Source organism: Conger conger, chromosome 4 (assembly GCF_963514075.1).
Source record: "Conger conger chromosome 4, fConCon1.1, whole genome shotgun sequence".
Classification (NCBI taxonomy): domain Eukaryota; kingdom Metazoa; phylum Chordata; class Actinopteri; order Anguilliformes; family Congridae; genus Conger; species Conger conger.
Window position 1 is genome coordinate 51,469,038 of NC_083763.1, and position 288,358 is coordinate 51,757,395.

A 288,358-nucleotide genomic window follows, 5' to 3' on the forward strand; every position below is an offset into this window, starting at 1 on the left:
CAGTAGTGGCTGTCCTTTGGAATTCTCTGGTGTTTTGAGAAGGTTTTAGTCGAAGGCGGTTGGAAAGCCCCAAGGTTTCTTGACGTTAAATTGTCGCTGTACATTACATTACATTAAATTATTGGCATTTGGCAGACGCTCTTATCCAGAGTGACGTACAACAAAGTGCATACCCATAACCAGGGATAAGTGCGCTGAAAGACCCTAGAGGGAAGTACAATTTCAATTGCTACCCGTACAACAAAGATAAGGACCAGGCCCTAATTTTCTTCTTTTTTTTTTCTTTTTTTTTTACAAACAAATAAACAAACAACAAAGCAAAAGTGACCAAACTTAACTATCCAAATAGTGCTTACCTAGCCAACTAAAAATACCGAAACACAAAGTAAATCACAAAGACAACCATTAAGGTTCACAGGGAGGTAGGGAGGGGGAGAGGTGCTGCCTGAGAGGTGCGTCTTCAGTTTGCGCTTGAAGGTGGGGAGAGATTCTGCAGTTCTGACCTCAACGGGGAGTTCGTTCCACCACCGTGGAGCCAGAATAGACAGTAGTCGTGAGCGTGAGGTGGAGGTTCGGAGAGGGGGACGTGCCAAGCGGCCTGTGGAGGCTGAACGAAGAGGTCTGGCAGGGGTGTAGGGTCTGATGATTTTTTGTAGGTAAGCTGGGGAAGGCCCTTCAACTGCTTGGAAGGCTAGCACCAATGTTTTGAGTTTGATGCGAGCCATGACAGTGGAGGGAAGTAAGCAGGGTGAGTACGTGTGACGTGTGAGTATTTGGGAAGGTTGAAGACCAGATGAGCTGCTGCATTCTGGATAAGTTGGAGGGGTCTGATGGCGGATGCTGGGAGGCCAGCCAAGAGGGAATTGCAGTAGTCCAGGCGGGACAGAACCATCGCTTGGACCAGGAGCTGGGTCGAGTAGGGGGTGAGAAAGGGGCGGATTCTCAGTCTGCTGTCCATCACCACGCCGAGGTTCCTTACACTGGGTGATGGCGTGAGTGTGGTATCCCCGAGGGAAATGGAGACATCCAGATGGGGAGAGGTATTAGCAGGGATGAATATCATTTCAGTCTTACCTGGGTTGAGCTTTAGATGGTGGTTGTCCATCCAGCTCTGGATGTCACTCAGGCAAGCAGAGATACGTGCAGAAACCTGTGTATCAGATGGTGGGAATGAGATGAAGAGTTGGGTATCGTCCTCATAGCAGTGGTAGGATAGCCCATGTGCAGTGATCACAGGGCCAAGGGAACAAGTGTAAAGAGAAAAAAGAAGTGGGCCTAGGACTGAGCCCTGGGGAACTCCTGTGGCAAGGGGCCAAGGTGTCGATACCATACCAGCCCAGGCAACCTGAAAGGAACAACCAGATAGGTAGGACTCAATCCAGTCCAGGGCTGTGCCACAGATGCCCGTTGCTGACAGGGCGGACAGGAGGATGGAGTGATCCACAGTGTCGAAGGCAGCAGAGAGATCTAGAAGAATGAGAACAGAGGAGAGGGAGGCTGCTCGTGCGGCATGGAGTGACTCACTGACAGAGAGGAGCGTGGTCTCTGTCGAGTGGCCCGATCTGAAGCCAGACTGATGGGGGTCTAGCAGGTTGTTGTTAGAAAAGAAAGAAGAAAGTTGAGTAGAAGCAGCTTGTTCTATGGTTTTAGAAAGAAAAGGAAGATGAGATACCGGGCGGTAGTTCTGCACATATAAATTGAGTATATATAAATTGACGATAGGCTATCTTTCACCCCTTACATATCACCCACTTTTAAACACGGCATAAAAATGAAAATGGCATACCCAAAATAAAATGGTTACTGTTCTTGAACCCTTTTGACTACAGGCATCTCTTCTGATGGGGTTGGGGGGTTTGTTATTGTACTCTAAATATTGCTAAAAAACTTACTTGAAGTTACAGAAGCTCAAACTGGTGGAATCATTTTTTCTCTAAAATAGTGGATACAGATTTTTTTGGATTTTTAGAATTATTATGCATTTGGTTCACTGGACCGTTCCCGTAAAAAGGACACTGATACCTTCGTGTAGTCTGTGGATTTCCAAAATGCAGAGAAGGTGAGGTCCCCCAACACTTGTTTTGCCACCTACGTGTTACAAAATATGGAACTGTTGTCACTTAATCAAAGGCCTCTTAAAATAGGTTATAGAGATAGAACTGCAAGTTTTAATGCTTTGAAACAGTATATCCTGCTACCATAGTGATTGAAAATTGCACCCTGAAAAAAGGAATGAATGCAAAAAACCCTCACTCGCCTAGCCCTGTGAAACTTAAGGGTTAAAAAGCATTGATATATTTACTTGACAAAAAAAAGACTAAATGCATTATGTTTCACCCAAAATCTTCTCAAACATTTTCTCTTGATGCAGAGATTTTTATTGCATTATATAGGAGCATGTTACCCCCTCATCCTGATAGAGAATGGAAACCATACAGTGGGCCCCAGAATTATTGGCACCCATGATAAATCTTCACAAAAAGTGCTATAATATAATACAGCTATTGACATAAGCTTTATTTCCCAACATGCATAAAGGTGTGCATTTATTAATGGAATTCAATGGAATCAGACAAAGTCTTTTATATTTCAAATAATTATCCAAAAAACAGGTTCTACAATTATTGACACTCCTGGTGTAATACTTTGTGCAAACACCCCTGGCAAAAACAAAGCTAACTAGGTGGAACAACACAGAAGATATGCCTCTGTTTCTCTACATATTTATCTGGTCAGAGGTCACCCACAACATTATTTAATCCCCTCAGCACGTGTTACTGCCCATGACATTTTGCACTTTGTATTAGGGATTAGGCCCGTCAGAGCTCTTGCCATGAGTTGCTTTGGAAAGAAACTGGCAAGAAGGGTTGGCAAATAAATGATGAAGCCTGTGATCCCCATTAGTGTGTGATGTTGGTAGCAGAGAATGCCATCCTGTCTTCCATCTGTTCCCCTATTGTGTCCACTCAGCCAGCTTTGTGGCATGAGCCCTAGCCCTTGGGGTTATGTGAAAGTACAGTCTGTTGTTGACAGAGTTAGTGGGGACAACATAGTCAACTCCAGATTCGCACAAACATTATGTACTTGGCCGTGGCCTCATTCAGCCCCAAGCACTATTCAGTGGCCTTGAACACTCTTTCAGTTAGTTTGAAAAAAGGAAATAGAATGGTGTTGCACTTACTGCTCCTGAAAGTATTTTTATCAACATAAGCCAAAAATGTTTTGCAAATTGTTCAGTGTTCGGCTCTTCTTGTGACGTGGCGTTCATCATGTACATTTTCTATGTCATTATCACATATTATAATGTAATAACAACTGCATGAGCATTTCATGTACAGATGTTATTGCCATCTGGTTCCATAATGTGTCATACCCTTACCCTTCATGTGACTAATTTTTGTGTATCTCATGCTTGATCTACAAATTTGTAACAAACATCATTAAAATATATTTATCCAACGGTCTCTGTTTTGGGAGCCTCATAAAAAAAATGCACAGCTGATCAGCATAGGGTCATATAGCCCCCTACTGGTAGAGGGGAGATTTCAACAATGCCTGAGCTAACAAACAAATAATATGGGTATCCTGCAGCCATGCAAAGGTTTGTCATCTTTATATGCATTGACCAATCACACATCATTTTTGTCCTATTGAGTATAATGAATGCTATAATCAGATAATGCTAGAATTATTCTATTGCCAGTAAACTGAATTTAATGAACACCTTTTTATATTCAGGTGTAGCACAAAACATCTAACACAGGTATTGCTTATTTCAGAGAATTTAAAATATGCTTTTTTGTTTTCTGGAGAAGTAATAGAGGTTTTTAATTAAAATTATTAACGTTCATAATTTAAATATGGCTAGGATATCCATTCATAATTTGTGCATTTTTGGCACATACTAAGGCAAGCTTTGGTAATATTTATTAACATACAGATGCTCTAATCTTGGTATGCTAATAAGATATCACATAGACATCAGATTATCAGACAAAGCATCACATTATCTGAAACTGAGGCATTTCTGAAATCCAGGACACACACTATATTTTGATGGTAAAATGTTATATTGTTCAGGTACCAGTTATCCTCTTGACTTATGAAGTAGGGTAGCTACAACAGGCTAATGCAAGCTGGAGGCAGAACCTGTTAAGAAACAGAGATAAACTGAAAAATAAAAATAGATATTATGAAATACTTTCATGGCGAGGTGCTTATTCAGTTAGCATGAGTAAAATAACCTCACAAAACCTATTCTGGGAGTGTCTGAGCAGGAAAAACAGTGTGCAATATTGTGTCTTGAACAGTATGGATGCATTGACCCAGAATCAGTTTATTGTGTTTGTCCCTGTGGGGAAATGTGCTATCACTGAAGCATTAGCTATTTTGACTGTACCAGATACCCATGCTTTAAACTGGTTGACCTGCTTTGGCTCTGTATTCTACATGATGCAGAAATTCTCAGCAAATTCTTTGGCTCATGAACAACAAATGTACTTTTAAGTTCAGGCCTGTAAGTTCCGGTCAGGGCAATCATGCAATACGTGATGATGACATGCTGTGTATAATATTGCAAGATATGCCCATATTTTACAGTAGTTACAATAGCTACCATATTTCTGATTTAGAAATATTCTGTATCAAAATTAAGCTTTAAAAAAACATTTGATAAAAAAGCTAGATATATTTATACACACACATATATATATACGCACTTTTTTTTATCAAATACATTTTGATCAAACAATATTCTTATTTATTTAATTCAGACAGTTTATTTGCTTTGTTTTTACATTGCTTACTTTTTAATTCCAACAAACCACTTCTTGTATGGAAATATATTGCAGCCAAATTAAACTGTAAAACCCTTACAATTGGATCACAAATGGAAGTTTCTCAAATAAAACCAATGGGGAAATGAAGAAATGCAGTGCACTCGACTGCATATTGGTTTCTGCTGAGTGGGATGATGTCACCTCGCCCTGACGGGATGTCAGATCGATTGTATTTTTATTTCAATTTTGACACCTTTCTTGCTTAATGCGTGAATGTCTTTAATGCAAACGCAAGAGGCACTGTTTTCCTTTTTGCATTCGGACAACCATTTTAATTTTTCTACCTTTATACCGTAGCTATGTTTTGATAATTCCTCGTTTTGACACCATTATTGCAGATGAACGTGGAGCAGTTTTGGAAATACATTTTAATTTTCACTGTCATTTCAATTAAGCTACTCATAAAGCATGGAATCCCTGTTTAAATAAAATATAAATACGAGTACATGAAGTGGCAAATGGAAACAACATTATTGAATTTTCATTTTGACAAAAATGAGAGAAATATAAATTGGAATCATTACATTACATTGAAATTTTATGTAATTCATCTTCATTTGAAAAATGGAAAATAGAAAATTCTCTGAATATCTTTGGCAATTTTGGGAAGATCTATGGGATATACACATTATCCATGCATTTCTGAATAGTGTAGACCCAGGCAGATCCAGGAACCCTCCCAAACATTGGGCAGCCTTACCACCAATCATGCAACACCCTGTGTGGCTACTAGCCTCAGTCAAGATTTGATTCTGGACCAAGGGGCCCATGATTCATGGACTCGGATGAGAACACTGCCTTAACTATATGAGCTACCACCAAAAGTTATTTTGCTTTCATTTTTGAAAATTATCTTCAAATAATATCCAGTATTTTCCTGACTAGTTACTTTGCGATTCCTGAATTTCAGTGTTGTATCAGTAGTAAGACCATGTCAAAGTTTACTTGAAACTTCATTATCAAGGCCTATTTAACAGCCATGCAATTTGTCAATGGGATGGAATGCAAACATTCTGGTTGGGTGGTAAATAGGGCTGATGCGTGACAATCGGCGTGTTAATTCATGTCATGGATAGAAGACACCAAGGATCGTCTCTAACTCTGAAAACGTACTTTCTGTTCATACAGCAATTCTCTGCAAAATGCAGAGCAATGCAAAATGCAATGATGGTAATTCTGCACATTTACAATAGACCAATAAGTTGTCCAGTCTTTGTTATTTCCAATGCAATAGTCTCGAAATTACAGAAATCTTTAAAGGTAAACAGGTAAATGTAAACAGTTGAAATGTCAGATTGTGTGTTAACCGTGGACGCTCAATACAGGTTGACAGTCAATAAATTGTAACAAAAATCTCCTAATAACGTACATTTATTGAAACGTACATTACCAGTAGGCCTACAAAATCACCTCTACATTACTAATCAATCAGAGGTGCTTTCTTGGGCACTAGTTTTTAAAAAGACTTCCGTGCAATTCATGCCGATGAATTAAACCTGCGCCTTTAAGAGGGTACACTTATTACTATGGTTACGACTTGTACACAGAAATGTACGACACGGGGCAACAACTCTAAGTATATATAATAATGCATCATATAACTGAAAAGTTACGCGTACACATTCGTTTTATGTGCAGTTATAGTAGCTAATTATTGTTAATTATTCATTATTCACCGCATCTTGCTATAACAAACAACTGTTAGAACTGCAATAATGCAACAGCAAGACTCCGAATCCGCATCTCAAAATGTGCTTGACCCTGTTATGAACAGACACCGTCCAGCTTCGGAGAAAACACAGGTAGGTTACATGTAGTTACGATTAAAAGGCTTTCACGCATATAAAGTGGTCTTAATAAAAATTGAGCAAATAAATAGGCAGTGAAATACAGTCGAATTAAGCCATTTTCTACAACGTGTGCCTAAAAAACGATACAATATTAAAACAGTCGTGCATTCATAAGCATGAAACCTTTCTTTACTTTATTGTTGGTAGATGTTTGCGGTAAAACACTGCCAATTTGTAAAAGCATGTGGCTAAGAACACATCAATGTAAAACAAACTGCAGAGTACTGATAGTATAACTCTAATGGAGTATATTATGTCCCATATGGACTTTGTTAGAGTTGCTCTAACAAAGGCCTCACCTCTTTAGCAGCTTTAACACTGCTAAAGTTGATTTAACACTTTCCTGTGAAGAAAATGACAAACCTGATAAAACAATGTAGTTGTGATATAGAAAAACACTTGTCTCTGTCAGGATATTTCACATGTGCTGGCCGATATCTTCAAAGACCTGTACACAGCAGAAGTTATTGGAAAAGACACAGTGGCTAATCTCACAAAGTCACGAAGGGGAGGCAACAGTTACCATGACACATATGTGGAGCAGCTTCAGCAGGTGAGCAGTCAAACCATCATTTCAACATTTCCTGAGATTCAGATGCAGCAACCTGGGCCTTCTAGCTGGCCTGATTTGAGTGTAATTTGTCTGTATTGTTAAATACTGTTTTGACTTTCATAGGTCCGTTCAGAGTATAATCGGCGAATAAGTGAAGCCGATATGCTAGAAAAACACATCCTAGAGGCCAAGCTCCAAGCCACAGCCAAGGAGGAGCTGGCCCACAACAATTTAGTGCAGGAGGTGGGAGAGGTCTACCATCAACTGGGTCTACCTCCAGGTGCAGTCCTCCTGCTCCACTAGCAGAAATATATCAGTTTGTTAAATCTTCGAAAAGCTAATTGAAGGACATATTTTTGGTATAAAATTTGATCAATATAATTTACTTATTTATTCATTTGTGATAGCTCTGCACTGGTGATGTCAACAGGCGTATAACTGAGAAACATTTTCCGTTTTTACAGTAAAATCAACCTTCAAATGGTGTGTGGACAACACTCTACTCAGAAGCAACAATTTGATTTGTCCAGAAGATTACATCACAGAGCAGGCTCCAACCATAAAAGTAACCAGAGGTACAGCAGTCTTGATTCATTATTGATACATGAATGTTCCTCATCAAGGTTGGGATAACACCTTCAAGTATGACTATGCAAACCTTTGTCAACTTTCCTTCCTTTAGGAAAATCTCCACCTGGCTTTGCTAACGCAACAATTAGCTTCAGCCAGCATATTAAAAATCTGCCTCAGGATGATGGGTACACTGTGATTCCGTCTCCGGATAGGATGGTACAGGATATGCTGGAACAATCAGAGGGGACACTGACACTCCCCTCAACCCCAGAGTGCGCCACGTCATCCAGGAGCAATCTCAGTGAGGTGAAATGTTTAGCTTTCTAATCTCTTATTCTGCCCCCTACTGTCCTGTAAGTAACTAGGGTACGTCAGGAACATTTTCAACCATAAATGAACAAAGAGGTAACCAATCTATCACAGGGCACACACAGCATTCACTCATACCTTAGACACTTCAATTAACCTAACTTGCATGTCTTTGGACTGTGGGAGGAAACTGGAGTCCACAAAGAAAGGGCCCAGCCAGGACTTGAACCAGGGACCTTCTTGCAGCAGTGCTACCCAGTACAACACTGAGGTAACAGTGTTATCCACTGTGTCAGCCACATGAGTGCTCTCTATGATACTGAATTGGGAACCCATGGGCTACCATAATGTCACTCTGATAGTGCATGGGAAATCATGCTGATCCCATGGGTACAATTGACCTTTTCTTGGTCTCTTTTTTTTTTTAAGATATTTTTTAGGCCTTTTTCAGCTTTATTGGACAGTATACAGTATAGAGAGACAGGAAGCATGGGAGCGAGAGAGAGGGGAAGACATGCGACAAATGTCAGGATTCGAACCGCCGACGTCACGGCTCGCAATGAGCATGCGGTCAGTGCTCTACAGGCTGCGCCACCGAGACACCCGACCTTTTCTTGGTCTCTTAATTGACTAGCGGAACCTCCAGTCATAATGCTCCTGTGTCTTGCAATTGTTGATAACCATCCATTTGATGTAAGCTGTAAGAGTTAATCCTGTATCTGCCACTGCTCCAAACTGTGTCCAGACGGGTGGGCAGAAGGGCAGGCCGGTATGGGCAGGAGAACCCAGCAAGAGCGTCCAAGATGAGGAGAGCGCTGGCCTCCAGAGGCTGAAGCAACGGAACAACTTCCTGCGCAACCCCCGCTTCCTGCCCCCACAAGCCCAGCGTGGTGGAAAGTCCCTCATCCTGCCCACGAAGAAGGTGGAGAGGGTGGTGAATGGGAGAAGAGTGGTGGTGGAAGAGAGGTACAGTAGCCAATACTGGCACCAAATTGCATATTGTAGCACCACTGGAATTCAGTTTGAACCTTGAACTTTCTGCTTATCGTTAAGTACACAGTCTCTGCATGTAGTAGTTGTCTTATCTATGCGGGGGTGGTTATTCTAATCAAAACTCAGCTTGCTATCTATGAATGGGTATGTTATGACCATTTGTGACTAGTTAGGGTCAGATTTCTGTTTTAGTCAAACCATGTGCTTTAATAAGAAGTGATGCTGAGTATTAATAATGGAAATAAAAGTTGGATATTAGTCATTCATCAATGCGAGTCATGAGTCAGAGCATGAGAGGTGCAATGTTTATGTCTTGTTTTCTTGCTTTATGACCAGTTTGGCCATGCTGGTTGACTATTCCATACCCATCTAGAGCAGCTTATGACCAGCTTGGCCAGCTCAATTTTCAAGCTGGACAAGTGTTAAGTGTGCCCACTGGCTTTGCCACTTAGGAGGCTAATTAATGTAATCTATCAGAGGCAAGAAGGTGCTGGCTCTGGCTTCCCTGAGTTCTGCATTGCACTGAATTTATCAAGGGCACATCAGAGTATGTCTCTGGTGTTTGAGTCAATCTTTCTGTGCACTGAAGTCTTCTATTGGGGAATCTCCAAGACAGGTTGTTGATCGGATTCCTTTTTTATGCCTTTGTTTTGAGCCAGTCTTTTTCAGCTGTGTCGTTTCAGAATAAGCTAAGTTTGTACAACAAACCAAAACAACACATTTGAAAATCACAGTTTCTGAATGATCAGAATAAGTTGAATGTGTGTCTCTGGACCCAAAAAGGCTTGATAAGCACTCTGCTCCTGGTCTGAGAAAATAAAAATTGTTTCCCTTAATTTCCCTGCAGAGAAATACAACGCAATCTCAGCTTTTTGAAACAGCTGGTAGCTGGTTGACCAGTTCAGGCCAGCTCCTTACACAACTTTGACCAGCTCAAGTTATGTTTTGAAATAGATGGTAGCTCGTCATTTCAAGCTGGTCACAGCTGGAATTTTCACCATGGTGGTTAATCAAAGCCAAACTGTATCCTGGTTTACTTGGTTGTCTGTAAATGTAACTCTTTACATTTCATGATACATCTAGGCACATGGTCTGGCCATGGAACGGAACCAAATAAATCACAAGAGCAAGTCCTCCAAGCAACTCTGATTGCATTCAGGAGTCCATATTAACTCACACAGTTGATTTGTTCCATTGGATTATAACCAAATCAAGTCCTCAAAAACAACTAAAGGCTCTTCAGAACAAGACAATAACATGAGATTACTTCCTGTCGCTACATAACTCTGGTACAAAGGGATCAACTCATGCTTTATTATAGGAGGTAAACACCAGACAAAACCATCGGATTGTAAAATGCACATTGTACCGTGTTTCGGCCTTCAGCAGTCTCCAGCTGCATCAGACAAATGGCATTTATTAAATAGTGTGTATGCTAAGCAGATGTCCTTTTAGAATATTGTGTTTTATATTACATCATTATTGGAGAACAAAAAAGCCCACCAGAACAAAAGAAAACATTGTTTTGTCTGTCTCGGGTACAGAATTGTAAGTACACAAGGCTGGTTTTCAATGTGAACAAAGCAGAAACATCTAATTGAAGGAGTGAATACTTCTGAGCCCTTTACGTTGACTGACAGAAAACCTGAACTTTACCTTAACCTATCCATAGCAACACGTTAATTCTGTCGCCCCAATAGAACATTTTTATTTCTTGCCACAGTGTGGTGGAGTTACGTTCAAAGTTCTGGTACATGAGTTATACTGTAGGTTAATGTTGTGTGCTATACACTCTTGCCTGCTGCAGTCCATTCTGTATAAACAATAACCTAGATTGTAAAATACAAACTGCCTTTCCTATTTTGCCAAAAGGGGCCCAGAGGAGCCTGTCCCGGTGTTTCTGGCCAACCCCCCCATCGTGGTCTTTACAGATTACAGACTGGGACACGTGTATGAGGTATGGGGTCCTGAATTACTCATCAATTTTCAGTTTTTATCATGCCAGTCCAGCAGGATGCTTTCTTCTGCGCTTCTTTTTGTCACTATACAGTATATTGGAGCCACATTGTCCTATATGTCTGTCAGGTAAACCTTGTTACTTCACGGGTTCTACTGCAGCACTTATATACTGTACATGAGGAATGTCAAACTCGGTTCCTGCACAATGAAGTGTGAAATGATTTTTGGCATCTTGCAGAACTCACTGCAGTGTATTCTGGATGATTGGAGTAACTTATTTTGTCCATTATTTGGGGGTAATTGGCCGTAGCACAGAATAAAAGTATATACATTGCTTCGATGGGAATTCAGTTTAAAATCGTCTAAAATCATCTGTACAATGGACTTGTGACCCCGGTGTCTCTAAGGCTGAATATGTGTACAGTGTTGACTGTTATTGGGTATAATATCTTGTAGACCAAGCTAGAGCTGAGGAATTTGACTGCCACCAGCCGCCATGTTCGCGTCATCCCTCCCAACACCCCCCACTTCTCCATTGGTCTGGGTGAGTCTCTGCCTGTCATGTCACTTAATGTCCCAACACAAAGTTGTGCCCATAATATAAGCACACTAATGTGCTTAAAAAAAATTATACTGTCAATCAATTGGTTTGAAGTGGTTGTTAATTGTTACTGGGCATCAACCTTATGAAGCATGATTACTGCATTGGATGGGATAACTGGATTGTTGGATAACTGCATTGAGTAAAACCAAGAACCCTCCAAAATCTGGAACATGGACTGAAATAAAAAGTACTGTTCTACGTTCTAATGTTCTATCCAGCTAACTCAGTAATCCTGCTCTGTGATACAGGCCCCAGGTTAAGAAAAATGTCTATTTATGGTCTCTGAATATCGCAGTTGTAAGGGAGAAGAATTAGTTCTGCATTTAAGTGAAATTTTTTCAGTGAAATTCAGACAGTGTAACATAATATTTTTGTCTTTGAGAGAAAGTACAGTTCCTGGTTGCTGAATTTGTAATTGGATGACCATGCACGCTTGTGAGCATACCCCGTTTTTTCCAGGTAAGTTCCCAGGTGAGGGCGGCACTGTTGCCCCTGGGATGAGCTGCCAGTACACCGTACGCTTTGTCCCGGACTCAATGGCTGACTTTGCGGACTTCATCCTGGTGGAGACCCAAGCCCCTTATCCCCTCATTGTGCCTATTGAGGCCCAGCGACCCCCTCCAATTCTGAGCTGTGAGTCTGCTAAAACACACCTCCAAATATATACAAGTATTGAACATAACATATATTTAAAGGTACAATAGGTAACGGTCAAGAGAGGAATTGCAGCAACAAACACCCTCAACCCCTAATCTCTGTGACGTTGAACCAATTTTCAACCAATTGAGAGTGTCGGTCCATCAGCTGTATATTTTAAAACCCAAATTGAAGTACTACAAACACAGGCACAGGGTGAGTCAACATGTCAGTGAGCCTTTTTCAATGCTAGGAATGGATTAACAATGGCCTTGTAACAATGTTTTAACACAAAAATGTTACCTTTTTTGCACTGAATTCAGCATTTACATACTGTATATTTCTCCAAATAATGCTAACTTACCATTATTAGCTTATGTGAGCACAGATGCACGCTGCTGCCACTGAATCTCTGTGTGTTCCTAGTGCCTCGCGTGCTGGACTGTGGATACTGTCTGGTGGGAGGGGTGAAGATAGTGGAGTTCCTCTGCAAAAATGAGGGGCTCAGCGATGGGACGTTCTGCATCATGCCCAAGAAAATGTGGCCTGCCTCCAACCTGCGAGTAAAGAGCTTACGCCTACTATTAATACTTTGAAACTATTCAATCCGTCGAGGGCCCCCTCCTGAATGGTGTGGTGGGGGAGTGTTTGGCTTCATTTTATCATTTTTGCACATTGACAAAATTGAATGGTTAATGCTGCTCAACCTACACATTGTTCAGAGAGAAACTTGGGAAACATGTTTAGTCATTGTGAATTTGGTTCCCATTCCTCAGTGGAGTTTGCCTGCCTTGCCCCGGCATAGTGGTTTTTTTCACCTCTTTCTGCCAAGGATGTTTGAGCAATTCCCTAATTCCCACCTCCGCAACTTGGAGGAAAACAAGGAAAACGCAGTGTTCGGGTGGTGAGATTTCCCTCTGCTAGCCTGGCTCTAATACATGCCTCTTTGCCCTGTTGACAGTCAGTGGTGACTGGCTCTTTTGCAGAGGAGCCTCCATTCGGGATCAGTCCATCGCTGTTTGACCTTCTCCCTGGTCAGGCCACAATGGTAGAGGTGTGTTACTTTTATCTGCCGTTTAATGGCTCCACTCTATGTGTCAGCCTGATAAATGGAGACGCTGTAATACCTATTAACGTCATGCACAATGGAAAATATTTCTGTGTGTAGGCCATAAAGTGCTATTTATGTAATAATAAAAATACTTTTGTGAAACTATATTGCTCACATCTCTTGGTGTACTCTTGCACGTACGGTATTTTCCATTGTATTTATTACGTTTTAAAAACAATTTTCTATTGACAGCCACATGTTAAGTAATTTCAATAGGGTGAACCAGTAATTGGAGAAAGGTATAGGTTAATTATTTCATAACTACACCCCCACCCCCTCCCCCTTCCCTTTCAGGTGGCCTTCTTTCCCAGAATTCCTGAAAGCTGCTCTCAAGCTTTCACCATAGTGTGTGACAACTGCCAAGTCAAGGACATCGTCATTCAAGGTAAAGGACACACATCCTGCTAAAACCAGAAAGACTTCTGAGCAAGCTGTACTGTATGACCCACATTAACTTTCTGAATGAGAGAAGGGCTGTGTGTATGTGGCTGCTATCAGGATAGGACATTGGTTACCCTTAAAGGCATACTATGCATGATTTCTTTGCTTGCTTCACTCCTGTGTTTACACACAAAAAATGTCAACAAACAATTCTCAATGCTGCCTACACCCCCACAAGGATTCTGTTGCAGACAACCGTGTGATAGCCGTGAAAGCAATGAGATTATAATTACTAAAACATCTGCTTTTAAAGTCGCTTTCCACACACTTTCCACGTTCATATTTCTATAATAATATAAATTGTGATATAATAAAACCACAAAATGGCAATGCCAGATTGTTAAGACTCTCCGCTCCTTTTTGTAGAGATTTTGGACACTTTGGGCATGCTTTATGGAAGGCAGCATTCTCTAACATAAGCTTGCATACTTCCAATTTATTGTAACTTTTATTTTTATCAGACATCTCAAGTCTTCCGGGAGTCTTTTGGATTTAGGCATGAGCTCCCTGCGCAGGAGAAATAAGCGGTAGAATCTCCCGAAAATATTAGCAGTGCCTTAATCTTTTTACTTTACTGTTCTAGGAACAGGACAGTTGATCACCCTTGAGCTAGTGTCGGTGACTGATGGGGAGGACCGTCCAGCCCTTGGGGAAATTTGTGACCTGACAGCTGAGCACTTCATCCGTTTTGGGCCAGCCAACCCCCTCTGTCACCAAAAGAAGAAATTGGTCATTAGGAATAATGCGTGAGGCCTCACTTTTTTACCCCCACCCCCTCAAGAAAAGCCCCTTTCTTAAGGCATGCCATGTTTCCTTTGACAACCAATATATTTATGTCCCAAATTGAATTAATATAGCGACAGCAAAAAAATGGCTTCCTCATATTTTCATAATGATGTCAGTGGTTGGGCCGCATAGTGCAGAAGGTGCAGTTTATAAACACTGCTGTAACTACAGTTAACAGTGACCTCAACAACCCCACTGTAACACAGTGAGTGAAATGTGCTAGCTGTATTTAGAAATGAAATTTTGAAGATTGGACCTGGTGTTGTACAGTGAACAATAGCTAGGTGTTTACCATGCTATCCAATATGTCCAGCAGACCAGTACACAGAATATGTATGTGTACTTGAACTGTAATAATGAAACAGCCTAGTTTAATTCAGATTATCTTAATTAATTGCACAAAGGTGTCTTGTAAAAGACCATTGGCAGTCAGAGAATTGCATTGAAGTGTCCTTGAGCAGGACACCTCACCCCCAATTGCTCCCAAGGAGTTACATTACATTTACATTACAGTTATTTACAGACGCTTTTTATCTGAAGTGACTTACAGTTGATTCGACTAAGCAGGGGACAATCCCCCCTGGAGCAATGTAGGGTTAAGAGCCTTGCTCAAGGGCTGAACAGCTGCATGTTATCATGGCTACACGGGGCTTGAACCGCCAGCCTTCCAGGTCCCAGTCATGTAGCCACTAGGCTACAGGCTGCCTAGTTTCTGGGACAAGTGTGATGTAAATGTAGTCCATTTACCATAATGTGGCTTTTGTGTTCTCTTTACTTGGCAAAGTCATCTGGAGCTGCCATTTCACTGGCAGATCATGCAGCCCAACCTGCGGCCCCTCCTGGCTGGAGAGCCCCTGGAACCCACTCAAATCGAGTACCGCCTGGACATTGACAAAGCCTTTGACATCAGTCCCCAAATCGGATCCCTCAGCCCCCACCAAGATCACGAGTTCCTGCTCAGCTACTGCCCCCAGGAGGTACTCAAGACTCACTCGCTCGCTCCAAAGGGGCCTGTCCAAGACAGTTACCATAGCAACTGCTGGCTATGTTGTGGGATTCATAAGAGCCAAACAATGAGGAGATCATGAGTTTCGAATATCTAATTCTGTAGTCTCCTTCAGGGTTCTAAGTCCTCATTGCACTGACTGTGTACTTAGCAAATGCATCTCAAAAACCGTATTATATTTAGTGTGATTCCATAGCTTGTGGTATTCTATTAAGAAATTAGGGGTGTTACTTTTTTACACAAATGTAATAATCCCTCAGTTTGAAGGTGCTAGTTAGGCCATACATCACAGAGAGCTAAACACTTGAAAACCAGAGCAGCAGAAGTGTAGGCCAAGCAGACCTCAAATTATGAAGCAGATAGCAAGAATGAAACAATTTAAAGAAATTTCAAAGTGAAAATAACGTTTGTTATTTTGTTTTGTTTCAGATGAAGGAGTACCATAGTGTATGCCACCTTGTGCTGAGGGATATCCCGCATCCTCCTAAAGAACCAACCGAAAAAGGGTAATGCTGACAACACAGTGGGGCAGGGCAGCCATGCAGCTAGCTATCTGTTCACCGCCCAGAAGATATCTTACGAGCCCAAGATGCTCAAGTTCCTTGATTTTACACATTAAACATTTTAGAGTAACCTGTGTATGCTTCATGCAGTTTAATCTTGTACTGTATCCCTGACTGGGAAACCACAGAATGAACCAACATTTTGTTGGTCATAACATGTTCTTCTGTCATTATTGCCTAAACCCCAATGTTAATCTCCTTTCAATATTGTTTTTTTATTTCTTTGTTCTGATGGATGCACAGTGAATCAAAACACATTGAGGCCACCAAAGTGAACGATGTGATCGTCATGGAGATTGAGGTCAAGGGGTCAACGGAGCTCCACAGGGTCCTACTTGAACCCTATGCCATTCACTTCCCTGGAGAAACTTTCATTGGGACGGCCATTAGGAAGAGGTTCAAGGTGGGTTGTATTGGTAACTCCACCCTGGCCTATCAGTAAACTGCTTTGTTACTGTCGGGAATACCATTATTGTCAATGCACAGTTAAATGGCTTCATACACTCATATTCACACTCTTTGATACGCCTGCTAATGTTGTTTAACCAGTATTTCTGGTTTTTGTTTGCATTTATTTTGTTTTGTTTTCCTTACTATATTCTCTGTGTTTGAAGATGTGGAACAACAGCAAGTCTCAAATTCACTTCCAATGGGACAGGCTCAGTGACTGTCACATCTTGGAAGTGGAGCCCCCTATAGGTGAAATAGGTATGAACGTGTTGCTGTTGTCTTTTATTTATTGGGTTGAAATACAAGGAGATATTTAAAATATGTCAAATATAAATATTAAATATTAAGCATTTGTGAACATTTATATTCTCAGTTTATTCCACATGATATTCTAGCTGTTATACGTCTTTTTAAAATGATAACTTCAGCCTCAGAAGAAAAGGGAATGAAATTTAATTCGTAGTGGTCTTCAAGCATTATTTTGAAACCAATAGATAATGAGGGATATTCTTTCTAGAACACTTCCTGCATGATACTCTTGTACTGTATGTTAAACCATTTAACGCATGTCACCATATAGAGTGTGGCATATATAGTGCAGATTCCATACCATGATTGTTCAGCTGAGAGACTAGTGTGGTGTGTAGGTGACAAGTGTGACGTTTGTTTCAGAGATGAATGAATGCTGTGATATGGAACTGGTTCTGACTGGAGGACAACCTGGGCCATTTTTGACGATCCTACAGTGCCACGTTCAGAACCACTGCCAACCCGTAGGCCTGTCTGTGGAGGCCTCGTTCAAGGTGAGAGAAGATAGAAACTATGCCTGAAAGTACACAGGACCACACTGAAGGTACACTCACAACTTCATGCAGTGGTGGGACCTGTTCTAGGTCATTGCACCATTGCAAACAATGTATCAATTATGATGCTTTCAGTGTACTCTACATCAAACTGATATAGTACAGGTGCCAATACTATCATTTATCAACTATTTAGGTGATATTTCAGAGCCTTTCTTTCTTAAACATTAGAGGACATCATAGACCCAAAAGATTCGTATAGACTAACAAGCAAGACAGTAAAGATAGACAGTTTTTAGTCAAAAAATCACGTACTGAGAGATGTATTTATTGTAACCTAACCTGCCCCTCTTTACAGATTGCATATGTTCTAATATGGAATTATTATGGAAGATTTGACTGGTTTGAACTTCAATAGATAATTCAAGTTATTGTTTCCCATGTATCTCTTTGTCCACCTGAACCCCTTGAACGATCCACAGTTTGTGAAGCTCTGATATAGAGCAGCTATGGTACAGTAGCTACAGCCTTGCTGCTGATGTTGTTGAAACTCCACTCTTTGTCTCTGCTCGTGGTGCAGGGCCCCGTGTTGAGTATCGATGTTCCCAGGCTGGATTTTGGCCTGATGAAGCTGGGAGACCAGGCTCGCTCCACGCTCAGCATTAGCAACAACAGCCAGCTGGAGGCCTCTTGGGTCATTGAGGAACGACCGGACTGTCACGAGATCAGCAAAACACAGGTGCCGTTTAGCAGTTATCAATATTTATCATGTCAACATGATATGAATATTATTAATGATATGGAGAACCGTTGGATTCAGTCCCTTCATGGCTCAGGTCACAAGCATTGTCCCTAAATGGTAAATGGTTGGCAATTATATAGCGCCTTTATCCAAAGCGCTGTACAGGTGATGCTTCTCATTCACCCATTCATACACGCACTCATACACCAACGGCGATTGGCCCAATCAGCTCGTCAGGAGCATTTGGGGGTTGGGTGTCTTGCTCAGGGACACTTCGACACACCCAGGGCGGGATCGAATCGGCAACGCTCCAACTGCACTAACCTGAGCTAATGGCGCTTTTGATAAAGCCGTCAGCTAACTAATAAATTATGATTCATTATTATATTATTATTATATTACCATATAATTATTTTTTGTGGCATGGTTAAAGGCTTCATGTCATAAAATGAGCACTTCCTGAGGATGTAAATGTCATTTGATTGTTTGCAGATTATAATTGAGCCACACAGTGGAGTGCTGCCCCCTCTGGCCTCTTGCTGCATTGCCGTGCTCTTCAGACCCGTGGCCTGCCAGCACTTTCAGACCATCCTAGAGCTGGCTGTGGAGAATGGGACAGGATGGTGAGGGGAATCATTGTCTACAGCAGCTTTTCAAAACTGTCAAAATCTGTGGAATATTTGAAGCACTACCTGTAATATACATATGTAATTCAGCACCATTTGTAGAATACATATTTGGTGTCATGCAAAAACTGCGTACATTTTCCGATGGTTAGGTCACATGGGCATAATCTATATTTCGCTCCATTACTTTCACAAACCTGCATAGTAAAACTGTGTGCAATATTGTGTTGATAGAAGCAACCAAATTATTCAAATATCTAGATGAATTACGCATAGGAATAACATACAAAAATATTTTGGAATGTGTGCCAATTTTTCCATTCAAAAGCAGATTCTCATTGGTGAACTCATAATGTTTTTCTGTGGTTGCCTCATGTCAAACTGTGCTGCTGTTAATGATGATGACAATCTCCACATGCCCACAGTCACCTGGCGGTGGAGGCCACTGTGCAGTCTCCATCAGTGTGTCTTCTGAGCTGTGAGCTGGTCTTCTCCGAACTCTACATAGGGGTCCCAGTGAAAGGAACTGTGACCCTATTTAACCAGACCCTCCTCCCAGCTCACTTCTCTTGGGGAAAGGTAGGGCTCTGCACCCAGGTCCATGAAACACTGAATACTTTTATGTTTTGAGACGTACAGTAATATAACATGCTGAAAAAGAAACGGCTCAAGCTAGGTTTTGAAACGGCTGGTAGCTGGTTGACCAGTTCAGACCAGACTAGACTAGCTTATGTCCAGCTCAATTTTTAAGCAGGCATAGCTGGACTTTACAGCAGGGATCTCACACAATACATATGTAGTCGACAGGGGAGAAAGGAGTGTCTGAACTGAACTTTGTGCTGTACTGTATCTTTTTGGTCGCATGTAGAAAGATTTTAACCACCTTTGCTTGAGATTCATTTTGACTGTGCAGGTTACTGCAATGTAATTTACAGTCTAATTTACAGGGAAATTCAGTTTGATGTTCATACTGTTGTAATTCTAGCTCATAGAAGGACTTTGATCAACCAAGACGGACACTGTCTTCTGCTGTCACAGACTTCTGCTTTGTGTGCCTAAACAGCTTCAAGGCAAGCAGTCCTCCTTCTGTTCTGCATGCTTCTCCCCATCCAATGGTATTCTCGGGCCCAACACCAAAATGGAAGTTGAAGTGGAGTTCACAGCTGATACTGATGTGCGTACATTTGCAATACACTGCGGGTCTATAGTGACATATCTGTAACATTAATACATGTATGATACTAGATAGTGTAATCTTGCATACACCAGTGCCTTTGATGCCAGCTGATGTCATCATTATTTTATGAAGCAGCTGTTTTGACATTGGTTGCTATGCTGTAGACCCATTAAAGCAACATATGGATGAAGTGTATAACATTACATTACATTACATTATAGGCATTTGGCAGACACTCTTATCCAGAGCAACATACTACAAAGTGCATATCCATAACCATGTACACTCAGGGATCACTTTTGTAGGTAGACCTATACACTTACACTATAAAATATTTAACCATCCAATCATGTGGCAGAAACTAAATGCAGACGTGTTAAAGAGGTTCAGCTTAAGTGACTTTGACCGTGGAATGATTGTTGGTGCCAGACAGGGTGTTTGAGTATCTCAGAAATTGTTGATATTCACGCACAACAGTCTCTAGAGTTTGGAAAGAATGGTGCAAAAAACATCCAGTGAGCAGCAGTTCTGCAGGCAGAAATGTGGTGTTAATGAGAGAGGTCAGAGGAGAAGGGCCAGATTGGTCGAAGCTGACAGGAAGGTGACAGTAACACAAATAACCACACAATATACAATGGATAGGTCCGGTCCATTGTCTCTATTTGTTTGTGTTCCAGCCGTGCCAATATCCACGATATATGCATAAATGGAATCTTCACACATCTTTCAATATTAGTCCGCATTTGTAGATCACCGTTATCTAGTTTGTAACCAAAATGAACCTAACATTGTCATCATTTTGCCGCTAGTAGCCTACCAAAGTACAACAAAATTAGTGATTTTAAAGTGTCCTTCTCAGGGATTTGGAAAGGAGTAGGATAGGAATGAAACAAATACAACTAAGGCAACATCCTCGGATCGAAATACCAGCTAGACCACCAAACCCCGGCGAAGCAAATGATGACTCATAACGATGCTATGAGTTCTTTCATTAACTGCACGTTATCTGACAGTGCCCAGATAAACGTCTACAACACAGGCAAATTACTTGTGTGTCAGTGTCGTCAGGTGAACGTAAACTAGCAAACTAGCTAGCTAACTTTAGTACAGTGGGGATACATTATTGCTAGTACCAAAGGTTAATACCATTGCTTAGCTTGTGGAGTGGGGATACATTGTTGCTAGCTAATGTTAGCAATACCGTTGCTTAGCAACCAATAAACTAGCCTACTGTTCAGCGGAAGAATACATTTACCATAAAACATAGTTCCATTAAAAATACATTCATTTAAAGTTTGTCCTGTCTTTCTTTTGTGAAAAGATAAAAGTGCTAACCGTTGTATGAAAGCGTTATGGAACTCAAACCTGTGGCATATCGTGGATATTGGCACAGCTAGGGGGTGTAACTGCACTCCGCTTCATGTCGGCCTAACCACCCCGCTAGCTGTGCCAATATCTGCAATATACCACGAGTTACACTTGTTCCATAACGCTTAATTATAACAATGGTATGCAGAAGAGCATCTCTGAACACACAATGCATCAAAACTCTAAGTGGAACAGCAGAAGGCTTAATAACTCTAAAGAATAAGTCTAATAAATACCCAGTAAAGTGTTCACTGAATGTATAAAACAGAAGGAGTAAATGTCATCACAGGATCCAGATTGCGATTTGAATTACTTGTGGCAGTCTGGGTTGGAGGGGTCAGCACTATGAAAGGGCTCAAAGTATACTGGCAGTTTTCATTAAGCTCTTCTGTCTCTCTCTCGATCTCCCTCTATCTTTCTCTCTCCATCTCCGCAGATGGAGCTGACAGAGGTAGCAGGTATCTGTGAGGTGAAGGAGATGCAGGACCCTCTTGTTCTGGGTTTCTTCTCCAAGGCCAAGGGGCTCCATGTTTCCTACTCTCTCCCTGCGACTGACTGGTACTGTACACTCTACTGTAGTCCACAGTCACGGGCGGAAAATCCATGTTCAGAAACTGACTCCTACCCAGCATTTTCACTCCAATACCAAGGGTTTGGTAATTAGCCAGTAGGGGGAAATAATTAGTGAAATCAGCTGGCTGAGTTCATGGCTGGAAGAAACAGCTGGCAGGACTTTCACTTTCTGACCCCTGGACTGTCCATCTGTCGACAGCCCACCTCAGCTGCCAAGACACACCACATTAAATTCAGTTTAGGTTTACTGAAACATTTTGATTAAACCTACGTTAAAGCGTATTTTAACAGTACTACTGTTTTGCTTCCATTGTAGAGCATGTTAAAGGATTTATCTTGGTGAAAACTGTAAGCTTTTGTACCAGGGCAGGGGCAGCCTGTAGCCTAGAGACTAAGGTACATGACTGGGACCCAGAAGGTTGTTGGTTCAAGCCCCGGTTTAGCTGTGATAATATCCGCACAGCTTAAGCAAGGCCCTTAAGCAAGGCCCTTAACGCAGAATTGCTCAGGGGGGGATTGTCCCTTGCTTAGTCAAATCAACACTAAGTTGCTTTGGATAAAAGCTAAATCAGCTGAATAACGTATTATTATGCCTCTTTTAATTGCCTGTGTACCCACAGCCCTGCAACAGGCAGTCAAGACCCCTCAGACCTCGTGCTGGATTTTGGAAGCAATGTCCTTTTGATGAGAGCAGCTACCAAGCAGCTGACGATAACCAATCACACGGCCATCCCAGCGCCCTTCCACTTGCAGGCAGAATACTTCACGGGCCGCCCCCCTTCACCTCCCGAAGAAAGGGGTGCTGCTGACCCTCGACCCCGGTATGACCTTTCCCCTCTAAACTGTGGTAATAGATGCAATGCAGCATTGTCGTTATGAAACAATAAGCGTTATTACATTTAAAGCATTATTTGGATATCATATATTCATCTTGACAAATAGGCTCTGAAGAAAGTTTTTGAGTAAATTTGATTTGAGCACTGCCTCTTTAAAATGTAGTAAATAGAGGGCAGGTTTTCCTGAGACAAAAAGCCGTTGTCCACCATATACAAAAACATAATTGAATTTGAATCACAAGGCCTTTCCCTAATGAATGTTTGACAACACTCTGCCTCTTTGTGTGCTTCCAAGTTTGTTGTGCCCTCAAGTGGAAAAAGCAGAGTGGTGCAATTAATTTACACAATGCCCTTTTGAAAACATTTGTCTACAACAAATGTGCTGCCACAGTATGAATTGTAAATATGGAAATGTATAAATAATGTGATAATAATTTATGTCTCAGGACCTCATATTCGAGAAGACAGATACACCTTGTGTCAGCAAAGAAAACGGAGGGAAAAACCCAGCAAGGTAAGCCGGTCTTTCTTGCTTACGTACCATTCTATTGTAACGCTGTCAGATTTGAAACCCTTTGCTGCAGCAACAATGCCCTTTGACAGTACTGTTTTTGTGACAGACTTTGCAAACAGCCTGCTAGCCCACGGGAAGGGGGCAGCGTTCTTCATCCAGCCCGCCTCTGGAACTCTGGGAGCTTTCGAGACACACACGGTGGACATCACCGCTTTTACCAACATGTGGGGAGACTACACAGATCATCTAATTTGCAAAGTAGGGCCTTCTTCTCCACGTCGTCCTTTTAAAGGTGGCCGACCAACCACTAATCTCTTGCATTTGTTGTTCTTTATATTGACATGCTAAAACAAACCAGCGAAATTGCAAACAAGCCAAATAGATCTGCCAGTCTGTGCTAAATAAGTCAATCTCAGCACGTATTTCAGTTTAATATTTAGACTCAAAATCGTACTTCTATGACTTTCTTTGCTAAACAAGACAAAACTATTGGCAATGAGGTGAGACTGTTTGAGCCATTTCATGATTTGCCAAGAAAATAAGGAAATGTAATTTGTCAAGCAAACTTTGAACAAGCTAACATTTTCTGTTAGAGAAAAAAATAACATAATAAGTCTCATTAAAATAATTCAATTAAAAATGAAAGCAATTGTTAAGGCTGACTTTTTTGCAGTGAAGAGACTCATTTGTTAAGTACAGGTGTAGTGGTCCTACTATTTTCTTCTCTGGTGGTAGGTGGGGAATCTGGAACCAGTAGCTATTCTCATAAAGATGTCTGTGAGAGGCTGTCCTGTCTACTTCCAAATGATGGGACCACAGCTTGAGACACAGACCCGGGGACCAATCATACGGTGTGTTTGCTCGGGGGACTTTCTGATTTGTTGAAATAGAGCTGCCACAGACATCAATGACAGGCAGTCCATTAAATAAATGATGAGCTCATAACTGCCCATAATGCTTGTGGTTCCACAGATTTGGTATGCACGTTTCTGGTGGAGACACAGTCTCAAGATCACTTCGATTGAACAACTGCAGCCCGTACAGTAAGAGCCCTAATACAATACTGAGTGTACAGTCAGTTTCAGAATTATTGGCACCCTAGATAAAAATGACAAAAACATTTGCTTTTGATAAACAACACAGATAATAAACTACATGTTATGTTACATTGCATGTTATTTGGCTTATGCTTTTATCCAATGCAACTTACAGTTGATTAGACTAGACGGGAGACAATCCCTCCTGGAGCACTGTGGGGGTAAGAACCTTGCTCAAGGGCCCAACAACTGTGCAGATCTTATCGTGGCTTCACCGGGGATTGAACCACCCACCTTGCGGGTCCCAGTTTAAATCATATGTGTTAAAATATGTAAATAACACTTATTGTAAATAAAATCAAACAAAATTCCATTGAATCATTAATATAGCCCACTACTTTACACATTGGAAAATAAAGTTTATGTCAGTGTTCATATTATCGGTATCATTTTTTAGTTCTCAGTATTTGTGAAGGGTAGCAATAATTTTGGACCGGACTGTAAATACTGTATTGGGAAACCAATAGTAAAGATAGTATGATTAATCCATACTAGTATTTTTCGAGGATGCATTTCCCTTCTCAACTAAATACAATGGTCATTATTCTGCTTCATACTCCTTTAAAACTTTCATACTGGTGTCTTTTGTTGCCAGTGGACTTTAGTGAATCACTGTTTTATCAGTACATATGAATTTATATGCATTTGTCAACAAGAGTCCTCTATGAAGAGTAATGTGCACCATAATATTACTTTGAAGTCCAGAAAAGCTGCTGCTATATTAAGCTACCAACTTCCTCTAGATATCCGGATGGACTGGGAGACCTACAACCAGGAAATGGGAGACAAGAAGCTGGTGGACTTTGTGGTGTGCTACGGAGATGCCTTTCCCCTGAAAGACGTAGATGGGAACGAGGTCCTGGGAGGGAGGCGGGGCTCCAGTGAGAGTATCACGCCCACCTGGGGCTGGAGACACAGCCCCTACTTCTCTGAAATGAGCTCCTCCCTCAGTAGCGATAATGTGAGTGGGAGGAGCCAAGTCCTTAAAGGGGCAGTTCATCCAAAAAATGCAAGTTTCTGTCGAAGATACAGAGTTTGGCAAAACAATGCCACACCTCGCCCAAGCACTTCACCCAGAATGCTGGTGTGCTTGCACGGACAGTTAACTAGTTCTCAAGAATTTGTTCATGTCCGTGGATAACTACAGTTGGCTTTGTTGCTATATTTCAAAAGAGATATTCCTATTCAGTTTTTATAATGTCAATTGTCAGCACATTGATGAGCATGAAAGATGACTCCCTTAGAGATCCATTATATCATGGTTGAAACTATCAGCAAAACTCATCTGGATGGTTAGATAGTACTCTAAGTGAAAACATTTTTAGGTGAACTGCCCCTTTAACTCCAGCATGCTGAAAAACACTTTTGATACACTGACACATTTACTTTTTAATGTAAAGGCCCACGGCAATGAAGGCCATTGTGATGTTCTAGTCTACATGGTGAATCAATTATTTGATGGTAATACATGGCTTGTACTATCTTTAGAGTTGTGAGACCCTTCATATCCAGGCTGTGTAGTTGCATGCCTTTTCCACAGTGCCCAGGGGAGGAAGAGGAGCAGGAGTATGAAGAAGAGGAGGTGGAGCCAACCCCTGAAATTAAGAAGCTTATTTCTGTACACCTCCGAGCTCATGATGGAAATGCCTCTGACTACCCCTACTGCATCACCCCTCAACAGATAGTACGTGCTGTCTTTAAAAGAATGGGCAAATATTTCTTGGTGCATTGGTGCACGATGTAAAAATCTTTAATGCTGTTGATATTGTTTTCAGAAAATGTGTGAAAAGATGAACCAAGCTTTTGAAGCTATATATGCGTTTACTATCTTTTTCAATCTTACTTTGCTTTTTTCCTTACCAGTTGGTTCCAGCAGGGGGAAGCGCTACCGTACACGTGTCCTTTACTCCCCTGACACTGTCGGATCCCGTGAATGATCCGGTGTGTGCTGGCTTCGCCCTGGGCTTCATGAGTCTGGACAAGGTGAGTCACACACATACGTGTTCAAATGGCATTTGTTTTGGACACAAATAATTTTCTACATTTGACTTACATTAAATGACATTTACATTACATTACACTTTTATCCAAAGGGGTTTGAAGTTAATTAGACTAAGCAGGGGACAATCCCCCCTGGAGCAATGCGGGGATAAGGGCCTTGCTCAAGGGCCCAACAGCTGTGCAAATGTTATTGGGGCTACACTGGGGCTTGAACCAGCAACCTTCCAGGTTCCAGTCATGCGCCTTAGTCACTAGGCTACAGACCGTCCCAAAAGATGATAAACCCCACCCATGATCCCAAAAGTGTAAATCCCATCCATCTGGTCCTCCTGGCTTAAATTTGAACCCAGGTCTGGTCACACATTTGCTGTTTTCTTCTCCTAATGCTGTACTTCAGGGCTGCCCACCTGTTCCTGGCGATCTACTGCCCTGTTAGTTTTTACTCTAACCCTAAGAAAGCACACCTCATTCAACCCCTAGATACATATTTCAGCTGCAAATGAATAGAATCCAGTGTGCCAAGTTAGGGCTGAAATAAAAACCTACAGGACGTTAGATCTCCAGGAACAGAATGGGGCAGCCCTGCTGTACATCAAAACTATTTACAAATATTATACATTTCTTTACATTGTCTGTGACCATACATCCCCTGTGATGTGTCAGGTGGTCTCCAGTGTCCCTGGGAAGGTAGAGAGAGTGCAGGGCTTTGAGCTGGAGCCCTTGAGACTGGACCTCCAGGCCTCTGTGAAGCAAGCTCTGTGAGTGTCCCACAGAAACCAGCACCTTCCTAGTGCACCAGTCCAATGTTAATGAGGGCCTGGCTTCAGGTAGCAGTCTTACCGAGGCACCTTTGCTTGCAGGTTATCAGTACAAATGGAAGAGGAGGAGGAAGCACTTGAGTTCCATGCCATTGCTAGTGATTTAATACAGCACAAGTGGAGGGAGCCAAGCAAAGAGGTGAGTAGGGAGAATGGAACTATTAGCGCAAGTACTATTGACATTCTTCTGATTAATACAATGAAAAAAACCATGTGTTTTAGTCTTATAATGACACTTAAAATCTTAGAATATTAGTAGAATATTATAATTAGTGTTTATTTGAAGTTAATGTTTGCTTAACAAGTGTAATTTTATTACCCCATTGGAACATCTTGAATTCAAATTGAGTCACCTCATTTCACCCAGTCATACACTCACTCAAACAGCAACTGCGAATGGCTGCCATGCAAGGGACCAAACAGCTCGTCAGGAGCATTTTAGGGGGTAGGTGTCTTGCTCAGGGACACTTCGTCACACCCCAGGTGGGGGAGCGAACTGGCAACCCTCCAACTGCCAGACGACTGCTCTTACCACCTGAGCCAATGTCAGTACATATGCATGTATGTATTACATAACTGTAATGTACTGTAATATCGGGTTTATCGCTGTGGATTGTTGCTGTTCTCAGACAGTAACACGGTACCTCTGCTCGCAGGTGGTGAGAGAGTCCATACTGACGCGGAGCTTGCAGCTGAAGAACACTACTGAGATGCGGCTCAGCTTCAGGCTCCACACACAGCCCCCTTTCTCCGTCCTCCTGCCCCAGTACAGGGCCGACACGGGGAGCACCGACCGGCACGCCGAGGAGTGCCAGTCCCTCATCCTCCGGCCCCAGCACAACCTGCAGGTGCACCATCCATCACTATATACAACTACTACAGCTATCTGTTCAATCTCCTCTCACCCTACAGAGACATACAGTACACAACTTACATTCTTTTACATGTAATCCATTTCTACAGCCGGATATGTATGGACGCAATTCAGACGTGTGTTCAAGGCGGCGGCCAATCGCGGCAAACTAGTAACTATGTTACTGTTGAACGAATGAACACAGCATTTATTTCACCACCAACACCTTTTTAATACAAATGGTTTGGTCTAGGGCGGCACGGATGGTGCAGTGGGTAGCACTGCTGCCTCACAGCAAGGAGGTCCTGGGTTCGAATCCCCGTCGGCCGGGGCCTCTCTGTGCGGAGTTTGCATGTTCTCCCCGTGTCTGCGTGGGTTTCCCCCGGGTACTCCGGTTTCCTCCCACAGTCCAAAGACATGCAGGTTAGGCTGATTGGAGAGTCTAAATTGCCCGTAGGTATGAGTGTGTGAGTGAATGGTGTGTGTGCCCTGTGATAGACTGGCGACCTGTCCAGGGTGTATTCCTGCCTTTCGCCCAATGTATGCTGGGATAGGCTCCAGCCCCCCTGTGACCCTGTTCAGGATAAGCGGGTTCAGATAATGGATGGATGGATGGATGGATGGATGGTTTGGTCTAAAAATGCTAGCTAGCTGATTAGCTGCTAACCTACAATGTTTTTAAAGAGGTAAGAATAATATTACATTGATTAAAGTGCACTATAACAGCCAAATGTTTGTCAACTTTTGTTCTTTCGGCATCATCCCTGTCAGCATACATTTTTTGTTTGCCACGCACAACCTTTTCAAACTGTTCATTTTGAAAAGTTTCAATATGTTGGCGAACGTTAGCTTACATTACCTAACTCTCTCCATCTTGAGCACATGTCTGGTTACCCCTTTGAAGAGTACTGTATAGGTGTTTTGGAAAGTAGTTTTTTCTTTAAAATTTCTAAATATGCGTTCAAGAACTCAATTACTTTCAATTCCAGTAGTGGTTGTAACATCAGCATTAGAATATTCAGCTAATAGCATCTTAATTGCATATTTGTGATCTTCCACCTTAAATATTTAAGCACTTTTCTCAAGGGTACGACCGACGGCACTCACCTGGGAAGCCCAGTTCCCTACCCATCATGCTACATTGTCTCCCCTTTTGTCTTTCACTTCACTGGTTTAATCGTCCCGTTGTTCAGCCCACTTATCTCAGTATTCTGTTTGCATGGTCTCCCATTGCTGACTCTTGGCTTGTTTCTTCATTGGCAGGTGAAGGTGGGCTTCCACAACTCTCTGTCCCTGCTGACCTATCAGAGCCTGCCAGAGGAGCAGCTCCCGCCCAACGTTCAGCTCGTCCGCAGCGACAGTGGGGAGAGGAGACTCCAATTCAAGGAAAGCCTGGTCATAGAGTACAACAACAACAGCGTGCAGGTATGTGGCATATCAGTGAGGGAATGGCAATAGTAGCACTTAGCAATAGCAGGGGATTGATAGCTCTGCCAGTATAGTGGCGTCTCGGGTCAGCACAGTAATTATCTGCTTTAGACATTCATGGGTGGCATGGTGGCACAGTGGGTAGCACCATTGTCTCACAGCAAGAAGGTCCTGGGTTCGAGCCCTGCGCAGGCCTTTCTGTGAGTTTGCATATTCTCCCCTTGCTGTGTCTGTGCGGGTAAAATAACTCTGGGTTCTCCAGCTTCCCCCACAGTCCAAAGGCATGCCAGTTAGATTAATTGGAGAGTCCAAATTGCCCCTAGGTGTGCTCCTGCTGTTGCCCTTGACAACTAGGCACCGGCCTCAGAACTGGAGTTATTCCCTGAGTGCTGCCTGCTGCTCCTACGTAATTAGGATGGGTTAAGTGCAGAGGATGCATGTCAATGCCTTAGGAGGCTATGACAACTGAAATTTAATTAATTATTCAGTGTGTTGTGTTTGTCTGTTTTTATTATATGGCTGTTTTAGCCAGGGAGTTAGATCTCTCTCTCCATGCGGTGACAACAGTGTGCCTTCTTGTTGGAAGTCTGTTCATCAGTATAAGCAAGGATCCGTTTGAATTCAAATTTAGTGCAGTCAATATTTGGACAGTGGTACGATTTCTGTTCTTTTGGCTCTGTATTCCAGTATATTGGATTTGAAATGATAATTTCAAAAGCATGCCATCATTTAAAATGCAATAAATAATGAGGTTAAAATAAGTGTCACCTTTAATTTGAGGGTATTTGCATCCATATGTCTCCCATGTCTCTGCCCGTTTCGTTCTTTTTTCTCATAATGGCTTCCTTGACTGTCATGGGTGCAACTCTAGTCCTCATGTTGACAATCACCAATAAAAGAGTCCAAAGGCAATCAAAAGCCTAGAATCAAGACTATCTACTGAAAGCTTTCATATACCGGCACAAAGGAAGAGATTGAATACACCCGACTAATGAGAAACAGCTGAGAAGCCAACTGTCCAATTACTTATGGTCCCCTATGAAGGAGGGACTATGTATGAAAAGGGATGCAATTCCTACACGGATCACCCAACATGGATGTACAAACCCTCAAATGACTCTCAAGGGACAGTCTACACTTTAACCTCATATTCATTGTTTCATTGCAAATCCAATGTGCTGGAGTACAGAGCCAAAAGAACAGAAAATACCACTGTCCACTTAGGGACTGCACTGTAGGCTATATGCCACTTGTTAACCACCTGACCCTCCCTCTCTTTAACTATCCGTTCCCAAGATGGTACCCCTCTGTGCCCACCTCTCCATGCCCACCCTGTACCTGTCCGAGACCAACCTGGACTTTGGCACCTGCTATGTGGGACAGACTCGCGTAAAAGAGGTTTTCCTCTGCAACCAAGGAGGTTCCTGCAGCTACTGGACTGCAACTCTAGGTACGAGTCACACCTCCAGTATGATTACAGCACTATGGATGCTGTTATTCTGTAACGTCACAGCTACTGTGTGTTTTAGTCTAGTAATAGAGCTTAGAATCTTTTATTTTCTCTCAGGTAGAAAATATGAGCTTATTTTAAGTTACAGTTTGCTTGACAAGTGACCAGTTTCTTATACAATTTTAAGCAAATTTTCAATTTAAGACTGATATACTCGTTGAGATTGACTTTTTTGTGGTAATTCTTATAAAAGCTTGTGTGCTCAAGGATCCAGTGCACTGCTGTAATATTGCTTTTGAAATAATGGTGTCTAGACATATGCTGTTGTTTGTATAATTGTATATTGTATAATTGTACAATAATTAACAATGTTTATTCATAACAGATTCCTAATTGATTCCTAATTTTTTGCGTATACTCACCTGGGATACGTCTGTAATGAATAGAATATCTGGGATGAAATATCCATCAATTATTGTGAATTAAGAAACATCCATTTTGCTTTGTCTGGCGCATCTAATACATATCTTCCATGAAGTCTCTTGTTGCTAATTAGAGCCATATATTTTCCCTCTGCTATTTGCTTATCTGAGGCTTCTTTGTAGAAATACTGTGAGCTGTGCTGAAAATAGATGCATTCCCAGGGAGAATGTGATGGTATCATTTTAAATTAATGACCGTTGCAAAATTTTTGAGGGAGAAAAGTCTTTGAGGGATAGTGGGGAAGGTTTCCTTCAGAAGTACTATTTTCCAAATTAAATTAATTCACACACATTATTTATAATTTATAATTCAGGAAAATTATGTAAACTACAGATCTCCACCCTCAATTTTTCAAAACTCTTCTTCTGCCAGTGGAACTTCCAAATATTTATATTTAATGGGAAATGAGGCCTTTGGGAACTGAGGAGAAAATATAACTGGCAGCTGACATCACAAATGATTATACTGTACTGTAAGCTGATAGGTCCATACCAAGAGCCACTGCTAGATGTCTTTGTAATACCTCTCCCTTGAGCCCATACACTGCAGTTTCCCACCATTCCAGTTGTCCCTTAATGTACCTATTGAGACCAAATGGGGAATGATTATTTTATTTTAGCGCTGTCCCTTTTCCACCAGTGTAAACAGCTATAGGAACATGCTGACCTTTAAGCTCTAACCAGACACATTCCCACCCCCTCCTTTCAGAAGCGCATGAGCAGTCTGGTCAGTTCACAGTGACCCCGGTCTCGGGTATTCTGGAGCATTCCGTCGCCCCCTACAGGCAGCCCGTAGAGATCAGCTTCACAGCCAGGTACGAAACACTACTTTAAAAGCAAACGCGCAGCACCAGGGCCTGTAGAGACCACATCAGGGTTAAACAGGATTACCGAGTTAGCTGGATAACTTTGCTGAGTAAAACCCAAAATGGCTCTTCTTACTTTTGTCCATGTTCCAGATTTGGGAGGGTTCTGGGTTTTAAGTCAGTAATCCTGCTTTGTAAAGGCCCAGAACTTGGCTGAGGTCTTCCCAGGAATAAGTCAGATGGAGATTAACACAGAGACAAAATAACCTTCCTACACATTACAAAGTTCCTGCCACATTGTACAATGTAATTAAATAGGCCCACAATGCATGGGTAAAGACCTTTTGTGCGCATGCATGGTTTGATGATATATTGTTGATGTGCTGACAGCAGAGGATATTGCGCTCATTTTAAGGTTGGCTATAATATCTTTTTATGAGAATATCATAGGCTGCCATGTTTTCATCACCATCAAATGACAGAGGCAGTCAATTTATTGTCAGTTTTTTCGTTTATGATGCATGCAAGTATTGTATCCTTTCCATGTGGCAAACCTTGCTGGGACATATCAATACTCATAATTTAAAAGCAAGTAATTCCACACTTGTAATATCTACTGTTATCTTTAACATTGTGGTATATCGCACTGCGTCGTGTTGCCATTAACTCATTAACTGAACTGGGCTTTCCGCAGTGAACAAGGCGAGGCCAAAGCCACTGTCACAGTGCAAGGGATTCTGGGAGAATCACCAGTCTCACTGCAGATCCAGGGGAAGGGCTCCTTCGATGAGCGATTTACGTCACTGCTGGACGACGCCTAGACCTACTGCACCGTCCATAGCTAGCTACAGTATGTACCTGCATCATGAAGGTAGCCAAAGAGATTTGCTTAAGAACACTGAGAAACAAAGGATATTCCAAGGGCAGATTTACAGTAATATACTGTGTTGAAAACCATTATGTAACCTTTATTTACCTGTTGGGAACCATGTACTTAATTTATTTAGGCTCCTAATTGCCAATGAACAACTGTACAAAAATGTTTAGAAAATGTTTATTAAAAGAAAAAATACACAATTGCTTGGATTACCAAATTCATGCTTTGTGATTTTAAAGTCATCTTTATCTTCAATAAAATAGCGGTCTTATATTATGTATTTGCTATCAGAGTAATTCCACAAATCATACTAAAAATACCTGTCGGAATACATCGAAACATTGTTTCAGTCGGTGACTAGGTTCAACCGCCTAATTGTTAAATGTTATGCCATTCAGGCCTTATTTCTGCTCCTACCACATTAGTGATTCTAAGTGACCTGAAATTTGAAAATGCCTGTGCAACTGTATGAACTCAAAGACTGGAAGGCGTCATGAAATGGAGGCAAAAGAAAAGGAATTGTGAGAAAAATGGTTGAGAAGTGTGAAAAATTGCATTTAATTCATTTTAATCTTTATACAATTGCAGAACTCTAAGCAGATGGAAGGACAGATTCCACAAATTAGACATCTGCATTTGAATTTACAGGGAATCATCAATGTTCAATGAATGGTCCTGATAGACTAGCCATTCAATCAATATTGGAAGTGCAGTATCAGAAGATTCATCAGAAGAAGATCATTGGAAAATTGTCTAAAAAAAGACGGAAGTGCAATGGATGATCAGCTTATATGAAAACTGCAATGCATTATATCTAATTAGCAGCTGATATCTCGATACACATTGAGTTACAAATTGAAAAGAGCAGGAAAAACAGTGATCACCTCAATAGTCATTAGTCATATCATCATATCATATGTAATCTCCTGTCCTATCTCATACAACCTCAATTATGTGACATAGTCTTACATCAATATCCATCACCAGAATAAGATATCAATATGACCTTCAAATTGCAAATGGTGCATTTTTTTGCAATCATTAACATTAGCTCAAGAAATGTAACAGAAATAATAAGGCACATCTTTTATTACACATAATAAAGGAATTGTGCCCATGGTATTTCCACAACTGTATTACGTTAGTACAGCAGTCTGTTCTGCTTCAAGCCAACTGACAAATAGCCTTCAGTGTTATGGCCAAAGGCTTGGGTCGGCATCCATTTGTACACCAGTGCAGCACTACTTTCCAGGATATTCAAAAACCGCAGCAGCTCCCATCCCTGTTCCAATGCACATGGACACCACGCCATACGCCCTGCAAAACACACATTTTATCTCACTGAAGGAACACCAAAACCCATTAGAATTACATTAAGTACCATCAGCGCATTTTAATTTGAGTTGCCCTGCATAAGATGTCGGTTTTAACAAGAGTTTTAGTCTTGAGAATTACAGTAAAAAGAAACTCAATCTTGAAATAAGGATTTTAAGAATAAATATAACTTGGTAAGATTGACTTATTATTTAGTTTTTGCAGCGTCCAGCTTTTATGGCATCCTATAGCTACGATGTCGTCTTAACAAGTTTGCTTGACAAGGGAAACTCTCACCTCATTGGTAGTTTTTTTCTCATTTAGCAAAAAAGTAATAGAAATACGATTTTAAGTCTAAATATAAGGCTAAGATACTGAAATAAGTTTTTTTTGCAATGTAATTTATATACAGTACATTCTTTCCAGGTCAGAATCCACCCATTATATGCCTAGCTATTATATGTTATTAAGAGCTGCTTGTGTGTGGGTTTAAAAATGTTCATTATTATTTATTTCATTAACTTTGTTAAGCAACCTTAGCCTCTGCTCAGGCTCTATATAAATACAATATATTATTATTATTATTATTATTAAAGTGGCCTTACCTCTTGCCCCTGCGCTGGAGCTCGTTGAGCAGGGTGACCACCTGTCGCGCCCCAGTGCAACCCAGCGGGTGGCCCAGGGCGATGGCTCCTCCGTTGGGATTGACTTTTTCCAAGGGTATGCCCAGTTTCTCCACGCAGTACACAGCCTGCCATAAATTCAAGCGCACAGACCGATCGGACTGTCTGAATGTCTGAATGACAAACAATCCTGTTACTGCTGCTATAAATCCACTTCTTCAAATTACAAGATCCAGACGCAGAGAAACAGAGAGACTGACCTGACTAGCAAAGGCCTCGTTGATTTCAAAGACATCAATATCAGCAACAGTCAGACCTAAAAGAGGAAAGATTTATTTCTTGACGCTAACCACATTCGTAGAAGGTCAATACTAAAAGTTTATTTATTTTTTTCAGGTGTTCATCGGTGAAAGGGCATTGAATGTTGGTGGCAAACATAGGTACCATAACTCCTAACCTATAGTTATCCAAGTTAGAGAGGAACTGCCAGTCAGGCCTTCAAGTTTCTGTTAGGCTATAAATGAGTAGGTAACCTGGCAGCAAACCTATATAGGATTTATTTAAAAGAAAGGAAAACTTTCTCTAAAGCAGTGGTCCTCACTCCTGGTCCTGGAGAGCCACATGGTGTGTTCTTACCTACCACTTAATTGATCAATTAAAGTAGTTCATTACACAATTAACTGACCTCAACTGGTATCTTGGGTCTGAACTGGTTGCTGATATGAAGGCAAAAACAAAAACCAATACAGGAATGAGGACCACTGCTCTAAAGTAAAATATTCAAGTCCCATGGTTCCTAGCTACAGAAAACCAGTTGTTGAGTTCTTACTATAGGTGCATATGAGCCAGGTGTGGGCACCCACCTGCCTTCTCCAGGGCTGCGGGGATGGCGTAGGCCGGTCCGATGCCCATCACGTCTGGAGGCACACCGACCACCGCGCTCCCCCTCAGGACCCCCAAAACAGGCAGACCCAGGGCCTCCACCGCAGACCTCCGGCCCACCAGCACGGCTGCCGCCCCGTCGCTCACCTGGCTGGCGTTGCCTGCAGGGACACACAGTGACTGTCACAGATAATCCTTCTGCGGAATACTGCTTCAGAAGCTTCCAGAAACACAAGAACTCAACAATGGAGGTCCAGGGAAACAGTTACTTTAAATGGAACTATCATATGCAGTGCAACACTCTCTTGTGAACAAACTGAAGTTTACAGAGAAAGAAACGCGCGCACGCACACAAACATGCCTCCACACGTGCACTCACACACAAACACACACAAGCACACAAATACAAACACACACTCACATGCACACACAGGCACAAATGCACACGGACGTGCACACACATGCACTCACACACACACACACACGCGCACTCACACACTCACATGCACATACCCACATTCACATGCACGCACACACACACACACGCACACACACACACACACACACACACACACACACACACACACACACACACACACACACACACACACACACACACACACACACACACACACACACACACACACACACACACACACACACACACACACACACACACACCTGCAGTGGTGCTCCCATCAGGTTTGAAGGCCGGTCTGAGTTTGCTCAGGCCCTCTAGTGTGGTGCCAGCCCGGATTCCTTCGTCCTTGGTGACCGTGACCGTGCGCTCTGTTCCATCCTCGCCCACAAACTTGGTGGTGACCGGAGTAATCTCCTGACCAAACAGGCCCAGCTTCTGTGCCCTGTTTGCTCTGTAACACAGGACAGGCACTGAAGTCCCTCTCCTGGCATTACTCACATTCATTACTTTGTTACATTTGATTGCGATGTGGGGGAAACCTTGAACTAAAGCATGTTATTAGCACAAAACATCAGTGTGCCAAGTCGTAGGAAAAAAGGAAAAGGAGGCCAAAAGATATCATTAATCAAAATATGGTCACTGTCAGTGCAAATAATCAGAAATGTGTTGCAAATAAAAGAATGCATTTTAATCTGAGAAAAAAAGGGTTAAAGTATTGCATTTTACAAAAATAGGAAAGCCACATGAAGTAGTTCTCGAATAAACACATTTTCAGTGCAACAGTTTGCCTGCTTTGCACTCTTAAGTCAAACTGTGAGAACCAGGTCCTCCGCCGCCTGTTTGCTGCATTCAAAGGTAGAAATCGTACTTCTGCTGCGAGCTCAGAGCAAAGGCATCCTGCTTCTCCCGTGAGATTCCGAATCTCTCCGCCACGTTCTCTGAGGTGATTCTGAAACACGCGGGGGACAGGAAGTGATGCGTAAAGCGTACAGCTCGCTAACTGTGGCTGCCACCACTGCACATTTCACAGAATATAAACCATAAATTGATAGCCATTGCTGTCAGGCTTGTTGTGTCAAACAAAAGCATGCTCAAGGACAACAAGTATCATAGCGAGGAACAAGTCTGCCAGTTGAAGGACAAATGACCAACAGGCAAGTTCTGTTTCTGAAAGAAAAATAAACTGCCTTGACATTAACTGTGAGGCCACAGTGCACAGAATTCAATTTCTCTATAAAATGATGGTACAGGTACAACAAGTAGGGTGTTGGTCCTGTTGCCTGTAGCTGACCGCTGTTTGGCTGGAGCAATGCCATGCAATTCTCAGACAAGAAAATCTATTAACTGTCATTAAGTTGATGGAAGTGGAAAACACTGTCAGGCATCATTCCAGAACGTTCCATAAATGCTTAACTGGGTTCAGATCTGGTGACAGAGAGGGCCATGACATATGTATGGATAAGGTCAGTGACATGTTCCTTACACCACTGAGTGACTAACATGCTCTGTGGACAAAGGAACTGTCATCTTGAAGGACATCCCCCTCAGGATATAAAAATAAATAAAATGCTTTAAAAATGATTGTTTCAGAACTATTAAGCAACAATTGCCATAAAACATACCATAAGGGTATAAATGCAGGCAATCAATGTTAGGAAATGGTACACATTACATAAACACCAGAACGGGTTTGATAAGTGCTGTTATTTATTTGCTCACAACCTGTATATTTAAGAGATGAAACTATAAGAGTTCAGATTGAACTAAAAAGTATTTTCTACTCAAGGAATCCAAAGAATTGTATTTATACTGCAGCCAAAATTCAAGAATAACTCATTAAAACATGTACAACTGTCAGCGCAAGTGATGCCTTACCCCATGGGAATGATACAGTCCCGGGCCTTCTCAAAGTCCATCAACCTGGAGCCGATATCCCCAGGGTTCCCTGCTGAGCGCAGACTCATGCTCTCCACCCTAAAACACACAGAACAGAGAGCATGGTGGAAGCAAAGACACAGCGTGGTTAACACAGCCAACTGTGAGCATATTCCTCCACTACGTAAGAATATGGGCACTTAAGTTGAAATGTCTCACTTTGACAAATATCTTCTAAGCTAAATCTTTGCTATCATACACGTTTGGCCTAAGTATCAGCGTATACGCATACACACAACTGACAAAACACTTAAATTGCTGATGTTCCAGCGCCATAGCATTTACATTACGGTACAATATGTGCAGAAAATACAAGTACTCACCCACATGCAAGACCCAGGTCATAAGATCCATTTCTGATGCTGCCTGAAATGGAAAGTCACTTTGAGGCAGGAAGCATGTCTTTATAGTGAAATATTTATTATACAAAGTTCCTTTGAAGGATGTAAGGCTACTGCCAGACAGACTTATTATTCCAAGTTCTTTTGTGTTGTCAGAAATAAGAAATCAGGCTAGTATAATAAATCCATAGAAAGAGGTCCTAAATTTAAGTCATTACCCCAAGAAATATGAATAAATATAGCTGTAAAACACCATATACGTGCAAAAAAATAATACAAAATTATAATATTTCAAATAAATCAGGCCTTCTCTTACAAATGTAATAAATCTCAAGTACTTATACATGGTCCATTTCCATGCCAGTGAAACAAAAGCGGTCATTGTATCATCAATCAATTTGTAGTATGTGGCCCTCACCTGCAATGTTGAAAAGAGCCTGCAGCCCAGAGGAGCACTGTCTGTTCACTGTGTAGACAGGTACTGAGTCTGGGAACCCGCTGCCGAGGAAAAATGCCCATTACAGCACTGTCCTGTGCCATACATTCAGCACATAGTATAAGGAGACAACTGCAGGGCCCATTTTGTGAGAAACTGAATCAATAACCTAAGAAACTGAGTCACTCACTGGACAAAACTGAGGCACTCACCTGACAAAACTGAGGCACTCACCTGACAAAACTGAGGCACTCACCTGACAAAACTGAGCCATTCACCTGAGAAACTGAGCCACTCACCTGAGAAACTGAGCCACTCGGGCCAGCAGAGCTCCTGCCCCAGGCTGCAGAACATTACCTGCAGATGGCAGAGCGGAGAGAAGTCAGGAACACCGTTTAACACATTGGGGCAAAGAAGGTGAAATTGATTATTTAAAGCAATGTGTGTGGCATTTTGACATATTTCATTTGCAGCCTGACTTTGCAGGTTGTCTAAATATGCTGTATGTACTTGCACCAGGATACATGATTGATATTTAAAAACTGAATGGCAAAACTGAGTGCATCCACCTACTCTCTGGTCGACGGCACAGTGACATAGAGGTTAGCACTGTTGCCTCACTAGAAGTAGGTTTGAATCCCAACCGGCTATATCCCCACTGCATGGAGTTTGCATTTTCTCCCAGTGTTCACATGGGTTTACTCCCAAAGACATGCATGTCAGGTTATGTGTGCTCCTGCTGTTGCCCTTGACCAAGGCACTGGCAACAGAACTGGAGTGGTCCCTGGGCGCTGCACTGTGGCTGCCCACTGCTCTTAAGTAACTAGTAACGATTGAATTACCCTACAGGATTCAATACAGTATATCTTACTGACCAACACAGACATCCCCCAGTTTGTCTGGTGGCAGGCCCACATCTTTCAGCACGGCCGACATCACAGCACTTAGCAACTCGTCAGGGGTGGTGTCCTACAGGAAAACCATTGTAAGGTCTCATTCTGGAAATACATAGTCCCCATTTATGCTCCCAAAGGTCACAGTTTCTTCAGGATCCCCACCACTTCATAATTGTCAAGATACAGAATTAAAGAGGGAATGGTAAGAATGCTATCAATTTCTCTTCAGAGTTTGTGTAAAACCCTCTTAAAATCGTCCAGTGCTCCTCGGAATTTAGGCGAAGGGCCCTTTAAAGTACTCAAATGGCCAGGATTAGTCCTTCAAATATGCATCATGACGACATTTGGAACTTGGACTTAGAACAAACGGAAACAATGGCAGTAACCGATCTAATGGGCATTTATTTTCCGCTGGTAGCTACCCTGCTGGAAAAAAAAAACAGCTCAAGCTAAGATTTGAAACAGCTGGTACCTGGTATTTCAAGCTGGTCATCGCTGGATTTTACACCAGGGTAGTCATTTAATAATAACCTATATTATAGATAGATATTTTTTTTTTTCAGTGTAACTTATTTTAAAGTTAACTCACCTTAAATGCCCCTCTTTTAGCTTTGCCGATTGCAGTTCTAATACCGTGGACCACAACAATGTCATCTCCACTCGTCTGTGAGAACGCGCTGCATTCAGAACTTCTCAAAGACGTACTGTTGTGTAAACTGTATGTTTTCGCCGGTGACAGGTGTCCAAAAACTATCTTTAATCTGTTCATTGTCAAATAGTACACTTAGCAGGACTTGGACGGCTTGAAAGATAAAACCGGAAAGCTAAAATACGATTTGAAGGTCTCACGTTAAACCAAAGAATACGCAGCTGCCACTTTTATCACGTTCGTCGCATATTTTGTTACATTCTCCTGGTTTTATCGAATGAACTTTGACACAAAACAACGGAGACAGAAGCGGTTGTGAAACCCCGGAACTGACTGTTCTAAGCCCGATTGTGATTGGTCTGCTTTCGTGTCAATTATTTAAAGGCTGGCTTCGGGACGTTTATGCACAATAGACGCTATAATCAATATCTTGTGCAAATATGGCCTCTTGACATTCAAAACGATACAATTAATTAATAAATACAATGCATGATTATATCACTATATATGTCACAAAAATAGATGATCAGACAACTTTGTCAACTTCCTGCTTAGAAAATACAAGGGCCCCAGTGTGTTATAACTTAACCCATTCCAACAACAGAATAATGATAATGTGGTAAATCACAAAGGTGCCATCAACTTGTTCTGTTAATGTTTTAGCTTCGTCAGCTGGACAATGGATAGTCATCTTCTTCAGCCTCTTTAGTTTTAGTTTTCCCAGCTAAATCATGCTGTACTGCAAAACTGCAAAAAGCTAAACGTTTGTTTAGTTTCAATTACTTAGTTTCAACATTTTGTTTAAATTTAATTATTACTTCTATTTTTTGTATAAACTGCACTTCTGTGTCAATTTTGGTTTGTGTTTCCTGGGTGTGAAAGTATATAATTATTGTATAGTTTGCTTTTCAGATTCGAATTTGGGGCATTGGGTGTAGCATTGCACCAAAATCAAGTTGATCTGAGGGCAAAACGGAATAGTTCTCTGTTCTCTCTCCCACAGATACTGTCGTTTGTAGGACAGACATCTGAGTTTGCACCTCGGTGCAATGTCACCTATCCACAGAAAGTCATATTGATGTCATATTCTTTATCTTTCTGGGTGAATCTGGACTGCACTGAGCACACACTACCACAGTACCCTATAAGGATTAGGAACAACCACAGCGGTCTGGTGAGATACAATATCATAGACAGGAATATTAAGCTTCAATCTTTGTCAATCATGTTAACCAGGCATAACATGTAAAAAGAAAAAAACATGTATGTGTGCATATTCTGCTTCTTCTTTTTTTGCAACGTGACTTTGTAAGGTCAGTAAAAAAAACAGAAATGTTGTCCTTGAGGGCATGCCTGTCCCATTCTGAGCTTATTAAGTCCGAGTCTTATTAATGTGTGTTTAGTTTAAATTACTCTTATTCATCCTCTCCAAGGTTCTTTGGCCCCTGAGCAATGCCCTTAATCCTACATTGCTCCAGGGGATTGTCTAATTGTCAGATTAGTCTAATCAACTGTAAGTCGCTAAGCAAATGCCGTCTGGACCTACTTGTTGCCTAAATGCATTGCTAGGTCATTTCATTACTGAGCTAATGTAAAACATGACATGCTTCTTGTACCTAACCTTTCCAACAAGGTATAATATAAAAATTATAAAAACATACTTAAATGCATGTGAATGTAAATTTTCTTTACAAATCTGTTTTAATAGAAAAATTAACTTATCCGATCATTCCTGTGTCTGGAATTCCTGTGTTAAATGAGGTATCATCACATCCCTTTGTGTTTTTAAAACTATTGCACAAAGCATGGCGCACAGATTGTTTTACATGTTAGGATGCAATGTTTTACAAGTTTCTCAATTGTTTTTTTCTCTCTCTCCTCTTTGCATTATCTAGAGTTGTGTTGCAACGGTGATTTTAACTGAAACTTTGTCGTTTCAATGAGCCTTCCTGGTTAAAGACACAACTCTTCAACAGCATCAACTTCGAACTTCATCACTGTCCAGCTGGCTAGCTAATAAAAAGAGGGTTAGAAATACCAAATTAGATATATCATTGTTTTTTATACTCAGAGTTAAATATCAACTGTTAAAACATTTAATAGAAAATCTCCCGCACAACGTTCTCACATCCAGCGGAGGGCAGCAGTTCTCGCACAGTGGATAGGTCCAAAGTATGCCCCAAAGCCCGTCATCATTTCCTGGAGCTCACGTTATTGCTGACATCAGAGCCAGTGTTCACTGGAAACACTCACAGCTCACGAGTGTTTAACGAAGCAAAGCAACAGAAAAGAGAAGAAACTTTACTCGAAGCGAGACTTAGAAGCACTCGTCTTGCAGGGTCAGCAGGACATTTATTGGACAATTTGGATTACAAATTTTCTCTGGATAAATATTGTATGCAGAATGTTTTTGCATGAATGGATATAATCGACTGATACTGTTAATTTTACGCCTGGCAGTAGCTCATTCGTGAGCTCTTACAGTATCAGTTTCCGGATACCAGTGTCAGAAAAGACTCGCTGTGGAAACAATCTTGGGATTTTCCATTATTCCCTCATTCACAGTTATTTGCTGTTCTTGAATTGATTCGTCCAGCACTTGAGTAATTTATCAAGAAAGCGTTTTACCGACGATGAACTTACGCAGGTAACCAGGTGAGTTGGTTTGCAAAATATTTTGCTGACAAAAGCCGTTCACTGTGAATCATGAAGGTTGCCCTATTGAAGCGCAGTAACTACAGCTGGGATTTTTGTAAAATGCAGTTTTGCAGACAATGTGATTCGCATTTCCAATTAAGTGAATGGCTGATTGCACTGTCAGGTCTGGTTTCAACATATGTCCCATACTAAAAGCCCAACAATAAGAATGAATGTCATGTTTTATATCACGCTAACTTGAGGTTAAGTACAATTGATATATTTATATACTATCGCACTTATCGCTGTAGCCTATGCAAGCGACTATTATTCGAAATGTATTTGTGATTTTATTTTTGTAAGACGTGTACCTTTTACTAGAAGCCGTACTTTTGATTGCCGTACTTTTGACATTATATTTAGAATTGAATCCCTGCTGGAAAGTCACGCAGATCCTTACGGTAGTTTTCCCGACATGAACCACGAATTCATATACTGTGACATCTGGTAATAATAATGTATTGCGCAGTTGCCATAATTCATATAGGAAATTTGATATTTGAAGTTATTACCAACAGTGCATACACTTGTTCAGGTTAGTATCTGTGTAGTTATTTTATGATGTACTGTAGTGTAGTCAGTCAATTAAATCTGTATCTAGTGCAGATCCTAGGAAGTCAATATTTGCGTTTCTTTACATGGATGAACAAACATCCCCCTTGAGCCACAAGTGTTAAATTTGCTGTTTTCTATGGATCAGTCGAGCTTATATATTTGCTTCATGCAAAATGACAAGAATAGCTATTAACTGGTTTGAAAGGAGATAATTGCGGAATTGAGTGGTCAGGTGCACTGGTTGTTTTTGGAATGTTACATGTCAGTAAGCAAAAGCAATAGCCTGCATATGCATGTGTAGATCGTTATTCTTAGGTATTGTTTATGTCGCTTTTATTCGTCCTTGGTCTAGAAACAAGTTTAGGCATTAGTCATATTTTGAATCATCATAAATATTGTTCTTAAACGAATGCTGTTCATTATTTAAAAATAATGAAATGATGAAATGTGCCATTAGGGCAGCTAATTAGTTAGATTAATCTATTCAATTAGATTTATAGTGAAAATCGAATTAATAGTAGATACGCTTTTGTTGAGCAGTTAAAAAATATAATGCTGATTTTGAGCTTTGTTATAAGCCTACATTTTTGGATTTACCACATTGTGTTGGTCTAGGGAGGGGGACCAATATTATACTATCATGAGGTAACATTGAGTGGAGAGCAGCCTTTCTTACACAGTTTCATGATGACCCACATTGTGATAACGCAAGTCCTTAATCTCAGAGGTGTGCATGACAGCCAGCTTTGGTGTCTGCACACTTTGTGTTGGCTGCTGTGAGACATGTATCGAGTAGTCCTATCATCAATCTGCCCAGATCACTTCAGGACCCTTTGGCCACATTCATTGGTCAATTTAAACCATAACAGCAGCCCTGTCCTGGTCAAAACAGGCACTGTGTGAGTTTAGCTCACATATAGGCATTTGAGACATCTATAGAGCAAACAAAATTAAGATGTTCACCCCCAAAGTGAGAAAATCCCATGAAGATTGTCACTTAGTCAAGTGGCATGTGTCAAGAGAATAGTGGAATAGCGACAGAGGTCAGTGGAGTGATGGTTTAGGAAAGTTACACAGCCAGGAAGAACTTCCATACTGTGATGGCAGCAGTATGGTCCAGGAGCTGACGATAGTGAGGTTGGACTGTTAATGTTAATGATAGATTGGAACAGCTTGATCTGCACTTTGATGGAAAAAGCCCAAAACATCCAGTGACCTCAGTTTATTATGCTTTTCACAGGCTTATGTTGTGCTTTGCAAGTCGGTTAATGTCACACTGTAGGCCTGCTTTCTAAATGGAGTTGCCAAATTTGCAACACAATCTTCAAAGGCCTTATGGTAGTGGAACACAGGAAAGGCACTTTCCTGACAGCAAGGTCATTAACAAACAATTTCATTGCATAACTGTGGAAGAATTCTTTGTTCTTGCCACAGTTAACCCTTATTAGTTGGAAAACCTGGGAATGAAGATAGCTATGTTATAGCAGCATTGTGACCTACCATTATCAGCCTTAGTCATCTGACCTAATGTACAAACACCACTTATTTCTCATAGGTTAAATGTCACCCAGGGGAAGTCTAGATGATATTTATTAATTTCCCGAGAGCAGTCATCAATCTTTACCCCCTATTCCAAGAAGAAGTTTATATCAGTTTTAAAAGCTGTGTTTTTTGGAAAGAGGTAAAAACCAAGGGTTAAACAGACCTTTTTATGCCCAGCTATCACTGCAAAGCATCCTTTCCTTGACCCTCTGTAATACATGGAAAGAAGAATACCCAGAGCTATGGCCTGTTTTCTAAGGAAAAATGACTGAACAGTCATAAGACTGATGGCTGAGATTCTGGTCTCCATGGTGATGGTTGTTTGCTTCATTGTGTGTAACTCCTACAGCTGTTCTAAAACCACCATGGATGTACCACACATTTTATATCTCTCCGCTGAATGTAAGGCCTGAACACCCACCTACCAGACAGTATAATCTAGGTCAAAAGTTGAAATGACTCAGAATTAATAGACTGCTGCAAGAAGCCACTATGCAGCATTGGGCCATATTACCCTGGGCCTGTCATAAGTGTAGCAGCTAGGAGAATGGGACTTTTTGACCCCTACATTTTCCTGCAGCAGGATCGTGTTAACTGTTGAGACATGAACAGAGATGTAAAGGAATGTAAATGTAAATTTTATTTTTGAATATCATTAAGGCCTTTGATTCTGTCTGAATTTGTTCAGGTCATCAATGCATATGTTATTAAATTCTGTCATTAATCAAGGCATGAGTGTTGTTCTGGAGAAGGCACATCCTTATCTGTGATAGATATGAATCTGTTACCGGCAGAATTACTTTTTTACTGAGTACAATTTTAAATCAAAGCCTGAGCCAAGCATAGCTTAAGTTGATATAAATATTGGGGAGAAACAGCTTACAGTCTGAGATTTCTGTGTATTACATTGTTCCGCGCATTTCACAACAATATTTACACAAAATACACTCCCTGCAGGTTGCACCAGTACCTAATTCATTTGATAAATAGGTGTTAATTTGGTTCAATAAATGTAGTATCTGTGTATGAAGTGGCATATTATTGGCTGTTTTGATTGTATTGTGGCTTTGTCATTGGACTCACCAGACTTTGGCACACTATCATAACTATTGTCACATACCTGTGAAGCTTATCCTCCAAACAGTAGAACAAATTGTGCCATCATACCAAATATTTTATAAGAATATTCAAACATTTCAAATGACGAAATGCATACATTTGTCTAAAACAAATGTCACCAGTTGTGTTGTGACACTTCAAGTGAATAGGACAGGTATTGTAAAACAATCCAACTATATAATTGTTGTGTTAAGAAAATTAGAAGTTCATTAGTACAATAAGGAGTGGTAGATATGTAGATATCTGTACCATGATCATGCAGCTTGCACCATGTCTGTGTAGATACCGTACTTCAGTAAACCTACTCCAGTAGGCTTTTCAACAAAAAAGAAAAGAAAAACCACAAGCTGGCTGATCGAGTGGAATGGAAATTGTGTTGTGACAGGCAGTGTAAGAGAGCACTGATTACAGGGGTATGCAACTGTTTTTCTTAAAATCACCATTTAGTGTGGAGGAAATACCACGAGGTGGCCAATGAAGAAGATTGGTACATTTTCAGTGCTGGAAAATATGTCTCAGATTAGATCCTCTTTATTTCTTAAGAGTTGTCCATCACAAGCAGACCTGGGTCAAATATGTAATTGTTTTAGATTCAGATAATTTTCTGTGCTTGATCAATCTTGGCTGGTGCAATTGAGCCAACCAAGAAGACCAGAAGGTGGCGTTTGCACTTTTTGTGAGTATTTCATAGGTTTCAATACACCACACAAGCTCACCCTGTTGTTAAATCCAGCTATGCCAGCTTGAAAATTGAGCTTGTCAAGCTGGTCATAAGCTTGTCTAGCTGGGTATGAGCTGGTCAACCAGCTAGTGCTGGTAGCTAATCTGAGCTGGTAACTGATTGGTCAAACATGGTTTCCAAACATAGCTTGAGCTGGTCAAACCATGTCAAGCTGGGAGCTGGTCTGAACTGCTCAACCAAATACCAGCTGTTTCAAAATGGCAGTAAAGCATAGAAAAGCATTTGAATACAACGCAATTACGTATTTCACTCATGTCTGATTACAAGGCTATTTGCTCCCCTCAGCTCATCTCACCGCTGGTGTTGGAACAATGCATGCTGGCACACGTTACGATAATAACGCTAACAGCCTACACCTGACGTCAGTGTCGCAGTTTGTGAGTGGGGGAGAGACTGGAGAACATCTCATCGCTTCCGTGGTACGGGGTCTGTGTCAGCACTGAGGTCAATGCCTGCTGTCCCTGTGGACTTCCAGAAAGGATGAGATCTTGTCTCGTTTCCCAGAATGGGCCATTATAACCCCTGGTTCTTCCGGAATGGGCACGGGGAAGACAACGGTGGCTATGGGAGCCATTCTGGCTCAGCTAGGTCTGGTGTTTTAATTTGAAGCACATTGCCAAGGGCACAATGCTGCGTCATACCATTAGTAGATTAGTGCATTTGTCTGTTCTTCTGACTGTTGGGTATGCTATTGTGCTGTTGTACTGGGTAATCAAGCCTGGAGTGAACCCAGTTGGTATAATGTGTTCTTCAGCATGAGCAGGATGTTAGATAATGCCACTGTTGCAGCCTAGATAAGGATGTTGGTAAACCCATCAATGATTACAGGTGGATATGATGCGTCATGTTATTTTACTGCTGTCATCACAACATTACATTACATTGCATTTTATTTAGCAGATGATTTTATACAAAGAAACCTACAAAAGTGCATATTATGGTTATACAACAAACTGAACACGTCAGATAAGGTCCAAACCATATATGATTGGTTGTAAGGCCATGAACCTATGTCCATATAGGAACATATAGGTTGATGGGCAAGTCTGTAACTACCATACCAAGACAATTACATCTTGAGGAACTACAGTACCGAGACAATTACAAATTCAAAAGTCCTAGATTAAGGTATCACAAAAAGGTATAAAATTCAAGGGGCTAAAGATAGACAGCAAGTTAGCAGTGCTTATGGGGATGGGGAGGTCGTTCCACCTCTGGGGAGCTAGGGTGGAGAAGCTCCGCAGTCGGGCCAAGCGAGAGCCGTTCACACAGGTGGCAGGATGAGCAAGTCAGCCTGTGGCAACAGAGCGGAGCAGTCAAGCTAGTGTGTAGGCTGAATTATGTCCTGTATGTAGGGAGGGTCGAGTTGGCTGCAGCGTAGGCCTGAGTCAGAACTTTGAATCTGATCCTAGCAGGAACTGGTAGACAGTGTAGCAGGGTTGTGAAGTGCGAAAACTTTGGACAACTGCACTCTGCCATCACTGCCTAATGTACAAGTCAAAGTGGGCAAAGCCACTGAATTTTGCTCTCCCTGATCATTCTCCTCGTCTTTGATTGGCTCAGCAGCATCATGTGGTCGCCTCTGGATTGAACGGGCCTCGCTGTTTACACCCTGACCCACTCTCATTTAGAATAGCCCCTGAGAAGTGGCCTCTCAGCCCTCTGTCCACATTTCATGAGTAGTTTGGAATTGTGGTTACAGTGTGTACTCCAATTGCGCTAGCTTTCAGCTCGCTTTGATGTGTTAACTGTGCGCAGTATTGCCTCACTTCAAGACAGAATTTCTTAGCATTTTCTTTTGGTTTTGTCTGTGGTCTTTCTCATCACAAGACCAGAACACAACATTTACTCAGTGAATGATCATATAGACTTGTGGAGCAGTCTTGTGGCAGGAGTTGTTGTGATCTTCGCTATTCATGGAAATTACTAGTCAATGTATAATTCTTTGTGGGGGTGCGTGTGGGTGTGTGTGCGTGCGTGTGTGGGCGTGCGTGCGTGCGTGCGTGTGTGGGTGTGCGTGCGCGTGCGTGTGTGTGCGTGCGTGCGTGTATGCGTGTGTGTGTGGGGGTGCGTGCATGTGTGGGGGTGCGTGCGTGTGTGTGCGTGCGTGCGTGTATGCGTGTGTGTGTGGGGGTGCGTGTGTGGGTGTGCGTGCGTGCGTGTGTGGGTGTGCGTGTGTGTGTGTGCGTGCATGCGTGCGTATGTGGGTGTGCGTGCGTGTGTGGGGGTGCGTGCGTGTGTGGGGGTGCGTGCGTGTGTGGGGGTGCGTGCGTGTGTGTGCGTGTATGCGTGTGTGTGTGGGGGTGCGTGCGTGTGTGGGGGTGCGTGCGTGCGTGCGTGTGTGTGCGTGCGTGTATGCGTGTGTGTGTGGGGGTGCGTGCGTGTGTGGGGGTGCGTGCGTGTGTGGGTGTGCGTGCGTGTGTGTGCGTGCGTGTGTGTGCGTGTGTGTGGGGGTGCGTGCGTGTGTGGGGGTGCGTGTGTGTGTGTGCGTGCGTGCGTGCGTGCGTGTATGCGTGTGTGTGTGGGGGTGCGTGCGTGTGTGGGGGTGCATGCGTGTATGCGTGTGTGTGTGGGGGTGCATGCGTGTGTGTGTGGGGGTGCGTGCGTATGTGGGTGTGCATGCGTGTGTGGGGGTGCGTGCGTGTGTGGGGGTGTGTGCGTGTGTGGGTGTGCGTGCGTGCGTGTGTGGGGGTGCGTGAGTGTGTGGGTGTGCATGCGTGTGTGGGGGTGCGTGAGTGTGTGGGTGTGCATGCGTGTGTGGGGGTGCATGCGTGTATGCGTGTGTGTGCGTGCGTGCGTGTGTGGGTGTGCGTGTGGGGGTGCGTGAGTGTGTGGGTGTGCATGCGTGGGTGTGCGTGCGTGTGTGGGTGTGCGTGCGTGTGTGCGGGTGTGTGTGCGTATGTGGGTGTGCATGCGTGGGTGTGCGTGTGTGTGGGGGTGGGTGCGTGTGTGGGTGTGCGTGCGTGTGTGGGTGTGCGTGCGTGTGTGCGGGTGTGCGTGCGTGTGGGCACGTCCGCGTGCGCGCATGTTCATGAGTGGGCATGTAACGATGCAGTTCTGCGCTTATTCAAATAGTCTGTGCAAGCCTCTTAAGTATAATCATCTGAGACAGATATTGCAACTCTGTGTGCAACATGTTATTCGATCTCGTTTTCCATTGTTTCCATGGTTTCATTTCAAATGTAGTATTTTCCCTCTTGAAAGAGCGACGTCAGAACTTTCCCCCCCGAGGGTCCAAGGTTTAATCTAAACATGAGGTCATCTTCTAAAGAGCTGCAGCTGCATGCAAGCTTCTCTCTCCTGAATGAGGATGATATGAAGTCAAGTTCTGTTTTCAGTTTTTGCAAAATCAGAAAACCAAAAAATCTATTTAATGTGATAATAATTCTTTATTTGCATGGTGGGTGTTTTGGCCTGGCTGAAAGTGATTAAAATTCCGGTAAATTCCACACTGATATCCTGAAGTATATTCTCTTACAATGGGTTGGCAATGCAGCTTGCCAGGTCATGTAACAGAAGCAAAGGCCCTTTGGGTGTTCAAGTCAAGGCATGACGGATTGCTGGATACTCTATAGGCTAAAATGACAATGCTAGATGGGTTGATAGGCCTGTTCTTGTAATTACCTATCCCTAAATTCTTGTTTTCTTACATTTGGGTGGGATTATAACCGTGGCAGGCGGATAGCAGTTTGGAGATAAAGATGTCTATAAATGGTATTGTTGTTACTGGATGTTTTTGGAGAATATCTGCTAACTAAAGCTGCTAAATTGCCTTTTACAGTGTTCTGTTGAGGATATTGAGCTTTATAAATCTTCACTTCCAGTGAATTTTCTCTTCTGGTTGTTGCTGTAATTACATGGTGTTTTTTTTATTTGATTTTTTTATCACGGTTTGGAATCTTTTGTCCTCATATGGACACGGTCGATGCGAACGTTGCGTAACGGTTCCTCGTTTCTCCCCCCGGGTTTGTAAATAATTTATAAATTAATATTAACAATGGCTGAATGTTTCGTTGGCATTGGGTGACCTTATCCGGTCACGCCGTCGCAGGGAACGGCGGACTACAAGCGGGGAGCGCGACGCGATACGATCTGATGTAACAATGAACAGGGCCGTCTTAGTGCGCGCCTGCCAAGAATAGCTTTGAGCGTCGGCCCGGTGATCTGTTGAAGACGAGCCTGGCCGCGCGGCGGGCAGAGTGTGTGACAGATGGCTCGTCTGCCACCCCGCTGGCACCGGGAGAGGGGTGAACAAATAAAACGCGTGCGGCATCCAGACAGCTTGCCGCGTTGGTGTGGTATTTGGCAAGTGACGGGCTAGACCACCTGTCCTGCATAGTGTTTCTGTCCTGGTGCCCCACAGTTTTCTTTTTAACCGTGGGCTAATAGCTTAGCTTTTACTGTGTCAACCCCAAATAATACAATGTTATCCTCTGTATTACTGTTAGGGACTGCACTTGCATGCAAATTGGATGCAAAAGGCCTGTGTTCAATCAACATTTATCCTTAATGTTGACTTACAAGTAAATGCTATTGTTGCACCTTTGCTTCACAAACTTGCTTCCCTGTTTCAATTGCATTTTAGTGATTGCTGCAAGCCAAACTGTTTGTGAAGGACAAATGGTTTTCTTGCTTTTGGTTATTACAAAAATGTAAGGACAGATGTTGATTGAATACCAGCCAAGGATGTGATTGCATGCTTTTATACTAGATAGCACCTTAAGCATTATCAGTTTTTAGTAACTGTACTCTACCCAGACCTGGGTTAAATACGTAATTGTTCTGGATTCAAATACTTGTATATGCTTTGCTGAGCTTATCTGGTGTATTGGAACTCTCAAAAGTGCAAATCCTCCCGTTTGGTCCGCTTGGTTGGCTCAGTTGCTCCAGGCAAGATTAATTGAGCACAGAAAAGTATTTGACCCAGGTCTGACGACAACTACTAAAATTGCAGGCTTGACCTTGTTCAAAAGAGATATTGTTTCATGCTCACCACACAATGGCTGCAGAAAGTGATTACTGAGTAATACTGTGTTTAGGGGATAGCCTGCAGCCTAGTGACTAAGGTACATGACTGGGGCCTGGAAGATTGGTGGTTTCACGGTGTAGTCATTATAAGATAGTGTTGGGTGTTGGGCCCTGGGGCAAGGATCCAGGGGGGAATGTCCCCCTCTTAGTCTAATCAACTGTAAGTCGCTTTGCATAAAAGTCTAAGTTAAATAACAATTTATTATGAATTATTCTAGATGAGAGGATACAGCTAGCTGTGGGGATAGTGGTAGTGGCACTGATATGTGCTACACTGGGCCTGTTGCCGGCCCTCTCTGAGCTTTGGTTCTGTCTGGTCTTTCCCTCCCTCCGTGGGGACTCTGCTATTGCCGTGTTTGTTGTTTTGAGCGGCAAACCCTTTGGCATGCCCTGTGGAAACTTTCCGCAAGCCTTTGTGGCAGCCAAGAGCCCTGGACATTTTTTCCCGTTGACTGTTCGGCAGAAACCCACAGGCACATGTGCCCAAACACACATTTTAAAATCAGGCAGCTTAATGGAAGTCAAGAGTTTGGGGAAAATCCTTCCTTTCAAGGCCCCGACAGAGTCGTATTTCAGCCGCGAGCAGCTGCGTTTCTGACGTACAGAGGAAACCTCTGCAACAGGCCCGATGGGCGTGGTCCTTCTGCCTCTTCTTGCGCTTGTGAAGCGGCTTCACCGTTTCGCAGTATTGGTTCTGAGGAATTCTGACATTACACAGGCAGAAACGTGTTTATGTTTGTACTTTAACACTATGTCCTATTGGGTGGGACAGTGGTTCAGTTTTAATCCAGGGTACATTGTTTGCACGTATTCCCCTTTCCTTTGTGCGTTTCCTCCGGGTACTCTACAATCCAAATTTGTGCAGGTGAGTTTACTTTGGGGGGGGGAGGGATTATGATGTGATTTATATTTTCTTGTTGCTGAAGTAAATAGAAAGTGACAGTAATGTTTCATTGGTTGTGTTCCATTAATGCAGTCTCATCATGCAGAAAGATATTTTCTGTTATGTGCTTTCAATAACTGGATTTGATTTTTAAATCTCTTCCAGGAACAGTATTAGGGCCAAGGGGTAAATTGAGTGAAGATTGAGTACAGACAAATTGATGTTTCTGTGAAAGCTTGTGTGACAACTACAACCGCTGTCTCTTCCTCTAAATTATAACAAAATAAATACATATTATAATGTAATTGTAATACTTACAAATTCCATTTTACAGCTGGAAAACACAAATTTCTTTACCCAAATATTTGGTTTGTTTTCAGTGAAATCAGAATGCTCCAAAGTTGCGATGGTAGTTCGCTAACAAGAAGCTGAAAAGCACAAAAGAAAATTTTAATAGCTTTGCTTTTGAGAAACTATAATTGCCTTGCTGCACTTGCCGTCTACTGCAGGCATTTGCATTGTTCTGGGAGCAGGACTGTTATAAATGAAAGAAAACCGTGGTCTTTGTTTTATCTCTTTCATATGTCAATATGTAGGATTCATTTGTGGATCTCCGTATCTGCAGCAGTGACAGCCCCTCTTTCTCCATTAAAGAGCTGCCATATCGCACTGCACTTTTGCGGCTTCCTTTGAAGGGTTTGCGGTCTCCACCTATTGCATTCGGTTGCGATCTTCTAGCTCCCCCTTGCATTATGGGTGAATAATCTCCCAAGGGCAAAATTCTCCACCATCATCAAAGAGTATGACAGTCCTCCGGAGGCCGACAGACTCATCCTCAGAATGCCACTGCGCAGTCAGTCAAAGACTGAACCATTGATGATATTGTGCTAATATATTTCATGTTATTTGTCTCTGTTAATTAACATCCCGTATTGTGGAAAAAGTGAAAATTTATTTTGGTGCATTTTAACCCAATACTCACCTTAATTGCTGAACCTAACCTTGTCTAATTGTCTGTTCAGGAAATTGGTTGATTTAAAAGCAATGTAGTTGAAAAGCTTGCGGGACAGGTAAAGGGATTTTAGAGGTATGTCGGTTCATTTTCATCTGTCGTAAAGCCTCTTTCGCGTCTCTGAAACGTGTCGTCTCCCTCCCAGGGTGAGCTGCCTACCGAGCGAGTGAAGTCGAACACTGCGCTCGGGTTCATCGAGGTCACTTCCTGATGATGACAGTAAACATGGGTGAGTAACAGGAGAACCCCCCCCCCGCACCAGCTCACCCCAGCGTCTGTGCACCTACTTCCTGTCAGCTGGGTAACTGGAGGGAGCAGCACTTCAGACAGATTCTTCACCAAGCTTCTCGCCCCCCTGTGGATGTGACAATCTGGAGTAGGGGGGGATTGCATGCATTTGCATATTAATGAGTTTTATTTGCAAGCAGTATTAATAAAGATAGTTGCACAATGGCAAAAATGTGCGTGCCAAATAGACATTTGCGCTTATTTAACGGGAGAAGAGGATGGCGTTTTCCTGCATACCCCCAGACAAGATAAGAATCCTTATGAACGAATTAGCCGTGTTTGATAAGAGCGAATGCAAGTGTGTCTGCCTGCTGAGAATCTGGCCAGAAGGTGTTCCAGGTGGTGGCTGTGTTGCCCTCTCACTCAGCGCTGAAGTGTGAAACTGGTTAGGGGATTTAACATACACACACACCCACACACAGAAGCACAAGCGCAACATCTACCTCAAAGCGAATTTCAAAACAAATGCAAGGTCTTCCTTCCTAGCAATGACATGTTGCGATATGGGGAACAGTACTGAGCATACTCACCGCACCAGCACACACGCTGTCACATTCTCAGCCTCTCTGCACAGAAGGGGAAGTAGATACTCTCGGATGGTATTTGCATTTAAAATTACTTAAGCAACAGAGGGTCTGCGACACACAATGAGCACTTCCGCACCATGTAATTAATTCCTGCCTCTTTGCCGTGAAGTGAAGTTATGCCATTGTTGCAGTTACGAATTCATAAGACAGGCAGTCACTCTTTAATTTAAGTGGAAGTAGACCAGATACATCATATTCAGGTTTGGAGATTAATGCAGTTGCGCAACTATTTTGGTTTCACGGGTAGCCACACACATTTGTAATGAGAATTCACTCGGTTGAATTCTTATAGTCAAATAATATTATTGTGTTGGTGTCCCTAGGTCCCACCACACAGAGTGTCTCCTCACTCACACACACACAAACAGGTCAGTACAGCTTTGTGTGGTCTACATCATCATTTCAACATTGAACAACCTACTGTAAATGAGCATTCACACAGATATGCATGTAATGATATACATACTTCCTTGAGAACATGCATGAGCTACGGTAATATGCAGTATCTCCTTTGCCTTATCCAGTTCAGGCACCGTTTTGAGGAAATTAGGGTAGAAAAGTGATGAAAGCTCAGCTATTTTACCAGTAGATTTAGTATGATTGATGACTCTCTTTCCTTAAGGTCACCCACTGTCTCCTGTTCACTGACTGGTTTACGGTTAGTGCCATATGTGTGATATGACTGGGTCTTCCTCTGTTTGACAGATGAGGGTTTTCCCACTGGTCCTGGACAACACCGAAACTCACAAGGTAGGAGGCTATATCTGTGGTCGCTACATTGGCAACATTTAAACACATACTGTACCTCTGAGGTGCACTCTTATTCTGGTGTCCATTTCTTAAATGAGTAACGTCTAAAGTCAGACTGTTTTGACATAGCCATCTTGGTTGGGGTGCCTCATCCTTCATCCCATCTCTTCTGCACTGGCACACTGGCAGTGGTACTACCCTTTTAAATAGATGCAAAAGAACATAACTCCCCATAAACTTCTGAATCTTAGTTTAGGACAGCAAATACATTTAATTTGAAGAAAGAAATCTGCTTTGACGATGAGCCAAACGCTGTCTAAAATAGCTTTACCTTTAAATGTATTCTCGCCCACCTTATACAGAGTTGTAAGGGAGCCGAACGATAGTGTTATCTTTTTTATAGATTCCTCTTCACTCAGTCATCAAATGCATGAACTGTACACCGTAGTACAGCAGTTTTGAGATCAGCAGTGACATAAGCTTCACTGTTTACTACGCAGTCAGAACAAATTTGGTCTAATTGATATGTCTGAATGCCATTGCAATGTGTCACTGGCCATAAGGAGATGCCCAGCGTCTTCATTCTCTGCTCTCTCTAGTTCCCCTGAAACACTCTCTGTTTCAGCAACTCAAACAGGCAAAAGTTGCGCATCCTCAAAATACAGAAACATTTTGAAGGACTCGCCTTACATATAATGTCAATTACTGTACATTTTGAAGGATGAGACTGCAAACTGGATTCTCTCAGCAGAAACCTGCCGCTATTATGTTAGCTCACATGATCTTTATTAAAGTTCTGAGATGCTGAGATATTGGGTACTCGTACATATTTGTATTTGCGCAGTGCCTCTTAAGGCCAGCATTTATTCAGCTTCACCGCATAAGGAAAAGAAGATGAGCAGCAGGAGGTCTTATTTACACATGTGTGGGTGTTTGAATTAGAATGAGTGGATGGAGCTTAGTTGTCTGGTCCCAGGGAAGAGGCCTGGCAGGCTCTCGCCATGGGAGTGATGTAATGCCTTAATTTACTGCCTCCTGTCACGGTCACACCATACTTTTCCCACACAGGGGCCCTGCTGTTTGTTTTGTATCCCTGGCTGCTGACGTCCCAGAGAAGTGCGAGCGAGGGGTCGGTGGCCTGCTTCCCTTTCCAGGGAGAGCAAAGAGCCGGAGGGAGGGGGGAGTGGGGGATGAGTGGGCACCGATGGCTCGTCTCTGTTTCTGTTCGAGGGGGAGTTCTTATTCTGGCCAAGCGAGCGCTCTCATACGGCTCTCTCGTACCCTGCTGTTAAATCCAGCTATGCCAGCTTGAAAATTGAGCTGGTCAAGCTGGTCATACGCTGGGCTAGCTGGGTATGAGCTGGTGAACCAGCGTGGCCAAGCTGGCCATTAAGCTGATCAAGCTGGGTATGAGCTGGTCAACCAGCTAGTGCTGGTAGCTTGTCTGAGTTGGTAGCTTGTCAACCAACTACCAGCTGTTTCAAAAGATAGCTTGAGCTGGTCAAACCATGTCAAGCTAGAATCTGGTCTGAACTGGTCAACCAGCTACCAGCTGATACAAAACATAGCTTGAGCTGTTTTCTTCAGCAGGGAATGCACTTTTTTGTTTTCCTGAATTCCTGTACTGTGCCGTGCCGCATCGGGAGATCAAAGCTAAATGTTGAAACAGTCCATTGCCTTTAAAATCCTGATGGGATTTCTGTCAACAATGTTCTCGTTTTCTCTCATGCGAGGGGGCTTACATCTGATGTTCGAGCCAGGAGATGGTACAGTACTTACTAAAGCCACGGGAGGCACTGACTGAAACGTTGGAACATCGAAGCTTTGTGTTTATACTTGAAGCTAATATTTGTTCGCCTGCTTGCTTGGGCATCTTATCATAGCAGTCTGAGAGCAGCTGGAGCTTTTATAGCACTGGAGCAACTCATGTGACATTACTGATTGATTGGCCATTTCTTTTCATTCATTAATTCATTTGTTTACCTACCGCAGTTAGCTGTGCTAAATACATAACAGAGTTTTTACTGTTCATTTTGAATAGTTCCCTGTGATTCAGTGGCGTAATGATAACCCACTAGTGTGGATGTAAAGGAGACTGTTTTGCAGCCAGTTTCCACCCTTTAATCTCAACTCATTCAAATCGAAGCCAGCATTGAAGCACACAGTTTCACTGAGACCACAACTCTTCGACTTAAACAATGCCATGTCCCGGCTGCGTGTAAAACAAACCGGCTTTATCCTCTTCAGCTATGCGCACCACCCTCTCGTCAGACCGAAATTAGAGCCGGATTAGGAGGAATGGCTTCTCTGTCTCCCACTTTTGCTGAGTCCTGAAGAATAGACCACCAAAACACCAGACACGCCGTCTCACACGTCGAGACAGAGGAGGCGTATTAATCTCCTAAATTATTGAGCTGCCAAACCTCCAGCCCTCCATGGTTTTGCTTACTTGGATGTAGATTTGTGTTTATGTCACATTGTTTTCATTCATGCAATTTGAGAATACTTTGTGGTTTCTTTGTGTGTCTTTGTGTTTTCTCTTTTCATTTTTTTAATTTGTTTGAATTCATATTTCATCAGCAAGGTCAAACGAGAACTAATTGCTCTTTTACAGTGACAGTCCGCGTAACACAGCGAGTAGGGGCTGCATAGCTAATTCACTGTGGTAGGATGATTAGGTGATTAGGCCCACAGATTGAGAGCCTCCTCTTTTCATAAATCCCTTGGTGTCTCTAATGACCGCAGTGAGCTTCGACCTTGGTTTATCATCTCATCCAAAAGGCCGAATCTCCCACAGCACAGTCTGCATCATTGCACTTCTACATTCATTTTCTCCTTGGTCCAGAGAGGAGACTGCTTTCTGCTGGTTCCTCAGAAACAAATTTGTTTTCCCTGGAGCTATCCTGTTAAAGTACTTTCCAAGCCCAGCCCCAATCAGCTTCAAATGTTTGTTGAAACGGGGCTCTAAGCTGCTATGGTGTGTATTCTCTTCTTGTGTTATTTTCATAATTTGTGTATTCTTATTGCTATTTCTTATTCTAATTGCTAGTGAAACTGATTTTTGCATTCATTATGTAATAGAACCTGGAACTTCTAATTGGCTTGTCTATATTGTAAAGTATTATATTTGTACACACCAGACATGACTGTAGAATTGTTTCATAGTTTTTGACGGCACTAAAAGTGGTGTTATCATTTTATGTGAACAGGATTCACATAAAATGTGACTATGTAACATGCTTGCAACTAATCATCTGAGCAATTTAAAAGGCTTTTTTGATAAGCTGTGGAAGGGGTCCTCTGCATATTCATTGATTGTGCAATTGAGAAGGGTTTTATTGTAAAAAAAGATAAATTAAAAAAGGCTAATTATTCAAGCTTCTGCAATAAGCAAAAAATCATTCCACTTTCAAGTGTCAAGTGGCATTCAAACCAAACACAAACCTCTTCAAAGAGCCTGAAAATGAGTCAATTCATGTTCAGAAGGCAGTGCAGACTGAGTTTACAGGACTCAGTGAACTCTATGGTTAACACAGTCATTTAGAAATAATTTGTATTTATATCAGGTTCATAATTTTTATCGGGTCTGACCAATGAATATTAGAAGACTTGAACCTTGAAGGGGAAGGATTATGGAACAGAAATAAAATAGGCATATTCATTGCATGGTTTTGGTGACAGTGCTCTAATATGCTATTGAATTCTATTCCTAATATTGCATATTGATGTGTTCCTTTGTTATTGGATAGGAGTCTATCCCAATTGGAAACTCCTCAGAAATTATACAGCAGCATATAAAATTGGTAGATTTGTTGCATATGTATGCATGTGACTCCTTGAAGGCTAAACGACTGCCAAAATGGGTTCTGTCATGGTCAGCAGCTTTTGTGACAACGATGATAAATAGCTTTAATCTGAAATTATTCTTTTTTTGTTTATTGTTTTCTGTGTTTTCTCCATTTGCTCTCTTCTGCAAACCATATGTGCATCTATCCCTTTATTTCTACATCGGCTAGAGCTGATAAAGCACATGAAGGCATCTAAATTATACATTTAAAAAATATGTAGCAGTAGCCCTGGTAATGGACCTGTAATCAGAGCCTTTCATGGTTCAGATCTCAGATGAGGCAAGACCATCAGTCCCTTGAGCAAGATGCAGCTATAGTATGTAATTTCAACTGCTTCCACAAAGTAATATGGGGTAGTGCAATTAAACCTTGACCACAACAATAATTGAAATGTTATCATTGGAATATAAGACAAATATTTTCAGGTTTTTACAGAAAACAATATGTATTCATATTTCATTTGAATACGGGAAATGTTGGTTAATCTGGTTTTATTTGCTTGAATGCTGTGTCTTCAAAAGTTTTTCAGAAGATGATTTAAAAGTTTATACAAGGGAAAATATGTTTACTTTCTGTTGCCTCCTGTTGGAAGCCACCAATATGAATTCAGCTATATGCACAATGTGACAATGTGGTCCCTTTTAATATGTGTACTACTGTAGGTTTTATTGTATTAATGCACTTTGCAGTTGGAGTAAAGAACAACAATCAACATTTCTCCCATATCAAGTTGCAATGCGCTCATGTAAATAATTAAACCAAAGGGCTACTTTCAAACAGATTTACTAAATCAATTAATGAATACAAATTAATGTGTACAAATTATGCACAAGTTTGAGCTAAACTTCCATTAAGAGTCAAGGGCTTTCTCTAAAGTTGCTTTATCCATCTAGTCAGACATATGTTGTAAATATGTGGCACGATGACAGTTTACAAATCAGTTGCACACAATTCTTTCTGTAATTGCAGAGCAGATAGGCTCAGGGCTTTTTGTGTTGGAACAACATGTGCATGAGATTATTGATTACAGCTGATGGAAATAATATCATATTATGTTACATAAACACATTACTGACACAGAGAAAATTCTTTGCAAGCCAACATCGCAAGCCAAATACTCACTCAAACTTACACTCAAAATACTGTGTCGTCAGCACTCCTACAGAGTTCAGGGTAGGTAACTAGCAATCAAACTTTGCTTTAGCATTGTCTTCCCTCCACTATCCTAGCAGACGGATGCTTGTACAAAGCTTGTGCTGAACCTTGTGTGAACCTGGCACCTTCAATAAACAAGAGAGTTTGTTGATTGGGCAGCTGGGCACTGTGTCTGCTGCACTCCTGGAGTGCAGTCAAATACAATGCGTGTTTCGTCTGGGTCCATACAGAGTGTCTGGGTAGAAACATCAGGTGTCCAAGTGACTGACGGTGCTACAAAGGTCCTGCATTCATTTCAATCCCTGAAATCCCAAAGAACGCCCTTTCTGTCGGTGTTACTGGGGGAATGGTGTCCTCTTTTTCTGTCTAACATGACACAAACACTTCAACAATGACTGATGTGAAGGACTTGCCAGTCATGCAGAAATAACCCAAATCAATCAACAAAAATGTATTTAACGACTTTCCCATGAGCTTTATTGCTGCTAACTTACATTTCATGTAGTTTCAGGAGTAGATATTTGTATTCTTTGTATTATATTAGCCTCAGCTGCACTGATGAGGCTCTAAAAATGCTTACTGGGGAAGAAGTTTCTCTGAAAGACTTTAAAAATTGAATTACAGAAACCCCTGTGTATGAACAAGGCGTTCTGACACTCTTGTAAGTTTGAACCACACTGCTTTGTTCTCTCAAAGCATCTCCATTGATTTATCATTTTGAAGAAATATTATTCCCTTTGAAGTGATTAATGATCAGCTTTAAAGCTCCTCTCTCCTTGCTTTCTTTGGTTCTACCTCGAGCGACTCTTCAGCTGAGACTATGCGCGTTGCATTATTTAAAGTTCCAGCACTTTCGTGGATGCTTGTCATGCAGGGAGCATGAAGACTAAACAGCTCGGGCCCTGGCTGTTAGCTGCCATTGTCATGTGAGCCGGTAATTGGAAGGACTCCCTGGATGCCCAGAACCTGCGTCTCTGATCAGAGATCCCATCTTCTAACAGCACCCTGACGAATGGCAGTCAGGGTGCCAGTGACTAGGGTTGTGGTTAATGCGAGTGCTGCATTCATGACAAGACAGAAAAAAGAATGCTGCCTCTCTTTTTTGATGCCACAGATATGTATTTTTTTCGTATTCTGAAGGAGAGTAGACCGTGTTCCCTCCCTAATGTATCTGACTGTATTCAGACGAGGAAAAAAGGGAGGATTATAGATGGCATCAGAGTTCTGAAAGCGCCGTGGTGGGGAGTCAAACCACGGGCGGATTAATATATGGATTCAGAGTCAGCCACCCGGTAGACTGAGCCACACAGATTCAGAGTGGAATCTAGGAACTAAAACTCCAACTAAAACTACCCCTAAAACTACTTTGGTTGACAAACCATCCATTAGACCCACCAAAAAAGCATCCTGGTGAAAATGACTTGTTATGTCTTGCTGGCATATATGTATGTATACGCGGTCACATAAAACTTTCATGTGAAGGGGATTTTTAATCCTGGTTTTAGGGATGGTTTCATTTCCAGTACTCGTCTGGTCATCCTAATATGGTAGTTCAACAGTTTTCTTCAAATTTATTTGGTCACATTTGGACACGTCATTAAAAAATGCATATGCATCCAGCCATTACATCAGGCAAAAATATTCAATATACAAGCACCAGGCGACATCTATAGAATATACTTATATGTTATACTATATAAGGTGATTCTTGGTTCTGTGAACTTAAATGGCTAGATTAACCCTATTTGACACATACTTTCCTGAGGCTCTTCAGCCGTATTTCAAGTCAGTGTAATCTTTCCTCTGCACTGTGCTATTGAGAGGTAAGAATGTACAGCATGTGTACGATATTATTACGGCCACGTAATGGGCTGACTGCTTGCCAAGCTATCCTTTCCATTTTGTTTATTGGCAGTTTTTTTTTAACTAGGAAGATGTATATGACAAATGGGGAGGCTAGCTAGTACAGTTAATGGAAACTTCATTGAATGAAAGTGATTTGTCTCATCAGAAAAACTAACAGGCTCAGGCTGTCAGCACTATAGTACATCCTCATTAACATCACTCCTTTTTGCTTCCTTTTCACTGTATCACTTTTTTATTTATTACTTCCCCCTTATTTTAAATTGGACAAAGTAAATATGAATGTATCGGGCCACAAACCATGTAGGCCTACTGCATATCTTTCATGATTAGCTTACACCCATTTTCTCCACATGCACTATTTGTCCACACCTACTGATACCATTAATATTCTTATATTCTCAAAATATGATTATTCCTAAATACAATTGTGTAAAATATTTTTAAAGAATGTGACCACTTACTGTGGTCATTTTGTCACGCGTTTATATGTTAATGTTTCATGTTCAGTCCATGTCCAAAAACAGTTTAGAACATGAACCATTGAAGTCTCAAACAGGAACGAAAAGATGATATTATGACATTTCTGACTACTTTCTGTTACGGCGGGGAGGACAGAGGAACCAGAAGCAGACACAGGGGTGTGGAAAATGGCAAGTTTACTCACAGGTGATGGGGCAGACAGAGCGTAGTCACAAAACAAGCCAAGGTCAAAATCCAGGGGGTCAGTCCAAACAGGCAGAGGTACAGAAATCCACAAAACACAAAGAATAGTCCAGGGAAGCAGGCAGGGGTCAAAACAGGAAAACCAGATAAACAAGGGCAAGGGCAAGGACTCGGGAACAAGGGCAGGGGCAAGGAAACAAGGAGGCTAGAACTAGGGGAAGGAATCAAGGGCTCGGGAACAGAAACAGGACAAGCCGAATTAGCCACGTGCAACTGAAAAGGACAGGTATAAATACACAGGGGAATGAGACAAACTAGGCGGGGCATGGGAGTGAGGGCGGTCTAACAAATAAACATCAGGTGAGACACATGAAAGGGTAATGGGACAATAACGAGGGGGAAACAAAAACGCGGACTGGAATCACAAAGACACACATGTAATAAAAACGGCTCCGGACTAGGGAGTAGACAATGCATAGATTGAAGACGTAGTGATAGTTAAGAGACAGGTGCGAACACTTCGCTGAAACAAACGAGTAATAAGGGATAGCATAGGAAGGCGGAGTTATAGAACAGCGCAGAAATGCTAAGAGATGCGTTAGTGAGTTAGTAACGTGAATATTTCTAAACTACCCAATAAAAGTGATTGTTAGTTAGTTAGACAGACAGTAAGTGTATTAATTGGATTAGTACTGTACAAAACCTAGATTAGTAGTGGTTAGTAAGAATAGTGCTTTACAACATTTAACTATCAAGAAAAAGCAGGAAGTAAGAATCGCGAGTTTAGAAAAAATGTTGAACCCCGAAAACTACCGTAACCACCCGAATAGTGGGGCACGCAGACAGGGGAGTGACTCGACATTCAGACGCAGACATAACAGGGGAGGACGAGTGCAAAGACTAATGAAAATAAACAGAACCAGACATGAAATATGAAAAATAATAAATTACAAGAATAAATAATACTAAACAATGATACACTAACACACAGAACACAGGAACATAACACTTTCAGAGTAGAATAAAGGAACTTAGGTTCTTTTCCATTTTCCTCAAAGCCATCATCATATAGAAAGATTTGAAGCACTCTGATTAGAAGAATATGATTTGGCATTCGACTAATTGGATCAAAATATATTAGCTCTATGATTATACAGTAGCTGCCAGTCTCACTAGCATCATTTAGTCTGCCAACAAATGCAGGCATTTATATCCCTTTTAAAAACCTTTACTTTCCACTGTTATAAATGCTTATTTTGTTGAATTTTATTTCACTGTTAAAGTAATCCCTGCTGGACCAGCCTTGAGGAGCTGGAAACTTGGCATGAAATAGCACCTGCCCATAGCTGCCTCTGTGATCAATAAAGCAAGAATTTCTGGATAAATGGCTTCCTGGATAAATTGCATAGGCCTACAGATAAAAATAAAAAAACTCACAAAATATGGGAAAGATTAGAGTAAAATTGTTTTAGCCGTTGCTTTCTGAATATGCAGTTTCAGCGTTGCTTTCTGAATATGTACTGTACAACTAAGCATTGAAACATGTACATGCAAAAATGAACTTGCATACAGTATATCTTCTATATTCTATGAAATGCCTGCCAGTTTTGAAAGCATACAATCTCTTGCAGCTATAGAAGTTCTGCACTCATACTTTATGCATGTTTGTCGATTCTGAGCACTATGAAACTTCCCTTTCGCATACTGTGTCGTAAGTATAGTACTTTTATAGTATTTAAAGGTGTGCATTTTATAGTAGTGATCAGAAATTATCCCTTTTCCACCATTCTATCTGTCTTTGCTGTGACGATTCCACGGGAATTCCAAGCCAGCAATACGAAACGGCATTTTTTTGTCAAGCCGATTACGAAATATTTTGCACTTTTTCCTTTCCAAAGCGCCAATCGACACACGATTGCGCAGCTGTTTCGTGTAGTGAGGTGAGGTCACCCCTGTCTGTCCAACTGGACTCCGTCCCAGAAAACATCCAAACAGAGAGATAACGTTTACACAACCACGCTGCAGGTCAGAGCACGCGGCATTAGAGACGCGACAATAAGGAGCAACAGATGTTTGAAACGGACCGTGCGTTACTTTTCATGCACCGTGAGCGGTTTTGATTTTGTTACGTTTGCCTTTAGCGTCATGTTGGAAGAAAAGCAAACACGTGAAGTGCTGTTGAGCGCAATATGTATGTATCCATGGCACCCCAGCCCACAACATCAGCACATTTCCAGATATTTTCACTGGGGTGAGTGCCGCGGTGCTCACGGGACCCATTATACTGGAGGGAAACGGGCAGGAGGAACGCATTCTCCAACTGCTCAGTAATGACAGCAGATACTGAGCATACTGTAACATGGGCAGTGCAGGCTTTCTGGCATTCGCACTGAAGGGAGATGCTTCTGGGACCAGATCGAAGCTTTAGAGCAGTGATCGTCAAATATGATCGTCAAATCGTCGGGGCGGCCTGTAGCGTAGTGGTTAAGGTAAATGACTGGTACACGCAAGGTCAATGGTTCTAATCCCGGTGTAGCCAGAATAAGGTCTGCACAGCCATTGGGCCCTTGAGCAAGGCCCTTAACCCTGCATTGCTCCAGGGGAGGATTGTCTCCTGCTTAGTCTAAACAACTGTACGTTGCTCTGGATAAGAGCGTCTGCCAAATGGCAATAATGTAATGTAATGTAAAAATCACGGTCCTCGCAGTCTGAGATCGAACTGCTGGTTTTCCACCGTCCCTTTACCTGGGAATCAGATGGACCAATCAGTAACACTAATTATTCCGCGAATTACCTTGGAGTAAAGAAAACCAGGCCGGATTTTGATTCAAGGTCCAGATTTGATGATTGATGCTGTAGAGATTACATAGAGCCTTGTGTATAAAATCTATTTTTTATTCACCTACGGGAGTACTCTACATTGCCCCTACTGGTTTCTACTTTTTTACTTTCTAGTGGGAAGAGCCTATTTGGCGTTATTCCTCCTTATCACAGATTAATGAGTTATACCAATTTTGGACTCACACAAGAAAAGTAAAGCCTTTTGAAGGCTATTTTGTTCTTTAGAGGGTTTATATCTGCAACATATTAAGTCAGGTATAAAACCAAATCAATTATAAGTCTTGTTCAGACTTATGTAGATCCCAATCAAAATGATGTCTGTCGACAAAAGATGGTTTTAGCTTGATTTTGTTAAACCAGGAATTATGGGTAAGAATTTTGGCCGAACCAGCTGATCTTGAATGAGCAATCAAGTGTCATGACAGATTTGCCCTGTCTTAGCCCAGGTTTGACCAGGTTTAACTGTCCGCAGATGAGGTCGAGGCGCTCAACTCCATCATGAAGGACCTGGCTGCACTGGGTCGTCGCTGTGCTCAGCTAAACAGCAGCAAGCCGAAGAACAAGTCCCTGCTCTTTAAACAGGTATGGTGCTCCCTACCCACAACCCTCTGTTTTCACTGATGGGACTAAACCTGGAACTGCTACGACACCCCCTGTACTGTTCACTGTGTTGGGACCATGGTAAGAGGAAGCATAGTTGAAGCATTTGCTACCCATCCACCCTCATATGATCATCATTTAATGTTAAAATGAGGTTAGATCATAGATTCTGCATACAATTGATGATGAATCTGTAGATATGTGGCTTATGAGGATCTGAGTATACTAGAGTTGATTATATCGTCATCATTGTCTTCACAATCGCAGGTATCTGAGGTTGTGAAACTTTCACTTCAATATTTCCGTTTTTTTCATAACAGAGGAGCTCTAAGCCTTGTTTTGTTTTGAGCCCGCTTCCCAGCCTACATTTTAATAATTAAATCCGTGAGATTAGGCTCTGGATCCAAATGAAACGTATTTTGGCTTTGTTATGCTGGGGCTGGTATGGGCTGGTAGCTGAATACCTTCATTTTTAGGAGCTAAAAAAAGAAAAAGATGAGGATGTTTGTATTATCATACAATCATATTAACATGCTTGTTCTGTGTTATCCAGGCATGCTTGTCCACCGTTGTTTATGTTTTTATTTGTTTTATTAATTTAACAGATCATTACTGCAAGCTACCATGCGCATTGACCTTGTGGAATCCATATAAGAGCTCACAATCTATTTACTGTGTACACTGATAAATCTATCAGAATTTTTGTTGAAGGACATTTTGGTGAAAAAATGTTTCCACCGTATGGTACAATATATCTTAATTGACATTTAGATTTTTCTCTCAGGAAATCATTCACACTAATACAGTAAAATGAATTGCCACTAAAGCGAGTAGTGTAAATGCCTGTCCTTGGTTGGCCTGTTACAATCCTCTCGGTTGAACAGTTTTATACAGAGCGTGGTTGAAAGTGTGTTATGTGAGGTAACATGGGGATTTGATATCTTCTGCTTTGTCGTGACCCTGCTTCGTTACACAAAGCTGGTTATATATTCCCCTGGCTTTCCTGCTGTTTGCTCATACACTCTCTTGTCCCCTGAGTATTGTGTGCTGCTCTATTCAGACTGCAGCCATTCACTGCACTACATAGAAACCACAAGACAAATAACTCCTCACCCAGAGAGAGATAAAACAGCCAAGCCCTGCTATTTCTCTCAGCACTGACCCACAAAAGCGAAGAAACGAAATGTGTCAACCCAGCCAAGCAAGTAAGCAGTAGGGACTTGTGATCGTCTTGCATCGCATGTCTCTGAGCCTACTACAAAGTTCTGTTGCTTCATTTTCTTTCAGTAGTGTCCTTAAGCCAGTAGCATAAAGCATAACCTTGCTCATTCCTTTTGGACTGGTTCTCAAATCCTAGTGACTCGAGTGGTTTCCTCCGCTCTGTATACCTGGGTTTTGCCGCTTCCTTGTTCTGTGGCGGCTGTGGAATGATGATTGGGCTCTGCTTGACTAAAAAAGGGCAGGCTCTGCTTACTGTGTTGCGTAAACATACGGAGGTGACACCGGCAGGCTTGGTTATGGTTCATTTCCCTTATACTGGGACACAGCCTTCGGTAGACCAACAAAACCTGACCGCCCACCCTCAGACGTGATATCAGTCTGCAATACTTCCTGTCATAATGACCGCATGCAATTTATGCTTTTTCGCAGATTGCCGTCATAAAAGTCCTTTGGTATTTTCAGCCCGCAGAAATCAGGAATGGCCTTTTTTTCTGGTCACAAATCAAGCCAATGTGTTAAGTTGTCCATATACAGTCAGGTCCAGAACTGTAAACTAAAAAAATAATACAGTTATTGGATACTGTGGGCTCCAGAATTATTGGCACCCTTTATAAAAATGAAGAAAAAAGGCTGCCTATCATAAACAATACATCTAAAAATAATGTTCAAATATTTGGGAATACTTTTTTTTAATACTTTTAAACATGAAATGAAGGCCATGGATGTCAAAATTATTGGCACCCCTACAATTATTGTAAATACAATCAAATAAAGTGAAAGTGGCTATAACATTTTTCTAGTTGCCTCTACCCTAAGTGGTATGTTTAACTGTTTACATATTTTCTATACCCATTACCAGACATGTGTCTGTTAGTTACCATTTGTGTCTTTGTAATTAACAGTTCTTGGGCATTTCTCATGCTGATGGATGACAAAGGGATTTTGAAGTGATGGAGTGCTTTTAAACTGAGATTAAATGTATTTCCAATTTCACTTTTGTTTGATTTCATTTACCACAATTTATTTCCAATAATTTTGACACCTATGGCTTTTAGAGGGCGGCACGGATGGTGCAGTGGGTAGCACTGCCGCCTCACAGCAAGGAGGTCCTGGGTTCGAATCCCCGTCGGCCGGGGCCTCTCTGTGCGGAGTTTGCATGTTCTCCCCGTGTCTGCGTGGGTTTCCTCCGGGTACTCCGGTTTCCTCCCACAGTCCAAAGACATGCAGGTTAGGCCGATTGGAGAGTCTAAATTGCCCGTAGGCATGAGTGTGTGAGTGAATGGTGCGTGTGCCCTGCGATGGACTGGCGACCTGTCCAGGGTGTATTCCTGCCTTTCGCCCAATGTACGCTGGGATAGGCTCCAGCCCCCCTGCGACCCTGATCAGGATAAGCGGGTTCAGATAATGGATGGATGGATGGATGGATGGTTTTTAGAAAAAAATAACTAAAATAAAAGTATATAATTTTCCCATATGAACATAACATATATATTCTTATCTGTGTTGTTTATTATATGCAGCCTTTTTTTCTTAATTTCTTTTTATAAAGGGTGCCAATAGTTCTGCAGCTGACTGTTTCTATAGTTTTAGTATTACCTGGTTTTGGGTTTAATCTTTGAGCTTGAGTACTGTAGTACATCCACGTACTGTATATAAAATACCTTATATATCACAGTTTAACACACTTTGCTCTATTCATTTTCTGAGAAGGCATTTTACCATTTGTATTAGAGAGAAACAGTAGATAACATTTCTTTGTCCCAACCAACAATTTGATTGTAATCTGATCCAAATCAAGTAAAAGGGAAAAATAAGATTACCGTGGCTGTATAATGGATTATTTCTTACAATTAGGCTAAATGAGTAATATTTGAGTCCCTGTGTGCTGTGTTCTTAAATAACCCGTAAACTTCAAGGTCTAGTGTAAAGGAATAATTTATTATGCAACACTCTCCTGCGATGAAAACAACACCATCGTGTCTTGTTGATATTCTTAACAAAGATCATAACCTTGAAAAAATGTGCCTCGTCTACATTGTGTTCATCCTCTATTGACGCCGAACAGTGTTATTATATATTAATTAATGTTTCATTATTTTAATTAGTCTTTGTTTGGTTTCTTCAGGACTTGAGGGTGAAGCTGGAGCACGAGCGAGAGAAACGGTGAGTTGCAATTTTCTCATTATTTTTCATTTTTGATTCAAGCCAGGTTTTTTCTTCTTTGGGATTTGCTGTGCCATGAGTTGTAACTCAATTCAATGCAAGCCGTAAGTCACCAAACTGTGCCAAACCACCCAAAGCATTGAAAAATGACCCAGTTGACATTTATGGTTTGGTTGCGGTTTGCACAGTTGGAGGCATACATCAGCAGTGAACGAGTTTGTAAAGCTTGAACCGTGTGAAGAGTCCCTAAGGCCCCCTCTTTGCTACAATTTGCCACAAGGATTCACACGCCTCTGGCATTTAAAAATAAGCTTAGTGTGACAGCATTACTTAGGAGTAGAGGGGGATTTATATATTTTCTGACACTTAAATGAACTTCGAATGCAAATATTTTTTGCATTTTTTTTGTTTGTTGACATGCAACCTTCTACACATACTATACAATAATAGCAGAATATTAAACAGTTTACACTTTAAAATCTTCAAGTTGTACCTGAGGTGATTTTTAAATTAGATTTTCTGGCCTGTGGTATTTAACTAAAAAACAAATTCCCTTTATGTGCAAGGATTTTACATAATGGTTTTGTAATGTAAGAGTTCTTACTTCAGGCACTTTGTCCATGTGTCTATGCATGCATGTATTCTGACAGCTCAATGTGGACTAAACACAAAGGTTGACTCTTTTCTTAGTCTTCACCACAGCACAGTTTCTGACCATACACCCTAGACTCTCTGGGAATCTGGCACATGAATAGCACACTCATACCGTATTGTAGTTTTCTATATTCAAAGACTGACTCTGAATCAGTTTCATATTTTTCCGTAATTGTTGAGGTTAGGATTAGTGTTAAAGGCCAATCCTGGGTCAGTTATTTGGAGAATGCAATACTCAAGCTGTATTCTTTTGGGAGGTCACTTTCTAATATAGACCTGTGCTGTGTAAATAAGAGTTTCCTGCAGTCACCCAGCAAGGTGCCAAATGAGTCTGCACACCTGATTGGTGCTATACTGTACACCACAGATGGTGCTATACTGAACATTCATTGCATTTCAGCAATGAAAACGGACAGTGTGTTTGTACATTCCTGTACTGACTATTACAGAGAACAGACTCAGTTGACCAAGCCAGGAGATTCAGGCCAGGATTCAATAAACATTTCTCCTTAACTTTGACTCTGAAATAAGTGTAACTTTTTACAATGCAAGCAAAGTTTGACAAGTTCATGATAGGCTCACTGAACACAGCTAACGGCATTGAAGTGGGCGTCAAAGTTAAGGACAAATATTGATTTAATGTCAGTCTCTCTTGAGAGCTCTTGACCGTAGTGTTTCTATGTCATTTCCTTATCCAGATGGTAAAGGGTGAAACATGCTGCCCAGGCAATGTTAGTTACTGTGAGGGAATCATTTTGGAAAAATTACAACATCCTCAGCACATTTGTAGACTGAAATAACATTGTCCTTGAGCATAAGAATAACTTACTTATCATAATTCTGATAAATGGTATGTGTCCTCTTTTTTAATTAGATTTGTTTTCCCCCCATTTCTTATGGATTAGGAGAGTCACTTAGAATTGTGATGAATGATTTCCAGTGTGCTGCATAATGCATAAGTTTGCATAAGCCAACCCAAATATGACAGAATACCATCTTTTTAATAAATAAAAGCATTTGTATTAGCGACATATCTTTATGAAAGAGTGTTGGATAACCTTGAACATGGTGGAGAGTGCACTGAGCGCAGCTTGCTCTTAGAAAGGGGACTTTTTGTCACGGTGGACAGCTGAGGGCACCTCAGCTTCAGAGCATCAGATACCGCGGAGGCATAATTGGATGCGGTTGTAAAACTGGATTTAAAATGGCCGAAGTTAAACTGCTGGAACAATGCAGGCGAACCGGTGCTACATCGAGCGCCCGCCGGGATCTCTTACCAGGGTGAAAAGGGTAGAGGAGCTCATTATCTGCGCCCGGGCCTCAGCACGGAAGGAAACGCATCATTTACAATCCCCTCCCGCCGTCCGCTCTCGTTCTTCCCTCCTATCGACTGCATCGGGCACACGGGCCCAGTCCCGACTCTCTGATCAGGGGCCGGGAAGACATTCCGAGAATGGAAACCAACGCGGAGCCAGCGCTGGCTGCTCATTAAGATAGGGGGGAATTAGCGTTTTCCCGATCGGGAGATAACGTCGCCCAACCGTAGCCGCGTCACGTTCCCGACTCTCCGCGTCACGCAAGCCATCCGCGGGCGACCCTTTTCGGCCAAAAACGGCAGCGAGAGCCGGACACAAAGGCCCGCTCCACGGGTGTGTTCTCAGAACCTTTTAAAGGATAGACAAACTCAAAAACCAGGGAAATCGGGTTTCCTGCTGGCTTTTCGCTGTCGGTTTTTTTCGGCTTTCCTCTGAGGAAGTTCCCCATCTGCCTTTGTTCTTGCAGCATGCGGGGCCTGCTCGTGTTGAAACGGTGGCCTACATTAGCTGATTAGGACCTCACCACCAGAAGCACAGCCCAGGCCTCTCCTTTTCCTGACGCTGATTAATGACCTCGTAGCACCTTGCCCCTACCCGCCCCCACACCCTAACTGACCTATCACTCATCGCTCCTGTTGCCATAGCGACACTGGGAGTGGTAGGGTCTGGGCGTGGCAATGTTGATTCACATTGGAGCCAAGTTCTTTTCAAAGTTACACAATCGCACCTCACAGGTAGTCCCCTGATCATTGCGTACTATAGCTGCGTGATGTAGGATGCAAGCAAGTCACATTACTGTACGCTAATATTGTGCAGTATTACAGTTTTCTACAATGAGAAGATAAAATATGTGTATTCATACTGTATGGGGGCTGATAACTTCAGATTCACTCCCTGGCTCTGAGAGAAAGATTAGAGATTACCACCAGGACCTCCTTTTATCAGCAGATCTGTTCAGACGGATTACTTCATTTCCCTGCGAGTTATGAACCGAGCGGACATCGGTTTAGTGATTAAAAACCGTATGCGAGCACCACGAGAACGATAAAAAGCTCATAAGAGCAAATGAAGTTGAGCGATGTCTCAGTCATGGGTTTCAGGAGACGCGTGAGGGGGGTTCATGAGAGGCCCTTCCTCTTGTGCAGTCCTGTTCATGACAGCGAGGTCCCACATGTTACACATGCCTGTGAGCTCTACCATCAGTCCCACGTCTAAATAAAGCCTCCATAGACCAGCTGAAGACTGACCCCACCCCTGTTCTCTCCCCCAGGATTCTTCCCTTTCAGAGGCCACTGAAGTTCAAAGAACTCTTGCAGAAGGTGACCGATGCCTTCGGACAGCAAATGGACTTGTTCTATGCCGACAAAGAGGTACAGTCGGGATGCCATAAGGCATGGGAATAACTTCACGAAGCCATAAGAACTTCCTGTCTGGAAATAGCTCCCAATAATGACGGGTTCGAATATCTTTGGTCCACAGTACGTGAATGAATTACATTTTTTATGTATTATTTCGTTCTAAAATTACAACAAGACTACATTAGATTGGATGAACATGCAGTAAAATATATGTGTCGATTAAAGACAGTTAAAAGTTGTCATACAGGAATGACAGTGTTTCGCCAACCTAATAACAGCTGTTAGCCTGGCTATCTCACCCCACCAACTGATGTCCTGCAGTTGTTCTGTGGGTTTGGCCTCTCAATCTGAATGTGTGTGTGTCTCTGTGTGTGTGGTCCAGCTCCTTCTCCCTCTGAAGTGCCAAGAGGACCTGGATAAAGCAGTGCAGAGCCTTGACTGCAGTCCCACAGTTAACAGCCTTTTGAGAGTAATCCTCAAAAACCCCAAGAGCACCCAGGTGAGCTGCTACAGAGTGGAAACATCTAGAACTACAACACACTGTAACATAATAGTATACTGTAGCAACCTTGTGACATGCCCAGCAAAATTGAGGACATTTGAGTGAAAGCTGAGGCTCCAGTTGCGGATGCAGTATTATAGCCAGGCTTTTCCCCAAAATACTTCCCTGCTCCGATGTACAGTGTACTGTACATTAGGAGATGGCAATTATGGTCCTGGAGGGCCACGGTGTATGCAGGGGCTAATTGGCCATGCACCCCAACTGTTGTTCACTTGTAGATTATATCACGGTAAAATGTTTCATAAAGGGACACACTAACAGTCTTCGGCTGTCATTTATGCCCTTATCAAGAAACGTACAGGAACTAAAAAGTCATATGGCGTAAACTTTAGGGATAATTAAGTAATTAAGGCCAGAAGTTGGCATGGAAACCAGAAACATAAAAGGTCCTGGTTGCCTACCTGTGTCTGTTCTTCAGTTTGTTCCTTTGTTGAATGAGGTTGCAGGTCATGTGTAATAGGAATCAGACCTGGGTCAAATACGTAATTGTTTTGATTGATTAAAATACAGTACTTTTCAATGCTCGATTGATGTTGCCTGGTCCAATTGAGTCAACAAAGAGGACCTGAAGGGTATGCACTTTGTGAGAGTATGTCGTAGGTTCCAATACATCTCAGTAATACATAGAAAAGAATTTGAATTACATTAAGTATTTGCCATAGGTCTGATATGAATACATAAACAACACTGTGTTGCTCAGCGACGATTAGATGTATTAATCTATGCATGTTTAGGTGAACACTCTAGACACTTTCCCTTAATGTTACTCTTCAGGAAATTAAATATTTCAGTTGATTAGTTTTGATTTGCGTCATAAAGTATTTTGTGCCATTAGCATTCCGTTCAGGTGTGACAGTAATTCTGTCACTGAAACCCTCAGGAGATGCTAGCAGTATGTCAAAGTGTATTCAAAAGCATTTGACAGGAGTGTAGTTTATTTCTGTCAGCACGTAAATAAATGTTGAAAACTGCTTCAAGTTGGTAAGGCACCAGTCTGGTCTGATTTACTCTGATTTTGTCTGTGAATAAAAATTGTGTCATAACATTCACTAAAAAATTTACAGTGGTTATTAATAGTGTTGTTTCCAGACTGGATTGTTAGTTGGAAGTTTCAACACAATAAAAACAAGCTGTCTCGTATTGAGTCTTGTTATTGTTTTGATAGAATGTAGCCCAAAGGCAAGTAACTATTTGTGTCTGTTCTTGCTAACTCCCTCTCCTTTCTCCAACCCATTTCCACCTCCTCCCCCGTGACTTGACTCTGTCTTTCTCCCCCCCTCTCTTTCTCTCACTCTCACTCTCACTCTCGATCTTCCCCTCCTCACCCTACCAGCAGTACCTACAGGTCAATGGCAGAGTTGATAAACACAGTGAGATGAGGTCTTCCAAGTCCTTGGGAGACCTGAAGGGCTCCCTGTTAAAAGGCTCTGAGAGGGTGCGCAAACACTCCACGGGTAAGGAAAGCAGAAACCCCTTCCCCAGAGTTCCTAGCCTATCCTCTCCACAGAACGTGTGATTCTAGGAAGCACTTTTACTTAACAAAGGTCATTATAAGTCTCCACAACCTAGTAGTCTGAGTCACCTAAGATCTTCTGAAGGGCAGTTTATCAGATTGAAATCTGATGCAAGCTGTGTTGAGCAATATTCTTTGTGGTTAATCATTTATAGCCTGTGGTAAAAGAAGCATGGAATGCAAAATAAGGGCCCCGGCAATAGCTCTTGTGCATTGACAGACAGAGATCGTACAGGACAGAGCAAGGACGCACGTGCAGACACATTAAGCCATGTCGCCGATCAGCCATTTTGAATTTGGGATTCAGGTACTTGAGCCGCAGAAGAGATTTGTCTTAATGTAACATTTCTAGCGACTTCTGTCACACATCCTTCAAAGAGAGTCGATATCTGAGCAATATGTCAGGACTTGTTGAGAGTGATGGAGACCTGCTCATTTCTATGCAACTGGGGGCAGGAGAGTGGCAGGATCTGGTGTCAACACTGGTGAATTTTGAGAGGGACAGTGAAGGTCAAAACCGAAGCATCACAACTCAAAGCAGATTGTCTGTGCAAATAATCTGGTTGGAGACACCTTAGAACAATAACGTACCAAGCCAATTGCTAAATTTTTGTCCTGGTGCCTAAAAAAAGGCAATATGGTTGATAAGCAGGATGGACAGCAACTCTGTGTTACCATTCTCAGTCTTTATCAAACGGAATTTGTTTTTATGGCTCTTATGGGTATTTATGTTCAGCTGTTTACAGGAGTTATGGTCTCCTATTTATTTTCTCTTGGTTTCTTACAATTAGCACTGCCACCCCAGGGGATCAAACTGGCTATCATTGGCACTTTTTAATTCACCTACATGCCTAGTAGTAAGGGGTAGTATTTATGTTTATATTTACAACAACATATCCAATTAAAAGTGAACAATATGGTTCTAACATTGATATTACAGTATAGTATAGTATTTGTGCACGCTAAAATAATTATATTTACTCCTGCTCTAATGTAACATTGATATTACAATACAGAACAGTACAGCTTTTGTGCACTCTAAAATAATTTAATTCACCACTGCCCAAATTTAACATAGATATTAGAGTACAGTATCTCAGCACTCTAAAATAATTTCATTTACCCCTGCCCAAATTCCATCTGCGCCTTTTAGCCCCCGCCTCAGGGCCTTCACGGAGCACAGATGAGCTCTCAGTGCCTGTCTCTTTGAGAGAACACCCAGAATGCTCCGGGACCAGGTCCATTTCGGCGGCTGATGGAATTACGGGGGTGTGCCGATTGGGCGGGGCCGCGTCACTCGCGGCAAGTGGAGTTTGCAAGGCTTTCATGTCCAACCGCGCTCCCCTCAGGTCGTCTGCGCAAGGATATTTTCTCCCCGTTAGTCCCTTTTCACACGGGGAGTAAGAATGAGGATCAGAGAGAGCCGGGGGGGTCCGGTAGCACACTGGGGCAGCGTGTCAGTGTAGTAGCTTTTAAAAAGTAACTCTCTCAAATTCACCTTTCATTGCGCCCCTTGAAGACAATATCTGTGCTTTTATCTGTGAATTTGTGCATTGATGTTGTACTGTGTTTTATGTATTATTTTGTGAAACTATGTGTATGTACTTCTTGGCTAGGGCTCACTTGAAAAAGAGTTGTTAATCTCAATGTGACTTCCCTGGTTAAATAAAGGATAAATAAAACAATAATCACTCTCCGGGCCCCTCTCCTCTGCCTCCACCACTCCTCCATCTTCCCTCTCTCCCGCTCTCCAGGCTCCCTGCACACCGGCCGTACCTCACCTCCTCCGGGCAGTGTCCCTGAGGAGCAGCAGCAGATCGCACGGCAGGGCTCCTACACCAGCATCCACAGCGAGGGGGAGTTCATCCCCGAGACCCTGGACCAAAACGTGAGTCCCCACAACGTACACCACTCCTACCCCCACCCAGTTCTCACCCTCCCCATCGACCCTTTGGGGACGAGAACGTTGTTGAAAAAAAAAAGCTCAAGCTCAGTTTTGAAACAGCTGGTAGCTGGTTGGCCAGTTTAGACTAACTCCCAACCCAACATGGTTTAGCTGGTTGACCAGTTTAGACTAACTCCCAACCCAACATGGTTTAGCTGGTTGACCAGTTCAGACCAGCTCCCAGCTTGACATGGCTTGATCAGCTCAAGCTGTGTTTTGAAATGATGGTTGACCAGCTCATACCCAGCTAGACCAGCGTATGACCAGCTTGACCAGCTAAATTTTTAAGCTGGTCAAAGGCCCCTTGGGGCAAGCACGTGTTTTGTCTCACACGCGTTGGTTTGGGAGGAGACACATTTCCCCCTCAATATTTTCGCATGGTTTCAGTGCTAGGCTCGCTAGTGTGCTTGTTAAACTTGACATTTGACTACGTGAGACTAGGTGGTCCAGCAATGTGTCTCCTCCAAAATTGAAATGAAAACCTACGCCCATGTTCTGTCATCTGAGACTTATTAGCGAGCCCTCAGTGTTTTTCAGGGTCTTGACGAACATAAAGATGTGTTTTTACTATGCTTTTGATTGCTTTCAGATTGTTGGTTATATTTAAATGGCAACAACTTGTTAAATGAAACCAGATTGTGGGAAACAAGAATGAAACACGGACATTTCTCCTTTTCCTAGATGATGGAACCCTTTGGAAGTGCGGAGGACTCTCTGTCCAGCAGCTGTCAATCACTGAACCAATCATTGGACAGGTGAGCAGTCACAACTGTACTGTGTGTGTGTGTGTGTGTGTGTGTGTGTGTGCGTATGCGTGTGTACGCACGTGTGTGTGTGCATGTGTTTTTTTGTGTGTGTGTGTGTGTGCATGGATGTGTGCGTGTATGTACGTCTGCATATATGTGTGTGCATGTGAGTGTTGTATGTTCCTATAAAGACATTGCACCAATAGTAGTTCTGCAAGGGAACAGCACAGACATTTTTTTAGTTATCAGTACTAGTGAGCACAATGTATTGGTGCGACACCGCTTGGTCTGCCAACCGAGAGGGGTCTAGGTCAGGTCACTATACTTTTGGAGACCGAGCAGGTCTCCATGGCAACGGCGGCCTTATCTCAGCGGCTGGATTCCCCCGCTATCGGCGCTCCGGCGAGGGAGCCGGAAACGGCGGTACCTGCACGCGCCTTATCTCCGCGCTGGAGCCCAGAACAATGGCAGGAAAAGGGCTGCATGGAAACTTCCCCCCCGGCTGCCCGCCTGCTGTCCTGCGTCTCTGGCCCTCCGTGTGCTGACGCTCAGAGGCACGGCCTTTCTGACTGGGGCTTAAAGAGTCACCGTTCTGCAGACGTGCCCATTTACAGCCAGAGCTTTGAGAACGTCCCAGACTGACGTAGACACGCACACACACACACACTCATCTACACACACACACACACACACACATACACACACCCACACACACCCACACCTACACACACACTCACACACACCTACACACACACGCACCCACACCTACATACACACACACACCCACACCTACATACACACCCACACATGCACACTAATTCACTCTCACGTACACAACATTCAATCACATACACGCAGGCACACACATTCACTCTCATGTACACACACACATTTACTCCCTCACATACACACATGCACACACATTCACTTTCTGACATACAAAAGTGTGCACATTCATTCTCACACACACACATTTACTCTCTCACATACACACATGCACACACCTTCACTCTCACACACACGCATATGCAAATACCTAGATACAGAGCTGCATTCAGCATGGAGAGAATTCACAACCTTTACATCAGTATTTTCTGTGTTCAGTGTTCAGTGTTTTCTCTGAGACAAAGCAACAAGTTCTCTGATATATACTCTGCTTTCTACGTCAAAACTATACACTTGGCACATTCTATATTGTACATATGCTTCTTGTTCCTACTGAATCAACTCTAATGCAAAACATCTTTATCAGACAGCTGGGGAACAGACAAAGCACACGTGATTACTTAAAAGTTATCCCTTAAGTGTATAATACACAGTCTTCCGCAATGCACATACATACACATACCCACACATATGTGCACACACACACACACACACACACACACACACACACACATACAGATCACTTTAGCACTTTGAGCACTTTAGTAGGTGCTTACTCAACCTGTTTTTTAGACTTGAGTCTTCTGCTGCTGTAACTTATCCACTCAGAGGTTTGACGCGTTGTGTGTTCAGAGATGCTCTTCTGCATGCCACTGTTGTAATGCGTGGTTATTTGCATTACTTTGCATTTGCATATCCTGTCAGTTTCTGAGAATTGCTGCTCACTGGATGTTTTTAGTTTTGTGCGTGAAAAAGGAAAAGTTTCGGACATACTCAAACCACCCTGTCTGGCACCAACAATCATTCCATGGTCAAAGTCACTTAGATCACATTTCTTCCCCATTCTGACATTTGGTCTGAAAAACAGCTGAACCCCTTGACCATGTCTGCATACTTTTATGCATTTAGTTGCTGCCACATTTTTGGCCAATGAAATATTTGCATAAACAAACTGATCTACCTAAGGTCTACCTAATACCTACCTGTGGTCACAGAGTGTATAACCATACATATGTGCATGCACACACATACAATAGACATGCATACACATGCATGTATGCACACGTTAGCAAAGTCAGCATGATGCTAGTCCAGATCTGAGGAGCCGCAATGGGAAATAAAGTGGGCCCAGGATGGAAAGTGGGGCAGACAGCTCAGCATGAACTCTGCTCACTGCCAAAATGCAGGAATCACAGATAAAAATAACCAGGGTCATTTGTCTTCTTTTGCTTATGTCACTACAGCCCTCCATTTTCCCAGGCCAACAGGGACAACAATTACCTGAACCTCAACTACGAGTACAACGGTAAGGCGCGGATAGCTTCTTCTTTTTCCTCTGCTGAGCTGCAGTCGATAAAACACCCTCATTAACGGCCGGGCAGAGCAGAACCTTTTGTCATTTGTTTTATTCTGATGACAGAAAGATGCACAACCGAACGTTTTGGCCGATAACGAGAACTCACGGCGCATTCATATTCGTTTACGGATACATAGCGTTCGGCGCGACTGCGCGGAAAACGCATTTATCGACTCTTAATTGAACTGAAAGTGAGTTCGATTTTTCAGCCACGACAAAAAATGAGAGACTTGTAATGAAAAGAGGAATGTTAAGGTCATTGTTAAAGGCGCACACACATATCTTTCTTGCTTTTGAGCTTTTCGTATTGTCCTGGAGCCTTCGATTTGTGTTGCATGCTGATTCAAGTAAAACAATTTTGGCAGATGTGTGCACATTTTAAGGCCTAATTGCAATTTTCCGAGCTATTTGCAAAACGATTTACCACATGACGTGACTTTTGTTTTTGCATAATTATCGGATGATGTTGCTAAATTTTAACACAGAGAGCTGACCTCAGAAGAGGGAGGGGAATAGGTTAGGGACAAAAAAAACACACTGCTCTTTGCTAACTTTTTTATGGGCATTTTAGATGCTAAAACCAGGAAGAGAACGTTGATGCGTGTAGGCCTTAAATGTGTTAAGGTGTGCTACAGAGCTCTGGAAGTGAAGGAGGCAGAAGTAATGAAGAGAATCACTCTTATCGCAAGAGAAACTGCCCATCTGTTACATTGTGCTCTTTTCTATCTGAGCACAGAAGAGAAGCGGCTCTAACAGGGCATCTCTAACAGCATGCATACAAGGCCTGGTTGAGATTTCTCATCTGACAGAGCAGAAGGAGAGCGCTCAGTGAAGCTGACACGGCTCTCGCAGTCTGTCGAGAAGAGACTGCTGCCTCTATAGGAGATGCACTCCAAAGAAAAAGCACATTGCACATTCACACACATGCACATGCACGTGCACAGACTTGTTTGGACATACTGTATAAATGCACTTTGACAGCGTACCATGTGCTGTCTCTGGTTTGAGAGCACTGTTAGCCTGGTCTGTATCACAGTTGCACAAATAACTGGTGAAATAATTATCTCAAATTGTCTCTGGACAAGAGTGTGTTACTTGAATATAATGTAGTGTAGCCTAACTGAATACCCACAGACACCTTTGTCCTCGGTCACTTATTTATATACGCAAGTCCACTTTACGTTACATTTGTATACACAAAAATGCACTCGGAGTAATGGAGACAGACATTTGCATGTGCGCATATGCACTCATGCACATGCTTACACGCGTACTCCCTCAGCCACACGTTCACACAGTTAATTTCGCAATCGCCCTTCAGTGACCTAAGCCCCGAGTGCTGATTCAAGCCCGGTTTTGGTTACACGGTTTCCGTGCCCGCCAAACCTATTTTTTTCTCTGTTCTCGTCCCCACTCCGCGGAATTAAGTAAATAACTCCGTCTCCCTGGGAGACGGCAACAAACACGGTGTAGAGGAGGAGGCCGGTCGCCTCTCGTAACAGCTGCTTTCAATTCGCCCAGGCCTCAGAACCTCCTCTCTGCGTACGCGGCCGCCGGTGCTGCTTGCATCATACAGCCGCTCACACACCTGCGTTCGCTTAGCGCTACCCCGCTGAAAAAAACTGCCCAAGCTAGGTTTTAAAAAAGCTGGTTTAGCTGCGGACTTGGTGTAGCTGGTTGACCAGTTCAGACCAGCTCCCAGCTTGACATGGTTTGAGCAGCACAAGTTAGGTTTTGAAACAGCTGGTAGTTACCAGCTCAGACCCAGCTAGACCAGCTCATAACCAACTTGTCACTCCAGATATGAACATTCGTCACATGGATACAATGAAATGTAATGTAATTTAATACACTTCCTACTATGTCACATTTACATGTGAAAAACGCTCATTATTGTAACGCTCATATCTGTAATGTATACAGACATTTGCATGTGCACATACGCACTTGCGCACCTATTAACTCACGCTGCGTGTTTCTGAGGTTGTAAGAACCCGTGTGAATGGTGGATGTGGGGATGTCGTGTGTTGTGTCGTGACACCATGGTCCACTGCTCCCCCTGCAGGTCGACACAGTAAAGGCGGGACCTTCCCCCGGCAGTTTCATATGTCAAGTCGCAGCAAAGACTACAACGACGGTGAGCAGCCTGTCCCGAGCAATACCGACCTATCGTAGCATAGGCGCTACAGATTGGCTCATTTTAAATCTGTGCATTGATCACATTGGCTGATTTTGAGTCTTGTGACTAATCGTAGTCACATTGTGAGACTACAATTTGTCACATCTACAGGAAAGGAAGGATTGTTTGCAGAGTTTAGCTTCATGGGCTAAACAGAGTGTCTGAGAGGAAATTCAGGCTAGAGGCAGCTGGCTTACTTTCAGGGGCAGCTGTTCCTGGTTCCTTACTTAGAGCCTAACCTTGGATAACATTGATTTGCGTGTCCCCAGTGTAGTGCACTGACTTGTATAAAAGCACTCTGTTCTGTTTCCTGCCTGAGGGGAAGTGAAGCAGAATGTAGTGGAAAACACTGTGGCCTTGCTGGCCATCAGCCTCGGCTAACGCATTTTTCGTGTTTTCTGTGCCTGTGTGTGTGTGTGTGTGTGTGTGTGTGTTTGTGTACACATATGTGTGTACGTGTGTATTTATGTAACTTTATATCTGTATCTTTCTTGCATGTCTATCCATTTACACATGCTTGTGTCCTTCTGCATGTCTGTGTTGTTGTCTGTGTGTGTATGCATGTATTTTTCTGTGCATACTTGTCTATCTGTCTTTGCATACTTGCGTGTGTGACCGTGTTTCTGTGCGCTTGTGTCATGTGCATCTTCCGTCCCAGGTCGCAGGACATTCCCTCGTAGCTTCATGCCACAGGAGAACCTGTTCCAGCTGGTGCCCTCCAGCCGAACGCGTAGCTACAATGGGGACAGCACCCTGCAGTACGGCGAGCTGTGTTCCCTGGGCTGGACACCGAACAAGAGCGCCAAACTCAGCTCCCCTAAGTGTGAGGACACCGTCATAGACACACTGCACTGGTCTGTAGCATTATTCACTTTAGCAAGTGATAATTATATTTTAGATGAAGGTTAGATGAATAAATAGTCTTTACAGTCAATGCGTACAGATTTTCATACAGACCTACATCACCACTACAAAACACAGAGAGCCCCCTAAAGATGTATGTATCAACAGACCCCACAGCACATAACCCCATTACACAAAGTTAATGCACTGAACAGACTCCATAGCACATAGTTAATGCACTGAAAGGTACATGTGAGTGAACTGAAGTAGGCTAATAGTGGAATTGTTAGTCATGAAATGGTCGTTGGTGGTTTTCTGAATAGTTTTTATGAGAGTTTTGCTTCTTGCGAAAGTATATTCACTTGAAAGAGCACTGTTGTGCATCATTGCTAACAGCATGCCAATGCCCTTGCTAATAATGCACAGCATTGTTGTTGCTTTTTCATATTGCTTTTTGTATGAGAGAAGCAATTGCTGCATGTTCAGGCCACAAACTACATTTGTAGTTTGTTTTGATTAGACAGACACAATGATTGAACATTTTTAGTTTGTTTGATTAGACAGACCCTATGACTCAGCTAAGTTAGTTTACAATAAGCCCTGTCAGAGTCTATCAAAACAGTCCTGGAAGGAGAATCTGTGTGTCTTGTTACAAGATGTCTGAAACTTGTTCCAATAGCAAGTGTCTGTTGCACAGCCCCTCAGGCGCCAGTGAACTGGAGGCTGGGAAAGCTTTTAGGGCGAGGCGCGTTCGGGGAGGTCTACCTCTGCTATGACGCTGACACTGGCCGGGAACTGGCCGCCAAACAGGTGCCCTTTGACCCGGAATGCAAGGAGACCAGCAAGGTGAGCATTATCGGTTATCGTGTGCTCTGATTTGGTTGGGGGGCGGGTTTAGTGGACACAATTTTCAGAGAATTAACCAGGTTTCAGTTCCATTTTTCACTGCTGCTGTAAGCTCACGTGAGGCACAAAACCTGACTTGCTTCAGCAAAAAAACCATGCAGCCATGTTAATGTACAATGTGAAATAAATATTACGTCAATCGCTCTGTATAAGGGCATCTGCTAAGAATATAATGGGAGAAATGTGGCATGCTGTGACAGTGCTGCTTGCTTTCGCTCTACAGGAAGTGAACGCTCTGGAGTGTGAGATTCAGCTGTTGAAGAACTTGCGACACGAGCGCATCGTGCAGTACTACGGCTGTCTGCGAGACCCCGAGCTCAAGAAGCTCTCCATCTTTGTGGAGTTCATGGCAGGGGTGGGTGTCCTATTCCCTGCTGAAAAAGCTAGGTTTTGAAACAGCTGGTAGCTGATTAACCAGTTCCGACCTGCACATACCAGCTCCCAGCTTGGCAGCTCAGACGAGCTACCAGCACTAGTTGGTTGACCAGCTCATACCCAGCTGGACCAGCTTTATGGCCAGCTTGACCATGCTGGTTGACCAGCTCATATGCAGCTAGACCAGCTTATGACCAGCTTGCCCAGCTAGATTCTGAAGCTAGCATAGCTGAATTTTACAGCAGGGTTAACCAAGAGTCATTCCACAGAAACTTCTTGGGGAAATTGGGTCAACTTCAAAAGACCCCCAGAACTGTTCAGCATTTGAAAGCCAGAAGTATGAGGCTCAGTGCTTTCAAACATCGTGACTTAAGCCTGGGGTCATGCTGTGATGTCATACAGGAATTAGTGAAGTTCTTATCTGAACTAAAGCCCGAATTCAAAACGTACAAAGCCTTTTTCTCTCCACCACAAAAGGGCAAATTAAAACGATTTTGAGACCCTCTCACCATAAGTGTTGACTGTCTCGGTAGCACATTGTTTGGAAATGGGGAATGTTTATACTGCAAGGAAGTTGCTGGCAACACGGAGCGGCAACGCAGGGCCCCGGCCAAGTCTTTTTTCCACTGAATGTTCACCTCCTCCGACCGGGCCTCGCACCACTGCGACGCGCTGATAAGATTCCCAGCACCGAGGCCGGGATCCAGCTGAGGAGGCTTCAGATGTGGGAAATAAAAGGGAGCTGGCATGTCTTTCCAGAAGAAGGGATGGGGATGGGGGGGGTGGGGGGGTGTTGGAAAAAAAAAGTATTGGATGGAGAGCTTTTCGTTCACATGCAGGCTACAGTTTCTGTGGAAGCTGTTCCTGGCTTTGCCTATCTCTGAGAGGTTTTTTTTTCCCCCACAGCAGGAAGTAAGGACTGGAAACAGGAGGAAATAACAGTGAACAGTATAGGAATAAATGTCTGAGTAATGTTGCATAGTGCACAAGGGAGATTTTCAACACTCTGCAATGAGACCAAATAAAGAAAGGCAGCAATTAGCATAAATGATTAACGGATGTCTCAACAGCAAGTAACAGGCTACTGTAAATTTCAATAAGATACGCATCTCTTTTTCATCGTGTACTGCAGGTGGGAGATTACTAGTTGCAGTTTTAACGATGCAGTCCGAGTGTAATCCTGTGTTTGTTTGACATCCGTCCATTTTTCTTCCCCTGGGTTAGGGCTCTATAAAAGACCAGCTGAAAGCTTATGGAGCCCTCACAGAGAAGGTGACGCGGAGATACACAAGGCAGATTTTACAGGGAGTGTTCTATCTCCACAGCAACATGATCGTGCACAGAGACATCAAAGGTACTGTGTCGTTCCCCCACGGGCCTGAATAATTACAACCAAAAATCACTCCTTCCCATGCACTTCTTGGCAGGTGTTACAGTCAATTGCAGTCTATAACTTGATGTTGTAATTATAATGTTAATTTAAAAAGGAGGATATACACTCAGTGAGCACTTTATTAGGTATTTATTAGACTTATTTTTTAGACTTATTAAGTCTACTGCGACTGTAGCCTATTCACTTACAGGTTTGATGCGTTGTGTGTTCGGAGATGCTCTTCTGCATACCACTGTTGTAATATGTGGTTATTTGCGTTGCTGTCACCTGACCAGTCTAGCCATTCTCCGTTGACCTCTCTCATTAACAAGGCGTTTCTGCCCGCAGAATTGCTGCTCACCTGGATGTTTTTTGTTTTTCACTCTGCAAACTCTGTTGTGCATGAAAATCTCAGGAGATCCGCAGTTTCGGAGATACTGAAACCACCCTATCTGGCACCAACAATCATTCCATGGTCAAAGACCTGTATCAGCCTGATTTTATGCATTGCACTGCTGCCACACGATCGGCTGATTTGATAATGGCATGAATAATAAAGTGCTCAGTGAGTTTAGATTGAGTAAACATTTTAATGTGTTTCCTATGTATGCTACATCTGTATTCTATATCTCATACGTAACAGTCTATCCTCAGACATGTTTTCTATTTCTACCAGTATCATCCTCAGTCTCCCTCTTGTACCCACAACCACTGTATCTTGACTGACTGGTGCTATCGTTTATGTCACTAATAACTTGGTATCATCTGTGTGCAGTTTCTGCACTTTGCTAAGTTGCTCTGGATAAGAACATCTGTGAAATGCCTAGAAGTTAATGTTAATGGTTATCTGTAGAAAATGCTACATTGTGCACCCTCAGCTACAATTGATCGTAAATAGATTGCGATTTATTGATTGATTATGATTTTTATAGGTGCATTTTGTATTTAACGTTTTTAGGAGAAGTATATAATTTGCCTCGCTTTTACTGCCGTGAGAAAATGTACATAAATCTTGTAGTAAAAGTCTTCAGGGCACTGGATTACAGGGACTTGGTTTGGCTGATGTTAGTGTCACAGCAGTCCCTGCCAAAAACCAGCCGGGGAATAAGTTTAGAGGAATGAGCCCTCAAGAGAGCAGAGCTGCGAAATGCAGTAAACGCGGCTCCGCTAATCCGGGTATCCACTTCCTGTGTGAACAAAGCCCACCTGAAAAGCGGGCGGAGAGGCAGGCGGAGATAACAAATGGCACGACATGAGCAAACAGCAGAAGCGTCGGGAGGGATGTAGAGAAACATGGCAACGAGACCTCCATTCCCTGGCTGTGGAGGCAGGGTTAGAGTCTGGGGCAAATTAGTCACTGTTCAAATAACCGCAAGGCTGAGAGGCAGGCAGCCACTTCAGTGTGGCTCCAGTGGAAAACATGTGGGCGGAGGGGTGGGGACATATTTAAGCCTCAGTCTATGACTTGGTTCTGAACCAAGGAGCCTGAGCAGCCCCTGGATTGACCGCTGACATTTTACGTTTCTGGAAAAACATTTTAAGCAGTGAAACATTGATGTGTGCGGTGTATCTTGAAAGCGTGTTTTGTCGCTAAAAAGTGTGAATTTCGTCTGAGAAATTCTCCCAGACGCTAGTTAGCTTAACGACAACACGAAACGGAAGTTTGAGCAGCACTGGCAACTGCAATATGACGTATGTGAGTGAAACTGCCAGGAGGGGGGGTTTGAAGGCCAGGGAGTCAATTTCACTGATGTCAAATGAAGAGGGAGAAGAATATGTGCCGCTGCAGGAAAGGACATTGATTGGATGGGAACGGATATTGACAGACATTTGATTGATATACACACCCACTAGTACACGATGACGTAAAATGAAGATTTGAATCGTCTTCCAGGAAGTGGTTGGAAAAAAATCTTTGGTGTGAAAATACACATACAATTTTATGGAATATATACTGTTCTTATAGTTATGAAGCATTGATTAAATTGAGGAAAAAGTTCATTTTGATTTCAGCTTTTTAACTCCTATTATTCCTTGACATTCAGGTGCTAATATCCTAAGGGATTCCTCTGGGAATGTGAAGCTTGGAGATTTTGGTGCCAGCAAGCGCATCCAGACCATCTGCATGTCTGGGACAGGGATCAAATCGGTCACTGGCACCCCCTACTGGATGAGCCCAGAAGTGATCAGTGGAGAGGGATATGGACGGAAAGCTGATGTCTGGTGAGGGAATTTACTTCCACACCTATCCTCTATTTTAGGGATCATCAACTCTGGCCCTCAAGTGCAAATCCAGCCCTGGTTTTCTTCTCACCTGGGTAATTAGTGCTACAGATTGGACCAACTGTCTTCACACCTGACTCCTAGTTAAGTGATGGGTTGAAAATACCATGAGTGCTGGGCTTGATTCTGTAGCTAATTGCTTTGAACATTTTTATAATTAGGTGTTCATATTAAAGGGCAAGTTACTCAAAAATCATATTTTCATCTTTCCTTCATCAACCCACAATATCTATGTGAAAAATAATTATTAGACACATACATTCATTCGACATTATGTACCGGGCTTAAAGAACACCAGAAAATTCAGTTAAAATTAGAATCTCTTACCTTCTGTCTTGGGTGTATACAGCCACTTACATTACTGTGGTTAATATTCCGTTCAGTTTTACACATTGGCTCATTATTTTATTTTTCCTACAGTCTCATTTTCCTGGACAGGAGTGCATGTTCTTTTGTATTTATTGTTGCAGGCCTGAAAGAAATGAATTATGGTAGTTTCCAAAAAACAAACGTGTTTTAGCTTGAATAAATCTTATATCTGCAGAACAAATGTTGCATTCATCATGTGATAAGGATATAACAGACAACACATTTCAGAACACTTGGGGACAAATAACATACTAATGATACTAATTGTCAGGTAGACAAACCCTTGGTGCAAATGATGCGGAACCAGAACAGTCAATTATAGGGCCACATTAAATGTTTTAAATCTGTTATATTCCATATTAACTTTTTCTGGAAAAGTTTTATCAATGTGGGGCATAAGCGCCCTATCTCACTAAAACCTCTTATCAGTGCAACCCATCCCTAGCAAAATGTAGACTAATTTGGGTAATACGCAAAGCCTGCTTTTCTCTAATAACTATATTCTAATCTTCTTCAGTGCAGACACAGTGAGTCATGCATTTGACTAAACTAGTACAAAACCCTAAGAATGTGCTGACAAAATATTGTGTGTATTATGCATTTGCACAGTTTCTTTCTTTATAATAGGAAATAGATTTTTAATGTAAAACAATATGTGAATTTAATCTAAATTTAAAAGTTCTTTTAAAATCTTAAACAGATGCAGAATTATTTAACAATATGTGACCCGTTCATAATCAGTTGTAAGTCGCGACGTCCAATTTCACATAAATCGATGTTTATGTAATTTTTTTACTTTTTGCCTGTACATACATCTTCAGTTTGTAGAACAATATATTGCCTTTCATAATCTGCATATCTTCATGCCAAATTCAGAGTAAAAATCTTGTTTTTAGCAAAAGCATCGGAGTTGTGCATTGTTGGGGGGCTAGCCAGCTTGTCACCGTTCACCAGTCACAAACAACCACATCAGCTGCGTTCGTACCTACCTGTTAATGTTTTTATTTTCATGGTCTGTATGTCTTAAAGGTTCAATAGGTAATATTTCTGTGTTAAAACCTTGTTATAAGACCATTGCAAGTCCCTTCTTATCATTGAAAAGGGCTCACTGACATGTTGACTCGCCCTCTGCCTGCTTTTATAGTGGTTTCAATGCATGCAGTTGACGGGCCGGCGGTCTGTACCAAAACATTGTCTAGCTGTACAATAATTCAAGCTCATTGGTTGAAAATTGGTTCTAATTGCCACAGCCAATGTCAACGTCAGCGAGGTCACAGAGAAGGGGTGTTGTGGTTTGAGTGTGTTTGTTACCGCAATTCCTCTCTTGACCGTTAGTCAAGTCCAAAATTACCTATTGTACCTTTAATGTCAAGAGTAAATGTTCAGAGTAAAAATATAGTTTTAAAAGGTGCATACATAAGATGACAGGTAATAGCTCTGCAGTTTTGTTAGCCCAGTGTCTGTAGTCTCCCAACCTCACAAAAAGTCATTTTTCTCAAAAACATAGTTTGGTGGCACTGGAAACAGGACATAACTCCCTTGATATCTGGAGTAGAGATATAACTTTGGTATCATTATAAATGGTATCGATTAGTTTCTAAATACAATCTCAATACATTTTGGAGTCAATACAACTGCTTTTGATATAGCGGGTCACATATTACTAATCTTTTTATATCAGAAGCATATTCGGTTCACATCAGGACCCCCTCAGGTCATCAGTGCCCTGTGTAAAAATCAGTCATTTAAGCACAGGCCAGAGGTACTGAGGCAGCCTAACCTGCATGTCTTTGGACTGTGGGAGGAAACCGGAGTACCCGGAGGAAACCCACGCAGACACGGGGAGAACATGCAAACTCCACACAGACGGGGATTCAAACCCAGGACCTCCTTGCTGTGAGGCGGCAGTGCTACGCACTGCACCATCCGTGCCGCCCTGCAGTCATTTCAAATAGTTTAATTTCAAATCCAATATGCTGGAGTGCAGAGCTAAAAGAACAGAAATTGTATCGCTGTCCAAATACTTACGGACTGTACTGTATGTCCGTTCCTTACTCATCATTTAGCATTAGTTTGCATTGCATTTTGCATTGTCCTTCTGTGGCAGCTTCAGCAGACGTGCGTTCAATAAGGCCAACATAATTAAAACTTTTCTGTTCGCCACAAACGTTAGTGAACATAGCAAACATTTTGAAAAGGTAGTGCACGGCAAACAAAAATGGCTGCTGATAGGGAAAACACCTAGAGAATTTATTATTTTTATATTGTTTGCCTGTTATAGTAAAGTCGCTTTCATTTGTATTACTAAAAAGACATTGATGCCAAACTAAAGAGCATGTTCACTTAAAATCTTTCAGCAGTATCCGTTTGCTGCAAACATAGTTTGCTGTGAACGTTCACGTCAGATGTGCTTTGTTTGATTTGTGCTGACCGGATGACGTTTGTGTCGCCTCAGGAGCGTGGCCTGCACGGTGGTGGAGATGCTGACGCAGAAGCCTCCGTGGGCCGAGTTCGAGGCCATGGCGGCCATCTTCAAGATCGCCACGCAGCCCACCAAACCCGCCCTTCCGGAGGGCGTGTCCGACTCTTGCCGGGACTTCGTGCGGCAGGTGTTCGTGGAGGAGAAGCGGCGGCCCACAGCCGAGGGGCTGCTGAGTCACCCCTTTGTCCAGGGGGTCTTCTAATTCCCCTTCCCCCCAGCATTGTGTTGCCCCCCTCAGCACTCCTTACCTTCTGAATGACAGTCACCGCTCTGCCTTCCGGAGTATCCTGGCCCCGCCGCCCTCAACAGCCGCTCTGTCAGCATCGAGAGCACCGCCAAACCGCAATGCTGTCGAACGCAGGCCGACGTGGAACCTTCAGCAGTCCTACCGGGGCTGAACCCTGACTGGGATGTTTGTGTTCCCACACCAAAAAACAACAACCGCCAGCTGTTACGTATACTGGGAGTAACACCAGGGTTAGGATTTAGCCAGAACGCTAGCCCTGTGTTGTTATGGGACCGCAGGAAGACACTTGAGAAGTGGGCCTCACATGAAATAGAAATGTTGTTCTCAAACAGTCTGAAAAATCCACCCTGTATGAATACAGATTAAGCACAGCTTTTCTGTTTTTGCCAACACTTGTTAGAACTGTAAACGCCAACCAAAATCCCTTGTTATTTCTCAGTCACCTCCAGGTTTTTGACTTGATTACATTGGTTGCAAAATAACCACAAGATTATGTTGTATGGATAGAATGTGCTTCAGAGAAATTCATTTATTATTATTAATGATGGAGCATTTTTTGTCCAATGTCTTCAGTGAGCCAGTCTGTGTGTGCTCCATGCAACGACATTATTCAAAGCACTCCCACGAATTACTAAGGCTTATATAATGGTATACATATAGGATAACAATGTAATTATCCCACCCCAACATGCAGACAATTATCTTGCACTTTTTTGTCATGATCACGGACAGTAAATATCTTCGATTTCAAATGTACAAATTAGAGTATTATTTTTTTTTATAAAAAATACATTTTTATAATTTTTATAATGTAAAAATCTTCATCTTTTGGTTTGTTGTGTTTACAGAAAGAAGCAAACTTCTTTCATTGTTTTGATAGGTTGGATGGTGTATACTAAACATAAGCAATACTCCATTGAGAATTGGTAGATGTGTGTGAATTAGACTTGTTCAGTCGGATCAAAGTGCGTATTCTCCAGCTTCATAGATATGACCAAAGATTGTAAATAAATCCCATTTTAAGGGTAAGGAAGTCAGTACGTTTTACATTGTGAGTGGTGATGCTCATTGTAGCACACATCAATGCTGTCATTTGGTTACTCCTAAATTAGAAAATAAACATTTCATGATAGCTGAAACCAGCTTTTTGTGCTTAAATTTGGTGTGTCCAACAAGTATGTTGTCTAGTTGTACAAAGCTAACTTGATCTGCCGAACTGTTTAGCCCAAAGCTGTATTTCTACAGATACACCTTAGTTGTTTGTACCATTCTAATCCAACTGAATACGGTACCTTGCAGCGCTACTGACCTCATAAAAGCTTTAAAAATCTTTTTTTTCCATACTGCATAGATCCAGATAATATCATATTTATTTGTAAATGAGTGATGTTTGCTCATTATCCTATAATGGAGGACAGTATTCCGGTGGTTATGCTTTTGGCTTCTACTATGCTACCCTAAAATAGCACGGCAAATTATGCAGTTATGTTCATTTTCAACATGCTTGGTTGGGAAAATATGTCCTGTGGGAACCATAGAAAATATATCATGACAAAGACTGCCGTCTTGTTATGAGTAATTACTTAGATAATGTCTGGACGTGGTATTTTATGTAGACTAAACATATGTGTGTCTCATTGACTACCTTGAGGCCAGCTTACTGTGAAATCTGGGGTTGGCCAAGACTCTGTCAGCCTGGGTCACTTTGCTGTGGAATGCCTCCAGCTTGACTCTGGTACAGAATTGCAACTGAGGTAGATCAGTGGGAATGCAGTTATGGGCTTCCAATACAGTTAACACAGCTAATGCTCCACTTGGATAGTCAAAATATCAGAAATTGAAAGCAAATGCATTCGTCCTTTTCCGTAAACACTGAAGGTACGCCAATGAGCACAACCACACATTCAGAAGCAGTCAGGTAGTTGAAAGCACAATGTTTCAGAGATCCTGATGGGATGTACAGTATAAAGGTAGTGCTCCATTGCGTAATTGTACCCAATACCTTAAGTGTAGTCTTTTACTTGCTGAACTAACCCCAGAAATGTTACCGAGGATTCAGGAATGAGCCTCTCAAGACAAGGGTTCTGTGGGACCCAATGTGGGGTCCTTTCCAAACTGTGGGATCCAATGTGGGATCCTTTGATTTGAGGGTGAGGTAACCTGAAAAACTTTTGGGGAAAAGTTCTACATTTTTGTCTCTATAAAATATGTGAATGTAGGCTACTATTGCTACTATATGTCAAACATCACAACAACCCAACTACAGAGGCACAAGAGGTTGTGGTATATCACCAGTATAGTCATGGCCAAATGGTGTTGTTAGCATGAGGTGTGTGTGGGTGGGGTGTTGGAGCCACACAAATTTGTGAACATTGTTTTGGGAAAAAGTTTGGGAATCTCTGCTTTAAGGTGCCCACAGTGCCAAGCTGTGTTTTAAAGGCTCTTATACTGTTGTCTCATAATTAAACCTTTCATGGACTTCTTGTTGTGGATAATGCTTTTAATGGCATTGCGGGCAAGTGCCATTTTGCAGCTAAGCACTGTTCAACAGAGTTTGATGAACAAATAGGTGACACCACCAAGGCTTTCAAAACATTGAAGCTGAATAAATCAGTGTTGTTTTCAATCTGTAAAAAAGTATGTGCAACATAGTTACCACAAAATGTTTTGAATGGTGAAAAAATCTGTATTGTAATATGTAATCAGTGCCTTCTCCAATTATGCTTTTCAGGGAACAATCAGTTCACTGAATTAGTTCAGTGTTGAAAAGCATTCATTGTTTGAGTGTCAATTCTGTTCTGTATCCAAAATTAAGTACAGAGCTTGGATCTGTACAGTATAGTGGTTAGGTTTGCTTAGCCAAAGTACTTTTCATGAAAACGATTGTATAGAAAATACATATTATACTGCACTTTTGAAAATTAGACATTTTATATAAAAATATATTGTGATCTGGACTGGGTCAACTTATTTGAAAAAAAAGAAAAAAAAAGAAGAAGAAGTTTGGTATGATTATCTAATAGGCTTCGACTGAGGCTTAGAATGGTGTTCATTGGCCTTTATGACAAAGCCTGGCAACATGTACCCTGTAATTGATTCATGTACATGTAAGAGCATAAAGTAAATGTTTTTTAAGACCACACTATCTTTTGTCATTTTTTCCTTTTTCCGTGTCTGGAGATAATGGATAAAAATCTGCTGTCCCTCTTACAAATCTTGATGCTGCCACCTTGTAAACTGAGTTTACCTATTATTTGATCATCAGTTCTTATCTTGTGCATTTCAACTCAGTATATTAGTGACTGTGTCTTCAATATATTGTTGTATAACCCCTTAAGTCTTATCCCTGGGCCATTTTTTTTTGTATTCCCTTTTTCACAAGGCAATTTTTAGATAGATATAACTTAAAACTCATGGTTCTGTTTGTCTAACCTATTTTAAGATGCCATTGCTTTAGCAACAACAGTTCTGTATTTTGTTACATGTGGGTGGCAAAACAAGTGTTGGGGGACCTCACCTTCTCTGAATTTTGGAAATCCACATACTGCAAGAAATAATATAAAGTTAATGTCCTTTTCATGGCATGTCCATAAAATGTCCATTGTTTACTTGTAGGTTCTCTATTGGAATTACCATTATTGAATTACCAGAATATAAATTCTGCTCAACAAATGGTATTTTGCGCCTTCATCCAAAGCACTGTACAATTGATGCTTCTCATTCACCAATTCACATACACACTCACACACCAACACCAACACTGATTGGCTGCCATGCAAGGTGCCAACCACAAGGCATAAAGAACCAACTAGGGGCATGTTATTGAAGTGATGAATGAAAAGCATTTTAGCTAATGACTAAAATCACTCAAATTTAGTTTTCAACAGTGTATAGTCTGATATTCTTGCATAAAATAAAGCATATTCAATACCCACATTAAGACTGTTGTGCTTCGGCAAAAACAGTTCTTCAGATTTTATGTCAAAAAAGGTTGACATTTTACAACAAAAAAAGATAGACTTCCTCTGCAGGACTTCCAAGGACTCTCATCTCAGTGAATATTTCTGAGGAACTTTAAGTTTAAAAATGATAGAGATCTTGTAGTCTCATCAATAACTACAAAACACCACCTCCATATTAACAAACTCTTTAGAAGGATGGCACTAAGAAATCCTTCACTGAGCACAATAAATATAACCTAGGAGTTTGCCAAACATCATTGGAATTATGTCTGAAAGAGAGTGCCAGATGAGAGTGGTCAGATGAGACCACAATTTAACTTTTTTGCCATACACACCATCAACGATGTTTGTCTGCGAAAGAGGAATGCACATATGGAGGTGGGTCATGTGGGTAATGGTTTGGAGATGTTTTTTCCTGCCAGTGGTCCTGGGGCACTAGTTAACTCTATTCACTTTGCCCCCTTGTAGTTGAGTCTTTGACGTCCCAAATAATTGTTGCATTCATATTTATAGAATACAAACAACTAATGTAATAAAACTGCAAAAGGGTGATTGTTAAAAATGTCAAAAATGTTCCCTTCATGTTCCATGTTCCATGTTCCAAGATCCAGAATTTGTGAGACGGCAGGCAGGGTCGTAGTCGAGGGTGATGCGGAAGTCGAAACCATAAAACAATCAGCGAGGCAAAGGTACAAAAACGGTAGGCAAGGACGTGGTCGAAAAACAAACGATGGTAAACGAAACAGAAATCAATAATCAATGGTCGGCAAACAGGCTTGGATCTTAACGCGTAATTAATGACAGTAATGCTCAAGAGTTGCTTTGACGTACAAGAGGCAGACAATTTCGCAACGAACAGCAGCGCAACTGGGCTATAAATGCAGGTGTAGACAGGTGTAGACAATTAGTTAGAGCGCAGCAAGGAAATGGAAAACAGGTGCGATGGATGACAAGTTACACAAGGTAATTAGTAATCGTTAGTAATAAACCTATCTTTCCCTAGCATTAGTAAATTAGTAAATGACATGCATGAGAAACGTAAGGTAACATGAACACATGATTAGTTTGTTAGTTCTACCCAATCCTGATCTAACATTAGTAGTTTTAGTAAATAGACAAATAGAAACAATTAGGGTGTAAATGACAGAAAGAGAGAGAGAAAGGCGGAACGCAAGGTTTGCAGAAAGACATGTGTAAAGTGTATGTTTAAACAGTGACCAGTCTGCGTAACAATAAACATAAATCAAAACATAACACAAAACGAACTAAGACGATAACCACTCAACATAACAAGGTAAAATAATCGTAACTAAACATAACTAGACATGACAAGAAAATAAATCGTAACAAGAAACAAACTAAACAACATGACGAACCTAGACTAACTTAATACATGGTAAGACAAATAGTGACTAAGACAAATGATAAAACATAAAAACAAGGCAAGACAGACCTGACACGTGACAATTTGCATGGATAAACACATTGTTGTTGGAAATTTTGGCAGAAAATCTGGTTGTTTCTGCTAAAAAGTTGAGAATGATCATAGATAGGTAGATTGTCCAGTAGGACAATAACCCTGCAATGTCCAGCTCAATCTCCAGATATAAATCCCATCAAAAACCTGTGGTCTGAACTGTGCAGGGGGTTGTCCCAAGGATATCAATGATTCAGAAATGTTCTGCATGGAGGAATGGTCAAAAATCCCTCCATATGTGTTCTCTAACCAAATCACAAATTATAGGAAAGGGCCCTGTCATCTTTGCCAGGGGTGGTTGCACAAAGTATTAAACCAGGGGTTCCAATACTATAATTGTGAAACGTGTTTTCTGGGGTCATAAATAATTGATTCATTCATAAAGCACATTGAAAATAAGGTTTATGCCAATAACAGTATAATTTTTTTAGTTTGCAGTATTTTTTGTGCTTTTTTATCAAGGGTGTCAATAATTCTCTCTCTCTCACTCTCTCTCTCTCTCTCTCTCTCTCTCTTCTCATGTTTACTTTCAGATATTCACATTATCTGCATTTACTGTGCTCCTTTTCTTCCTCTTTCCTCCATGGACCACTCCCTTCACTACATCCTCATTCCCCAGTTCTCTTGTGGTCTTATTTTGTTCTATTTTGCAATATTTTGCTTTCGTAGCTAAAACTGCTTCCTTGTCAAATTTTGCTATCTTAGATACATTTTGATTCTCGGAGACACTTGACATTAACCTGACAATTAGCCTGTTAGCTAGTAGCTTCATCTCATCTAACATTGATTTTTAAACTTAAAATTTGCTGCACAGCACTTGCACAGAAAGAAAGGTAGGAAAATATAATGTACTGTACCACTTCCATATTATGACCCTGAAAACATTTGTCAAACAATCTGATAACAGGAAAACAGTATATAATAGTAAGTGACTTAAGTGACACATAGATGAGCTATTAGATACGTTTAGTGAGGGAGTGTGTAAAAATGCCTCACAAACATTAATGCAACCAGAATATGTGGTGCCTGACCTGAGCACACCTTGATATCCTTAAAACGGTTTTGTCTGTTGTATCAACCATATATAACCCATGCCTGATCATTATCAGGGAGTGAGCAATCGTAAACTTAGCTTGACTACAGGGGTTAATAGCAGTCCAGTGCTAGGTACAGGGGGTCCTAGCACAGTCCATACGGCTCAGTGCAGCCTGAATGAGTGGTACAGTGGTAGGACACAGTGAGATCTGAAGCAACCAATGCATGCCTTTTTCCCTGGTAAAGGCAACAGACAGCAGGCTATGGGAAGCAGACAGCTTCTTCCGAAATGGAGCCATCCACTTCTGGGAGCGGTTGGCATACGAGCATTAACAAATAGAGCACCATGCGTGCGTCTGCTTTTCTACAGCGGTGAGGGAAGCCAGAGGAAGTGGTGGGTGACCTTATCAGGCAGCTGGGCTCAGTCAGTGCAGCGGCCTTTCATGAGGAAGTGAGTAACCGGACACAGCTATGTAGTGACCACTAAAAAAATAATTGCTGGCTTAATGAAATCATTCTGGTCTAACATAAGGTTTAGCACTACACATTATCAATCCCAGCTGTGGAGACATTGGTACAGGCGTCTCTTTGTAAGACGTTAATATATATTTTAAACGATGCTGTTGTTTTTATGACCTCTTGTATGCAATTCATTTTGTGTTATGTCTTGTCTTTCATCTGGACTCCGAGTCTGAAATAAAGTTTTAATTGAATTGAATATCACCAGCTCTTTCAGTTGTACTCCTGCTCACAGTTTGGTCTTTTACCTGAAATTATGTAGGATGATGGTGATATCGAAAAGTTGATGTAGGACATTTGTTCCCAGCAAAATATTAAATGTACCATGTTCAAACTTGTTTTACTTCAGATCCTGATATCCAGAAGAACAATCTATCTAGTTTTACATGTCAATTCTCCAGCTCCCCTCATGAGCTTTACCAAGAACAGACTGTTTTAGTCCAGTGACTGTGTCTTTAAAGCTCATTGATATCAATAAACCTCTGTTCTGATTGTCTGGTTAGCTCCAGGGAGCTGAACTGAAATTTGGAAAAGATAAGAAAAGATGGAAAAAAAGTTGTTAATATAATCCATCCATCCATCCATTATCTGAACCCGCTTATCCTGATCAGGGTCGCAGGGGGGCTGGAGCCTATCCTAGCACACATTGGGCCAAAAGGCAGGAATACACCCTGGACAGGTCGCCAGTCCATCGCAGGGCACACACACCATTCACTCACACACTCATACCTACGGGCAATTTAGACTCTCCAATCAGCCTAACCTGCATGTCTTTGGACTGTGGGAGGAAACCAGAGTACCCGGAGGAAACCCACGCAGACACGGGGAGAACATGCAAACTCCACACAGAGAGGCCCCAGCCGACGGGGATTCAAACCCAGGACCTCCTTGCTGTGAGGCGTGTTAATATAATGTATTATTAAATTCATTTCAATGTGAAGTGTTTTGGTGTTTAGTGTGAAGCATGTGTTTCAGTGTTAATGTGTCAGACAGTTGCATCTGTTTTGGTGTTTTTTTATGGAATTATGTTGGATGGCTTCATGCAGTAGGTATAGACGGATTTGCATCATTTATGTTTCTTATTTTCTGTTTTCCATTAAAAGGAAACTTATAATGTATTACTTCTATGTATTACTTTTCCTACTTCTACAAGTAATATAGATTATAATTACCACTCATGCCCTAAATATAGCCATCTCGTTTTCTGCGGGATTTGATCCCTCCTCCTTGCTGTTGATGAGCTCTTTGAACAGCTGCATTGGTTTGGGAATCTGGGGCAGGATCAGGACCCAGACTTTCGAAAGACGTGACTTTGCACTTCGTACTTCTCCTGCCTGTTGTCTGGGATGTGCACTGGTATTTCTTCGAACACGTCGGGGGTTTTGCAGTGCAGCCGCAGCATATGCCTCTCCTCACTGACACTGAGGTTAGGGGGGGAGGCTTCAGGTTCTTGCGTGGGTCCAGCAGGAAGGTGTTCTGTAGCGTGGAGGAACCCCGCGTCCCGTCTGTTGGCCTCCAGGTGCAGTTCACGGCTCCAAGCATGTTGTAAAAGCCCTTTAACTCTTTCACCAGCTTTTCTGTATGATGAGGGATGCGCGTGAACACCTCTTCGACATCAGTCCCGCTGCCACAACTCTTGGGCTGAGTCCGCACCGCGTACATCACTCCTCTCTCCATATCCATATCCTGGAGTGGCGCGCAGAGGGAGCGCGCCACTCCAGCTTGACTACAGCTGTCTTGTGTTGCTCTCTCTTCACCAGCTCGTAGATATCTTCTGAAGCCAAATTCTGGGATCCTGCTCTAAGGTCTAAAAACGTATCCCTTATATATCTTTTTTGCATACAAAAGTGTACCTTTTTTGATAAGAAATGCCCCCATTATGTCAAGCGGGAAGACATTTATCTTTTATATAACCTGTTTTTTAATGATCATATTAATTATTTCTGTTTTTCCAATTGTCATTTTCTCATACCTCAAAAGAACTGTCCCCAATATTTTATGTCATGGGCCCCTCTGGTTTGGGAATTTCCCCCATCTTAATATATGAGTGGAAAAACACTAGCCCTTATGTTGTTTTTAATGAACCTATTCATCACTGGTGTCTGTGTCAGTTTCATAATCTCTCCTTGACTTCCTCCAAACTTTGATTTCATGCAAGCCAGACGTTAAAGCCTGCCACCATCCCAACACCCTCTTCAGGTGCCCCTTTTTGTGGCGCCTTAAGGGATCTACAAAGGACATCCAGCCAATAGCTGAGTGTAAATCATCCGCCATTAATCATTAATTTTCTTTCGGTATTGACATCCCTTCCGTTTTCCTTATTTTTGTTTTTCTTTAGCCGGGCATTGTGCCCCTCCCCTGTAGGGTTGGGGTATTCTCAGTCAGAACTTTAACCTTGCTCCTTAAAACCCTAAATCTAAGTCCCCCGACTTCAGACTCCTCTACTGACAAGTATGGCTGCTCATTCTCTGAACCACATATTTTTCTTCTTACGGGCGTTCTTACTACCACCTCGATGGCGTGTGCGAGGGGTTAACAATGCATTCCTTTCTAACCCATCCCCCGTCAATCTCTCATCAGGGGGGCCTAGGGCCGGGTCCTCGACACCATTTATTACGCAATATCTCTTCGCTATTTTTTTTAATTACTATTTTTCCATTTATTCATTTATTTATTTTTGTAGCATTTTTTTTCTTCACTTTCTTAAAGACAAAAACTAAACGAAAACATTGCAAAGAAAGAAGTTGAATGTAATTCTTAATTAAAGAATAAAAACTTAAAAAAGAAGAGTACAATAAGAATTGTATGTTGACATTCACTATGAAGAGTTAAACTTAACCTCTTAAAGTTAAAATATAACCTCTTCCAGGGTTATCTTCATGCTGCTGTGGAGGGACTACTTAAAATGTTAAAATTTTCTCTTAAGTGTGTAAGCAGAATATTTGCTTTGGACGGTGAGATGTGAAACATCACTTATCTTAGTGTTTTCCTTCCTACTCTGCATCTGCATTTCATGGGATGTTGAAACCAGGGATTCGCATCTCTTTGTGTGCTGCCACTTAGGAGCAGACTTCCTTCCACCTGATTTCCTTTGGGGATATTTGTGCCTGTCCCTGGCTTGCTTCCTGTTGATGTTTTCAACTTTTCCTCAAAAGCGCTGATTTTGAAAAAAGGAAAAAGGATATATATATAGGAATTTCTGCTAACCCGTTTCTCATATGAAACATGTTAGCAGAGACTGCCCCCTATATTTCAATGCGCTTATTACTGCTATATTTCATATAGATTCATATAATTTCTTATTTGCATATTCTGAATCAGGTTCATTACACATAAACCTGATTATTCACGTTATGTGCAAAAACATTTTTTCTAACAGTTCGCTGTTCTATAACTCCGCCTTCATATGCTATCCCTTGTTCCTCATTTGTTTCAGCGAAGTGTTCGCACCTGTCTCTTAACTATCACTATGTCTTCAACCTGTGCAATGTCTACTCCCTAATCCGGAGCCGTATGTTTTCTACATGTTGGTTTCGTGCATCCAGTCCGCGTTTTCGTCTCCCCTCTGTTATTATGTTATTAACCCATTATGTTTTCCCACCTGTTGTCAATTTGTTTAGCCCACATTTTTCTCTGCCCCGCCTAGATTGTCACCTTCCCTCTTGTATTTAAACCCCATTCTCAGTATGCTTCTTTGTCAGAACGTTGATCGTAGTAAGTGCCGATTTTGTGTAAGCCTTATTATTGAGATTCATGATAGACACCCCTTTGCCTTGACTTCTGTACCTATCAGGTTGAGGAGGTGCGGAGAGCCAGGTGCGACTAAGGGGGTGACCCCTTGTAAGCGGACCCACAAACGAGCCCGCCACTAAGACCCCGGGGGCGTAGAGGAGACAGCACTGTACACGGAGATAACTCCGCACAAATAAAAGGAAGAGCCCCAAATAACGGCTCAGAAAATAAAACTACCCTCCAAAACCAGGGCGAAAATCACAAACAAAAAATGAGTGCGTAAAGGCTAGCACTACTGCCCCGGACCGGGGAAAACCCAAAATAAAAGTACAACCCAGTATAAAAGACTGGGCTAACGAAAATAAAGACTCATGAGTCGCAGCTCCGAAAAAACACACAAACCAAAATACAAAATACCGGGGACAACGTCCCTCACCCACGGACTCACACGAGCCGAAAACAAAACGAAACAAAGAACAAAAGAACCTACAGGAAGGCGGCTGCAGTGTACACACACTAACGCGCAGACCCCTTCCTTACCTTTTCTGAACACAGAACCAGCACAATACCTGACTCGAATGCTGAGTCTTACCATGTGCTAATACCGGCTAGGTGGCAGAGCGAACAGTGACACCGAAGCCCCGACCGATGGTCAAAGAGGGCTTTAAATACCTTCTGGAGGTAGCCACCCCATTGGCACTAATGAGCACCAGGTGAAAATAATAAACCCCTGGTGGCCACAGCCGGTGCTACCTCCCAACCCTGACAGGACCCCCCTTCTAAGGAGCGGCCCCAGACGATCCTTCAGCCCCCCGCCTGCGGAATTCGCGGATGAGCTCTGGGTCCAAAATGTCCCTAGAGGGGACCCAAGAGCGCTCCTCGGGGCCATAGCCCTCCCAGTCGACGAGGTACTGCTTACCCCTGCCCACGCGGCGCTCAGCCAGGATGCGGCGCACCGTATAGGCCGGGCCCCCATCAATGAGCCGTGGAGGTGGAGGAGGAGCCTCCGCCGGGGCCAGCACACTTGTCAGCACCGGTTTAAGGCGGGAGACATGGAAGGTGGGGTGAATTCTCATTGACCGGGGCAGTTGGAGGCGCACCGTCACCGGATTGATTTTTTTAATAATTCTGAAAGGGCCCACGTAGCGAGGAGCAAGCTTACGGGACTCGACCCGCAATGGCAGATCCCGAGTGGACAGCCACACTCTCTGCCCTACCCTGTAGGAGGGGGCTGACCGGCGACGCCTGTCGGCCAGCCTCTTTTGGGTAGCCGTAGCCCGTAGGAGCGCAGCCCGTACTTTATTCCAGGTGACCCGGCACCGCCGAACAAAAGCCTCTGCGGAGGGCACCTCAACCCCCCTCTCCAGTTCCGGGAACAGTGGCGGAGCGTAACCAAATTGAGCCTCAAAGGGCGAGAGCCCTGTGGAGGCGTTGCGCAGAGTGTTGTGCGCGTACTCTGCCCACATGAGTTTGCGACTCCATGAATTGGGGTTAGCAGCGGCTAGACACCGGAGTGTGTTCTCCAGCGTCTGGTTTGTGCGTTCCGTCTGCCCATTGGTCTCTGGGTGAAAGCCCGATGAGAGACTCACAGAGGCCCCTAACAGAGAGCAGAACGCACGCCAGAAACGAGACGCGAACTGGGGTCCGCGGTCAGACACCACGTCCTGAGGCAGACCATGTAATCTAAAAATGTGGTCGACCACCAACCGTGCGGTTTCCGCTGCGGACGTTAATTTTGGTAGCGCCACAAAATGAGCCGCCTTGGAAAACCGATCGACCACCACCAAAATAACCGTGTTGCTTTCAGATGACGGCAACCCCGTAATAAAATCTAGGGCCACGTGGCTCCAAGGACGCCTCGGGATGGGTAATGGCCGTAATAGCCCTGAGGGAGGCTGGTGCGAGCCCTTGCTGCGGGCACAGACCGAACAGGCGGCCACAAACTCCCGAACGTCCTTTTCCATCCCGGGCCACCAGAACCGCCTGGACAAAAAATCCCTGGTGCGGTGAACCCCGGGATGCCCTGCCAGCTGTGAGGCATGTCCCCACTGCAGCACCTGGGACCGGACCCCAGCGGGCACGAAGAGGCAATGAGGCGGACCCCCTCCTGGATCCGGCTCTAGGCGCAAAGCCCTTCGTACTGCCGACTCAACCTTCCAGATCACTGGCGCCACTATCTGATCTCTAGGGAGAATGGGTTGAGGAGTGTGCTCCCTGTCGGTATTATCAAACACCCGGGAGAGGGCGTCGGGTTTCGTGTTTTTTGACCCTGGACGGTATGTCAGAATAAACGAAAAACGCACAAAAAACAGCGCCCAGCGGGCCTGACGCGAGTTGCGTGTCTTGGCAGTTTTTATGTATTCGAGATTTTTGTGGTCCGTCCACACCGTGAACGGATGCTCCGCCCCCTCCAGCCAGTGGCGCCACTCTTCCAGGGCTAGTTTGACCGCCAGAAGTTCCCTATCCCCCACGTCGTAATTTCTCTCGGCCTGGGACAGCGACCGAGAGAAAAACGCACAGGGATGCACTTTTTGGTCTAGAGGAGACCATTGTGATAGAATGGCGCCCACCCCCAGCTCGGAGGCATCGACCTCCACAATAAATGGAAGCGAAGGGTTTGGAGTTAATAGGATAGGTTCGGTACAGAATCTTCTTTTTAACTCCACAAACGCCGCCTCCGCACGGGGAGTCCACACAAAGCGCGCCGGAGCAGTCTTCCTGGTAAGCGCAGTGATGGGTGCAACCACCGTGCTAAAATTTCTAATAAAACGGCGATAGAAATTGGCAAACCCTAAGAATCTCTGCACCTGCTTGATAGATTCAGGAGTAGGCCAATTCCTAACAGCCGCTACTTTCGCTGGGTCCATTTCGGTTTTTCCCGCCGACACAATAAACCCAAGAAACGAAACGGTGTTAGCGTGAAAAACGCATTTATCCGCCTTGACAAACAGGCGAGCTTCTAAAAGGCGTGTCAGAACCAGAGTCACGTGCTGAATGTGTTCAGCGATATTGTTGGAGAAAATTAAAATATCATCCAGATAGACAAACACAAATTTCTCCAGCATCTCCCTGAGCACATCATTAACCAGCGCCTGAAATACTGCAGGGGCGTTGGTGAGGCCAAACAGCATGACCAGGTATTCATAATGACCGGTGTGCGTGTTAAAAGCCGTTTTCCATTCGTCGCCCTCGCGTATGCGTACAAGATTGTACGCATTACGGAGGTCGAGCTTGGAAAAAACGGACGCCAACTGCAGACGCTCGAACGCTGAGTTCATCAGCGGCAGGGGGTACCTATTTTTGATGGTTATAGCATTTAACCCCCTATAATCAATGCAGGGTCTTAGACCCCCGTCTTTCTTTTTTACAAAAAAGAATCCTGCCCCCGCCGGTGATGTAGACGGTCTAATGAACCCGTTCGCCAATGCGTCGCAAATATATTCCTTCATAGACTCGCTCTCAGGCACCGACAATGAATAAAGCGCACCTCTGGGCGGGATTGTACTAGGGAATAGTTCAATAGCACAGTCATATGACCGGTGCGGAGGTAACGTAGTGGCCCGTTGTTTGCTAAATACCTCCGCTACCTTGCTATATTCCCTGGGCACATTAGGTGGGAGTGGAAACGCAATCGCCCCTATCATCCGGCCCTCCTCCCCACTGTCAGAAGCCCGAAAAAGACTCTCGGAGTCCCAGTCAGTGACGTCACTGCCCTCCCCCTCGTCAACGGGGGGATTCCAATCGCAGGCTGAATCCCATTCCAGACTCTCCACCTGCTCCTCCGTGTCCGGAGTCCTAATCTGAGGGCTGGGGAACCGCCTAGCCTCCTCTTCGTCCAACTCTGACTCTATGTCAATCTCTATGGGAGGAGCCGCGGGAGTGTGTGTCTGATCGGAGTGGTTAGTGCAGTGCGGACCCCACCGGGACACCGGATTGCTCCGGTCTCCCCAGTTTATTTGGGGTTGGTGTTTAGTTAACCACACATGACCCAATACAATCGGGTAAGCCGGGGATTCCACCAAAAAGAAATAAATACGCTCCCGGTGCCCCAGAAACGGGATCCGCATTACCACCCGCTCAGTCATCTGACGTACAACCCCCGACCCCAACGGGCGACCGTCAAGCGCCGTGATGGATTGGGGCTGTGGTAAGGGTTGGACCCGCAGTTTCTGGTGTTTAGCCCACTGACGGTCAATAAAGTTGTCAACCGCCCCGGAATCAATAAAGGCGTCTGCCCTAACCACACCCCCCTTCCACGTCAGTTCGACGGGGAGAAATGTGCGAAAACTGGTACCTCTAACCAGTCCCACTAGTGACTTTCGCTCCACTAGTGGGACTGCTCTTTTTGCCTTCAGGTCGGGGCAGTTCCTAATCTGATGCCCAGACCGTCTGCACAAGAAACACGGCCCCTCTCTCCAGGGACGCCTCTTAGGGCGCGCTAGGGTAGCACTGTCCCGCTGCATCGGCTCCTCCCCTGTGTGTGTACCTCGTCTCCCCTCGGTACTGACAACCCTGCCTGGGGGAGGCGAAATCGGCCCGTTTGACCCGCCCCTTCTGCCCGCTCTCTCCCTCTCCCGTTCCCGAACCCGGTTATCTATACGGATCGCTGCAGAAATCAGCGACCCTAAACTACCCGGTGGTTCCATGGTAGCCAGAGCGTCCCTGACAGGGTCGGATAAGGCGCTCGAGAACAGGGTCATGAGCGGATCGTCCGCCCACCCAGTCTCCCCTGCCAGAGCCTGAAACTCTACCGAAAACTCTGCAATACTCTGGGTACCCTGTTTTATCCAGGTTAACCGAGACGCCGCCTCTTTGCCGGTGACATCGTGGTCGAACACTCGTGCCATCTCTTGCATGAGGAGCTGAGAATTATTCATGAGGGGAGCCTGTCCCCGGATCAGCGGATCCGCCCAGGTCAGAGCCGTCCCGGTCAACAGGGATAAAATAAAAGCAACCCGAGAATCCTCAGTAGAGAAACGTGAGGGTTGGGACTTAAAAAAAATTATACACTGGGAGAGGAACCCCCTACATTTCCCCGCCTCTCCACCATACCGTAAAGGAAGCTGTAGCTTGGGCTCCCTGACCATAGGTGGAATGGGTGGGTAAGTGTGAGAGACTGGTTGGGGAGGATTGGACGGTTGAGGGGTATCAGGGGCTGGTGCTTGTGCCTGGGATGAACGGAACTCGCTCGCTAATTGACGGAAGGTTTCGGCGAGTCCTAATAGCACATCCTGCTGCTGACCTAACCTGGCCAATATTTCATCCTGGCGTTGAAACACCATAGTCTGCTGTTCGGCAGTAGCAGTTTGTTGCACACGCAACACCTGTAACCCCTGTTCCTGCCTAATCAGAGCAGCCTGCTGCGCGGCTACAACCGCCTCCAGCGGAGAATGCCCCGCCTCAATCACCGCACTAGTCGCTGGTCTCTCCATGATGGCTTCGGTGTTCTATCAGGTTGAGGAGGTGCGGAGAGCCAGGTGCGACTAAGGGGGTGACCCCTTGTAAGCGGACCCACAAACGAGCCCGCCACTAAGACCCCGGGGGCGTAGAGGAGACAGCACTGTACACAGAGATAACTCCGCACAAATAAAAGGAAGAGCCCCAAATAACGGCTCAGAAAATAAAACTACCCTCCAAAACCAGGGCGAAAATCACAAACAAAAAATGAGTGCGTAAAGGCTAGCACTACTGCCCCGGACCGGGGAAAACCCAAAATAAAAGTACAACCCAGTATAAAAGACTGGGCTAACGAAAATAAAGACTCATGAGTCGCAGCTCCGAAAAAACACACAAACCAAAATACAAAATACCGGGGACAACGTCCCTCACCCACGGACTCACACGAGCCGAAAACAAAACGAAACAAAGAACAAAAGAACCTACAGGAAGGCGGCTGCAGTGTACACACACTAACGCGCAGACCCCTTCCTTACCTTTTCTGAACACAGAACCAGCACAATACCTGACTCGAATGCTGAGTCTTACCATGTGCTAATACCGGCTAGGTGGCAGAGCGAACAGTGACACCGAAGCCCCGACCGATGGTCAAAGAGGGCTTTAAATACCTTCTGGAGGTAGCCACCCCATTGGCACTAATGAGCACCAGGTGAAAATAATAAACCCCTGGTGGCCACAGCCGGTGCTACCTCCCAACCCTGACAGTACCTGCCTTGCCCTCTTGTTTTGTTTGCTCATCTGATCTTCTGGTTTTTCGACGTGTTGTTTTGTATTTTTGACTACGAGTTTGTTTTTGCCCTTTTGTACCTTCGCCCTGTGATTTCCTGGATTTTGACCTCTCGCTTGTTTTTCGACTATTCTTTTGCTTTTCGTTCTTGGCTTTGTACTGGATCTCTTGGCTTTTGACCACTGAACATTAAACTAAGATTTTTGGATTATCATGTGGTCTGCGTCTGGGTTCTCTGCACCGTACATAACAGATTTGCTTTTTGGATAATTATCTTGCTGCAACCCAGTTATGCTTCAAGTGACTGTAAAGGTAAATTACTGAATGGCTGGAAACTACATTGAATGGTGTTATGATGGTATGAATTATGTGTCAGCAAAATTTGATTAATCAAATGGATTGCAATATCAACTTTTATCAGTCTAAACATTTATTTTGATTCCTATGTGGGAATTGAATGGGTGGAGTTTATTACCAGACCCTGAGGTATGGGTCCAGGATCTTTGACGTTTGCTTGAAACTTGCTTTATGCCAGACATATGGGACCTGTGTCCACTTTTGATTCATCCGTCCATAGAACATAATCCCAACAGGCTTGGGGATCATTCCACCTTGCTACCCTCCCATGAATCCCATTTTTTTTCGACTCTCTTTCTAATTGTGCACTCTTGAACACTGACCTTAGCTGATGATATAGAGGCCTGCAGGTCTTTGAATATTCTTCTTGGGTCTTTTGTGGCTTATTGGATGATTTGTCACTCCACCCTTGGAATAATTTCCCTCTTTCGAAGATTCATCACTATTCCAAGAACCTTAGAAATGGCTTTGTAACCCTTTCCAGACCGATATATTTCAACAAGTCTTTTTACAAGTAATTGCATTGCTTCTCTAATTTATTTTGATTGTGGCATAGTGTGCTTGTAGAAACCTTGTGGTGACTACTTCAATCTGATGATACTGTTCAATAAGGTTGAATATGAGTTAGGTTTAGTTTCAACATGGCTGGCTGCAATCAATATTCACAATTGGTTGATTGTGTAAAAAAGGTTTTTAACATGGTGATATGGGAGATTGATCACTGTTTTCATTAAATAAATTAAATTATATATTCTTTTGTTTGTTTTGTTTAATCAGTTTCCCTTTGTCTAATATTACATTTTGTTTAACAATCTGAAACCAATCTAACAATCTAAACCTAGAGACTATATGTGGAAAACAATTATGGTGACTATTTGAAATATTATTTTGTGCCCAGGTCTTATGAATGCATTGACATGGTACATTGAATCAGTGGTTAACAGACAGTTATTTTTTTATGTCTTTTAAATTAGTGAAGTAACTGTACAAAAGCATACATAAAGGAGAACTGCTGTGATGGAGCTGCCTGGAAAAGATTCGTGTAAAATGTCTAATCATGACGGAAGTGAAAGGCATTGACTAGCTATTTTGAGCACCTAACACGAAAGCATAAAGCGAAAGAGGCGCCAAACGGTTGGTCTCTAGGCAGAAAATGTGGTATTAAAAAGCAGTGGTACGCTAACAAAGTGCTCCAGCTTTGTTTTTGACTCCAAAAACAGGTTTGAGATGTCGGCAGTTGCTACCAAGTTCACTGTGTGCTCTTTATGAAAAATGCATTTCTGAAACTTTTTCGGACATCAGGCCCGACGTGCTTGTGAAACAGTTGCTCCTCCCTGTGACGTTGTGTGCATATTTCCTCATTTTTCAGGAAATCACTGAACACGGGCAGATGCATATGTGGATTTCGATTAAATATAATCGCACAGATTAGAAGAGTACTGTCATGCTTTAATGCCGACTTTTTCATATAGACCAACGTTTTATCTATTAATTTAGGTTATGATTTCCAAGAATGGAACCGCCAGTTTTTGCGCATAAGTTTCGTAGGGTTTACTTTTTTTAGACGGAGAAGCTCTTCCAAATGGTAACTCTTCAAGTTTGTTTTTACTGAGTTATTCAAAAACTGTACTAGAAATAGCTTTACTGCGTAGTACTGGACCGGAAACTTAAACAACAATATTTTATGGCGTTTATTTTTATTGCGCGTTCTTAAATTTTCACGCTGAAGTTGTACCTCTATTTTCGCATGAGAATATGGCTGACAGTTCAAACATAGATTATTCGAGTATCCCATTGATAGCTTTAAATTTCGGTTTTAGGAAAGAGCTTGGCCTTTACTTAAATCCTAGGAATAATGTTGCAGCAGACTGGACTACTCTGGCTGAAATGATGGGTTTCAGTTATCTTGAAATAAGAAACTATGAAACATATGATAGCCCAACTGCAAGGATTTTAGAAGACTGGCAGTCACGATGTCCCAACGCCACTGTGGGAAAGTTGATGTCCATGCTTGAAGAAGCAGAGAGAAAGGATGTGCTGACTGACCTGGCCCCCTTGATCGGTGAGTGGTCTCCTAAACGACTACCAACAAGTATATAGATGTCATTCGTGATATCACAACAGATTTAAAAAAATGTACAGGTCGTTGTGTGTTGTGTCTGTGCAGAAAATAACTGCATTGAGTTTTTGAAGAAGCGGAAGGAAACGTCACCAGTTCAGGTACCCGAAGTGGACAGCCTGACACAAGAAAATAACGATCCGATGGGTCAGTATATTTGATAAAATTGCGTTTTTGGGGTTTTTGTACTTTTGTAATCAGGCTAAATGTAGCTTGATATAAATAAAATCTATGTCTCAATTTATGATGCAATATATGATAAATTCTATAAATAATAAAGTAATATATTTAAATATATGGTAGGAAATTCAAAATCAACTAAAATATGTTTGTAATATATGCATAAATTAATATGCATTTAAGCTGAGCTAACACAAGACGTGATTTCATTTATTGAATGATTTCATTTATTACATGAAAAATTATATCACCCATGTGAAAAAAGTAAATGCACCTTACTCAATCAACCTCTTAACCACATTTAATTGATCATTATATTAATCTTATTTTAGCACTGCCAGACAACAAATATGCAATGGAATATGGGAATGATATACTTTTTCACAGCACTCTATACTAAAATACATTTATGTATATATATATAAATATATATTTCCATTTATAATTTTTCTGTATGGGAACATGCCCATGAGTGTTCCTATGAAAAAGCTTGACATTTTTGTTGATCATTTTAATGTTGCTAAATTATTATTATTAATAATTATATGTATATGGAGGTTTTGGATTACTTGGTGGATTAATCCATTGCTAGAATTGTGATTTGTAATGAAGAGTGAATTCTATGTTGCATTCAGAGAATCCTGCTGAATTGACTGCTGATGTTGCCCTCTGGTTGTAGGCCACATGCCCGAAACGTTTGATGCCTTCATCTGCTACTGCCAGAGTGACATTGATTTTGTCCATGAGATGATCCGGCAGCTGGAGCAGACAGAATACAAGCTGAAGCTGTGTGTGTTCGACAGGGATGTTCTTCCAGGCACTTGTGTTTGGACTGTCACCAGTGAACTTATCGAAACCAGGTCAGCCACGCAGAAATGCATTGTGGGAGATGAGCTCTGAGAGGAAGTGGGAGACCTCACAGCTTACCCTTTTTTTTTGTCTGAAGTGCTAAAATAAAAAAAATAAAAAAACTTTTATATTCAGAGAAGCTATTAAAAAAATATGTGTATCTTACCAAACAAGCACATTATACTGTATATGTAGACTAGTACAAAGATTTTAAACTTGATATGTAACCAGTCTAACTGAGATGAACTACACAACCAGTACAAAATAATGACTTCAGCATGGAGGAAATGAACACAGGTGGCTGGTTGTTGTGACACCATTAGTTGAGATCTCTGTAAGGGAGGGCACTTTGTAGGTAGGCCTGGTTTGGAGAGTAGTTTGGCAGGACAAAAGGATACAAGGGGAAGAGGATCTTTTTTATTTCCTATTTAATGGTCATGCCATTGTTTTTAGAAGCACAAACCACCTTTTTTGTCGACTAAATGTGGTCTGTTTTCTTCCTTGAAGGTGCAAGAGAATGGTTGTAGTGATCTCGGATGACTACCTTGACAGTGATGAATGTGACTTTCAAACCAAGTTTGCCCTCAGCCTCTGTCCAGGTAATACCCCTTCATTTTCTACAGGTATATAAAGATGTATGAAGTTAGGATAGTAGGAAGTGTTGTATAAACAAAAGCCACTGAGTACCAAAGCTTCTAGAAAATTATTTTCTAGATTATTTTTTTCTAGAAAAGTTGATTAAGGATGTAACTTCAACATATCCGTAGTAGAGGGGCGGGTGAGATTGGTTTCTGGACTGGTCTAAATGTGCCAAAAATTGGCAAATTGAATATTCCATGGGTCATACGTACCTCAGCTAATGTTATTAGTAGCATGATTTGTTTTTACACAATGAGGAAGTGCTCTCAGATGAGTAATTTACAAATAGAATTCAGCTAAAAATATGTTTACTTTTGGAGATATGACCCTCAAAATTGGTCCCCTGTGCAAAAAAAGTATAGCCTACCTCTTGATACACATTTTCACAGATTTATGGCTTTTAAATTTTTTTTTAGCACACTCCGGATCGCTGAAGAGTTTGTAGATAATGGGACGGACCACAATTTGCAGTTCTATTAAATAAATTAAAAGTTGTGCAAACAGACGAGCTGAATAGAACCTCTAAAAGAGAGAACCCAAAGGATTGTATTAGCACTGATACTTCAGTCTTTAGTAAACACCTGTCAATATAAGTCTATATTCTATCTAGTTCAACTAGTGTATTGTCAAGTGCAAGCTTTGTGTTTGTGATGGTTGTGGGAAGATTTCCTCTGTACTGAGGGCTTTAAAATGTGATTAAAAGATTCAAATGAAATACAAACGCAAACACTCAAAATAGCAAAATGGCTAAATTAAATAGCATATTTCATATTTTTTGTTTTTGGGACTGAAAAAATACAACACTGTGCAAAAGTGTGAGGCACTTTTTAAAATATGAATTTGGTCTTTTTGTTTTCTGAATTTGTGTGCCAGTCAAAATAGCAAATTTGAGATATCCAAACATTCATTTTACAAAAGTTTTTATGTTTGAGACAGCATACCTAAGAGGATCGATGCAGTTTTAAAGGCGAAGGGTTGTCAATTGTTGTCAATTTGATTGAGTTTAATTTTCAGATTTTGTTTTACATGTACTGAAGAATTTTTCACAGCACTGTATATTGAAATATTTGTATGTTCAGTGGAAACCTCCAGCAGCTATGGCCATGTAGAACTAAGACCTATTTCTCAAACTCCTGGCAGGAGCTCAGAAGAAGCGTCTCATCCCAGTGGTGTACAAGCGAATGCAGAGGCCTTTCCCTAGCATCCTGCGCTTCCTGACCGTGTGTGACTACACCCGGCCCAGCACCCAGTCCTGGTTCTGGGGCCGACTGGCCAAAGCTCTGTCCCTCCCGTGATGGCTGGGTCTCAAATCACCATGTTCTGTGTGTGGTGATTCTTGTGTTTGGGTGTGCGGTAGTTAGAGGGAAAGGCCAGACTTAGGAGGACATTGTCCCCCGCTGAAGAATTTGTGCAGATTTCCCTGTTGGCTCAGTGATTTTTTTTTTTTATGTGAAAATGGGGTCCTGTTTCTGATCATCAAGGAAAACTCCATGTGGGGATGTATATTTGTCATTCCCTAAACCAATCCTGGATCAGTATCCTGATCCATGGTCTTTCAGGTAATTTGAGGCCATTTATATCGTTTTATGCTCTGCAGCACTCCACTAGTCTGCATGGGTTTGATGGTCATGGAGTACCTTGGTGTATGCTGGTTTACATTCCAACTGTTTTCTACTTAATTCCGACTGTTGGAAATATCTTTAATTGCATAATTTAGTTTTGGCTCATTGACAACTGATCTGACTGTGGGAAATTTTGATATGTATATGTATCCAAATGTATCCTTTATTTTCAGTGTGATCAACAAAATGGATACCTTATTATGTATATTTTGCAGTAGCACCCCACTCCTTCATTGTGGAAAGTTGTTGTTGATGTGGAGTGATTTTTATTTTTTCATTTTTTTTATTTTACTCTAAATCATAAATGGCTGATTAGAACAATCATTGACATTACTTGGACAAATGTTTCACGCTGCTTTGTATGCACTTGTTCTCGTTAGTCATAATTAATGTTCTCATTAATCATAATTATGCAGTGCCTGTTAGCTATGAGACTTCTCACATGAAGCCTTAGTAATCATACCTACAACGAACTACCATTAATTTATGATTTCCTTCTCAATTTGTCATGGTTCCATGAAAAAGTTAAAAGCAGAATACCATTCCTTACATACGATCATTCTGTCCTGTTAAAATGATAAACTAGCATTGCACTCCTAGACTTTTCAGAGAGTGCAAGAGATCAGACTTTCTGAAACATTGCCAGAATACTCCAGACAGTATTATTTTAGTGAGAAATGTAGTTCAGTAAATGAATGGGTGTAGCTTGACAATGCTGTTCTGCATTGTCTTGTGGTCTGCATTAGTTTCCACATTTCTTATTTTTCTTAGTTAATCAGAATCTTTATCTGGGAAGACTTTAATCATTGTGATGGCAGCACAAGTTGGTTAGATAAAGAAACTGAAATGCCATTGAGCATGCTATTTACCATGTACAAAATACAATAGCAACCTTTGCTATAAACTGCCCCCCCAAAAAGACTTTGATTTAGTTTCCATTTAATATGTTGGCATGTTACAGCTTTTTAGAAGTGGAAGTCCTTTTTAATTTGTATCTTTTTTTGTGGTAAATGTATACACCTAATTGTACAGTGGGGAAATGCAAACAGCCAGTGTCTGAAATAGTTTTGTAACAGTATTGTGCATTGTTCAATCAATATGAATGGAAAATATAAAGTAGTACAAAATATTAAATCTCCCAGCACACAATCCCTGTTTTTTAATTAAAGTGATCCAAAAATACAGTTATACATTTGATTCTTTGTGCAGGACACCCTAAATACTTTTTACCACACCTGGCAAGACCATAACTTATTCTCACGAAGAGTAGAAAGTAAATCTACTTCTATTGAATACCATGTACACAAATTAGGATTTACCGATATTCATTCATTCATTCATTATCCTAACCCGCTTATCCTGAACAGGGTCGCAGGGGTGCTGGACCCTATCCCAGCATACATTGGGCGAAAGGCAGGAATACACCCTGGACAGGTCGACAGTCCATCGGAGGGCACACACACCATTCACTCGCACACTCATACCTACGGGCAATTTAGACTCCAATCAGCCTAACCTGCATGTCTTTGGACTGTGGGAGGAAACCGAAGTACCCGGAGGAAACCCACGCAAACACGGGGAGAACATGCAAACTCCACACAGAAAACGACGCACTGCACCATCTGTGCCGCCTCTTTACCGATATTCTCTGGATATATGCTTTTGTTGTACAGATAATATGTAATATCAAAAGATAATTTATACTTTCTATCAAAATGTTCTGAGCTGTATATACAGTAGGTTGCGTACAAAATATTATTTTCACTGCTTCAATATTTGACTTGCAAAAGGCTGTCTGGCACAGTTACTTCACTCTAAACTCATAAACCACATTTGGAGAAAGGAAAATCACTATAACCTACATTTAAATTACCCACTTCTCAGAATGTTTCACCACAGCCTCTGAAAACTGCACTAAGACCCAGATGATATGATGGGAAGGTCACAGGTGTAGTTCCGATGAAATCATTCATTTTCATTAATAAGACACTTTTCCATCTTAGTGCCAGTGAAGGCAAAGGCCTTGGGCCATTACATCCACTGATATGTCAATTAAGGAGCTAAGGTTTTGCAAAACCAAGTCCAAGTTGCCCAAGGAAGACTGTATTACCAGAACAAGTCCAACTTCATGTTTTTAAATAATGTGAATGAGCATTTTCCCGAAATAAATTATCTTTATGCTTGAGGCAGGACATGTCAGTTTCGAGCTAGCTAGCTGTTTACAACTAGAAGAAGTTGGTTGTAATGATCATCTCATGGCTGATACAATTTCATGTAAAACACCCTAAAGAACATCCACATCCAGGACACTCCTGCCTCCCGGGGAACCACAATCCCCAAAGGTACACAGGTTAAGGTACCAGTATATGGTATGTCATTACATATTTTTATCCTACATAGGTTTATGCCAGTTTATAAATAATAGCCTGCACCTTCTCAGTGTGTTTCCTATGTGCAGGTGGTTTGCATGGACATTTATGACATTTATAATTACAAGATGACATTTACGCTTACAAGATGGTACATTTTTTGTAGCCCCACTCCCCAAAACAGTGAGTGATTTGCTCATATGGCCTGTTACTTCCTGTTACTTCCTGTTACGAGCACTAATACTGGTACAGAAATGTCTGTTCAATAAACCAGACTTTTAAAATCTGCATATAAGACTGGACTTCCTCCAATTTTTATGTTAGAGTCTAATCGTGTTTCCGGTCTCTCGCCCACAAATAAATCAAACTTGCATGCACTCCGCAGGATAATGTTATACTCAACACACCTAGGACATGGCAATGCGGTAAAATGAATGATCCTATGTCATAGCCAGGCATAAATTTCCTTTTCCTTGACCCTGCCACTAACTGGGAGTGTCCCCCAAAATGAAAACCTTGCGCTGTCTGTTTCACTTGTGTTTTGCCCCATTATGCTCACCGCAGTTCTCCAGGTTCTCCTTTTAGATGGTGGATTAAAATATTTCTGCTCATTTTGCACCAATGGTACTTTTCAATATGTTTTTCTAATAATTCTTCCATAGTCCTGGATAATAGTATTTCACTATTTGCACTTCTGTTAACAGAGAAAATTAAGAAGTGACTCACATCAGCCTGTCCCTCTCCCTTGTTTATTAGCTTTCAGAATTGTTTTCAAATATATATTTTATTTCTCACCTTGTTTCTTCATTGTGCACTGGAAAGTAGTACATTGTGAGTATATCCTTTTTCCCATGCACATAATACAAAACAAAAATGGACAGCCAACATAAACAGACAGCCCAAAGCAGGCTGACGCTTTCTGAAGTCTACTTAGAAAAATGTGTATGCTGTGCCTGTGTGCCCATGTGCTATGGAAAGGAGCCTGTTTACTATTTAACACATATTACTTTTATTACTTTCAATGTTTGAGTTACCAGCAAAGAGTTTTGGAGTTAACCTTGGAGGTAACAGTTTTGGAGGCACCCACACAGCCAACAGAATCCAAGAAGAGAAGACTTACAGTACAGCTGTAAAGAAGACTGAAGCAATGTACACTCAGTGAGCACTTGTGCATGTTGTGCATGAAAATCCCAGGAGATCAGCAGTTTGTGAGATACTCAAACCACCCTGTCTGCCACCAACAATCATTTCATGGTCAGAGTCGTTTAAATCACATTTCTTCCCCATTCTGACAATTTGGTCTGAAAAACAGCTGCATGCTTTTATGCATTTATTTGCTGCCACATGATCGGCTGGTTAAAAATTTGGTTTAAAAAAGTGATCATTGATTGTTTAAAGACCTCAGCAAACACACTCAGATGGTAAGTTTTGCTTATAAGAATATTTCCATCCCGCTTATCAGACCTTAAACAGGATGCATTAATCTGATGAGACTATGTCAGAAATGATGGCTTGCAGCAATCTGACAGCAGCACAGCAGAAAAGACACCGAAGCAGTGTGAAATAATCTGTTTTAGATATCTGAGTAACCTGTACGGCTGTACGGGAGTCAAACCAACGTTCTTTAAGCAACATCCTTTGACACCTCAGTGTTATAATGATGGGAAATTAGTAGACATATTATTTATGACAAATGTTGACATAACAACCTGTATATGCATGTGCCTATCACACCAACTTGTGTGACACATTATCACTGACAAGCAGCTATACATTCAGGGGAATTATCTGTCTTGTCAGCTACTTTTTACAAAAGTACTCACTCAGTTAGCTCAACACTGATACACTCATGCAATGGACAATGCCCTTATTGATATGAATTAACTAGGTGGCCAATAGCTGAGGACTGGAAACAGGGTTTTGTTTGGGCCTAAAAAATGTCATACATATCAATAAGCCAGGAAGCTGCAGTGTGGAATCCGACTGTGCTGAGCATAACACACAGTAGAAAAAACACAGGAGTGATGGATGCTGGTATAAATGTAACGGCTAAATGCTAAACATATCCAGACTAACACCATACAACAATTTTGAGCCTTGAAAATGTGCATATTTTAACACAATATTCTATATGACCAGTTTATAGCAGTTTTTTAGAATGTCAGTACTCACAGTCAGTAGCCTTTTCACATGGTGCCCATTGCTAATTGGGAGCCCTAGGTATACAACACCATAGATACTGAATTTAATCTCAGACGAGTTTATTGGGCATCGTGGCCAATAGAAATATTCAACCTAAGGATTCACACATCAAGAGAATGTTCCAGACAAGATCTGATCTAGTGCTACAGAGTCTCAGTAATGAGACAACCTCAGTAATGAGACAACCTCTCTAGGCCCCTCTAGGCCCATCCCTTCCTTTTTCACTTTTCCACTTTCTCCCCCCTTACAGACTCTGATGTTTCTCAACTCCTGCTCTCCCACCGCCCTACAACCTGTGCCCTTGACCCTATCCCCTCTTCTCTTCTCCAAACTATCACACCTGACATTCTTCCATTTGTCACCTCCCTTTTCAACTCCTCCCTGTCTTCCGGCTGTTTTCCGGCATCCTCCAAGAGGGAACCATACCACTCCGCTGCTAAAAAATCCTACTCTGGATCCCTCCATCATCCAGAACTACCGCCCGGTATCTCTTCTTCCTTTCCTTTCTAAAACTATAGAACGAGCCGCTTCTACTCAACTTTCTTCTTTCTTTTCTAACAACAACCTGCTAGACCCCCATCAGTCTGGCTTCAGATCGGGCCACTCGACAGAGACCGCGCTCCTCTCCGTCAGTGAGTCACTCCATGCCGCACGAGCAGCCTCCCTCTCCTCTGTCCTCATTCTTTTAGATCTCTCTGCTGCCTTCAACACTGTGGATCACTCCATCCTCCTGTCTTCCCTGTCAGCAACGGGCATCTGTGGCACAGCCCTGGACTGGATTGAGTCCTACCTCTCTGGTCGCTCCTTCCAGGTTGCCTGGGCTGGTTCGGTATCGACACCTCGGCCCCTCGCCACAGGAGTTCCCCAGGGCTCAGTCCTAGGCCCGCTTCTCTTTTCTCTTTACACTCGCTCCCTTGGCCCTGTGATCACTGCACATGGGCTATCCTACCACTGCTACACGGACGATACCCAACTCTTCATCTCGTTCCCGCCGTCTGATACGCCTGTTTCAGCCAGTATCTCTGCTTGCCTGAGGGACATCCAGAGCTGGATGGACAACCACCATCTACAGCTCAACCCAGGCAAGACTGAAATGATATTCATCCCTGCTAATACATCTCCTCATCTGGATCTCTCCATTTCCCTCGGGGATACCACACTCACGCCGTCACCCAGTGCAAGGAACCTCGGCATGGTGATGGACAGCAGACTGTCCCTTTCCGAGAACATTGCGGCGGTGACCCGGTCTTGCAGGTTCTTCCTATACAACATACGGAGAATCCGCCCCTTTCTCACCCCCTACTCGACCCAGCTCCTGGTCCGACCGATGGTTCTGTCCCGCCTGGACTACTGCAATTCCCTCTTGGCTGGCCTCCCAGCGTCTGCCATCAGACCCCTCCAACTTATCCAGAATGCAGCAGCTCGTCTGGTCTTCAACCTTCCCAAATACTCACACTTCACCCCCCTGCTTACTTCCCTCCACTGGCTGCCTGTCATGGCTCGCATCAAATTCAAAACATTGGTGATAGCCTTCCAAGCAGTTAAGGGGTCTGCCCCCTTATCTACAAAAAATCATCAGACCCTACACCCCTGCCAGACCTCTTCGTTCAGCCTCCACAGGCCGCTTGGCACCTCCCCCTCTCCGAACCTCCACCTCACGCTCACGACTACTGTTCTGGCTCCACGGTGGTGGAACGAACTCCCCATTGAGGTCAGAACTGTAGAATCTCTCCCCACCTTCAAGCACAAGCTCCCTGTGAACCTTAATTGTTGTCTCTGTGACTTGCTTTGTGTACTGGTATTTTTAGTTGGCTAGGTAAGCAGTGTTTGGATAGTTAACTTTGGTCACTTTTGCTCTGTTGTTTGTTTGTTTCTTTGTTCAAAAAAAGAAAAAGAAAAAAATTGGCCTTGTCCTTATCTTTGTTGTACAGGTAGCAGTTGAAATTGTACTTCCCTCTCGGGTCTTTCAGCGAACTTATCCCTGGTTATGGGTATGCACTTTGTTGTACGTCGCTCTGAATAAGAGCGTCTGCCAAATGCCAACAATGTAATGTAATGAAAACCTGTGTAGCGTTTTAACTCGGCTGCTCGTGACACATGCAATACCACTGGCTTCCACTGAATGGCAGCAAAGCACAGACATACCTAGTGCTCAAACTGCCCTAAAGACTGAAATAGTGAGGGAGAGAGAAAGATCCGAACACATTGACCCACATTTCCATTCACTGACACACACTATGTTTTCAAAAAGGAATCCGACAGGTTTCTGTATAATTAATATATGTGTAATTAGTTATTCGATTAACAACAAACAAAACAAAAATGTCAATTTAAACAGTAATCACATAACTAATATCTGACTACTTTTCTTGGCTATACAACCCCAGAAAATGTGTAGTTTTATATTCCAATAAAATACCATTGAAACAGGACCAGCCAATGGTCTATTAGAAAATCAACTGCACAAGAAATATAAGCAATGTGGAAACCTAAGAACCTTTATGGCTTGGCAATTGGGCATAGCTCCAACATACTCCAAAGAGATCATATCCACTTTCACCAGGTGGATGACTCACCTGTGGGGCACGGTTGCATAAACAACCAGTACATAAACTATGCATGCTCTAAAGAATCGTTTACTGATAGTATCTTTCATGTCTGTTTATATCATTTTGAGAGGTCAAAGGTAGGTAAGGTAAATTTCTACGTTTTGAAGTGGTCATGCATGGTTTGAGAAAATGGAAAAAACATCCTATCCCCCACAAAAAATATTCTATACCTTTTACACAATTGGTATTTTTATTTCAAATCTAACACTGAGCTCTGGAATTCAGAGCAAACTAATGTCCACAGTGTTTTGTCCACAGACAGAGATGGACATTGGACATAATGTCTGATAAAGTATCCGGATGATGTTTCAAAGATAATAAGCATAATACCATGTGATGATTTCTGATTCCACTCTGATCCATTCTTCAACAAAAAAATGAATGCTCCATCTGATAAAAAAGCCTAAATAAATTTGCTCAGTTGAAGTGGATTGGTTGAACACCAACCACGTTGTGTAATACTGAGCAAAAGTTACCTTTTTAAAAGATGTTTTCTGTTTTACAAATGTAGGGAAGAATACATTTCCTGCTTCATTGTTCTTGGATGGTCACCTAACACCTCAATCGTACTGAATGATCAAGGGGGGTTAGGAAGCCCATACTGAATGATCAAGGGGGGTTCACTGTCTGCTTTGCTGAAAATGACCATTTGGTTTCCTCACATCACATCATATGCATACAAAATAATGTGTATTCAGCTGCCTGTCACCCAATCAGGGGCAACTACCTGTATTTTACATCAGGAGGTTTGGGGCATAAAAGCTCATTCCTTTCTAACATGAGTTTGTAATTTAACTGCCTTGCTTTTACCTGGTATGCTTCATACTGTAATTAAAGACTATTTTTGCTATATGAATACATTGTTGCTAACCTGAATATCGGACTACTAGTTTTACTTCACAAAGGACCAAATTCCTACATTATTGGCTACTAGTTTTACTTCACAAAGGACCAAATTCCTACACAAATGTTTGCTTTTGTTCTGTGCAGCAGGTGCGCGCTGATATACTGACAGGGTGTCATGAAGGGGGGAGCGCAGAGCAGAAAAGCAATCCTTCCCATGATTCATTCCCTAAGAAAGCCGAAGGCCTCTGTTTACTGCTGCAGTCTAGGAGGAGTACGCACAGCCTCTCTGGTTTCAGAGTCCACCCAAGGCACCCCGGCTCACAGACACGCAGCTATCGGTCATGGATTCCACGCTTGAGTCACGCCTGTTCTCCCCAAGATACTGATCTCAAGGTGGGGTGCAGATTCCTCAAAGAGACAATTTCAGGAGCAGTTCATACAAATTTCCTCTGTAAATGAATACTTTGTAATCTTTTAATATGTTTTTTTTTGTACAGTTCTCAGCATAATAACATTTTATAGGAATAAAATTTTTATTTTCATTTTTTTTAACTGCAATCTCAAAAACTGGCAGTAGGAATAAGGTTCACTATAACCAACAACATTTCACAGGTACTCCAAGTTCTGCTGTTGCTTACAATGCATCAAATGGGGCCTGCATATTTTTATAACTGCCGAAGGGATGGAATTAGCTGTCTCCAGCCTTTAGAAAAGTTGAGCCTGCAAAAAAGGTTGGGCCTCGGTTTCAATGTGCTAATTACATCAAGCTAACTGTAAAACTCAATGGACAGCCAAATCTTCACGGCACATCAGCCTTTTGCTATATCCCATCAACCCTGCACAATCCCAATGGGTTCTCCAACTGAATCTGTCTTTCTATCCTAACACATAATTATCCTCCAGTTTTTGTTAAATGGCAGTCGTTCAATACCTGGGGTTTGGGACCCCCTTGGATGGGCTCTGACTCAAGGTGTCAAGTATAAGAAGATAAACCCATGTGCCAAGTTTCATAATTCCACAATTACAACCAGTAAACTTTAAAAGCAAATACTTGTAGGAAGCAAACTTGTTATCATTTCTTATTTTACAATTCACCTTGAGTTTGATGATGAAATGAAATCCATTTAATACCTGAAGAAATTCGCCTCTGTCAGGTTGCTGTGTCAGAGGAGCTACTGACCAATGGCATTAGGAGCCACTGAAGCACTGGGGTTTCGATAGGTGAGACTTATAGATTGGAGCCAGGGAGCTATGTGATTTGTAGAATAAATTTTATTATAATTTTATGTTTTCCCAAAGCATCTGCGCTAAAACAAACATTGTTTAAGAAACTGATACATTTATGATAATTTAATGAGGTTGGTCTGGTTGTCAATCGGCCTTCGTTCTCTAAATTGAATTAAATGGGCAGCAAGCGCTTTTGCACTCAGCATGTGCAGTTCCGGGTGCTTCACTGCCTGGCCCCTCCCACCCTCTCAGGTTCCTAAATACTCTCTTGACATTGACCAATAAGAAGGATCAGTGCACACGAAACGGAATATTCACATAGAACCCATAACCAGCCATCGGTTTTGCGGCTTTTGCAGCTTCCGCAACAGTGGAACTGGTTATTTCCATTATGCTATATAACCACGAATTTTTCGTTATGCTTTAAACAATTGTTTATGTAAGCTATGCTATATTAGCAAATACTTTCGAAGTTCAACTAACGCCACAAATCCTGAAATTGTAAATTCGTCGCGCCTACCAAGTAATGAATTTATAAGAGCCTATTACCTGATAATCAAATCCTTGACATTTCAACTAAACACAAGAAGGTTTAGTTTGTGACAATTTTGTGAATTGATACATTTGCCACACTCAAGATGGCCACTATTCACGAACTCCGTGATCTTACGACAGGAACGCGGGGGGCGGGGATTGTAGCTAGTGGCAAAGTTTGGGAATGAGTGTACTATGAGCTGTGGAAGATTGCAAGCAAGGGAAGTACCACTGCTGGACCGCTTGGAGCTATAACATAGCATATTTTATTTTTAGGAAAGAAATACGTTGAAGTCTTGGGGTTCAATACCGTCTACATTGCTACGACTACAACGTAAACTACAGCCATGTCGGAGGACCTGAGCTCCCAACCCTGGTCCATCAACAAAGATGATTATGAGCTACAGGAGGTGATTGGTGAGTGCAGCTACATTGTAGCAACATTGAAGCGTTGACTGGCTGGTTAACTTAGGGTCATGTAATGCTCCATGAAATCAAGACAAGTCAGGCAAAGATTTTCAAACGTGGGGTGATTATTCAGTCGCTAGGTAGATAACGTTAGCTAACTAATGTTCGGTACTTTTAGCTTGTACATTGATATACACTCTCCACTATATTTAGTTGCTAGCTAGCCAGCTGCCTAAACGCTATGCAACATGCTTGTTAGGTACACACCCAAAACACACGTTTTCGGTTTATCGCAGTCTTTCACATTTGCGTTTTGCTGATCACTAAATCAATAAAAGTATAGACACTTGGCTAATGTTAATGCTGCAGTCATAGCCCTCGTCTTGGAACTCTCCACCAATGGAGTTGCTTGATAACTGGCTCGCTAACTTCGGTTAACGTATTAGCTAAATTATATCATTGCAAGCTATCTGCCAGCATCGATCATACTAAGCAAACCAAGAGGCTAGCAAGCGCAGATGAACAGCATTCTAACTTCGTTGGTGTCATCAGGAAGCTAAACCGGTAGCTAGCTGTCCTGAATTTACAATGGTGCGAGTCTGTGAGAACTAGCTAGCTAGCAAGAGAGTCATCACTGAGTGGATCTTAGCTAATGCTACTTAGTTCACACTCAACGTTGTCATGTGTACAAATACACCGTCTATAGCTTACTCATAGCAAAGCTTCAAAGTTGGGAGGTGCTCCGCTGAGATGTCAGAAAAACTGGGGGCCCAGAGGTTAACTGACCAGAGCTTTGCCGTTTTCTTTTTTCTTCTAATGTGTTTTAGCTAGTAAATTCCCATGCTGGAAATGGAGCCGCTCTGTTTTTTCTAGCCAATGAAATTGCAGCTACTGTTGCTTACCAATGAGCATCAGCCTATACATTACGAATATCAATTTATTTTGTGAAAGAAGTGTTTCATACTGTGGTTAATATCTCGGCATACTTGAGATATTAACGTGAACACATATATTAAATGTTTAACTTGCGTAGCGTTATTGAGCAAATACGACCAGGGTGACGTTCTTAGGAAGATCTTTAACAGAACATTGCTAAGAGGCTGGTAATGTCACCCCATTGAGTTCTTTCAAGTTGTAACTTAGGTTATTAAAAATGAGTAATGTAGTATAGCAGTAAAGTGTAATGGTTAAGGAATGAACTGTAAGGTTGCAGGTTAGATTCCTAGGTCGGACAATGCCGTTGTACCTTTGAGTAAGTTCTTGACCTGCATTGCTTCAGTATGCACTTAGTGAGCAATTTGTTAGGTAGACCTGTACACCGGTTTGTTAATGCAAATATTTAATTATCCAATCATGTGGCAGCAACTAAATGTATAAACGTATGCAGACGTGGTCAAGAGGTTCAGCTGTTGTTTGGACCAAATGTCAGAATATTGAGCAGCAGTTCTGCGGGCAAAAACACGTTAATGAGAGAGGTCAGAGAAGGGCCTGACTGATGGAAGGTGACAGTAATGCAAATAACCTTGCATTACAATAGTGTTCTACAGTAGAGCATCTCTGAACACACAACACGTCAACGTAGAGAGGCTACAGCAGCTTACGACCAATAAGTGTAATAAATACCTAATAAAGTACTCACTGAGTGCATATCCAGCTTTATAAAAGGAATGGGAAAGAAATAAAAAATGTGAATATGTCACTCTGAATGGTGTCTGCTAAATGCCAGTCATATAATGTAATCCTTGCACAATGTTCGTCTGTCCAGAAATGTATTCATTTTAAGATTTTTTGATGTTGTATCCGTTTTTTGAACCCTGCAATTATTTCAATGTGATGAAGGAATGTGGATAAAAAAGTAAAGCTTATTTCTACTGTAGAACCTCAGAGAACCAAATGTCATTGACATACAGCACCTTAACCACTAGGGCTGCCCCTGTAAAAAAAAAAAAATTGCTTTAACAACATTGCCTGTTTGTATTTGATATTTATCATAATTATGATATTTTTCAGGTGATTAATGACTGGGTGTTACACATGATCTGTGTAGCCTTACATGTTACCATGGCGTCCTATCCAAATAAATTACATGGTTATGGTTTATCATTTTGTGGAGGGTGGCAATAGCAGTGGCAGTTAGAACCTGCCACTATCTGCTCAAACCCAACAGCCTACGGGAGGACAAAATTGCATGGATTGCGCATTCCAAACGAAAATTTGTCACAAGATGGCATAAGAGATGATGTTGGGTTATCTGACATAACATTTACCAATAAAAGTATGACTGTTTTATGTCATTTGATATCAACTGACATCATCTTGTGACAGCTATTATGTCACCTGTATGCTATTATGAACCTGTCAGCTTTATGGTGACAGGTTCAAGTAAAGTGTTACCAAATTTGTATTTGGAATTGTTTGAAATGATGAATCGTTCTTTTGCCAAATTATTCTTAAATTTTCAAGATACAAGGTGGAAGAAAACATGCCTTAATTTATCAGGATTTGTTAGTGATTTGTGGATCACTTTGTTTGAGCATTATTGAGCCGTTTGGGAACATTCAGAACCAAAACTGTAAAGACTATGATGTTGGACCGAACTCTCTCCCTCCCTCCCTGCTATGAATTCACCATGTCAAAAATCACAAATTATCTCCTCAGCCTGACATCTCCTCTCTTACAAAGAGTAAAATGAAGTTGTCAGCTCTTTTGTATGAAATCAGTGGTGACTTTGTTTGATGACTTAAGTTGGAGCTCAGCTTAAAATAGGGATTTTTGCTTATAGTTATATTTTCTCACTTCAGCTAAAATCCTCTTGATTATAAGGCTCTTCTACACGACTAAGATATTCCAATTCTGAACTCCTCCTGTTGGAGCAACAAAAAAAGAATTAAAAAATGGTGGAATTTTCTCTTTGGAACTTAATACAGACCTGCATGATTCTTCCATTCCTCATCTGCGGTACGTATTGAATGGCAATCAGGCCTTTTTTCCGTGACTGCTTTTTCTCTGGTTACAGTCCTGACATTTCATCAGCACCAAGGCTCACTTAAAGGGGTTTTCTGCTGCTGTACTGGAATGGTGCTGCTGTCATGCTAAAAGCAGTGTCTGGTAGTGTGTTTACAATGAGCTGATTCAATGCAGTGAGTTCATAATTCCAGAATGTCAATATAGAATATGTTTGTGTTGGCTGACAAATGAAGAAGTTATGAAGTGTGTGTTAATGGTTTACTTGCCTTGGAAAGACATTTTGAAAGTTCAGCCTGAGCATAAGGTGTTCAGTGATATGTGATATGTCCTGTGTTGTAGTAATGAGAGGTTTTTGTAGTTCTGGTAATTTATTGTATAGTTTAATATATATTGTAATATCCATCCATCCATCCATTATCTGAACCCGCTTATCCCGAACAGGGTCACAGGGGGGCTGGAGCCTATCCCAGCATACATTGGGCGAAAGGCAGGAATACACCCTGGACAGGTCGCCAGTCCATCGCAGGGCACACACACCATTCACTCACACACTCATACCTACGGGCAATTTAGACTCTCCAATCAGCCTAACCTGCATGTCTTTGGACTGTGGGAGGAAACCGGAGTACCCAGAGGAAACCCACGCAGACATGGGGAGAACATGCAAAGTCCACACAGAGAGGCCCCAGGACCTCCTTGCTGTGAGGCGGCAGTGCTACCCACTGCGCCATCCGTGCCGCCTATATTGTAATATCTGTTCTCAATTTCCCCCCAGAGATGGATGTTGGTCCTTTCATGCCAATGATCTTTCTTTTGATCAAAAATTGCATCAGCTAATTCTGTGATCTCATGTCTGATTGAATTTTAAAGCAGGATGATATTAAGTAGTGGAACTTATGCTTGAATGTGTAAAATAATCTGTATAAATCGATGTGTTAATCTTTATGGATGAATCTAAATGTTATGCTTAATATATTGTTTAAACAAATAAACCTATAAAGTAATAAAATGATACATATTAAATGCATCACTACAATATTAAAATGTCCTTTGAAAAACAATGAGTTGGAGTCCGAACTTTGATGTTGTTCCTCTTTGTAAGGGGTTTAGTACATTATGCAATCTGGTAGGTTCTCACTTGCTCTAGACACTGTTATCTCAGTGTTTCAGCAATCTTTGGTTTCATGCTGGATGGTTGGTGTGCATTGGGGCCCATCTCAGCATGTTCAGCACAACCATTGTTTGAGTAAGTTCCCAGGGGTAGATGTCTTGTTTTTATGAAGGCCCCTGCATTTCCACTGTGGTTGAGCATCTGAACACATTGGATGAATTTAGAGAAGATGGAGATGTGAAATCCTTCGATTACTTTAGTCGGCTTTAAGTCCATTTTAATTGCGCTCTACTGAATGCAACTCACCGTTGACCCGGATACCACGGTACGAAAATCGCCATGTCTCCTGCCTAGCTTTGAACGGAATTTGGAGAATTTGAGTACTTTTTTTCTTTGCATGATCAGTCATGAGAATCATACAGGGGCCACCCTTTGGATACTCCTGCCAAACGTTGAACTGTTCATGAATTCCGTGTAGGCTAGCTCTAGGTAGGCAGGCCTCATTTTTCACATTCCGTAGTAGCAACTTGTGTAATGTAGCGAAGTGTGGAGGCTCCCAGGTTGCTGGGGGCTGCTCTTATGTTTAGCCACGTGTGGCGTTTCTTGTGCGGTACCTCGGAGCAGTGGCCGGAATGCGCGCGAGCATGTGCAGGAAGGCCTCCTGACATCTCTGTGAGGATGGCTCACCCCGCGGGGGCAGGAAACGCAAACAGACCGCGGTTCACCAAGGGGCACATTCTCAGGCCTCCGAGGAGGTGACTTCACACAGTAACGCCACTGGCCAGCGAGAAAGTCGAGCTGCCGCTATTGTCCGATTGGCCATTGTTATTCTGACCATGCAAGGAGAGGCAAATTATATTTGAGCTCTTGGAAGTTCATTGTCTGCCGCTGTCCCTTTCCTGATTCTTAATAATTGGAAACGGTAAGAAGTCCCGGAGAGTATGAATGCCCAGGTCCATATACTTTTTGTGTTAAACTGGAGCAGAGCTATCCGCCAGTAATTTGGCTGGCTGTCATATAAAGTAGGGCATTGAATGTATCACACTCTGGGTGCTTGTATTATCATCTTGAATAAAAAAACACTATTGTTTTTGGCATACTTGACATAAGTTGATTTGAATGATCATGCCCTGTCTGGCTTTGGTAATTTAGTATTGCAATAGTGTATTGAACCTGCTTTTACCTATATTCAAAATATGTTATGTGTGACTGCAGAATTGATTAAAATTTCCTTTTCAGGCCACTATATTATTTCTGCCATGGGAAATAAAAGCTCAATAGAATAGCAGATGGGCTAGGTAATTTCATATTTCCTAGAGTTATGTCCCCTAAGCAAGCCAGCAAATGAACACACTCACTAATGTTTGCTGAAATAATCGTTTCCCTATGGTGACATGGATTCAAAATCATGTTTTACTGCCCTAGTGTTTTAAAACTTGAAGGTGGGTGGTGGAGAATTTGCAAAGTGTTCATTGAACATGGTGAATTTCTTTTTTCTTAGTTTTCTTTTGACATTTTACTGTCCTACCTTTTAGTACACAATTGTGAAACTATCCTTTTGCGGCTCTGTTTATCTCTTGCCTTGTACGAGGAAAGGTTCCAGTCAGTATTACAGGCTACCGCTCTTAAATGGGCAGTTACAACAAAGGATGTTTTGCTCTTGAATCTTGCCCTTCCATCTTACTTTTGATCTGAAAAGCAAAAATAAGACGAAGACAAGACCTTGTTTAGAAAAGCTAATTTTACTGCCAAGAGCTGACAGGAATATGGTGACACTTAATTCTTTGATGTTTTACTTCAGAGAATGTTCAGATATTACTTTATAATTTATTACTTATTTCTTTCTTCCTCAGCAGTACTCCAGATCAGTTCAGATATGCCTTACAAATTTTATTGCTCAAATTTTATTACTCTCGCAAAACAAAGGCTCCTCCTCTTGTGGAAATAGATTTTTGCTTTGCTTGAGCGCAATCTGCATTGACTTAATTATACAGTGGGTGCTCCCTCATTAAATTTTCTGTCCACTTTTGGTTGAAATGGCCAGTGGCCAATTCAGTGACATTCATCTCTGCAGAGAAGCAAATAGGCCAAACCAACACCGGCAGTACCACGTCTAATGTTCACCAACAGGCTTTCATTAACATATTTGCCTACGTTTCACGAACCCTAGTTAGCTAAAACAGAACTCATAACCAAACACACCCGGCCAAAAGTTTTGTCGCATGGGTGGACAAAAGTGACAATTGCTAATTACCCAACTCTTAATTAGCTAATGAAGTTAGGAAACAACACAAATTAATCATAAGTCTCTAAAGTTTATTAGAAGCTAGCAAAATGACATTTCAAAATTGTTACTAAATGTTACAGCTTGATAATGATCAACAGGCCAGTTTTGTCTTGTCGCAATGGCCAACTCCAATTTCTAGGCCACAGTGAATAAGGAAGAAACAAACAAGGGGCTTGATTAGTCAGCTGTAGGTAACTTTGAGCTATAAAAGCAGAAATTTGACACTTTTAGTCATCAAGTTCATTCTCAACAATGCTTCTGTCAACATGCCCAAGATCAAACCAGAAACCAAAATGCTGATCATCAAGAATCTCAAGTCCAAGTCTCCTGCTGAAGTTGCAGACATCTTCAATGTGTCTAAACGGCAGGTGGAGAGGATTCGCAAGCGCTACCAAGAGACTGGCGACGTCCATGAAAGACCCAGGTCGGGCAGACCGTGCAAGACAACTGCTCGAGACGACTGCTTGCTGGTCCAACTGTCAAAAGCCAGCCCGCCTCACAGCTCCAGGAGGAGTGGAGGCCAGCAACACCTGTTTCGTCAAGAACTGTATGTTGGATTCTTGCTCGCAATGGTCTCCACGGTCGTATTGCTGCCCAGAAACCAGCGCTAAACAAGAGACAGCTAAGAAACCGTGTTGCGTACGCCAAGGCCCACAGCCTGACGGAAGGTTGGACAGCAGAAAAGTGCCAGGGAGATCTGTAAGGTGGATGGTAACATTGACAGTGCCAAATATCAACAGATTCCTGCCTCCCAGCACATTCCCAACTACAAGAGGGGTCAGATTTTTCAACAGGATGGAGCTCCTTGCCATACCTCAGGTTCCACTTTGAAGTTTCTCAGGGGGAAGAAGATCAAGGTCCTTCAGGGATGGCCAGCACAGTCTCCAGATATGAATATTATTGTGTATATCTGGGGAAGAATGAAGGAGGAAGATTGGAGGACCAAGCCGAAGAACTTGGAGGAACTTTGGGATGCCTGCAAGGTGGCCTTCCATGCCATCCCTGACGACTTCATCAACAAGCTCTACGACTCTCTGCCAAACCGGATGGCAACTGTTCTGCAGGCCAAAGGAACCCATAAAAGATATTAATTTCTTAACTTATAGTCCATGATGAAATACTAGACTGATATTTTCATTTGGTATTTTATTTACTTTTTGAGAAAGATAAAATGTATTGATTATAATTTGATTTGTCCAGGTAGAAACTGGCTTGTTCATCATTATCAAGCAATAAACCTTATAAGCATCTATGAAATTAAATAAGCTAATTAAGAGTTGGGTAATTAGCAATTGTCACTTTTGTCCACTCATGCGACGAAACTTTTGGCCGGGACTGTACGCACTGCAGTCAAATGTGGTAGTAGACACATTGATTTATTGAATAGGAGAGAGAATGACCAGTTTCACAAGTGTATCACAATGCCTTTAAATGTCAGCATTATCTTTCTGTACTAGAGGCTATTCTTGTATAAGACTTCACCTCTTGTTCTTCAAACTCTGCAGTCAGTGATGGTCGTCCTACAAGGAAATTTGAGTTGTGACTTGTGAGGTCACTGCAAGGAGATATGGGATTTGTAGTCTGCTGTCATTTAAATTGCCATTCATTCACTGAATCGTTCTTGTTAACAAGGGGTTCATGGACAGGAGCCCCTTAGTGGCCGGGTCCAGTTTGCAGAGGCAGGTGGGTCAGAGATGGTTAGACAAACTGGGAATGGTACTGCTCGCCTGTATCTCGCAAGTCAGGGAAGGCACCTCGCCAAAAGAAGGTTTAGTCATAACAGCCAAAGGTTGCCCTTCAAGATATATAGATGGTTACATTCGTATAGTGCTTTTCTCACACTCAGAGCACTTTACAGTGTTTAAGGGGAACTCGCCTCAACCCCCACCAACGTGCAGCACCTACCTGGGTGATGCATTGGCTGCCATTTTGCACCAGAATGCTCACCACACATCAGCAAAGCTGGAGAGGGAGATTTTAAATCTTTTTAAAATAATTAAATCGGGGGATTATTAGGTGGCAGGTTGAAAGAGCCAGGTTGGGAATTTAGCCAGGACACTGGTGAGTGACACTCATGACAGCCATGGTACTGCAAAGAGACCATATTAATGACCATAGCGAGTCAGGATCTCGGTAATCCGAAAAATGGTGTCTTCTACAGCACAGTGTCCCCATGTCTACACTGGGGCTTTGGGGGGTTATTCCAGACCGGGGGCTGGTCTGCATTTGCTGCTGTTCACACGGGCAGGGAGCCTGGGGTGGATAAATAAGTGTACAGCTGGAGCGTTTGGCCACGAGCCGTGAGATGCATGGACCACGATGCGTGCTGACGCGTGCTGCAGCTCAAGACCTCCGATTCACCCCGTCCTCAGATAGTCGGATAGGCTGGTGCAGAGCTGGCACAGCGTTTGCAGAGAGGCGTCAAGGTTCTGTAGTCCTTGAAGGCGGTTGACCTGGATCTCCTGACAGGCTGAAATTCGCATTTTAGAAACCTGAATGGAGTGTCATAACAGAATGTCGTGATAGGAAGCACGTTGACGAGAGTGGCTGGCCAGGTTGCAAAACCATATGTTTTGTCTTGGGAATTACAGAACAGGGATGTAATTAATTAAAATCCTTCCACTCTGCTAGGTGGAATGAGGGCAAACAAACCCAGCATACTCCGGAATAGTTGTCCTATAGTTTTTTTTTTTTTTTTCAAGTTTCCAAAAAGACTTTGACAATACAGTTGAATCATTTTTTGTTTTTTGCACACAAGTAAACCACCAACAAAGTATTACCACACCAATTAGATATGCTATGTTAATCTGTGGAAATGTTCACCTAATGCCAAAAGACGTATGATGCCCCAAATAGTTTAATTAAGCATCGGTTGGCATGCGTTGCAGTATATAGCTGTACCAGACGGCACAAAGAGGAACGAATATGAATTCAAAATGCCTTGTATTGAAAGTGTCAAGTCAACATGCATGCCTCAAATTTAGTTTTGCAGTGACCATTACCACATTTATTGGTGTAACAATTAGACATCACAGTTTCCGTAATTACCAGAAGGCATTGTTTCCTGCAATTTATAACCAACAAAATCACAGGTAGCAGTCACCAGGCCATATATCCAATGTCATTAATCAGCAATACACTTATTCCCTGCCCCACAAATGTATGTTGTGGCTGTGCCTTTAGAAATAACCCCCCCCCCCCCCCCCCCCAAAAAAAAAGAAAAGAAATAAAACTTAAATTAATAAATAAGTTGAGGCTACTTCAGGAGAGTTGTGAATGGTTCTCATTTTTTTGGTCCATGTTTGTTTTGCATTGATTATAATTCTGATGAGAATACGCAGTGCTATCGGTGTCATGTCCTCAGCTCTCCATCTCTGGTTTCAGGGAGCGGAGCCACAGCTGTGGTCCAGGCTGCGTACTGCTTGCCCAGGAAGGAGAAGGTCGCCATCAAGCGAATCAATCTGGAGAAATGTCAGACCAGCATGGACGAGCTCTTGGTAATGTACCCAACCACAGTCATCCCAGGGTTTCTGCTGTGGCAATGGCATTTCCGTGCTTTTACCACACAGGCTAATCTTAGCATTGTTTGGATGAAATTTGCAGCAGGCCTCAAAATTCATGCTTATTTGAAGTGAAGTTCTGAGAAAGGTGTGGCTTCAAAATGGCGTTTCTACAGTAGTCCGTTATAATCACTTAAATTCTAATGAACAGTGCGATTTAGATTTCAGATTTTTCCATTTCTGTCCACATCACGAAAGCTAAAAAGTGCTGAGAAAATCCCTGCTGTAAGATTGTTCTGCTGCTACAGGGATCTCTCGTGCTTCTTGCTAAACTGATTTAGTCTTTATGGAGCCGTGTCAGTACACAAGCTTAAGGCTTTTCTGCTCCAATGGGAGTCGGACCTGTTCAGCAGCTTCTGCAGAGCCCTGCAGTTTTCCCTGTTGGGCTCGAGACATCTCTGCTAATGCAGGGGTAGGACACAAAAGAGGCTGACAGTCCATGCTAGACCTTGCAGGTTGCTGTAGGGTGTTATTAAAGTTTGAATATTTCAGATGTTCCGAGGTCCTATTTTCCATTTTGGATGCATTGGTTTTCCACTCTTATTACAAACTTTCAAAATGCCATGTTTTTTTTCCTGTTTAGAAACCAGCCTCAAACAAACAGAAACATGGGACCTATGTATTTAATTATAACTGGTAGGAATCTAGGATATAAATCAACTTGACCCATATCCTTAATGCAAAATATGTTACACTTCTGTCTCTCTTAATCTTGAGTTATTTTTTGTTTCATATTATTGATACAATTTATTACTTTGGTTTATTGAAAGTATTGTTTTATTATTCTTCAGTATTTGTTTTTATCTTTCGACAGTTTTATGTCGGGCTATATTTTGTTCACCTTAGATGGCCACTAACATATAAAAAGACGGCTGAATCCTGAGCTGTAAATACTAAAGAATCTGGCAACTATTTTGAGCAAATTGCAGTGTAAACATCTCCATTTGAAAGTGTGCAGTGGTTCCTAGAAATGAAAAGGGGGCAAAAAAGTGTCAAGTCTTAGAAAGTCATTACCAGCCTCTTGGCTTTTTTTAACAAGCTGTGTTTGTTTTTACTGTGGCTCTTTTGCTGGCACGGATACCGTAGAGCCCTGGAGGACCCCGGTCTCTGCTCGCCCGTAGCGTTTTTAGCATCTCGCTTTCGATGAACGTTCCCATTCAAGCCGACATACGTCACGGTTGCAGACGGCGAAACGCTTTCGCCCTCCCTCCGCGGCTTTCTGATAGAGAGCCGTTGTGCCTGCTAGAGCGCCAGGCGAAAATATAACCTGCGAAGGGAAACCACAAGATCCACTTTTCTCAAATATTGTGAAATCGTGTCGATGAAGTCTGAGAAGAGATGGCGGTCTGCCCGTCTGCCATTTTTGAAGCGGAGGTTGTTATCGTTTAAATGGAGTAGATTTAATTAAGGCTGGCACACTGCTGCACTGTGTCCTTAATAAGCCCAGGTTTCGAATGTGACAGCCCTAGCACTGTTCCTTTCCAGTTGGAATAGTTTCATCGTAGTTGTCAGGAGGTGTTGCTATGATTCAGGACCTTTTCAGTACCTTAGAATTATATGGTTCTAACTGACATTTTTGACAAAAATGAGTTGGTGTCATACATATGTTTTTTTATAAGGCACTAAATATATGTATGACGTTTTACAGAAAGTAAAAATAATTCACCATTTAAACGGTTGTATCTGCTTGGAGCCCATTCATTTTGGTAGCTCAATGTCTCAAAGCCACTCAGAATGCAGGTCGAACCTTATAATTCCAAGGTCACATTTTGTAGATGACAGTGTAAGCTTTTTGAAACTTTTCTTTTTTTAAGGAGAGTGGGACATTCAGCCTTCTTTTCATGAATGTATTTATGCTTTCATGTTTTAATGCTTTCATGCTTTAGTCAGGCAGGTTGAAAGCTGACAGGGTAACAGATAGAAAAACCACAGCTGAGGGAGCACCATGGCAGGGACTCCCACCTCGCAGGGGAATTGCGTTCGCGTTGGATGCCGTGCGTACTGCTCCACAAATTTCACTGGTTTTCCACATTTCTACTCATATTTCACAAAAAAAGGATGAAACTCAAGCAGTTGGGCTAATGTCAACATCAAATCTGTGTACTGTACTGTAGTTTCTGGTCTAAATATTCCCATGCCAATGTGAAGCCCAATCCAAACTACAAGTCCCAGCATTCCCTGCCTCTCTTTGTCCGGTTACTGAAACTGGCCCAGCTTTCTGCTGCCCTCCCAGCCTGCAATGGCTCATCAAAATGAAATGGGGGACAACCTGCCAGGAAACTTTTAGCAAACCACCCCTCCCCCCAATGAGGACTGCGTTGTTTTATTAATAGTAATATTTTCCCCCATGTTGCTCATCATGGCCACACACCTACGACGTTTAACAGCCATCGACCTGATGCACGGTCGTGGGGTAGACGTGACAGGGCTTTGACTGTGTCGGGCCCGTGACTGTGGGTCGGTTGTGAGTTGACAGCGAGGGCATGGAGAGTGACCTGCTCTGACTGCCTTGCCAAATGCCAGAGTGAATCAGACACACACAGTAGGAAGGTGAGACTCCGATCTGCAGTCATGGAGTGGAAAGGCCTCATGACAGTGTCAACGCCATGCAGGCCAAGAGTCAGTCTCACCACAGTGTGATTTCTGCATAGCTTTGGGTAGGAAAGTATGAGCAAGCCGCATGCCTTCGTTTTCTGCGCTGAGGCGGAGTGAAGAATGAAGAACATTTGGGACAAATGACTACTTAAATTGATTCTTCATGTTTTGAACGGAGGGCAGTGTGGCTGGGTTGAGTCTGGGGCTGAAGCTCTTTTGGCTAAATCATGTAAAGCAATTATGTAACCGCGTGTTCGTTCGGTCTGTTGAGTTCACTGAGTGAGACTGATCGCAGAATCTCCCTGTGACTGCTAACAGTGACAATACATTTTGTTTATGTAATTGTGAATGTAGTTCTGATGTACAAATGTAGCATCTGTTTTTCATGCCAATACAATGAATAGTCAATTTGACAGCAAATTTCAAATAATGCATCACTTACTACTTTTTATGTTTTATGACCCGTGGAAATATGATATTTAGTTTTTTATATTCCAAGCCTTTTCTTTACTTGTGTGGTTATGTGAGCAATTATTTGCAGTGATTTGCCTGATTTTGGCATCTTCCCTGTCAAAAGGGGGTTTGGCAACTCAGATTTGCACTGCAGTACAGACCACTTGTCTCCAGTCTGGTATTTTGGTGCATGAATGCCCTTTTGTCTCCAGTTAAAAATAACACTGCTTTTTGGCATGCATTAAAAAATATAACAACCTCCTATCCCTTTCATAGAGTGGGATGGGCACAAACAATAAGCTTTTAGCTAGCTTACCTGTTCATCAAGATATCAAATTTAATCTCTTGCCATTTATTAATTTTGAATGCAAAAACCTTTTTTCCCTTGTGCAGTTTGACATATTTCTGGACCGCAGCATTGTATTTATTTATTATTATTATTATTAATTTTTTTCTGGGACAATGACCCCTTTCTTGGACTTCCATATATTGGATGAATAATGCCTGGGCAAATGTAAACACCGTCAGAGCCTCTGATGCCAAGCGAAATATCTGGATTTAATATAATCCCCAAGAAAATCGATTGTATCAAAGATTGTTAAATCCAGTGGACTGCCAGTTTAGCCCCTCTGTGAGTACAGTTGTATCACAACCCTCCTGTGCCAGGCTGCAATAGGACAGAATGAGGTAAGCCAGGCTCACACACTGCTGGCTTCTTTCTTTATCTCTAACTGCCAACCACCGCTCCCCTGTCTGCTACAGTTTCTTAGGCTAGTCATAATCCTTTCTTATCTCACCTGGATCCTAGTTCGCACATATCCAGTGGATACCAAGAGTGCCAAGAGATGTATTGTACTTCACTGCAGCAGACTACTGGCTGTCTGGCGTATATTAGTTTACATATCCAGGATACAAATCCAAAACACAGACGCCTTGAATTATCAGGCTGCAAGTGATTGTGTCTCTATGCCCTAGAAACTGTAGCTGCATCCCTAGTCACTTCGTAGCATCGTTCTCGAATAGTCTGTCCTTGTTGTTTGTCTTGGGCTAGCTTAATACTGATTGTTGTGCTGCTGGGTGGAGGTTGATGTCATTTCACATTGAGCAGTTTGGATGAGTGACGTGATGCTGCTCGCATAGTGATTCTCTGTCTACAGCCTGCGATTGCAGCCTTTGTTCTGCAGTCGATAGACTTGAAGTGCCTTTCTAAACCCCAGTGGGAAGTAGCGTGGTGTCCCGGCTTGTGATGCTGTTTGCGTGCTTAATGTTACAGTCCAGAGATTGTGCCTGTTTTTCCCTGAAAAAGGGTGTGGGATGAAATCACAAGGTCCCTGGCCTGCTTGGCCACTTCGAGGTTTGCTCGGCCACTTTTCTGGCCGAGGAAGGGATGGTGGGCCTTGCGATGGGAGCGATTTCGTGGCGTCTAGCTGCAGCTGTCTGCTAAGCGTCTGCTAAGGCAGGGCGGCGACAGTTTACTGCGATGCCTGGACTGAGGAGGGTGAGGTCAGTCCCATGGCGTACGCGGCACGACTGCAGCGGGGGTGCCGGGGAGGGGTGTGTTTGTTTGTGTGTGTTTTTGTTTATATGTTGTCTGGATGTCTGTGTTTGTCTGTGTTTGTTTGTGTGTGTGTTTCTGTCTCTGTCTGCTTGTGTCTGTCTGTGTCCATTTGTGTATGTGTATATTATTTTAATGCGTGTGTGCGTGCATGTCTGTGTGTGAGCATGCTTCCGTTTGCATGCGTGTGTCTGCATGCTTCCATTTGCGTGCGCGTGCGCGTGTGTGTGTGTGTCTGTGCGTGTGCGTGTGCGTGTGCACGCATGCATGTGGGTGTGTATAATCATCAAGGGATTTGTCTCATTGTGAACATCGGGGGTTCTTGGCAGGACAGTGGGACGGTCCTGATTGTGAATAATGCAGACCCAGCATAGCTCATGGGGTGTTGTTGCAGACGTCCAGCTAATTAAAACAAACTGTCTGGAAAGCTTTTTTTTTGACAGGGGTGCGGCTTTGGACAGAAAACTGCAGTACTTCTTCATTGTCAGGTCCCTCAGAGCTGTACTGAGGGGCAGTCCTGCCTGGTCTCCATTTACCAGTTGTCTCTCAGCTGCTTGACTCCGGTCATGGTTGCAGAGTGAGGTCTTCTGCACTTGTGGATGTCTCCATACCCATGATAATCTCATCTCTTCGCAACTTAAATATTTAGTCAGTTGGTCAGGAAACTGATTGGTTTGTCAGCTGGTCAGCTGTACCAGTTTTAGTTTCAATCGCTGTGGATGAAACTAAGGGTTTCCAACTTTATGCCAGCTGATTTTCCCTTTTTAAATTGATAAACTTTTCTTTACGATATCAATAAAGAATAGTTGTCACCGTCATTATGTTACATCTGCTCACTATATTTTCAGTTTTTTGTCCTTGATCTTAGCCCTTTGCTTGATATGGTCCCTAATTCACACAATGCTCAAAGAAGCAATTAAAATTATTTAAATTTCAGTCCCTTAATGTTTCCCTCTGTACCGGAAGTCACCTTGTCACAGTACATCTTCTTTCCTGAGGTTGGGCATGACAGGCGTCACTCCCCACTGATGACATGATGGAAAATAATAATTTAATCAAATACATAATTTGTTTAGGGGAATAAAACTGCATCCTTGACACAGCTCAGGGTTCAGAAATAGGATTTGGAATAAAGTAAATGAAGAGAGGGGGGAAAAAATGATTCTGCCAACTAGGGCAGAAAATGCAGGGCTTCTTGGGATTCTGTCTCTTGTTTAAATGAGACCATGGCACAGAAACAGTCGGGGCTTAGGGGGTTGAGTTTCTCTGTCAATGCTGCCCATCTTTACCTTGAACACAGGATCTTTTCCTGTGGATTACTCTTTCTGAAGTTATGTAAGAGAGGTTTAAATACCAGCCCTTCATTGCACTGGTAATTTCAGGCTGTGACTAAAACTGGTTCTGCCTTGTCATCCTACCCTCCAGAAATGTCTGCCTGGGCAGGCTATGCAAATTGAATTGCAGGCATGAATTTAGCTGTATATATTTAAATTGAAGATGTACATTTGGATTATTTAAAAAACTTTAACTGGAGTGGTGTTGAAAGCTGACAACCTCACAATGTGTAACATCTCATTTCTACACTGGAAATGAAAACAATGTAGATAAATGCTACATTCAAAAGCAATATAAGCTCCTTCATGTAACAGATTAATGAATTTGTAAATAATCGATGTTACTGAAGTAAGCCTCCTTTTATACCCTTGCACAATGGCATTCTTCTGGTGTTTTCCCTTATCAACTAAGGGTTGTGATGCTAACATGGCTTCATCTTATGATATCGTCCCGTTCTTTCCTGCACCATGACAGCAGAATGGCTATTAGCTGCTGCAAGAATGCAGAGTGTGTCTGTGGCTATCAGGTACTGTGGTCTTTAGAGATTTCATTGGCTCCTGGAGTGAGTCCAGCAGCCACTGAGGACAGGGCTATTTTTCTCCCGGCCGTCCCTGCCCCGGGAGCGAGGAGTGCGTTTTGCCTCACCGATTAGATTAGTGCTCACGCTCGGCCTGGCCCCAGGGGAGCCTCAGGGCCCAGGGCCAGAGAACCGCAGGGCCCGTGCGGCATCTCGTTCCTAGCTCCGCTCAATCTCAACCCGTCCGAAAGGCGTCGTCCATCACACGCAAACTGTTTTCTGCCGAGCTCCATCTCCTCGTCTCTTTAGTCCGGCCAGCTCGGTCACCGGTCACATTCGATGAAGTGTGACCGTGTTCATGGATGCGGTTCACACAGAGTTCAACCCAGCACTGCACTGAAAGAGTGAGGAGTGAAGATTATTTATTTAGCTGATGCTTTTATCCAAAGTGACTTACTGATGATTAGACTAAGCAGGGGACAGTCCCCTCCAGGTGCAATGTGGCGTTAAGGGTCTCAAGGCCCCAACAGCTGTGCAGATCTTATCGAGGTTACACCGGGGTTACACCGGGGTTACACCGGGGCTACCCCGGGGCCCAGTAATGCACCTTAACCGCTAGGCTACAGGCTTGCTCCATCATCATCTGATGATGTTGGTCGATCATCATCCATCAAACGTTACAGATACGCTGGATACTTTCCTGTAATGACAACCTTCCGGCCCTTTCTAAATATGCCTCTGTGAAGCTAATGTAATTTGAATGGGGAAAGAGTATCGGAAGCGTGTAAGAAATGACAGTTTCTCTGGGAAAGCGGCGATGGACTAGGCACTCCATTTGGTGTCCTTTAGCTGATTAAACCGTGCCGCGTCACCGCTCAGCGGACACGGAAGGGAAGGGAAGAGGGGGGGGGGGTTGAAGCAGACGGTGAATTAATTTGCTCCGTGGCAGCTGTTGGTCCCTCTGCTCGCAAAGTGCCCTGTCGGAATGGTGCCAGCCGTCTCCGAGAGAGCCACTCTGCGGAAAGGTGAATTTGCCTGTGGGTTCATCCGGTGCAGTGCTCATTGATATGGAATGCATGTCTTCTCCTCAGGCTTTTCTGTGATGCTGTGCAGTACCTCATTTAGGGTGCTGAACCCTAGACTTGAACTGCTGACTCTTTGCCTTCTTGTGCCATCAACCTTTACATATTGTCGCTCCATTCCTCAGTCCAATGATGTTGGCTGCTAGTTTATATCCATCTATAGAGGCAGCCTGTAGCCTAGTGGCTAAGGTACATTACTGGGACGGTTGGTGGTTCAAGCCCTGGTGCAGCCACGATAAGATCTGCACAGCTGTTAGCAAGGCCATTAACCCTGCATTGCTTCAGGGGGGACTGACCTGCTTAAATCTAATCAACTGTAAGTCCCTTAGGATAATCTCAATTCTTCCTGATTTGTATGGCCAAAGAAAGAACAGGCACATCCAATATACAGTTGAATCCGATTCAATAGAAAAAAACATAGGTTCCACGCACTGTAACTAATGGAAAATGCACATTTTATTACATTAATCAAGACAATAACATTTTTATCCAAATGGATCTTTCCCCAGGATGTTTTTGCATGATCCGAAAGAAAGCCAGCACTTCACAAAGGACAAGCAGCTTAATCTGTTCTGAAGCCATTTAATTTGTTCATGCTTTCAATTCAGTCTTCTTCCCATTATGAAAGGTTAGACTTAAGTCAGTTGCGGACAAACGAGAAGCTTTAAATTCTGCTGGAGCAGCAGGACGTATGTGTACGATGTGGCTCATGGTGAACAACGACTAACCTCTCCCACTGTCGCCAGCTAAGCCCTCCCTGCAACAAACACACAGGAATCTTGTAATGGGAACTGTCGCTGACGCTTCCTGTAATAAATAAAATTTAACAGTTCACTGAATCTTACAGCCTGCGCTTTAATTTGGTTGCAAGGACATGCCGTTGTAGGGAGTTGTTTGAGGTTTAAATCACATGAATGTAGCGCGTGGTGCCTAGCTTGTATTTATGTTTAATTTTTGGTACTATTTTGTGCGTGAGGCTTTCCCGGCCTGTGACTGGAGTGAGCAGTCCCCTCATTAGTGATCCTTTTCTACCACTAGAGGCAAAAAAATGCCATCAGAGAAGTTCTAACTTTGGTTAAAGGTACAGTCGGTATTTTTGGACTTCTAACGTTCAAGAGGAATTGCAGCAACAAACACGTTCACACCACAACACTGTTTATCCCACACCTTCTCTGTGAATGCACTGACCTTGAAACGCCATTGGCTGTGGCAATTAGAACTAATTTTCAACCAATGAGTTTGAATTATTGTACAGCTATACTATGTTTTGGCACAGAGTGCAGGCCTGTCAACTGCATATTTTCAAACCTGAATTTAAGGACTATAAACAGGCAGAGGGTGAGTCAACATGTCAGTCAGCCTTTTTTCAATGATAGGAAGGGATTTACAATGGTCTTGTAACAATGTTTTAACACAAAAATCTTACCTATTGTACCTTTAATCTTAGCAGGCATGCAAAACAAGAAGGTTGGTATACTGTTGAGTGATGCTTTTCTTTCTGCTTGTGCCTGCTATTTAACATACTTTGGTTTTGCTTTCAGACCCCCTAGGGGTACAGGTGCATCTATTGTGCTCCTATTGTGCATCTATCTTCGTGTGACACTACACAGTCAAGTGTAGCAGCAGTGGAGCCCTTTGTTTCCCTCTGTATTGGAAGCCACCTTGTCACAGTAGAACTTTGCTGAAGTTGGGTGTGACTGGCATCACTCACCACCAGGGATGACATAATAGAAGTACTGGCCAAGACCAGGCAAACCTGATATTTGAACCCAGGGGAAACTTACACATCCTCTTTGGAAGGAATACTCTTCATGAGCTGTTTTAGTATTTGTCTTGGCAGAAACACAGACCTTTGTGTTCATCTTGCATCCCATACCTTCCCAGTCTTCTCTCACAGGAAAAAAAATCCGTATTTACATAACTTCATCCCTACATCACTTCACCATTGTTCGTTGTGTCTTCCTGCTATCTTTTTGGATATTAGTTTGCCTAGGATGGCTTTCTTAGTGGCTGTTGCAAAAATGACAGGATAGCAGCCCGCGTCCGCTGTCAAGCCCCAAAAATGTAGTAATTGTTTAAAGTGTAAACACTTTTTTAATTGTAGATGACTTGCGATGTGTGAGTGACAGAAAGTTTACACTTGACTTGAAGCCACAGGCCGCTATTCTTTTAGTGCAGGTCCTGTTAGATCGTAGTACAGCAAGCTTATTGAGTAGCTGACGCTTGCATCATTGAACTGAAAAATCACAATATCACTGCTGAAAGATTTTGGCTCGAGCATGTTTGGCTGTCCACTTAAATTGCCTTGTGGAATAGATTCATGCTTAGAAGGGAGAAAGTAATACTGAGGTGTTACTGGTCAAAAATTATAGTATGCACACTTTTAATATACACATTTTAATATCTAATAAACATTTCCTCAAAAAAAGCAAATGGCAAGCATTGGCAAACTAATCGAAACGCATCTAGATATTTTTTTATGTTAAATAAATTGCTGTTAAATAGTGGCGGTCATATTTTGTTGGTAATAATCTGACCTGACCAAGTACCCAGTATAGAACAAATACGACATTTAAAAAGGTTAGAAGAACAGGAATAATGACACAGAACGTGAACAATGGTGTAATGTCACCGAGGAAAGGGGACGGGCAACATTTCCAGCCTCTTCTCTGCCGGATGGGTTTACAGGGACACGACGGCACCACAAAGGGTCAGGCTGACAAGCTCATTGTCCCTGCCGACATGGAGGAACAGAAACCGCACTCTAGGCTACAGCCGTCCGCTCTTACTGTAGCGCTCGCTCCCTGGGCCAACCTTGGCAAACGGGGCCAATAAGACCCGCCCCTTCTGCAGCCCAGGGAAAAGAGAATAGAAAACGGAACGGCCGACCGCAAACATGAAGCATTTCTTTTTGTTTTTTTTCCTGTCTTTCTTTTTTTTCATTCCCATGGAAACGACCGGCCTGACAGACGGGGAAGGACTGAATTTTTCAATAATTGATGCGTGCAGCTGCGGCGTGTGGGGGAGAGAGGGGCGCATGTGCGGGCTCACCTGCTGGAGGGGAGCTGTGTCTCTGGTACGCATGGTTTTTCACTGCCCCCACCCTGCTGGAACGAGACGGCAGAAATAAAGCGTAGATAGGAGGCGTAGGTGCTGCTATAGGCCCAAGACCCGGTCAAACCAGAATGTGGAGTGCCACGGAGACGCAAGAACTGCAGACAGAAATAATTTGGGCAGTGTGTAAGCCTTCACAGCTGATTTGGTTAGGAATCGTTTCTGTGCCGGCACTGCCAGGCGAGGAAAAATTCCCCGGCTTTGGCCGGATGCCAACCCATTTGCAGAATCATCACTGTTGGATATTACATTTTGCATCTTACTTCTGTTATTATTTTGCATATGGTATTAATCATTCATTAAGCTGAATGGTTTGGTTAATGAGGAGCATTTCTGTTAAATGTAACAGCAGTGCGAGTTATGCTGTTTTGTGCAGTTCTCTATTGTAAAAAAAGAGCAATTAGCTTTAAACTGCGGCATCCTTGTACAGCCAATAAAAATGTCCTTGAACGTTTTTTGGTACTGCACCCAGGAGTGATTCCAAAGTTACGATTTGATACCGTGTGACCAATTCAGTACCCATTTGCCGTTTGTAATCCCTATTCCATCATGCATCCAGATCTACCAGATCTACAAAAAGTTTCGGTGCTATAAATAGCTGCTTTTGTTCTTTTATTAAGCATCTTTTATTAAACCGCTCACTGGAATTTTCACTAATGCTTCCAAAAATGTAAGGGTTCCTGTGCAAGTCTTTCGGTGACCTATTTATACTGCACTTTCATTTTCAGTAAGGAAAAGCCCCCCCCCCCCCCTTCCCAGGTCACTTCACCAGCATTGCCCTTTCCCCCACTCACACAACTCACTCTCGTGTAGCTGTGAATGCAGACACTGTTGCCTGTAATCCACAGATGAGTCCCAGCCCTGTGCTGAAGGGATTAATGAGGCAGTACACTCTGTGGCCCTCACGTGGAACTGTGAGCTCATTGTTTCGCTTATGGATATAGTCTAAAACTATACTAGTTTTTGCCTAAAAAAAATTGGAATAGCAAAGGAGGTCAAATGTAATACCTTCGTTCACCTGTGGATGCCCTGTTGGGAGTGGTGACTGGCTCCACCCTGCTGAAAATTCCAGCAGAAACCAGCCTAAACTGGTCTAGCTGGTTTAAGATACATTTTCAACACTTCTATCTGGCTTTAGCTGGTCGATCAGCTGTTCACCAGCCTAAAGTCAACTGATCCACCAGTTTAGCCATGCTTATTCTACCAGCTTAAACCAGCCATAGACCAGCTATGGCTGGCCTTGACCAGGGAAGACCAGCAGCAGACCAGCTAAGACCATCTTAGAATCCCAGCTAGTTTTAGGTGGCACTTCTCGTCCAGTATCCAATTGTACAAAACTGATTAGGTTGGATTCTGGACCTCCTTGGATTTGATGCTTCAAGACTAATTCCTGTTTTTCTGTATGCAAGATATCATGCAAATGTATACAGTATATGACTGACAAAGCATCCAGAGAGAGAGAAAACACTGAAAGGAAGAAACAATTTAATTTTAATGTGGGATTCCAAATTGTGTTTCTATTTTGCCATTCCCACATTAGATCACACAGTGTGCAAGTTGATATTGCAAATGTTGATGCTGTAGACTCGCTAACATCTAAATACTTTTCCATCTAATTTTATACTTTTTCATTAAACAACACATTAGAAATGCTGCTAAAATCCATAATTGTGCCCTTCATAATCTGCCTTTTGTGAAAATGGATTTGTATGAATGTAGAGCTTTTTAGTTTTGTGAAAAGAACATTTTAAAAAATGTATCTTTGTTCGTTTGGATGAAAGAACTTTCCTTCACTTCTGGGGAGGAAAAAAAAAAGATTCATTTTTTTTTCCAATTGTCAACTAAAGTTGTCACATAATAGAAAAAGTAGATTTGATGAGGTGTCTAGATGTTAATTATGTTCAGCAGAATTACCCATGTAATTTCAACAAATACAGACTTATGTATGCGTAGCAGATTGTTCAGATTGCAGAATGTGTGTCTGATAGACAGTAATAAAATCAGAAACATGACCTTGTGTTCTCATGAATTGGACATTTAAGCTAAAAATGCTCCTTCATTAACCAGCTGTTCAAGTTAAAGAATTTTAGGGCAGCGAGACAAGACCAGTATTTGTCTGATGCTAAAGGAATTTGAGCAAGACATTCTCAGTAGAGTGCCATCTGCAGATATGTAAGGCATTGGCACATGTCCAGTTGTTTGTTTCTCGTCTGCGCGTGGAACAAACTACATCAGCTGATGGCCCAGAGAGGCCATTTGGGGATATGTGTATGCCACGCAACACGATTAAGTTAGCATTAGCCTCCAAAGCCGTTTCACAGCAAATGAAGGCCACAAGCCAATATATAGCTCCTCTGTGTGTCGTCAAAGTTACACACCCTTTCTCACTTTCTCAAACAAGGAGAATTTATGCTAAATTCTACTGTAAAAATCAATGTTGAAGGGAACTAGTAGCAATTCTAAGACACAGATGCACACATAAATAAATATTAATTTAGCTGACACTTTTATCCAAAGCGACTGTGGATTAGCTTCTTAATGCTGGGGACAATCCCCCCTGAAGGGTTAAGGGCCTTTCTCAGCCCCTACAGCTGTGCAGATCTTATCGTGGCTACACCAGGTCTTGAACCACCAACTTTCCGGGTCCCAGTCATGTACCTTAGCCACTCGGCTACAGGCTGTCCCCACAAATTGTTTTTACAGGAATTTAATCAGTTTATTGCTTCTCTGTTTTACTGTAAGATTGGTGAAACCTCATGATGTCACTTCTGGATGTGGGAAAAGGCTTGTCCATGACGGAATTTGCCCAGACAGCCCTTTTGACTGAGTGATGAGACCAGTGTGAGATCTTTTAATCATGAGTGCTGATTAACCATGCAGTTGGCTCTTCCCATCAATGAGTCATTTGGTTCTTAATCATGCCAATGCGGACCAGCTAAGAATTGCCCTTTAGCAATACTACGACCAGATTTTATGACTGTGTCATAAAAATCTTCCAAATAATGAATATTTTTATCGCTGCAAAAATGAGAAAATGACTATAAATATTTGAGAGATTGTGATATGACGGTTTGGTAACCATAAATTCAAATTCTAAATAGTTTTCTTATGCTTCTCAAAACATGTTCTTGCACTTAGTGAAATAAATGGTTACAGCTTTCCAGAAAGACAATTGATTTTGTTCGACATTGTAAGCGAATAAACAAGACTAAAAGCCATAAAGTACTTGAATGTGTGACCTCACAGTCATGATATCAGTTGAGTTGTCTTTTGAAACGGTGATCCTGTTTTCACGGTTCTCATCTGGGGCAGTGATTTTTCAATGCGCTTCATTGAACTACCTTGTATTCCACAGCTGTCACTGCAGTAAAAGTTTGAATTGGAAAACATGGAACTGCAGGGATTGAGATGGATTAGAACGTCAGACAACAAATGGAAACCCGTAAGGAAAACGATATAGTTTTTTATTTAGTGTAGGTAGGTTGTATGCTGGGAATGGGAGCTTACTATGTTGTAAAAGTCACAATTTTATGATCTATTGTTTATTGGAATTATGTTATTTTGACTATCCAAATAATCAGGTTAACAGTCAACTGAATATTCGTTCTTGAAAGTAATTATTATTACTGAATTATTGGAGAATAAAACATTTTGCCAAGTATTTCTGTTGGTCCCAGAACTTTTTTTTTCTGTTTAAAAGAGATACCATCACATGGTATTTGAAACTAGACAACATGTTCCTTGTTGTCTAGTTTTCAATGCAACTGGAGGTGGAAAACAGAATTGTATTCCTGAACAGGTCAGCCAAGTATGTCATGCAGACACAAACGATCCGGGTGCTGATACTCAATTTGCTAAGAAGCTGCGCATGTACAAAGTGTCTAAGAATGTACAACGCATTACTGACTCTTAACTGGTCAAGGCCGGTATGAGTCTCAGGTGGTTTGGGAAGGTCAGAGTGTTGACATAAACAGGCTTGGTCAGATGCCTTTCTACCCAAGGGTGTTGAATACACTGTGCTGGGGCATTTTCCCGGCAGCTGATGTTTGCTGTGGCGGAGTTTTCTATGAGCGCCAAGTCCAGCGGAGATTGAGCGCAGCCGCGAGTGGTCTGGCTGCAAAGGGAGCATTTTTCTGTGGAGCGGTGGCAGAGGAAATAGAGGGTTGCATTGTTAGTTCATCACTTGCTGGTCTCCAAGCCTATACTTGTTGCCAGGCTTTTATTTTGAAATGGAGCCTTTTTGTGCTGTGTGTTAATCACAGCTTGCGCCTGATCATGGTTTCTTGCAACTCACTCAGCCCTTGTTAATGCTGAATGTAATCCCTAGATCTTACTATGCCTAAAAACCCTTAATCATTACTTAAAGGTGTCTTTAAAATGTAATTAGGGGACAGTCAGTCTAACTGTCATGGTGCTTGGTCCATAAGCTTTAGTAATGATTAGGCTACATTTTGTTGATATTTTACACAATGTTTGTCCTTAATTTTAAGGTTGCCCATATTTATGAAGAATTGAAAGAATTCCCTTGTGATGTTTAGTACAAGCAGTTTTTCTCTGTAAGAATAAAACGTGATAAAATATTAGGTTGGCTGCTCCAATATGACTGTTTTTATATTAGCTTAGTCCAAGTTATCAGTTACCCAGTTATCTTATCCAGTTAAGATGATGTATGGGAGTGTTCTGGGAGGTCTAAGAAAGTAGTCGTCAAAACATTATTATTATAAGTTATTAGAAGTTATTAGAACAAAAAGTCCGCTCCATGAGAAGTATGACTTAAATTATTTAAATATTTATTTGTCATTTAAATAGCTTATTTACCAGAAACCTAAGTTCATAATTTCTGTGAATTAAAAAAAATATATATTATAATAAGTGTTTACGCTGTAAACAGATCCCTGTTTGTCTTAAGCTTGGAACTCTTGAAGCGTGGAGCACTTGGAAGGCGACACCCTCCTGAGGCAGTAGTGCTCTGGCCAGCTAGAATAATGCAGCATTCACTAGACTGGCTTACCTTCTCTGAGCACTGATGCTAACCACATGTTGTGTGTCCACATTGATTCATCTGGGAAGACTGCTGAAGAGCTTCTTAATTTTATTTAGAATTCTTGATTATCTCGTGCCATGTTCGCATTTGGTTGTGAAAGTCAAGAAGTTTGCCTTTAACATTTATGTAGTTCAGGGGGTGAAGGAGCTGGGCGTAGGGCCATAAATATTCTCGGGAACAAATAGGGATTTCTCATATTGGGGATGCCTCCTCTGTGGAAATGATGCATATGCCTATTCTAACATAATGCTTTCAGTGATGCTTACGAGTTTGTGAGGAAGGTGAGATCCCCCTCACACTTGTTTTACCACCCACATGTTACAAAATAAGGAACTGTTGTTGCATGTTAAAATAGGTTATACAGATAGAACTGTGAGTTGAAACGGTATATCCTGTTACCATAGTGATTGGAAATTACAGGCTGAAAAAAGGAATGAAAAAAAAAAAAAAAAAAAAACCCTCACCGACCCAGCCCTGGGAGACTTTCAGGGTTAACAAAACCATGAAAATAATTCAAATTCCCATCCACATTCCCATACAGTGTATCTTTGGGAAGATTCAGAATAAAACCTTTAATTTTATCACCCATCATATGGCTGAAGTGCTTTTTTTTTTGTGTGTTTTTTTTGTTGTAGAAAAGCTCCATTTATTTTTGGTCATATTTATGGTTAAACTCGCAAGACTACGGTGTTTAAGACTGTACTGGTTGCCATAGCTGACACCATTTAATTTCAAAGCAACCTCAGAAAATTTGGCCACGTTATTTCTTTCCAGCAAAATCCTCTGAACAAAGGGCCTTACATATCGGCCATCAATGTAATTTGAAATGAAAAGAGGAAGTTGGAAAGGGTGAGGGACTGGGTTGGGAGTGATAGATTGGGCCGTACTGCTAGCATGACTTCATTTCTCTCTGCTTTCAAACTGCAGGAGTCCGATTCTGATTATGCTCTCATCGCCGTGGGTGAGGGTGGGGAGTGGTGGTCCGTGCAGAGAAGTTTTTCACTTTTTAGTTTTTGTCGTGAAGAAAAATAGATTTCACCATCCCCTTTATGTCCCTTAATGCTGACATCAGTTTCTCTTTAACCTGGAGCCTGCTCAGTTTATCTTGGAAAGTTGAAGCTGTTGACAATTTTCTCTATATTGCTGCCCATCCTCCATGTTTCAGAGATGTGAATTATAAATAAACTGGCCTTTTTCTGAGAAATGTTTGTAATCTATTGCTGAACACAAACCTCTCTAGACGCCACTTCACCCCTCCTTGACCCTCTTTATCCATCCTCTTTGTTTTTACATTTATTTTTGTGTAATGTTATAGGAAGAGCTCTGCAAAGGTATGTTAGCTAGATGTTGGGTAGTTTTTACTTGCCACTGTTTGAGGGTTTTTCTGCCCACTAGGGAGTTTATTTTACCTCATGTGCTATTTGCCCTTTTACCGGGTTAACATCTTTGGGACAGTCCTCTGTGAAAAGCACTATCCATTTAAAATGTAGTTTCATTCTTCAGGATGTAATTGGAAAATTAGCTTCATCTTGTTGGGAGGAGGTAAAGTTTTTTTTAAGTCTCTGCGGTGTCCACTGACGATTGTTCCTCTTTTCTCTCCCCTTTACAGAAGGAGATCCAGGCCATGAGCCAGTGCCACCACCGCAACATCGTCTCCTACTACACCTCCTTTGTGGTGAAGGATGAGCTGTGGCTTGTGATGAAGCTACTCAGCGGGGGTAAGTGGCAAATTCGTTCCCCCCCACCCCCTCGTTGCCACCCTTCCCATCATTCCCCGGGACTCCTGAAATACGTGGCCCCTCCTGGTTTCCCTCCTTTCCCTGCCCCTGTCCCTTGTTGTCGTGCCTCCTCCCGGCTCTAGCGAAATTGGCCAAAGCTCCTTTAACGAGATCTTTCCGCCTGCAGTCCGACATCTTCATTTGTCGACTATCGATCTTTCCGGTAATTTCTTTTCTTTGGTAAGTTTACAGCTCACAGTAGAATCAAGGGAAGCAAGTAGCATTCTCACAAATTAAAGCAAGGCACAGAAATACTGACGCTTTGCTTAACCCCTTATGGACGGATGTGACCTGCGCGTTACATTGCATTGTATTTGATCATATGACCGTATTTCAAGACACATGACCGTTGAAATGTCTTGCGATTCCTAGGCCTTTCTATGGGTTTTCTACAGGGCACCTTAGTCCATAATGGGTTAAGGAGAAAGACAGGGTGTGTTTAGCTATCTTCAATCCATCTGAATTATCTCCCGTGATGGTATTGCAGTCCTCCAACGTGCACGTTTAAGAGTTTGTATGAGCCAAGGACAGCTGAGAGAAGTAGATAGCGGCCAGACTTGGGTTCAAAAAGCCTTTAAACCCGGGTCTGGTAGTGGCACAGTGCGGCCCGCCAGCAATCCGCATGACAGTAATGGTTACTCAGCGCCTGAAACGAGAGGATGGGCCCGGGAGCGGGTAATTGTGGGTGTCGATAGGCTCAGCGAAATGGCGGAGCGGCGGGTTGATTATGGGTCGAGAGGCCATGCAGATCCCCATTGTTTCCTGCAGGAGGAGGCAGCAGCCGCTCTTTTCCCAGGCTATTCTGGGACTTTCCTCACAGCTAATAACAATGCAGAGGTAATAACAGCTGAGCCGTGCACACCACTGACGGCAGATGTGAAATTAAAACATTCGGGGGGAGCTGGGGGCGATGGGGGCATCGGAGGATGCAAAAACGTGACGACCAAGAATTTTCGGTTGTTTACCCAACACTTTTCGATGGAGACAATGCAGCAGTCAGGCTCATAAACAGATGCATTTTCACTTTCATTAATCTATATTTGTGGTCTCAAACTAATCCGCAGAGGGCTGTGTGTATGCAGGTTTTAATTTCAACCAATGAATGCTGCCGAGTAATTAATTACTCGTCCTGCAACTGCATTAATGCATGACATTTAAGCAACAGTTGTCTTTTAGACAACACAAATAACAAATTAGACTTTTATACGTTATGTGTAAACCTGCAGTGCAAATTCAGCAAGTAATTAAACAAATTATATAATCAAGATCTGAGGCTCGAATAAAAAACAGCGTATACATGGCCCTCCATGGTACGGAGTTTGAGACCACTGATCTGTATGGAGTCTCAGCTCATCTGTTTAATTGTAATTCTGTCAAACTCAGTATCGCATGTAGAGTGTAGTGGACCTGTGTTTGAAGTTTATTCATCGCTAGACTGCGTTTAAAAGTTCCTTTTCTCTGACTGAAATGTCTGTACTGCTGTCTATGTGTTTTCTATGCACACATTATTCATAATTAGTAAAGAATGCAGTTTGTCAAGTTTCACAAACCATTCATTTCATCAGTCATTTGAGAGGAAGTGTGGCCACGGATCCGCTTCAGAAGGTGGAGATAGATGACGCAGATGTTTGTTGCAATGAATTACAGATTTTTATGGGCCGCCATGTGAATTACTTGTGAAAGACTTCACTGTTTTCCGTTGAACCATCGTCGATTCAGCAGAGTAACGCACAGAGTGTGCGCTCAGCCTACATGATTAATCAAATCCATCCGGTAAGCTGGCGCTAAGCTTCCTGATGCATTTACATACAAGGAACACCTTATTGTAGGATGTAGGGAAAGTAAGAGGGAAAGATGCCATCTTCATAAAAAACAAACTTGTGCTTGTATGATACAGGTGCCTGAAAATGATTTGTGCAAAAAATAGATCTATATTAGAGATTATACTATTATCAGATCAGGGACAGATTACGTCAGTCAATTTTACTTCCTTAGTGGAGGAGCCGTATCGGCTTCCCTACTATGCAATCTCTGGCTCCAAATTTTACAATATGGCGGCGCCGGTAAGCTTGAGTTTCGGGGCTTCAAACACCTTTTCACAAGCCCATGGATAGTCAGTGGGTGACGAGACTGGCACCCAGTCCATATCTCTCCTACAGTCTATGCCAGGGGTGCAGAACAAGGGCCAATTCATTTCAGGATTTTGTGCCAACCTCTGGTCTTAATTATTTAATTGACTCAATAATATCTTATCTGATGTGTATGAGTACCGGCTACAGCAGAAACCAGGAACCAGTACCCAGATAGGCCCCTCGAGGACCGGTGTTGTGCACCCCTGGTCTATGCTGTATGCTTGGTGACCCACTCTGTGCTGAGACTGTGGCGCTTGGTCAGAGCGTCCTCAGGTGGTGAGTGGAGGTCGTCCTCTGACAGCGCCCGCCGCTGCCTCGCAGCTGGACCGCAGGTGCCCCGCCCAGATGACGGACACGGGGGGGTCTCACTAACGCTGGCATAGCCACGGTCATTCCATCATCCAGCAAATTAAGTTATCCATCTCATTTCTTTATTGTGCCTCAGGGTTAAGCCAGGGAGATGGATTCGAAAGGATAGCCGTTTTATTGGCTATCATTCCGCACGCTAAACACAGATGAGCCTCTGGAGATTAAGTGCCTTGTTTTACCTTTCTGTTTAATAGGATTAATAGGGCAAGGACTGCCCCTGCCTCTCCGGTCTGTGATCCCTCTGCTCAGTGCAACGGCAACATACAAATAGGTGCTGGTTGCTCAAACACAGCCCTGCTGTTATTCTTACACCTGTCATCTGTGATACGATGCATTTTATCCCCATTTACGTCCCCACTTTGAATTTCCCAATCGTAAATCACAACCATAAAGCCTGCCCTGACGTTTCATCGTCCTCTATCTATTGTGGAAAGGGAGGCGTAGTATTTGTGTTCTCTGATGCACATTATCCACCCAGGCATGGTGGCTGTGGAAAATTCCAGATGGCTGCACAGATGAGAGGCAGATAATGGCCACCCAGTTCACTAGGGGAGTTGCTGTCGAGTGATGAATCTTGGGATATGGTTCTACTTGTGACATTTTCATCCAAATCTCAGACTGCATCCTTCTGGACTGAAAGATGAATTTTCAAATATATATATATATATATTTCTTCTTTTCATTGGCCTGGAGGTTAAACGGCCATTAGAGTAAAAGTTTGGATAAAGTCTAGGTTTCTTTTTTTTGTCCCCCCCCCCCCATCTAATTATACAGGCTTTGGATTGCCTTAATGATACAATGGAGACTGTGCAGGGACTGAGCCAAAATGATGTGCTCATTTTGTTTCTCTTAATTGCACTTTGAGGACTCTATAAATTATCCCAAACTGCATTGAAGATTATTATTAACAGATTGTTGATTGTTGTCAGTTGTTTGTTTAATTAGGATTTAATCAGGTGTTAATACATTTTTTTTTTTCAATAGATGAGTATTGAAAAACCGTCCATGAATTTCTTATTGAGAATTCCTTAATTGAAACACTGGAGTCCCTGGAGATCCGCTCAAATTTCCTCATTTACTCAGCCAGACACTTGTGAGATTCAGCTGGGCCACTTTTTTTTTTTTTTGTTGCTACCAAGACAGCATTAGGTACTGATTCATTTCTCCCCCGCTCACGCACAGGAACTGATTATAGTTAGACACCACTTTTCTTTGTGATAAGCTCTCCACCCTTGCAAATCTCTTTAAGTGCTTTACACGACTCTCTTAGTATTTAAGAGTACCAAAGCAATCGGGTCTTCTTGTTTTATTGCGCTGTGTAAAACCTCCAAATGAGCATGTGCTACGAGGGAGAGGATGATGAGGATAAACCTTTGAGACCCCGGTGATGATATGCAACAGGGTGAAGACATGCAAATCATGATTTGCGGTTGATAATACTGTGGGTACCTGCAGAAAGTTCTGAAGATGCAGAATCCCTGTTTGTGCAATGGCTGTTCATTATATTTTAGTAAAAACTAAGTTGTTTCTGGGAAAGAAAGCGGATGATGTCTGTAAAAACATACATGCATCCCCTTATTTTGCTGTATAGGGCCTTTGGTAAATAAGCCTGGTAATTCATTGTCTATCAAGTTTTTTCCACTGTGTCATGCTTGTGCTGATGCTTGCAGCGATGGCAGGGCACGGCAGGTCTGGTATAGATGTGTCACTGTGCTTACAGGCTGCGACATGCTGTCAGATTTTAAGCAAACTGCCTGGCTATAGCGGGACGCAAGGCAGGGTTTTCTATGTCATTTCACAACAAAGGCTTCCAGTTCAAGCAAGATGGCTTAAGCACACTGCCACACACAAGGCAGGTATAAGCTACACTTAGACAAAACATACACAACCTGACAGGCCAGGTTGTAATGGTGTTGAAATCCGTCTTCTGTCTTGTACTCGAAAACAAACCGTTTTTCTTTTTTATGGGCCGACAGTAATTGCAATGTCATCGGTCATTGGTGGAGCTGCAGCAGGAAATAGGGCTTCTCGTTGGATGAGGTAATTTGTTGCACATCTGTGGTGGCACATATGACTGCATATCCACAAGGCAATCATTTAAGCCCCTCTGCAGTCCCAGTGATGGGTCTTGCTTTGCTGTGCTTCCAGAAAATTCTACAAGGGGCTTATATCATACAGTGGGCGCTCTTGATAAATCTTCACAAAAAGTGCTGTAAGCTAAAGCATAATACAGTTATTGACATAAGATTAATTTTCTAAGTTCATGCACAAGATGCCTGTAGTCTAAGTACTGTATCGATATTTTCTAAAATATTTTTTTAATCTGAAGGTTTTTTATTTTTATTTTTATTTTTTTTATACAAGAAAGTGAGGGTAAATGCAAGCATAATGTAGATGCAGTCCGTTTTGAATTTGAGCTGTCATTTCAGAAGTAATTCTACATGACATCAACATAAGTTGGTAAGCCGCTGTGTTTGAAAGCAGATTTAACACTGTGCTATTTTAACTTTCCAATTAAATAATTCCATTGCAGTCGCAGCATGATATTGACATGAGAGAAACCGGTGGTTTGAACATAACGTGAGACGCAAAAATTAAAAGCTTAACCTAACCAAGAAGGTAATTCTACCACATAAAGCAGGCTACAGCCTTATCCTGTCTTAAGTGGGACCACTGTCCCCACTTCAAAAAAATGCATCTTGCTTGGCCAAAATAAAATTAAATAAAAGCTTGAACAAATGAAAACAATCTGACCCATTGAGCCTCGCTCTGTGAGCATCCAAATGGAAACTGTTCAGGTTCACAAGCAGGAAACAAAGTAAAGAGTATCCATGAAGTGGCTTTCAAAATATTGCTTTGTAATCCATGTGGTTTTACATTGCTAGGTCATATTGGGTAACAGAGAAGACCTCTGCCATTCATATTGATTTTTAAATCTGAGGCTTATTTTAAAAAAAGGGCTTATTTCCTGTTGCGTTGTGTGTATTCTATGCTGATTTCATGGTCAAATGTTTTTTTTTTTCTGTCGTGCTTTATTGCGTGGTCTGTTGTGCGCACTTTAAGCAGTATTGATTTTCTTGAACTATTATCCAAGCTCCATCTTTTGTCCTCTGTTGTTAAATCTGAGAAATTCTGGGGGTGAACTTGTGGTGAAATGATAAGGTGAAGGCTGCTGTTCTCTGATTCTCCTTCTTTCAAACAAAACCACAGTTTGTAAAGCATTTCCCTTGATGAGATGAGAAGAGTATTCCAGAAGAAGAGGGGGGAAAAAAACTTAAAGTAAGAATGTAACTGAAAATATGACTCATGTGAAAGTACTGTGGGGAATGTGTCACCATAGATTAATTGGCAACCTCCTTGACCTTCGACACACAGACATTATGGATGTACTGGAGGGAATGGAATTGAGTTGTCAGTACTAAATAGTTCTGGCCTTTCAGTCTTTTATAGCTTTTAAATCTTTTTTTTTCTTCTTTTTTTTTAGCATTTATAACATTTTTGCAATGATTTGTTCAGTAACATTAACATTGTTTGCACCTGGCACCCCAAACCCAAGGGGCGGCATGGATGGTGCAGTGGGTCACAGCAAGGAGGTCCTGGGTTTGAATCCCGGTCAGCCGGTCGGCCTCTCTGTGGAGTTTGCATGTTCTCCCCGTGTTTGCGTGGGTTTCCTCCAGGTCCAAAGTTTCCCCCTTCAGTCCAAAGACATGCAGGTTAGGCTGATTGGAGAGTCTAAATTGCCCGTGGGTATGAGTGTGTGAGTGAATGGTGTGTGTGCCCTGCAATGGACTGGCGACCTGTCCAGGGTGTATTCTGGCCTTTCGCCCAATGTATGCTGGGATAGGCTCCAGCAACCCTGCAACCCTGTTCAGGATATGTGGGTTAAGATAATGGATGGATGGACCCCAAACCCAGATACAACTTTCTAACTAGGCATTGCAGATCAAATATGAATCAAGATTCAGCAACTGCATTGCTTATTTCCAACCTCAAATGTTTTAGTAGACTGTTCAGGAGAAAAAAGACATCAGCTGTTTTTTAAAAAGGAGCTGGAATCAGGTATCAGTCATCCCTTGTTCTTGTTAATCCCATTGGCCATCTCTCTGACAGAACCCACATAGCACTGTATATACTCTATTGTAATGGTTGTCTGTTCGGTGTGTTTGTTGAATCTGACATGGCACACTTGTATGAGCCCCTTGTTAGAAAAAAGTAAGATAAGCTGCTCTGTCCCTAATTACACTCACGGGGACATGAGGAAAGCCTCTTGTTATCTCAGAGTGTCAGGGCACCTGATCACATCTGTCGCCAGGTCCCCGTGTCCGCTCCCCCTCCCTGACCGAGGTGCACTGGGGGCCCACGACCATCTGGTACACTGGGATAGTCTTTTGGCCTTCAGGAAACACAATACCGTATTTTGCATTCTTTGACGGAGCGCGGCTGTAAAATTCCGATGTTTTCAGGAAACGCTGGTGGTTGCGTGGTTAGGCGGTACCCTGATCTGAGACAGGGACACCAGTTTGTCTGTGTTCTTACTCTTCAGGTCCGTACTGACCCAAATCGAGACCCAGGTTCAAAATCAGTTAATGTCATAAATACATTGTTTATAGGGCACTAAATATATGTGTGAAGTGTCACACACAAACAGTTTAAAAGTATGAAGAATGCAGCGCATTTGTGATCTTGGAATTATAAGGTTCTATCTAGAGATCCAGATAGACCCTTATAATTCCAAGCTTACAAAATATTGCTGAATAAAATAAAAATAAAACTTTTTCCCCCCTTTTATCTGGAATGCTATTCTGCTGCTGGCATCCCATGCTATGCTATCAATTGTGGAGATTTTAGACGAGTGTGTGCTCTCCTCTGGAACACTTCAAGTCAAGCAGCTGCTTCTTCAAACAGCAGATATAAGTGAGAAGACGAGTCATGTCTGTCTTGAGCAGGCAGACTCTTGCTTGCTTGGCTAGCAGTGAGACAGTCACCCCTCCTAACAACATCCCTCCAGCCCTTGGTGATGCTGCACAAATTAAGTATGGCCCAGCATGGCTGCCGGCCTGGAATCGATCGCATCCACACATTGAAACAGTGCCTCAACAGCATGAGCCATCAGGATAACGACACAATTTTTAAGGGTCATAGCCTGCTTGAATGTATAAACATTCTGGTGGATGATTTGGGAATACTGCTTTAAGTTATCAGCTCATGCCTACAATTCTATCTTTAGTATTTCTTCAATAACATGGAGATGGAGCTAATGCAGTCAGTGAGTTACTGTTTGTCTTGAGTTCCTCCTAACCTGAAACAAATACTGTACAGTATACTTATGCCTTTTGAATTACTGAAGCTCTTATTATAAGAAAGCAGCTGCAGCTTTAATTTTCATTGCCGGGTACTTCTTTATTGTTTTGTTTTTGTATTTATACAAATTGTTTGTTGCATTGTCAGAATTCACATATAATTGTTTTGGACAAAGACCCATCATTTATTAATTTGCCTCTGTACTGCACAATTTGAGATTTGTAATCGGTTAAATTGTACATTCCCGGATTTTAATAAAGGCCATTTTTATACATTTTGGTGTCACTGTAGAAATTACAGAAATATACATAGTCCTCCAATACCAGGGCACCGTAATATTTGGGACACAGTGTGCTAACACGTGCAGAAAAGAAGGCAAGTGCCAAAACGTGTGTCCTTTGCGTGATTCATACTTTCTTGAATTACATTTTAATTGTTTGGTTTTTCCAGAGAGTGCTGTCCGTGTCTTCATTATATTTTGCCGGATTCAGTGCCCAATTATCAGCAAATCACCTTAGTTGAGCATGTTTAATTCTCCATTATCTTTCTAAAGTTGAACATTGACACAAAGTGTGTCTCTCTTAGCCATGGTGTTTATGCTGTGGGTGGGTGGGCAGATTGTAATGTTTGAACACGCCTCCAGCTGGTCCAATTTCACTTTATTCTTAAACGCTTTGTGCACAAACAAAAAGAAGAAAAGTTGGAACTGTTGTGTACAGCTGTTTTTAGTTTATTCTAATTGCCTTTCATTGCCTTTATTTCCTAGAAAACTGATTCTTCACTAGCAAATTCTTGAAAAGGTCACAATTGATGTGTGTGTTTTGTAATAAAACTAGCCAATGTTGACTTGGCTTTGGATGCTACTTTGGTGTAACATCGCCAGCAAATATTATTCATGACCGCAATGAAAGTGTCTATGCTTTCGGTAAGATTAAAATAGGATAGCCATAGTCAATTTACACACGTCATAATGGCTGATAGATCTTTATAAACGCTTGCTGTCAAGTCATGGAGCTCAAGTGCAAGAAGAGGAGAATACTCAGTGAAGTTCCAGGCTCTCACAAGCCCAGTGGGAGCTTTTCTTATTTCATATGTTGCAGGACAGTGAGGGAAATGTTACCTGTTAATCTTACACCCTGTGGTATGTGTGGGAGAGATGAGCTCTTCCATGACTGTAGACGGCCCTTCGTCAGGTCTCCCCACATGAGGCTATGCCCCTCACTGGGCAACTGTGCAGTGTGCCAAGATCTGCCACAGCGCTTCCCCCCCACTGTGTCTCTATCTCCACTTCCTTCTCTCGGTTTTCCTTTCCACCCCATCCCTCATTCTACGCTCCATCATTTCCACAATCCCGGGGCGGTGACGGCAGATGGGCCCGCCTGTTCCCGTCAGCTCGGTTTCCCCGTCCGTCTCTTAATCCGGGCCCCCCGAATGCCGGCGAAACCCGACGCGCTCCGCACGTACGCGGCGCGTTTATCCCGGAGGACGGCTGTCGGGCTGGCGCGGATTTCAGAGCCTGTCATCGAGCTGCACCGTCGCCTTTCCATGGTGGCGCCATGCCGAGACATCTTGCGCATTCTGGCGGGGGGGGGGGGTGGGGGCGGTGGATACTTTGTAACTCCTTCCTCTTTCTGTTTGTATCTTCATGACATGCTGTAGCAGCACCCTGGTTCTCCCCCGGCCCAAAAGCCCATATTGCTGTCTGCCACAGCGGTCTTGCCTTTCCATAAGCCTGATCTCTGTTAGTCGTGCACTCACTGTGTACTACCATCTCCTTCTTCTGGCGCTTTAGCGAGCAGGCCCGGCCTTTATTTTGCGATTAGGTGTTATTTTCACTCACGATAAGCATCCCCTGAAGTGAAGCCGTCAGTAGCGGTGCAGGTCTCGCTGAGTCTTGGCACAAAATGGCTCCATTACTGAGCTGCTGAAGGGGCACATCCTCGAGTGCTCCTGCAGATTAATAGGCTCATATCCGCATATCTACGAGCTGGCCAACTGCCCTCTCCAAACAGACAGGAACGAATGGGCGTCCTGCCCACTGTGGAGGATCAGGCTTAAAGACCTTGAGAAGGCAACCCTGCTCTGTTTCTCTTACCTTTACTGTCAGATAACTTTTTCCCCCCAGTTGTCTTGAAACCATAGCTTAATTGTAAGTACAAGAGTAAACAAAGTCCCATAGTTTAATCCTGACCTGAAATGGCACTAAAAGTAAATGCACAATCCCAGATTCATTTATGATCTGTATAAATATGTTTGAAAATGACTTTTTGTCTTTTTGTCTTTTTGTTGCAATTATGTGATGGGCCTCTCAATATCGTTTTAATTCCTGCTTAGTATTCCTCATTAGTGTTGTCTGCCCTGTCCAAGGATGGTGTCACTGAAATATAGTATTAAGATTTTTTCTAACCTACAGGAAAAAAATCTTCCCTGTGCAAACATTCTCTTAATTTTTTCCCACTCTCCGTTTATTGACATTTTCTTTGTTTCGGAAATGCCCTAAAGCTTGGGAATTCTCAAACTCATAAACTTAATGACTGTAGTTCCTCATTGACATGTTTTGACATGCACAGCTCTAAATGTCATGGGAAGATCCGGATTGCTTCTCAAGAAATCCTGAAGTTCCACTATCCACTCCCCTTTGATAGCATTTGATCTGATGAGTTCCAGTTAAATAAAGGCTTGAGTGTTTTAGAAAGTCAAGGTCACAATTTGGCAAAAATGTCCAGTTATTGTTTTGGAAGACGAGGCCTTAGCTTGGTGTGTTTGTTCTGATATGTGCTGGCTGCACCTTTCCCCTCCCTATCCTTCTGTAATTTGTCATTATTTATGTATGCTGTTTATTGTAATAAACAGCATACATAAGCAATGTAATCAAACTTATTTGTAGTATTCTTATAGTTATCCTGTAGTTATCTTCAAGGGTTCAAGTTATCTGTGGTCACTTCTAGCACATTGTCCCTGGTCGTGGTTTTGCACTGCCGAATGCCTGTAATGTAATGTAATGTAAATGTTCCTCTTCCTTCATAGGCTCAATGCTGGATGTTATAAAGCACATCATATCTCGGGGGGAGCACAAATCCGGGGTCCTGGACGAGGCCAGCATCGCCACCATACTGAAGGAGGTTTTGGAGGGCCTGGAATACCTGCATAAAAACGGGCAGATTCACAGGTAAGGAAAACACTGCTATGGCAGGAAACATCTTCTCAACCCTTTTCAGGGGACTGCTGAACCTCTCCTCACAGCAAATAAATAATCCAACGTACACTGATCTAAGGTCACAAAACAAAGATTTGATTGAGCGAGCAATGAGCAGTGACCTTTTGCAGGTTTCACAAATCATTTGCTCGTGGTTATCCGGGGGTTACTTCACTAGTGTTGGAAAGATGCATTCAATCTGCATCGGCACTGGTTTCATTTACAGTTGTTTTTGAACGGTCATCTTTTCACCAAGCAATTATCAGTGCTAGGCCTTTGAATAATCCAGTTAGTCAAATATGAATTTACTTAAATGTACGATAGGTAATTTCAGATTTCTAACGGTCAAGAGAAGAATTGCAGGAGCAAACATTACTGCAGTTTATAATGGGATGCTTAAGTCAGCTTCCCAGCATGCATATGTGGATGAAGAATCGCCTACCGTTTAAATGACGGCGATAACGCTGCTGCTCTATGAATTGGATTGAGTTTTATTAAACAGGAACTCAAATTCATATTGCTGGGCTAAAGATTCCGAAAATAAAATTATAATTTAATCTGTGGAGGACAGACTAAGGCCCAAAGACACTTGTAAATCCAGACTCCTTCTCAGCAGGGTGCTTAGCCTTTTTAGACAAATAGAGCAGAAAACAAACTGCACTGTATTATTTTTAAATCCTTCAAAAAATCAGCAGTCAGGTTCCATATTGATATGCTGTCTTCCTCAGTACATGCAGTATGTTGAGTTCCTCCATTCATTACGATTGACATTAAGAGCTCAAGCAGAAAGCACTGCTCAAAATCTCTCCAGTCATCTCTAGCTTTGGTGTCCTGGAGCTTTGATCTGAGCCTCTTGGGGTCGGGATTCTGGTGAAACCATACTGCTGCGATAAAACCATATACAGAACCCTACTGAGTACGATCGGGGCAGGCAACCCTGGTCCAGGAATGCCTGTGACGTTCCATCTGAGCTTAATAACGAGTCTTTGACGAATGATTAAATGATCTAAATGGTGAAATGCTGAGAGCCTCCAGCACATTTAATAAATCTGCTTTATTAGAATGAATGTTGTGATGGAGCAGAAACCAGGACCATCTCTAGTACTCCAGGAACAGGGTTGCCTACCTCTGGTGTAGGACTTTGTGTTCTCATAAAGTGATTGAGAGATCCTTGGAGACTTGTCCAGAGGGCAGCCGTGACATTGAAGGTCCCTGAAAATGGAAATGGGCCACTGCACTTACCGGGAAAGTCGCCGACAGGATGTGTAAACGAGCACACGGGGCAAATTCCTTATGGCAGCTACGCCTTGCTCTGAATGTTATCAGCATGTATGAGACATGGGATTGGTTAGTCCATCAGAACTCATGTAAACAGTCCTTTGTCTTGAAATGCGTAGAGCATTGGCACACTTGGACCTTGGACACTTCCTCACTACCAAAAAGATGGAAGGTCAGTATACAAAAGAATGCATTAGCACATGATTTACGACTTGAGAAACGGCCAGTCTGTGGTGATGTGGAAATCCTGCAACACTTCAATCAGTGCTTGAAGGCCATTCATGGTTTTTGTTATCTTTTAGTCCTTACAATTATCAGTGTCTGCGTCAGCGTATCTTTGCTGGTGTGCTTCAAATCAGGTTCACATATGTTATGTTGGCAGCACGGATGGTGCAGTGGGTAGCACTGCCGCCTCACAGCAAGGACGTCCTGGGTTCGAATCCCCGTCGGCCGGGCTTCTCTGTGTGGAGTTTGCATGTTCTCCCCGTGTCTGCGTGGGTTTCCTCCGGGTACTCCGGTTTCCTCCCACAGTCCAAAGACATGCAGGTTAGGCTGATTGGAGAGTCTAAATTGCCCGTAGGTATGAGTGTGTGAGTGAATGGTGTGTGTGCCCTGCGATGGACTGGCGACCTGTCCAGGGTGTATTCCTGCCTTTCACCCAATGTATGCTGGGATAGGCTCCAGCCCCCCTGCAACCCTGTTCAGGATAAGTGGGTTAAGATAATGGATGGATGGATGGATATGTTATGTTTGGATCCCACCCAATGATTGTGAGAACTTAAAAGATTTCCTGCATGTTGAGGTCTTTACCCAGAACAATAATGCTGTTTTTCGTAGTGTCCGAAACCCCCCCCCCCCGCCCCCCCCACGCACCCTCCATACGGTCTCAGTTCCATCCTCCCTTGCTTCTAAAGCACTTGACTTTCAGATTGTCTGCCCCACCGCACTTAATATTCATTGCTTTCTTTTCTTCCCGTTTAGTCCTCTATTTGTTGCTTCCCTTCCTTCCTTGGACACGCACTTCCTGAGGGAGCGTCAGTGTAAATAATGCATGGTCTTTTAGCCCGGTTAAGTACCCGGCAAGGTGCTGCTGAATGCCAATAAGATGCCGCTCCGTCACACCTGCGCATGCAGGAGTGTAGTCCACCTACCGAACAGTGTGCGGAGTCATGCTGCTGCACCGTGTTGGGGATGTCGGGACCCACCCGGCCTCTACACTGTGTGACAAGCGAGGCAAGCTGTCCGGCTCTCGTCAACCTACTTTTTTAGGCCTCAAACGACTCAGCTCACCGCAGCGAGAGGGAACCGCATTCCCCTCCAATGCGAAGCACTTTAGAACGCGCCTCTGCAATTCACAGATAAAGCCCAATTTCTTTTCATCAAAAGGGCACCGGATTTTCAAAGCGTATGAAACGTTCTCCACTTCCTCACACCGCAGGTATATTATTCTGTGTTATTTATTTTTAACAGCTTAGCACTTACACCTTTTACGGAAAGGACTTTAGACGGGAGATTGAACTCGGTTTGCAAAAGCAGATGAGTTAAAGCTGGGAAGTGTAATTGTTTATGCTGTTTCCCTGGGTGACCCTGGTCCTATGAGGAGCAGCTACAGGGACGGGTCACATGGCATCTCCTCCATCAGAATGCAATTAGAGACTCAGTGCAAAGGTTCACTCGGAGGCCTTTGCCACAAACCAGCAAATTTCTCCACCTAACTTTTGACACAAAGATGAGAGAATCCCAGTAGGGGCTTCAAAGTAAAAGCCTCTTCATGTCCTTTTCAAATTAAGTCCTTCTCATAACAAGAGGGATTGAGAGAGGGAGGGAGGGAGGCTGTGCTCCTGATATCTTTCATCTACAGAAGACCGTTATCCCCCTTTGTAGTTTTCTTTTCTGTATGTGCTTGTTAATCAGTGTTGCTATATTTCTGAGTGAGTGCATTCTATTGAATCTGAACATAGTCTGAATGATACAATATTTAGGAAATTTCATAAGGAAATCTGATGCTGTAGCTGACTTCAAAGCACTCCAATCTCATCGATTTAGTTGGTGTCTCTAACTTATCAGGGTCTGAAACCATCTGTTCAGTGGAACTTTTGCAGTGCGTAGTCTCTGCTCTGTGTGGTAAATATTTAGCAAACTTCCACTGCTGAGACATTCCTGGAAGGGGACAGTGGAGCTGCCAGCAACAGCACCTTGCCATCCCAGCCCTAAGGTGAAAACTCATAAATGCTATTTATGGTTGTATGAATAACTTATCACACAGGAGTGATGTCACCGGGACCTGCTGCATGGCTAGGTGTGATGCGCCTAAATAAGGCCTTAAATCTATGCTACATTAGCAGTCTTTAATGGCACAGTAATGGACAGTGTAGCCATGGCTAATTATCTTTAGATTTTGGCCTGTGTGAAGGTTGTGAGCAAGTCCTCCTGCCCAGACTCAATTTATTAGTTACCATGGTGTGCTGTTATTGGCTGAAGGGCGAAATCTACTGTTAGCAAGGCAGTTGATGTGTCTTAATTATGTCTTCTTTGTTGACCCAGTTATTACGCTTCTGTACTTTTTAAGAATCAGTTTATTTCTTAATTTACCCATGTTAAAATACAAGAACCTTATGGCTTTTAAACTTTCAGTTTGCACCTGATAAACCAGTGCTATTTCTTTTTTTGGTATACTCTGCCCCAGAAATACACATTTCTCAGCTGTACCCCAGCTTCTATCCCTGCCACAGGAACATAGGCCAGAAATAACTATTGTATATCAAGGTGTTCTTTCAATATACTGAAACCAAGGAGGTGTTTTATTTCTCCATTTCAGCATGCCTAAACTGGTGGATAATAAACACTCTTTTTGTCTAATCTTCGTGTCTAATCTTTTGTAAACACAGAAATTTAATTGTTTACAAGGCATAATAATGAACAGTAGCTTCCTTCATATTTTATATCTGTGACTATCCCTGGGATTTCATGATGGGAAGCTTTAATTGAGACACCGCCTTGTAGGGAATGGGATTATGGGATCATAAATCACACTGGTCGTGAAGTTGGAGCGTGAGAAACCTGGCTTCTGTTTTACAACCTTGATGGTAATTATGAGCGTTATCAACAGCCATTGTGTAAATGTTTCTGCAACAAAACAAAAAAAGATATGAAAAAGCCTATGTTAATACACAAGAAATCAATGTAAACCAAGTGTAGCCATCAAATATACACCCACTGAGCACTTTATTAGGAACACCTGTACACCTACTTATTCATGCGATTATCTAATCAGCCAATTGTGTGGCAGCAGTGCAATGCATAAAATCATGCAGATACAGATATGGGGCTTCAGTTAATGTTCACATCAACTGTCAGACAAGGGAAAAATGATCTCCGTGATTTTGACAGTAGCATGATTGTTGGTGCCAGACAGGCTGGTTTGAGTATTTCTGTAACTGCTGATCTCCTGGGATTTTCACGCAAAAAAGTCTCTAGCCAGACTGGTCAAAGCTGGCTGAAAGGCTACGGTAATTCAGAAAACCATTCTACAATTGTGGGTAGCAGAAGAGCATCTCAGAATGCACAACTCGACTCTGATTTCATGAACATGACAAGAGTACAGTGTTCTTCGGGAGCATTCTCAGTCACCGGATCTGAATCCAATAGAACACCTTTGGAATGTGGTAGAACGGGAGATTCACAGCATGAATGAGCAGTTGACAAATTGCATGATGCAATCATGTCAACATGGAACAGAATCTCAAGGGAATGTTTTCACCATCTTGTGGAATCCATGGCACAAAGAATTGAGGCTGTTTTGAGAGCAAAGGGAGGCCCTATCCAGTATTGGTATAGTGTTCCTAATACAGTGCTTACTGAGTGTATTTTGCAAGGCATGAACCAGTCCAGTTTTATCTGTGGATCACTGTGATTAAGAAATTATATGATGCTACAAGAGGAAAGCTCCAGGAATGTGTGTGCTAAAGCAGTTGCCCAAGCCAAACCTAAAACCAAGCTTCATGTTTCACACATGCTTGTCCAAAGTTTAAAAGTTTGCCAGGAGCTGTTATGCGGGTTAATGGTGCCCAGAAGTCAGAGTTGTCCAGTGCTTGCTTTACGGCCTGTCTCCTTTCATATGGCTTTTACATTTCCTTTAATTCCTCTGATAAATAGTTAAATTATTCCATAACTGATAATAAAGCTGTGGCAATGGTTTCAGTGAAGACCCCTGCCTTTGTTTCCGGTAGAACGATAGTTGTGGAATATGTAGGTTCTAACCCTTGTCGCCGAGGCTATTTATTCGAATTGGGAAATTGGGTGAAGATTAAATGAGGTTCTGAATGTGATCGCTCACAAAAGAAACTTGTGTTTCTTGTTGCCGGGAATTCACCCTCTTATACATTTTAATGAGCTGCATTGTGTCTCAGAGCAAGCCAAACCTCTTTCTCTTGTAGCTGTTTAAATGGATCCTATAAATGGAAGGCATGTCCACCCCCCCCCCCCCCCCCCCGCCCTTATCTGAAATAAGTTGGAGAACTCTGAGGGATGAAAAGAAGAAGCAGGTGGCTGCTGTCTTCAGAACAATGGGCTCTCTTTTATAGAACACTTTCCTTTATCCAAAGCTTCAAACTGGCACAAGCCTTTTTTTGTCTGTCCTTTCAGGAACTGTGGCCAAGAGAGCCTGTTTACACGTTGGCTCGTTCCATGGAAATCTGGGAATGTTGGGCTCTTAAAGGCAATCTTCGGGCCAGACCTTTCTGGATAGGAAGGCCAATGCCAGTTTGCGGCCAAGGTCTTTCTGAGCCGCTACTTTGCTTGCTTTGAATTTTCTGAGTAACTGACTGACTTTGGTGAAGGTAATGGAGACCATGACGACCACTGTAAGAGTCTGTGTCATGGTGCCGTGTACTGTGCTGTGCTGAACCAAGCAGGCCACACTCCCACTGCACATCATATCATGCAGAGTCGGTGTGACAGGGTTCCTACATCAGAGAATCCTAGATGAGAACTCTGTGTGTGTGCGTGTGCGTGCTGTTCTAGGATTACAAAGGACAGTTAGCACATGGACAGTGAACTTGATTCTAGATGTTTCCAGTGGGATTGTGAATGGGCATAAGTCCATGCAGTTCGAGGTAGACTCCTGTGGAAACATTGCTTTGACTTTGGGTGGTGCCTTGCATGGCAGCCAAATGCCGTTGATGTGTGAGTGTGAGTGTGAGTGTGAGTGTGAGTGTGAGTGTGAGTGTGAGTGTGAGTGTGAGTGTGAGTGTGAGTGTGAGTGTGAGTGTGAGTGAATGAGAAGCATCAATTGTACAGCGCTTTGGATAAAGGTGCTTTAGAAATACCAACCATTTAGCATTTGACCACATCCCCTCTTAGCCTGGTGCTTCTGGTGCTGCATGCTATGGTGGTGAGGACAAGACAGAAAAGGGAAGGTAGCAGTCTGTAATAGCCGTTCATTCCATGTTAGATTTTCTTGAATTGACCCTTCTGTGATGGTTTGTGGAAGTTTAATGTAAAGATGAATCCGGACATCCTGAGGGCGTTGAGACTGGCTAATAAAAAAGGACAGGCCCACATTCTGAAACTGCGCCCTTGATCTGTCACGTCCTCTTTCCATCTTCGTCCTCACAGTTAGGTAACATTACATCTGGGCGATCTATGTATGCATGCTCGAATGAGCGTGTTGCGTGCCACTGTGCATGCGCATATGTGTCTGAGAGGTGGTTTTTGTGCCGCTGGTAGGATTAGTTGCATAACATAAGTCGTCCTCATAGTATGTCCCTACCCTTGAGTGTTTTTTAGACTGTATGAACGTAGTATTTCATTTTATTTGCAAATATAAATCAGCACAGATATTGCCACCCAGTTGAATGTAGGTCCAAGGCAGCTATTGAGATGACACTGTAGAGGACTCATGGCCAGAGGACAGTGGGTAGATGCCCACTGGCACAATACATTTTATCTGTCTGAATGACAACTGCGTGCAAGTAATTTCATTAGCAATATTAGCTCAAAGATTATTTGGTGTTCCTGTTGAAAATATTGGAAAATCTGCACTTGGTAAAGTTCAAACATCAAGTGTGCTGTGAGTGTTTTTTTTTTTTTCTTCTAGAATACCCAGGAATCTTCTAAAATAAGCTAACCCTTGGCATTTGGTGTTGAACTTTGTGAAATGCAATTTTGATTTATTTACAAAAAGTAAATTCACTTTGATTGTAGCACCTCCCAGTGGGAGAATGGTGTAATGCCACGACATGGATTAAACCATTCTCGTTCTGTATCATATAATAGATGGTATGTACAACTATACAATATATCTTAAGAAGATAGCACAAGAGTTCAGCCCGATATCTGAACTCAGTTGCAGTTGATATCCAAAGAATTTAAATGAATAATTCACTAGAGCCTTTAATATACTATTTCAGTTTTATTGTTTGTTTACACTTGGCCTAGGTTTTGAGAGCAATGAAGGAAATTGCAGGTACATACAGAAGTTTCTTTACAATGGTGAAAATGAGAGCATTTAGTCTTCAGGTAACTCCAGAGCAGCTTCTACAGAGTCAGTGACATGTTGTCTCCAGAGGCTGCACAGTATAAAGCAGATTCATTTAATAGCATTTATTCACTATTAAACCTAGAAGTACTTGTAATGTTCTAGTATTTTTTTCTCAAGCAGTGCAAGCTCTTATTTCTCAAGGAGCTGCTATATGCAGTAATGTTCGCATTGAAAACCATGCCACATTTTACTTGAACGCATGGTGCGTTCCAACTGAAAATACGATAAGACATAATTTGAGGAATATGGACATACAACCTCTGAGCTACTTGGTTAGCAATGCTGAACTATGCATGCTATGCTAATTATTTATTTGAAGAAACGGGAAAGTATTCATTTTATCTCTTTGGTATCCATATGAAATTTGGAATGAAATGGAAAAGACAAGGTAACCTTTCATGAGGATAGTTCTGTATTTTCTGTAGGGATCGCTTAGTCATGCTGTGATTGCACATACTGTATAGCAAAGCAGAGGCTGGATTAATTCCGGTAAATAATTTGTGCTCGCTTAACCCTGTCTGAACCTTCACTCAGTGTGTTACCTTGACAACATTTGGGTGATTATGAGGTTTCAAAATGTGCATAACAATTACCTATGTTTGTGCTGTGTGCGCTACGTCCATACTGCAAGAATGTATTGCGATTGGGCTATACTGATGGTGTCACCCATATTGAAGTATTCTTGCTGGAGACTGGTCACAATGAATGAGTTCGAGGTAAAAAGCGTAGTCAAACTTTGTTTCACATTCTCTCATTTGTATGTTCCATGCTGGATAAAGGTTTGCTGGTGTTTTGTGTGAAGTCTGGCCTGTTGTTGGACAGTGATCTGCTGGTGGACATGACTGAATGATATCAACAAACATTAAAATCCATAAAGCTTCAAGGATATTAATAATTCTAAAGACATTTTATTAGTATTTACATGTAATTTGATGATGGGATTTTTGGGCACTAGAACTCAATCAAGCCTGTTCAGTGTATTGCTCATTAATTTTGAAATAGTGTTTCAGATATTTTAAAACATAGCAATGGTCTGACACACTTTTGTCTCTGGGGACTTTCGACCCACAGTGTTTACGTGAACCGTCCCATGCATCTTCACCCTCAGCCCTCACATTTACAGTGAGCTAAGGCCCGAAAATTGTTCTATATTTATGCCTGAGCCTTTTGGAGGCCAGTGTTTATGCACTTGAAATGGCTGCCATAGTTCCGCAGAAATTTCATTTTCTTCTAATTTATGATTTGAAAGATCGAGGTAAAAGCTTAGTGTCAACTCTCCTTACGAGTAAATCTCATTTATTGGTTATATGAAAAATGAGGTTTGTATAATTTAATTATCCTGGGTTACTTGAAGGCAGTTTCTACTGTTGCCTTGATTTGATTTGTCATTCTGGAATGACAGTTATAGGCCTTTTGATCACTGAGCAGATAATCCAGATATGATCCAATAAGAGTAAATCACCCGAGCTGCTCAGCTAAACATCCAGACGAGTGAAGCGCGTGCTGACGTCAGCTAGCTGGAGAACAAGGTCAGGGCCTCCACACATAGGGACACCAGGAGAACATCCATGGGCTTTGCACTGAAATCAGCCTTTATTTTTACTACAGATAGGAGTTCTATGTCCTGTTTGGAGGTCATTTCTCACACAAGTTCTGCCAGCCTGTGTGGTATCGATTTTGAACTTGAGAAAAGATCTTTATTATGCACGGGATGCACACCACAAATCGACTACTCCACATACCAAACTCAAATGACTATTTTCTCTCAACATTTGACTCAAAATACGCCATGCAATGTTTATCTGTATTACAAAATAACACAAATGCAAGGAATAAATATATTGCTCGCTTTTACGTGTGTATTTTGCATATTCAAATGTAGTGGGTTTGTTTTGCTAAAGCTGCATGAACGTATGCAGTGTCCCATGGAGACAAGTGCAGTTGCAATTTTATCAGCCGCAAGGGGGGAGCTGAAATATGTATGCTGGCATACTGTGTAATTGCAAGACCTCAGCAATCATCCCCCAACTCCAATCTACTGTAGCAGTGCAATTATGGGATGATATAGCTGAATGCTGCAGCCTGGAGGCTGGCAAATAAATGCTCATCACAGAGACTAACACTTTTTTATCGCCCAGAAAAAGGGCTATAGAGAAAGGGACGTGTGTTGTTGTACAGTATATTTCAATATATTTCCTGCATTGGAGTGAAGACCTGAAGCTGGAGATGCCCAACACCACACTGAGACTTGGGAGCCTTGATGTTTTTTACGGGTATAATTAGTCTGCGTGTTTGAGATGTTGGTCCATAATCCAGGGTATATGCTTTTTTTTAATTCACATGTACTATAATGCACAGAATAGCCCTTTTTCTCTGCAGATTGCTTGCTCCACAGCAGTGTACGTTATGTGCTTCTTGTCTGTTCTCTTGGCAGAGACGTGAAGGCTGGAAACATTCTTCTTGGGGAAGATGGCTCAGTGCAAATTGCAGGTATTCTGTTTATAATTAAGCTCCCGAAAATGACACACAATCACCCTGCTGCACATGCAGTGAGGGGAGACTGAAAGAGTTTATGGTCACACTTGCTGTTCTCCCTTTCGTGAGTCGATATTGCCATTATCTGTTTTCATTTCTATCTCAACTGTTTTCGTTCTCATTATTTCTATTGTGCATTACTCTTTTTATTAAGCTTGTATAGTTGACCATAACACTGTTTTGTTTAACGTCTATTGACACTTCTTTGGTCCTCATGTTGAGATACAGTAACTACAAATACAAATGCCACGCCTATAATAAACTATAGACTTTCTGGCCAAAAACAGCTCAGAAGCCATTTGTCCAATTGCTTTTCGTCCCCTGAAATGGGGGGAACTATGTATGAAAAGCATCACCCGATATGGATGTAAATACCCTGAAGTTTAAGCTAACAGTCTGTATTTTAACCTCATAGTCATTGTTTTATTTAAAATCCACTGTGCTGGAGTACAGAGCCAAAACGACAAAGATTGTCACTGTCCAAATACCCAGGGACTGCACTGCATGGAAGCACTACATGTATATGTTTGTAGGATATGAATCAATTTCCATAGGATTAAAGATATAAACCAAGGTCTAGCATGAGGCACTGCACTTGACTCAAAGAAAGGCATTTGGAGGTTAAATCCACTGTCCGCCGTCTCTCAAAAGGGTCAGATCTGTTGCAAGGTTTTTAAAAGATTTATTCTTTTAGGAAGCACTGCACAGGTGAGCTTTGACCTCGATGGTTCTGAGAGAATCAGAAAGCCTTCCTGGGGATCTGCAGAGTGTGATCCAAGAGCTCAACACATTGCTGATTTATGGGCGCACTGACTTGCAAGGGCTTGGCACCTGTAAACATACAGTGTGTAGGCTGCAGTCAGTGTGAGGGATTTGAGTTTTCTAAGAAAAGCCTGATGGTTTATTTTCCATGCCTGTTTGTTTCCTTTCATGATAAAATCTTGTTTTTTCGATTCATTTCATTTTCGGGGCCTGTATTCCAGTCTAAAAATAATGAATGTTTCATACTGTATAGTAATGTTCTTGTATGTACAGTAGTCTATAAAAAGAGTAGCTTTCACTCTAATTCAGCCTGATTTATTGGTTGTTTCTTCACAGATTTTTATATTTCTTGGGTCATCCAGTAAACATTACTTAAAAAATATATATCTGTACTGCGATTTTCCAATTCCAACTTTTATTCTGGGCAAGGTGATTGCAATTTTGTCTTTTCCATCATTTCTGCAATAGTTTCAATTTTCATTTCCAGATTAGTAATTGAAATCCCAGCTTTTGCTGAGAAATATTTCCCTGAGGCTGTAGTCACCCAGTTGTCAGATGTAAAATTTATGACACAGCCGTAATTTTGCCTACAGAAAGTGAAGACCAGGCAATGCTGGTTTAAAACTTTTGCCTGTTTCACATGTCTATAGTCAGTAGCAGAACAGCGAATAGTTTGCAATGAGCCTGATTTGTACCTGGAACACATTTTATAGTTAAACAGCCAATCACCGTTGGTGTGTGAGTGTGTGTATGAATGGGTGAATGAGAAGCATCAATTGTACAGCGCTTTGGATAAAGGCGCTATATAAAAGAAATGCCAGTTCTGAGTCTGTCATATTTATTTTGTTGAAGTGTCAAAGCAATGTTGCTCTTGGTCATAAAGCAACTGACCTTATTCCTTACTCAGAATAAAAGCAACTCTGGAACAGACAGCTGGATTCATAAATCATCTTGACTAGGGTTTGGCATATTTTGCAGTAAAAATTAACCAACCTTGGAATGACTTGCACTGTGGACTTACAGTGTGGCACCATAAGTTCAAAGCCAGACCTATGATAGATGGGTCCATTAAACGTTTATGGCGCATAGCTCAAAAACAATGAAAGTTTAGACAAGTAACCTTTTACTTGAAACACTTGCGTTGACTGTCTTCTGAGTCACATATGTCTAAATTATATGGAACTATTCTGTGTTGAAAAACAGGCTTAGGCGTGAAGAGGTTTACTCAGGTTTTCCAATGTATCCTTTAATAGTGAGTTTTTTTTAATTTGGTCTTTCTATTTGATGTTTCCTGGCACCTGCTCAGCATGCTTTTAACCAAAACATTTTCTCTGTGCACATCAGTGAAGCAGTCTTCTGTGCTTTTAGCTTCTTTCCCTAAAAATCTGGGTTACAGCACTGAAGCATGTGTAGCACTGAACTGCAGTATGTACTGGGATGTGGCTATCGAACAATATTGATCAATTTGCTTAATGTGTCAGGCTTGGGTGTTTAGTGAGATTTTTTGAAATCATTGAATGATGATTTGGGAGAAAATAAGGCAATAAGGAACTGCCTGTAATGACACCATTTTTTGTTTGTCCATAACTTGCAAATTAATGCCAATGTTAGTTTTTTCTTCCCACAGTGTATTGTTAATTGTTCCACTGGCATTTGTGTGTTGACTGAATCCAGGCCTCTGGCTGTTTAGAGTATGTAAACTGCTCTGTGTGTTCTCTTTATCTGTACAATTGCTACTGTGCAGTTGCGTTGGCGCCGTCACCAGTCATGCAAAAACTCGAACACAGAAAGGCCAACCAGAGAGTCTTTAATGTCCACTGGCTTCAGAATCGCCACGGGTTTCAACGCAAATTCGTCAGGGGCAAGGTTGAGTGGGTTGGTCATCTTGTTCGGGAGGCTCTGAATGTCACGCCTGTCAGTCAGAGAGCTGCAGGCGAAGTGCCAGAGATACGGCATACGTTGCTGTGGGCTTCCTGCAAGTCATCGGATTGGTGCACCACGGGAGGGAGTACCACGGCAGCGGGCGCAACCTGTTAAATGTTTCATGAGCCCTTTTCCTGTTCCCATGCCTATTTGATGGACTGTAGATTAAAGCGCTCCTTCCGGCGCCGGGCATTTGATTGGGTCAGCGGTGTGATTTCTTGAAATATTGTTCCCTTGCGAAAGGGTGTTTACGTCAATTGCTTCACCTGTAGGCAACCTCCAATAGGAAATAGGCAGAAGTGACACAAGCAAGCAGTGTCATTTTCATGTAAGGGTTATTTGTCCAAACCTCCAAAGCCAGTTTAGACCGATGCCTATGTGTTCCATAGAGGGCTACACCCTGACATTCCTATAGTAGTGTGCAAAAATGTGTCAAAATGTCAAAAAGCATTTTACAGTTAATATCTAAGTGAACTTCGATATTGTAAATGTGTATTAGTGTCTCCAATATGATGCTTCAAATTAGGAGTGCAAAGTGCTGCTTGGCTTGGGAAGGAGTCTCACCCACTCCTCTCACATCCATACCCTGGATGTGTTGGAGGAATTAAAGAAGCAGACGTTTTTGAAAGCCACACTTCCAGAGAGAGCATGCCGTGTGATTTACTAAATGCTTCCTTTTTGAAGATAATTAAATGTAATGTCCAGATGGGGACAGTGGGCGTAATGTCCGGCCTGTGCTGTATAATGTGTCCAGTTCAGTTCAGGTGAACAAATGACATGAAGCTCTCCCATTTTGCTTCCCCCTCCAAATTCTAGATTTTGGGGTCAGTGCCTTTCTAGCTGCTGGTGGTGACATCACTAGGAATAAGGTGCGGAAGACGTTTGTGGGAACTCCCTGCTGGATGGCTCCTGAAGTGATGGAACAGGTGGGTTTCTGTAATTTAACCACAGAGTCTGTCTTTTCAGACATGCATGTCAATTAGTTTTCTTCATTCAAACATTAATTCTATTATATTTTTCAAATTGAATATAGTATACACAGTAAGCTCTTCCAAGGGTACGCCTCAGTTGTAATTACATTTTGTTTGGCTTACAAAAGAAACATTTGAACCAGGGTTTTTCTTTAGAAATGGTTTTATACCCTTGCCCTGATTTATGCCTCATCACAATTTTATGGTGGAGGTTTACAAAGAGTTCCTTGGACTTCATGGCATGGCTTGGCAGTGTGAATTGTGGGACCTTAAATACACAGGTGTGTGCCTTTCCAATCAATTTAATTTACCACAGTTGGACTCCAAGTTCTAGACGCATCTCAAGGATAATTGAAGCAAACAGGAAGCACCTGACCACAATTTTGAGTGCCACAGCAAAGGGTCTGAATACATATGTAAATTAGATATGAGCTTTTTTGTTTTTTTATAAATTGAATAAATCTACAACACAATATAGTGTTCAAAAAGTGTAGGGGTCTGAATACTTTCTTGAATACTTTCTGAAGCCACTGTAACATGCTTTTATGTGCCATTAGCAGTTATTGCCAGGATGTTCATCCCTTTAATTTAACTACCATTATTTTCTGCAGGTCAGGGGTTACGATTTCAAGGCAGACATCTGGAGTTTTGGGATTACAGCCATCGAACTGGCATCTGGGGCTGCTCCCTACCACAAATATCCTCCGATGAAGGTGAGCAAGGGTGTAGATGTCTTAAGTATACAGTTAACACGGGGTAAATATCAGGACTGCATTAATCTGCTTCTGTCAGTAAACAGGAGTCCCACCACATATCCATCACTCATGACTGAAGTAAAAATGCTAGGTTTTAGGGGGGGGAAAGTATGCAGTTAATACAGGCATACGTACATTAGATATTGCTGCTATTGCCTATTAGATGGCTCGATAAAATAGAGCATCTTATTACAGCATAGCAGTTTATGCTAAGTTGTTATGCTAAAGTCACTGTTTATTCAATTATGTGAGTGCATATATGTAATTTCTTACTATACATTTATGTTTTAGACATTTCCTATGTGCTTTTATCCAGCGAGACTTACATCGCTCACATTCTTTATATATAATCAATTTCCACAGCTGTAGTTAGTGAAGACATTCATGTCGCTTTGGATAAAAGTGTCTGCTAAATAAAATGTAAATGTAATGTTCAGTACCTTAATTGAGGGTTTAATGGCAGTCCTCCTCTGAATCAAACAACTACAACCTCAGAGTTACAGTACAAGCCCAGTTTTCTAATCACTATGCTACAGTACACTGCTATCCCTATAGTTTTATAGTTCTAAAGCCCAGACCTTTCCCTGGAAGGCCTTAATATATACTCAGCTGTGTCCTCCTCATTGTGTTTTATGCTTCTATGCGATGTATGCTTTTAAGTGTTCTCATTTTAGGTGACTTGGAGCATGACCAAAATCATTTCCACCGTTCAGTAATCTTGAGACGCTCTGCCCTAAGCGTTTTTGTATTAAAGCTATAAACTAGTTCCATTATCAGGCCTTTTAACTTAATGGTTATATAATGGTTAGTTTCTTTCACAATGTGTTCATTTCCTCATTATCTGTATCAGACAGTTTTTGGTCTTACTGTTGCTAAGACTAAATATAAGGGTATTGTATCTGAAGCCGACAGTTCCCGTGATGACACAGCGATGCACCTGGAAGATGTAAAACTCATTATCAGTCTTCTGCTATTGAGTTGAATAGAAATAATTTTCTAGTTTTGTGATTGACAGTCATGGGGCTTTCACTGAAAGAATAGACCCTTGGGTGAAGTCATTATTTTCAGTATTAGCTGAATTTTGTTTAACTGAGAGGAATCCATTATCATTTCTGTGAAAGTATATTTTTGACTTTGGGAGAAACCGCTCATTTCTACTTCTGTTCGCATAGGGAAGGAAGCATCATGCATAGTAATTAGCAAATTAAATTAAATTATGAAAATCTCCAGTGCATGGTGTCCTAATATTGCAAAAATAAGGTTTTGCGCTGTTTCCTGGAAGAGTAATGCTGAGAAAGGTTGTGCAATTCTGAAGCATTGGACAACATATAGACATATAGTCGAGTAAACATTTGCTTCAACTGAATCTTTTTCTTTTGAATCCCAGCTAGAAAACCTTTCCTATTTGATCCTGAAGCTGTCAGTCATCCAGTCGTCCATTAGCTGGCAAGCCTCCACTACAGCGACCGTAACCCCGGCGTCCAGTGACCCCCGTAGTTCTGTTTCAGGTGCTCATGCTGACCCTACAGAACGACCCCCCTTGCCTTGAGACGGGCGTCTCGGACAAAGAGATGGTGAAAAAATATGGGAAGTCCTTCAGAAAGATGATCTCACTGTGTCTGCAGAAGGATCCAGAAAAAAGGTGACAACGCACATGCACGAATGCTCACTTCAAAGAAATACATACTGGGCCAAATTCACACAAAATAACTCAAATGATCTCTTAATTACCTAAATAAATCCTTCCACCTCTGCCACTCTCAATTTATGCTTGTTGACTTTTCCAAGTTTTCCAAAAATTTCAGTCCTTCTAACATGTGGGAACGATGTAAGATAATGTTCCGTTATTATCTCTTGCATCCAACAGTCATTTTAGTGAGCTGGAACGCTTTGAATGTGTGTTATCTCGCTAAACAATCTACAAAAGCCCATGGATTCTTTCAGTATGTGTGCACACACTGATGGTAATATGTTCACACCCCAGGAGGCTGTATTAACACTGGGTCAAAATGTTTTATTCCTCTAATACTGCACCACTGCTGCCTATATATAAATAAATATAAAAATTCTGATGGAAAACGGGAAGCTGCATTCAAGTAATCACGTTTTATCTTTAAATCCCAATTTACATTTGTATGCATAAAGAAATGCAATGAACAGATTCAAAAAACATTTGCTATAAATCCCTGTGTTCAATTACTGTACATGGCAACACCAGACCATGTAATTACAAAATCGACAGGTCCTTGCGGATAGGTGTTCATCTATATGTTAAACAGCATCGAAGCAGGGAGCATTATACTGTAAGTGCTGCTCTGTACTGTATCAGCAGAGTAGTGCTACGCTAACAGCAGGCTGACGTGATAGTGCTGTTCAGATCAGTGTTGGGGATGGCACCCTTGTGACATTACTGCTGCTAGCAATGCAAACAGGTAATGGGAAAGGCTCCAGGGGGCTGGTCCGATTTGTAATTTTTATATATATATATATATATATATATATATATAAACTCATTTAAAAAACACACAGAGCTCGGAGCAATTGTTGCCCAATTGGTGCCCAATCATATGCCATGAAGGGCCAAGAGTATGCAGGCTTTCAGTCCAACCAATTGCTACTCCAGCTGATTTCACAAATTATAACACATCTTTAACCAGAGAGGACGGAATTACTGAATCCAATTACTGAAATCAGCTGATGTGGTGATCGGTTGGAATGAAAACCTGCCGAAAGACATCGTAGATATTGAAACGTCAGTCTCCCTTATCCATTAAAGAGGAACTCTATGTGCTCCACCGTCTCTTATTTTGGGCTTGTCGCTGTGAAGTTGTCCAAGTAAGGAATCTCATATAATCTATTTGTCCTTGCTGTTGAGTGCCGATTCGCTCTTAAGATTTTAGCTTGCTTGTAGCATGTTGAGCTCTTCCTTTTTTGCAATAACTGCAGTATACTTCAAAGGCTACCCCATACCATTGGAGGGATGCCATAAAATCTAATTTCCAGTGATGCCAGCCCTGCTCCTTTGGCAGCACAGAATGTAGAAGCACGCTCCGGCCAATAGGAGATTCCACAGCCTTCACAAATGACCCGTATTTTTAGAAGGGAGGGAGAATGGAGCTGTGAAACAGGAGGGTGTTGAAGGAGTGGAGCCCTGCTGTTATTCAAGGAGTGTGGGGTTATTGTGCTTTGTCCTCTGTACTCCATCCTCTATGTGCCCAACAAGGGCTGCTCTCTTTAACAAGTGGTAAGACCTGCACTTTACCTTCATATATTGGCCCATATATATTTATGTTTGACTGTAAAAAATAAAATATTTGAAATGATAATGATTTGAAATAATAATTTGTTGAACGGGTTGCCAGTCAGAGACTCGGGGCAGCATAACATTATACACTTGTTTGGAATGCAAACCACATTCCGAAGCGTGTGTACTCTCAAAACCAATGTTAAAAGCAACGCACAATGTATGTATTGTAGGTTTTTAAATGAACCTACATGTCAAATTAAGGACAACAATGTAGTGTTACTTTCTAAACAGTGTTTGTTAAAATATCTCCATTTGTAACTCATATAGTACATTGTACATTTGTTACACTTTAGCACGAAATGTGTTGAAAGTAATAGTATTAACACAAAAAGTGTGTTGGTTATCAACACATCCTTTTTTGAGTTTGTTTACATTTCAAATCTATACACACTATAATTTAAAATAAATATTCCATATAATTCTCCATATTAGTTTACCTTGTGTTTGTGTTGTGTCATTAATGGAGTTGGAGTAATTTGTAATTCATTTTTATTTAAAAAAAAAATTAGGATTTCCTTGCTAGTTTGGGACACTGGAAATATATATATTTTGTGGGGTCGTGAGATTGGTCCACTCTCTATGTAGTGTACTGTAGTGTCCAAATTTGATTGATTATCGTTGTGCACCAAAGCCCTGTTCCAGTTTTTACCGGAACCGAGGCTGGCTGCTGTGATGGCGGTGATATAAGATGGAGGCTGCAGATGCGCTACAGTGTATTAATCATAAGAGCATGTCCTCCGATGAATCATAAAACTGTAGTAAAGCTCAAAGATTTATGTTTCAGTCCACACGATTTCCTTGTTTCTCTGGCAATACCAAGGTTGTTATTGTGCTTTATGTGTGTATGTAAATGCATAGCGATGTGCTTGATGTTTTAATGCTCGTTATTAATGAAGACGCATTTGATTTTTTGATCATGACTCACTTAAGTGCACAGCAGCCAAGATGTTTACTGCCATCTTGGGGGAAATGAAAACCGTGGTCTGAAACAGGAAAGAGTTTCTTACAGTATATTCTCCGCTGTTCTCATTGCGATTCATGTCTTTAAAGGGGTCAACTGTTACGGCCTAACAATTCTAATATGAAAGGAATTAAAGAAGAGTATCTTATTTTACCATGTCTTTGTTTTCTTTCAGACCAACGTCATCTGAGCTTTTAAAACACAAATTCTTCCAGAAAGCTAAGGTAAAGAGACACTTAATCCCCCGCTGGCCTCAGAGGGTCCCGAACTTGGGTTCCCAAACAAAGCCGTAACGCGTTACGAAACCCACCCCGTACCTCCTGCTTCCCTGGGGAAAGGTTTTATTTCGTAGCGCCGGCTATCTGAACCCAGCCAAGGCCTTCCTGGCATTCCGCGCGTTGCGCCGCTAACATTGCTTTTCAAGCGTTATTTTTCGTGACAAAGGCTGATATTTACGTCCCCGCGGGGGTTTCGGGCCACCTGGCACAGTCCACACCTAAACATCCGGAGTGCTGTCTCTGCAGTTTAGGACCGCCACAAACCTGACTGGTGTAGCACTGCAGGGAATTGCGGCTTGTCGGGAGAGCACACGTTCTCCTCTTTGGGATGCAGTGCATTGCCATACTTTTCCTGTAGGGGGTGCTGTGTGTCAACTGCGGAGATTCTTTGCTTGCTGAGCATTATGTTCTCGTTTTGGGCAATTCATGCTACATAGCTACTAATTTTATAGTTATACAGTGGCCTCCAGAATTATTGCCACTCTTGATAAATGTGTTATAAAAAAGCTGTAAACTAAAAAATAATTCAGTCATCGCCATATCCTTTATTTTCCAACACAAAGCTGTGTGCTTTAGTAATGATTCAATGGAATCAACCAAACTCTTGGCACCTGTGGTTGTCGGAAAGAATTAGACTACTAAATAAAAAACATTGTAACATGAGATTAAGTGTATTGCAATAAAAGTATATCGTTTTCCCATATGTTTGAACAGCAACAATTATACATGTTCATTATCTGCCTTATTAAGGGTGTAAATTATTCTGGTGACCACTGTATGTACACAGTATGTAATTCTGGTGACCACTGTGTGTACACAGTATGTAGGAAGGAAGGAAATTCATGAGTAGTACATTAGTTAGTTCAGTTTCCTCTAGGTGACAGATGTCAAACTCCAGTCCTGGAGGGTCACAGTGTCTGTTGGTATTTGGGTTGTTCTCACCACCTGCAGTTATTTGATTGGCTAAAGGATACACAAACCTTGTTTTCAATGCCCTAACTGGCAGCCGATTGAAAGCAAACCACAAAAAGCCGTAGACACTGTGGCCCCCTGAGATTTAGGTTTGACACACCTCACGCAACACTTTTTGCTGCCTCAATAAACAAAACCATAATTTTACTGATGGGTCCTAGCTGCTGCATCAACAATACAAACACTCAGCTGCATTCATGGATATTGTTTTTGATGAAAGTGTAAGCTGCGTAAGTCGCTTATGTTTATTTTCCACTCTTGTCTTCAGAACAATGAATATTTGCAAGAAAAACTGTTACAGAGGGCACCAACAATAGGAGAAAGATCCAAAAGGGTAAGATTGACAACACCAGGAAATTAGCCTGCGTTAAATCAGTGGATAAGTCACAGAAATGGCGATGATCTTCCAGGTCCGTTGTTTTTTGCCGACACCAAAAGGCATATAAGAAATGAGTGTGCTGAAAGGTCACATGCTGCATACAGCAAGTGCTGCATACAGCATGACGGTGCTATTTTAACTGTCCGCCGAAAAAACGTACTATTACCAGAAGCTTGCCAGGCCCATTTCCAAGTGTAATTTAGAATTTTGTGGCTTTTTATTTTTTACTTTTTATTAGAAATTCATTTGTAGATTAATATGTCCCACTGGTATCTCTTTGTTGTAGATCATGTGGATTTCTAACCATTTCCTCTTAGTTTATGTGTTTGTTGTTGAGTTTAATTGCACGCTGCAATCCCAAATGCGGTCTGCAATTATGCTCTGTGTCTGATGAAAAGCTATAAAAACGTGGGCACAGATTTCATTGTTGCTTGGGCACTTTGGATGGCGGCCTCCTGATGTCGATAATAAATTCCTGCCGTGGGTAATTGTGTTTTTAATGCACCTTTATTGCTTACAGGACAGGGATTCTCAAGTTGTGGCCTGCAGTGCCTAGGACTTTGTTTAAACAGCAGGCCTTAATGCTCAAATCGCATTTGTTTGTTGAGCGACTGTCCAATAATTAACGGATTCAAACCAGCTATTTGCAAAGTTACTAGATAAGATACATGTAATGACAGTGTAATGCAATATGAACATAAGAAAAGGGTAATAAAAAAAGCAGTTTAGAGGCAATGAAAAAAAATAATAATCTCATTTCACCAGCACAGGCACAAGTCACAGCCAGGTATCTGATATGTAGCAGGTTTACAACCAAATACAAATCTAATCCCAATTAGAATGGAAAATATAACATTCAGTGTGATTATTTGCTATTCAGACATCAAGGAAAGCAACAGTTACAGTAGCAGACAATCAGACCAATTTTGGTCACTTCTTGCTGCCTGTCTATAGCCTAATATTCTTCCCTTTGTTTGTGTGTGCCCGACCCTAGACTGTTCTCTGGAAATCATTCTGTGTGCTTTGTGTCCTGTGTGTGTGGTGTGTGGTGTGTGGTGTGTGGTGTGTGGTGTGTGGTGTGTGGTGTGTGGTGTGTGTGTGTGGTGTGTGGTGTGTGGTGTGTGGTGTGTGGTGTGTGGTGTGTGGTATGTGTGTGTGTGTGGTATGTGTATGTGTGTGTGTGTGTGTGTGTGTGTGTGTGTGTGTGTGTGTTTGTGTATATGCGTGTATGTGTGTGCGTACGTGTGTTTGGGGTCCCTCCTGCAGGTGAGGCGCGTGCCGGGCTCCAGCGGCAGACTGCACAAGACCGAGGACGGCGAGTGGGAGTGGAGCGATGACGAGCTGGACGAGGAGAGCGAGGAGGGCAAGGCCGCCGTGGCAGCCTTACGGGTCTGTCTCCGCTTCCTCTGACCGTTCTTCAACCGTCCCAGCTCCAAGACCCGAATCACACGCTTATACTGTGGACATAAATGACTTTTACAAAACTTGGAATTATCTGTAACACTTTACTTAAACCCCTCGCCATAAGGCTGAAAGTTTTTTTATCTGGTAAATGGTAAATGGTTGGCATTTATATAGCGCCTTTATCCAAAGCGCTGTACAATTGATGCTTCTCATTCACCCATTCATAAACACACTCACACACCGACAGCGATTGGCTGCCATGCAAGGCACCAACCAGCTCGTCAGGAGCATTTAGGGGTTAGGCGTCTTGCTCAGGGACACTTCGACACAGCCCGGGCGGGGGATTGAACCGGCAACCCTCCAACTGCCAGACGACTGCTCTTACTGCCTGAGCCATGTCGCCCCCTATTATGACAGATGTTACCCGTTTTATGTCATTTGATGTTACCTGACATCATCTGTTAAGCCATCTTGTGACAGCTGTTATGAAGTGTGTATGACAATGTTATGTCAGTCTTATGGTGTGGGGTTCAGTTAAAGTGTTATCAAATTATTTTTAAGTAATGTTATGAACAGCAAAATAATAACCAGCCATTACAATTATATATGTAAACTTCAGACCTGTTTTTTATCGCACTATATAGCTGTTCACATTGTTCACAAAAATGGTTTGAAAACCGTTGTGTGCTCAAAGAGTTTGAAGAGTGCTACTCAGAGTTAATTCCCCACGTTGTCACTGTGAAAGAGACGTTTTCCAGTTGACTTAAGGGGTTAAGTGAAAGCTGATGATAATGCTCAGAGCGTTCAGGGAGTGTTGAGCAGGTCTGACCGTGCCGTCATCCTCACCCCTCCCTTGTTCTTTGTGTTTGACGGTGAAGGACCAGCAGCCCAAGGCCATAAGCGCGCCCCGGCGTCAAGTGCGCTTCTCCCTCCCGCTTGAGCTGCCCCCACCCAGGGTTGTTCTCTTCACTTAAATACAGATGGCGTTCCCCTAACAAGGAAGGGCTCTCATTGGGTGGGGTGGGAGGCTGGGGGCGGGACATTAAAACATTTTTTTTTTTTTTTTCGTTGCCTTCTAAGGCAAGAAAATGTGTCCTCTGCATTTAACCCATCCTAATTACTTAGGAACAGTGGACAGCCGTAGTGCGGTGCCCGGGGGACCAACTCCAGTTTTGAGGCCCGTGCCTTGGTCAAGGGCAGTGGCCAGGAACACACCGAGGGCCAATTCTGACTCTCCAATTAACCTAACCTGCATGTCTTTGGACATAGAGGTGTGGGAAGTGCTCCAGAGTACGCAAGGTTTTTCAGTCGAGTACGATGTCACAGAATCAGTGCTGCTTTAGTGGAGCAGATTCCTGCTCGCTTCTATTACAAAGTACTGATGGGGCCAATAAGTCTTCCACTTTAGCAGAGCAATGTTACAGTGTTGTGCTGTTGTTAGTGGTTAGGGCACATTTTCTGACCCAAGGGGTAACATTAGTGTTATATTGCTGTTGTGCTGCCACCCAGAGAGCTTGTATGGCAAATCAGCTACACTGTCTAAAAGCTTACTTTCTGTGAGAACTTGGTGTTGCCCTGGATAATTTTGTCTGCTAAGCAGATGAATAAAGCTAATGCTAATAAGATGTGAGAACTAATGTTTTTATGCTGTTTGGTGCTCCTATTTAATGCAAGGGCATCAGTTTTCAGGGAGGGATTTGAGGCATGTAAAAGAGGAGCAGGGAGGGGCCAGACTCCCTTTGGAGCTGAGAGCTGGGGGTGAAGGGGAGCTGAAGTGGTGTTTTTTAGGGTCCTTGTGTATTCTGTTGGTGTGCACAGTACAGAAGACCTCACAAGCTTGCAGTTTTACGCCTAAAGTTATGTTGCATTATATATGTGGATGAATACGCTGACTTGAAGCATAGTTTCTCAGTTCATACTGTACAGTTTGTTGCTAAAAGTTCCTGTGAATATAATGGAAACTTTTCATGTGGTGTGATCTTTTTACATTGCAAGTGTTAGTCACCTTATTGTGATGAAGAGAAGGTTTAGAATTCCTTGTGTTTAGTGTAACAAATTAAATAGATGAATGAAACTCCGGAGGGGCTACATTGGTATCTGTTAGATCTCTTTGCCCCTGGAAAATATCTGAAAAGGTGTTCTACATCATAACGCAACCCATTCTGGTATTACTGCTATTTTTAGGGAATTCCCATTTTCTCAGAATTTCTTGTGTTGGGACCAGTGAAACCCCACAGGACAAGCAGCACAATATCACTTGCAGATGTTTCCCTCTCATCTTTGAAAAATGTAGAGAAATGCTGCCAAATAAAAATAGTCTTTTAGCTTAACTTCTTAAAGAATGACTACAAACATCCTGCTCATGTTAGTGTCTGTGAATCTTTAAGCACTTGCATAATTTATGTCATTTGAAGGGGTAGGCTTGTTGTAGAATCAGTTTGTCTTTGTTACTGGTGGCACACTAGCTTTATAAAACTAAATGTATATGATCATGAAAACGGTATTATCTTGCCTGCAGTTTCCCCATTATTATTATTATAAGACCAATCTACCACAGCGTTCCATGTTCAAATCCAACAGGTTATCAGAAAGCCGTGGTAAAATACAGTATAATCTCTGACATCAGTCTTGGCTGTACAGTGGAATGCTTCACATATTGTTGCTTAACAACAGGGACACGCAGTCGGTATACGGTATGTCACCTTCAGCAGATGATCTGTGTAGTGTGTATTAATGAACTGAAATTCCTCTTTTTCCCCTGATATTCTACTGTGGTGCATCTTTCACATTCAAATTTCAAGAGGAACTTTTTTAATCTAGTCATACAGTGCAGTCCATAATTACTTGGACAGTGGTACAATTTCTGTTCTTTTGGCTATGTACTCCCGCACGTTGATTTTAAATGAAATGATGAATAGGATGTTAAAGTGCAGACTGTCACCTTTAATTTACATCCATATTAATTGATCCATGTAGGAATTACACCCATTTTTATACATTGTCCCCTTGTTTTAGGTGACCATTTTGGACAGTTGCCTTCTCAGCTGTTTCTGATTCGTCAGGTCATTCAGTCACTTACTTAGTGCAGGTATAAGAAAGCTTCAGTATCCAGTCTTGATTCTAGGCTTTTGCTTGCCTTTGGAGTCTGTTAGTGTTCGTCAACATGAGGACCAGAGTTGTGCCAGTGCCAGTGAAGGAAGCCATTATGAAAAACAGAAAGAACAGTCAGAGACATAGGCCAAACAATAGGCTTTTGTTTTGGAGTTTGGAATATCACTAAGAACAAAAAGAGCATTGGTGAGCTCAGTAATTGCAAAGGAAAGTAGGCCAAGGAAAACTTTGATGACCAAATAATTCCTGCCATAATAAAGAAAAACCACCAAACTCTTGTCTACAGAGGCTACACTACAGGATACAAATGACTAGTTAGCTGCAAAAACCGAATGGCCAGGCTATGGCTTGCTAAGTAGTACCTAAACGAGCCAGCAGAATTCTGAATTCTTGACTTGTATCAGAGGGATGGCAAGAGCAATTGCCTGAAATAAAAGTAATTGCCTGAGAACCCAATGGCTTCTTTGGTTTTCATTGGCACAGCTCTAGTCCTCAATTTTACAAATGCTAATAAAACACTTAAAAGCCTAGAATCAAGTCTAGATACTGAAAGTTCTCATATGTGTTGCAGGCACGATTGAATACACATGACTAATCAGGAAAATCTGTGAAGCCAACTGTCCAATTACTTTTGGTCCCCTGAATTGGGGGGGAGGGGCTGCTATGTATAAAAAGGGATGTAATTCCTACACAGATCTCTCGATATGGATGTACAGTAAAATTAAATGTGAGTCTGCACCTCATAATCATCGTTTAATCAACACTCCCAAGTGGAGTACCAAGCTAGAAGGATATATAGTTATACTGTCCAGCTACGTATGGACCTCACTGTATATAGTTCATTATCTTAAAAGTGAATATGGTGGAACACATTTGTGGCCTTGCTAAACAACTGGGGGGGGAGATGTCTTTCCTGGAAGCCATCTGTATTAGTAGTTCAATTATCTACGTACTTACCAAATCATTGTTACGTATTAACCAACAAAAGAAAGATTACTTACTGTGGGTAATCTTTAATATCAGATTTAACACTTACAAGCAGTTCTTGTTATAATCATTAAAAAATTTAAACAATTGAAATCATAAAAAACAGAACCCCACTTGTGCATTTGGGTTATCAAATTTTGATTTTCATATAACAAAAATGTGTATTTGCTTTCCCCCCCCCATAATTCATGAAATGATTGCCTTTATGAATGCAGTGGGCCTCATTTGTTATTAATTATGATAAGATTGTTTAAATGATTAGTTTGTTATGCTGAGCTTTTCAAGTATTTGTATTCGAGGACTGCTGTAAGACAAATCAGCTTAGACACTGCCTTTCTGTCTCTCCACTTTGAAAAGTAGACATTTTTCTCAGCCAGCTCTGACCTTTCGATGTCATTGTCTGACACTGGCTCCATTTTTGGCTCTGCATATACTGTATGGCATTAGCAGAGGCACCAAGCTATCTCTCGGGAAGCCACGTTGGTCTTCATCTGCCCTCAATTGAGCCAAATGCTTGCGTAACACAACCTCAGTTTCCCAGGTCTGTTGGGGCTGATATAGTGCTGACAGTGTCCCCAACAACCCTTCGGTCTATGATTCACCACAGAAGGGGTATCATCTTCAGATCTGATTGCATGGTTTTCAAGCAATTTACTGAATTAGATTCTCATTTTATTACTACTTTGATTGTATTGGCTAAAAATAATAGTTGGCAGTTTAAAAGCAGCCAGCGTTTTTGGTTGCTGGCAGCAAGCTGTGTTTGTGACCCCTACTCACTCCTGCAGTGCACTCAATACTGATTAACATTAACAGAGATCGTGTGCGTGCAATTAACTTGTGTACCGCAGTGCCCCTGATATGATTTTGTGTTTTTTTGGTTTTCAGTCGCCGAGAGTGAAAGAAGGATCGCAGAACTCCGAGGTTTGCTTTCTTTTTTTCCCTCTTCCGTTTGGTATAAGTAATGTCCATAACAGTATTTAAATAATACATGTAATTAGTATTGCAATGAAGAAATTAGCTAATGAGTGTTTAATTAATTAATGAAGCGGGCATTTGAGCATTAAATTGTATCCTGTTCATTATTAAAAAACACTAATTCATTCATTTGCTCCAATGAATTGTTTTAATCTTGGTTTTAGTTATTGTGGAAAAGAGACATTATATCCACATTCCATAATTCATAAATATATATATTTTTCTAGGTTTTTTCAGTGGCAGAGCCATCAAGTAGTCAAATCCAGCCTTCAGCCCAAGGCCAAGCCCAACTACCTCAGCCTGCTGGCCAGGCTGCTGCGCAGGCTCCCCAGGCCAGCGTTCCACCCGTAGCCCAGGCTTCAGTCCCAGCACAAGGCCCCGCTCCAGCTGCCCCAGCTGCCCAGGTGCACCTCGCATGCATTCATCACTGATGTTCCTCTGGCCTGTCCCCAAAATTGCAGGGGGAAAATTATCCGGGGATCAAAGCAGTCTCCACAGTAATTGTAATTCACAAGAATTGAAGCGCATTTGAGTGAACGCAGATCTCAAGCTCACACTGCAAGAGTCCTCGCCAATCAAAGTGTTCTTCTTTAGTATATTGTGCCGATTTGAATTCACGATCAAGCGATCATCGCCACCCAGTGGTGGGGACGGGGGGTGCTGGGGCCGCTAGTTTTGCAAGTCTGTCAGTCCTTTTCTTGCAGCGGTCTGTCAGTCCTTTTCTTGCAGCTCTGCCAAAATCAATTTTCCCCTCAGAAAATCCTAGTGTTATTCAGACAGTGCTGTCTCTGCTGAGTAAGCACCACCTCCACATGCTTTTTTTTATTCATTGAGAGATGCCCGCACCCCGTTGGCTGTTCCCCACTCTCACCTTTAGGGAAGGCGACAGGCTGCTCTGTAAAGGCCACAGATAAAAAGGGCAAATATTAGTGAGAGTGCTCTGCAAAGTGATGAGTCGTATCTTTTTTTTCTCCCTTTTCCCCTAGGAACCCTTTCAAATAAAGTGTTAAATTTCACCTAATCGTGCTGAGCCCTGTTAGCGAAAGCTGATTTAATGGAGTTTCGTGGCTGCAGTAGGTTTTGAGAGGGCAGCTTAATTTTTTATTATTATTTTTGATATTTTTTAGGCCTTTTTCAGCTTTATTGGACAGTGTATAGTATAGAGAGACAGGAAGAATGGGAGCGAGAGAGAGGGGAAGACATGCGACAAATGTCGGACGGTCGGATTCGAACCGCCGACGTCGCGGCTCGCAATGAGCATGCGGTCAGTGCTCTACAGGCTGCGCCACCGAGACACCAAGGGCAGCTTAATTTGAGATCTGATTGGATGAAACTATTTGGCGTTGAAGCCAGACAGTCATTTTGGATGAACTTTCCCCTGGACATGTTTAGTGTGAATTGGGTACACTACTGGTATTGTAAATGGTTTTTACGTGGGTCATTTTAATAGTTGCTTTATTTTCAATAACACAAGTCTCTGTTGAATCAAGACAGAAGAGACCTCCCTCCATACTCCCCTCCAGCTAGGCAAATGGTATATTCCATTTGAAATATGGAATATACCATTCAAAAAAATATATATATGCAATATCACATTGCTGGTAACTCTTGATCCTAACTTGAATCTGGCATGTCATTACCGGACGCACAGGATTTATTTTCCCCACCTCTGTTCTCTCAGACATAAAATTGACAGTCGGCAGTTGCCAGTTTCCAGCTGTGGCAGTTGAGTTGAGCCTCTTGAGTCAGTGCAGTGTCATCAGCACCAGCTTCTTTTTACTGCAGGCCGAATAGAGCTGCTTTGTTTGTTAGCAGGATGTGTTTTTAATACATCATTTCCTTGTGCCATAGGCCCCAGCAGCTGCTCCCGCGTACGACGCCACCAAGACTCCCATCAGCTTGGTATTAAGGTTGAGGTAACACTTGCTTAACCTTTCCTTTTGCTTCGCTGATATGTTGTTTTGTTTGCACACAATCACAACTGTAGATGATGGCATATGAACCAGCCCAGCTTCAGGTCATATATGCCTGCATTAAGGTAATACGATTATGTCAAATGCTTGTACCATAACTGACATTAATGTAATACTAACCGTGTCTTACAATTATGGTTAAAACTTGTTTTATCATCTTGTACAAATGTATAAATTATTTTGGTGCATTTTTTAAAGACATTTGATCAAACAAATTCAGCATCAAATCAAGTTAAAAGGCTGGTTTTTGGGCAACGAATGGGAAGTCTTAAGAGTATTTAGCATGCATCTTCTTACATGGCACTACTTCATTGGATTATTCTTTAACAGGACTGCCTGTTTAAGTTACTGTATTCTCTAATTGCAATATCTTGAAATGCCAATAGAGGGCAGCAGAACCAAGGGTGTTTCCCTATTACAGTAGCCCAGGACTGGCCGATCCTGTTCATGGACATTAGGACATCCAATAGGTTTTCACCCTATCCTAACAAAGCACACCTCATTAAACAGCTAAAGATCTCATTGCTAAGTAGTAGAATCAGGTGTGCCAAATTAGGGTTGAAATGGAAAACTACAGAATCTCCAGGAACACAGGGATGGGTAGTCCTGCAGTAGACTGCTACTGATATGAAGGTGATTCAGGACATTATATTGTTGACCTATGACCTAAGTATCCTCAAAGTCATTAAATGTTTTAATTGAAGCAGACATTTAGTTTTTTCTGCAAACTAAAATCCTTATCTGATATTAAAGATTGTAGAATGTCTTTGCTTTTAAAATTTTATTTTGCTGGAGAACTATATAGAAGCTAATGTCGACACTATATATGAAGTGAATTCTCTCTCTCTCTACAGAAATTTAAAGAAGGAACTAAATGACATACGATTTGAATTCATGCCTGGAAGAGGTAAGCTGATTTTTCAGTGATTTTACTTTTTTTTTACCATTTTATTACCTCTTGTGGTTTTTAAGGAGTTAAGCGCATCAAATGCATCAATAGCAAATGATTTGTGGAACAGTGTGAAATAAACAAACAAACTCGTCAGTTGTGAATTGAGCAGCCAAATCCCTCCAGCTTCTGAAAGGTTGTTGAAGCTGTAGACCCAGATTTGGGCTTTGATTAGTCTGCTGAAGGAAGATTCAGGTCTGGACTGACTCTTCAGGTCAGTGGAGACTTGAGAATGCCCCGTGGCCTGAGGCCATTTGAGACGAGATGAGTGGGAGCAACAGACGGGCAAGAGAAAAGTCACTTTTAATGAGCACTTATCAGATGTTGTGAATGTTAATATGTGAATCCCGATTCTCCTTGGCCTTGTCAGACACGGCAGATGGTGTGTCCCAGGAGCTGGTGACTGCTGGCCTGGTAGACGGGAGAGATTTAGTCATAGGTGAGTGAGAAACCACTGTCCAAGTCCACCTGTTTGCCATCCACACACTGCCTGGCCTGTTCTCCTTCCGATCTCAACACTGAAGAACAGGACAGTATTAGTAATATATGCACTACTGTACAATTAATGACTTGCTTGGCAGAACTGGTAGCTAGCTTCTCTGTGTTTCCCCTCAAATTTTTCCCAGCAGTGGCGCATCAGTTTAAGATACAAATAAGGCCCGACTCAGTGTTGCATGCACACACACGTGCAGCCGAGTTTTACTGCAGCTGATTCATGCCTCTGCTGATTGATTTACAGGTTTTCATGCTCGCACCTCATTTGTGTGTACCATAAAGCCAGTCATCCACTCGGTATGGAAGAACTGGGGTAGCGAACAATGCGGCAAGAGACTCCCATAACAATCCCTGATAACAACTAACACTGGTGGTGTTGCTATTTACAAGTAAATGAGTGAGACCATTTACGCATGAATAATATGTCAAAAGATCCTGATAGTAGTGTAGGGTAAAAATGTTTAGCATTTTTCAGAAGTTATTCTGAACCAATTGACACATTTGCCTCACAGGACTTTCCATAGAAAGTTCTAGCATCACTTGTTCCGCTGCTGCTTCTATGTAGCATAAACACTGTAGCTGTAGTGTCGTGAGAAGAAGATGCACCATGTGACTTGTACTTCACCTGTAAGGAATGTCCAGTAACTTTGCTCTTTCATTTCAGTTGCTGCCAATTTACAGAAAATAGTCGATGAGCCACAAGCCAACAAAAATGTCACTTTCAAGCTGGTATGTAAAATTAAAAAAATACATTTCTGATTGATCAGTTCATCTGAGTATTTTCATGTCAATCCAAAATGCATGGAAAATGTACTGTTATTCTGTAAATACTGAAAGCAGAAAGCTAATTTCAAAAGCTTTGTTACAGTAAATGTTACATGACACCATTAATGTATTTTTTGCATTTGTACAAACAGTTTTGTTAAGTTGCCCCTAGCAATAATATGCTCTGGTAATCAAATAAAGATGCAAATTCTTTGCATAAACTTTAAACATTTTACATCGGCTTACTTCAAATACGCCAGCTCACAAAGCCTCATGTGACCCTTTCATTTGTCTGGAATTAAAGAGTTTACAGAGTGGTGAAAAAATGTCTGTTACAATGAATCTGTATGTGATCAAAAGCAAACCTGAACTCTGAATGGTAGTGGAGTTAAACATGATTGCTTTTTATTTACATTGTTTACCATTTATAAATGATAAAATATGAAAGGGGCCCTGTGCAAAGGTTTGGGAATCATTTTGGATTATTCTTTGTTACTTTCAAAGAAGATGATCTCTAAGGCCAAGACCCAGTCGATTTACTCATTAGGGCTTCAATGAGTCGGGTGAGTGTAATTCCAGGGCTATAGAGGCCACAAAAAAGAAAATGGAAGATAAATGGAACAGTTATAGCTGTTCACAGGACAATACAACATACTTTAAACAATAAAAACCTACATGGCAGAGTTGCCAGAAAGAAGGACCTCAACACAAAATTAAGCATCTGAAGAATGCAAAAGAAAACATTAAGAAGCCTGAAGCCTTTTGGAACAATGTGCTTTGGGCTAAGGAACCCAAAATTGAACTTTTTGGCCACCACCAAAAAAAGGTATGTTTGGAGAAAAAAGGGTGAAGAGAAGAACACCTTGCCAACTGTGAAGCATGGCGGTGGATTCATTATGCTTTGGGGTTGAGTGGCAGCTGGGGGCACAGGAAATATTGTGAAAATTAGTGGGCAGCCACTGTGCGGCACCCAGGGAGCAATGTGGGGTTAATGGCCTTGCTCAAGGGCCAAACATCTTATTGTGGCTACACTGGGGCTTGAACCACCAACCTTCTGGGTCCCAGTCTTATACCACTATGATACAGGCTACCCCATAGTAGTCATTCTGATGTGTGGTGTCACCTGAACGCTGCAGATTGTGACCTGACCCCTCGAGAAGCAGTAAGAATACCATCAGTTTGGAATGGGATTTTGGTCTTCAGCTTAAAGTTCAAAAGCACAGCTGCCCCCATGACATAAAATAAAAATAACTCCATAAAATGATCAATAAATATGTAAATATCCGTAAGTTTGTATTTTCGGAAATGTTGACTTACTGAAGTGGTTAAATTTTTAAATGTTTGTGGTCCAAATTTTAGTCAGTTGTGCTATCTGTGTTTGAATTAGTCTACTTCTAAGGAATGTTATAGAAGTGCAGGCACCAGGTTGGTAACTAGATCCTTGTCTCGCTTTTCCAGGCTTCCGGTGTGGAGGGGTCTGAAATTCCCGATGACGTCAAACTCATGGGATTTGCACAGCTCAGCATCAGTTAGACTGTTGTACTACTACGGACCTGACTTGCCTGAAAAATTTGGAAAGAAAAAGAAACAAAACCCACACCTGTGTGCAAGTTTTATTTTCATTGGCCTAAAGAAACCACTACTGCCAAAGAAAAAAAATACCATATCATCACCGCCATCCCCATAGGATCCAGAAACCTTGATTAAATAGGACTGCGTGGTGGAAGTGTAACACATAGGATTCATATTTAAAAACGTTTACAGTTGCACATGTAGGAGGACACGATTTTCAGCATTGACCAACCAGATGATTTCCATTTTTTCATTTTATATATAGAATAAAAAATGCATTTGCACAATCTGAACTAATTCCTGCAAGTCCTGTTGATATATGTAATAATGCCTTATCTTCAGCATCACTACTGAACACAGGAGGGGCCTGTCCCCACGTGAGTTACAGATCAGAATTTAGAGTGAAAGAACGTGGTTTCGGTTACTAATGTTGAACGTATTGTTTCTGTTTTTGTTTTTTTTCCCTTCACTGGGGCTTTTTTTTTTTTTTTTAGCTTTTGTGACGCCTTCAGAATATCCTATACCTCACAGCTTACTGCTACACTGGCATATGTTGTGCACTCAGTGTGAAAGTTGCACAATATCATTGAAACATTGGATGAATTTGTCATTTTATGCAAGGTAGCAATGTAAATCAAAAACTATGCTTACATTGTTCATCTCTTTCTTTGTCTCTCTCTCTGTATCTCTATCACACACACACACAAACACACACACACACACACACACACACACACGCATATATAATAAGATGAACATTTATAGGTAGGCTGTGCTGGGAATACTTATGTGCCAAGCTCTTACTGGGAAACCGCAGCCAAAGTGCCATGTAGCCCATTCCTTCACGGTATCACTGGAATATATCCAGCCCACCCTGTGTGTACTAGTCCAGACTTTGGCCGTGCCACAATGATGATTACCATGAATCCTCTGTTATCTCATTCACCAATCATATCAGCACGTACTATACGCTTTTGTTCTTTTCTGTGAGATAGTTTCGGCTGCGTTGAGCATTTATCGACATTGTAACTGAAGCCACGAGACCATCCCGCGTTAGTATGTCCATATGCAGGTATTCACTGTGAATTTGATTTCATATCATTTTCTCAAACAGAAAAGTGCATATTATGATGACAACTGCAAAGTACTTGATTAATGACTTTAGTGTGTAAATAATGAAATTTGGTGTTCATTAGGTTTTATACTGGGTGTTTCACACTTGGCCTTTGTATCTTAAGGAGAGTACAGAAATGTGATGTAAAGAGAGGAAAAGGAAGGAATGTCTTCTCATTCTGTCAAATGTCATTGCTGCAGGGTTCAGTGTAGAAACAGCAATGCTTTTATAACACAAAGCATCTATCTTCGTCTGTATCAAACATATCCATTGCTTAAACCCTTACTTGTATTCCCTGAGGTAGTAGGCTCCTAAATTAATTTGGCCTTAAAAGTATGTTTACTTCTGGAGAAAAATATCTTGCAGTTTTGTCTCAATATGTTCATGGTTTTGATTGGCTCAGACAGTTTTGTGTGCAATAAAGTATAGCTTATCTACTTACAGAAGTGACAACCTGATGATTTTTTTATGGATGGTATACAGGAGTTCATACAATAAAATGGAAAGTTGAAGTTTCCCTGTTATCAAGTAGTAAGGAAAAGGTTTACAACTTGCAGGTTTCGAAGACCCCTCCCTTATAATTTTTCAAAATGGTGTATACCAGCGATTACATCGCTACCCATCTCTTGTGAAGTTGTCAAATCATGCTATTTCTCCACTTGTTTTAAATCACAGATAGAGAGCAGTTACCATAAAATATGGTACAGTAAGCAGATATGAAGGACAAATACTCCTGGGTATTCACATCTCCAAAGTTCATTACTATCTTGTTTTGCGCACTGCTGTCACTGTTCCAAGAAGCCTAACGCATCTTAGAACACGTCAATAAATTACAGTTGAAGTATTACGCAAACCTTGCAGTATTTAGTGTCACGCTCCTTTTGAAGACCGGTGAGATTGGTAGCCACAGCTTTGTGAATATATCCGGCAGAACAAGCTGGATTCTGGAATGAACCCTGCATCCAACTGCATTGAATTTCTTTCATTAAGTTTAGTTACACTTTCAAATGTTTTTCCCTATTTGTTTCTTTGCTTAACTGTAATATATCATATCATATGTAATTAACAGTACAGAGGCAATGGAACAGATAATCTTTACACAGGACTCTGTGTATTGTAGAATATAACACAAAGCTGTAAGATATTTAATTTTTTATTCGTTTTATTTTATTTTTTATTTTGATCATTTGATTTTTCTTTGATGGTTTTGGATTTCAATGCATGTTACCTTAATTATTTTTAATCAATAAAGAATGAACTTATCAGCTGCCTACTCTGTTATACTTGCTAGCATTCACTTCTCTGTTCTTACTGTTATATGGATAAGTAGTTATGAACACAATCAAGCCAGAATTATATAAGTAACGGTTTCCGGTTAGAGACAACATGACATAGCATACACTTATAGCAAGCACTTTAGTCTGTATTTATTACCTATTTTTTAGACTTCTACTGCTGTAACCTATCCACTTATAGTTATGATGTGTTGTCTCCTGCCTGTCAGCTTTGACCAGTCTGGCTATTCTCATCTGATGTCTCATTAACAATGTGTTTCTGTCTGCAGAACTGCTGCTCACAGGATATTTGTATTTATTTTTTTGCATAGTGCGTGTGAAAATCCCAGGAGATCAGCAGTTTCTGAGATACTCAAACCACCCTGTCTGCCACCAACAATCATTCCACGGTCAAATTCACTTAGATCACATTTTTCCCTCATTCTGATGGTGGATGTGAACATTAACTGAAGCTTTATATTAGTGATCCCTTAAGTCATTTATTTATTTATAAGTAAATTTTCTATTCATTAACATAATTGCAATATTAATAAATTAATTGTTATATAGTTGATCTTTAACAAATTATATGTAAATGATTAGTAAACAATTAGTTATGTAAATTAATCATTTACATATGATTTCTAGAATGATCCCTTAAATGTCATTTTTAAGCTTATAGTAAATGACGAACTGATCACTAACAAATCATTTAAATAGGTTTGTAAATGATCAATGCATTTTGTAATTATATTGATAATATGTTATAAGTCATGTATAAATAATTAATCTTCAATAAATTATGCATTAATTATTAGTAAACAAATTGTTTGCTAATTGTGATTTGTAGATTACACTTAGCATTATTCATACATTTTGTAGATTAATGAAATTTCATGTTGAATAAAAGTATTTGTAACTGATTTTAAGAATGCAATTAAGAATACATTGTAAATCATTAGCAAACAACAAAAATGTCTAGGTTACCTCTGTCATTTTCAATATGTTTTTTACAACATTAACTAATGTACAGTTGTGTTCAAGAAAATAGCGGTCCAAGATCAGTAACAAAACTAGCAGAAGAAAACGAGCAACTACTGTTAGAATGGATCAAAGAATAGTCAGAATGGCAAAGATTCAGCCATTAATCAGCTCCAGAAAGATCGAAGATGATCTACAATTACTGTTACAGTCAGAAGACGTTTGATCAACGCTAAGCTATGAGAAAGAAGCCCCCGTAAAGCACCATTGTTGAAAAAAGGGCATGTACAGATTGTTAATATTTGCCAAGCAACACATTGATTGGCCGAAAGAGAAATGGCGTAACATTCTGTGGAGTAAAATTGTTATTTTCAGGTCTAGTTGTCATCCACAGTACATCAGACGACCCCCCAGGTACTGAATTCAAGCCATAGTACACTGAAGACAGAGAAGCATGGTGGCGCAGAAATCATGGTATGGGGAATTTTTTTGATACTACGGTGTTGGGTTCATATACCAGGGATCATGGATCAGTTTGAATACATCAAAATACTTGAAGAGATTATGTTGCCGTATGCTGAAGAGGAAATACCCCTGAAATGGATGTTTCAACAAGACAACGGCCACAAACACACGAGTAAGCAAGCAACATCTTGGTTCCTGACAAAAAGGATTGAGGTAATGGAGTGGCCAGCTCAATCCCCTGACCTCAACCCCATTGACATTCAAAATGTGGGGTGACATTAAAAATGCAGTTTCTTAAGCAAAATCCAAAAAATTCACAGGAACTGTGGAATGTACAGTACTGTGCAAATGTTTTAGGCAGGTGCTGTAAAATAAGAATGCTTTCAAAAATTGAAAAGTTAATTAACAAAATGCATGAACAGAACAAGTGAATGAACAGAAGAAAAAATCTAAATCAAATCAATATTTGGTGTGACCACCCTTTGCCTTCAAAACAGCATCAATTCTTCTAGGTATATTTGCACACAGTTTTTGAAGGAACTCGGCAGATAGGTTATTCCAAACATCTTGGAGAACTAGCCACAGTTCTTCCATGGATTTAGTCAGCCTCAAATGCTTCTGTCTTTTCATGTAATCCCAGACAGACTCGATGTTGAGATCAGGGCTCTGTGGGGGCCATACAATCACTTCCAGGACTCCTTGCTCTTCTTTATGTTGAAGATAGTTCTTAATGACATTGGCTGTATTCATATTCATATTCATCCATTGTATTCATTCATATTCTTCGCACTAAGTTAGGACACAATTGGAATCACTCATGTCTTTCTTAATAATGAAATACTATTGGTAAAATCACAATTAAGCACCAATCACATTTAGAGCATGTTTGCCTATTTATTGTTACTGATGAATTAATTTTACTCTTTATCAATGTTTCTGTTAAGTAGCCTAAATGATATGCACACTTCACATTACATAAAAACATATTCTATAGGCTACATAAATTGTATTTAATTTGACATTTTCTGCTGCAATTCCAAATGACGCTTGGGATCGCTGAATTACAAAAACTGCAATCAATGTGGATGCACGTTACTCCAAATCCGATGGAGACGAACCGTGGATACAGTGGTTTCTTCTGTTGGCTTATAGCCTAGCCGTTTAGTTTGTGACGGCTAATGAATTGAACCGAATTACAATTTCATGAATTGGTAATGTTAGATAAGGTTTATATTAACAGTAACTCCGCCATTTTACAATCGCCTAACTTCACTTTATGCTAGATACAGTATATAGCACTAACGATATGACTGATGTTCAGCCCCAGAAGTCTCATACGTTGACAGATTTCCCATTGTACAGAATTAATTGTTCTAGGATTTCTACAATTAATGTTCAGCTTACTGTTGAGGGTAGTTTGTTAACCGGGTAAAGGCTGACATAACTTAATATGTTAACTAGCTAGCTAATCTGTGAAATAGCCTACAGAAAATAAAACAAACTCACCGCTGATTGTGGTTAGATGACTACGTTATATTGCGTTCTCAGAGAAAATGGAGAGCAGTCAAGAGAGTCTCCCAAGAGAGCACATAATTAGCGTTACATTGATACATGAAGCTAGCAAGTGTGTCAATGCAATTGGCAGCGGACAACATGTGAGTAGTCGGCCATTTAGCTGGCAGTTGGTGCTTGGGGAACACTGATTCTGTGTTTTAATATTTTATGTTTAGATGAGCAGTTTACTTAATGAACTGTTTTGGCACATTTCATGTTGGAAAGGTGTTGCGTTTTCTGGTAAAAAGAGCCTTCAGCTAACTCTGTGATGGCTCATAAGTAAGCATATGAGCTGAATACATTGTTCACAAGCTCAAATGTAATTAGATGGTAATGTTACTGTTACTGATTTTATTCACAGTATTGAATGCTGTGTTTTAAATGAGAGGTAGAAGTCAATGAGGTCTCATGCTTAATATAATAGAAAGTGAACATTCTAGCTAATTGTATTTATTCTATACTATGCGCACAGGTTGTTATTATTATGGGTTCAACCCATGCTTGAACTTCATGGCGTGTCTGTCCAAGCCTGTCCCAGTGAGTAACTCTGGATAGGAAATGTTTGAAACCAGTGTGGCCAACCGCTTTGGATTTCCTTCTCGGGAGTGATGGGACTGATTTGCACCAGGATCATGTATTGGATGACACATGCACAATTCTTTTTTTTCTTTTCTTTTTTTTTTTTCTACCAGATAGATCAGTGATCAGAAGGGCAAAAAACAGTGAAACCAACAAAATAGTCTTTGGTAACACTTTACTTGAACCCCAAAACTAGAGCTTTATGTTGTGAGGGGATATTGTTTTATACAAATTTCATTATAAGTCAGTTTACACAGTGAATGGTATTTGAAAGTTGTGTAATAAACCTGCACAAGTGTAAGGTGTAAAGTAAATTTTGTGTAAAGTGTAAGGTTTATGTCACATCTCCTTGTGAATCTTTCTACATGAACTACACCAAACATAGGTCTGATGCATAACATCTCTTGTTCTTGGAAACAGGAGTGCTACATACAGAGAAATGTTAACCACACAGAGAAGTTACAGGTAGACCACCTGGCAGTATTTGAATGGCATCAGTGACTTGCTAAATTATTTATTCATCATATACAAATGTATTTAATACTTTGTCAGTCAGAGTAATCTACAAATCATGTAAATGTTTAGTGAGCATTATAGCTCATTGTTTCCAAATCATTTAAACATTCATGTTTTATTCATGATTACATCATGGTTTATACTGACTTACAAAACATTATGCATATAAGCACAACTTATTTATTAATCATTTACAAATGTATTTAATCATTGATTAATTATTAGTTCATTATTTACTAGTAACTTGCCCTGTTTATCAACTGCTTGGTATGACCACAACAAAAATAATTTCACATTTGCTCAAGATCATATACGTTAATATGCATTATTCAGAAAATTGTGAACATTTAGCATATCAAATTTAATTCATGAATAAAATAACATTAAAATGACACTTAAAAACAATACAAAACTTTACACCTGAATGTCTTGGTTTATACCTCTTTTTTTCCAGTTTCAGTTTCAATCCTTTTGTTTTGGGACAACCTGCAAATAAACAGATTTATATAATTTAGCATTTTCAAATTTAATTCTTAAGAAATCTGTCTGTACTGGATGTCAAGTCCTTTAATGAATTATACAATGAATATTGGCATAGTTAGTGCTGGTAACCCTCTATCAGTGTCAATATTCATGATACGAAATGGGTTCTCACTTCTGATAACTGTTAATGAATCCACTCACAATATCCTTATAGACCTCCCAAGTAAAGTACAATAATACTATTTTAAATATAAATGGTAAAAATCTTTCTGTATCCAGGATGTTTATGTTGATGAAAGACATAATGATATTCAAATGATATGTAAACCTGCCAGTTAACCATCATGAACATCGGTATTACTAAGAAGACCAATTAATATAGTGGACTGCAACCCAGGGTATATCGCAACGTCTTTATGCCACTTCTCTGTGACCACTCATGAGATTTTTTCATCTTCTTTGGGGCAAACTCACTAGATCTTTTCCTCCATGTGGACCTGTGTCATCTGCAAGTTCTGTGTTGAGTGTCTCAGGCAACAGATAATATATTGCTCCACCAACCAGTGGGAACACTCCATATATGACATTGGGAATGGCTTTGTGGTAGACATCAAGGAGTAGGACCAAAGGAGCCAGGATGCCCGCTACACGCGCACATGCAGAGTTCAAGCCCACACCATTTTGCCTGGAGAGAAAGTAAACATTCAGATATCAACAAAGGAGTATTGCAGACACACAGATCGAAACCATGGCCAGCCACTCAGGATAAAAGTCAATTTAAGCTGACCTTGTCCACCTTTAGCAGGGGCGGAAAGTCCAAGGGTCAGAAATTAAAAATCCTTCCACGTGTTTCTTCTACCCATGACCTAGTTCTATCTGCTGGCTGATAAAAAAATAATAATAACAATAATCAAAATAGCCTACTGGGGAGGACTTTTACTTCCTGAACCTGGATTTTCCAACTCTGAACTTCATGGTAACCCATGGCAATACTGTAACAATCAAAGTAGTTAAAACTGAGATTGTAATTTCAAACAATGGTGTACAGTATATAGTTTTTGTATCATATCAAGTCTTGGATGGAAGACATCTCTGGAATTCTCAGGTCTGTCAATTTCTAGGACTATTCCTCTCATAAATATACTCATGTAATCCAAATACAACCCATGAAATGAAAGATGCATTTTCTCAATTACAGCTTGGATAAAGACTTTTGCAAGAACCATTATATGAAAGACACTCAGAACTGACCTGACAGCTGTTGGATACAGCTCTGCGGAATAGACATATATCATTGAAAAGGAGGCAGAAAAAAAAAACTTCCCAAGAATTGCCATGACAGTCACCACCAGTGGTAGGTCTGTAAAACAAATGAATTACTGGCACAAAACAATCCTACACAACTTGATAAACATGACAGAATGTATGACAAGTAAATCTGGCTCAACCTTCCCAAACTTTAAAGAAGACTATTTCAGCAATATACCTTCAGTCATCACTTTATTAGGTAGACATGTACACCAGCAACTAACTGTATAAGACGTTAGTGTTCAAGAGGTTCAGCTCAAGAGGTTTTTCAGACCAAATGTCAGAATGGGGAAGAAATGTGATCGAAGTGACTTTGACCTTGGAATTAATTCTTTTTTTTTTTTGGGTGGTTTGAGTATTTTGGAGTTCTGCAGGCAGAAACGTGCTGTTCATGAGAAAGATCAGAGGAGAAGGGCCACACCGGTCAAAGCTGACAAGAGTCAGGTAGGAGGTTCGCTTCCCGCCAACATGGGCAGAATATCTCAAACCTCATCTTCCCTCCCAGATCCGCTGGTATTGATCTCTGTGTGGCTGGTGGCCTCTGGAACTGTCAGTCCACCGTCCAGAAAGCAGACTTCATATCAGCCTATGCCTCCCACCTCAACCTTGACTTTCTTGCTTTAACCGAAACGTGGCTCTCACCAGAGAACACAGCCACCCCGGCTGCCCTTTCCTCTGCCTTCTCTTTTTCCCACACACCCAGAACCTCTGGCAGAGGAGGTGGTACAGGTCTCCTAATCTCATCCTCATGGAGATCTAGTGTCTTCTCCTCAACCTTCGCCTTCTCCTCTTTTGAATTTTATGCGGTTTCTGTTACTTTGCCGTGCAAACTGTTTATTATTGTTATTTATCACCCCCCGAGTCCTCTGGGGAGCTTCTTGGATGAGATGGACATCCTCCTTAGCTCCTCACCAGTCAATGACACTCCCCTCATCCTCCTGGGTGACTTCAATCTCAACTCAAGAGTCCACCCAGTCTACCTTTCTCTCCCTCCTTTCTTCGTTTGACCTTACCCTCACACTTTCCCCTCCCACCCACAAAGCAGAGAACCTTCTTGACCTCATCTTCACAAGGAGCTGCACAACAACCAACCTCTCTGTAATACCACTCCATATATCCGACCACTCCTTCATCTCTTTTTCTCTTCCACTCTCCTCTAACACCCATCCATCTCTCCCACCATCTACTGTCACCTGTCGGCGGAACCTACGCCACCTGTCTACCTCCTCTCATCTACAATCCTCTCCTCCCTACCATCCGCGGAGTCTTTCTCTCGACTGTCTCCTGATGATGCTGCTACAACTCTCATGTCCTCCCTCTCATCTTCCTTTGACTCTCTGTGTCCCCTCACCACCAAATTAGCTCGGGCCCCCCCCCTAGTCCTTGGCTTTCTGATGCTCTACGAGCTGCCCGAACCGAACTACGGGCAGCGGAGAGAAAATGGAAAAGGTCCCATCTCCCCAGTAATATAGCTTCCTTCCATGCCCTCTTATCATCTTTCCATTCCTGTCTCTCTAGCTAAATCTTCCTTCTTTCACTCGAAAATCAACGCGGCCGCCTCTAATCCCCGCAAACTGTTTTCAACCTTCTCCTCTCTTCTGCCCCCCCACCCCCCTCATCACTCATACCTGATGACTTTGTCATGATGCCATTCGCAATTCCTTCTCCCAACCCTCTCCCCCCGCTGACCCTCCTACCTTCCCCAACTCCCTAGCCTCCTTTTCTCCCCTCTCTGACTCCGACGCATTGAAACTCCTTACATCCCACCGCCCAACCACCTGTCCTCTTGACCCCATCCCCTCTCCCCTTCTACAATCTATATGTAATGACATTCTCCCTTTTCTCTCCTCTCTAATCAACACCTCCCTCTCTTCCCTGAAGAGGGCCAGAGTCACTCCCCTGCTCAAAAACCTACTCTTGACCCCTCTGCTCTGAGCAACTACCGGCCTGTCTCTCTTCTTCCCTTTCTCGCCAAGACTCTGGAACGGGCGGTCTGCTCCCAACTGTCCACTTATCTTCTTCACAACAATCTCCATGACCCCAACCAGTCCGGCTTCAAGAGTGGCCACTCCACTGAGACCGCCTTGCTCGTGGTCACTGAGGCACTCCACTCTACTAAAGCCAAATCCCTCTCCTCTGTCCTCATCTTCCTCGACCTGTCGGCTGCCTTCGATACAGTCAACCATGAGATTCTGCTCTCATCGCTGTCTGGGATGGGTGTCACAGGGTCTGCACTCACCCCCTACAAACTGGAGTCCCGCAGGGCTCAGTTCTTGGTCCTCTCCTCTTCTCACCATGTCTCTTGGTTCTATTATCTCTTCCCATGGCTTTTCTTATCACTCTTAAGCCGATGACACCCAACTCTTTATTTCCTTCCCCCCCGATACCCAAGTCACCACACAGATCTATGCCTGCTAGGCTGATATCTCTGTGTGGATGACTTCCCACCACCTGAAGCTTAACCTTGCCAAAACTGAGCTTCTCTACATCCCTGCTAAGTCCTCTCCGTCAATCGACCTCTCACTGACTGTTGAGGACTTTGTAGTTTCCTCCTCCCGTACGGCAAAGAATCTTGGGGTGACTCTTGATAACTGCCTCACCCTGGATCCACAAGTATCCTCCACTGCCAGAACCTGCAGGTTCTTTCTGTACAATATACGCCGTATCCATCATCTCCTGACGGAGAAAGCCACCCAGCTCCTAGTCCAGGCGCTCGTCATTTCCCGCCTGGATTACTGCAACTCCCTCCTAGCCAGTCTCCCAGCATGTGCCATCATGCCCCTCCAGTTGGTCCAGAATGCTGCAGCCCGCCTGATCACCAGTCAGCCCAGGTCGGCGCATGTCACCCCGCTCATTGGCCTCCACTGGCTTCCTATTGCCGCACGCATCCAATTCAAGGCCCTAGTGTTGGCATTTCAGGCTGCTAAGGGGACTGCCCCACCTTACATACAATCCTTGATCACTCCCTACTCCCCAGCTAGACCACTCCGGTCTGCCAGCTCTGGCCTTATGGTTCCCTCTCTACATGCACCTGGCAGTCGAGCTGCACGTTCACGCCTGTTTTCCGTTCTGGTTCCTCAGTGGTGGAATGACTTGCCTACCACTGTCAGGACAGCAGAATCCCTCCCCCTATTTCGACGCAGACTAAAAACACACCTTTTCAAACTCTACCTTAGTCCTCCCTCCTGATTTCCCCCGCCCCCCTTTCTGATATCCCTATCCTCCTCGTCTAACCCCAAAAAAAAACACATTTGCACTTATGATGACTATATGTTTAGAACAGCATTTCATGTGTATTTTCCTAGTTATGGATGTGATGCTTTGACTTGTGGAAGAACCTATGCACTTGTAAGTCGCTTTGGATTAAAAGCGTCAAATGATAAAATGTAAATGTTTACCTGTGTATTTAAGGCCCTCTGTCTCACTCATTGCCAGATTGTTATGTGTCCTGATCATACTCTCCAGCACCATTTTCTGATTGATTCCTGTTATGGCCTGTTTTGTCTGAGACTTCCCCCTCTTGCTTTACCCATCTATCTTGTTTTGATCCATAGTTTACCGACCTGTTTTGGCTTTTCTACTTTCATTTCAGGATTCTGTTTTTGTTTGGCTTGCCCGTTAGTTATTGATCCTTTGCTTGTGACTTTGACTTTGTTTTAGATAATCTCTGGTATCTCTGTTTTGATCCTCTGCCTGGACACTTATTTTTGAACTGCCTATTCCCTGTTGATTCAGTTTCCTGGCTATCGACCCTCACCTTGGCTCTGCCGCCAAATTGAAAATAAAAACTCTGAACTCAATCTTGTGGTCTTGCTTCTGGGTCCCGTTGTTCTGAATTCTGATGCTTACAGCAGCAGAATAGTTCATTGATCAAAACAATGATATACCTAATTAAGTGCTCACTGAGTGTGTATACCATTAGATTCAAGAAATGCAATCAGCCATGAAAAGCTGTATTCTTTGTTAAAGGTTAATTCGGGAAAAGCAGGACAATTAGCAATATTTTAGTGTACACAAGGATCATAGAAAATCATTAAAATGTTCAAAATCTGAGTAGTTCCATTCAATGTTTTAATCCATGCTAATGCAGAACTCCATAGATCACAGTGAGAACCACTAGAACATTACCTTCTGGAATAGCTGTAATGCTCAGACAAATTACTCCCCCAAACAGCAAGAAAAAGCTCTGACAAATCCTTCTTCCAAAGCATTCGATCAAGGGGATAGACCCCAGGCGAGCCAGGAGATCAACAACGCCAAAAATTAACTGTGTGAGATAAATATCAAGGCCTAAATTTCCCACGTTAAGGCTCAGTCCACAGTTTTTGCCTCCCGTTTAATGTGAAACCATTTTCTTTTTACAAGCTGCATAGTGCATGTTACTTCAGAAAGAGCTTACAACAGCTAGGCTGTATATTGTCAGGCTTTAGTCTTCCCAAGCTCCTACAATTCACTTCTTACACTACAAACTAAAATATGTTTTTACTTGTACTTCCTGTATCCTACCACTGCTATGCGGATGATACCCAACTCTTCATCTCATTCCCACCATCTGATACACATGTTTCTGCCCGTATCTCTGCTTGCCTGAGTGACATCCAGAGGTGGATGGACAACCACTATCTAAAGCTCAACCCAGGCAAGACTGAAATGATATTCATCCCTGCTAATACCTCTCCCCACCTGGATTTCCCTCGGGGATACCACACTCACGCCATCACCCAGTGCAAGGAACCTTGGCGTGGTGATGGACAGCAGACTGTCCCTTTCCGAGAACATTGCAGCGGTGACCCGGTCATGCCGGTTCTTCCTGTACAACATACAGAGAATCCGCCCCTTTCTCACCCCCTACTCGACCCAGCTCCTGGTCCAAGCGATGGTCCCGCCACGGTGGTGGAACAAACTCCCTGTTGAGGTCAGAACTGTAGAATCTCTCCCCACCTTCAAGCGCAAACTGAAGACGCACCTCTTCAAGCAGCACCTCTCCCCATCCCTCCCTACCTCCCTGTGAACCTTAATTGTTGTCTTTGTGATTTGCGTAGTGTTTCGGTATTTTTAGTTGGCTAGGTAAGCAGTATTTGGATAGTTAAGTTTGGTCACTTTTGCTTTGTTGTTTGTTTGTTTATTTGTTGATTAAAAAAAAAAGAAATTGGCCCTTGTCCTCATCTTTGTTGTATGGGTAGCAATTGAAATTGTACTTCCCTCTAGGGTCTTTCGGCGTACTTACCCCTGGTTATGGGTATGCACTTTGTTGTACGTCGCTCTGGATAAGAGCGTCTGCCAAATGCCAATAATGTAAGAATGTAAAAACGAATTGCTACGGGTTTAACAAACTAGCTAGCCCAGTAACATAGAACAGATACATTTAACAAAAATACATGAAAGAAAAGCAACCTGCGAAGTAATAATATGTAGCTACATATAATCTGTGGTTGGCGGAGCTGAAACTACTGTCTTCCAGGCTTCACTTTGGGAAGGAAAAAAACACAGTTTTTGCCTCCCGTTTAATGTGAAACCATTTTCTTTTTACAAGCTGCATAGTGCATGTTACTTCAGAAAGAGCTTACAACAGCTAGGCTGTATATTGTCACGCTTTAGTCTTCCCAAGCTCCTACAATTCACTTCTTACACTACAAACTAAAATATGTTTTTACTTGTACTTCCATTAACAGATATTCAATATATCTCTATAAATAGGCAACATTCCATATATTGCATTTCAATTCATGCAAATCACAAATTTTGTGAACATGCCTTTGATGGATGATCACTTGTTATTCATCAACATCCACATCCAAAAAAGCTGTGCACATTATTTGCAAAGATTTGTTCAGCAATAACATAATGTTAGATCAAGTGTAGTAACTCATGTATACATTTTGTGAAGGATCTAAAATGAGATAAACTAACAACAGGTTTATGTATATGTAGCCGACATTAAACTTAGTTCAGTTACTAAACGGTTAAACATATGAAAAACAGCATTCTGCGTGATTCCCAATAGAGGGCGTGCTCTGATGAACATGAAACACAACGAATATAGACTTCAAGTAAGAAACAAACTTCAAAGTACTTCCTGAGAAAGCTTTTAAAAATAAGATTGCAACACGTGAAAATACTTGGTTATTTCATATCAATCCTTGTTGAGAAGGTACTCTTTTATTAACGACCTGACTATAAACCCGTGCGAGTCAGACTTTGTCAGTCTTTTATCCACGTTTCTAGCTGGAATTAGCTAACTAGGTAAGTTAGCTAACTAGCTAATGTAGCCACCCATGTGGCTAGCTAAAGGCCAGTGTTAGCTTGAAAATGCAAGTATTAAGCCTAATTGTCTTTGTTAGACTCAAATACTGTTTAAGCTGGTAAATGAAAATGTATTGTGAAATATTTGATATTACATTGGCACATTCTGCAGGGTGTTCCCCATAAATGTAAGTAGAAGGCCAAAGAGAAAAAGTCACCAAATTGGAGGTTTCTGGTGCATTTTAATATGTTAAATTAATCCCTAATAAATGGCTTTATTCTTCAGCAGTTTACGTTCAAATATGCGGACATCACATACAATTGAATCTTGTAGTGCCATTAACCAGAAATTTGTTCAGAAAGAAAGAAGAAAATATGGTAATGATAACCTTTACTTGAATGAACAAAGTATTTCACAAAGCATTACATAAAAGATACGTGTCACTTTAATGATATTGAACTCTAATATGACTATATACAAATTAAACTATTAGGTTTATATATTCAGTCATCCATGTCAGACACTGACTCTTCCCAGTCCATGTTAAGAGACAAATGCTCTACAAAGCTCCTCTCAGAAGCTGGGAAGTGATGTGTCAATTTGAACAGATTTGTTTATTAGGCATGGGCTTCTTCCTCCTCTATCTCTGCACTGCGTGGAGGCTCTCTGAGGCTGGCATTGGGGCTCTCTTTGAGCCTGTCTGTGAGGCTGACTGAGGCCTGACTGACTCTGGTGTGGAGACTGATCCCCCTCAACAAAACTTAAAACCATTCCAATATGACATTCCTATATATATGATAAGTAAGCATATGTAGGGACTACAACTTCCACATTCCCACAGGAAAAATCTGCGACGTCCACCACGAATGACGTCTAACTTGGTTCAGCCAATCCCATAATGGCGGGAGCAATAAACTTTCCCGTATAAGAGCAAGACACGTTCTTGGGATCTTTCTCTTCTGCTTCCTCTTCTGCTTCTTCTCTTCGACGCACCCTTTTTGGCCATTCGCTTCAGCTCATCTGCTCCGAGACTGACAGAGGCTGAATGCTGCACAGCGCACTACCAGGCCTACGGACACACCCAGTTACCTTGCGGTAACTTCGTGGCCTATAGCGAGTGGAAACTGGTGTACGCGGAACGCTACATCAGTTTACCCCTGCAAAGCTCACCAAAGAACAACTGCAACGAACATCCTTCCAGCAACCGAGTGGACCAGACGACAACGCGCGGCTAAGACGCCCCAGCCTGCGCATCTCTCCAGGACACACATTCACAGCACCATCGCGGCTCCTATAAGGACAGCACGTCTTTTGGATCCAATGCGTATGGACTCAGTAAGAGAACAAACATTCAGGCATAGCCAGTGTTTAGTTTAGTCTTAACTGTTTTTGTGAATCTGTGTTTTCAGTATTTACCATCCTACCATTGTAATGTGTTTGGTTAGCTACATATATATGTACGTGAATTGATTCGCCGTCTTTTGCTCATATATAGAGTAAAACTACGCAAGTAAACCCTTCTCACAGCTAACTCTAACTCATTACCACACCCAGAACTCTAGCTTACTCAAGCTAGCTACTCCCACCTTTCCTTTGTTCAAGCGACACGCGCGCTCGCGCACGCCCACACACACACATACACGCCCTAACTTAACCTACTAATTTACCCAACTAAATTTCCGTTAGTTAATCTGTTATGTGTTTGTATGTTTGTTTAATAAATATATTTTATTAAACCCCGGTGTCCGTTTTGGAATCGCATAGACATGAGAGCCGAGTTAAAGCAGTCTTTCGAAGAACTTCCAACCTTCAGGTTATCGGTATGTTCAATCATTAATATTAATATTTAATTAATTAAAATACTAAATTTGTGGTTGGATATTTCTGATAACAGTAATTTTATGAGACTTATTTCCTTTCGCAGTTATACTGCTACATAATATTAACTGGCGCCCCGGTTTCATAGAGAGGAAAATCCCTACGTTATTTGGTGGCCCGTGCGAGGACTCCACATAATTTGGAGCCCCGTGCGAGGACCCTACATAATCTGGAGCCCCGTGCAAGGACCCCTACACATATGAGCTGAATACATTGTTCACAAGCTCAAATGTAATTAGATGGTAATGTTACTGTTACTGATTTTATTCACAGTATTGAATGCTGTGTTTTAAATGAGAGGTAGTGAGGTCTCATGCTTAATGTAATAGAAAGTGAATATTCTAGCTAATTGTATTTATTCTATACTATGTGTGCAGGTTGTTTTCTTTTTCTTCTGGAATTATTATGGGTTCAACCCATGCCTGAACTTGATAGCACGTCTGTCCGAGACTGTCCCAGTGAGCAACTCTGGATAGGAAATGTTTGAAATGCTTTGGATTTCCTTCTAGGGAGTGACGGGACTGATTTGCACCAGGATCATGTATTGGATGACACATGCACAATTCTTTCTTTTTTTTTTTTTGATACCAGAGAGATCAGTGATCAGAAGGGCAATAAAACAATCAAACAATCAAACAAAATAACCAACACTCTTTGGTAACACTTTACTTGAACCCCAAAAAAAGAGCTTTATGTTGTGAGGGGATATTGTTTTATACATATTTCATTATAAGTCAGTTTACACAGTGAATGGTAATAAACCTGCACAAGTGTAAGGTACATTTTGTGTAAAGTGTAAGGTTTATGTCACATCTCCTTGTGAGTCTTTCCACCGGAACTACACCGAACATAGGTCTGTTGCATAACATCTCTTGTTCTTGGAAACAGGTACTACATACAGAGAAATGTTAACCACACAGAGAAGTTACATATAGACCATCTGGCAGCATTTGATTGGCATCAGTGACTTTCAAAAATACATCCTAATGGGCCCCTATGGTGACTCGTTATTGGCATTGCAAAACAGTACAAATAAGTCTATTCCTACTGACAAATTAATTGTGTTCTGTCGAAGACAGGAGCAAATTGCATGGTGGCATCCCTGCAGGCCACAGTACCATTTACAATTTAAATGTTTACATTACATTACATTATTGGCATTTGGCAGACACTCTTATCCAGAGCGACGTACAGTTGATTAGACTAAGCAGGAGACAATCCTCCGCTGGAGCAATGCAGGGTTAAGGGCCTTGCTCAAGGGCCCAACGGCTCCCGCGCGGGAGCCGCGTATTGTTTAGCTAAAACTCCCTAAACCGAAACTTTTCCGCCGCGGCCAATGAGAAGACGGAATGAGAGAGAGCGAGAGCCGGCCACAGAGAGCGAGAGAGAGCGACGAGTTTGATCGGATTTTATTGATATTTTATTCGCGTTTACATTTTTAAACCGACCGAACCGAAGATTTCTTTTGACCATTGCCATCATCAGGACGAAAGAATCGCCACTTAAATCATCTGGATCGCCGATCCTGTCGTCAGTCAGTCTACTTATTAAGGTAAGTTACCTCATCCGATAGCAACACGACGTTAATTTATTGTGAACGTAATTTATTGTTAACCTTTCGTCGCGCAAATGGAAAGTGTCACAACGTTTATGAAAAGCTACTTTTGAATAATGTCGATGGGAAAAGTTTTTGGTAGCTATCTGGGTAGCTAGTAGTGGGAGTCATTTGTAAAGTTAACTTTTACGGTATCTAGGGACGCTGTTCACAGCAGCCGTGGTATCTAGGGACGCTGTTCACAGCAGCTGTGGGTGTAACGTTACTACGAAGTTAGATTACTACGACGGGGTAGCGATTATTATTATTATTATTATTATTATTATTATTATTATTATTATTATTATTATTTTTGTTGTTGTTATTACTATTGGCACTTTTTGTACACCTGTTTCATCCTACAGATGTAATAGTGCATACATACAAATATCACACATTTACAGTTCAGCTTGTGTGGTCTAAGCTGCTCTGACTTTTGTTAAAATTGAAATAATCTTTTTGTCCAAAAGATTTTTTACCTGTCAAATATGGTTATTTCTCATGAACAATTACGATTTGCATGTCCTCTGAGCAATGTCTTGTCTATTTCTTCAGCTTCAGCACCTGCTGCAGTCACCAGAGCACCAATTAAGTCTACAGGCAGAGGTATGGAGAGGCTATCCTCTCATAACAAATATTTTATTACCTTGGTTTGTTTTTTTGGCCGTGTTCTGGCTGTCTTCTTTACTTCTTAAGTTCTATTAAGAGAGAACCTTGCAGTGTCAAACATCTTTTAATGGATTGGCGAGTTTACAATTGTAATCTCTGAAATATAGCATTTATAAAAAGGGATAAAAATGGTTTCAGAATGTGAGCTTGACAATGTGACTTTTTCCTTCAGAGCTGAGTGGTCCCACGTCAACAGTGTCCAGAGGCAGTCCTGTATATGTGCATGCCTCCTCCTTGCGTGGTAAATATATTCATAACCATTACATCATTTTACTTGTTTATGCTGAAATTAGATCCTAACATAGATTTTTCTTTGCCTGAACAGCTTCTCCTGCACCATGTACAGCCTCCAAAAATCAGCCCGCAGCCATTCTGTCAAGAACAGAGGGTACTGATGTACCTTCAGTGCCAGTGAAGGCCCCCATTCCAGTCCTAGGCACGCACGCACGCACGCACGCACAGACATGCGCATGTACACACACACACGCACACACACAGATACACACCGTTCTTCCAGGCCCCCACCCCCCAACATTGAACATTGGAACATTGTAAAATGGCTTTTTTTGGGAAAGGTTTATATATTCGTTCCCTTTGTTTAAGTGTATTTTTGTGCTGTTGCCGCACAGTTTTTTTACATAGATGTTGCATACCTAGTAATTAAAGAGTTTGTATTGTATAAGGGTGTTTTAATATGTGTGTGTATTGGGTACTGTATCAGGATGTGTATGTGTGTCTGTTAATATCACTGAAATAAAAAAATTGTTTGTATTAAAGCAATGACTCCAGTGTTGATATGTGTAGGAATTTGGTCCTTTGTGAAGTAAAACTTGTAGTCCAAAATTCAGATCAATAACAATTTATTAATACAGCAAAAATAGTCTTAATTACAGAATGAAGCGTATCATTTCAATCACAAAATCATGTTGTATGAGAATGAGCTTTTATGCCCCAAACCTCCTGAAGTAAAATTCTGAAATAAAATGCAGGTCCCGTCCCTGATGAGGTGACAGGCAGACGAATATGCATTATTTTGTACGCATGTGATGTGGAAGGAAACCAAATGGTTGTTCCTAACCCCCTTTGATCATCGAGTAGGGTTGAGGTGTTAGGTGACCATCAAAGAACACTGAAGCAGGAAATGTATTCTTCTTGATGATATTCATTTTTATGATTATTTTACTGAAATGTCAAGAAACTAAACTTTTTATCTTGAACCACTTTGTGTAATATAACCAATCAACTAAGAACATTTTCTAATCCCGCCTACACCGGGATTAGAACCACCAACCTTGCGTGTCCCAGTCATTTACCTTAACCACTACGCTACAGGCCGCCCCTTTAGTTGATATAATTCACATTATACATCAACATAATAACTCATTGTTTACAGATCATTTAAACATGTTTTATTCATGATTAGATCATGGTTTATACTGACTTACAAAACATATCAATACAATCTTATTTATTAATCATTTACAAATGTATTTCATCATTTATTAATTATTAGTTCACTATTTACTAGTAACTTATAAATGACTTCTAAGGGATTGTTATTATAAATTGTTACTTGTAATTTTATTGTTAAATTTTTTTTATCCATGTTTATCATCTGCTTGGAATTACCACAACAAAAGTATTTCGCATTTTCTCAAGATCATATACGTTAATATGCCATATTCAGAAAATAGTGAACATTTAGCATGTCAAATTTAATTCATGAATAAAATAATATTAAAATGACACTTAAAGACAATACAAAACATTACACCTGAATGCTCTTCTCTTGGTTTATACCAACTTCCTAATTTTTTCCAGTTTCAGTTTCAATCCTTTTGTTTTAGGACAACCTGCAAATAAACAGAGATCATTTAAACAAACAATTTATATAATTTAGATTTTAATATTTTCAACTTTTAAATTTGTTATTTAAGCACTTTGAGTGCATATTGAGCTAGAGTCATATGATACTTCTCAAGCAATTTCATTTGTAACCACACAAGATCAATACTTATACTGTAATTATAATTCATAATTAACTTGGAATGAAATCTGTCAATACTGTATGTCAAGCCCTTTAATGAATTATACGATGAATATTGGCAAAGTTAGTGCTATTAACCCTCTATCAGTGTCAATATTAATGATACAAAATAGGTTCTCATTCCTGATAACTTTTAATGGATCCACCCACTTATAGACATCCCTAGTTAAGAAGAACAATACCATTTTAAATATAAATGGTAAGAATCTTTCTGTATCCAGAATGTTTATGTTGATATTCAAATGATATGCAAACATGCCAATGAGCCATATTATATCATGAACATCAGTATTACAAAGAAGACCAATTAATATTGTGGACTGCAAATCAGGATATATTGCAACTTTTTGCCACTTCTCCATGTCCACTGATTGGATTTTTTCATTTCATCTTCTTCGGGGAAAACTCACTAGATCTTTTCCTCCATGGGGAGCAATATGATCTGCAAGTTCTGTGTTTAACGTCTCAGGCAACAGAAAACATATTGCTCCACCAACCAGTGGGAACACTCCATATATGACATTGGGAATGGCATTGTGGTAGACATCAAGGATTCGGACCAAAGGGGCCAAGATGCCTGCTACACGAGCACATGCAGTATTCAAGCCCACACCATTTTGCCTGGAAAGAAAGTAGACATTCAGATATCAACAAAGGAGTATTTCAAACACACAGATAGAAACCATGGCCAGCCATTCAGGATAAAATCAATTTAAGCCGACATTGTCCATCTTTAGCAGGGATGGAAAGTCGAAGGGTCAGACATGAAAAGCCCTTCCACATGTTTCTTCTACCCATGAACTAGTTCTACCTGCTAGTGGCACAGCCCTGGACTGGATTGAGTCCTACCTCTCTGGTTGCTCCTTCCAGGTTGCCTGGGCTGGTACAGTATCGACGCCTCGGCCCCTTGCCACAGGAGTTCCCCAGGGCTCAGTTCTAGGCCCGCTCCTTTTCTCTCTTTACACTCGTTCCCTTGGCCCTGTTATCACTGCACATGGTCTATCCTACCACTGCTATGCGGACAATACCCAACTCTTCATCTCATTCCCACTATCCGATACTCAGGTTTCAGCCTGTATCTCTGCTTGCCTGAGTGACATCCAGAACTGGATGGACAACCACCACCTAAAGCTCAACCCAGGTAAGACTGAAATGATATTCATCCCTGCTATTACCCATCTGGATCTCTCCATTTCCCTAGGCGATACCACACTGACACCATCACCCTGTGCAAGTGTAGGAACCACATTTCCCACATTCCCACAGGACAATTCCGCGATGTCCATCCCGCATGACGTCTAGCTCAGTTCAGCCAATCCCGTAATGACGGGAGCAATAAACTATAATAGCAAGGTATGTTCTCGGGAAAGAGCAAGGTATGTTCTCGGGAAAGTCCCTTCTTCCCATTTTCTTGGACGCACCCCCTTGGGCCATTTTCTTCACCTCATCTGCTCCGATACTCGGATAGAGGCTGAATTCTACATGCCGCACTACCAGGCCTACGGACACACCTAGTCACCTTGCGGTAACTTAGTGGCCTATAGCGAGTGGAAACTGGTGTATGTGGAACGCTACATCAGTTTACCCCAGCAAAGCACAGCAACAAACTTTTCCACCCGGAAAAAGGACCAGCAAACATCTTTTCAGCAATCGAACGGACCAGACGACAAGGCACAGCTTTGCGCACCTCTCCAGGACAGCATTCACAGCACCATCGTGGCTCCTACAAGGACAGCACGCATATATAGAGTAAACTACGCAAGTAGTCTCTTCTCCCAGCTAACAGTAACACTAACAACGCCCACTTTTACCTTTCCCTTGTTCAAGGGACATGCGTGCTTGTGCGCGCACGCACACACATGCCCTACTAACTTATCCTACTAACTTCCCTTAGTTCAACCCCATATGTGTTCTGTGTTTGTTTGTTTGTTTAATAAATATATTTTATTAAACCCGGTGTCACATAGACATGAGAGCCGTGTAAAAGCAGTCTTTCAAAGAACTTCCAACCTTCAGGTTATCGGCATGTTTTAAGCATTAATATTGGTTATTTTAATTATTAATTAAAATACAAAATTTGTGGTTAGATATTTCTGATAACAGTAATTTTATCAGACAGATTACTTTTTGCGGTTTTACTGCTACACTACATTAATTGGCGCCCCAGTTTCGTTCAGAGTAAAATCCCTACGTTATTTGGCGGCCCGTGCGAGGACCCTACACAAGGAACCTCAGCGTGGTGATAGACAGCAGACTGTCCCTCTCCGAGAACATTGCGGCAGTGACCCGGTCATGCAGGTTCTTCCTATACAACATATGGAGAATCCGGCCCTTTCTCACCCCCTACTTGACCCAGCTCCTGGTCCAAGCAATGGTTTTGTCCCGCCTGGACCACTGCAACTCCCTCTTGGCTCTCATCAGACCCTACACCCCAGCCAGACCTCTTCATTCGGCCTCCACAGGCCGCTTGGCACCTCCCCCTCTCCAAACTTCCACCTCACGCTCACGACTACTGTCTGTTCTGGCTCCACGGTGGTGGAAGGAACTCCCCATTCAGGTCAGAACAGTAGAATCATTCGGCCTCCACAGGCCGCTTGGCACCTCCCCCTCTCCGAACTTCCACCTCACGCTCACGACTACTGTCTGTTCTGGCTCCACGGTGGTGGAAGGAACTCCCCATTCAGGTCAGAACAGTCGAATCTCTTCCCATCTTCAAGCACAAACTGAAGACACACCTCTTCAAGCTGCACCTCTCCCTGTCCTTCCCTACCTCCCTGTAAACCTTAATTGGTGTCTTTCTGTGATTTACTTGTGTATCAGGATATTTCGTTTGGCTACGTAAGCAGTGTGTGGTTAGGGAAGCAGTTTGTTCATACATTTGTGTGTTGTGGTCTTGCTATAAAAAATAAATAAATAAATCAAATTTGTTGAGCAGTTGAAATTGTACTTCCCTCTAGGGTCTTTCAGCGCACTTATCCTTGGTTATGAGTATGCACTTTGAACTTTGTTGTATGTCGCTCTGGATAAGAGCATCTGTCAAATGCCATTAATGTAATGTAATGCTGGCTGATTAAAAAAAAATAGCCTACTGGTGAGGACTTTTGGATACTTTTTGAACCTGGATTTTCCAACTCTGAGCTTCAGTTTATTTGTTACCCATGGTAATCTGTGACAACATAGTTCAAATTGAGATTGTAATTTTAAACAGTGGTGTCCAGTTTATAGTTTTTGTATCAGATAAAGTCTTGGATGGAAGACAACCTTGTCAATTTATACATAGGACTGTCATAAATATACTCATGCAATGCAAATACAACCCATGAAATGCAAGATGTATTTTCTCAATTACAGCCTGGATAAAATAACCGTTATGTGAAAGACACTCAGAACTTACCTGACAGCTGTTGGATACAGCTCTGCAGAATAGACATAGATCATTGAAAAGGAGGCAGAAAAAAAAAACTTCCCAAGAATGGCCATGACAGCCACCATCACTGGTAGGTCTGTAAAACAAATGAATGATTGGCACAGAAAAGACCCGACACAACTCGATATGCATGACAGAATGCATGACAAATAGATCTGGCACAACCTTCCCAAACTTTAAAGAAGAATATTTCAGCAATATACATTCAGTGATCACTTTATTAGGTAGACCTGTACACCAGTAACTATCTGCATAAAAGCATGCAGACGTGGTCAAGAGGTTTAGCTGTTTTTCAGACCAAATGTCAGAATAGGGAAGAAATGTAATCGAAGTCACTTTGACCTTGGAATGATTATTGGTGCCAGACAAGGTGGTTTGAGTATCTTGGAAACTGCTGGTGAAAAACATCCAGTGAGCAGCTGTTCTGCGGGCAGAAACGTGCTGTTAACGAGAAAGATCAGAGGAGAAGGGCCACACTGGTCGAAGCTGACAGGAAGGTGACATTAATGCAAATAACCACGCATTACAACAGTGGTATGCAGAAGAGCTTCTCTGAATACGTAACCTTTAAGGGGATACTTACTGTCAGGTTCTGTGTTTTTCTTTGTCTAGTTTTTGTCTAAGCGGTTAGCATCTCTGTGTATTGTTACCCTCTGTGCACACCGTAGTTACCCTCTTGCTTTACCCATCTGTCTTGTTTTGATCCATAGTTTACTGACCGGTGTTGGCTTTTCGACTTAACTTTCAGGACTGTTTTTGTCTGGCTTACTCGTTAGTTATCGAGCCTTTGCTTGTGACCTCGACTTTGTTTTGGATTATCTCTGTTATCTGGAATGCTGAACCTCTGCCTTATTTACAAACTGCCTATTTCCTGCTGATTCTGTTTGCTGGCTATCGACCGGCGCCTGCATTCCCTGAGCTGCCAAGTCGGCAATAAAAACTCTAAACTCAGTCTTATGGTCTTGCTACTGGATCCTGTTGTTCTGGATTCTGACACCAACAGCAGTAGAATAATCAAAATAGTACCTAATAAAGTGCTCACTGAGTAATCAACCATGAAAAGCTGTATTATTTGGCTGAGAGAAAAAAATGTTTAAGGTTATTTCAGGAAAAGCAGGAAAATATAGACAATTAGCAATATTTGAGTGTACACGGATCATAGAAAATCATTAAAATCTTCAATATCAGAGTAGTTCCATTCACTGTTTTAATCCATGCTAATGCAGAACTCCATAGATCACAGTGAGGACCACTAGCTGTGGTTACCTTCTGGAATTGCTGTAATGCTCAGACAAATTACTCCCCCAAACAGCAAGAAAAAGCTCTGACAAATCCTTCTTCCAAAGTATTCGATCAAGGGGATAGACCCCAGGCGAGCCAGGAGTTCAACAACGCCAAAAATTAACTGTGTGAGATAAATATCAAGGCCAAAATTTCCCACGTTAAGGCTCAGTCCATAGTATACCAGGCTGGTCACAAACCTGCAGACAAAAAGAAGGATGACGCATGAAAGAGTGACACTATTACTCTGACACAGGTGACATTTATTAATTAACTGCATTAAACTTCACTTTAAAACTTAAATTTACATGTCAGACAACAGTTAACAATTATAATAATTATATTAATCATCATCATCATCATCATCAACTTACCAAAGATAGCACATAGCCAGAAAACACTTTCTCAAGTAGGGTATTCGGAAAAGATCCAGCATGCTACCTGTTCTGCTTTCCGTCTCGGTCTTAATCTTTGGGAAGATTTCAAAACGACAAATTAGTATTCTAATTAACATTCCATAACTTTGTGACAGTTTCCTTGTATTGCTGTAGGTTACTTTTATGATTATAGATGTAAAATCAAACAAGTTCTTAACCAAATTAAAGTTGTATAAGAAGCTGTAATAAGCACAACTGTAATAGAGGACAATATAACAAACTGCTGATTCAGAGTCTGAACAGATGACTGCCTGTCAGTGAGTAGTGGACGGAACAGAAAAAAAAACGAATGTTGTTTGTGTTAGAACAAAGTTTAACTTTTGACTTAGAACTGTTGTTTTCAAAACAAAGATTCAAACTTTGTCTTGAGATGGTAAACATTGCTATTGATACATGTTCACATTGGCTATAGCAGTCCCTGGGGATTAGGGATGGGTACCTCATTCATGAGTTTCTCTGGCACATTGCTCTTGTTGGCTCGTGCTGCCTTCTGGATCAAAACCCAGGCTTCCTCCTGCTTACCCTGGGTCAGGAGCCAGCGTGCCGATTCCGGGAGAATCCTGCCAAAAACATTCCCAAGTCAGTCAACCAGCTGAGGATGCAGAAACATGTGGACACTCAAGTTACAAAAAAACCAAATTTTTGCTTTAGTAGAGTATATAAAATACGTCAAGTCACAAACAGAGACATGTGAATTCCAAGACCAAATTCAGTCATTTTGCTTAATCGGAGTTCGTAAGATATGTCAAGTAACACACAGAAATATGTGATTTTCAAGACCAAATTCAGTTCTTCTGCTTAAGTAGAGCGCATAAAATATGTCAAGTCCCTGTTTCCCTGTCTAAGCACATTTATCATATTTTTTTTTCATATTGTTCAAGCCCAAGCCCAGGTAAGATAAGTATAGGGAGTGGTGAAATTCAGCCTCACCAGTAGTAAGTAGCAAAAGCCAGGATAGGTGCAGACAGCACAAGCTGCAGTGTCCGCCACTGTCGTACTCCATAAGCTATTCCCGACAGGAGTATTTGGCCCACAGCGAAGAAGCTGTGGGAGAAAATAGCGAAGAAGGAGCGCTTGGAGGTTCCGCACCACTCAGTACCTTGAAAATACAATGGATAATTTATGTTCATCACAAATGACAATGACATGCCTTTCACATAACACTTCTTAAAGATAATTGTCATATCTTGCTAATCTTCAATTATTTTCCTATTAAAATATACTGTATGTGACATGACACTATATTTGTTGTTTGAAACCAACATATACTTATTTATATATACAAGTTTCAAAATATTAAATGTTAAAGCTATCTCAACGATTCAATTCAGTGATCTGAATTTAACAGTTCTGCAGTAATTTCAGATCTTAAATATTGTAATGGTCTTACCTAGAACATATGTGTTCATAGTAGTACCAGCTATTCCCATGCCAACCACAAATATGAGGACAATGTAAACATAGATGTTGGGCGAAAAGGCCGCCCCAACCCCAAACAGCAGCTGGAGGAAGATGGAGAGCAGGAGCATGGCCCGGCGGCCACACCTGTGGGAAAGAAAGCTCAGCGCTCTGTCACTGTCCCCTAATGGGTGCCATTTATGTCACAAAAGTGTGAGATTAATGTAACTCTCTAAACCTGGCCACCTAATCATCTCCCTGTTTAGCGGGCTCAAGAATTCCTGCTTCTGCCTCTCAGCTAAAGTGAACATTGTGGGGCAAAATGGCTGCCATTCATCACCCAAGTAGGTGCTACATTTCACTTGTGGTTGAACCATGCTCCTTCACTGAACTTTGAAAGTATCATACATGAATATTCTAATTTTTACTTTATAAAACAGCACAGTTGAAAGAGTTGTAACACACACACCTTCTAGTACTGACTGTGATTCACATAGGTTAATGCAAAGCTGCCCATAACATTTCACAGTGAAGATGTGTGACAGAAGGATACAACTTGTCCTATAATTACAGCCTTGGTTGATTTCTTTCAGCCTTGCTTGTCATCTGGCCTTAAGTTAAGCTCTATTTCAATCTTTGTCCTGTGGTGCATCCATGTTTTAATTCCTCCATACTTATCCAGTATCAAGTAATTGACAAACACCTCATACAGTACTGTAATTGCTAATAAAGGCCTTAACAATAACCTTTGCAATCAAAAATTCCATGAGAAAATATGCTGTATAAAATCAAACAGAAACTGAATTAAAGCTAAAAGAAAAACGTTAACAGGTCCATATTAACAAAATGATGCCCATGAAAATGTGGAAAACTATGTTTAATTGCATTTTCAACCATGGGTATTATCTGCTGAACCTTTCATTATTAATTTATTATGCAACATATTAATGACATCATAAATCGCACTTGTCTGCCATTGGTCCAAACACCAGGGCTCCAAATAGAAGGCCAGCCATTAAGATCGACTGAGAGATTTCATTGAGAGCGCTGTTTTCACACACCAGGTCGAACTGGAAAAGTGAGAAGAACTGTGGTCAGACATGTGGACATAATCATACAGTGTGATATTTTTCTTGTACTGAGGGGACAGGATTTTTCTCACTAATTATTGTACTTTCTAGTATGTGTCAACCATGCTTTCTAATATGTATAAACCATGATGCGCATGTTTGCATAGGCAACAGGTGAAAAGATGGGTCCAGTATTTACCACTAAAATATTTCAGTTATTGAATATGTACCATGGTTGGTTATTACTGTACATCTGCAAACATGGACATTCATTAAATATAATACATCTGTAAAATATATATAACACAACAGTTATGGTGCAAAAATCTAAATGACACAATGTTCTGCAGACATGCACCATATGTAACTTCATATCTCATACGAGTACCTTTAAAATATATCAGCAAATTCTACATCCAAGTCATTATTATGACTTTCTGAAGTTGAGGGGTAAAGGTTCAGGATCATATAAAATTATAATTGCCTCCTTGTTACGTATATTAACCCTTAACTAGCAACACAATTGGTAAGGGTTAAGAGTTTTTCAAAATTGAATTGATTTATTTGAACAATAAAATATAAACAAATTAACAAATTAATACTATGTACAAATTAATAAAACGACATTCTGATATGAACACATTTACTACATTTGGTTGAAGTTCCAGTTAAAGGGCATTTTCCACTTCAGTCGTAGTCGCATAGCTTATTTCATGTAGGGATTAATAAAATGGAGAATAGGCGCAGGTTATAAATAAACTAATGGGACTGGTGCCTTCAAGAACAATTAAATATGTGTTTTCCAAGAAGAAACATAACCCTGGTCCAAAACATAGCTTGAGCTAGTCAAGCCAGGAACTGAGTTGTTTCTTTCAGCAGGGAACCCATCCACTGCATCCAGAAAAGAACCCTCAAGAGTTCAGCCCCCCTGTACCTCAGTAACGAGTGTGGTTATGCCGGAGGATGTGTCATACTGCCATCCATCTGTGCATTCTGAGGTGCTGTTGATTCCGTGGGCTTTGATGGACTCCAGGTCCCAGTCCACCTGGGTGAACATGGAGCAGCTTTCATAGGCTCCCTCGGGGTCCTTTGGGAGTGTCAGGTTCTGTTGTTCCTCACGGGTCAAGTTTGGTCCGATACTCAGGATCCATTTGGTGTTGCAGTGATGCGGCACATGCAAGCCTGTGAACACCAGGGAAAACATTTGGAAGGCGTTAAAGATGCAGGGGATACATATCGCTACCAGCAGGCGCTTCTGGAATGCGCCAAACTCTCCGATGGCAGAGAGAATCTGTCCAAAGTTGCTCATTCTACAAAGATTCAGTACTCAAGTCACGACACAAGCACAAAGCTTTTCACTAGCCATCTATTACAGCAAAGGCATTTCATCTGCCAGTGTTCTCATTCAGCCAATTCTCCACCCCCTGACAAACCCTTCAAGGTTAACACTGCACACTCAGTGAGTACTTGTTAGGTAGACCTGTACACCATTCATTCATTAATTATCCTAACTCGCTTATCCTGAACAGGGTCGCAGGGGGGCTGGACCCTATCCCAGCATACATTGGGCGAAAGGCAGGAATACACCTTGGACAGGTCGCCAGTCCATCGCAGGGTACACACACCGTTCACTCATGCACTCATACCCACAGGCAATTTAGACTCTCCACTCAGCCTAACCTGCATGTCTTTGGACTATGGGAGGAAACCAGAGGGCCTGGAGGAAACCCACGCAAACACGGGGAGAACATGCAAACTCCACACAGAGAGGCCCTGGCCATGTACAACAACTAGTTAATGCTAATATTTCATCAACTGATCATGTGGCAGCATCCAATGGCATGAAAGAACAACAAATTCTCTGCAAACTCTAGAGACTGTTGCGTGTGAAAATCCCAGGAGATCAGTACTTTCTGAGATACTCAAACCCTGTCTGGCACCAACAATCATTCCACAGTCACTTAGATCACATTTCTTCCCCATTCTGAAATTTTGTCTGAAAAACAGCTGAACCTCTTGACCACATCTGCATTCTTTTTCTGCATTTAGTTGCTGCAACAAGATTGGCTGATTAAATATTTGCATTAACAAGCTGGTTTACAGGTCACTAATAAAGTGATCACTGAATGTATGTGTTTGCGTGTATTACACAGTGTCGAATACAAAATGCAAAAAAGTTATTGCTTCTGATCTTCATGTTCTCATGTGCTCTGATCCTTAAATGACTGGTCTCAGAGTACCCCTTGGTAGAGGCTGGGGGAAAAGCAGAGAAACCAGTAATTTAAGCAAATATTCAGGCTTCCAGCTTTGTTCCCTGCTCAATGTAATATTTGCATCATCTAACCTCACTATGGATGCAAATCATTATCGTTGCTTCTTGATTCCCATGAAGGGGGAACATTCTGGTGCCAAGTATAATATAAAATACATTATCAAATATTAGATATTACAGATATTTGCTATAATATTAAAACAATGATTCCCAAATTACCTTACAATCACCCTCTCTTACTTATGCTATTGGGATGACTGTAGCAGTCAAGCAGCTTCACAAGATCTTCATCATACATAACTGCGAATTTAGAGATCATTGCACTCATATCCAACAGCTGAATGGAAAACAGTCACCCTGTTTAAATTATATAGTTATGTTTATTGTGGTAGCAATATACTGTATGTACAGTAGCAAACATTGCCTGATCCTTTTTAGAAGCTTTAATAAAATTCATTTGATCCTTGAAGAACAAAAATGTATTCCAAATTATTCAAAACTATAAAAAAAAATTACAAAAAACAATTCTTGTCTTCTAGCACATGGTTAAACTGCTTTGTATTCTTCAAGGTCATACAGTGCGTATAAACAAATTTCCAACTATCAAAAAAGTCTACTGTTTCTAGCAGATGGTTAGATGTAAAATGTTGTTTGGTTGTTCTGTATTAATAATGTGTAATTGTTTTCATGGAGCAAATTGTCCACCTAGCATACGTACTGCCTAGTATTGTATTCAGTATGTATGATATCGGTGCAAATGGATTTTTGCTTTTTAGAAAGCTGTTCAGTGCTAATTCATCTCATATAGAGTACATTTTATCATGGTAGAATGTGTACTGTATAGAATCGATAAATTCTTGAATCGATAAATTCTTGAATCGATAAATTCTTGAATTGATCAATTCTGTTCTGAATATTTTATTCTTTTATTCCCGCACTCTGACTAATTTTTTCCTTGAATCTAGACTACTTTCTCTGTCCCTCATGATTTTGGCATTGGTAGTAGGGTGTACTCATCAGCAGAGAAATCTATGGCATTATTGGAGGCTTCACAGTAGCTGAGGGTCTTTATGATCTTTATCATTGTCAGAAATCCTCTCTGTGGTTCTCTGAAGCCAGCGGTCCTTGTGCTGTTTATGTCCGAATCCCTCATCATAGTTTCCACTGAACAACTGCTGATAATGGAACATGCAGTAGAAGTCTCCATACAGAGCTGCATAATTGAGAATGCTGCATAATTGAACATAATTTCTTCCTTGCATCAACTTTATGCTCTAAGCCTATCGACACATACAACACAAGAAAGTTGTTGTGGAAGATGAATTAATCAGCCACAGTTTTTTCCATTGGATAGACCGGTTTCAAACATGCAAGTAGGGAAATAGGGATATTTACATTTTACATTTTTACAAAATCCCAGTAGATCAGCAGTTTCTGAGATACTCCAACCACCCTATCTGCCACCAACAATCATTCCACGGTCAAAGTCACTTAGATCACATTTTTTCCCCATTCTGATGGTGAACATTATCTGAAGCTCCTGACTCGTATGTACATGATTGTATGCATTGCACTGCTGCCACAAAATTGGCTGATTAGATAATCACATGAATAAGTAGGTGTAATAAAGTAAAAAAGCTCCTTATAAAGTGTATATTTTGGTAACACTTTATATTAACAATCCCTTATAAGTCATTAATAAGTTATTAGTAAATGAATGAATAGTAAATGTGAGGGACAAATGCCATTTTTAACATTTCACAGGTGAGCATTGTCTGATGAAACAGATAAAAACAACGATAGCTGTACTTGAACTTTCATATTTATTTGCAAAGAAATAACAGAAAGTGAGAAAGCTTACCCGCTTTCTCATTTGAATCAGACACAGTAAGACTTATATAGTTGTCAGTACTCTGAGCTGGAAGGGGGGGCTTTACCAAAACAAAAAGACATGAAGCTGGCCACTAACATTTATCAGTATTTTGTCTTCTGATTACCCCTTATTGACCTTGCTGTAAGACTGGAATGTGCTAGCTACCCACTTTTAGGAGAAACAGAGCTAGCTACCCCCTTCTAGGAGAAGCAGGGACATTAAGGTCAAAGGCTGTCTGTCTGCTGGGAGAGAGACAGAGAAAGACTCCTAATAAGCACTTAATTCAGAAAGTGGTCTAATATTAATAAGGATTAACTAAATGGTTATTTGTAATCATGTGATTGTCTTTAACTTAACACATATTGTCTATATTGTCAATTACCTTTACAGTAAACAATGAGTTATTATGGAAATTAAACATTTACAAATTATTTCTAGAATGATCCTTTAAACGTCATTTATCAATGACGAACTGATCACTAAGAAATCATTTAAATAGGTTTGAACAAAAAATTATTTGTCATTATATAGTTAAAATGTTGTCCATAATCATAAACCATATTCCTCAGGAGAAAAACTACCATTCTATGGACATTGGGCCTTATTTTTAAAATGTGAGTTGAACAAAATTGACCATAAATCCTTTGGAAATGCATTTGCAGTCAGTTTTTTAACAAACTTCATGAGTTTTGTGCGTTTATTATTCCATTACTTTATATTTTATTTTGATTTAGAGTAGCAAAATTATTTTTATAAGCCAATTGAATATTATAATTATTTGTGTCATATAAAATGCAACAGGATTCAACATTCAACATGTTTATTCCGGTAATCCTGATTAATTAATGCTTAAGTGGAGTTTTGGAATATAAATTCCATAAAACAGAGTTTTTTTTTAAAAGAGTTCGCTATAAATAGGGTGTCTAAAAGTCTAAAAGTTTGGTATAAATAAGGTGTAGTGTGCTTAGACCGTTGTTTATATGACTGGCCTCTCTTTACATTACATTACATTTATTGCTTTAGCCTATGAGAAGATTTTGGGCATGGCGTAGCCTACTTTGGAAAGATCACATCTTCAAAGACATCCTCAAAATTTATTTGGTGAGGCTGACAGAGGAAACAATGAATAACAGCAAGTTCACATTGTATAGAAGTGGCATGCCATGGAACGCAGCATTAGGCTGACCTCTCTTTATCATACATTTACTGCTTTATTAGAAGATTTGAAGCATGGCCACAAAATCACTTTCTTTGAGACATGTGACACCTCCTTCTGGCTCTCTGCAAGGACAGGGAAAACTGTTGCTGTCACCCTCCATTGGGATTCCAGATAGCGATGTCTCTCCTATAATTTGCCAATGTGTTCCTCCCACCCCAGGTACTTTCCACCTGAAAGGCAGAAACTTGCACAACTAGAAAACGAATTGCTTCGGGTTTAACAAACTAGCTAGCCCAGTAACATAGAACAGATACATTTAACAAAAATACATGAAAGAAAAGCAACCTGCGAAGTAATAATATGTAGCTACATATAATCTGTGGTTGGCGGAGCTGAAACTACTGTCTTCCAGGCTTCACTTTGGGAAGTTTTTGCCTCCCGTTTAATGTGAAACAATTTTCTTTTTACAAGCTGCATAGTGCATGTTACTTGAGAAAGAGCTTACAACAGCTAGGCTGTATATTGTCAGGCTTTAGTCTTCCCAAGCTCTTACATTTCACTTCTTACACTACAAACTAAAATATGTTTTTACTTCCATTAACAGATATTCAATATATTTCTATAAATAGGCAAAATTCCATATATTGCATTTCAATTCATGCAAATCACAAATTTTGTGAACATGCCTTTGATGGATGATCACTTGTTATTCATCAACATCCACATGTGGATACGAAAAAAAGCTGTGCACATTATTTGCAAAGATTTGTTCAGCAATAACATAATGTTAGATCAAGTGTAGTAACCCATGTATACATTTTGTGAAGGGTCTAAAATGAGATAAACTAACAACAGGTTTATGTATATGTAGCCGACATTAAATTTAGTTCAGTTACTAAACGGTTAAACATATGGAAAACAGCATTCCGCATAATTCACACTAGAGGGCGTGCTCTGATGAACACGAAGCACAACGAATATAGACTTCAAGTAAGAAACAAACTTGAAAGTACTTCCTGAGAAAGCTTTTAAAAATAAGATTGCAAAACTTGGTTATTTTATATCAATCCTTGTTGAGAAGGTACTCTTTTATTAACGACCTGACTATAAACCCGTGCGAGTCAGACTTTGTCGGTCTTTTATCCACGTTTCTAGCTGGAATTAGCTAACTAGGTAAGTTAGCTAACTAGCTAATGTAGCCACCCATGTGGCTAGCTAAAGGCCAGTGTTAGCTTGAAAATGCAAGTATTAAGCCTAATTGTCTTTGTTAGACTCAAATGCTGTTTAAGCTGGTAAATGAAAATGTATTGTGAAATATTTGATATTACATTGGCACATTCTGCAGGGTGTTCCCCATAAATGTAAGTAGAAGGCCAAAGAGAAAAAGTCGCCAAATTGGAGGCTTCTGGTGCATTTTAATATGTTAAATGAATCCCTAATAAATGGCTTTATTCTTCAGCAGTTTACGTTCAAATATGCAGACATCATATACAATTGAATCTTGTAGTGCCATTAACTAGAAATTTGTTCAGAAAGAAAGAAGAAAATATGGTAATGATAACCTTTACTTGAATGAACAAAGTATTTCACAAAGCATTACATAAAAGATACGTGTCACTTTAATGATATTGAACTCTAATATGACTATATACAAATTAAACTATTAGGTTTATATATTCAGTCATCCAGTCCATGTCAAGAGACAAATGCTCTACAAAGCTCCTCTCAGGAGCTGGGAACTGATGTTGTGTCACCACACAGATCTCTGCCTGCTTGGCTGATATCTCTGCGTGGATGACTTCCCACCACCTGAAGCTCAACCTTGCCAAAACTGAGCTTCTTTACATCCCTCTCCGTCAATCGACCTCTCACTGACTGTAGTTTCCTCCTCCCGTAAGACAAAGAATCTTGGGGTGACTCTTGATAACTGCCTCACCCTGGCTCTACAAGTATCCTCCACTGCCAGAACCTGCAGGTTCTTTTCTGTTCTTCCGGTCTCCCAGCGTGTGCCATCAAGCCCCTCCAGCTGGTCCAGAATGCTGCAGCCCGCCTGATCACCAGTCAGCCCAGGTCGGCTCATGTCACCCCGCTTCTCATTGGCCTCCACTGGCTTCCTATTGCCGCATGCATCCGTTTCAAGGCCCTAGTGTTGGCATTTCAGGCTGCTAAGGGGACTGCCCCACCTCACGCCTGTTTTCCGTTCTGGTTCCTCAGTGGTGGAATGACTTACCTACCACTGTCAGAACAGCAGAATCCCTCCCCCTATTTCGACGCAGACTCAAAACCCACCTTTTCAAACTCTACCTTAGTCCTCCCTCCTGATTTCCCCTGCTCCTCCTTTCTGATATCCCTATCATTGTCTGACCCCCCCCCCCCCCCCCCAAAAAAAAAAAAAAATGATGACGACTACATGTTTAGAACAGCATTCCATATGTATTTTCCTAGTTCTGGATGTGATGCTTTGACTTGTGGTAGAACATATGCACTTGTAAGTCGCTTTGGATTAAAAGCGTCTGCCAAATGACAAAAATGTAAATGTAAAATGTGTCAATTTGAACTGATTTGTTTATCAGGCATGGGCTTCTTCCTCCTCTATCACTGCACTGCGTGGAGGCTCTCTGAGGCTGGCATTGGGGCTCTCTGTGAGCCTGTCTGTGAGGCTGACTGAGGCCTGACTGACTCTGGTGTGGAGACTGATCCCCCTCTACAAAACTTAAAACCATTCCAATATGATATTCCTATATATATGATAAGTAAGCATATGAGCTGAATACATTGTTCACAAGCTCAAAAGTAATTAGATGGTAATGTTACTGTTACTGATTTTATTCACAGTATTGAATGCTGTGTTTTAAATGAGAGGTAATGAGGTCTCATGCTTAATGTAATAGAAAGTGAATATTCTAGCTAATTGTATTAATTCTATAGTATGTGTGCAGGTTGTTTTCTTTTTCTCCTGGAATTATTATGGGTTCAACCTATGCCCGAACTTGATAGCACGTCTGTCCGAGACTGTCCCAGTGAGCAAGTCTGGATAGGAAACGTTTGAAACCAGTGGTGCCAACCGCTTTGGATTTCCTTCTCGGGCGTGACAGGACTGATTTGCACCAGGATCATGTATTGGATGACATATGCGCAATTCTTTTTATCTTCTTTTTTTTTTGCTACCAGAGAGATCAGTGATCAGAAGGGCAATAAAACTATCAAACAATCAAACAAAATAACTAACACTCTTTGGTAACACTTTACTTGAACCCCAAAAAAAGAGCTTTATGTTGTGAGGGGATATTGTTTTATACATATTTCATGATAAGTCAGTTTACACAGTGAATGGTAGTTGCAAGTTGTGTAATAAACCTGCACAAGTGTAAGGTGTGAAGTACATTTTGTGTAAAGTGTAAGGTGTATGTCACATCTCCTTGTGAGTCTTTCTACCTGAACTACACCGAACACAGGTCTGTTGCATAACATCTCTTGTTCTTGGAAACAGGAGTGCTACATACAGAGAAATGTTAACCACCCAGAGAAGTTACAGATAGACCACCTGGCAGTATTTGATTGGCATCAGTGACTTTCAAAAATACATCCTAATGGGCCCCTATGGTGACTTGTCATTGACATTGCAAAACAGTACAAATAAGTCTATTCCTACTGACAAATTAGTTGTTAGTGGGGGCTTATTCGGTAACCGGTGATACTGGGGTGTTCTGTCGAAGGCAGGAGCAAATTGCATGGTGGCATCCCTGCAGGCCACAGTACCATTTACAATTTAAATGTTTAGTTGACATAATTCATTGTTTAAGAATCATTTATATAGGTTTTTATCAATGATCAGTTCATAGTTTCTATACAATAAGAAATTATTTATTCATCATATACAAATGTATTTAATAATTTCTCAGTCAGAGTAATCTACAAATCATGTAAATGTTTAGTTAACATAACAACTAATTGTTTACAGATCATTTAAACATGTTTTATTCATGATTAGATCATGGTTTATACTGACTTACAAAACATATCTATACATCCATCCATCCATCCATCCATCCATCCATCCATTATCTGAACCCGCTTATCCTGATCAGGGTCGCGGGGGGCTGGAGCCTATCCCAGCATACATTGGGCGAAAGGCAGGAATACACCCTGGACAGGTCGCCAGTCCATCGCAGGGCACACACACCATTCATTCACACACTCATACCTATGGGCAATTTAGACTCTCGCCTCACCTGCAAGTATTTGGACTGTTGGAGGAAACGGGAGTACCCGGAGGAAACAGACAGAGAGGCCCCAGCCATGTACACCAACTTGTTAATGCAAATATTTAATCAACTGATCAGGTGGCAGCATCCAATGGCATAAAAGAAGAACAAATTCTCTTCAAACTCTAGAGATTTTTGCGTGTGAAAATCCAGGGAGATCAGCGCTATCTGAGATACTCAAACTATGCTGTCTGGCACCAACAATCATTCCACAGTCACTTAGATCACATTTCTTCCCCATTCTGAAATTTTTTCTGAAAAACAGCTGAACCTCTTGACCACGTCTAGATAGATAGATAGCAGTGGAGGCTCCTCCATAGAGGTGGAGGAGGCCTGGCCTCCCCAATAATTTGAGAGATTTAAAAAAACAATAAATATATTTATTTTATTTATTTATTTTCACAAAAAACACATTTTTTATTTTTTATATTCATATTATTTTAGTTTTGTTCATAAATCTAAATTTTCCCATGGCTAAAACCCAATATTGCAATTGTAAAGCAACAGGCCAGATTTCCCTATCAGTTTGTATTAAGGGAGGCCAGGCCTCCCCTAGGAAATTAGCTTTTCATAGAAGTCAATGTAATGCATTTTTTTTCATGTCAATATGTGATTGGCCAGATCACTGAAAATGGGTGGGCAACGGAGGCCTGGCCTCACCATGCATTGTGTCCAGGGCTGAAAGATTGACATTTTGTTCGTCCAATCACATGCTACTGGTTCATTTGGAATCAACTATCCTTTCCTTTCCTATTCAACACAGAAGCCATTTTGAGAATTCGCTAGTCACTTCAGTCAAACAAACACTCGCCATAGTGGCTACGAGTGTCCTATCAACTTGTGCTTTTCAGGAAATTTAGAGAACACCCCTGGCTATCATCCCTGGAGTTTATAGCTCATTTGGCCAAACACTTTTGCTTAAAACTACCTCGGATGTCGGCGAGATTCTAGCCCAATTTGAGATCTTGGGCTGGAGATATGCAGATTCCAGATACTAGGGAGTGAGAATGACATTCAATAGGTCATGTTAGACACCATTTGGGATTTATTGAACAGTTTTATTTTTAATGTAGTCCATTTCGTTTTATTACAAGTCAATTTAATAATCTTCCATATCAAATTACTGAATTGTTGCTCTGTGAGGAAATTCACTCTAAATACGAATAGAGTGCTGCCCTCTAGTGGATAACGTTAACGTTAGATAAAGCCAACTGGAACCATATTTTTACATATTTTATATTAAATATATTGAATAAAACTACATATGATAAAGAAAGTGTTATCTTATCTTTTTTATATGCTAAACTTGATTAAATTGGTGATTACATGTTGAAGCTGTAGAAGAATGAAAAATGTAAGCTAAACAAAATTGTTTTTAACTACATAATTAAAATTCCTGCCTTTTACACATGTTCACTTGGCATTTATATTACATCCAAATGTCATTTCTCAGCTTAATTATCAGGCAGGCTCATAGACTTACAGCAATGTCATTTCTTCAGGAAGGCACAAGGCTAAGCTCTGCACAATGAATTTCATCAGCCAGAACTTTCTGACTGTAGCTTACACTCCAAATAGTATGCCTTTGGCCAGCACAAAGACAGATAAGAGAACAGGGAACATTCCATCGCGAGTGAAGTGAGCAAGAGGAAAAAAATGGCCTCCTCAATTCTGGAAGTCACCAGCCTCCACTGATAGATAGATAGATACTTTATTCATCCCGAGGGAAATTTTAGGCATCCAGTAGCTTATACATACATACACACGTATACACACATATCTCACACACATAAAGATCAAAATCACTCACAGAAAAGTAAGAAATAAAGTGCATGCTTTTATGCATTTAGTTGCTGCAACAAGATTGGCTGATTAAATATTTCCATTAATAAGCTGGTTTACAGGTCTACCCAATAAAATGATCACTGAAGGTATGTGTTTGCGTGTATTACACAGTGTCTAATACACAATCCTAAAAAGTTTTATTGCTTCTGATCTTTATATTTTCATGTCTTCATGTGGTCTGATCCTTGTCTCAGAGTGCCTTGTGGCAGAGGTGTGGAAAGGCTGTAATTTAAGCAAATATTCAGCTCAATGTAATATTTGCATCAATTAACCTCACAATGGCTATGGATGAAAACCACATCATTGCTTCTTGATTTTCATGAAGAGTCTGCTATTTCATATTACAAATATTTGCTATAATATTAAAACAATGATTCACAAATTACCTTACAGAATGTTACCCTCTTTTACCTGTGCTATTGGGATGACTGTAGCAGTCAAGCAACTTTATAAAATTCACAAGATCTTCATCACACATGACTGAGAATTTACAGTTCACTGCACTCATATCCAACAGCTGAATGGAAAACAGTCATCCTGTTTAATTTATATAGTTATGTTTATTGTGGTAGCAATATACAGTTTGTACAGTAGCAAATATTGCCTGATGCCTATTTATAAGCATAAATCAAATTCAAGTTTTTACAATTCTCATGTGCCTATAGAAAAATGATTCTTCTAATATCAAACAAAGGCTTCTTCAAAAAAACGGTATAATTCATAAATTCTAAATGAGTGCTTCAACTCAAATAGTCATTGTCAACAAAAAAAGTCCTTTTTCTTTCTTCAAAGTTTTCTTCAAAATACTTCCCTGTTTGCTTCCAAAAGGCCATTCTCTTGGGTAGTATCTTTTACCCCATCAAGCCTGTGCTCTTTTCCCCTTTTTGTTCTCCTCTCTCCAGCTTTGTTTTGCCGTTCTCCTCTTAGGCTCCTCTCCCCAGCAGCAACCAGATGGCTCAAGCTCCTGCACCTGTCACTTGACTGGTGTTGGCCACTGGGAGATTGAGTCTTTGGGCCGGTAGCCATTTTTTGTTGTGGACATAGCAACTCACAGTTCATTTAGACTAAGCACGAGACAATCCTCCCCTAGAGCAATGCAGGGTTAAGGGTCTTGCTCAAGGGCCCAATGGCAGACTAAGCAGGAGACAATCCTCCTCTGGAGCAATGCAGGGTTAAGGGTGCTGTGCGGATTTTATTGTGGCCACACCAGGGATTTAACCTCTGAGCTTGCGGGTCCCAGTCATGTACTTTAGCCACGATGCTACAGGCTGCCCCCTTCACACAGTGCACGCACAATGCATCACAGCCTGCTGTGTATGGCGCTGCACAGATGCAGACCGGTCAGAGTGCCCATGCTAACCCCTGTCCACTGACGAAAGCGCCTACAATGAGCATGCAAGCATCAGAATTTGACCTTGGATCAATAGAAGAAGCTTGCCTGGTCTGATGAGTCCTGCTTTCTTCGATCTACAGCGGCTGCACCTCACAACCTAAAGTATCTGTTGCTAACATCTTGGTGCAAGATAACACAGGGCACCTTTAGTGGTCTTGTAGAGTCCATGCCTTGGCAGGTCAGAGCTGATTTGGCAACACTCAGAGGACCAACTGCAAATAAGGCAGGTGGTCATGTTTTTTGCTCATCTTCATCGGTGAGTACCTTTTTTTGCTTGGAAAATGTACTCATTTGTACCCAAAGACAACATTTACTGTACTTTCACGGTACAAATTTTATCCTTGAAGAACCAACATGTATTAGAAATTATTCAAAACTATAAAAAAATATCAACATGTGAATTTCTGGTCTTCTATCACATGGTTAAAGTGCTCAAGTATTCATCAAAGTCATACAGTGTGTAAAAACAAATTTGCAAAAACTTCTTTCATGTTGTCATTATGGGGTGTTGTGTGTAGAATTTTGAGGAAAAAAATGAATTTATTCCATTTTGGAATAAGGCTGTAACATAACAAAATGTGGGAAAAGTGAAGCACTGTGAATACTTTCCGGATGCACTGTAGATACAGATTTCATAAAAATACATTTAAGAAAAGCTGCCTGCAAAGTCATAATATGTAGCTACACATAATCTGTGGTTGGCAGAGCTGAAACTGTTGTCTTCCAGGCTTCACTGTGGGAAGGAAAGTATCACCCTTTTTGCCTCCTGTTTAATGTCAAACCATTTTCTTTTTACCTGCATGTTACTTGAGAAAGAGTTTACAACAGCTAGGCTGTATATTGCCAGGCTTTAGTCTTCCCTAGCTCTGATAATTCACTGCATACACTACGAAATAAATATTGTACTGTACATTATGTTGATAATGTGTCATAAATCACTTACAGATTATTAGTAAAGGTCTAAGAAGTATAAGAATAATTTTTGTCATTTGGAATTTTTTTGTTGTCTTTGTTTTGGAAAAACAAACCATTATGTCTAGGTTTGCCATAATTTCCAAAAAAATATTGATAAATGAGACCTATTAACTTCTGGTGGAACCGGCCGCTTCCCTTTGTTCTGTTCGGAACATGGTGAGTTTACGTTACCTGCATTAAAGAGGAAATTAAACTTACCTCAACAATTACAAACACCTGTGAAGCCATGCATTCCAAACCTTCTGGTGCCTTGAAATGTGGGGACTGTATAAACACCACTAAAATTTCTACATGAAAAAAACTAAATGTATAAAAATACCCTTTAATAAAATCTGAGAATGTGCACTTTAACAGCATGTTAATTGTGTGATTCCAAATCTAAAATTATGGCAAACCTAGACATAATGGTTTGTTTTTCCAAAACAAAGACAACAAAAAAATTCCAAATGACAAAAATTATTCTTATACTTCTTAGACCTTTACTAATAATCTGTAAGTGATTTATGACACATTATCAACATAATGTACAGTACAATATTTTAAAACACTTTTATTAAGAATGCATAAAAAGGGTGAACTATATAAGTGACTGTAAGTTATTGATGCAAATAATCTTAAAATGACAGAAATGACAAGATTAGTCATACTAGTTAAAGGTACAATAGGTAATTTCGGACTCCTAATGGCCAAGAGAGGATTGCAGCAACACACATCGTAAAACCACAACACTGTTTGTCCCTCACCTTTCTCTGTGAATGCGCTGATGTTGAAACACCCCCCTACAATATTTGGTACAAGTGTTGGTCCGTCAAAAATTATAGGAAGGGATTTACAATGGTCTTGTAACAATGTTTAAACACAAAATTCTTACCGATTGTACCTTTAAACATTTACATTTACATTTTAGTCATTTGGCAGACGCTTTTAATCCAAAGCGATTTACAAGTGCATAGGTTCTACCATAAGTCAGAACATCGCAAATTATCTGTAGATGATTAATGCCAACATTATTTGCAGAGATTTGCTCAGCAATAGCACAATGTTAGATCAAATGTAGTAACCCATGTATATGTATATATTTTGTGAAGGACACATGTTACATGTTCATGTACATGTAACCCACATGAAATTTACTTCAGTTACTAAATGGTTAAAGGTGCAATAGGTAAGATTTTTGTGTTAAAACATTGTTACCAGACCATTGCTAATGCCTTCCTATCATTGAAAAAGGCTCACTGACATGGTGACTCACCCTCTGCCTTTGTTTGTAATCCTTAAATTCGGGTTATTAATTTTTAAGAAATGATTTAAGAATGTTTTATTAATTATTATTTCATAGATTCTACATGACTTACAATATATTATCTAAACAGGAACAACTTATTCATTAATCATTTATAAATGTATATAATAATTTGTTGGTCAGAGTTAATTGATGCAAATATTGCACTGAGCAGAACACCAGCTGGAAACCTGAATATTTGCTTAAATGACTGGTTTGTCTGGTTTGTCACCCAGCCTTTCGACACCTTTACCACATGATAACCCTTGAGACAAGGATCAGACCACATGAGGACATGGAAATATGAAGATGAGAAGCAATACAACCTTTTAGCATTGTGTATTAGACACTGTGTAATACATACAGATACACACACTCAGTGATCAGTTTATTGGGTAGACCTGTACACCAGCTTGGTAATGCAAATATTTAATCAGTTAATCAGGTTGCAGCAATGAAATGCCTAAAAGCATGCAGATGTGGTCAAGAGGTTCAGCTGTTTTTCAGACCAAATGTCAGTGTGGGGAAGAAATGTGATCTTTAATTGTGGAATGAATGTTGGTGCCAGACAGGGTGGTTTAAGTATCTCAGAAAGCACTGATCTCCAGGGAGTTTGCACAGAACAGTACACAGAAATGTTGTTAATGAGAAAGGCCAGAGTAGAAGCTGACAGGAAGGTGACAGTAACACAAAAACCACACATCACGACAGTTGTATGCAGATGAGCATCTCTGAACTAATTCTCTGAAAACTCTAAAGACATTTGTGCGTGAAAATCCCAGGAGATTTGCAACACTCAAATGACCCTGTCTGGTACCAAAAATGATTCAATGGTCAATGTCACAATCACATTTGTTCCCCATTCTGACATTTGGTCTGAAAAAGATCTGAACTTCTTTTATGCCTTTCGTTGCTGGCACATGATTGGCTGATTAAATATTGGCATTAGCAAGCTGGTGTACAGGTCAAGGGTTTGTCAGGGGGTGGAGAATTGGCTGAATGAGAACAGTTTAAATGCCTTTACTGCAATAGATGGAAAGTGAAAATGGAGCTTTGAGCTTGTGTCATGATCTGAGCATTATACCTTTGAAGAATGAGCAAATTTGGACAGATTCTGTCTGCCATCGGGGAGTTTGGTGTTTTCCAGAAGCGCTTGATGGTAGCGATATGTATCCCCAGCATCTTTTCTGCCTTCCATATGTTTTCCCAGGTGTTCACAGGCTTGAATGTGCCACATCACTGCAACACCAAATGGATCCTGAGTATCGGACCGAACTTGACCCGTGAGGAACAACAGAACCTGACACTCCCAAAGGACCCAGAGGGAGCCTATGAAAGCTGCTCCATGTTCTCCCAGGTGGACTGGGACCTGGAGTCCATCAAAGCCCAAGGGATCAACAGCACCTCAGAATGCACAGATGGATGGCAGTATGACACATCCTCCGGCATAACCACGCTGGTCACTGAGGTACAGGGGGGCTGAACTCTCAAGGGTTTTTTATCTGGATGAATTGATGGGTTCTCTGTTGAAAGAAACAGCTCAAACTAGGTTTTGAAACAGCTGGTAGCTGGTTGACCAGCTCTGACTCAACATGATTTGACAAGCTCAAGCTAAGACCAGGGTTATGTTTCTTCTTAGGAAAACACATATTTAAATGTTCTTGAGTGGAGCAGGAAGTTAATCGGTGCAGCATTATTGGAAAATCTTGAAAACCACATCCAGCTGTTTAATCAGGATCCCTGAAGGCACCAGTCCCATTGGTTTACTTGAGCCCATTCTCCATGTTATTAATCCCTACATGAAATAAGCTATGCGAAAACTACTGAAATGGAAAACCAAGTGGTAAATGTGTTTTCATATCAGAATGTATTTTTATTCATTTTAACATAATATTAATGTGTTATTTGTTTAATTTTCCGACTTTGTTTATACCATTAACCCTTAACCAATTGTGTTGCAAGTTAAGGGGTAATAAACATAACAAGGAGGCAATTATAATTTAAACCACAACTTCAGAAAGTCATAATAATAACTTTGATGTAGAATTTGCTGATAATATTTTAAGGTACTCAAATGAGATCTTAAGTTACATAAAGTGCATGTCTGCTGAACATTGTTATTATTATTATTTTTTTTTTTACAAATGTATTATATCTAATGACTGTCCATATTTGCAGAGTTAGTACAGTACTAACTAACCATGGTGCATATTCAATAACTGAAGGATGTTAGTGGTAAACACTGGACCCATCTTTACACCTCTTGCCTATGCAAACATGCATACCATGGTTTATACATCCTGTCCCAACAGGACATTAAAAATATTGCACTGTATCATTATGTCCACGTGTCTGACCACAGTTCTTCTAACTTTTCCAGTTTGACCTGGTGTGTGAAAACAGCGCTCTCAATGAAATCTCTCAGTCGATCTTAATGGCTGGCCTTCTATTAGGAGCCCTGGTTTTTGGACCAATGTCAGACAAGTACAAATTATAATGGCATTAATGCATTGTATATTAAATTAATAATGAAAGGTTCATCAAATAATACCCATGGTTGTAAATAAAATTATATATAGTTTTCAAAATTTTCATGGCCATCATTTTGTCGTTTTCTTTTAGATTCCTTCACTGAAATGTTATGGGCAGCTCACAGTCAGTACTACTGGGTGTGGGTGTAACAACTCTTTCAACTGTGCTGTTTTGTTAAGTAATAATTATAATAATCACTTAAATGTATGAATGATACTTCACAGCTTCAAAGTTCAGTGAAGGAGCATGGTTCAACCATAAACTAAATGTAGCACCTACCAAGGTGATGAATGGCAGTCATTTTGCCCCAGAATGTTCTTCTGAGAGGCAGAAACAGAAATTCTTGAGCCAGCTAAACAGGGAGATGATTAGGTGGCCAGGTTTAGAGAGCTGAGTTACATTAATCCTAAATTTTGGTGATATAAATGACACCCACTAGGGGACAGTGACAGAGCGTTGAGCTTTCTTTCCCACAGGTATGGCCGCCGGACCATGCTCCTGCTCTCCCTCTTCCTCCAGCTGCTGTTTGGGGTTGGGGCAGCCTTTTCGTCCAACATCTATGTTTACATTGGCTTCAGATTTGCAGTTGGAATTACTTTATCTGGTATTGATATGAACACATTTGTTCTAGGTAAGACCATTACAATAGTTAAGATCTGAAATTACAGCAGAACTGTTAAATTCAGATCACTGGATTGAATCGTTTAGATAACTTGTTATCTAAAATGTTATATATCAGTATATAAATCACTAAAAAATGTTGTGGTGATTTCAAGCAACAAATACAGTGTGATGTCACATACAGTATATTTTAATGGTAAAATAGTTCATGATTAGCAAGATAAGACAATTATCATTGAGAAGTGTTATGTGAAGGGTATATAAATTGGCAACTGTGACGAAAATAAATTATACATTGTATTTTCAAGGTACTGAGTGGTGCGGAACCTCCGAGCGCTCCTTTGCCGCTATTGTCTCCCACAGCTTCTTTGCTGTGGGCCAAATACTCCTGTCGGGAATAGCTTATGGAGTACGACAGTGGCGAACACTGCAGCTTGTGCTGTCCACACCTGCCTTGGGTTTTGCTATCTACTACTGGTGAGGCTGAATTTCACCACTCCCTATACTTATCTTACCTGGGCTTGGGCTTGAACAATCTGAATAAGAAATATTATAAATGTACTTAGACAGGGAAACAGGGGCTTTTTGATGACTGCATTATTGTTTTACTATAGTTTCCTATAATCCTATGATTTCCCACAAAGTGTATGTGCTCTACTTAAGCAGAACAACTGAATTTGGTATTTTTGTAACTTGAGTGTCCACATCTCTGCATCCTCACTTGGATGAATGACTTGGGAATGTTTTTGGCAGGATTCTCCCGGAGTCAGCACGGTGGCTCCTGAGCCAGGGGAAGCAGGAGGAGGCCTGGGTTTTGATCCAGAAGGCAGCACGAGCCAACAAGAGCAACGTGCCAGAGAAACTCATGAACGAGGTACCCATCCCTAATCCCCAGGGACTGCTATAGCCAATGTGAACATGTATCAATAGCAATATTTAACATCTCAAGACACATGCTGAGAAAATATTGATGCTGTGAGACGTGTTTTTTTTTAAGACAACAGTTCGAAGTCAAAAGTTAAACTTTGTTCTCACACAAAGTTTTCTTTGTGTTCTGTCCATTACTAACTGACAGGTAGTCATCTGTTCAGACTCTAAATTAGCAGTTATATTCGCCTCTGTTTCAGTTGTGCTTATTAGAGCTTATTATGCAACTTTAATTATAGTTAATATTAATTAATCATATATTAATTAATCGGTTTGAAATCTTCCCAAAGATTAAGAACGAGACGACAAGTAGAACAAGTAGCATGCTGGATCTTTTCCGAATACCCTACTTGAGAAAGTGTTTTCTGCCTATATGCTATCTTTGGTAAGTTTGATAATGATGATGATGATGATGATGATGATTATTATAATTATTAACTGTTGTCTGACATGTAAATTGAAGTTTAAGAGTGAAGTGTAATGCCGTTAATTAATCAATGTCACCTGTGTTAAAATAAGCATAATAGTATCACTCATTCATGCATCATCCTTCTTTTTCTCTGCAGGTTTGTGACCAACCTGGTATACTATGGACTGAGCTTTAACGTGGGACATTTTGGCCATGATATTTATCTCACACAATTAATTTTTGCTGTTGTTGAACTCCTGGCTTGCCTGGGGTCTCTCCCCTTGATCGAACACTTTGGAAGAAGGATTTGTCAGAGCTTTTTCTTGCTGTTTGGGGGAGTAATTTGTCTGAGCATTACAGCAATCCCAGAAGGTAACGTGCTGACCAGCTAGTGGTCCTGACTGTGATCTATGGAGTTCTGCATTAGCATGGATTAAAACAGTGAATGGAGCTACTCAGATATTGAAGATTTTAATGATTTTCTATGATCCTTGTGTACATTAAAATATTGCTAATTGTCCATGTTTTCCTTCTTTTCCTGAATTAACATAAACATTTATTTCTCTCAGCCAAAGAATACAGCCTTTCATGGTTGATTGCATTTGTTGAATCTCATGGCATACACACTCAGTGAGCACTTTCATAGGTATATCATTGTTTTGATTTATGAAGTATTCTGCTGCCACAGGTTTGAAGCGTTGAGTGCTCAGAGAAGCTCTTCTCCATACCACTGTTGTAATTCCCGTGTGGCCCTTCTCCTCTGATCCTTCTCATTAACAATGCATTTCTGACCGCATAACTGATGCTCACTTGATGTATTTCGTTTTTCAAACAATTCTCTGCTAACTCTAAATCCCAGGAGATCAGCAGTTTCCGAGATACTCAAACCCCCTTGTCTTGCACCAATAATCATTCCAAGGTTAAAATCACTTCGATCCCATTTCTTCCTCATTCTGACATTTGGTCTGAAAAACAGCTGAACCTCTTGACCACATCTGCATGCTTTTATGCAGATAGTTGCTGGTGTACAGGTCTACCTAATAAAGTGATCACTGAATGTATATTGCTGAAATATTCTTTATTGTTTGGGAAGGTTGGGCCAGATTTATTTGTCATGCATTCTGTCATGCATATCAAGTTGTGTAGGGTCTTTTTTGTGGCAGTAATTATTTTTTCTTACAGACCTACCAGTGCTGGTGACTGTCATGGCTGTTCTTGGGAAGTTTTCTTTTTCTGCCAACTTTTCATTCATCTATGTCTATTCTGCAGAGCTGTATCCAACAGCTGTAAGGTCAGTTCTGTGTCTTTCATATAACTTGGCAAAATACTTCATGGAAGCTGTAATTGAGAAAATACATATTGCATTTCATGGGTTGTATTTGTATTACATGAGTATATATATGAGTGGAATAATCCTAGAAATTGACATTCCTTAGAATACCAGAGACGTCTTCCATCCAAGATTTGATCTGATACAAAAACTATAAACTGGACACCACTGTTTAAAATTACAATCTCAATTTTAGCTACTTTGATTGTTATAGTATTACCATGGGTAACAAATAAACAGAAGTTCAGAGTTCCGAAAGTAAAAGTCCTCCCCAGCAGACTATTTTTTTTAAATCAGCCAGCAGGTAGAACTAGTTCATGGGTAGAAGGCACATGTGAAAGAGCTTTTCATTTCTGACCCTTGGACTTTCTGCCCTTGCTAAAGGTAGACAGTGTCAGCTTAAATTGACTTTTATCCTGACTGGCTGGCCATGGTTTCGATCTGTGTGTTTCAGATACTCTTTTGTTGATATACTTTCTCTCCAGGCAAAATGGTGTGGGCTTGAACTCTGCATGTGCTCGTGTAGCAGGCATCTTGGCCCCTTTGGTCCAACTCCTTGATGTCTACCACAAAGCCATTCCCAATGTCATATATGGAGTGTTCCCACTGGTTGGTGGAGCAATATGTTTTCTGTTGCCGGAGACGCTAAACACAGAACTTGCAGATCATACAGGTCCCCCTTGAGGAAAAGATCAAGTGAGTTTGCCCCTAAGAAGATTAAATGAAAAAATCTGTGATCACGGAGAAGTGACATAATGATATTGCAGTATGCTGGGATGCAGTCCACAATCTTAATTGGTCTTCATAGTAATACCAATGTTCATGATATAACATGGTTAACTGGCATGTTCGCATATGTGTATTGTGGGTGGATCCATTAAAAGTGATCATGTCACAGCAGGGAGGACAGAGGAACCAGAAGCAGACACAGACGCAACATGTTTACTAGCAGATGAAGGGGCAGACAGAGCGTAATCACAAATAGGCAAAAAATAAAAAACCAGGGGGTCAGTCCACAGGCAAAAGTACAAAAGCAGATCCAACAGAAGAGTCCAAAAATAAGGCGGGAGTCAAACACAGAAAATCCAGAGACAATAAACAAGGCAAGGGCTTGGGAAAACAAGGCTCGGGAATAAGGGGGCTAGAACAGGGGGAAGGAATAAAGGGCTCAGGACTCAAAATACAGCACAAGATGAACTAGCAAGGTGCAACTGAAAAGGACAGGTATAAATACACAGGGGAATCAGACAAACTAGCCGGGGCATGGGAGTGAGGGCGGTCTAACAAATAAACATCAGGTGAGACACATGAAAGGGTAATGGCACAATAACGAGGGCGAAACGAAAACGCGGACTGCATTCACAAGGACACACGTAATACAAACGGCTCTGGACTAGGGAGTAGACAATTACACAAAATAAGGAGATGCAGAGATACGGAGAGACAGGTGCGAACACTTCGCTGAAACTAAGCAAGTAATCAGTGATAGAATAGGGAGGTGGAGTTACAGAACAGAATTGAAACTGGAGATGAGTTAGTAAGTAAGTGATTTAAATTACACATCCCCGAAACTAGTGAATGTTAGTTTGTTAGTTTGACAAACATATTAGTGTGTTAGTATAATTAGGACTGTAGAAATTCAATGTAATTTTTCTGCTGGGCGACTTCAACGCTCACGTGGGCAATGACGGAGAAACCTGGAGGGGGGTGATTGAGAGGAACGGCCTGCCTGATCTGAACCCAAGCGGTGTTTTGTTATTGGACTTCTGTGCTGGTCATGGATTGTCGATAACAAACATACAACAAACAAACATGTTCGAGCATAGGGTAGCTCATAAGTGTACTTGGTACCAGAGCACCTTAGGCCAAAGATCGATGATCGACTTTGTGGTCGTATCATCAGACCTGCGGCCATATGTCTTGGACACTCGGGTGAAGAGAGGAGCAGAGCTGTCAACTGATCACCCCTGTTCGCGAGGTCTTCAACTCCCACCTCCGGAAGAACTTCTCACGCATCCCGGGGGAAGCTGGGGACATGGAGTCCGAGTGGGCCATGTTCAAAGCCTCCATTGCAGAGGCGGCAAGCAGGAGCTGTGGCCAGAAGGTCATCGGTGCCTGTCGGGGCGGCAACCCAAGAACCCGCTGGTGGACACCAGCGGTGAGGGAGGCCGTCAAGCTGAAGAAGGAGGCCTTTCGGGCTTGGCTGGCCCGGGGGTCCCCTGAAGCAGCAGACAGGTACCGGGTGGCCAGAAGGGCTGCGGCTTCAGCAGTCGCTGAAGCAAAAACCCGGGTATAGGAGGAGTTCGGGGAGGCTATGGAGAAGGACTTTCGGTTGGCCTCGAGGAAGTTCTGGCAAACCATCCGACGACTCAGAAAGGGAAAGCAGGGCTTGTCTCAGGCTGTTTTCAGCAGGGGAAGAGAACTGCTGACCCGGACTGGGGATATTGTCGGGCGGTGGAAAGAGCACTTCGAGGAGCTCCTGAACCCGAACAACACGTCCTCTGTGGAAGAGGCAGAGCCTAAAGACTCCGGGGAATCTGCACCTATATCCCTGGTGGAAGTTGCTGAGGTAGTCAAAAAGCTCCTCAGTGGCAAGTCGCCGGGTGTAGATGAGATTCGCCCTGAGATGCTGAAGGCTCTGGACATTGTTGGGCTGTCTTGGCTGACACGCTGTCCCCCGGGGAACCCTGTGGGGTGTACTGCGGGAGTATGGGGTACCGGGGCCGTTGTTACGAGCCATCAGGTCCCTGTATAACCAAAGTGAGAGCTGTGTCCGCATTCTCGGCACAAAGTCAAGCACGTTTCCGGTGGGTGTTGGACTCCGCCAAGGTTGCCCCTTGTCACCGGTCCTGTTTGTGGTATTCATGGACAGGATCTCAAGGCGCAGCCGAGGTGAGGAGAGTGTCCGGTTTGGTGACCTCAGAATCGCATCTCTGCTTTTTGCGGATGATGTGGTTCTGCTGGCTTCATCGGACCGTGACCTTCAGCACGCACTGGAGCGGTTTGCAGCCGAGTGTGAAGCGGCCGGGATGAGAGTAAGCACCTCCAAGTCCGAGGCCATGGTTCTCTGCCGGAAAACGGTGGATTGCTCCCTCCGGGTTGGGAACGAGTCTTTGCCCCAAGTGAAGGAGTTCAAGTATCTCGGGGTCTTGTTCACGAGTGAGGGTAGAAGGGAGCGTGAGATCGACAGGTGGATCGGTGCAGCGTCAGCAGTAATGCGGGCGTTGCACCGGACCGTTGTGGTGAAGAGGGAGCTGAGCCGGTAGGCGAAGCTCTCGATTTACTGGTCGATCTACGTCCCAACCCTCACCTATGGTCACGAGCTTTGGGTAGTGACCGAAAGAACGAGATCGCGTATACAAGCGGCCGAAATGAGCTTCCTCCGTAGGGTGGCCAGGCTCAGCCTTAGAGATAGTGTGAGGAGCTCGGACATCCGGAGGGAGTTCGGAGTAGAGCCGCTGCTCCTTCGCGTCGAAAGGAGCCAATTGAGGTGGTTCGGGCATCTGATCAGGATGCCTCCCGGGCGCCTCCCTTTGGAGGTTTTCCGGGCTCGTCCAACTGGGCGGAGACCCCGAGGGAGACCCAGAGCCCGCTGGAGAGATTATATATCTCTCCTGGCCGGGGAACGCCTTGGGATCCCCCAGGAGGAGCTAGAATGCGTTGCTGGGGAGAGGGACGCCTGGAATACCCGGCTTTGCCTACTGCCCCCGAGACCCGACTCCGGATAAGCGGGTGATGATGGATGGATGGATGGAAATTCAATGTTAGTTGGGATTAGTATATTAGTACTATGTACAAACATGAACTGGAGAGAAAGCAGGAAGTAAGGAATGCAAGATAGGAAGGAAGGTTGAACCCCGGAACTACCATAAACACCCGAATAGTGGGGCACGCAGACAGGGGAGTGACTGGGCTCGTAAACATTCAGACTCAGACATCACAGGGGAAGACGAGTGAAAAGACTAATGAATGTAAACAGAACACCAGACATGAATAAGAAAAATAATAAATTACAAGAATAACGATTATAAACAATGATAAACTAACAGACAAAACACAGGAACATAACAGATCAGGAATGAGAACCCATTCTGTATCACGAATATTGACACTGATAGAGGGTTACCAGCACTAACTATGCCAATATTCATCATATAATTAATTAAAGGGCACTCGTTCAAGGACTACATACAGTACAGCCAGATTTAATTTTCAATTGATTATGAATCTTGTGTGGTTGCAAATGAAATTGCTTGAGAAGTATCATATGATTCTAGCTGAATATGCACTCAAAGTGTTTAAATAACAAATTAGTTGAAAATATAATAATATCTAAATTTTATGAATGATTTGTTTAAATGATCTCTGTTCATTTTCAGATTGTCCCAAAACAAATGGATTGAAACTGAAACTGGAAACAATGAGGAAGATGGTATAAACCAAGAGAGGAACAATCAGGTGTAATGTTTTGTATTGTCGTTAAAGGTACAATAGGTAATTTTGGACTTCTAAAGGTCAAGAGAGGAATAGCAGCAACAAACTCCTTCAAACCACAACAATGTTTATCACTCCCCCTTCTCTGTAAATGTGCTGACATTGGCTGTGGCCAACTTTCAACCAATGAGCTTGAATTATTGTATGGTTATACAGTGTTTTGGTAAAGAGTGTCGGGCTGTAAGGACTATAAACACAGGCAAAGGGTGAGTCAACATGTCAATCAGCTTTTTTCAATGATAGGAAGGGATTTACAATGGTCTTGTAACAATATTTTAACACAAAAATCTTACCTATTGTACCTTTAAGTGTCATTGCAATGTTATTTTATTCATGAATTACATTACCCTTTGTATGGGTATTAAAATGGTGAATATTGTAACATTTTCACTGTTTTAAAACCTGCACATGGGTAAACAGAGATTGTGACGCATTATCTATTTATGACATTTCATATGCTACATGCTATTGTCATGGCTGTAGCAGTCAAGCAACTTTATGAAATTCAAGAGATCTTCATCATACATAACTGAGAATTTACAGATCACTGCTCTCATATCCAACAGCTGAATGAAAACGATTCTGATATCCTGAAAGGCAGTGGAGGCTGGTGACTTCCAGAATTGAGGAGGCCATTTTTTTCCGCTTGCTCACTTCACTCGCGATGGGATGTTCCCTGTTCTCTTATCTGTCTTTGTGCTGGCCAAAGGCATACTATTTGGAGTGTAAGCTACAGTCAGAAAGTTCTGGCTGATGAAATTCATTGTGCAGAGCTTAGCCTTGTGCCTTCCTGAAGAAATGACATTGCTGTAAGTCTATGAGCCTGCCTGATAATTAAGCTGAGAAATGACATTTGGATGTAATATAAATGCCAAGTGAACATGTGTAAAAGGCAGGAATTTTAATTATGTAGTTAAAAACAATTTTGTTTAGCTTACATTTTTCATTCTTCTACAGCTTCAACATGTAATCACCAATTTAATCAAGTTTAGCATATAAAAAAGATAAGATAACACTTTCTTTATCATATGTAGTTTTATTCAATATATTTAATATAAAATATGTAAAAATATGGTTCCAGTTGGCTTTATCTAACGTTAACGTTATCCACTAGAGGGCAGCACTCTATTCGTATTTAGAGTGAATTTCCTCACAGAGCAACAATTCAGTAATTTGATATGGAAGATTATTAAATTGACTTGTAATAAAACGAAATGGACTACATTAAAAATAAAACTGTTCAATAAATCCCAAATGGTGTCTAACATGACCTATTGAATGTCATTCTCACTCCCTAGTATCTGGAATCTGCATATCTCCAGCCCAAGATCTCAAATTGGGCTAGAATCTCGCCAACTTCTGAGGTAGTTTTAAGCAAAAGTGTTTGGCCAAATGAGCTATAAACTCCAGGGATGATAGCCAGGGGTGTTCTCTAAATTTCCTGAAAAGCACAAGTTGATAGGACACTCGTAGCCACTATGGCGAGTGTTTGTTTGACTGAAGTGACTAGCGAATTCTCAAAATGGCTTCTGTGTTGAATAGGAAAGGAAAGGATAGTTGATTCCAAATGAACCAGTAGCATGTGATTGGACGAACAAAATGTCAATCTTTCAGCCCTGGACACAATGCATGGTGAGGCCAGGCCTCCGTTGCCCACCCATTTTCAGTGATCTGGCCAATCACATATTGGCATGAAAAAAAATGCATTACATTGACTTCTATGAAAAGCTAATTTCCTAGGGGAGGCCTGGCCTCCCTTAATACAAACTGATAGGGAAATCTGGCCTGTTGCTTTACAATTGCAATATTGGGTTTTAGCCATGGGAAAATTTAGATTTATGAACAAAACTAAAATAATATGAATATAAAAAATAAAAAATATGTTTTTTGTGAAAATAAATAAATAAAATAAATATATTTATTGTTTTTTTTTAATCTCTCTCTTCTCTCAAATTATTGGGGAGGCCAGGCCTCCTCCACCTCTATGGAGGAGCCTCCACTGCTGAAAGGTCTTCAACAAGTAATTATACACTGATGAGCCAAAACATTACAACCACTCACAGATAGTAAATAGTAATTTCCATCATGAATTAAAAAGACAAATCTTATTTTTACAGTGTTTACAACAGAAACAGTTGTTGTGGAAGATTAATTTATCAGCCGCAGTTTTTTCCATTGGATAGACCAGTTTCAAACATGCAGAACACAGTACCTTTCCAGGTGTCTGGAACTATGATTGTCATGGTTTCCCTAGCCAAGTAGGGAAATCCTGGGTTTTACACTTTAGGCCACGAGAGGGCACTCTGGACATGTTTTATCATGATAATTGCCTCACGCATGCGAAATGCGGACGTAATCAGTTCCTATCTCTGTCAGCTGCGTGGAGAGCTGCTCTGGGTTGTGGTGTTGCATTCTGCTATGTGCACTGAGCCAGTAAAGAGATAGTCGGAGGACTGAATTGCCTCCTTAGTAATAGGCCAAGCATAGGTTCTGGTATTCCTGTTTTTCCTTAGTCAGGTGGTTCACCCTGAGGCATTTCGGCAGTCACAGCTCCCTCTGTGAGATTCGGTCTTGGTTTCTTAAGCCCTCTTGATAACAGAGGAGCGACAGGTGGAGTTCGCCTCCGGGGGTCATCTTCCACGTCTCTGGGAGAACCCTGTTTTCGCCTAATCAAAACTCTTCAGCCTCATCGGGAGTATCTTTTTTTTTCGGGTCGATTTCTGTTGGCGAAACGCCAGAGAGTTTCTTCCTCTAATATAAACTCTTCCGTCACCTCAGGAGTACCTTGTTTAGCCTGTACTGACTTTCTCTGACCACTTTGACAGGTTGAAAGTTTTTTTTAGTTCTCTTGATTTAATCGAGACTCATCCGTCTCCTCGGGAGTACCTTGTTAGTTTTTATCATAATTAATCACGCATAATTGCTGTATTTTTTTCCCATTACTGAAGTATTTACTTTTCACAGTGAATTCATCGAGAAATACTAACAATTGCTTTATCCCCCATGCCTTCATTATAGTGGATTTTTTCAATATAATATGTGATCTAGCACTAACCATATAGTATATTGTTTGGAATTGTGGCAAACATAATATATACGGTATTTCTATTACTATATAGAATATTATATTTAATATCTGTATTGCTTTAAAAACCTTAATAATGTCCTGGATCAATTTGCCCAGCTGTTTCTAAGGTGCTAATAAGTAATCAGGACACAAGGGTCAAATTGACCTTCAGGTTTAGTTGCATATGCCTACAGTAGAGCCCCACAAACCTCAAACTTTTCAATCACATCCAGCATGAAAACATCTTATCTGGACTTAGTTTTCTCATAGAACAACAACCCTAACAAATAATTATTAAAAAAGGCATGCCATACTCTAAACTGAATTGACATTTCATCATACCTAAACATCTCAGCTTAGTGCAAATTGTAACTGTAATAAATGGGTGTGGTAAGATCAAAATCAATCTATAACATTAAATGGCAAAATGCAAAATTCAAAATTCAATATGAATTATCATTAAAATATATAAAAATAGAAACATTCCCATTTTTACAAACATTATTATTATTTATTTTTTTACACACTCCATGACCACAGATTTTCTTCTAGTAATCAGGCTTAGGAGGAATGGCTAGCTTTAGACTGGCATGCCTGGGATGAAATGGTGGAGGATTCTGGGCTTGATTTAAGTTGAGGGAGAAGGTTGGGTATTTGTAGTTTTGGCTGTACTATCTGTACTATGACCCTCCAGCACTTCAGTTTTCACTGCTGACAATTTGTCAGTCATCGATAGAACTGAATGTTGTCAGGTAACTAGTTTTGATTATTGGCGTTGAGACCCAGGCAAAACCGTTTCTTATTTCAGCAAACTTGCATTGTCCACATGAAGTAGCCTGCTCTGTTAATCCTGTGGAATGCTGTCTGTTCTGTCTCAATCACTGCTTTTAAATGATCTCTGTTCATTTTCAGATTGTCCCAAAACAAATGGATTGAAACTGAAACTGGAAACAATGAGGAAGATGGTATAAACCAAGAGAGGAACAATCAGGTGTAATGTTTTGTATTGTCGTTAAAGGTACAATAGGTAATTTTGGACTTCTAAAGGTCAAGAGAGGAATAGCAGCAACAAACTCCTTCAAACCACAACAATGTTTATCACTCCCCCTTCTCTGTAAATGTGCTGACATTGGCTGTGGCCAACTTTCAACCAATGAGCTTGAATTATTGTATGGTTATACAGTGTTTTGGTAAAGAGTGTCGGGCTGTAAGGACTATAAACACAGGCAAAGGGTGAGTCAACATGTCAATCAGCTTTTTTCAATGATAGGAAGGGATTTACAATGGTCTTGTAACAATATTTTAACACAAAAATCTTACCTATTGTACCTTTAAGTGTCATTGCAATGTTATTTTATTCATGAATTACATTACCCTTTGTATGGGTATTAAAATGGTGAATATTGTAACATTTTCACTGTTTTAAAACCTGCACATGGGTAAACAGAGATTGTGACGCATTATCTATTTATGACATTTCATATGCTACATGCTATTGTCATGGCTGTAGCAGTCAAGCAACTTTATGAAATTCAAGAGATCTTCATCATACATAACTGAGAATTTACAGATCACTGCTCTCATATCCAACAGCTGAATGAAAACGATTCTGATATCCTGAAAGGCAGTGGAGGCTGGTGACTTCCAGAATTGAGGAGGCCATTTTTTTCCGCTTGCTCACTTCACTCGCGATGGGATGTTCCCTGTTCTCTTATCTGTCTTTGTGCTGGCCAAAGGCATACTATTTGGAGTGTAAGCTACAGTCAGAAAGTTCTGGCTGATGAAATTCATTGTGCAGAGCTTAGCCTTGTGCCTTCCTGAAGAAATGACATTGCTGTAAGTCTATGAGCCTGCCTGATAATTAAGCTGAGAAATGACATTTGGATGTAATATAAATGCCAAGTGAACATGTGTAAAAGGCAGGAATTTTAATTATGTAGTTAAAAACAATTTTGTTTAGCTTACATTTTTCATTCTTCTACAGCTTCAACATGTAATCACCAATTTAATCAAGTTTAGCATATAAAAAAGATAAGATAACACTTTCTTTATCATATGTAGTTTTATTCAATATATTTAATATAAAATATGTAAAAATATGGTTCCAGTTGGCTTTATCTAACGTTAACGTTATCCACTAGAGGGCAGCACTCTATTCGTATTTAGAGTGAATTTCCTCACAGAGCAACAATTCAGTAATTTGATATGGAAGATTATTAAATTGACTTGTAATAAAACGAAATGGACTACATTAAAAATAAAACTGTTCAATAAATCCCAAATGGTGTCTAACATGACCTATTGAATGTCATTCTCACTCCCTAGTATCTGGAATCTGCATATCTCCAGCCCAAGATCTCAAATTGGGCTAGAATCTCGCCAACTTCTGAGGTAGTTTTAAGCAAAAGTGTTTGGCCAAATGAGCTATAAACTCCAGGGATGATAGCCAGGGGTGTTCTCTAAATTTCCTGAAAAGCACAAGTTGATAGGACACTCGTAGCCACTATGGCGAGTGTTTGTTTGACTGAAGTGACTAGCGAATTCTCAAAATGGCTTCTGTGTTGAATAGGAAAGGAAAGGATAGTTGATTCCAAATGAACCAGTAGCATGTGATTGGACGAACAAAATGTCAATCTTTCAGCCCTGGACACAATGCATGGTGAGGCCAGGCCTCCGTTGCCCACCCATTTTCAGTGATCTGGCCAATCACATATTGGCATGAAAAAAAATGCATTACATTGACTTCTATGAAAAGCTAATTTCCTAGGGGAGGCCTGGCCTCCCTTAATACAAACTGATAGGGAAATCTGGCCTGTTGCTTTACAATTGCAATATTGGGTTTTAGCCATGGGAAAATTTAGATTTATGAACAAAACTAAAATAATATGAATATAAAAAATAAAAAATATGTTTTTTGTGAAAATAAATAAATAAAATAAATATATTTATTGTTTTTTTTTAATCTCTCTCTTCTCTCAAATTATTGGGGAGGCCAGGCCTCCTCCACCTCTATGGAGGAGCCTCCACTGCTGAAAGGTCTTCAACAAGTAATTATACACTGATGAGCCAAAACATTACAACCACTCACAGATAGTAAATAGTAATTTCCATCATGAATTAAAAAGACAAATCTTATTTTTACAGTGTTTACAACAGAAACAGTTGTTGTGGAAGATTAATTTATCAGCCGCAGTTTTTTCCATTGGATAGACCAGTTTCAAACATGCAGAACACAGTACCTTTCCAGGTGTCTGGAACTATGATTGTCATGGTTTCCCTAGCCAAGTAGGGAAATCCTGGGTTTTACACTTTAGGCCACGAGAGGGCACTCTGGACATGTTTTATCATGATAATTGCCTCACGCATGCGAAATGCGGACGTAATCAGTTCCTATCTCTGTCAGCTGCGTGGAGAGCTGCTCTGGGTTGTGGTGTTGCATTCTGCTATGTGCACTGAGCCAGTAAAGAGATAGTCGGAGGACTGAATTGCCTCCTTAGTAATAGGCCAAGCATAGGTTCTGGTATTCCTGTTTTTCCTTAGTCAGGTGGTTCACCCTGAGGCATTTCGGCAGTCACAGCTCCCTCTGTGAGATTCGGTCTTGGTTTCTTAAGCCCTCTTGATAACAGAGGAGCGACAGGTGGAGTTCGCCTCCGGGGGTCATCTTCCACGTCTCTGGGAGAACCCTGTTTTCGCCTAATCAAAACTCTTCAGCCTCATCGGGAGTATCTTTTTTTTTCGGGTCGATTTCTGTTGGCGAAACGCCAGAGAGTTTCTTCCTCTAATATAAACTCTTCCGTCACCTCAGGAGTACCTTGTTTAGCCTGTACTGACTTTCTCTGACCACTTTGACAGGTTGAAAGTTTTTTTTAGTTCTCTTGATTTAATCGAGACTCATCCGTCTCCTCGGGAGTACCTTGTTAGTTTTTATCATAATTAATCACGCATAATTGCTGTATTTTTTTCCCATTACTGAAGTATTTACTTTTCACAGTGAATTCATCGAGAAATACTAACAATTGCTTTATCCCCCATGCCTTCATTATAGTGGATTTTTTCAATATAATATGTGATCTAGCACTAACCATATAGTATATTGTTTGGAATTGTGGCAAACATAATATATACGGTATTTCTATTACTATATAGAATATTATATTTAATATCTGTATTGCTTTAAAAACCTTAATAATGTCCTGGATCAATTTGCCCAGCTGTTTCTAAGGTGCTAATAAGTAATCAGGACACAAGGGTCAAATTGACCTTCAGGTTTAGTTGCATATGCCTACAGTAGAGCCCCACAAACCTCAAACTTTTCAATCACATCCAGCATGAAAACATCTTATCTGGACTTAGTTTTCTCATAGAACAACAACCCTAACAAATAATTATTAAAAAAGGCATGCCATACTCTAAACTGAATTGACATTTCATCATACCTAAACATCTCAGCTTAGTGCAAATTGTAACTGTAATAAATGGGTGTGGTAAGATCAAAATCAATCTATAACATTAAATGGCAAAATGCAAAATTCAAAATTCAATATGAATTATCATTAAAATATATAAAAATAGAAACATTCCCATTTTTACAAACATTATTATTATTTATTTTTTTACACACTCCATGACCACAGATTTTCTTCTAGTAATCAGGCTTAGGAGGAATGGCTAGCTTTAGACTGGCATGCCTGGGATGAAATGGTGGAGGATTCTGGGCTTGATTTAAGTTGAGGGAGAAGGTTGGGTATTTGTAGTTTTGGCTGTACTATCTGTACTATGACCCTCCAGCACTTCAGTTTTCACTGCTGACAATTTGTCAGTCATCGATAGAACTGAATGTTGTCAGGTAACTAGTTTTGATTATTGGCGTTGAGACCCAGGCAAAACCGTTTCTTATTTCAGCAAACTTGCATTGTCCACATGAAGTAGCCTGCTCTGTTAATCCTGTGGAATGCTGTCTGTTCTGTCTCAATCACTGCCCCACCCCCTCCTGAAAAACAATGCTGAGAGTTTAATAATGCGAAGCCTGCAAAACTATTTTGAGAAGCGGTGCCCCCTCACATGAACCTAATGGAAGAGGCTATATGAACCACCAAACTTACCTGTTCTGGCCCTTACTGAAGTAGTAAAGCTGTTTATGGTCTGTTGTGCTATTAGTGTTTGAATTTGTCTACTTATAAGGAATAATATAGAAGTGGTTGCAACTGCTGGGAACTAGATACTTGTCTCGCTATCCAGGCTTCCAAGTGTGGAGGGGTCTGGAATTCCTGACGATGTCGAACTCATGGGATTTGTACAAGTCAGCATCAGTTATTAGACTGTTGTACTACTACAGGACCTGACTTGCCTGAACAATTTGGGGGAAAAAACTTGCTGTGCACAAGTTTTCTTTTCAGTGGCCTACTGCCAAAGAAAAAAATACCATACCATCACTGCCACCCCCATAGGATTCCGAAACCTTGCTTGATTAAATAAGACAGTGTGTTGGAAGTGTGACACTGGATTCATATTTAAATATGTTTATGGTTGTACATGTAGGAGGACACGATTTTAAAAATTCACCAAGCCAATGTTTTCCTTTTCTTCTTTTTATATATAGAATAAAAAAAGCATTTGCACAATCTTAACTAACTCCTGCAAGTCGTTTTGATATACACTCACTGAGCACTTTACACTTACTTATTCATGTGATTATCAAATCAGCCAATTGTGTGGCAGCAGTGCAATGCACAAACTCATGCAGATGTGGATCAGGAGCTTCAGTTAATGTAGACATCAACCATCAGAATGGGAGAAAAATGTGATCGAAGTGACTGAGACTGAGACTCATCTCTCTGTCTGTCTCTCTCTCTGTATCTCTATCACACACACACACACACACACACACACGCACACACACACGCATATATACACACACACACACACACGCACACGCATATATAATAAAATGAACATTTGTAGGTAGGCTGTGCTGGGAATACTTATGTGCCAAGCTCTTACTGGGAAACCACAGCCACAGTGCCATGTAGCCCATTCCTTCACGGTCTCACTGGAATATATCCAGCCCACCCTGTGTGTACTAGTCCAGACTTTGGCCGTGCCACAATGCTGATTACCAAGAATTTACTGTTATCTCATTCACAAATACACTCACTGAGCACTTTACACTTACTTATTCATGTGATTATCAAATCAGCCAATTGTGTGGCAGCAGTGCAATGCACAAACTCATGCAGATGTGGATCAGGAGCTTCAGTTAATGTAGACATCAACCATCAGAATGGGGGAAAAATGTGATCGAAGTGACTGAGACTGAGACTCATCTCTCTGTCTGTCTCTCTCTCTGTATCTCTATCACTGGAATATATCCAGCCCACCCTGTGTGTACTAGTCCAGACTTTGGCCGTGCCACAATGCTGATTACCAAGAATTTACTGTTATCTCATTCACAAATCATATCAGCATGTACTCTATGAAATGGAAAACAATGTTCCTAGCCAGAAATTCATCCATTTCCTCTGTTAAGACTACAGTACAATATATCCTTTGTCAGTAAAAAAAGGATTCACTTATTTAGGAATTTGTCACCAGTCTGTATGTAGTACAGTTAGCAGTTATGAAGTCCGATTACTCCTGGGCACTCATATCCCCCAAGTTCATTTTTTAAACAAGTACTATCTTGTTTTGTACACTGATGGGAACTGTTCCAAGAAGCCTAACTTGGACGGATCAAGAAATCGCAGCTCAAATATTATGCAAACCTTGCAGTATGTAGTGTAGACACAGTCTGCATTCTGGAATGAACCCTGCATCCAACTGCATTGAATTTCTTTTATTAAATTTTGTTACACTTTCTAATGTTTTTCCCCTATTTGTTTCTTTGCTTAACTGTAATATATCAGATGTAATTAACAGTACAGATCATATTTAGACAGGACTTGACTATTGTAAAACATAACACAAAGGTGTTTTTATTTTTATTTTCTACTTTGATTATTTGATTAAAAAAAATAAAAAAATGTGTTGGTTTGGAATTTCAATGCAAGTTACCTTAATTATTTTGAATCAATAAAGCTAATGAATAAATTAATCAGCTACCTACTCTGTTTATACCTGCTAACATTCATAACTTCTGTCTTCTTACTGTTATATGGAAGAGAGTTATGAACACAATTGAGCCAAAATGATAAAAGTAACCATTTCCGGGTGGAGACAACGTGGTACAACATATATTTTAATAACCATATATTAATTGTTTTAATATTATGGAAATATCTTAAATCTTAAATCTCAAATAATATCTTCTATTTTATATTATATTTTTATAGTATTTTATCCAGTCATGTGCCTTAGTCTCTAGGCTTCCCCTCTTCATGTAAATCAAGAAGCCATGGTGAAGTTAAGTTATTGCAATGAGCACAAAGCAAGCTGGAGGCCTCTGGCACTCTGAGAAAAGAAACAGACAGCACGAAAAAGCATGAAGAATATGAAAAAGCAATAACTTTATACAATTGCACAGACACATATATAAAGTTGACTAATGTAGACTATGAGGACTGATGAGTCTGAAGGTTGTATTTGCATATGCATTCCTGTGAACCAATGGCTTGCAGTTTTCCCTTTTGTGATGAAGCATGCATGAAAAAAAGTAGTCACCGGTAAATGATAGACGGTGTTAGCCTTGAAGGGTTTGTCAGGGGGTGGAGAATTGGATAAATGACAAGACTGTGGCAGTTTAAATGCCTTCACGGCAGTAGATGGAGAGTGAAAAGTTTTGAGCTTGTGTCAAGATATGAGCATTATACGTTTGTAGAATGAGCAACTTTGGACAGATTCTGTCTGCCATCGGGGAGTTTGGTGTTTTTCAGAAGCGCTTGCTGGCCGCGATATGTATCCCCAACATCTTTCCCGCCTTCCACATGTTTTCCCAGGTGTTCACAGGCCTGAATGTGCCACATCACTGCAACACAAAATGGATCCTGAGTATCGGACCGAACTTGACCCGTGAGGAACAACAGAACCTGACACTCCCAAAGGACCCAGAGGGAGCCTATGAAAGCTGTTCCATGTTCACTCAGGTGGACTGGGACCTGGAGTCCATCAAAGCCCACGGGATCAACAGCACCTCAGAATGCACAGATGGATGGCAGTATGACACATCCTCCGGCATAACCACGCTGGTCACTGAGGTACAGGGGGGCTGAACTCTCAAGGGTTTTTTATCTGGATGAATTGATGGGTTCTCTGCTGAAAGAAACAGCTCAAGCTAGGTTTTGAAACAGCTAGGATTTTACACCAGGGTTATGTTACTTCTTCGGAAAATACATATTTAAATGTTCTTGAGTAGAACAGGAAGTTAATCGATGCAGAATTAGTGGAAAATCTTGAAAACCTCATACAGCTGTTTTATGAGGGTCCCTGAAGGTACCAGTCCCATTTATTTGCAAGCTGAGCCCATTCTCCATTTTATTTTATTATTTACATTTCTAATTGTACAAATAAATCAACTAAATTTTGATTTAGTTGCTCAACCAATAACTAGCAACACCAATTGTTTCTTAGTTAAGGGTTAATAGACGTAGCAAGGAGGCAATTATCATTTTATATGATCCTGAACCTTTACCCCTCTACTTCAGAAAGTCATAATAATGACTTGTATGTAGAATTTGCTGATATATCTAAAGGTACTCAAATGAGATCTGAAGTTACATATGGACATGTCCGTGATTTAGATTTTTGTTCCATAAGTGTGGTGTTATATATATTTTAACTTGAACTGTTAATGACGAATATAATTAGAGTTTTTGACCAAATGTTTGAAAATTAGAACCGTAAATAGTTTAAGACTGTTACCTATCAAATACATAATGGCCCTTACATGTAAACATCACAGCAGCAAGAGCTTCAGTGAAGTAGCCAACAAGCCTTGAACCTCTTGAACCACATTTTTTTTCCACCTTTTCCAGTCAAATATGAATATTGAAGTTACGGTAATTGTCCGGAAGCATTGTGTTGGCTGATGCTGCAAAACTTTCAGCTGCCGTTTGGCTTGTGCCATTGCAAGTGGATTTTTTAAAGTTTGTTTTAAACCAACTAGTTAGCTAGGTCACTAAGCAAGTGCAAAAAGAGAAGAGATAAAAGAGATGCATGCACTTTACTTTCTATAATTTGCTACCCAAGACCATGTAAATATTATGATACTAACGACAACACATGCTAGAGGCTGAAAGCTGATCGGCTTAGAAACACATTCAGATATTTCCACAGGGTCAGTCTATGTGTGTGTGTGGCAGAAGTTATTTCCACATGGTCAGTCGCAGTTGCTGTAGCTTCTCAAATCAGCACCTTTTAATACAACAAAGTTATTCTTAAAATATCTGCTTGTTCGGAACGCAAGATAAAGTGACCACTCATATAAAGACACAACATTAAACCCACCTGCTTAAACAAGTTTTTTCATGATTGAAAAAGTGAATTGCATTCAAAGGTTAAATTTTTTCATGAAAATGGAAATCTTGTAAGCTCATTGGGCCGGGGGTTGCATTGTTTTGTTATTTAAATTTGTTGGTATGTAGCGGTGTTCATGATCATGTCTTAACAGGTGCACCAGGAAATGTAGAATCTTAAAAAAATAAATACCATCAGCTTCACCCTTCTTCCCTCCATTGGAATTAAATGGCACTGCAGGTGTTGTGGGTCCCCTGGCCAACAAGTTATCAGTCCAATAACAAGTGTATAATCCAATTAGTAAAATCAGGAGTCTTGCAGCAAAGTGTTGAATAATAGGCTTTTATTCCATCAGATGGAATCCAAGTACAAAAGCTGTGATTATCTGCAGAACACATCTGAAGAGCAAGCACACACACAAATTGCAACACAGTTTCTCATATATCATTTTTGTGGCCTTGGTATCTCCCTCCGTCTGGATACAGCTCCATCTTCTCCAGTCATTCCACAGTTGTTTACTTGCTTCTGATTGCCTTTTTGCACCTCTCGTGATTGTCTTACACATTCTCATCCACATCTCAGATACCAACCCCCCCTAACACTTTGGCTTTAAGAAAACATTCCAGTGTTTGTGAAAATATATAGAAATAATACAATTCAGCGCAGTGTACTTCAGTGCTGAGAATATATAAAAATAATACAATACAGTACAAATATCATACTTCAGTGTTGTGTTTGTGCAGATAATGATACATAGAATAACATAAGATAAGCATACTGATGCATAAGATAAACATAGAATAACTAGGAATAACTAGGGAAAATATACATGTGATGAAACTTATGTCAGGTTCCATCCATCCATTATCTTAACCCGCTTATCCTGAACAGGGTTGCAGGGGGGCTGGAGCCTATCCCACCATACATTGGGCGAAAGGCAGGAATACACCCTGGACAGGTCGCCAGTCCATCGCAGGGCACACACACCATTCACTCACACACTCATACCTATGGGCAATTTAGACTCTCCAATCAGCCTAACCTGCATGTCTTTGGACTGTGGGAGGAAACCGGAGTACCTGCAGGAAACCCACGCAAACACGGGGAGAACATGCAAACTCCACACAGAGAGGCCCCGGCCGACAGGGATTCGAACCCAGGACCTCCTTGCTGTGAGGCCTTATGTAGGGTTGTGTGAGCATATTAAAACCCTCCTGTTATGTTCAACTTTAGGTAACAGCAATAATGTTCCCGGGTCAAATTGACCCGGTGCATGTTTCACCATCTGAAAGTAGTCCTCTAGATATTTTTCTCCAAAAACATTATCTTTAGCTCAATTAATATCAATTTAATTAATATTTAGTGTAATCAAGTTTTTCACCTCTTACAGATCCTGGTTTACTGATGAGAATCAATTCGTTTTCCATTAAAAAATATATTTTCAAACTGTTTTTTTCTGTACACTGGCAAAAATTTTGTTTTTTTTCCATCATTTTTTAAATAGTTTCTGTTATGGGGGCATGTTGATTCATTCAAACAATACATCTCTTCTGTTAGGTGTCAAACTGTCCCTTTAAATTCAAATATACATGTTGAAACTACATTGAATTTTTGACAATGTTTACAATGTTTACAACAGGAAACCTGAACAAGAAGGAGAGAACAATTTGTTTGTGTGTGTATGTGTGTGTGTGTGTGTGTGTCTGTGTCTATGAAGCACATGAGTGGCAGTGTGTCACCACATGTTTTGGGCAAATTAATTTTTTGCACTTGAAGCATGGTGTTCCTCCAATAGGCTTACCAGTGTACAGCTGCATGTTCAATGCATAGCTTGAACAAGCTGCCCAGATCTTTATGCCATATTCTGCTGGCTTTGAAGGCATGTATTGCCTAAAGGGTCATGTGACCTCTGATTGCCACCAGGCTTTCATCCACGGTGACATTAGGACCTGGGTTGTAGAGTAGTGGCAGCCGCTCTACCCACTTGTTCCACACTGTCCTAATAGCTGCCAGCTTATCTCTCTCCCGTCTGCCAGCTCTTTTCTCCCGATTATCAAACCTGATGATCCTTGAGAAAATATGAAAGGTCCCCAAAGACATGGTGGCTCAGAATATGGCCCTGCCTGTCTCTGCATCCCACAGGCTGGCTGTCAATTCACCTTTGGACTTATAAACCCCAGCCAGGATGAGAAGCCCCAAATAAGCATGTAAGTGCTTATTGTCCAGTTCTCTCCACTCCTGCCCAAAAACACACCTCCCTTCTAAATTAGTCATTTCTGGAACAACTTTCTGGATTGAATCAGGAATGACCAACTCAAAAGCAGATTTTATATCCGTGACAAGTCACTGCCATCCTAGTGGGCCCTGGCCCTGCCTTTATTATGTTTGCAGCTGATGTTGTTCCCTGCCTGTTCGGGGATGAGAACCATTCTATTTGACCATTTTTTGATATGAATGACTTTCTTGGAGTTGATGGGTGTGAGACATTACCCTCATCATCTGAAAATTCATCATCATGATCAGAATCGATCTCAAGATAATCTTCACTTTCATAAACGTCCTCCTCTACTTCACTGTCCTCACTAAAGATGTGTTCTAGAGCCTCCTGGGCTGTCATTCTTCTGCTCATATTGCTCATCTTTTCAACCTCTGAGAGAGTACAGAGGCATAATGTTGGTAGGACTACATGCAGGGGCCCTTTTATATGTTGCCCATCCTCCCTGAGTGTGGGCGGAGTTTTCCCATTCTCATCTTAGGTAGCATGATATTTGATACATTTCACATTTTCCCTGCAGAAAGTGAGGGAAGGGGTGTAGTTGGGGTCCAGGAACAAATTGTGTGTGTGTGTGTGTGTGTGTGTGTGTGTGTGTGTTTGTCTGTCTCTGTCTGTCTCTCTGTCTGTCTGTCTGCGTGTCTGTCTGTATATGTGTGCGCGCTTCTGTGTGTGTGCGTGTGCAGGTGTGTGTGTGTGTTGGTGTGTGTGTGTGCATGTGTTTGTGTGTGTGGTTGGGTTGTCTCTGATATTGGAAAAGAAAACAAATCAGTTTTGGTCTAAATTTGATAATTTTAGCCTTTGTATCCTCCATTATCACTGCCGGGTCAAATTGACCCGAACAGTATGTGTGTTATATAAACATGCAGGGGGGAGTTGCAAACATGTTAAATTTGGAATTTTTCATTTACATGTTCATGACAGTAATTAAGCCCAGCAGAAAAGGTTTCATGCTCCAAACATTTTTTTTCTATTTTTCCTGGATTTTTTAACTTTGAAACGGGTCAATTTGACCCGCAACATAACAGGAGGGTTACGTTTTTTATTTCCAGCTTGCCGTAACAACATTGCCCAAAGTTAAGAAACAAGGATAAAAACAAGAAAGTAAGACTTATTTTCATTGTGATCGATGGTCTGTTGTTTTTTAAATTTACTAACACTTATGGTTAGGATTTGGGGAGCTCCATCACAAGATCATTTCAATAGCTGCTGACTACACAGGTTAGCTAAATATTTTTTTAATTTGTCAGCTAGCCAAGTGACCAACCAACCATACAAAACAAATTTTGGCTAACTCCACAGTTACTAGCTAGCTCTGCCTATATTGCTAGCTATGATAGTTATGTCGTTTTGTAAGCTTGGCGGTGACAACTAGTCTGCTGTTGTTGGTTTAATGTATATGCTTTACTGGACTTAATAACTTAGCTAGCTAGCTAGAGTTGCCATTATAGCCAAATTGTCCTATTTAACGTTACATCGCTAGCAAGCTACTTCAATTACCTTGTAACATTAATGTTACTTTACCACCAAGCCAACATAGACTAGCTAGCAAAGCATAGAAGCATAGAGCTAGCTAGCTATCCCAACAAGGCACACTGATAGACATTTTATAGCTAGAATAGCTACAGGCTAACCAGAGATGCTGTTTTTTGTGGTGTAAAGGATGTTATCCAGGGTCAGACATACTGTTCCTTAGATATTTTGAGTAATCAGACTAGAGCAGCAGGGCAACAAAAGCCTGAAGTATAGATAGATGGATAGCTAGGGAAGTAACACATTAAGTGGTGTAAATAGATATTTTTATTTAAGTTGACTAGCTTCATTATAGCCTTCTACAGTTGCAATACTAGCTACTAGTAACTAACAAGATAGCTATCAATAGCTAATGTTAGCTGAGCTAACTGCCATCTTGAAAGCGGTCAGAAATAGCCTGCCATGACAACGAGTGTGTCCCATTCGCCGGAAAGTGCATACTCCTTAACTCCACTACCACCCTCCTCCATTCTGTGCTCCAGAAATATATATATATATGCTATATATAACACCCAGCATTAATGATCAGTAATCTCAGTATTCGGTCATATTTTCCCCCGATAACTGACATATGAAGCGCCATATGGCATAGGCTATGTTTCACTAATGTACAGAAATGTTTCTGAATTAGTGTTTGTGAGATGCAACCGACAATAGCCAAGAACATAAAACTGTTACAGTACACGGTGTTGAGATCAGACACATTGGGATTCTGGGATTAGCCTATGGAGCTGGTCCAACTAGTCAACCAGCTGTTTCAAAACCTAGCTCAAGGTGTCTTTTTCAGCAGGGGGTGATATTGGCTTGCGAAGATGGACAGGGATGAAACGTCATACAAGCAACGAGAGCAACGTGATACGGACCAGGTCTCGTTTGGTTGTAGCCTATCGAGATAGCAAAGTATGTCTTTGAACAACACACAAGCCAAATGACACGAAAAACACTGCCTGCTATTCACAGGCCCCATTTTGGCTCCATATGGCTCTGGCAGTGTATAATCCGTATGTTCCGTGAGGCGTGTAGCTCGCAGTTGTGCAATGCCTCTACATTATAGAGTCACTGGCTAACAGACAAGCAAAATATTCACCATTCATTTTCAACAGGGCTTCGTTCTCAAAATATACATTTTAACAACAACCTTAGCACACGAAAACCCGATTTTAGGAAAAGGCATGAGTCCATTTAAAAGTAGGACATGTTCTAATTGGGTGAGAAACTGTGAAACGCTTTAAAAAGTTTTCACAAAAATAACTCTTACAAAAACGATAATATTTTCACTCATCTTTTTAATAAAAACTACCAAACGGATGGAATGGCACGTCCGCCTTACCAAAATATTTTTCATGTATATTGGTCCCAGAATGGCAAAATGATGAGGTTGGAGATTTTTGTGTTTTGCATGCAAGTGCGGTTTGGACATTATCTAACAGAGGTACGACCTGTCCGTGTTTTCAGACAGAAATAACCAACTATGGTACACATTCAATAACTGAAAGATTTTAGTGGTAAATACTGGACCCATTTTTATACCTGTTGCCTATGCATACATGCATACCATGGTTTATACATACTACAAGACATGGTTCATACATACTGGAAAGTACAATAATTAGTGAGAAAAATCCTGTCCCCACAGTACAAGAAAAATATCACACTGTATGGTTATGTGCATGTGTCTGACCACAGTTCTTCTCACTTTTCCAGTTCGACCTGGTGTGTGAAAACAGCGCTCTCAATGAAATCTCTCAGTCGATCTTAATGGCTGGTTTTCTATTAGGAGCCCTGGTGTTTGGACCAATGGCAGACAAGTGCGATTTATGATGTCATTAATACACTGTATGATTAATTCATAATGAAACATTTTGATGGACATAATTTTGTTATTATGGACCTGTTATCTTTTTATTATAATATTTGATTCCAAAGGTTTTCTGAAGCTATCAATCAGTTGCCCCTTAAAGCCATTTCACGTTTGGCAATTACAGTACTGTATGAGGTGTCCATCAATTAATGTACTTGACACTGGATATATATGGAGGAATTAAAACATGGATGCACCACAGGACAAAACATTTTTATATAGCTGAACTTAAGGCTGCAAAAACATGAGAACCAAAGTCTGAGACCGATAACAAGCAAGGGTGAAAACACCTTCCGTTCGACTAGCTGATTCGACTTGCCATTATGGTAGGTTTTCCTTGCATTGTATACATGGTCCTCAAGGGAATCTAGTCACTCTAAGTATGTGGTAAATATGATAAAACATCACAGAAGTATGAGTAAATTAAAACTTCAAGCAGTGTTGAGGGGGCCAAGCAATCCAGCAGGACAGGGCATGGCAACTTGATTGGATCATGTTAAAGGTGTGGCTGTAAGCATTGATAGCAAGTCAGTTGACCAAAGATTGGGTGTAACTGAGATATGAGCTCACATCCTATTTCGGTCTTTGATTTGGCTGTAATGGATGAATATTTTTGAAAATCAAAAATTAATGAAAATATTTTTCTTCTGGCTAGGGTGTCTATGGCAGCCCCAAGAACCGTACAGTAAAACGTTTTGAAATTTGGCACACTGATTAGGGACAGTCACCGAGATTCATGTCCCCACTTTGAGCACTCTAGCACCAACGGGTCAAAGTTGGAGGTATGTTTATGCATGTAAATTTTGAGCCATATGCCCAATTAAAAATCTTTTGGTATCGTTAGATTCCTAATTGATGTCAATTTCTGCTATATTGGATTTTAAAAGTTTTAAAAATGTTCCCAAAGTTTGTCTGGTCTTCATCAAATTTGGCACAGATGATGTCTCGACAAAGTCTCTCAAAAGGATTTTTACATTTCAAGAGCGTTTGTCCATCACAGTGGTACATAGATTCAGAGTCATTTGACCACTGGGGGGCACCACAATAAGTCCAAATGTGTTTTGCCCAATAACTGTTGATGTGTTTGCCTTAAAAAAGTAATTATTGTGTGTGGTTGTATCTTGGGAGATCCCAAGGGAAAAGTGTTCGTCCATTACAGATATTGAAAATGGTGGCAAAATCGCCAAACATATAGTGAGGTCATAACTCAGCAATGCCTTGATGGATCAAAACCAAACTTGATCCATGGACTCAGGACCCCATTTTGTGGAAGCAACAAGCAACTTTGCATGTCAACCTAATTGATGCAGCCACCATATTGGATTTTGTTGAAAGGTTTAAAAATCTTCACCAAATTTGGCAGCGATGATCTTTGGACCAAGCAAATTTTTTTAGATTTTTTTATATTTACAAGCATTTGTCTGTAACAGTCCATCAAAATCGGCAGCGAATCCACCAAACAGGATGTGAGGTCATATTTCAGCAATACTTTGATGTGTTGACACTAAACTTGGTTAATACACTATATGGTCAAAAGTATTTGGACACCTCATGTATCTTTTGATGTCCAGGGGGCACTGCAATAAGCAAAAATATGACTCTGCTAATAACTGTTGATGCAATGTATTAATTAAAAAAACATTATTCTTATGTATGCTAATACCTTGGTAAATCCCAAAACTGAGACATGACAACCTGTTATCTCAACTTAGTTGATGTGGCTGCCATATTGAACATTTTAACACCAACATATTTTGTCCAATCTTCACCAAACTTGGCACAGATCATCTTCGGAACAACCCTCAAAAAATATCTCTGATGCATTTTTGATTGTCAAAAACATTAATCCATTACAGCCAAATTAAAGTCAAATGACCCAAATAGGATGTGAGCTCATATCTCAGTTATACCCAAAGTTTGGTCAGTTGACATAAAACTTGCTATCAGCACTTACAGCCACACTTTTAACATGATCTGATCAAGTTGCCATGGCAACCCTGCTCTGCTGGACTGTTGGCCCCCATCAACCCTGCTTGCAGGTTTAAGTATATGACAAATTGTACCCTTCTGTCACACACCTTCACTGTGAAATTTGCAGTCAGTACTAGTGGGTGTGGGCATGGCAACTCATTCATCTGTGCTGATTTGTTAAGTAATTAATATAATAATCACTTAAGTGTATCTTTGATACTTCACATACTTCAAAGTTCAGTGAAGGAGTGTGGTTCAAGCACAAGTGAAATGTAGCACCTACCAGGGTGATGAATGGGAGCAATTTTGCCCCAGAATGTTCACTTCAGTTGCTAGGCAGCTATTCTTGACCCAGCTAAACAGGGAGATGATTTGATGGCCAGGTTTACCACATTATTGTGATATAAATTACATCCATTAGGGGACAGTGACAGAGCGCTGAGCTTTCTTTCCCACAGGTATGGCCGCCGGACCATGCTCCTGCTCTCCCTCTTCCTCCAGCTGCTGTTTGGGGTTGGGGCAGCCTTTTCGCCCAACATCTATGTTTATATTGGCTTCAGATTTGTGGTTGGCATGACAATATCTGGAGTTTCTATGAACACATTTGTTCTAGGTAAAGCTTTTTAAGGCCATTATAATCGTTTAGATGTAAAATTACTGCAGAACTGCTAAATTCAGATGACTGGATTAAATCGTTAAGATAACTTTAACATTTCATATTTATAAAATGTTATTTATCAATATGTAGATCAAAAATAATTGTCATTGTGGTTTCAAAATAGCAAGATCTTTGACAATTATCATTGAGAAGTGTTATGTGAAGGGCATGTAAATTCTCACTTGTGATAAACATAAATTATACATTGTACTTTCAAGGTACTGAGTGGTGCGGAACCTCGAAGCGCTCCTTCTGCGCTATTGTCTCCCACTGCTTCTTTGCTGTGGGCCAAATACTCCTGTCGGGAATAGCTTATGGAGTACGACAGTGGCGGACACTGCAGCTTGTGCTGTCCGCACCTGTCCTGGCTTTTGCTACCTTATACTGGTGAGGCTGAATTTCAGCACTCCCCATACTCCCATCATACCTGGGCTTGGGCTTGAACAACCTGAATAAAAAAATATGATAAATGTGCTTTGACAGGGAAATAGGGACTTTTTGACGATTGCATTACTGTTTTACAATAGTTTCCTACAATCCTATCATTTTCCACAAAGTGTATGTGCTCGACTTAAGAAAAATAACTGAATTTGGTCATGGAATTAACTATTTTCTGTTTGTGACTTGACATATTTTATATACTCTACTTAAGCAAAACAACAGAATTTGGTATTTTTGTAACTTGAGTGTCCACATCTCTCTGCATCCTCACCTGGATGAATGACTTGGGAATGTTTTTGGCAGGATTCTCCCGGAGTCGGCAAGGTGGCTCCTGAGCCAGGGGAAGCAGGAGAAGGCCTGGGTTTTGATCCAGAAGGCAGCGCGAGCCAACAAGAGCAACGTGCCAGAGAAATTCATGAATGAGGTACCCATCCCTAATACCCAGGGACTGCTATAGCAAAGACAAAGTTTGAATCTGGCAAATCCAGGGACTAAAAAGGTGAAAAAAGGTTGATGCTTTGAGACGTGCTTTGAAAACAGTTCTCTTTAAAAATGTCTTCAGTCCATTGCTAACTGACTGGCAGTCATCTGTTCAGATTTGTGCTTAGTACAGGTTATTATGCAGCATTAATTTGGTTAAGAATTCATAACCAGAGAAGTAATTTACAACAATACTGGGAAACTGTCACTATGTTATTGAGTGTTAATTATTATTTTATTTGGTCTTTTAAAATCTTCCCAAAGATTGAGACCAAGAGGGCACAGACAACAGGTCGCATGCTGGATCTTTTCCAAATGCCCTACTTGAGAAAGCGTTTTCTGGCTATGTGCTATGTTTGGTGAGTTTAAAAAAAGATCATTATAATGATTATAACTGTTGTCTAACATGTAAATTGAAGTTTTAATTCATCAATGTGTCAGAATATGCGTAATAGTGTCACTCTTTCATGCATCATCCTTCTGTTTCTCTGCAGGTTTGTGACCAGCCTGGTGTTCTATGGACTGAGCTTTAACGTGGGAAATTTTGGCCTTGATATTTATCTCACACAGTTCATATTTGGCGTTGTTGAACTCCTGGCTCGCCTGGTGTCTATCCCCTTGATCGAACGCTTTGGAAGGCGGATATGTCAGAGCTTTTTCTTGCTGTTTGGGGGAGTAGCTTGTCTTAGCATTACAGCAATTCCAGAAGGTAATGTGCTGACCAGTTGTTCTCACTGTGATCTATAGAGTTCTGCATTATCAATGATTAAAGCAGGGAATAGAGATACTCAAGATTTGAATGATTTTCCATGATCTTGTGTACACTAAAATATTGCTCACATATTTTCCTGCTTTCCCAGAATTTACCTTCAACATTTTTTTCTCTCTCTTTCATGGGGGATTGCATTTACTGAATCTAATGGTATATACTCTCAGCGAGAAATGTATTAGTTGCACCTGTGCACCAGCTTGATAATGCAAATATTTAATCAGCCAATGATGTGGCAGCAACTAAATGCATACAAGTATGCAGTCATGGTCAAGTGGTTCAACAGTTTTTCAGACCAAATATTTTCAGACCAAAGAATAGGGAAGAAATGTGATCTAAGTGACTTTGACCACTGAATGATTGTTGGTGCCAGACAGGGTGGTTTGAGTATCGAGTAATTGCTGATCTTCTAGGATTTTCATGCACAACAGTCTCTAGAGTTTGCAGAGAGTGGTGCGAAAACCACAAAATGTCCAGTGAGCAGCTGTTCTGCGGCCAAAAACGTGTTGATAATGAGGTAAATAAGGGCCAGACTGGTCGAAGCTGACAGGAGGGTGACACCAACACAAATAACCATGCATTTCAACAGTGATATGCAGAAGAGAACACAACATGTCAAACCTTTAAGTGGGCTACAGCAGCAGAATAATAAGTCTAATAAATGCCCAAGTGTATATTGCTGAAATATTCTTCTTTAAAGGTTGGGAAGGTTGGGCCAGATTTACTTTCATGCATTCTGTCATACATATCAAGTTGTGTAGGATATTTTTTGTGCCATTAATTCATTTGTTTTGCAGACCTACCAGTGGTGGTGACTGTCATAGCAGTTATTGGGAAGTTTTCTCTTGCTTCCTCCTTTTCAATCGTCTATGTCTATTCTGCAGAGCTTTATCCAACAGCTGTCAGGTCAGTTCTGATTCCAGAGATGTCTTCCATCCAAGACTTGATCTGATACAAAAACTATAAACTGGACACCACTGTTTCCACTAAAATCACAGTTTTAACTACTTAGATTTTTACAGTTTTACCATGGTTAACAAATAAACTAAATGTCAGAGTTGGAAAATCCGAGTCCCTAGGTGGCTATTTTGTTCCAATCACCTGGATTTGCTAATCAGCACAATTCTTCAGCCAGGAGGTAGAACTAGTTCATGGTTAGAAGAAACATGTGGCAGGGCTTCTCATTTCTGACACCTGGACTGTCAGACCTTGCTAAAGGTAGACAGTGTCAGCTTAAGTTGACTTTTATCCTGACTGGCTGGCCATGGTTTCGATCTGTGTGTTTCAGATACTCCTTTGAATATATATTTTCTCTCCAGGCAAAATGGTGTGGGCTTGAACTCTGCATGTGCTCGTGTAGCAGGCATCCTGGCCCCTTTGGTCCGACTCCTTGATGTCTACCACAAAGCCATTCCCAATGTCATATATGGAGTGTTCCCACTGGTTGGTGGAGCAATAAGTTTTCTGTTGCCTGAGACGCTAAACACAGATCTTGCAGATCACACAGTTTCCCTTGAGGAAAAGATCAAGTGAGTGTATCCTTATTAAATGAAAAAATCCCATCAGTGATCATGAACAAGTGGCAGAATGATATAGCAGTATATGCTTGGTTGCATTACACAATCTTAATTGGTCTTCATAGTAATACCGATGTTCATGATATAACACGGCTTACTGGCATGTTCGCATATATACAGTATATCATTGTGCCTTCCACCAGCATAAACATCCTGGATACAGAAAGATTGTTACCATTTATATTTTAAATGGTATTTAGTAGGGATGTTTGTGGATCCATTAAAAGTATATCATCATATAAGGGGGGACCACTTGTTCAAGGACTTGACATACAGGCAGATTTCATTTTTATTTAATTATTCATTACAGTATTAGTACTGTTCTTGTGTGGTTGGACATGAAATTGCTTGATAAGTATCATATGACTCTAGCTGAATACACAGTCAAAGTGTATAAATCCCAAATCAAGCTGAAAATGTTAATATCTAAATGATATTATTTTTTTCATTTAAATGGTCTCCATTTATTTGCAGGTTGTCCCCAAACAAAATGATTGAAACTGAAACTGGAAAGAATGCAGAAGATAGTATAAACCAAGAGAATCAGGTGTAATGTTTTGTATTGTGTAAGTGTCAATTTAATGTTATTTTTTATGAATTAAATTAACTTTTGGTGTATAAATTACTGTATCATATATGAACATCCACTGAATATGGAAACAATGTATTGCCAAGACAGTAGTGCACACATTTTTGTATGAAACTCTTTGTATGAAACGGTTTCTCATACATTGGCCATTTTAAAACCAAAAATCCGTAAAATAATTTACTGATATACAAAATTAACATTTGATTAAAAAAATTCAGTTGTTTTAATATGCAATTATATTCACTCAAAGGATTATGCTTCTGTCCACTTCCATTTTGGCTTGGGCCAGCCAAATGTTTAAAAGAATCAACAAGGAATATTTTGGAATTTAATAATTAGGTGCAGTGGCACTATAATTGCCTGTATGTTGCAGTGCCGATATATAGATTTCCTCAGAGTGCTTTACAGTGATGAAGGGAAACTCAACCACGACCAAAGTGTAGCATGCACAGCAAAGGGACTGTGATGCACAGCAGCCATTTTGCGCCCTCTACTCTTTGAATCCGTGTTGTTGGATTTTTATGACCACAGTCATTTAAGTCTCTTTGGATTTTACCTTTATACCTACAGTATACAGTACAGGTACAGTACTGAGGTAGACATGTACACCAGCTTGCTAATGCAAATTCAATCAGCCAATCATGTCACTCAAATGTTTAATCAGTCAATCATGTCACTCAAATGTTTAATCAGCCAATCATGTCATGGCAATTTGTGCATACAGTAGACGTTTTATATTAAACAATAGTTCTCAGCTATTTCCACAAGAATAATTTCTCTACAATTTTGGGTGGCTACTTTATAAACCTGGGCACCACAATAATACTGCAAATTGAAATTAATAATACAGCTGATCTCTATGCAATTTACTGATATTCTACAGTAAAATGTTATCTCTGAATATTGTAATCATACTTCAAATTGAATGATATCAACAATTGTTCACAATAATCAATAAAAAATTACAGATATGGAAAATAGTCAATGGAATATTTTGCATTAATACCACAGTTTCAGACATTTATGACATTCATTGGTGTGTGCGTGTTCATGTCATGTCAAAATGGCAGATTTATAAGAGTATATTGATGCCATTCAAGCAGAAAATAAAAATAAAATTATATAAATGTATACAGTGATTCTACCCAAGATATTTCAAGGTTCACCTCATCTAAAATGTATCTAAAGTGTAGCTTAGATTTTCATATTGATAAGCCCAGCAAGTAAAATGGAATCAGATGGATTATGGAAATGAGCTTGATGTCCTGAAAGGTCTTCAGTAAGCAAGATCTAGGGGGAGGTACATGCTAGAGAAAACAAAAAAATGTTTCTATTAAAAACACTCTTAAATAGAACTTTATATTTAGAAAACAGTGATATCCATTATGCAGTGTGTCCATTTTAAAATGTATTAAAAATGCCAGCAATATATACTGATGAGCCAAAGCATTTTGACCACTCACAGATGAACCAGACGCTGGGTTGTAGTATCTCTGAAATGGTAAGACTCCCAGTCAGCAGTGGTGAGTACCTACTGACAGTGGTCTGAGGAGGGACAAACCGCGAACATGCAACGGGGGCCTGGGAGCCCAAGGCTCATCGATGCGCGAGGGCAACGAAGGCTATCCCATCTGATCTGAACCGACAAAAGGGCTACTGTGGTACAAGAAAATGTTAATTATGTTAGTTATGGGAGGAATGTGTCACAACACACAATGCATCACACCCTGCTGCGTATGGTGTGCCCATGCTAACCCCTGTCCACTGTCGAAAGCACCTACAATGGGCATGCAAGTATCAGAACTGTTCAATTTGAACATTGTTGTGGACAAAGTACACCCCTTCATGGCAACCGTATTCCCTGAAGGCAGTAGCCTCTTTCAGCAGGATATTGTGCCCTGCCACACAGCACAAATTGTTCAGGAATGATTTGAGGAACATAACAAAGAGTTTAAGGTGTTGTCTTGGCCTCCAAATTCCCTGATCTGATCAGAGTCGATGTCTCAGCGGGTCACAGCTGTTTTGGCGGTATGCAGGTATATTAGGCATAATATAGGTCATAATGTTTTGGTTCATCAGTATATAATTAATTTTAAAAGATTTTGCATGGAAACTGTACTCATTTGCACCCAAAGAGAACATTACTGTACTTGCAGGTTGTCACTGTCTGGGAGTGTATAACACATACAAACACAAATACAAAAAAAAAAAAAGGGTTAGAGTGCGTCAATGTTAATGTAAAAGATGTGTTAAAGTTAAGAATGATTCCATTAAATGAATGACACCCATATTCAAAGTCAGTCAGATGTGCAGTGCCTCTTGTCCCATATCACTCAATCTAGGCTACAGACATTAAAGGCAAACTAGTTACTTGCACTTCCCGATTTCAACAGCTAAACGTGAACTCGGCATCGAAGCCATTGCCAACCAGAAGATTAGAGTCTATTATCTGCCAATGCAGATAAAAAACATATCAGCTTCATGGTTACTCACTGTAAAAATGTTTTACATGTTTAACTAGTGCATTTGGTTGTCCAATGTCAACTGTTTGTTTTTTATAATATGATGATGCAGAATGCTGTTGCGAACTTAGCTAGTTTTGGTGATGAAATGACCTCAAATAATGACCAAAGGCCACAGGAGTGAGATACAGCAAAACATATCAATGAAACATCAAAGTGGATCCGAATTTGAAGTTATTAACGATGCATGAGTAGACAAATTTAAAAAAGGGTTTTTTGGGGGATCTGCCACTGTGGGTATGAACAATTGTGTTTTACATGCTAACAGTAAACAGTAGATAACGTAAAGTAGTACAGATGTACTGTTTCTAGAAGTTAAAGCACCAGATATGTTTCAAGCTCCTAAACCAAAAGGCTAATTAGGGTTGGTGATGGTCTGTTTACAAAATCCGTTTGATTTGGAAAATTTCTTACTGTTGTGGGCTATATGGTTAATGTAGGCTCATGGTTAATGAAGCATGTTCCAAACACCAAGTTAGGTAACAAAGTTCTGAACAGTGCTACTTTCATGACAAATAAATAAGAAATTACTTCCAGATCAGCGTTGGTTTTTCATGTGTGTAAACTCCGTTTTCATGTTTCAGGCTTGGTAAAAGTCACAATATTAGATGATAATATTACAAACATGAAACGATGAAACGAATCCTGTTGTAAAACGAGTTAGCTGGCTAGTTTTGGTGGTAACATAGTTGGGCTTCTAATAATGCTAGCAAGTTTCCACTAATCATTTATATTAATGATGTTGGCTAGCTAACGTTAGCTATAAAGTTAGGGGGTGCTGACAGCTGACGTTGAATTAGCTAGTTAGATCACATTGTATAAATCATATAGATAAAACACTTTCATTCAGTTTTCACAAATTATTATTATATTCCAATATTGACTTGGTTAAATGACACAGAAAACACTGCCTGCTATTCATATTCTCAACATCAGTAGGCAGCAGAGCCAGAGCCGTTAGCCACCGGAAGTAAGTTCTTTGCTGTTGTGATTTGTCCTATATTTTCTGTATGGATGGAGCGTGTTATTTTGATGAAGTCAAATGGAAAGGAACATGCGACTGGAGCATTTATACTCTTTGTAGTTCCAAAGCATTAATTTAATTTCCCTTTATTTAAACTTAGAGACACATTGAGAGCAGGTACCCTTTTTATAAGAGTGCAGGATATACACATATACACAGCAAACTCTTATTCCATACTTTCATTGGGCAGCCATTATTTCTGTGTGGGCGGGTCTGTATAGTTATGAAGATGTGAGCTAACATGGTCTTCCAAACACAGAGACGTTGTGTAGTTATTTGTAGTTTTCTGTGTAATTATTGGTTCAATTCACATGAGCTAAGTGTTTTAGTGTCTGAGATAGTGTCTGCCAATAATCATGAACCACATTCCTCAGGAGAAATACTACTATTGAACGGGCGTTAACTTTTCTGTTTGGAACATGGTGAGCCTATGTCACATCTTGGGATTTATTTCAGTCATTTAGTAACCTTAGATTGGGGGATGTCTTTGTGCATTGCTGTACGTAGTTTTTGAATGTTTGAAATTGGGATAACAGCTGGATTTAAAATAGTAAGTAAAATTATTAGAATTTAGCCAGCTAGTAAGTATTGTTACAGCCTGTAATGATACTTGCTATTTAGCTAGTAATAATTATTAGCTGTGCAGATCTTATCATGAGTACACCTGGTCTTGAACCAGCAACTTTCTGGGGTGCCGGTCATGTACTGTACCTTGGATACAGGCTGCCCCCTAGTCCAGTGATTGAGTTGGGAAATAAATAATAACACATGCGTTGTATTGGCTGAATACATTTTGTCTCAGGGTGCTGCTTTCCACCCAGATGGGCCCCCCTCGCAATGTTCCAACTGAAAATTTAGTTTGTAATTGTTCTCATGGAGCAGATGGTAGAACTAACATACTGTCTAGTACTGTATTCAGTATGTGTAATATCAGTTTTTAGAAAAAATCTGGGCAATAAATTGTTCAGTGCTAATTCAGCCCTTATAGAGTATGTTTTGAACTGGTAGAATACATATAGAATACTCCATATCTTATTCATTTTTTCCCTGAATGTCGACTACTTTCTCTGTCCCTCATGATTTTGGCGTTGGTAGTGGGGCATACTCACCAGCAGAGAAATCTATGTCATTATTGGAGGCTTCAGATAGTAGCTGATGGTCTTTGTGATCTTCATCATTGTCAGAAATCCTCTCTGTAGTTCTCTTAAGCCAGCGGTCCTTGTGCTGTTTATGTCCAAATGCCTCATCATAGTTTCCTTTAGTTCTGAATAATTGCTGATAATGGAACATGCAGTAGAACTCTCCATACAGAGCTGCATAACTGAGAATGCTACAAAAAAGCAAAACAAGTTAATGTTTATCTTCCCTTGTCCCTTGCTTCAATCTTTTCATGCTCTAAGTCTATTGACACTATTAACACAAGTCATCATGACAAAATACTTTTAGCAACATACTAACTGCAATGCAATTTGAGGTTACATTTATTTTGCTTTAAAAATTAGGTGCTGTCACCTTTGCAGTTGGTGTCCATTAATCTTTTGTAAACATTATGGAAATAGCAAATTCCATCATGAATTTATCTCACCTTAGCTTCTTTTTACAATGTTTACAACAGAAACAGTTGTTGTGGAAGATGAATTTATCAGCCACAGTTTTTTCCATTGGATAGACTGGTTTCAAACATGCAGAACACAGTTCCTTTGCAGGTGCCTGGAACTATGATATATCAGATTAATATTTTTGTATTTGACACTTAGTAATTAATCAATTATAATTCATCACACATAATTGCATTAGTTATTAGTATTCAGTTTCTTTCCCAGTAATACCATATTTACTTGATAATTCGTCAAGAAATACTAAAACAATTGCTTTAACCCTCACGCCTTATACTGTATTGTGCTTGGAATTGAGATAAAGATAGTATATACTGTATTTCTGCATACATTTTATATCTGTATTGCTTTTTAAATCCCAATAATGTCCTGGGTCTATTTGACCTTCACCTTTCTTCACCTGTAGAATTAATTCACATTTTCTAAAACAATCTTAAGTGAAATCATAGTGCTCCTTTCCATAACATTACACATATTACACAGTGGAACCAGATCAGAGAGAACCTGAATATAAAAGTGTTCCCTTCAGTCATGTGACATGACATTATATAATATTTCATGGGACACTGACACAGTATATTGCTTTCTTAAAGCACAGTATTCATATTTCATATCTACCCCATCAAATCTGTAATTCAATCATCTGTTCTGATGCCGTCACCCTATCAACTTTTTGTTCTTTTAAAATTCATGGCTGTGTTTCTGAGAATAAAGAACCTCACATTTTTTAACCACATCAGGCATGAAAACATTTTCTCACAGAACAACAACCCTTAAAAAAAAAAGATTATTAAAAAAGGCATGCCATACTTTAAAGTGAGTTGAAGTTTCACCATACCTAAACATCTCAGTTAAGTGCAAATTATAACTTTAATAAGTGGTTTTGGTCAAAGAAAATGTACACTCAGTGAGCACTTTATTAGGACACCTACTGTACACCTACCTATTCATGTGATTATCTAATCAGCCAATTGTGTGGCAGCAGTACAATGTATACAATCATGCAGATACGGGTCAGGAGCTTCAGTTAATGTTCAGATCAACCATTAGTATAGGGAAAAAATGTGATTTATGTGACTTTGACCATGGATTGATAGTTGGTGGCAGACAGGGTGGTTTGAGTATCTCAGAAACCGCTGACTCTTGCGATTTTCACGCACAACAGTCTCTAGACTTTGCAGAGAATTGTGCGAAAAACAAGAAAGCATCCTGTGAGCAGCAGTTCTACAGGCAGAAACGCCTTGTTAATAAGAAAAAAACTTTGAAATCCTACAAAGTTTTCCACATTTTTTAATAAAAATATCTTTTTACACTGTATGCATGGGAAGTATTCTTTAATCAGGTTTTAACTAAGAAAGAATCACTGAGTTTACTGTGGGTTTTTATGAACAGGTACACTCCTTGTGGCAGGACCACAGATTTTCTTCAGGTAATCAGGCTTAGGAGGAATGGCAGGCTTTTGATTAGCATGCCTGGGATGAAATGGTAGAGTATTCTGGGATTGATTTGACAAAGCGGAGGAAGAAGGTTTGTTATCAGTAGTTTTGTCTGTACTATGATCCTCCACAACTTCAACCTCCGCCACTCTTTTCACTGCTGACAACTTGTCAGTCACCAATAAAACTGAATGGGGTAATTCAGTTTGTGAAGGGGGTAAAGGTTCCACAATAGCCTGCTTGCAAACAGTCTGCAAAGCTTGTTTCTTTTTTTGTGCTGAATATGATTTCCCTGCTTGTCTGTATAACATTGCAGCTTTGAAGCCTCCCTTTGAGATATTAATGCTGGACTTCTCTAGAGATCGAAGAGCTGCTTGAAAATGTCCTTTCTCAATTTCTTCCTTATCAAAAGGCTGTTGAATTGTTGAACCCTGCAGAACATTTATAGTAGCTGTCACATTGCCTCTTCCAACAACATCTGACTCTTTCTCTTGTTCTGACCTCCGAACAACATCATCCACTGTTGAAAGGTAGACAGCCTGGTCTTGGACTTTTTCAGCAGAGGCTTGCTGCCTCTCCTGGACAGCATATTCAATTGACCTGGCTTCATCTGTGGCTTGGCGGAGCCTCTGTATGGCTGCCTGAAGATCTGACCTTTGCTCATCCACTACTGGATCATCGAGATCTGTTTCATGGGTCCTTGCGATTTTCTCATTTTCTGAATAGAAAGTGGAACTCTGCTTACACTGGCTTTCTGTTGAGTAAGAAGCTTCTTTTGATGCCCTATTTAAGTAATGGATTTTCCTACCTTTCTTGACTTCCAAATGTAATATTTTCCCATCGTTAAGCTGGTCCAGGCTGCTGGAACAGTCTTTGATAGCTGTGGTCTCAAACAATGCTTTATTATATTTTTCATTGCCACATCTGTTGTCATGGTGTTTATTATAAGCAAGATTTCTTTGAGGACTTATTTCAAAAAGATTTTTGTAAGATTTAACATCATTGTGTTCTATTCTGCATGCATTTCTATCACTTTTCCCCTCCTTATTCCCACAATCTAAGATGGCGGGTTCGCACACATGCTTCCTCTTCATTACTGGTTCCCTTTCATGTCCAGAAACAGTGACTTTCTCCCGGCACCTCATTTTGTTGCTGTTCTTATGATTCTCCTCAGGATCAAACGACCATAATATAGATCTTACATCTGCTCCAACAATATCATTCTTAGATACAGTATGCTCTGTATTTGACAATTCTTCCATAAATGCAGTATCCAAGGCTTGCCCTTGAGTCATCCACCCCTGTCTATCCCTATCAATACCATCTTTCCAGTCCTCCTCCACATAAATACCCTGACAGATCTGTACCCCAACTACACCTTTGTCTGGAGATGTCCAGTATTGTGTTCTGACACGCCTGTTCAGGAATTGTTCCTTACACATGGGTTTGGTTTTGTGCGTGTTCCCAGAGCTATCACAGAGTTCACAGCAGGGCTCTGCCTTAAAAAGGTTCAAGGTCTTCACTTCATCTGTCCTCTGCTCTTGAATTTCAGACCTCGGCTTGGTGAAGCTGTGATCTTCCACAGAGCTGGTGCAGTCCATGGGATCCAGTGCTGTGGATTTCAATAGCAGACTCATTCCCTTTACATCCCCACCCTGGATTAATTCATTCCACTTTTCAGCTTCCATTCCTGCATCATCTTGATCAGGTCTTTTAATAGCATCTAAAGGTTGCTTCTCTGAAATCAGCGTAGCTTTGTGAATATCTCCCCTGGTGCAATCGTTTAACAGTCCTGCAGTAGCTGTGAATTGATGAGTGCCTGATTTGCGGTGCTCAAACATAGACGTGTTGCCCTTAACATCTTCCCCTTCAGAAATTTTCTCTTCCTGGAGCTGTGTTGTGGTATGTGGACCTCTATGATGACTGTCATCTATTGTCCAGTTTTCAAACATCCACCGCATAGACTGAACCTCCCCCTGATATCTGTTGCTTGTAGCTGTGTGTGCATGTTCTGAATTCAGCTCTTCCTCTAACTCCTTGTCTATAACATTGTTCAGGGCCTTCAATTCTGGGTGGGTGTGTCTATAAAGCCTTTTCATTTCACTTTTCTGTCTCCTTTGGTGGAAGTCAGAGAAGCTTTCCTTAGGTGGGCAAACAGCTAAGAACACTTGGCTTTCAACACTCCTTAAGATGCCCTCTTGATGACTGTTTTCTGAAGGTATACTTGGGAATCTTTCTGTATCAATTCCATTGAATCCCTTTGCAACCTTTATTTGGTGGGATTGGTTTGCCATCTTCACCTGGAAACAAAAAGGAAGTCTGTTTTTCCTTGGTTCAACAAGTGATATTAATACAATAGCTAATGTATGTTAGTGGCCATGTGGACGAAAAGATAAGTGATACTAACCTTGTCTAAGTTGAGTAGACATCACAGGACATGCATCATAGCAAACCATCTTCTCTCATGTGAAGACTCAGCTGAATGGTTAGTATTGCCACCCTCACTTTTACATTTTGAAGTCAAGGCATTCGGTGGAACAGTGTAAATAATATGACATATTATTTTACATTGAACACGGAGACCTGGTTAGTTTTGCTGCATAGAGTTCACCATACCTTGCTGGCTTTGTTTTTCTTGTCAGAAGAAACCATATGATCTTGCGCTGCACAATCCTATGAAAAGGAAAAAAAGAACATTCTATATTTTAAGCCAAAAGTGTGTAACTATTCAGCAAAAGATCAACCTACACAGGGTACAGTATACAGAGATGCTAACACATTTTGGCCGAAGCCTTCATCAGTGCATATAAACAAGTGAGCAATGCTGCCACTTGCTAGTACGTTATACATGCCTGTTATGTTATACGTCATTGAATCAATTCAGAGTGGATACACAAACTGAATCATTAATTAAGAAAAGAGCCGTGATAATTCTGATAACATAATGATAACATAGCGTGAGAAATATATTAGCAGGTACTGGCCTGTCAGTATTTGGACAGTGACCCAATTTTTGTTCTTTTGGGCCTATACTCCAGCAAATGAAAATGAAATGAAATACCACCCCCCCCCCCCCCCCACCCAGCTTGAAGACGGCAGAGAAGGAAAGTACAAAATACAGAGCCAGCTTTGAAGGGAGTGAGTACACAATGTGCAGAGGACCAGGGAACCTGATATTCCTGTTCTGAGCAGGGAACAGAGGGTGCTCTCAGCTCTCTATACTTAAACCTCATATTCGTTCTTTAATTTCAAATCCAATGTGCTGGAGTACGGCCAAAACAATTGTCACTGCCCAAATACTTACGGACTGCACTGAATGTTCAGAAATCTTAAAATATATATATACATAATTCATAGATACAATACGTAGAAAATAATTTAACTTTTGCTTTTATTAACAAATCAATACTGTAGATTCTACATTGAATAATAATGTTAATAGATATCTTTTAAATTGACTTTTTGAATTGTACAAAAACATCTACAGTTTTCAATTTCTTTTAATTTTTTTATCAAATAGTTGCAAGAACTCACAGGTTTTATTGAGCTCCCATTGGACTCTGCAATTGATACTTTCAACAAATAGATAGCAGATAATGCTTTTACTGAAGCTGAAGGTTTTTCTTGTCCGTAGATTGAATTGATGTCTTTGTGGTCGAATAGAGACCTCTTCTTCTCATCTGAAATGTATTGGAGAAAAATTATGACATTAATGCAGACTATTTCTTGCAAGGATATGATTTGATTTCTCACCAGCATCCATTGAGTTCATGTCTGTACTGCCTCCCTCTTTATAAGTCTTTGCCAAAAGGAACTACATGGAAAACTGTGCACTATGTAGCATTTAGCTATTCCATGATACCTTTGGTACTTATTATGTAGCTGTGATGTTAATTTATTATTTTATCTGTGTTGAACACTGTCATTTTCCATCTGTGGATTTACTTCTTGCTTTCTTTGAAAAAAAAAACTCCAAACAAGAGCATATAGGTCAGCAAATTCTAATCCCCTTTTATGGAGGACCATAAATTGTCACGCGTATCACCTTGTGACATTACTGTGAAACAGGTCAAGGTATTATTGCTTTTGTTACATACAGAATCAAAAATGGAGTCCCTTCAGTTTCAACAGTTACATACCTTTTGAAAAACATCATGCCTTTTCCCAGAGACCAGGGATTATGAGATTATCATATGTAAATAAAAGAATGATATCATATCAGATCAAAATCATTGTTATTTATATAATGGTGTTTAGAAAAAAATAGTCCCAATACACTTCACAGCTTCCCCCAGGAGAATCTCCAGCAAAAGGCAACAATGACAGGAAAAACTCCCTGGATATAGATGCCCCAATAGTGTGTTATTATGTCTCTCGTGTTTTTTTATACATGTTTTCTCCCTCCCCAATTTGAAATTCATCAACGTCTGCATACTCCAGCTATATAAAAGGCAAAGCATTTTAAAGATTGCTGATCATTCGGGAATCAAGATAAATATAGTTTGATCAACAACAGCTGCATGTATGGTTATAACCCTGTTGCATACCGTGTGACAGATTCTGACTGTATACATTTACCCACTAGACCAACAGTATTTATTATGAGACAGCATTAACGTATACTGTAGGTGTGGCGGGGATTGATTACAGTGTCTGCCATAGCTATTTACTGCCACCACCAGGTCTTCGGAATTAGGTTGGGCCTTGAGAAGCTCAGTTATGTGAAGAAGTTTTTCACACTGACAGTTGTTTATAGGGAAAAGAAGCAGCTGGTATCAGCTTTCCCAAATTCCTTTTAGCTTGACTTTTAGCTTGTGTATAACACTGAGCTGCAGTATTTCAAATGGTTTTCAGTATAGATCATGACATAGATTAATAATAGTAACTCATAACATTAAGAATAATGTTTACTGTATTAACATTATATTAAAACGAATGTCTGGGCTGCATGCAGATGAGAGGCTGGGAAAGACAAACAGCATGGCTGACATATAAGATCATGAGAGACATGGTTTAGGTAAGTACAGAGAGCATAATCTCGCAGTTTTGGCTGTGTGACCCTCCACAGGTCCATATTAAATGATGTGGTTTAAATATAGTTCTTTGAAGTTACGGAATTAAAATATTTAATTATTAATATTTTTATACATAGTATATCATATAGTATCATACATATCAATGATCTGTCTGTCATTTTGGATGTCTCAACATACAGAAGCAATCCTTTTTGCAATCCTTTTCCTTTCCCCATTACAAATAAGGACCCGTTTTGGAAAACAACTTGATAACCTTATAATTCTCTTACAATAACAAGAATTATAATCTAAAACATTGGACTATGATATACCTGTAATGCTTAGACTATACTTTGTCATTCACTGAAAAACAGTCCAGAAACACTAATAAATTAATATGTGTGCCTGGTCTAACATGAAACATTGTGTACTCACAAAGTTAATCGATCTATGGTTCCAGCAGACTAAGATGTCAACTTGATTTCTTCCTCCTTGTGAAATGTTATGTTCCTGAATTTCTTGGATAGCCTCTTGTCTGTAGTGGGGGCCACTTTTAAATGTAGCTCTCCCTGTGTGCCTTCTGTGCTTCTTACTAGGACTGCTCATATTACAGCTGAATTTTATTAGCCCACGAGATTGAAGAGATATAAGCTGAGAAACTATTTTTGGAGAACTACAGCTGATATTCTACTAGGCTGAGACAGTCACTGATGCTGAAAGTCATCATGAGACTGAAGGACCCCTCTCTTCCCCCACCCAGTATGATATCACTACCTGTTTCTTGAACTGGGAAGGCCCACATTGTCATGTTATTAAATGGCACGCTCCAGTTAGGGTTGTCTGCTTATTCCATATACCCATATAGTTAATGTAACTCCAGTTAGCTTTCTTTTTGACAGCTTAAGAGCCATCCCTGATACCTGATTTTGTATCAAGAAATATTTATGAATATGTATAAATATATTTCTTATGTATCATTTTAGTAATTGTTTTTATTTTTCTCAATAAAAGTTAGCTAAAATCCCAAACAAATTACCATTTGTTTGCAATATAATGGGCAAACGAGTTGATTCAAGAGAAGAAGCAAGGCACACTCACTTAGAATTCCAGTTTATTGTCCAGGCCTAAACATTACCGTGTGTATGTTCATGAACACTACTCTTCTCGCAGAGTGTAATGTTCATTAAACAGAGTCTCATAGTCAGAACTATTTATATTTATGTCATGAATTTTGAAAATGAATAGTTAGATGTTATGTCCACTCCTGTGGAGACAATAAAATGTGTCTTTCCATCAGGGGGATGGCTCTTAAGCTGTCAAAAAGAAAGCTACCTGGAATTAGATTGACTGGATGGGTATAAACATAGTATTCATATGTGTATTCTACCACAAAATAAGTTTTTAACAACTGAAAGCCCTGCAGAATTCCATTGTTCCATTCCATTGACATTTTGTAGATTTTTTTATTGATTGATCTCTGAAGATAAAAGGAAGGATTTTTTTAATGTCAAAATTGAAACTGACCGTATTGGCTTCTCTGTGTCTTTTCAAGGGATATGCCACTTATTGTCCTTCTTCTCTCGAACTGAATATTCACGTCCTGCAGGGAAGAAAGTGCACTCCAGTCAGTCAAACCTTCAAATAATACTCAATTAGTAGATGATTAAGCTGAAGGCTGGATTCTCTTGAGTGCTCCAGTATATGGTGAAGACAAAGGACACCATGAAACTCTTCCTGAAGAGGGAGGTTTAACTCAAAAACCGAAATTCACCTTTTGACCCATCTCCTCCACTTTGTCGACAGTAGTAGGAGTACTTTGGATTTCGGAGTCCTCTGTTGATACCTCTATCTCAGCATTTCCATTGACAGTTTGGGTCACTGTGGTCTTGCTTGACGTGCTAGTGCTTCTGGGTTTATGGGTGCTTATGAATTCCTGTTGGAAAACAGCCTTGGATTCAAACAGTGCTCATCTCTGGCAGATGTAATATTTTCCATCTTAGGTAAATCTCCATCAATTGTATCCTGCAAGGTTCAGTTGGAGAGTTAAAGCAAAGTCAGCCAAATCGAATCTCACATAATAAATGACATCTTCAACAGGAAGTTGGTTGTTTATAGTTTATCTGTTTTCAGATTTGAAGGGAGTATAAGCAATGGTTTCAATAATTATTTATGTCCTTACCAGGATTTATATGAATAATGAGTTATATGAGTTAATTACCCTGGGATACTGAGCAGAATAATGCAGGTGGGAAGTATGGGAACTATGGTGAGAACAGTAAAAAGTAAAACTAATTTAAATCATCACACACTTTCTGTGTTTCTTCCTGACTGGTGGTCCTTGCTTCCACTGTGATTTGATACCTGTAAAAACACAGACACACATGTGTGCAAGCACCCTTTAATATATAACATACTAAAAAACATGTGGGTGTCATGGAGAACCTGACATGCAGTGTGCATCTAGAAACCAAGCATTTATCTTGAAATGAAAGGATAGTTCTGTCACTTACCGCGCCACAAGTTGAGAAACAGACTTCCTCCTATCCCACAAGCCTGCCTCTGTCCATGACCTGACATGACCCGGGGAGACGTTCTTCAGGGACTGAGTTCTCCTCAAGCTGATGTTCACCTCCATGTTCAGTCTTCTCACAGT

General features: G+C 41.2%; 9 protein-coding genes across 13 annotated transcripts; 6 read left to right on the plus strand and 3 right to left on the minus strand.

Annotated features, from left to right (window-relative positions):
• Positions 1 to 6,553: 6,553 nt before the first annotated feature.
• dlec1 (DLEC1 cilia and flagella associated protein) lies at positions 6,554 to 33,332 on the plus strand. The gene is made up of 38 exons (XM_061238991.1): positions 6,554 to 6,640; positions 7,101 to 7,241; positions 7,365 to 7,521; positions 7,706 to 7,816; positions 7,924 to 8,120; positions 8,869 to 9,089; positions 10,989 to 11,073; positions 11,532 to 11,619; positions 12,139 to 12,312; positions 12,742 to 12,878; positions 13,277 to 13,369; positions 13,721 to 13,811; positions 14,451 to 14,613; positions 15,438 to 15,630; positions 16,089 to 16,165; positions 16,466 to 16,625; positions 16,837 to 16,930; positions 17,345 to 17,475; positions 18,056 to 18,214; positions 18,710 to 18,840; positions 19,269 to 19,422; positions 19,907 to 20,017; positions 21,825 to 21,946; positions 22,582 to 22,782; positions 23,244 to 23,311; positions 23,418 to 23,569; positions 24,047 to 24,162; positions 24,284 to 24,354; positions 25,152 to 25,369; positions 25,949 to 26,092; positions 26,272 to 26,391; positions 27,073 to 27,167; positions 27,270 to 27,366; positions 27,884 to 28,075; positions 29,344 to 29,505; positions 30,805 to 30,958; positions 32,150 to 32,255; positions 32,941 to 33,332. Exons 1-38 carry the CDS (start codon positions 6,554 to 6,556, stop codon positions 33,065 to 33,067), a joined length of 5,100 nt encoding a protein of 1,699 aa, XP_061094975.1. The 3' UTR covers positions 33,068 to 33,332.
• Positions 33,287 to 40,953, minus strand: acaa1 (acetyl-CoA acyltransferase 1). The gene is made up of 12 exons (XM_061240233.1): positions 40,561 to 40,953; positions 39,951 to 40,044; positions 39,375 to 39,432; positions 39,058 to 39,137; positions 38,622 to 38,664; positions 38,239 to 38,337; positions 37,232 to 37,312; positions 36,624 to 36,814; positions 35,924 to 36,103; positions 35,321 to 35,376; positions 35,043 to 35,188; positions 33,287 to 34,440 (listed from the first exon to the last, which is right to left on the minus strand). The coding sequence occupies exons 1-12, from the start codon at positions 40,738 to 40,740 to the stop codon at positions 34,365 to 34,367; spliced, it is 1,284 nt and encodes a 427-aa protein (XP_061096217.1). The 5' UTR covers positions 40,741 to 40,953; the 3' UTR covers positions 33,287 to 34,364.
• Positions 40,954 to 42,860: 1,907 nt separating this feature from the next.
• Positions 42,861 to 94,712, plus strand: map3k22 (mitogen-activated protein kinase kinase kinase 22). Of its 3 annotated transcripts, none has more exons than XM_061239386.1 (19): positions 42,861 to 43,275; positions 54,344 to 54,427; positions 55,397 to 55,441; positions 55,779 to 55,823; positions 66,669 to 66,778; positions 70,143 to 70,180; positions 73,421 to 73,520; positions 73,891 to 74,007; positions 75,404 to 75,524; positions 77,338 to 77,471; positions 78,210 to 78,283; positions 80,404 to 80,465; positions 82,582 to 82,653; positions 83,354 to 83,518; positions 84,236 to 84,384; positions 84,668 to 84,799; positions 86,044 to 86,173; positions 88,237 to 88,414; positions 91,299 to 94,712. In XM_061239386.1, exons 2-19 carry the CDS (start codon positions 54,409 to 54,411, stop codon positions 91,525 to 91,527), a joined length of 1,920 nt encoding a protein of 639 aa, XP_061095370.1. In that variant the 5' UTR covers positions 42,861 to 43,275; positions 54,344 to 54,408; the 3' UTR covers positions 91,528 to 94,712. The 3 variants fall into 3 exon arrangements, with proteins under 3 accessions (XP_061095370.1, XP_061095371.1, XP_061095372.1); XM_061239387.1 differs by having other exon boundaries at positions 75,407 to 75,524; XM_061239388.1 differs by lacking the exon at positions 55,397 to 55,441.
• A 15,500-nt stretch (positions 94,713 to 110,212) lies between these two features.
• Positions 110,213 to 115,431, plus strand: myd88 (MYD88 innate immune signal transduction adaptor). Its single transcript, XM_061239896.1, has 5 exons — positions 110,213 to 110,900; positions 111,006 to 111,104; positions 111,817 to 111,997; positions 112,494 to 112,585; positions 113,766 to 115,431. The coding sequence occupies exons 1-5, from the start codon at positions 110,594 to 110,596 to the stop codon at positions 113,918 to 113,920; spliced, it is 834 nt and encodes a 277-aa protein (XP_061095880.1). The 5' UTR covers positions 110,213 to 110,593; the 3' UTR covers positions 113,921 to 115,431.
• Positions 115,432 to 123,826: 8,395 nt separating this feature from the next.
• Positions 123,827 to 198,108, plus strand: oxsr1b (oxidative stress responsive kinase 1b). The gene is made up of 19 exons (XM_061238761.1): positions 123,827 to 123,939; positions 124,311 to 124,451; positions 134,192 to 134,304; positions 151,672 to 151,780; positions 162,670 to 162,811; positions 173,092 to 173,147; positions 176,694 to 176,803; positions 177,460 to 177,561; positions 179,112 to 179,245; positions 182,047 to 182,095; positions 183,390 to 183,455; positions 184,767 to 184,889; positions 189,888 to 189,923; positions 190,205 to 190,381; positions 191,829 to 191,893; positions 192,805 to 192,857; positions 193,270 to 193,338; positions 194,059 to 194,123; positions 195,618 to 198,108. Exons 2-19 carry the CDS (start codon positions 124,382 to 124,384, stop codon positions 195,690 to 195,692), a joined length of 1,614 nt encoding a protein of 537 aa, XP_061094745.1. The 5' UTR covers positions 123,827 to 123,939; positions 124,311 to 124,381; the 3' UTR covers positions 195,693 to 198,108.
• Positions 198,109 to 215,735: 17,627 nt separating this feature from the next.
• Positions 215,736 to 225,359, minus strand: LOC133127426 (solute carrier family 22 member 13-like). Its single transcript, XM_061240322.1, has 10 exons — positions 224,985 to 225,359; positions 223,947 to 224,050; positions 222,973 to 223,127; positions 222,513 to 222,681; positions 222,022 to 222,142; positions 221,520 to 221,614; positions 221,131 to 221,345; positions 219,832 to 219,940; positions 216,848 to 217,058; positions 215,736 to 216,243 (listed from the first exon to the last, which is right to left on the minus strand). The coding sequence occupies exons 1-10, from the start codon at positions 225,357 to 225,359 to the stop codon at positions 216,220 to 216,222; spliced, it is 1,578 nt and encodes a 525-aa protein (XP_061096306.1). The 3' UTR covers positions 215,736 to 216,219.
• A 14,848-nt stretch (positions 225,360 to 240,207) lies between these two features.
• Positions 240,208 to 245,617, plus strand: LOC133126650 (solute carrier family 22 member 13-like). Its single transcript, XM_061238992.1, has 9 exons — positions 240,208 to 240,582; positions 241,495 to 241,598; positions 242,123 to 242,277; positions 242,576 to 242,744; positions 243,021 to 243,141; positions 243,485 to 243,579; positions 243,761 to 243,975; positions 244,786 to 244,894; positions 245,419 to 245,617. Exons 1-9 carry the CDS (start codon positions 240,208 to 240,210, stop codon positions 245,615 to 245,617), a joined length of 1,542 nt encoding a protein of 513 aa, XP_061094976.1.
• Positions 245,618 to 260,270: 14,653 nt separating this feature from the next.
• On the plus strand, positions 260,271 to 274,125 carry LOC133126900 (solute carrier family 22 member 13-like). Of its 3 annotated transcripts, XM_061239381.1 has the most exons (11): positions 260,544 to 260,683; positions 266,534 to 266,646; positions 267,451 to 267,554; positions 270,037 to 270,191; positions 270,455 to 270,623; positions 270,981 to 271,101; positions 271,422 to 271,516; positions 271,652 to 271,866; positions 272,724 to 272,832; positions 273,246 to 273,455; positions 273,978 to 274,125. In XM_061239381.1, the coding sequence occupies exons 2-11, from the start codon at positions 266,569 to 266,571 to the stop codon at positions 274,054 to 274,056; spliced, it is 1,335 nt and encodes a 444-aa protein (XP_061095365.1). In that variant the 5' UTR covers positions 260,544 to 260,683; positions 266,534 to 266,568; the 3' UTR covers positions 274,057 to 274,125. The 3 variants fall into 3 exon arrangements, with proteins under 3 accessions (XP_061095364.1, XP_061095366.1, XP_061095365.1); XM_061239380.1 differs by lacking the exon at positions 266,534 to 266,646 and having other exon boundaries at positions 260,271 to 260,683; XM_061239382.1 differs by lacking the exons at positions 266,534 to 266,646; positions 270,037 to 270,191; positions 270,455 to 270,623 and having other exon boundaries at positions 260,271 to 260,683.
• Positions 274,126 to 280,623: 6,498 nt separating this feature from the next.
• On the minus strand, positions 280,624 to 286,246 carry LOC133126651 (xin actin-binding repeat-containing protein 1-like). Its single transcript, XM_061238993.1, has 4 exons — positions 286,141 to 286,246; positions 284,225 to 284,370; positions 283,307 to 283,363; positions 280,624 to 282,990 (listed from the first exon to the last, which is right to left on the minus strand). The coding sequence occupies exons 3-4, from the start codon at positions 283,340 to 283,342 to the stop codon at positions 280,624 to 280,626; spliced, it is 2,403 nt and encodes an 800-aa protein (XP_061094977.1). The 5' UTR covers positions 283,343 to 283,363; positions 284,225 to 284,370; positions 286,141 to 286,246.
• Positions 286,247 to 288,358: the final 2,112 nt, after the last annotated feature.

Bases quoted from the DNA above. Each gene is read 5' to 3' on its own strand.
- acaa1 (XM_061240233.1), bottom strand. From the start codon at position 40,740: ATGAACAGATTAAAGATAGTTTTTGGACACCTGTCACCGGCGAAAACA. The intron at 36,815-37,231 runs GTACGATTTCTA...CCTGTGTTACAG, and splicing joins GCTCTGAGCTCGCAGCAGAA to AGCAAACAGGGCACAGAAGC. The intron at 36,104-36,623 runs GTGTGTGTGTGT...GTGTCCCTGCAG, and splicing joins TGATGGGAGCACCACTGCAG to GCAACGCCAGCCAGGTGAGC.
- map3k22 (XM_061239386.1), top strand. The intron at 55,824-66,668 runs GTAGGAGGCTAT...AACTGTCCGCAG, and splicing joins ACAACACCGAAACTCACAAG to ATGAGGTCGAGGCGCTCAAC. The intron at 80,466-82,581 runs GTAAGGCGCGGA...CTCCCCCTGCAG, and splicing joins CCTCAACTACGAGTACAACG to GTCGACACAGTAAAGGCGGG.
- LOC133127426 (XM_061240322.1), bottom strand. From the start codon at position 225,359: ATGAGCAACTTTGGACAGATTCTCTCTGCCATCGGAGAGTTTGGCGCA. The intron at 222,682-222,972 runs GTAAGACCATTA...TGTATTTTCAAG, and splicing joins TATGAACACATATGTTCTAG to GTACTGAGTGGTGCGGAACC. The intron at 219,941-221,130 runs GTAACCACAGCT...TTTGTTTTACAG, and splicing joins CATTACAGCAATTCCAGAAG to ACCTACCAGTGATGGTGGCT.
- dlec1 (XM_061238991.1), top strand. From the start codon at position 6,554: ATGCAACAGCAAGACTCCGAATCCGCATCTCAAAATGTGCTTGACCCT. The intron at 12,313-12,741 runs GTGAGTCTGCTA...GTGTGTTCCTAG, and splicing joins ACCCCCTCCAATTCTGAGCT to TGCCTCGCGTGCTGGACTGT. The intron at 21,947-22,581 runs GTACTGTACACT...GTGTACCCACAG, and splicing joins TCTCTCCCTGCGACTGACTG to CCCTGCAACAGGCAGTCAAG.
- LOC133126650 (XM_061238992.1), top strand. From the start codon at position 240,208: ATGAGCAAATTTGGACAGATTCTGTCTGCCATCGGGGAGTTTGGTGTT. The intron at 243,580-243,760 runs GTAAGTTTGATA...TTTTCTCTGCAG, and splicing joins CTGCCTATATGCTATCTTTG to GTTTGTGACCAACCTGGTAT. The intron at 243,976-244,785 runs GTAACGTGCTGA...TTTTTCTTACAG, and splicing joins CATTACAGCAATCCCAGAAG to ACCTACCAGTGCTGGTGACT.
- LOC133126651 (XM_061238993.1), bottom strand. From the start codon at position 283,342: ATGGTTTCTTCTGACAAGAAAAACAAAGCCAGCAAG. The intron at 282,991-283,306 runs GTATGGTGAACT...TTTTGTTTCCAG, and splicing joins AGAAAAACAAAGCCAGCAAG to GTGAAGATGGCAAACCAATC.
- myd88 (XM_061239896.1), top strand. From the start codon at position 110,594: ATGGCTGACAGTTCAAACATAGATTATTCGAGTATCCCATTGATAGCT. The intron at 110,901-111,005 runs GTGAGTGGTCTC...GTGTCTGTGCAG, and splicing joins TGACCTGGCCCCCTTGATCG to AAAATAACTGCATTGAGTTT. The intron at 112,586-113,765 runs GTAATACCCCTT...AACTCCTGGCAG, and splicing joins TGCCCTCAGCCTCTGTCCAG to GAGCTCAGAAGAAGCGTCTC.
- oxsr1b (XM_061238761.1), top strand. From the start codon at position 124,382: ATGTCGGAGGACCTGAGCTCCCAACCCTGGTCCATCAACAAAGATGAT. The intron at 162,812-173,091 runs GTAAGGAAAACA...TTCTCTTGGCAG, and splicing joins AAAAACGGGCAGATTCACAG to AGACGTGAAGGCTGGAAACA. The intron at 192,858-193,269 runs GTAAGCTGATTT...TGGCCTTGTCAG, and splicing joins TGAATTCATGCCTGGAAGAG to ACACGGCAGATGGTGTGTCC.
- LOC133126900 (XM_061239380.1), top strand. From the start codon at position 260,309: ATGAGCAACTTTGGACAGATTCTGTCTGCCATCGGGGAGTTTGGTGTT. The intron at 270,624-270,980 runs GTGAGGCTGAAT...TGTTTTTGGCAG, and splicing joins GCTTTTGCTACCTTATACTG to GATTCTCCCGGAGTCGGCAA. The intron at 273,456-273,977 runs GTGAGTGTATCC...ATTTATTTGCAG, and splicing joins TCCCTTGAGGAAAAGATCAA to GTTGTCCCCAAACAAAATGA.